Source organism: Neovison vison, chromosome 7, assembly GCF_020171115.1.
Source record: "Neovison vison isolate M4711 chromosome 7, ASM_NN_V1, whole genome shotgun sequence".
NCBI lineage: Eukaryota > Metazoa > Chordata > Mammalia > Carnivora > Mustelidae > Neogale > Neogale vison.
Genome location: NC_058097.1, coordinates 26,211,972 through 26,483,000, shown reverse-complemented (window position 1 = coordinate 26,483,000; position 271,029 = coordinate 26,211,972). Strand labels below are relative to the sequence as shown.

Genomic DNA, 271,029 nt, shown 5'->3' with positions numbered 1-271,029 from the left:
ACAAGGTGGGAGACGAAAAGAGACGCCATCCAGACCTCCTAGGGCCCCGGAGGCTGGGGAGGGGCACGTGGTACATGCAGAGTGCACCGGGAGCCGCTGGTACATGGGTTCCAGCCCCAGCTCTGGACAACCGTGACCCTGGCTCAAATCCTGCTTGTCAGCGGCTGGGACACCTGGGGAAGCTGCTGGGGGCGGGTCTCAGCCTCTGTATTCTCACCCGCTAAGGTGGGAGAATAATTGTGACACCTCGCAGGGCTGTCATGAGCGTCCAAGGAAGTCGAAGGCAGGCTGCCTGCTGGGGCACCTCTTTTTTCTCTGACCCCACCCTCCTTCGCTTGGCTGCTTTCTCACATCTGCCCTTGGGCCGGGGGAGTTGGGGGATCAGATAAACTTTATCTAATACGGGATTCCCACCAGCCACATCCCAAGCGATTTTGTTAACACACAGAATTCCAGTTTGTCTGCCAGTGGGGTGGGGTTGGTGGGGAAGGAGGTGGTGGTCCAGGAATGGATGAAGACACCTTTGCTCTCCCAAAGCTACCCGACCCGCAACCCCCCACCCCGCACCCCTGAACCTCATTCCATCCTGGAATCAAGAGACCTGGGCAAGCGGTTGGGTAGGGGTTTCTGAGATTGGGTGGCAGGAGGGAGAGCCCACGGGGCGGGGGTGGGGGGGCTGAGTGGGTGGAGCATGCAGGCAGAGGCAGGTCCCAGACAAGGATCCCCAAAGTAGGTATAAGAGCATGACGCTAGGGCACCTGAGTGGCTCAGTGGGTTAAAAACTCTGCCTTCGGCTCAGGTCATGATCCTAGGGTCTTGGGATGGAGCCCTGCATTGCATCGGGCTCTCTGCTCAGCGGGGAGCCTGCTTCCCTCTCTCTCTCTCTGCCTGCCTCTCTGCCTACTTGTGATCTCTGTCAAATAAATAAATAAAATCTTAAAAAACCAACAACAACAACAACAAAAAAAACAAGAGCATGGTGCTCCCACACAGACACAATGGGGCCCTTGGACAAAAGCGAACAGTACTGTTGGGAGCTAAAGTCTGTGCTGGGAGCTTGGCAAATGTGCTTTCCAACCCCACAGCACCCATGGTACATGAGTAGAAACTGAGGCAGGCTCAGGAAGGTGGGTTGAGGGTACAAACGCCTATCAGGGGTATAGGAGTAACACTCGCTATCTCAAGTTATAAGAATGAAGGTCAAAGGAGTGGAGGGTCACGGCACTGCTAAAAGGGCCCGGGGCCTCCCAGGTCACACCTGCTGGGGGTCCTTGCTTAGGTTGCTTTGCTCTCTGGACCTCATTTTCCTGGGTCAGGTAATGAGATTCCCAACTCCAAGCTGCCTTAGAGACTAAAGTGGGGTGTGGGATGAGAAGGCTTTGCAGAGTATGTGAGGAAGAGGGCCTGATGTCTGTGGTCCTCTGCATCATCGGCTCCCTCTTCCCTTCCTCCAGCCTGCTCTGAGCCGGCTCAGACCCCAGACCCACGCTCCTGGCTGGACCTGAGAGCAGCAGCAGCAGTCTGGGTTCAGTTCCCGGTCCTGTCACGCATTGGCTGGTCCCTTCCTTCGCTGGGCCTCGTTTTCCCCAACATGCCATTGCCCACCTCCCAGGCTGTACAGACAAAAATTAAGTGATTCCCTGGGGGAGGAGCAGCAGCTCTGAACACACTCCCTCCTCCCCGGGGAGGTCAAATCCCCAGGGACTGGAAGGCACAGCCGTCACCCAGTCCAACCAGGCCACTGGTGCAGGGGCAGGGACAGGGCTGGTTGGGAGAGAGGCCATAGCAAGGGGCATGTCTGGATTTTATTGTAGCATAAGGGGGACCTGAGACCAAGGCAACTTGGGGCACATGCTTAAGGGCATGTAGAGAGCACTCCGGGGCCAGGATGTGGAGGGAGACTCTATTTGTCCAGCCCTGGGGAGCCATGGCTAGTTCTTGAGTGGGGAAAGGGAAGGTTAGGATGTACCTCTCTGACTTGGGGAAGCCTGGGAAGTGGGAAAACCACGGAGGAAGTTTTCATGTTCACACCTTTTCAGGCTACCTCCTGCAGAAGGGGGTGCGTCTGAGCACCATGGAGACAACCCCCCATGCAGCTGGATCTATGGGGTTGGAGGAGAACTGGGAGGCTTTCCAGGGAGCCCTGCTCCATGGGGAGGAGTCTGCCTGGGGCCTGGGAGGCAGCTGGCATCTCGCAACCCTGCAATTAGTAGTCAGAGGAGCTGGGGGTGGAGGGGTGGGGCTGAGCGCTGTGGCTGGTTTATGGGCGCCACTTCTGCCTCCAGGGTCCCCCTCACTGCTCCAGAAAGGTGCCCAGGGTGGCTGGCAGGCCCCTGGCAGACAGAGAACTAGGTTCTTGGGAGAGAATACAGAGCAGAGGAAAGGCCAGAAAAATAATACTAACAGTTAAGTCATGTTATTGGGTGTGGGTCTGGACGCCCCAATTGCTATTGTGCTCATTTTACAGATCAGGGAATGAAAGCCCAGAGAGGGACAAGGGCTGGCCAAGAAACACAGCCCCCACCCCCCAACCCCATCCAAAAGAGCTGGGGCTAGATGCTAGGGTGACCTGGAGGGCTGGGGTGCAGGGACACTCCTGGGCACGAATTTCCATGCAGGCAACCCTAGGAGCTGCTCCCGGTAGAGTCAGGTTGGCATCATGACCTCTACTGGAGAGCGAGGGGAGGCCAAGCCTTCAGAGGCCTGACCCCAGGGCCCCCAGCCTGTCCCTGCAGGGGGAGGAGGGCCTGGGTGGGGCATTCTGGCCCAGCCGGTTCTCTAGCCTGTCTGGGCACTCTAGGCCTGGCAGGAGAGGCCCTGGGCTGCTGCTGCTTTTGGGTACTGCACTGTCTGCCCTGGGAGACTTCTTATCTGAGCAGCACAAACCCACCCAGGCCCGTCCTGCAGGTGCTGCAGTGGGGCCGGAGTTGAGGGGCAGGAGGGATGGTTCTGGCTTCCACCTCCGACCATACCACCCATCTGCCCGCCCTCCCCGCCCCTTCCAAAGGTGCCCGTAGAGCCCAGGATACCTTGCTGGCTGCTGGCAGGGCTCTCTGGCCTCCTAAGAATGAACTGGGTAGGCTGAGCCTGGAAGGGCTGGTGGCACTTTGACATGGGCGGGGCAATTCTGGTGGCACTGAGGACTTCAACAGGACCAGAGCTGCAGGTCTTTGGCCCAGCGGAGGGCAGGGGCCTTGCCTTGGAAGGGTGGGATGTGGGAGCTGTCATCAGGGGCCCGGGCTCTGGCCTGGGATCCATCCGACCTGGAATGCCAGCATCCCCACCAATGAGCTGTGTGGCCCTGGGCTAGTTACTTGCTCCCTCTGGAGCTCTGTATCCTTGCTCAAAGGAGGGGAGAGGTAGAGCCTGCCTCAAAGGGCAGGAGGCACATGGCATGGCTACATAGGTCTTAACAGTTGTTGGTAATTGACCCGCGTGCCCAGGTCTGAGCCCGCAGTGGACAAGTGTGCTCACCCACTAGAGCTCTCGTTGACTTTGGATGAGCAGGTTCCCATGGCCTCCGGGTGGGAGGGGACATATATAAATGAGGTGCGCGCAGAGTGAGGCTGCAGGGAATGGCGGGGACTATGGCCCACTGAGGTGCCTGTGACCCCGTTTTGGGCAGCACCTGCCTTTCCACCCCAGGGGCCCTGGCCACGCAGGGGTGTGAACCCAGCAGAAGTGCTGATTCCTCATGAGAAGGAAACCTACATTTTTCTGAGAAACTCCCTATTACTAATACTAGCCATGTATATAGTATCGTTTTTAAAGCCCCATGGGAGCCAAAGCTGACCCTTCTGTCGACAGAGGCTGCTCCCCTCCCCTGTGAACAAGAGGACGCGAGAGCCAGGAGCGGAGACGAAGTGTGTTCCAGGCCCAAGGGATCTTCCAGCCCTGGGGTCTGTGGGCGCATCTCCCATCCCGAGAGTTTGGTTTCTCCTTGGACAGTGCAGTAGGAGGCCAGACCCTCTCCTCGCTGACATTCTCAGGAGCGGCCCCACCAGCAGGCAGGGCCGGGAAGGGGGCCTCTGCTCAACGCTCGGCCGGAGGTGCCAGGGAGTCTGGGGGAGCCCACAGGGCGGCGGATCTGCTCTGTGTCTGGGAATGGCAGGTCCGCCTGCGGCCTGGGGCAGCGGCTCTCAGGGCTGCTGTCAGCGAGGGTCTGGCTCCTGGGGGTCAAAGGGCAGCATTTCAGCCTCTTCTGGGGTCAACTTCCTGTTTGGGAGAGAAAACAGAAAGACCCCCGGCAGGAAACGGCCCTCTTCCCACAGCTTCCCCCCAGCCCTTGGGCCCTGGCTTGTGGGGAAAGCCCTATGGCCGGTGGCTCCCTATGGCTGGGACTAGCCCACTCCTTCCTTTCCCCTCAGAGCCATTGAGGCAGCTCCCCTCTGCAGGCACGCGCCTCAGTGTTTCCTTGCACACCGCCTGAGCACAGGGAGCTCACCTCTTACGCTGGCGAAGACCATGCGGGCAGATCCTCTCTCTGCAGAAAGCAGGCCTGCTGCCGAGGATTCATCTAGAGAATCTCATTAAGGGCAGGGGTCTCAGTGTCACCTCGACCTGCACATGCCAACATGTAGGCTACTGTGTTCTGAGTAACAGTTTCCACCAGATTTAACAGAGATCTGCTGGTTATAGAGGGCTTAGAAATGAAGTTTCAAAAATAAAATTAAAATTACCTGCAATTTCATTACCTAGAGCAGGGCTGGGGAAAGAGAAAAGGATTTATTATTTATGGTGTTTATACCCACCTCCGGTCGCCTGTACTTCATCCCTTGGGACAGAGCCCATCTGGCAAATCCCTCCTCTCCAGGGCACACTTTTAAGTACTTTAATAATAACTAACCTTTACTGAGTTCCAGATGAACTCATCTTATTCTCCTGACACCTGTAGGAGACGCCTCAGTTTACAGAGGGAGAAATTGAGGCTCAGAGAGGTCAGGTCACTTCCCCATGGCTGCACAGCCAGGAAGGGGCAGGGACAGAGGTTTGAATCCATCTGGTGCAGGCTCGCAGTCCCCTGTCCTCCAGGTAAGACACACACCAGACCTTTCCTTCCCCATGCAGGAGGTGGATTCCAGGCCACCCAGCGGCTCAGATGCTCATCCATTCATTCTTTCTCACATTTGTTCATTCAGCAAGTCGCTTGACGTTTGGGAGCTCAGGCTGGGTGCCGGACCCAGGCTGACTGCTGTCCCCTACACCTCCTGTCCCCACCTGCCACACTCTGAGGACTCTGCCTTGAGAACCCGAACTCCATTTATTACAAAAGACTGAGTTTAGCACATTGTCAACAGCTCTACCTCACCCCCAAGGTTCAGAGAGGCAGCCTGGGTTGAGGTCCCCACAGCGCCCTTTGACACCCCCTTGCCCCTGCACGAAGGTCCTGGGTGGACAAGAGTGCTGAGACTGGGTCCTGGAGTGGTCCCGTGTTTGCAGACCAAACAGATCCAAGGACCCCACGCACAGATGTGAAATACACACGGATAATGTATACAGGGGCTGTGGCTTCCCCTCCACGGGGTGTTGCTGGGATGGGACCATCGGCGCCCTCCCTGGGAGAGGACGACGTCTGCCACAGCGGGGAGCGCGGCTGGGCAGCTGTGTCAGCTGGAGCCGCCGGTCAGCCTGGGCACCCAGGGGCCTGTGGCCACAAGCGGGTCCTGTCCGGCCCTGGGAGCTCTAGGCCACCTGGATCTGCAAGTCCTCGTCCTCATCCAGGTCGCTGGCTCCGTCCCCGGCCTCCTCGGTGCCAAAGCGAGCACTTCGGATCTTCCCGAAGAGGGGGGCGCTCTGTTGCTGCCTGCGGAGCCTGTGGGCCGGGTGACAGGAGGGTCGGGGACAGTCAGTTGATCGTGGGCGCTACAAACAGCTCGGCCCTTCCCTAGCATGTCCCTGCTGCTAGGCACCTGCTGGGGCCTTTTCCCTCCAGTTCCTCATGTCACTGCATCTTTCCAGAAGTCACTGGGATGACGGAGGTACTACCCTCACTTGACAAAGAGACTGAGACACCAAGAGGTCAAGTAATGTGCCTATCCCCCAGACAGCAGGGAGTGAGGCTGGGCTCTGCAGTGGGCTGAGGCCGGAGAGATGAAGCAGCCCCTTAAGGTCACCGTGCTAGGATTCGAACCCACACCAGGCTCAAAGACCACAGGGAGAAAGTCTGGAGGTGGAGGAGTCGGTGGTCTCCTTTACCCTCCACGACAATGACAAAGGGCTCTGCCCTAGCTCTTCCCCACTCTGAAATTCCTAAAGCCCCAGTTTATGAGGGCTGGTGGAGGAAATGCCCATCCCCCCAGCCGAGGGGCAGCCTTGGCTCCATCTTACTGGAAGGCATAAATTATTAACACGGCGGGAGGGGCCCAGGCGGGGGCCTCCATTACTGCGCCGTGATTTAGTGAGCTGTCCCCGGAACATTAAAGCACAAAAAGTTGGAAAATAAAACGAGGCAGCGGTCCTGGGCAGCCCTACCCTCCCCGTTGGAAGTACTCAAGAGGCTGGGCACAGCCGGTCTGCCCATTTTGGAATGAACGGGGCCGAAGGACGTGGCCAAACAATACTGCGGTAAAGCCCAGGGCTCGGCGGTCCCTGGGGGTGGGGGGTCGGGGGACAGAGCAGGCAGCGCTGGTCGGACATGAACTGTGACCTGTCATGCCTGGGCCCTGTGCAGCATGTTATGGGTAGCATCCCAGGTAGATGGGGACACTGAGGCCAGGCTGGCTATGTCACACAGCTGTGAGGCCTGACTCTGTGGCCTGTATTCCGAGTCACAGAAACTCAGCATGTGGCAGCACGTAGTATAGGCTCTGTAAATCATGGCACTGATGGCTGGGGGGTTGGGGGCGATCTTGCCGGACCCCCTACCCCAGCAGTGTGGCCGTGGACACACCCTCCCTCTTAGGCCTTAGTTTCCTTCTCTGCCAAGCTTCCTAGAAAAAAATATCTTCCACTTCCCTTCTCTTGTAGAAGTGTGATTCTTGGTGGCATAACGTGGGACCCAAATAGAAGACCCCTCTTCCCCCAGCCCCCAGCAGCCCCCTGGGGGGAGTAGCAGCAGCAACAGCTGACAGTTCCTCAGCACTTACGACAGGCCGGGAGCTTTTACGAGCTCCCTGAATTCTCATAACAAGCAAGGGTTAAGAAGTGTATCATCCCCACCTTACAGAGGAGGAAACAGACACAGAGAGGCCAAGCGAGTGATCCAAGACCACACGGGCCATTTCCACAGCTACTAAGCACAGATTCCCACCCACCTGGCTGCAAAGCCCCGTCCCTCTATCCTCTGACATCACCAGAAACTGCGAGTGAGAGCCTGGCACAGGAAGTCAGCAAGCGGTCCTGACACTCCTTGCTGGTGGGGCGTGTGTGGAGTAAGGAGGGCCTTGGACTTGGCTCTCTGTCACCGTATGGGCCTAGGGAGAGTGTTGGGAGAGGGGCACTTTGGAGTATTGGGATGGGTGGTCAGGGAAGGGAGGGAGAGTGTGATGGGTGGGTGGGTCCCGTGGGTGTGTCCCCCACAGACCCTACGGGGCACCCTCACGAAGGCTGCAGCTGATGGCTTGGGCACACCATTAGGGCTGAGGCTCCTCCACGCTTCCCTGCCTTCCCATCGCTCAGATCCCAGCTGGCCTGGGGTCACCGCAGCCCAGGGATCCTGGGGGCTGCTTGTTCTTCCTATCCATGACTCCCCAGACCCTTACGCCCTGCCTGCTGCCCCACCTTGGACCTGGCCTCTGGCCCTCCCTCCTCCCCTCTCACTACCCACCCACCTGCTGGCCAGCCAGTTGCACGCACATGATTCCAGGGCCCCCAGCTGGTCTCACTTCCTGCACTCCCTGTCCCTGCTTTCCTGTCCCTGGCCCTTCCTGCCTGGAGGGGACAGGATTCTGGCCCCAGGGGCCCCAGATCTCTTCCTCTGCTGCCTTCCCCTCTAGCCTGGGCTGGGAGGAAGTCTCTCCTTGGCCGGCTTCTGTGTCCTGGCTGGGACTAACCCTCCAACCCCCTGGAGAGGGCGGCACGCCCACCTGGACTGCAGATGCTCCAGCTGCACTTGTAGGTTCTCGCTCTGCTCCGTCTGCTCATCTAATGACCGCTGAAGCTTCCGGGCCTGGTTGTGGGCCTCGTCCAGCTGGCAGGGGAGCAGGGCCAAGAGCGTGAAGGTCACCTTGAGTCAGTCTGGCCGGCCATCTACCCGGGACCGGCCACTCCTACCATCCTCTGCCTTTCCCAAGAGAAGTCCGTATCTGTCCTTTGAGGCCCAGACCAAGGCCCACCTCCTCCAAGGTAGCATGCCTTTGCTCCTCACCATTCCCTGCTGCCCCTGCCTTCCAAATTTACCCATTCTCCCATCCACCCAATCATCTACCCACCCATCCATCCACCCACCTATCCACCCATCCATCTACACATCTATCCACCCATCCAACCAGCTATCTACCCATCCATCCACCCAACCAGCCACCGATCTATCCATCTATCCACCCACCCACCCATCCAGTCACCCACCCATCTACCCATCAATCTACCCACCCAACCATCCACCCATCTACCCACCCATCCACCTAGTCACCCACCCAACCACCCATCCATCCACCCATCCAACTTCCCATCCAGCCACCCACCCATCCACCCAACCAATCATCTACCCTCTAACCCCCCAACCACACCTCCACCCACCCACTCACCCACCCACCTAGTCAGTCACCTACCTATCCACCCATCAATCCACCCACCCACCCATTCAGTTACCCACCAATCCATCTACCCTTTCACCCATCCATCCAATCACCTACCCATCCACTCACCTAACCACCCATCCATCCACTCATCTACACACCTATCCAATCACCCACCCAACCACCTATCCAGTCACCTACCCCTCTACCCACCTAGTCACCCATCCATCCAAGCACCTGTCCATCCAACCACCCACCATCCATCTACCCACCTATCCAGTCACCTACCCATACATCCATCCATCCGGTCATCCCCCCATCTACCCATCCAGTCACCCACCATCCATCTACCCATCCACCTATCCATCCTCCCATCCAACTACCCATCCAGTCACCCACCCCTCTGTCTATCCACCCACCCACCTGTCCAATCACCTACCCATCCACCCATCCATCCAATCACCCATCAGACATCTCTTGTGACATCTCATCCATCCTCCTTCCCTCCGTCTCGCCCTCTGGTCCCCATCCACCGGCTCCTCTATTCTTTCACATATCCATTCGTCCATCCGTGGAATTACTTTGTTGTTCCATTTCCACGTCTACGTGCTACACAGACGACCTGCATGTCCACCACTTGTCTATCCATTAACCTATTCAGCTGCTCGTCCCTCCCACCCATCCATTCTTCCCAAGCACCTATCCACCGACCACCGGACGACCGCAGAGGGACCCGAGAAGGCCGTGCGCCCCCCTCCTCCGCTGCCGAGGTCTGAGGCTGCCCTGCGGGCCCCACAGGGGCTCACCTCGTCCTCGGCCTGGGCCAGCTCCTTCTTGAGCTCCTCCACCCGCAGGCGTAGCTTCTTCACCTCCGCCTCGTGCTGCTCCACCCGCCGGTTGGCGTGTGCCAGCTCGGCCACCTTCTCCTGAAACTGCTTCTTCAGCTTGCCGTGCACATGCTTCAGGTCGGCCAGCTCCTGCGGGGGAGCACGTGGGGTCATAGGGCGCCCATCGGCTCCCGGCTGCGAGGCTGGAGGGGGCACGGGTGCGGGGCATGGCCCCAGGGGACGCCCGGCGGGAGCGGCTTCCGGGGCCATGGCTGCCTCTGTCCTCCCCCACCACCGCCCCCCCCCCCCCCCCGTGTGCAGGAGCTCGACACACAGTAGGTGCTCTGCCCCGGCCTTGGCCAAACCGCCCGCTACCCAACCTTGTTCTTCTCGAAGAGCGCAGCCTGGCTGGCCCGCAGGTCACAGTCTAGGGCGCTGGCTGTCTGCCTCCGCCTCCGGGCCAGCGCCTCCTCCAGGTCCCCGACCTGCGCCCGCAGCTTCTTGTTCTCGCGCTCCAGGCCCAGCTTCTCAGTCTCCAGCCGCTCCCGGCGACCCCACTCAGCCGCGTTCTCCGCCTGCAGCCGCTCCATCTACCACAGTGCAGGACAGGGTCAGGGCTCCGGGGGGAGAGGGGGCAGAAAGGCCTGAGCTGCGTGCTCCCCATCCCTACCTCCCCCTCCAGAGCCATTTTTGGCTCCAGGAAGCAGATCCAGCTGCGGAGCTATAATTAACCTGGGCTGATATCACGGTGTGCAGGATGTGAGGGTGCTTCTGGTCTCTGTGTAGGAGAAAGGCCTGCTGCCCCCCCGCAGACCACACTACCTTCCGGGTGTGGCTGGTTCCTGCCTCAGCGCACAGACCTCCTCCTTTTCCCTCTTAGAGGAGTGGTTGGCTGATGGAGGCCAGGCCCCTGCCTCCCCCCACCGCCCCCCCGGCCAGCCCCAAGCCCTCTCAGGTCCCGCAGGCGGCCTCACCTCACCCCTCAGCTCTGCCATCTTCCTGTCCATGCTGGACCGCGCACCTAACTCGTCCTCCAGGTCTTCGGACATGCGACCCAGCTCGTCCTGGTGGGCCTCCTTCAGGATGCTGAGCTGCAGGACACAGTGCAGCCAGGTTCCGTGAGAACCAACTGGGTACATCCCAGAACCGGTGCCGGGGCAGGAGTGCTCAGCAAGGAGCCTGACGTGGAGCCCCGATGTGCCCTCCGGTATCCAGAACAGAGCCTGAATCTGACTGCTGGTGCTGCTTCTGGCATTTCACACCTCCTACCTCATGGCCATCTAGCCTCCCAGCATCCACTTGGGGCCCCTGTCACCCCACCTTCCATAACAGTAGCTCAGAATGAGCTCTTTAAAAAAGATAAATCCAACCACACCCCCATCCCTGAGTGCCTTAGCATAAGGCCCGACTCCTTTCTATGGTCTCCCAGTATGGTTGGACCCTTGCCCATCTCTCCTCTTAGTTCACTGTGCTCTAGGCTCGAGTCCTCAAACACACCAAGTTTCTATCCACCACTGGACCTTTGCACATACAGTTCTCTCTACCTGGTACACTCTTTCCAAGTTGTTTTACAGGATTGACTTTTTACATTCTTGGGCTTTGGCCTAAATGCCCCTTCCTAAAGGGAGGCCTCTCTCCTCTTCCCTGACTACAAGGGGTGTTTCCTTTACTCTTGGTCCCACCCCCGCAACTAGCATGTGCGCACAGGAGGACAGAGCTGTCCACCTTTGTATCCCCATATGGCCTTGGCACTGGGTAGCCCTGGGAACTGACTGAAAGCACTCTGTGTATCTGAGCAGGTCTGTGTGTGGGTGCGGGCCTGGCCACACGAGGATTGCCTGGGGTGACTGTGGCATGGCACGGATGTCCTGTCGTATAGCAGGAAAAACAACAAACTATCACTGTGTGCGATGAAATGAGTAAGCTCAAATCACTGAGGGAGAGCAGCCAGTTATGAAAGAGAATCGTGACATCTACCTGCTAAACGGAACATTCATGTTCTATTCACTTCTCCAGAAAGCATTCCATTTCCTAACTTGGAAAGATTAAAAAGGCAGATATCCGGACCCATCCCCCAAAAGATGCTGCTTCTGGAGAGTGAGGGTTTTAGGATTTTTCCTGAGAGAATCTACCGTGAGATAGTCTTGGTTGCTTCCAGGGCAATTCCAGGCTCTGAGGTCTGGGGGAATCTTTGCTCCCTCTAGAAATGCAGCCTGTCCCGCAGACTTTCTCTGGGTGGCTGCGCCCCCTGGTGGCCACAGAGGGCCCGCACAGGAGGCAGGACCTCGATCTGCCCTGAGTCCTCAAACTGCATTGGTGGGATCTCCTCTCCGCCAGGTGGACCTTCGGTTTTGTCATTTATAAAATGGGGACCTCAGGGTCCAGCTTCCTTGACTCCCTGAAGCATCACTGAGATGGAGGAATACTAGAACTCATGAATGCTACCCTTCAGCGTGGACTATAAAGCCCACTGAAGTCTGGCTCCCTCGGAACCTCATCTTTCACCTACTTCCCTCCAGCTACACTGCCCTCTGCTTCCTGCACATACTAGGCTTACTCCGAACTCAGGACCTTTGCATGCGCTGTGCCTTCTGCCAGGAACTCTGCCCCCATAACCTCTCAAGGATGGCTTCTTTAGGTCTTGCCTCAAATATCACCTTCTGAGAGGCCATTCTTTTTTTAAATTTTAACTTATTTACTTACTATTTTCTTATTTTATTTTCTTAGAAATGTCATTCTTGACCCACCATCCCATGTCTCTTATTCTGTCTGACACCTTCCTAGCTTATGAATTTCTCTGCCTGGTTACTGCTGGTATGCCCTGTGCCTCACCCACAGCTCCCACAAGATGCGCTCCTGGAGACAGGGACACTGTGTGCCCCAGCACTCAGAAGAGTGGATGGTGCGTGGCCAGAGCTTGACAAGGAATGACTGAACTCCCTCCTTTCTCCCACTCCCGCCGCTGAAAGTCAGCAGTGCGATGCTGCTTCCTCTAGGAAGATCACCGTCTCCAGCACTCACCTGCTTGAGCATTTCCTGCTTGGTCTTGTTCAGTTCCTCGTACTTGATCTTCCACTGGCTCAGCTCCCCCTCCAGCTTCTCAATGTTCCTGCTTAGCGCCAGTTTATCCCTGGAGAGAGGAGGAGAGGTAGACATGGGGGTGAGCCCACTGAGGCTCTCTGTTGAGAGTCCTCCCGCGCGGCGTATGCCTGGGGAGCTGGTGTCCGAAGTCCTTGGCTCGGCATTCAAGGCCCTGGAACCCCACATTGTGGCAGGCACCCCGATTTTGCATTCCTTTGGGAGCTGGACTCCCCACCCCCTGCACAACTGCAGGTGTCCAGGGAAGTATGTCCAGGGTGTCCAGGGATGCGGGAAGGTGACCAGGACTCCAAGGCACTGGCTGTGCCTGGCCAAGAATCTCATGTTCAACTGCCAAATAGGACCTCTGTTTCTGTTTTATGTACTGGGGTTGCCTGTAAGGCTTGGTTTGAACACATGGTTCTGGGGTCAGAAAAGCTGGAAAATGCTGTCCAGTGGGTCTCAGATGGAGGGGTTCCCTCTTGTTATCATCACTGGGTGGAAGGTTCTCCTACGAACCTCACTCTACACTCTGCTCTGCGCAAGAATGAGATGCTGGCAGTAAACAGTATGGGGCCTGGCCCTAGCACACAACAGGTGCTCAACGAAGAGCAGTACTTACCCTCACTCCTCAGCACGCTGTGCCTCATGGCCCCCGCCACCAGCCTCCCTCTCGGGAGCCCTGATCTCTCACGCCTCTAATACGGGCTTCTCAGAGGAGACAGGGCACCCTCTAGGAGGCGTTTCTGGAAACCCTGCATGACCGGCTCACTTGGTGGGCAGGGACAGGGGTGCCTACGTCCTGCATTGAAGGCCCAGGGCCATCCCGCGCCTCCAGGGATGATCTTGCATCCTCTGTCAAGGGTGCCCAGTCGGACACCCCCGGGTGTGCAAACCATCTGAACGCAGACCCTCGCTCTGATTAACACGTGAACAGAAAGTATCTTTTGTACTCACAGCCCTTTCCCAGGAACAGAATCACTGTATAAACTGAGGGAACGGTGTGCTTTGCTTGATTCAGAACTTTCCCAAAGGCTGTTCCTCTCTCAGGAAATCTTGTCACCATGAGAGTGCTGGCATATCTGAGCGGCGGACCCTGCCCGCCTGCACCTGCTGTTTTTGTAGCTGTCCCGGGAGGTGACTTAACTGAGCCCGTCCACACAAAGCCTGACTTGGAGGATGGGCTACGGACATATTTACTGGGAGGGTTATCAACACTACCCCTCTCTGTAAGGGCTCCAGATTCTGACCACATCTGCCCCTCGAACACCATGGATTTCAACCGCATGAGTCCACTTACGTGCTGATCATTTTGATAAAAATGGTACAGTACTGTATTTTCCTTTCTTTTTCTTAATGTTTTCTTTCCTCTAACTTCCTTCATTATAAGAATACAGCACATGATACACAAGACATACAAAATACATGTTAGTCGACTGTTTATGTTAACGGTAAGGCTCTGGTCAACGAATTAAGCTTTGGGGGATCAAATTCAAGGAGTCAGATTTTCAACTGCATGGGGGTGTGTGTCAGTGCCTCTGAGCCCCACATTGTCCAAGGATCGACTACACTGCATTATTTCTTCTAGTGGAGCCAGGCTTGAGTGCGTCCATGTCATAATATGTACGTTTTGTTACAAATTCCCCTAATTTCTGCTTTACATTTTAGTTAGCAAAACAGGTTGTTTTTTTGCCCATCTTGCTTAGACAATTTTATGGTCTCATAACTCTTGAGGCTAGAAGTCCAAGATCAAGGTGTCAGGAGAGTTGGCTCTGAGGCCCATGAGAAGGAACCTGTCCCTTTGCTTCTGGGAGTTCGCGGTCCATCTCTGGTGTCCTTGACTTACAGAAGCCTCTCCCGGTCTCTGCCTTCACACTATCTATGCATTTAATTTCTGGACGGATAGGGAGTATTACAAAATGTTCATTAGAATCAGGCCTTGCCTGACCAAGGTCACCGGTGACCTCCACGTTCTATATCCACTGGTCAGCACCTTGTCCTCGTCCTCCTTGACCAGCTGCTCCCACCCTCCTCTGTGAAACAGGTGCTCCTGGTTTCCCTGACCCTTCTCAAACTTCCTTCTGTCTCTTCTGCTGCTGGGCTCGTCTTCCGACTCTAAAGCCAGAGGGCTCCAGGGCTCCATCCTCTGACCTCCCTCACCCAGCTCATGGCTTTTGAAATCATTTATTCCCTGCCGAGTCTTGCATTTCTACCTCCAGCCCAGATCTGCCTTGTGAACTCCGGACTCATTCACATACCCAGCTGCTGCCTCCTTGTTGTCTCAAATTCAACTAGTCCAAACCCGAATTCCCATCTGCAATCCCTCAACCTCCCTGACCCTTCTTCCCTGCTCTTCCCTTTGCCCAGGACGTGCTCCCCGCTCTGGGACGTGAGCTCCATGAGGCAGGGAGTGGGGAGGGTCGGGAGCACAGGTCTGACTCAGAGCAAATGCATGATATGTATGTTATTTGAATAAATAACTTGCATTGGTTAATAAATAAGGTTAATAAAACAAAACTGCATTGTTCCAGTTAGAACACACTGCTCTGAAATTCCAGGCCTCAAGACTCAAGAGTGCCAGGCACCTTCAGTGAGTTTCACATTCTACAACACAGACTTGCGTTCTGTGATTGTGAGGGGGCCCGCCGCTGGGGCTCTGTTTCTCCACCGTGACTTACTCTCGCTCCTTGAGCAGCACCTTCTGGGACTCATCCAGCCGCAGCCGCAGGGCGGTCAACTTGGATGCATCCTCCTCAATGGTGGCTGTGTCCTCCCAGGGCAGCCGGCTGCGCTCCTGGCGGCCTGAGCTGCCCCGAGGGCCCCCGGGCCCCGCACTGCGTGCCTCCCAGCAGCCCTCAGGCTCCTCTGGTCTGCTCTTCAGCAGGCTCTCCACTAGCTCCAGCTCCTGTAGGGACCAAGGTGGAGGAGTGGCTGTTGAACCCTCACCCTCTTGGCTGACCTCATGGCCTTTCCCAGACCCTGGGTCTGGGATCAGCTTGGTGGGACAAGTCATAGAGCCTTCTGGGTCCCACCCCTTCACCTCTTGGAACTGTACACAGAGTCAGCCACCACAGTTCCCTGTATCCTAGAAGATGGCCCTGGACACGTGGTGAGCTCCCTGTCATTGGAAGCATGCAAGCACATGGTGGGACACTGATGTGAATGGATGTAGAAGCAGGGACTCCTACAATGGATACGAACCAGATTCCCTCAGAAGGAATTCTGGCTCTAAGATTCCATTCTTCAGGTGCAAACACTAAGGCATCAGGAGATAAGTGACATCAAAGATGCATAGAAAGCCCCTGTGAGCAGAACCAGCTCCCAGAATGGAAGCAGTGAGGGACTGTTAACTCAGTGCCAAGCCCCTGAGCTTCCCATTCCTCTTTGCCCCTCCAGCCTGCCCTGCTGCACCCAAGGCCTACCTCTGAGCACAGACCTGAGACACATCCATGGCCTCTGTTCCAGCCTGGATTCCCCCGTGACCTTTCTCGATGAGTCTAGGCCAGCTCCTTCCCTGTCTGGCCCTCAGTTTCCCTATCTAGATGGGGGCTTCGAATGCCACCTGGTCCAAAGCCTTATTTTATAAATGGGGACACAGGGAGGGAAGGGACTGGCTCTGGGCCACAGAACACAGAAGTGGCTGGGTTGGAGAAATGAACTCAGACTGTAATGCCAAGGCTCCCCACGGTACGCGTCACCTCCTGGAGTGAGACTGACAACCGCAGCAAGCACAGGGCAGGAACAGCACAGTAAGGCTGGTTGACAGGGGCTGTCCTCTGCCCCAAAGAAGAGCAATGAAGGAACGCCACCTGGCCAACCCAGGAAAGTGGGGGCTTCAGCCACTGTAGGCAACAGTGCCCACTCTAGCCTACGGGGGTGCCAGGGGCTGCTCAAGGGAGGGGAAGGGGCAGCCAAGAATCTTAGCTGGAAGAGCTGGACTGTCTGGGGATGGAGCCCGGGAGGCCTCCCGAGCCTGGACTCGGCTCCTAGAAGGTCTGCTGGGTCAGGAGATGCTGCCCTCCACAGCCACCGTTCACGCTCCGGCCACACTGATGATTGCCGCGGACTCTGGAGGTCACCCGGGTTAACTACCCAGCACTCCAGTCACCAGAGGGGGTACCCTGGTACTTAATCTCCCTGCGCCTCAGTGTGCCCATCCACCAAGCAAACACCTTGGGATTGTGAGAACTGCACATGCCGAGCTTACTGCCGTCTGCAGGAGCCCACAGAATGATGGGAGTGGCCATGCCCCGCCTCTGGGCCTCTGCACGTCTAGAACACCTGCCTGCACACTGCACGGCCAATTCCTCCACATCCTCCTAGCCTTGGCCGATGGGACCTCTTCTAGGAAAGCTTCCGTGAAGCCCCCTCCTCAAAGCCTGGTTCAAGGACCTTCTCTGTGCTCCTAGTGCCCTGACAACCTCCCACCTCTCAGCTCTGACTGATGCGGGTTATAAATGTTGACCCCCTACACCCGCCTCCCCAAGCCGCCCCCATTCAAGCTGAAGGGAAGAACAGATTCCTCTCTGTTGCTAATAGATGTCTACCAAGCACGAGCTTCCATCCCGCTCCTGCTGCAAACGGACGATTTTAAGGTTCTGTTGACTGCTCAGGTGTGGGAGTGGAAGGCCCACCAGATCCCCGCCTCTCCACCCTAGGGATCTCCGGAAGAATGCTGTCCTGAGGTCCCGAGGAACAGAGGCAGGTGCAGCTGAGTGAAACCTCCCAGGGGACTGAGCCCTTCCTATCCCCCTTTCTCAGTCCTGCCGCACCCCTTCCGGGCCCCAGAGCCAAGGGCCCTGCCCACGAGCCCGCCCCCTCGCCGGATCCACAACCCTACCGCCGCGCACCTGGCTGCCCTGGGGCACTTCGGACCCGACGTCGCGCACGGGCTCCTGCTCCCTCTCGGGCTCGGGCTCCGGCCCGTCCGGTGTCCTGTCGGCGGCCCCCCGGGCGCCCCGCAGCCGCGCCAGCTCGCGGCCCCGCGCCTCGCACTCGCCCTGCGCCTCCTGGCGTTCGCGCCGCGCGCCGGCCAGCTCCTTGGTGAGCGCGTCGAGGCGCTGGCGCAGCTGGCGCACCTCCTCCCGCGCGCGGTTGCGCTCGGCGCGCACCTTGCTCCACTTCTCGCGCCAGTTGGCCGTGCAGTCCGACCACCAGCGCATGGTCTTCTCCATCTGCGCCGCCCGCGCGCGGGCCTCCTCCAGCTCCCGCAGCCGCAGCTCCTCGCGGCTCTCCCAGTCCCCGTCGGCCAACAGCGAGGGCGCCGGCGGCAGCGGCAGGGCAGGCGGTGGCCCCGGCGACGGCGTGCCGCTGGGCGGCGTGGGCGGCAGCGAGTCGGCCGGCCCCATGCGCTCCGGAGACGGGCTGCCTAGGATGGTCAGGAGGCTGCCCTTGGACAGCTGCGGGGACTCCGCCAGCCGGGGGCTGGGCCCGTGGCTCATGGTGCGGCCGAGCGGGCGGGCCCCGGGTTCCAACTCCGGGCGGACTCAGGGGCCCGACGGGGGATGCCTTCAGTACGGGATACCACTGTGCATGCTGACCACGGCTCTCCACTGCTCTCCTGGCCACTGGGTGGGGGAGGCCTCCTCCTCCTACTCGCACCTGTGGGAGAACGCAACTGTTAGAAGGCTGTGGCCCCCATCTGTCCATACCCGTAAGATCAGCCATGGGAAGGGCGAAACAGGCAGCAGGAAGAGCATGGGCAAAAGCGAGAGAGAAACGGTCTGCCCCAGGAAAGCCCGGGTGAGGCTGTAGTGGTGAGCGAGAGTGGGCCTGTAACCGCTTCCTCAGGGGCCTCCAGACACCCTCCTGCAGACCCTTCACCCTGCAGCCAAGGAAGCTGATCTCAAACCCTGACCTGCTGTCCCTGACCTTCAAGTCCCACGTGATCCAGTGAAGGGCTCCGGCTACTCCCACATCTCCACCCAAGTGCAGCATGCTTGCACAACGGCATTGCTGCCTGGACTCCCCTCCCTACCTCTTCCTGCACTGGGCTCTCTTTTCAGCTTTAAAATGTATCTGAATTGGGGCACCTGGGTGGCTCAGTGGGTTAGGACTCTGCCTTCAGCTCAGGTCATGATCTCAGGGTCCTGAGATAGAGCCGGGCAGCAGGGAGCCTGCTTCCCCTCTCTCTGCCTACTTGTGATCTCTCTCTAATAAATAAAATCTTTAAAAAAAAATGTATCTGAGTTATCACCTCCTCCTAGAAGTCCTCCAGGACCATCTCAGGCCAGCTGGCCTGCCCCGCCTGTGTCTCCATCACGAGTGTAACCAACCTCACCTACCATTTATCTGCGTCTCCTCCTGCTCCCCATCCTTACCCAAGGCTGTGAGTTTGCTGAGGGCTGGGGCTGACTCCTGGCCATCCCAGCATAGGATGCCAATGACAATAACATTTGAGAAAGTCTGACTACAGGCCAGGGGCCATGGCCATGGTGGTCTTCTGTGAACTATCTGACTTACTCCTCTCAATAGACTCAGGGGAAATGGCTTCCATTTATCGCAGAAGAAAAAGGGAGGCTCAGAAAGGTTCAAGCCCAGATTTGATTCCAGGTACAGGGTGAGGTGAGGGTGAGGTGTGTGGTGAGTGCGAGGCATGCTCTGGGGTTAGGATGGAAATAAGCCAGGGTCTAGATGGCAAGGGTGCAGCATGGTGAGAGGTCCCTCTTCTGGGCTCTGCTATTCTGGATCACATCACTTTAAAAGATACGAGATGCACGTCCTTCTCCTCTCTGTCACCAACCCGTCACCCTCTCTCTCCATGGTGGTCTTGCACTGACCCCCACCAGCAACCCCCGGGCCTCCACCTCAATGGCCAGCTCTTCCTCTGCTGGGCACTGCTGGTGAGGCTCTCATCAGCACCACAGCCAAGGGCCTCAGCACTGGCTGCTCCCAACACAGTCCGGCCAACTGTCTCTGTCCCCTCTAACCATCTCCCACCTCCAACCACTCACTCTCAGCAGGTGATCTAATATCAGAGTTGACAGCAGAAAAATGGAAGCCATCACATGGGGACACCCTCCAGGTCCTGCCCCCAGGACCATGGCCTCCTCCTCCCTGCCTCTAGGAGGCTGAAAAGGCTCTCCCTCCCTCCAGCCCAGGCTGTGCTCCAGAACCCCCCTGTGCCTCTAGAAGGATATTCCTCAGATAACTGAGACTCAGCCTGGTCAAACTGGAACTCCTCTCCATTCCTCCCACAACTACCTCCTCCTTCTGGATGCCCCCTCTGGGAGAAGAGCACCTCCTCACTCCTTCATGCTGTGGAGGATGATCTGGAATCTGCTTTCTCCCCGCAACCCCCACCCTGCCACCTCCAAGTCCTGTCCGTCTGTCTGCCACACATCACAAGGAGCTAGCCACCTTCCTCCTACGTGGCCACTAGCCTGTCAAGCCACGACCATCACCTCCCACCTAGGCAACCATAGCCACTGCCTCCCTGCCCTGAGTTCCCCTGCAAGCTGTGCCTTCTTCAAATCCATTCTGAACAGCAACAGCCAGAGGGAGTTTTTACAAATGCCAATCTGATTGGGCCGGGGCCACACCCTTTGTTGTCAGCAATAGCTGGGACAACTTTCTAGTGTCAAGTCCAAGCTCCCGTTCTCTAGGAGTCCAACTCCAAAATTTCAATCCCGAGAGCAGCCCCCTGATCCCACACTTGTTCTCTGTCCCTCCTGCCCACTTGTTGTCCTCTTCCCTTGCCCAGCTCCCATTCCGTGGCCCTGATCTGGCCCTGGCCAATGCCTTTGGTGCCCCAGCCCCTCTCTTGTCCTCTTCTCTCCAGGCAATGCCAACCCAGGGCACCTCCCCAGCTCTATCTTGCCTTCCCCCATCCAAGCAGGAACGGCAGATTTTCCCACCAGGTGGACAGGTGTCAGGACCGTTAGCATCTCAGAGTGTTCAGTGATTCTACTGCATTTCTCTAGTCTGTTGGCTGTTTGTTCATTGTCTGCCTCCCTGCCAGGCATCAGTTCCAGGCTCAGCTCTGTCACCAACCTCATGTAAGCCACCTGCCCCTTTCTGGGCCTCAGTTTCTCCACCTGCAGAATGGGTCTGCGGTGAGGGTAAGGGAGACCTTGCGCATGATCAAGGGGTCCTTCAGATTCACGTGGACGCTAACACAGTTCCCAGGCACCCCCTGCCCCCAGACTCATGCTTGGTAGGTGGGGGGTTGGGGATTTGCATTTTAGTAGTCCAAGCTGGAGATACTGAGTATTTGGTGATGCCCTGTTACCACCCAGAGTTTCATACATATAAACATGTATATAAACATACATATAAAAATGTATGTCTCAATGCCAACAACATCCGTGGGGAAAAAGTCACACATACAGGCACGGCCATGTGGAGGGAGGTTCCACCTCCCCATATTCCGCTAACTCCCTGGCAGGCTGCACGCCCTCTGACTCAGTCTCCCCACCTGTGCGGTGAGGTGGCTGGCCCAGATACCATCTGCAATCACAGACATCGTTGTTCACCCGTACACACGTGCAGACACACAGGCAGTCCCATGCAACGTGAATATAGATATGAAGACCTGGGCAGACACACATGCCCTCAAGGATGGCCCCATGTGCCCACAGCTGTATGGCTGCAGAGACGCTCACCTCGGAACAGAGGGTCACAGATGCACCTGGAGACACGTGCAGCCAACACACAGCTGGATACACACAGACATGCAGACACTCATCCCCAAGACAAACGCGGACACACACGAACACACATATGGGCACTCACACTCCTCCTCTCCCCGTTTTCCTGGCCCAGCTCCATGAGGAGAAGCTCTTGGAAAAGAAAAACAATGTGAGAGCCTGAGGGGGAGGGGAGGAGGCAGGAAATCCCAGTGCCAGCCCGGAGCCCGCCACAGCCGCACTGGTTATAGGGAGTGGGGGGAAGGTCCTCCAGGCTCCGTCTGTTGGGCCCTTCTGGCCACCCCTAAACGGAGAGGGTGGCAGGGACGGGGGCCAGTGCCATATCCTCGCTGTGTCCGGGAGCTACCAGGCCTGGCATGGGGCTCGGTGGCGTGGGGGCGGGCTCTGTCCAGGAATCTCCAGCCTGTCATGCAAGGGGCAGGCAGGCGCCGCCCAGGCCCCTAATGGCTTCCAGGCGCCCACGCTAGAGGCAGGGGTGGGCTCCAGGCTCAGATCCTGTTGTCCTTCCCAGCAGGCTGTCCCACTCCCTCCTGGTGGCTGGGGGAAAGAGGAGCTCTGAACAGCCCTTCTGCCTTTCCTCCTGCAAGCCCAGGGTCCCCTGGAGGCTGTGTGTGCACACATTGGGGAAGGGGTGGGGGTCCCAAAGCTGGTTTTCTTGAGAAGCCCACTGACCAGTACACCAAGAATCCTGCACCCTGAGTAGATTCAGGGCAGATGGACCTTGCCTAGCAACGCCTTCCCTCATCCCCCCCTCCACCCCACTCCAATCCCACTCACATAACACAGCCCTGGGGAGACACTCACACATAGCCCTAGTAACCGACGCAGTCACTGAAAATCTTGCAACACAGAAGCTCAGCTTACAGTTACAGAGCAGATTCTGGCTGCCCTGTCCTGCCCGTCCCCTCCCCACCAGGCTCAGTACCTTCTTCCCATAGGGTGTGTGTTTTTTGTGTGTGTGGGGTGGATTCCTCTAGGGTGTAACCACCCCACAAAGAGCAGGTCAGGGAGGGACCAGCCACCACAGCCCTCAGAGAGTCTTCCCTGCCCCACCTGCCCCTCTCCTCCCCTCTCCTGCCTCTCACCAGCCAGATGGATCTATTCCTGCTTTAATCCTCACAGTTTCTGCTCATCCTGCTCCCCCAACTCAGAATGGCCCCTCTCCCCACTCCGGACTCTGATGAAACCCTCACCTGTCCTTCAAGCTCGGTTCTACCACCTCCAGGAAATGCCTTGATCTCCTCAGCTCCAACTGCTCCCCAGGGAGCACAGTCCTACAAACTGTCACGGCCAGATCTGGCCAGCTGCTCTCTCCTCTTGCAACACACGCCTCTTTGATCCAGATGGGACACTTGTGCTACCCACAGCTTCTAGGACAGGCCTTGGATACAGGATTTGCTTAAAACTGGCTGGTGGGGTGGGCAACTGAAGGCTAAACCATGACCTTGCATCCCCTTAGTTGGGCAGTCCTCCCAGTGGGGCCCACTCTCACAGCCATCTTCATTGCCCCAGGCAGCTATTGGTCCACTCCAGGACAGAAACTAGAATGTTTCCATCCCCTACTTGCTTCAGGGTAGGCTCTCATCCCCCTTGTTCACAGAAAGTGACCAGTGGTTCCCGCTGCTTGTGAAACCGTTTAGAAGGTCTCTCCCCGCTTCTTTCTCCATCAGCAAACTCCTACACATCCTTCAAGACCCTCTTCTGGGGAGCCTTCTCTGATTTCACACTGAGTATTCTGTATTCAGTATTCACACAGAGTATTAGTGTTCCCAAAACACTGGCACCTCCCTGTTCTTCAGTAGTAGTCACAAGTAATCTTGGTCTCTCTGGCTGTTAGCACAGGGTCCAGCATACAGCAGATGCTGCATAAATGCATTCTAGGCTGATAGATAGAAGACGGATGGTTAGGGGTCTTCTAGTGAAGACGGAAGACTGAACTATCCTTAAGGATAAGGAGTCATTTTGTGGCCACGCTCTGAAACAGACAAGTGTCTGAAACTGTCTGTGGCCAAGGTCAAAGGCAGAGGTCATTTTGTGGCCAGGTCAGGGATCAGTCCTCTTACCCAAGGTAGCCTAACTGGACAACTTTGTTTTTTCCTTAGCATGTTTAGATGACGGTCAATATCCAGTGAGAGAAGTGAGCAAAGCTGAAGTCTGGATGTGGGCCAGCTGAGGGGCCTGGGGTTTGCCAGGTGGCCCAACTCTTCCCTCAAACTCAGAACACTCCTCCGTCTTTCTAGAACCTTTCAGGTGGCGCTCTGGAGCTGCCCATGGCCACAGGCCTGGCTGTGGGCAGGGAGCAGAGCCCGGCAGGAAACCGCAGAGGACAGCCTGATTGGATAAATGCAGGGTCCAAGGCTGGTCAGCCCACAGACTGTGGGCACCTGTTCCTCGGACCTGCTGCCTGGGCTCCAGCCACTGGATCACCAGGAGAGGACTGAGAGGAGTGAGGGAGGTAAGCGGGGCTGGCAGGCTGGACCTGAGCCCCAGGGTAGGCACCTCTGGCCTGTCCCAGGAATCCCCATCTCAGACCGAGGAGCCACTCGGATCTCAATGTGATCTAGATGTCCTAGACCACATTGAGAACTCCTTTCTTTATAACCAGCCAGCTTAGGCCCAGAGGAGTGACTACTTGCCTACAAAGGGGACCAGCAGCAACGTGGGGGTGACCTGGGGGGTAGGGCTGGAGTGCTGGGATTGGCTGCTTCCTCTCCTGGGATTTGTCTACCTGAGGGCATGAGTTCCCCTGGGAACACTTACAGGGATGGGGGTCCTCGGGCATCAGGCCAAGTGGCCAGGCATAGCTGGTATGGGAGAGAGTGAGTGTGTCTTTCATGGGGGCCAGCCGGCCTCTCAGCAACTCCTTCAACTATTCTCTCTGGTAGAAGGGACATCCCACCAGTCCCCGCTGTCACTGATAGGCTGCGTGATCATGGGCAACTTTCTGCCCTAGCTGGGACTGTTTCCTTGCCTGTACCGTGAGGAGAGGCACTAACAAGATTCCTAAAAGCTCTGTCCAACAAGTGGGCAGACCCTGCGCCAACCTGAACCAACCTGAACCAACCCAACCCCCATCTAGGTCTGTACAACCCACCCTTAAGATACAGAAACCAGAGCCGGGGCGGAGAACGGGCTTGCCAGCTATCACCCACCCGCACCATCAGAACGGTGAGGCAACTGAGGCCCACTCCAGTCTCCTCGCACTGGGCCATCGCTCTAACTGCCCCAACTCCTTCCAGGGCTTTCTGCCCTCCCACGCCACAAGCCGCGTCCGCCCTCACTTCCTTGCCCCCTCACCAGCCTCCCCAGTCCGGCAAAGACGCCCCGCTCCCTCTAGCGGCAGGCGGAGGGCAGAGGGGGCTGCCGACCCCGCGCCGCGCGGTCCTGCCCACCTCGCCGCGCGGCTCCCATTGGCGGCCACCGCGGGCCGGGGCGGCAACGCCGTGCTCCCATTGGATAGTGCGCCCGTCCATCCCGCACTCGCCATGGTGACCACGTTGGGTCCCCCGGGAGAGTTCCAAATTCCGCCCCCGCCCGCCGCCCCCCTCCCGTCCTGTCCCGGCCCGCAGCATTCCGTAGGAGGCCCTGCCCCCCCCTCACCAGTCCCCGCAGCCCCTCCACACCCGAGGTCCAGGGTCCCGGGAGGTGGGGGGAGCCCAGGCAGGGGGCTAGGAAGTTCTGCTCGGAGTTTGGGGGTTGCTGCGGACGCTGAGCCCCTCTCCTCCAGCACGCCCCCCAACTTAACCCCTTCCCTCCCGCGGAAGGTTCGCTGTCTGGAGGGAGTTCCCGGGACACAGTGGCTTGCCGCCCCCTGCACTGCCGCCCTCGCTCACCTCGGCCGGGGACCCGCGGGCTCCGGATGTCCGACCCGCTGCGGCTGGGCGGAGCGGGCACGGGGCTTGCTGCGGCCGCCGCCTGGAGGGCCGAGGGAGGGCCGCCGAGTCTCCTCCTCCCTCCGGGGGGGTGGGGTGGGGAGAGAAGACGGCGGGGCGGGGGCCGTGGGTCCCGGCTAGCAGCGGCCCTTGTGTGACCCGGGTCCGCCGGATCGCTGGGTGGGGGCACCAGACTGACTCTGGGGCAAGGGGCGCGGGCCGGGGCGGAGGGCTCTGCTGGAGAGCGAGCAGGACGCGGCCAGAGGCCCCACCCCCGCTTGGGGCCGAGGGTTGGGGGACGGAAGGCAGGGTCTGGGGGCCCCGCAGGGTTCGACTTTCCCGCCTCAGGTTTCCCGAGCGCCAGCAACGCACTAGGCGCCCTGCAGCCGAAGTGGGCAGCGCCTGTCCTGGGCTCCGCACGTGGGGCGCGCTGACCTAGTGTTCACTTTTGTTACCTGCATTCTTCCTAGGGTCAACAATGCAGCCGAGCGGCCGCGAAGCCTGTCGCCGGGCCTCAGTTTCCCCTTTGTACCACGAAAGGGTCACCTAAGTAACCTCACGCGCGTGGAGAAACCGTGGTGGTGCACTTGGCCCACCCGGCGGAGATTTTCTTCGAAGTGCCTGTGCTTCCTGCTGGCAACAGGGCCGGGCTGGCGGTCCCCAAGCAATTACGGTAAGGCGCTCAGGCGTGTGCACTGCGGCTGTGGGGCTTCCTCTGCCCTTGGGAATAAGGTGTCTGCGGTTTGAGCGGGAAGGGAAGTGGGGTCAGGCGCCTCTCCTCAGGGCATCCTGTACCTGGAAGGCAACTGCGGTGAACTACCCGCCCCCCCCACCCGCTTTTCTTAAAGTAGTCTCCACACCCACCGTGGGGCTTGAAGTCAGGACCATGAGGTTAAGAGTCCCGTGGTCCACCGCCTGAGACGGCCAGGCGCCCCTGCGGTGAATCTTTCTAAAAAGACAACCGAAACTTCACAGAGATAGCAAGGGCAGCCAGACTGCATCAGGACTTTGCCTTGAAAAGGAAACTAAAAGTGCTGTAGAAAAATTAGCCTTAAGTCCTGATTAACCCTAATTTAGATTGTGTGCTCAGAGTACTGAATATCTGCCTTTCCCGGGCCCAAGGTACACAGAAACCAAAGACCAGCCTTGCATTTCCCTCTCCCACAACACATACCCCCACCCAAATTGGCCTCCATCAGATGCTATCAAGAGTTTCTAACCCTGCAGATATGAAGCAACTGAACAGACAAGCGAATCTGCAAATCTTGCAAAAAGTGTGGGGTTTCGTGAAATTGGCATGACGAGGTACAAATGAAGCCACAGCTGACTACAGAGGAAGAGAACATCACTTAGAGAGAAATGACTACCAAAGGATTCCAAAGCTGAGGAAGTGCTCAGCGGGTGCTTATGGATCAGACTTACCCAAAGTCCCATGGCTGGTAAGGACAGCAATGGGCCAAGAGCCCCCGGTTCTTTCCCAGAGTTTCTGGAGGCAGCAGAGGGGCTGGAGAAGGTTGAGGGGGCTGAGTTGGCAGTGAACTTCAGTTCCAGTTAGAACATCACAGCTGGACCCTTTCTCTTAAGAAAGGAAGTAGTCCTAGTTATGTGCCTTGCAGTAGGTGGGGAGATCCCACCCGTCATGGAACCAAGATGGGGACAGACCTGAAGCTTGGCAGTTCATAGGAATTATCTCACTGTTCAGCCGCCCTACCAGCCTACAGTGAGAAAAGTGAGAATTGGAGGTCAAGGGACAGGCCTGGAAGAGGCACAAAACCAGAAGGTCTGAGAGCCCCAATCTGACTCAATGTTACTTTCAATGTTACTTAACATTGTCCCCACTGTTCCTGAACCCACACTCCCAGACTCTGGTGTCAGCCTCCTGGCAGCCCTCCAAAGGGGTTCCTTCCCCAGCTCAGCCCAGTGGGCTTTTTGACAGAGGACTGTGTTGCTATTTTCCACATTCCAGAAGTTCTGTCTTGTATCTCTGCTGCCACTTTTTGCCATCAACACCTAGCACGTTCCCTGCCTATCATTTCCATGTTGTAAGATATATGGGTATTTCAGAGTAGGTAGGAAATCAGCATCAGTTGCCATAAATAGAAGAAAATCATAAAAATAAATACCGTGAAACCACACACCACCACTGAGAAACTAGAAACTGGCTCTTTCTTAAATGGGAACATGATTGTACACCTTTCACAAGAACCAAAAGGTAGGGGCGCCTGGGTGCCTCAGTGGGTTAAAGCCTCTGCCTTCAGCTCAGGTCATGAACCCAGAGTCCTGGGATCGAGCCCCATGTCGGACTCTCTGCTCAGCAGGGAGCCTGCTTCCTCCTCTCTCTCTGCCTGCCTCTTTGCCTACTTGTCATCTCTGTCTGTCAAATAAATAAATAAAAAATCTTTTAAAAAAAAAAAGAAGCAAAAGGTAGAGGCCACCCAAGCGTCTGTCAGAGGACAAATGGATAAATGATATTGGTCTATTTGTACATTCAAAAGAATATTATTCAGCCTTAAAAAGAAAGGAAAAGCTGATCAAAAAGGAAGGAAAGGCTGATCCATGTAAAGTGAAATAAGCCAGTCAGAGAAGGAGAACTATTAGGTGATCCCACTTCCATAAGGTTTCTAGGGTGATCAAGTTCATAGAGCCAAGTAGAATGGGAAAGGTGGCTGCCAGGGGCTGTTGGAAGAGGGTGAAGGGGGAGGGAGCTTGCTCCTTAACAGGGACAGAGTTTCCCTTTGGGAGGTGGAAAAGTTCTGGAGAAGGTAGATGGTGGTAACGGCCATGTAATTAAGGCCACTGATCTGTACACTTACAAAAGGGTCAAAATGGTAAATTATATGTATATTTAGCCACAATACAAAAATCATTCAAAATCAGATATCCCATTTTCTGTGTCCAATAAAAGGTTGAAAAATGAAAAAAAAAAAAAAAGGACACAGGGCAGGGAAGAGAGGAGTTAGAGAAAATTTGGCTCTAAACGGAGCCTTCTTTCAGATGCAACCAGGATTGGAAAACACTGAAAACTAAATGAGTTTTTCATGGTGCGACTCAGTTTATGACATGTCCTGTTGGCGGTCCCCCTTCCCATCCTTCGCTGATCAGCGAAGCAGCCCTACGGGGAGAGACCTGTCACTGGGGATGGTGGGGGTGTGGTGGTGGGAGGTGCCTGCTGCCCTTCTCCCTGCCTGGGGTGCTGACCAAGGGACTGGCATGCTTCTAATGCTCAGGTATCTGGGATGTTTAATAGGGGAGTTGGAGACAGAACAGCCTTCTCAGGGGAAGCAGGACAGGAGCTGCCCCATGGGCCCCTGAGGGATGGAGAAGAACTGGGGTCCTGCCCAGCACCTGTGTGTGTTGCAGCTGGGACAGAGCAGAGAGGTGAGTGTGACTGTGGCAAGCTCATCCAGAACTGGGCGGACACAGAAGTCAGATGGGTCTAGACCATGAAGGCAATAGGGAGCCACTGCTGGCTTTTGAGCTGGGGAGGGTCTTGGCCGTGGTTTCTAGGGTCTGGAGAGCAGGGTTAGGTAAAACCAGCACTCCACCAGAGGCCAGGCATAGTGAGGCTGGCACAGATCCCGGGTGGAGAATAGAGGGGCATCAGGGTGAGCAGGGCCTCCTCCTGGGACCCAAAAGCAGCCGCCTGGGTTCACAAGAAGCCTAAGGAGGAAGACTGCTGGTGTTGTAATTCTAAGGGTGGCTAGGAGACCTCAGAAGGAAGGGCTTGGAGGTCATGATCTGGGTCAAGTGCAGAGAAAGGCACAGGCTTGCTCAAGTCATCCAGCAGGAGTGTAGCCGAGGGGTCAGGTCACAGGTGCATGGATTCCCTGCTGCTGCTGCGGTGGTGGTGGGCCTGGAGACGTGGGTCTGCGCTCCCCCAAAGTCTCGCTGCCTTCAGAGGCGCAGCTCTCTGCCCGCTTCCTGTAGATGGCTGAGCTACCCTCTGTGGGCTGTGCTTGGGTCGGGGAAGAGGGAAGAGAGACCCTGTTGGGACTTGCCTGCTTTCTCCACTTTGCTGCCTCCCCATCTCACCCTGGGGATAGGAAAGTACATTCCTGAGTGGGAATTTTCCCGGGGAGTTTGGCTGAGCGAGAGAGAGCACCCTGCCTCCCACCAATTTGTACAGACACCTCCCCTTCCCGTTGGGGGTTCTGTGGAGGAAGTAGCTGGAGCAGGACAGGCGGACCAGCCCTCTAGCCACAGTCTGGCCTGGTCTTCCCTGCTCTCCGTTCCCAGCGAGGCCTTTCCACAGCTGTGAAACACACTGCTGGGGGCTTGGCAGCATCACCTCCCAGAAGCTCCACACTACCCTGGGAGGTGGTACTGTCTCATCTCCATGTTAGAGGGAAAACTGCAACTCAGAGGGTTTCAGTCACTCGCCCCAAGTCCCCCAGCCAGTAAATGGCAGGCCTGTGGTTTGAGGCCAGGCGGTCAGACCCCGCCCTCACCTGAGGCTGTGGCCTTCTCAGTCCCATTAATTGTCTGTCAGGTCAGGCGAGGATCATTCTCCCTTTTCTGAAGGTGGGGAAACTGAGGCCAAAAAGGCGTAGAGCGGAGGTGGGTCTTGAAACCTTGCCGGGTGCTATGTGGGCCAGCCCTCCCCCGCCTCCCCACAGCCCGAGTGCCTCTGCAAGGTTCAGCTACCCCCCGGAAGTGCTGCAGGCACCAGGTAAGGGTGAGAGCAAGAGATGTCCTGCCCAGCTACCAGTTCAGAGGAAGCAAAAGGCTGCTGGCGGGGAAAGAAGAAGTGAGGCGTGAGTGTGGTGTGGTGTGGGGGCGCCGGCTGAAGAGAGAAGGGGAGGGCTGAGGACCTGGGCTGAGCGGTGCAGAGAGGCAGCCCGGCACACACATCCAACTTCCCTTTCTCTCTGAGGACAGGACGGTGACAGCGACGCAGCAGCTGGACAGCAGCGGCCCCACAGGTCAGCTTCACCGGGCAGCTCCATTCCCTCCTCCCGCAGCTCTCTGTCCTCATCTGTAGGTCCCCAGCAGGCACCAGGCTTGTCCCTGCCTTGGTGGGCCCAGGATCGGTGACATCCTAGGGGATCCCGGCTGGGGACCTGCCCTTATCCTCTTCACCCTCTGGTGGCAACTCCAGAATCTCTGGGAACGTAGAAATCTGTCGATCTCTCCATCTATCTATTTTTTAAAAGATTTTATTTATTGCTTTGATAGAGCATGAGCAGGGGTGTGGGGAGGGCAGAGGAGAGGGGGAAGCAGGCTCCCCACTGAGCAGGGAACCCGCCTTGGGACTCCATCCCAGGACCCTGGTATCATGACCTGAGCTGAAGGCAGAGGCTTAACCCACTGAGCTACCCAGGTGGCCCTCTATTTATTTTTTTAAAGAGCAATTTAAATTAAGGAGTGGTTAGGCACTGGGTTCAAATCCTAGCTCCCCCCTGTGGCCTAGGGCAAGTTATTAGACTTTTCTGGATTTCAGTTTCCTCATTGGTAAAGCGGGGTGAATCTGGTAACCTGTACCACGGGTGACATGGGGGAGGGTCACATGTTTCTACCCAGAAATTTCTAGCCCAGAAGTTTCTACTGGGCTAATGCAAGTTGGTGCCCTTCCTCTCAGAGTGACCCGTACTGGAGCCTGGGGACAGTATGTCTCAGGGAAGTGGCTCTGGTGCTGGCTTGGTCGCAGACTGGCTGGGCCTTGGTGTGGCCTCCCTTTCCCTGCCTGTGAAATGGGGATAAGAATGCTACTTGTCAGGGATTTCCTGCAGAGAGCACGGGTTCACTCATCTCCCAGGCCATGGTGAGGCCAGCCGCGGGAGCTCCAGCCTGTGGCTGGCAGGAGTGCCTGTTTGCCGGGGGGCAGTGGGGCCACATGCAGGGGTGTGACTGGCTCAGCAGGCCTGAGGTTGTGGGAGACAGAGTGGGCTGCAGGGGGTTGGGGAGGGGGATGCATGGTCAGCCCCAGAGAGGAAGGCGGAGGGTCTTAAGTCTTATGCTCAGATATATCCTGGGCTGGTCGTTTGCATCAGAGCCCTAAACTTGCAGTGGGGATTGTGAAAATGTCTCTGAGTCTCTTTTCCTGGGAGATAGGTCTCCTTGGCCTCACTTTCTGGACAAGACACCCTGAAACATGGAGAAATGGACTTATTGTCCAATGTCATGGCCCAGGCACTGACTACTAGAATTGATTATCAAATTTGCATCTTCTAAAGCCTGTGGCCTGCGCTCTGCATGTTTCCCCATCTCTTTGTTGGCCTCGACAGAGTCTTACTTATTTGTAGAGCAACTCAGACACCCAGCCGTCTTGGAGAGGCTGCAGTGCACAGCACGGGGAGGGCAGCTGACTTGGAGCCTACAGCGCTGGATTTGAGTTCCAGCCTGACCACTGGCCTGCTGTAACCCCAGGCTAACTCTTAGCGGTTTCCAGTTTCCCCACGATCTACTGGAACCATCTTGGACATCAGGTAAGGGAGTTCTGTTTCCCAGGAAGCCCCAGATAAGGAGCTGCAGGGTAAATGGTGAGAGGGGTGAGGGTATGGGGTGACCAGGCACAGTGGCCGCTCTGAAGGGCTGGGGAGAGCGGTGCTGAAGTCTCAAGTGGAAGTGAGGACTGTGGTTCGCCCCTGGGAAAGGGAGTGGAAACCATAGCCATCTGGGGTACTTGGAGGAGGTCTCACTTCTTCTTTGGCCTTGATTTCTCCAGCTGGTCGTGGGATTAGGCCACCCTCTTCCCTCTGTAGACACAGAGCAGGGTGGCCAAGGGCCTGGGGTCCAAGCCTTACGGTCCAGACCCTGGAGGTCAAATCCACATTGTGGTCTGGGCCTCCGTTTCCCCATTCACACAGTGAGGGAGGGGACTAGATGACCCAAGATCCTGTCTGCTCTATGGGGCCCTCAGTCTTCTCATCTGAAACGTCTCAAATTGTTTCCTTCAGTGCTTCCTTTGTCTCCTCAGATCTTTCCCTCCTCTCTTCTCTGAGGTTCTGAGAATTGCCCAAGATAACACAGCCGAGTAGCTAACCAAGTGGTCAAATGATTAAGAACCCAGTGTTCTATGACTCTAACCAAAGTCTCTATTCTCCCTCTCTCTTTTTCAAAGATTTATTTATTTGAGGCAGGGGAGGTGTGAGGTAGGGGCAGAGAGAAAGGAAGAGAGATATTCTCAAGCAGACTCCCCACTGAGCAGATAGCCTGACCAGGGCTCAATCCCACAGCCCCGAGATCATGACCTGAGTAGAAACCAAGAGTCAGATGATTAACTGACCAGACCACCCAGGAGCCCTTGTAGTCTCTTTTCAAATAAACACATATATTAATAAATAATGTTAAGATAAATGGATGGGAGCACCCAGAAAAAAGTATCGCATCCCCATTTCATACTGTACTCCAGGATTGATGCAAATGAACTAAGGGTTCCCATGTGAACAATGAAACCTCGCAAGTCCTACCAGAAACTTAGGAGAATTCCTTTGTACCTGGAGTAAGGTAGGTTGGCCTTTCTAGCTTTGACTCAAAATCCAGAAGCCAAAAGAGAAAAATACTGGTAATTCTGGTTACACAAAAATTATACACATGAAAAAAGACTTATATACAACAGAAGAACTATATGTATTGTACAAAGACAAATGATAAGCCGGGAAACATATTTGCAATTCACATAATAGACCATGAGCTAATTTCCCTACTATGTAAAGTGTTTCGAGAAGATGGTAAGGAAGCTTTGAACATAAAACAAAAATGGGTGGATGGTGAACTTGGACTTGGGGGAAATGTTGTCAGAACAGCTGCACTGTTGGAAGGAACCAAAGACTGGAGCCCACACAGTCTGCTGTTCTGAGGGCATCTGCTGAATAAGTTAGCGCTTTTCCCTCCAACGTCAGACTGTGCAGTTGGAAAAGAAAAAGTGGAAACTCTAGGTACTGTTATGGAAAGCTCTCCAAGATGTGTTTCCAAGCCAAAAAAGTTTTCATGTAAGACGAGGAGAATCTTATATCCTTATATTTATTTGAGATTTGGGAAGATTTAGCAAACACTAGCAGCAGTAGTTACCTGGGGGAGACTACCTGGGAAGGGAGGGGTTGGGTGACACAGGAGACAGAGCTCATTTGCATTTACACCTTTGTGGACTTATTTATTGTTTGGATTTGAAAGATGTAAATTTCTAAACTCTCTGAAGAGCAGGGGCGTCTGCGTGGCTCAGTCAGTCAAGCATCTGATTCTTGATCCCCAGCTCAGGTCTTGATCTCAGGTTCGTGAGTTCAAGCCTCGCGTTGGGCTCCATGCTGGGTGGGGAGCCTCCTTAAAAACCCAACAACTGGGGCACCTGGGTGGCTCAGTGGGTTAAAGCCTCTGCCTTGGGCTCAGGTCATGACCCCAGGGTCCTGGGATCGAGCCCCACATCGGGCTCTCTGCTCAGCAGGTTGCAAAAAAAAAAAGTACAGAAAGATTTTATATACACTTCACCCAATTCTTTACAGTCTCCTCCTCCTCCTTTTATTTGTTGTTTATTTGTTCCATCCTGGAACCTTCGTTTCTCCTGCCGCCTTCTGGACAGGATAGACCCTGGTCCTGCTGTCCCACCAACATCCAGGGGGAGTAGCTTCTTGCATTTTCTGTGAAGTAGTTTCACCTCTTCTCTGGTGGGATTTCCTGTACCCTATGTTGTCTTTCATGATTTACTCCCTTGTTCTCTTGGAGTGTATCCTCCAGCAGCTTTCTGAGAGAGGGTGTGTGCTTTAAAATACCTAGTGATCCTTGGTTGACCATTCATCTTTGAGAGTGCAGCACTAACACTTAACTGCTTGTTGGAGCTGTTGACTGGGAAAACTTCACCCTAAGTTTGGTCCTGGACATTTCATTGAGGAGCACCAAAACATCTGTAACGATAGGATATTTTTCTTGGAATGGCCAGTTCTTTAGAGAAGAATTTTCTTCTGCCTTAGAGCATCGCCACCTGGCTGTTGCAGGCTTCTGGAAGCTGAGTGGAGGAGGAGGTGGGAAGGAACATGGCTTAATTTTTCTATACATGAATGGCATCCCATCCTTCCCCTAAGATTGTCTATCATGCACTGTCTCCAGGGAATGATTATGTTGGGGCGGCATTGAGGGTGGTAGGGTTGTGACAGTGGTCCTGGACACCCCAGGTAGAGGAGGAAATCTGGGACCCCAGCTGGTCACTTTATAGACTCACAGTTGGGCCACCTGGTTGGTTCGGTTGGTTAAACATCAGCTCTTGATTTCAGTTCAAGTCATGATCTCAGGGTCGTGAGATCGAGTCCCGTGTTGGACTCTCTGCTGAGTGTGGAGATTGCTTGGATTCTCTCTCCCCTCTTCCTCTGCCCCTCTGCCCCCTCCCACCCCAGGCTCACACATGTGCTCTCTCTCTCTCTCAAAAAAAAAAAAAAAAAAACTCACAAGCTTTTATATCCCATTTTTTTGTTTTACCCCTCATCCCTGTTTGTAGAGGTTCTGGATGCCTCTAGTTCTCAAGTGTTCCCAGGGTTGTGAGGCTTCTCCCTGTCCCCTTCCCACTCCCCTCCCCTCACCCCACATCTCTCCCCACAGCAGGAACTCGGGGTGACATCTGCTTTGGCATCTCCAGAGTTTTGCTAACCTTTCCCGCCTGCTGATGTCTTCTTTCTCTTTGTTCTGTCTTTGCAGCTCTCTGCCCATTTTATTCACTCACTCTCGGTTTAGTGGAGTTTCAGGGGATTTGACATAAATTTGTTATATTTAAGCAGAAATGTCTTTGTTTTAAAACCACAGAAGGGGTGCCTGGGTGGCTCAGTCGGTTAGGCATCTGCCTTTGGCTCAGGTCATGATCCAGGGGTCCTGGAATGGAGCCCTGCACTGGCCTCCCTGCTCAGCAGCGAGCCTGCTTCTCCACCTGCCACTTCTCCTGCTTGTGCTGTCTCTCTCTCTCTCGCTCACTCTTAGATAAATAAAATCTTAAAAAAGAAATTTAAAACCACAGAAAACAAAAGCTTGGAGGGACAGACCTTTGTCCAAAGTCACATGTGGATCAATGACAGAGGTGGACAGGATTACATGCTGCTTCCAAGTGGCTTTTCCTGGATGAAATCAGGGCCCCAGAGGAGCCCCCAGAGAGGCCATTTTTGGGAACGGGGAGTGACTCAGGCAACGCTGTTGCTGACAGCCATTTCTGAACAAATTATCAGGGGTTCTGGAGTCATAAAGACCTGACTCAGGGAACCTCATGCAGAGCAAGACCACTTCCACCCTGAACCTCGGTTTTCCCATCTGTGAAATGCAAGAGTAACGAGGATCAATTGAGATGCTAGATGTCCTGCAATTGGGACATGCCAGACACCTAGAAGTGAGAGGTCACTCTCTTACCACGGTGACAGTGATGTGTATCTTTTCTAGGGCGGAAGCCGGTTCTCAGAAGAGACTGGGTATAAGGCATGGATTGCCGTGGGGCCTTTTTCCTCTGCCTGTGCTTCATGACTTCTCAGAGTGAGACAATGGGTAAGAGGGTGATGCTGAACTGGGGGGCTATCCTAGCCCGGGCCCCTGGCTGTGACATGAAAGGGGGATCCCTTGAGCCAAGGGAGCTTGAAAGGGGGCACCGCGGCCGCCTTGGGCAGCAGCAAGACTGAGACTGTGTGGAAGGCCCAGGGACAGAGGCTAAAATAAGAGGTCTGACTTGCTCCCTGCAGACACATCCCAAGAACCCCTGCGATGCATGAAGAAACTGGAGGCCATAGCCAAAGGCCGCAGACCGGCTCTTCTTCCTAAGTGAGTCAGGAGATCCCCTCATCCACCTAGAGTCAGCTGTGCCTCCTGCCCCCAGCTGGTGCCTTGAGTCAGTGGTCCAGGGCTGTCCAGTGTGGACCGTTAATCCATTTATTCAATATGCATTTATTGAGTATTTACTGTGTGCCTGGCACTAGGTTCTAGAGAGGCAGGATAAGCATGCCCTGCCCTCATCAAGTCTGCTCTCTGGCTGGGGCCTTTAGCTACGGAGGCCATGAAACCTGGTGCAGAATCCCATCTCTGCATTTGTCTGGGAAGGAGGGACAAGACTCAGGTTGGGCTCTCTCTGGGGTCTGTGATCTTAATGGGCACGCAGCTGTGGGTAAGGGGTTAGGGCTGGTGAGTGGCCGGGGAAGCCCAGGGACTATCGGGCCTTTCACTCAGCCACTAGAGAAGAGCCAGAAAAGGCTTCCAGAAGGAGGTGTCAACAAAACTGGACCAGATAGAAAAGTAATCAGGAGACATGGATGAGTGGGGTGGAGAGGTAAGCGTGTGCCAGGGACGTGCCATGTGCTGAGGTCTGGGGATGGGAGAGGCCCCGCCCTTCTAGGCTGCCAGGGGCCCCTCCAGCCCCCAAGTCCACTGCGGACCCAGGTCAGCTGTCTTGCTCTCAGTGTCATCCAGGACCTGGAGAAGAGCCTGTTGAACGCCAGCTTCAGGGGCAACAACCTGACCTTGCAGACACGCTCCATCCAGTCACTGATCTTCAAGCTGGGCTGCGGCTTCGCAGGCCTCTCACTGAACAGCACCACCATGGAGGAGTACTCCCAGGTCAGAGGTCGTGGTGGGGGGCCGGGATGGGGGGCAGGCAGGGCTTAAGGTCCTGACTCCCCTCCCCCACCCAAACTAATCCGGTCTGCCTGCCTAGCTGTGAGTTGCCTCCTCTGTAAAATGGGGCTGATGTTCCTCATGCCAGTGATGGAAAAGGGGGTACCCTGTGGCCCTGCAAGGGTGGCATTGTCTTCCTGCTTTTGCAGGTCTACAGAGGGAGGCAGCTGTGGGAGAGGCCAGGGAATCCAGGGTCCTCGGAAGACCCTGTTGTGATTCCTACTGAATGCCTGGGCGCTGAAGGCAGAGGAGCTCCAGCCCCAGGGGCCGCAGCAGCCGGGTGGGGTCATTTAAGGGGGGGCGGCCGGGAGGGAGGGCCTGGGACCTCAGCACGTTTGGGAGGAAGGGCAGCCTGCGTACCAGGAGAGAGCTTTGCAGGTGGAGGCTCAGAGAAATGAAATGCCTGGGGTCAGGCCGGGAAGGCGTCATAAGGAGTGGGGAGCGGTGAGTGTTGGGCCAGCTCCAGACGCCATGCACCCCAGGCTGAGCCTGTCTGCGCCCCCTCCATAGGCTGGGGTCTCCCACGCCATGTACTTCCCTGCGGAGCTGACCAAAGACGCCTGCAGGGCCCGCCCCAGGGAGCTGCGTCTCATCTGCATCTACTTCTCCACAGCCTACTTTTTCCAGGTCTGTGCCTTGGCGGGCCAAGCAGGGTGGGTGCGGGCCCCTTCCTGGGGGCACTGTGAACGTCCACACCATCGACTGGCCTGGTGGCAGGGACTGGCACTGGGTGGGACCAGCCCATCGTGGTCCCCAGGCGTTGCCCTTTCTGGGCCTCAGTAAGAGGAGAATGGTGGGCAGGCCCACTTATAGGAAACCTATGTGTGAGCCTGTACTAGGGGAGATAGACAAAGATGCCTTTTTAACCTTGGCTTTGAAAGTGAGTGAGGATAGTGGTGAGTTAGGATGGAGGCTGAATGCTCTCAACACAGGGCAGAGAGGTGTGGGTGGGGAGAGAACAGCTTTCTGGGTGGAGGGGACCGGGCGCGTGAAGGATGCGAGGTTGGGCACATGGGCCATGTGACCGGCATATTCCTTGCTCTCCTCCGGGGGAAGGGGCTGGCGAAGGGGGGGTTCTGAGCCCTCAGCGGGGGTCTCCCTGCGTCCCCTGCAGTCAGCCCTTCTTGCTGTCATTCCAGAATGCCAACTCACTTGTGCTCAATAACTACGTCTTGGGGGCCCAGCTGGGTCAGGGACACGTGAGCAACCTCAACGAGCCTATCAGCATCAGCTTCCAGCACAACCAGAGTCTGGTACTTTTGGGGGTTGCCCCCATTTCCACCTCTCCCCTTCCCCCTTGTGGCTCTCCTGTTGAATTTTGGCTTGACCAAACCCAAATCTGTGGCAGCATTTTGGAAACAAATGATTTCAAATCTACCACAGTTTTAAAATTCCTGTCAAAAGAATCAGAGAGAAGTTTTTAGTTACTGCAGTAGGCAGGATTTTTTTTTTTTTTTTCTTTCTAAGTAGGCACCATACCCAGCATGGAGCCCAGTGCCAGGGCTTGGGCTCAGGACCCTGAGATCAAGACCAGGAAATGAGATCAAGAGTTGGAAACTTAACAAAATGAGACGCACAGATGCCCCCTAGGCAGGACTCTGAGTTGCAAGTGATAGAAAACCAAGTGAAGCCAGCTTAAGCACAAAAGGGAATTGACTGACTCATGTGAATAAAATGTCCAGAGCTCTCAAGCTTCAGGCATGGTTGGATCCAGGGGCATATATAATGCCATCCTGACTCAGCCTCTTTCCATTTCTCAGCAGTGGTTTCCTGCCTTGGCTCTCTACTCTGGCAAGATGGCAGCTTAAGTGCTAGACCTCTGTCCCCTCTTCCCAGTAGGCTCTTCCTCATCAGTGCAAACCAGGGTCCCAGAAGGGAGTTCTAAAGGTCCAGCTGGGCCATGTGTCCATCTCTGAACCAGGTCAATGGAATGTGGGATTGGGCAGGCCCAGGTCACATGGCTCAGGGACTGGGCTGGATTCATGTAACCTGCCATGGGAGGAGGCGTGGGTTCTCCAGAGAAAGGCAGAAGCTGATCCTGGAGGAAGGGAGAAGGGCTGCCGGGCGGGCATAAGCTCTGAGGCCTCTACTCTTCTGGCCCTGGCATCCCTTAAAAGCCCAGGGCCTCTGTGTTCTGCCGTGACTTCCCATTATCCTCTTTGGGACTGTGCTACACCCCAAATTTCTCCATCATACTCCACGCCCCCTTTTTTTAAAGTTTTTTTTTTTTTTAATGTTTAAAGATTTTATTTATTTGACAGACAGAGATCACAAGCAGGCAGAGAGGCAGGCAGAGAGAGAGGAGCAAGCAGGCTCCCCGCCGAGCAGAGAGCCCAATGCAGGGCTCAATCCCAGGACCCTGAGATCATGACCTGAGCCAAAGGCAGAGGCCTTAACCCACTGAGCCACCCACGTGGCCCCATACTTCCTTTTCTTTGCTCTGAGGCTTTGCCCCTGCAAAGGTTCATTCCTCAGTGGTTTTCCATGGCACTGCCTGTGTCATTTTCTCCCCTCTCCACCCATATGACTTGACCTCCAGGTTGTCTGTGAGTGAGTCTCTCCCCAGCACTGGGCTTGGGGCTGCACCATCATTGTTCTCCATGGGGAGGATGGGAAAGGGGACAGTTGATTACAGAACACCTACTGTCCAGCCAGAGCTGGACTCTCAAGATTCCTCACTGCCTGTAATTTAATACCATCCTTGGGACTTGGGTGTAGATGATCCCATTTTGCTGATGAATAAACTGAGGTTTAGAGAAGCTCAACAACTTGCCCAAGTTACTCTGAGAGTCAGAGTAGAGGTGAGGCTGCAATCTGCTTCTGTCTGATGCCAAAGCCCAGCCAGTGCCTGGTAAAATGTTGACTAGGGTGCAGTTGAATCAACTTTGGCCCCTACAATTTCCAGACTCTGACCCACGGCCATCCCCCACATCCCTTGGATGCACCCAACTCCAGCCTCTTCTCTTAGGAAGGCTACATGGTGACCTGTGTCTTCTGGAAGGAAGGAGCCAGTAAACATTACTGGGGGGCCTGGAGCCCTGAGGGCTGTCGCACAGAGCAGCTCTCACCTTCCAGGGTGCTCTGCCGCTGCAATCACCTCAGCTACTTTGCTGTTCTCATGGTATGTGTGCCTCCAGTCCAGCTGAGGGGAGTCAAAGCAATAAAGGGCCCCATGTCTAAGCAAAAGGAGCAAGGCAGAGGTTGGTATAGGGGACAAAATCCAACTCAAATGGGCTTAAGGAGGTAAAAGAGAAACTTATGAACTCGCTGAAGAAGCTATGTTAAGCTTCAGGCACGGCTTGATCCGGATGCTCAATATCACCAAGACAGGGCTCTATCTCCCTCCCAGCTGTGCTTGCTTTGTGCTGGCCTAGCCTTTGGACAGGATTTCCCCACAGGATTATAATATGGCTGCTAGCAGACCTGGGCTCATGTCCTACTAGCTGTTAGGCCAGTAGAATGAGAGCTTTCTCGTACCCAATTCTGCCAACTAGTCTTGGGATTGGGTCCCACTGCGTTGGAGTGTGTCCCACTCCCATCCCTCAACCAGTCACTGGGTAGGAGGAGGGAGGGCTCTGATAAATCAGGCCTAGTGCACCTGTCCACACATAGTAGGACTGGCCATGTGCACAGACAGTGGGGGAGGGGAGATTCTTATAGAAAAAGGGGAGATGGGAGTTGAGGGAAGGCAAGAGCCACTGTGTCTGCCAGGGCTTTTTTTTTTTTTTTAAAGCCAGGACCATAGTGAGGTTTGTGGTGCGACAGGGGAGTTTGGAGCTAAGGTCTTAGCAGGTCCCTGTCACTGTTGGGAGGGCATTTCCATGCTTCTGTCCCCCATCTCCCCTTCCTTCCTGCAGCAGCTGTCCCAAGCCCCGGTCCCCAGAGAGCTGCTGGTACCTCTCATATACATCTCCCTGGTGGGCTGCAGCATCTCCATCGTGTCCTCACTTCTCACTATCCTGCTGCACTTCCAAGCCAGGTACTCCCCTGCCCCCGGGCCGGCCTGCCCCCCTGCTGCTGCTCAGCACCCCTCCTTCTCGTCTAACTGATCCCCCAGAGCAGGGTGCGCTCCTCCAGGGCATGGAGTTCGGGAGGCAGGAGACCAACCTTGCTGTGTGGCTGCTGTTCAGTCCCTGTCGCCCACCCCCAACCTCAGTCATGTGTTCCTGAGCCCCGGGGGTTGGCACTGCCTGGGTGATGTCCCCAGACCATGGAAGGTCATGCTTCTACGTGCAGGAAGCAGGGCGACTCCATGACACGCATACACATGAACCTGCACGCCTCCGTGCTGCTCCTGAATGTGGCCTTCCTGCTGAGTCCTCTGCCGGCCACGCCCCCTGTGCCTGGGTCAGCGTGCACAGCAGTGGCTGCCATCCTGCACTTCGCTCTGCTCAGCTGCCTCACCTGGACGGCCATCGAAGGCTTCAATCTCTACCTGCTCCTTGGGCGCGTCTACAACATCTACATCCGCCGATACTTGCTCAAGCTCTGTGCAGTGGGCTGGGGTAAGCAGAGCCTCCCTCCGATCTTGCTCCCTGAGGCTTCTGGCTGGACAGTGGACAGGGTGTCTACCCCACTCCTGCCCTTCTCTTCTCCTCTTCCTCATCATAGTTACCGCATCGTGAGCACAGCTCATCCCTGTCAACATTCGCCACCACTTTCTGCTCTACTGTTCTTATCATCCATTCTACTTCCAACATCTCCATGACGGTCATCTCCAACATCTTCATCACCTCCACCTCCAACACCTCCATCCCCTCCACCTCCAACACCTCCATCCCCTCCACCTCCAACACCTCCATCCCCTCTACCTCCAACATCACCTCCAACACCTCCATTATCACCTCCAGTACCTCCATCATCATCACCTCCAGTACCTCTGTCCCCTCCACCTCCAACACCTCCATCATCACCTCCAACATCTCCATCATCACCTCTGACTCCTCCATCACCATCACCTCCCACACCTCCATCAGCATCGCTTCCAACACCATCATCTACCAACAACATCTATCAACATCACTACCACCTCCGACACTTCCATCACCTCTGCCATCATCTCCACCATGTCTACCTCCAACACTGCCACCAATGCCATGAATATGTCTACCCCTGACTCTATCACGACCTTCACCTCCACCTCCGTCATCACCACCATGCTCATCCTCGTCTTCAACGCTATCTCTGACACCACCATCACTGGCACCTCTAACCCCATCCTAGCTCCTCTTTACTATCTCGGTTTCCTCCTGAGTTCCGCCAGCCCCTGTCCTGTTAGCTCCATCTCCCCACCACCACTGCCGCTCCCATCCCACCCTGGAGCCCTCACTGACACTATCTTGGAGCGCAGCCTCCTCTAAGACCTACAGGCTAAGTGCCCTGAAGCTGGACCGTACGGCAGGGCCTGGGGGCTCAGAAGAGACCTTCCCCTCCCTGCTTGCTCAGTGGAATTCTGTTTTAGCAGCCCCAGGGACCCATGACCAGCCCCTCTTGGGGTCACCTGACAGGTGCTGAGCCTCTGTCTTACCTCTCAGGGGTCCCAGCCCTCCTGGTCCTGCTCCTTGTTGTTGAGAGCTCAGCATACGGACCCTGCACAATTCCAGTCTCCAGCAGCCAGGAAAATGGCACGGGCTTCCAGAACATGTCCATGTGAGTGCCCTGAGGGGTGTGGCAGGTGCCCTAGCTCTGGCAGAAGGGCCCAGGGGCTCTGAACAGGGTGTCCTATAGGCAGGGCACTGGCTGGGGGGCGAGGAGGGGGCCATGTCTCAGAGACGGATAGTTTCCAGGCTTTGCCATACCCTTCTACTGGATCCCAAGGTCTCCTGCAGAGGCAGTCTCTTGCTCTAGGCTGGCGACCTCTAGGTCGCTTATGGGCTGCCACGCCCAGGGCAGCAGGACCCCTGGCTCCTGGCTGAGTGCAGCGATCGGCCCAGCTTCCCCTCCTGCTCCCCGACCCTGCTCCAGGAGGTCAGCCCACTCCTGACTCTGCTCGCTCTTCCCACTGCCTTGCTGTGCTCCTTCGGGCTCCTGTGGCCCTGATCTGCTCCTGCATAGTGCTGCCAGCCCTCAGACTGTCCTCAGCAGGGAGAGTACTGGGGGGGCTGGGACCCCCCCAGGGACAGGGCTCAGCATGTGTGTGTGTGTGTGTGTGTGTGTGCGCGCGTATGTGTGTATCAGGTGGCCTGGGCAGTCTGCGGGACAGACTCTGCTGCCTCTTCCTATGCCCTAAGAATGAAGGTTCTCACGGCCAACATAGGGAGAGTAGCTGAACGAATCCCTATAGACCTATCTCCTGTTTAAACCCTGCAGCAAGGAGTAGGTCCTACTGTCAGTCTGTTTACAGTTAGGGAAACTGAGGCATGGGCTGCTGAAGAACCCCACCCAAGGAAACACAGGTGGTTCCTGGCAGAGCTGGGACTTGGCCACAGGCAGGCTGGTTCCAGAGGCCTCCCCCACCACTACCCCTCTCAGCCTTCTGGAAGCGAGGTGGGCTGGGGTTCATTCCTCTCACTATGGGGGTGGGGCTCCTTTCTTAGAGGTGTGACTTAGGGCTCCTTCACCATGTAGTTTTTTTTTTTTTTTTTTTTAAAGATTTTATTTATTTGACAGAGAGATCACAAGTAGGCAGAGAGGCAGGCAGAGAGAGGGGGGAAGCAGGCTCCCTGCTGCTCAGAGAACTCGATGCAGGGCTTGATCCCCACCCCAGATCATGACCTGAGCTGAAGGCAGAGGCTTAACCCACACAGTGTAGTTTTTTAACATGTGCTGGGGACCAGAGGACTGGGCGGGGGCAGGAAGCACAGTGTTCCTGGGATGACACAGAGTATCCCACTTCAAGAACCCCCCTCTCGGAGTCTCCCTCCCTTCTCCCTCTCCCTCTCCCCCGGGGCTCCGTGACTTTTATTCTCCTGCATTTATAAAACCCTTACCAAGTCTATTTGTGTTCCTGAACACAGAACAGCAATAACCGAACCTTTGGAAGGAACTCCAATGCTCTCTGACATGTGAATAAGGTTAATAAGTTGCAACATAGCCAGCCCTGCGGGACAGTTAGGTGGCAGTGAAAAGGAATGATCCATGAGCCCCTTGCATAAATCTCCCAAATAACGACCAAGGCCCCTTGTGGCTGTGGCAGCAGGTGCCCACGGCCGGGGCCTGAGCAGGGGGCTGGGACAGGGGCACAGGCTCTGGGTGTGGAGCGTGGGGCTTCAAGTCCCACCTTTGCCTCGGAGCAAGCCCGAGCCTCAGTTTCCCCCTCTGTGGGGCAGGGACGACTATGGACCTGCCTCATACGGTCTTCACGTGGAGCGGCTGGGCTCACTCCCGGAAAGCGTATGACATGGTGTGTGACTGGGTGAAAGGCACCGCCTGTCTTGCCAATGTCTTGGGGACAAAGGGCATGAAGGCCTCACGGAGGGTCTGGGAGCAGGGCTGGGGCCACGGCCAGGCCTCTGCTCTTCCCTCGGCCCTTGGTGGCCTCATCCTGCTTCTCACTTGATGTGCCACAGTTGTTCACTGCTCGTGAGCCCCATTTAGCTGAGGGGTGGGGGGGTCCTGGGGCAGGGCGTCCTTTGCACAGAGATGGTGCTGAAATGATGTTGACCTTGTGGTGGGTGGGAGGAGAAGCCTCCAGGAAGAGGGCCCCGGGCCAGGGATTCGGTAGAGTTTTGGACAAGTGGGCAGCTGGGCTGGCCATGGAAAGGGAGAGAGGTGAGTTGGAGAAGTGAGGAGAGGAAGAGTTTTCAGATGAATAAAGGCATAAGAGGGCCCCGTGTGGCTGGAAAGGAGAAGATGGAGGGCTTCAGGCCGGGGGCTGAGGTGACGGGGGGCCCTAAGGTGATGGCTTGGCTGGGAAGCCGGGCCCCGAACTTCACCCGTGTGGTCACACAAGAAACAACAGGTCTGGCCTGGGAGACAGGACCAAGTTCAAGAGCCCATCCAGAGGCCCAGAGACCAGGATCTCTGTACCCACGCCCCTCCCGCCCCCAGCCTGGGGCGCCACACCGACCCTGGCACTTCCCCCTCCCTTGCTCCCCTGCAGGTGCTGGGTGCAGAACCGCTGGGTGCACAGTATCCTGGTCATGGGCTACGGTGGCCTCACGTCTCTCTTCAACCTGGTGGTGCTGGTCTGGGCGCTGCGGGTGCTGCAGCGGATGCGGGCCCGGAACAGGGTGCTGAACCCGCGGGCCTGCCGGGACAGCGTCACCGTGCTGGGCCTCACCGTGCTGCTGGGCACTACCTGGGCCTTGGCTTTCTTCTCCTTTGACGTCTTCCTGCTGCCCCAGCTCTTCCTCTTCACCACGTTCAACTCGCTGTACGGTAGGGCCTGCGGGAGGCATGCAGGAAGCCCCGGAGATGGTGCTCGGCCAGTCAGATGTTGACTGCTCAAGGCTTCAGGTCAAGGGGGCAAGTCAGGGGCTGAAATTGAGCTCCTCCTTCCCTGCCAAGCTGGTTTGGGGCTCCTTCGGTCCATAGAAAGGGGCATTTCCTCCTAATTTGCACAGAGGCACCCTCTGGCTTGCTGACAATTGGTCCGCCAGCTTCTGTGCTCTGCCCCTTCTGGTTTCCAACAGGGAGGGACTCTGAGATTTTCTCCTGGGCTTTAGGGAAGCCCAGCTCACCCCCACTGAGGAGGTCCCTGGATTCTAGGTGAGGCCCCGCGTCTCTCCTTCTAGTCTCCCGCTGACCCACTTTTTCCCTGGCAGGTTTCTTCCTCTTCCTGTGGTTCTGCTCCCAGAAACGCCGCTCCGAGGCAGAGATGGAGACAGAGATGGAGAGGTTCAGCTCCTCCCAGACAATGCTGTAGTCTGGGCCTCCTTGCCCAGAAGCCCTCGCCTCTCTGGCTGCCTGCAGCCTGAGGCTCTGGGCTCCCCCAGGGAAGGTGGCAGGCCAGCTGCTGGACACCAGGGGCCCCTGTGGCCTCTGGGAGGCTTTTCTACCTCCGTGGCTTTCCCAGGCCCAGAGGGCAGTGCGCTGCTCTGCCTCCCCTGGCTTCCTGGGGATGGAAAGGCAGAGCCTCTTTCCTTGACTCATGAGGAAGGTGGCCCGTGGCCAGGTGGCCCTCTGATAATTGGGTAGGTTTGAATTACCCGTGGTAGGCGTGACCGTATGGAGTCTAAAACCAAGCTTAGGCTACTATTGTGGAGAATCAGCATTGCCCTTGACCTCTGTCGGAGCAAGAGGGAGAGGGCTTCTAAAGCCAGCTCCATTCCTGGGCTGCACACCAGGGGGAGCTGTTGGCCTGTGCACAGTAGCCATTGGCTTGCCAAATCCTATCTGGAAATACTGCCGCCTGTCTGGGGACATGACACACCAGATGGAGGGGTCCAGCTTCTGGGACTGCTCCTGCTGAGTGACCGAAGAAAGGATTCTTGCACTGTTTGCACACCCACTTCTCTTTTCCCAACGCAGCTGTTCGCTCTGGGTCTTGGGGTCTTGGGCATCCATGGCGCTAGAGCAGGTGGGCTGGGGGAGGCACTCAGAGCCCCGCTGCAGGCCATGGGACAGGTAATAACGACTGTGGATGGCATGGCAAGGGTCCTGGAGCCAGATCCCTTTTCTCCTGGGGGAGGGGCTGGGATCTTCTGCTCTCTGTTTATTTCTGGATGCCCATAGCCGTTGGCCAGCTGGTGAGTGCTGTAGGCTCTGGTACCCAATTGCCTGGGTTCAAATGGCCTTACCATTTGCTAGCTGTGTGACTGTGGACAGACCACTTAACCTCTCTGTGCCTTAGTTTTCCCATCTGTAGAGTAGGGGCAGTTGTGGTGCTGATTTTGAAGATGAAAAAAAGAATCCATATAAAGAGGCTTAGCAAGTAGGAAATGCTCAATAAATCATTATTATTGTTACCATTAGTATTTTTGCCATTATTATTAACAGAGTTGACCGAGAGGGCAAGCTATCTAAACTCTAGGACTGACAGACCCAGCTCCTCACTGGGCACAACCTGCTTTCCCTCAGCTCTGTCACTTCCTCTTCCACTTTCCCTAGAGTGGCCTTTGCTCTGACTCCAGACAGTGTCCCCCCACCTTTATCCGGGTGATGTGGGTCCCCATCCAAGCCCCCCTGCCATGATGGAGCCCCGTCCTGAGTGGTACTGGGCCCCTTGGTCCTTGGGGTGGGCTCCCACGCTAAGGAGGGGGCAGAGGGATCATGGGAAGTCCCAGGCCCTCTCTGGACCAGCTCCAGGAAGTGGTGACACAGCTGGGCCTTGCCTGTGACTTGGCCCACCCCACTGGTTCAGGCCCAGCCTCTTACACACTCCCAAGCCCAGGGTCACCCGAGGGAGTCTATGGCCACAGTAACAAGGGGATGGTTCTGGTGGTTCCAGGAGATAGGGCCAGGCTTGCAGCTCTGAGCACCATGAGGAGCCAGGCTCTGGGCAGGGGTCACTTCTCAGAAATGCCCCACTGGGTATAAGCGGGCAGGGGTCGGGGAGACCTGCTGGGCCTCCCTGCCCTCTCCTCACTCCCAGCAGGGTTCTGGCCTGCTCCAGACTGGCCACTGGGCATTGGGTCTAGCTCTCAGGGGGCTTCCAGACCAGTGGGAAGATGGAATGGGTAGGAGGACAAATGGACAGCAGAGGGGTCACGTACTAGAAGTTTTTGTGTTGTTCAGTTGCTGCTGTAGCAGACGGCATAGTGTGTGTATGTGATGAGGTGGGGTCTGAAAGCCGGGCTGCCATTTAAAATACAGAATGCTAATTTTGGGAGAAAGATACTAAAGCAGTAAAAAGTTATTCGTTGTGTATCTGAAATTCAAATTTATCTGGGCATTCTATACTTGTCTATCTCCTCTCCCTTAAAAAAAAAAAAAAGATTTTATTTATTTTAGAGAGACAGTGAGAGCTTGCACGTGTATGAGCAGGGGTGGGGTGGAGAGGGGGTAGACTCCCTGCTGAGCAGGGAGCTTGAGGGGGGCAGTGGGGAGGGGAGGCCTCAATCCCAGGACCCCAGGATCATGACCTGAGCTCAAGGCAGACGCTTAGCATACTGAGCCACCTGGGCACCCCTTTTCTAACCCTTTCTTTTGTTGTCTGGCAACTCTTTATTTATTTTTTAAAGATTTTATTTATTTTAGAGGGAGCATGAGCCGGGGCAGGGCTGGGACTGAGAAAAAGGGAGAGTCTAATTAGAATTAAAATTAAAATTAAAGGGGCGCCTGGGTGGCTCAGTGGGTTAAAGCCTCTGCCTTCAGCTCAGGTCGTGATCCCAGGGTCCTGGGATTGAGCCCCGCATTGGGCTCTCTGCTCAGCGGGGGGCCCGCTTACTCCTCTCTCTCTGTCTCTGTCTGCCTCTCTGCCTACTTGTGATCTCTGTCTGTCAAATAAATAAATAAAATTAAAAAAAAATAAAATTAAAATTTAATTAATTAAAATTAGAGTCTAATTTTTTCAAGTAGACTTCCTGCTGAGGGCGGAGCCCCATGAAGCTTGATGCGGGGCTCTATCCAGGAACCCTGAGATCACCACCCGAGCCGAAGTCAGATGCTCAACCAAACGAGCCAGCAAGATGCCTCGACAACGCTATTGTCAAGGACCATTGGCATGGGAGTCTGGGGTGTGTACATTTTACCCTTCAGATGAACCCCATGAGTGTTGACTGGGGACCCCCTCTGTCCACCAAACAAGCCCCCATATTCAGGATGACTCAGCGCCATGCTCCTCCCCCGGGCTCCCTTTTCCAGCCATCTACGAAAGACTGGCGGAACGTGAGCCGACTTCCCAGCAACCACAACAGAGGCTGAAAGGCTGGAAAGATCTCTGAAAAGTAGTAAGGGCAAGTGAATGTCCACTCAGAATGGGGACCAGCAAAAGTGCCTTTCAAGAACCAAAACAAAAAGAAAAGAAAAAGAAAACCACATTTATTTTTACAATCACAGATAACCAGAAGTGAGGGAGCCACCAAAGACACTTCCCAAGGATGTGTTTCGAGAAGGAAAAGAACTCCAGAAAGTCAGCCCGAGAGGCAGGAAGGGATGGGGAACCTAGAGAATGGTAAATGTAGGTAACACCTACATTTGAAAATCATCTGTATAAAAGAATAATGACTTATTTCTGATGTTGAGGAAAAACAGGTCTGAAATGTTGGACAGTAATAGTATATGCGTGTGGGAGACCAAGACTTACGTGTTCTAAACATTCCTCCCTTGCACTTGGGGAGTGGGTAAATATATTGTTGAACATTAGACATTGTTAATTAAATGTGAGCGGTCGAAATTAAAAGACAACAACTAAAAAATCCCCCTGGAATATATACATTTCATTTCAATAGAGAGGAAAAGATAGGACAGGAAAATAAACACATAAAAAGCTTTTTAAAAGGTTAAGGAAGGAGGGGCGCCTGGGTGGCTCAGTGGATTAAGCCTCTGCCTTCAGCTCAGGTCATGATCTCAGGATCCTGGGATCTTGCCCCACATCGGGCTCTCTGCTCAGCAGGGAGCCTGCTTCCTCCTCTCTCTCTGCCTGCCTCTCTGCCTACTTGTGATCGATCTCTCTCTCTCTCTATGTCAAATAAATAAATAAAATCTTTTTAAAAAAAGGTTAAGGAAGGAGAAAAAAGAAACAGAACAGGACTAGGGGCGCTTGGCTGGCTCAGTTGATGGAGTATGTGACTCTTGATTTCAGGGTTGTGAGTTCAAGCCCCGCATTGGGGGTGGAGCACACTTAAAAAACAAAGAAAGAGGGGTTCCTTGATTGCACAGTCGGTTAAGGGTCGCTCAGTTTCGGCTCAGGTCATGATCTCAGGGGTTGGGAGATTGAGCCCCACATTGGACTCCAAGCTCAGCAGGGATACTTCTTGAAGATTTTCTCCCTCTGACCCTCCCTGCACTTGTTCTCTCTCTCTCTCTCTCTCTCTCTCAAATAAATAAATAAATAAATAAAAATTTAAACAAACAAATAGCAGTGCTAACAGCAAAGGATAAACAGCTCAGGAGAAAAATGGGCAAAAACCATTCATGAACCAGAATTACATGAATGATAAAATCACTATGGTCACAAAACACGGCAAGATACTTACACTCTCTGGGGAGCAGGGACCTGGAAACCAGGACCACAGTGAGATGTTCCTTTCTCCCCCATATGATTGGCAAATGTCTGATGTCGGATGCTATTAAGTGTTGTCGAGGAGATAAGCCAACATGAGTTCTCCTAACTGCTGGCAGGAGTGTGAATTGGCTCCGGCGGCGTGGAGAGACAGTCCTCATGGCTGGCACACCTGTGTTCTAGTCATTCTGCCCCCAGGATTCTAAGAGGAAGCCTTCTCACAGGTGCACCTAGAGACCCGTGAGACCTGATCCCTCCCATCAGCCCCCAAAGTAACACCTAGAACCATCCCCATTTTACAGGTGAGACTTCACTTTCTCACCTCGGGATGGTTCTAGGTGTTACTTCCGGGCCTGACGGGAGGGATCGGGGAGAGAAGGCTGCAGGTGTCCCGGCCTACCGCCTGCATGATTAGCAATGCGCGTGGGCTGTTATTTTGTCACGTGTCCACGGACGTCCTCGGCAGCTCTCTCCAGGCCATCTCTAACAGGACTTGGCCAGTGGTAGGCCCTCCAGAGTGAGTGAATGCCTGGTCTGGCACCGAACGCACTGCAGGTTCTGCGGACCGTGTCTAAGAACATTTTGATGGGAGCCTCAGCCTAGGAGCTAGGAGGTCAGAGTCCAGGGTGAGAGTGAAAGTGGGCTCCCCAGGGACTGGTCCCTGCCAGTGTGGCCAAGACCTGCTCCTGGGGTGGTCATTCTTATGGTGACCACCAGGGGTCAGGGTTGGCCCAGTCTGACTTTCTGCCTAGTTGAAGCACCCCAGGGTGGCCTGCAGAGGGCAGCAGGGACACCCCCCCCCCCCCCCCCCCCCCCGCCTTCCTGCCAGCAGCAAGGTGGGGCTGTTACCAAAAAGAATGTATTTGAAGCCCTGACTTTCTTGGCTTTCTATCTCTGTTAAAGAAGAGAATTGGTAAGTCTGTCTATCCATCTGTGGGTCTGTCTACCGTTCTTTCACCCACCCATCCTTTGTCCCTTTGTCCACTCGTCTGTTCATTCATCCATTTTTCCTTTATCTTCCATTTGTTCATCTATCCGTTTATCTGCCCCCTTCATCCAGCCACCCACCTATCCTTCGTCCGTTTATCTGTCTGTCTACCTGTCCATCCTAGTGTCTGCCCATCTGTCTGTCCTGCTTTTATTCAGACATTTGCCCATCCATCCATCCATCCATCCAACCAGCATCTGTCCATCTACCCTCTGTCTATCCCGTGTGCACTGAGAGCCCCTGTTGAGCCAGGCCTTGCTCAGTCCTGGGGTACCCCATAAAGAGAGGAGGTGCGGTTCCTGCTCCCACCCCAAGCTCACTGTTTGGTGGGTCAGAAGTTACACCAGGCAGTGATCAAATAGCGAGATGTGTGTGGAGAGACTTGGGGGGAGCGAGCAAAAACCTCACATTTCATTATTAATTTTTTCATCAAGTTAGACTCTAAGGCTCCATCCCCTGCATGGGAAGGATACTCCTTTGTCATTTGTGCAGGAAGCCCTTGAATTAAACAAAAATCTTGGAGGTTTATATTGTTCCCGAAGGAAAATAGGGGAAGACATCTGGTTCACCTTCAGCCCCTCATGGCGCTCTCTCCCTGCCTCTCCCCCAGCTTCCTGGCTCTGGGGAAGCTTTGCTGACCTGAGCCTGAGAAGCTGCCTCTCAGAGGCACCCCAGACCTTCCATGCAGCTGTTGCCAGCGGTGGGAGCCTCTGGGTTCAGGTAAGTCTTAGCTTCATTCCCTCATATCAGGGGTCTGAGCTGCAGGAACACCGGCCTCCCCAGAGCCCAGAGCCCAGAGCCTGGAACCGGTGGGCTTGGCTGCTTCCTTAGGCCAGGGTTGCTGGGGGCAGGGTGAGGGGTTTAACCCAGCCAGACAGGGAGGCTTTTTGTGAAAGGGGATTTCTAGCTGGGACCTCAGTGTGAGACAGGGGAAGGGGAGACGTGTTTTGAGCAAAGGCTTAGGGTTGAGGGGTGAAAAGGAAAGAGAGGGAGAGAGAGAGAGAGAGAGGCAGGTAGGTTTGGCAGGTAAGGTGGTGGTGGGAGGGGCAGGAGGGAAACCAGAGGGAGGAGAGAGGTTGGTCATGGAGCTTGGGCAGTAGGGAGATATTGAAGGTCTTTGACCAGGAGAGTTCCTGATCCAGATGGTGTTTCAAAAGGGTCACTTCAAAAGGGTGGAGACAGGTTGGAAGGACATTAGGGGAGGAGTAGCTGTCTCTGGTTCGTCCTTGGGTGGACCCGAGGTGATGTTGGGCCTCCCCACCCCTAGTCGTGCTAATGTAGGAACGGAGTGAGGGGCGAGGCTCTGAGAGGGGTAGGGAGGTGGACCCCCAGGGTGGAAAGCCTGATGGATTGGGTTTGGGAGTTGGGGTTGGGAGTCATCAAAGCTGCTCTCTCAGGGTCCTGGATCCTTGGAGCATCCAGTCCGTAACCGGGGCGGGGAGCCCGGAAAGGCAGAACAGGTGGCGTGTGGGAGCCGTCTTACTGATCTAGTTACTTGTATTCAAACATTGAAACAATATTGTGAACATAGAGAATACACAGGATATACACACAATTTAACAAAAAGTATAAAGCAGGGGTGCCTGGGTAGCTCAGTGGGTTAAGCCTCTGCCTTCAGCTCAGGTCATGATCTCAGGGTCCTGGGATAGGGGAGCCCCACATTGGGCTCTCTGCTCGGCGGGGAGCCTGCTTCTCCCCCCCCCACCATGCCTGCCTCTCTGCCTACTTGTGATCTCTGTCAAATAAATAAATAAAATCTTTAAGAAAACCTCCCCAAAGCCCGATAAAGCATCTCCCCATGTAACCTCCCCACCGGAACCTCCTGGCACGGTCCCCTCTCTCTGTGACGCCCCTCCCTGCACCAGAGAGAGAAACATCCTGACATTCAGAAGAATCACTTCCTCACATTGACTCTTACTTTGACCACCAGGATCTGCATCTCTAAACAACGGGGCTTGGGTTTCGCCTGTTTGGCAAGTCTATGGAAATGAAATCCTACATTCCTTCCATTCAAACATTGTAGTTGCAGGCTCTGTGTGTAGGTCGAAGTTGTGCACATTCATGGCATGGCTGCATGCTATTCCAGTAGGGGGAGCAATGCTATTCCAGTAGGGTGAACATTACAAGCCGGGAGCCCAGCCTCCTGCTGGGGGATGTCTGGGATGTTTGCAGGTCGGCTGTTGCAATCAACGCACGGATATTCTTCCCTGCAGCTGGTGTGCACAGATATACACATTTTCCTCTTCGTATATGTATTGGTTGGACTTCTTTCTTTCTTCTTCTTCTTTTTTAAAGTGTTTCTTAAGATCTGTTGCCTGTTTTCTACTGGGTTGTTTGTATTTGTAGCAGACGCCTATGGTGTCAGTGTTGCTCTGATTTTGATTGCTCTGTGGTGAACACGGCTGCCACTGTCCGAGGGCCAGCCTTCCCAGGTTCTACCTTCTCCGGGATTGTGGAAAAGACTGGAATGGTGGGATGATTGTTGATGGGGAGGTACCCCATCCAGTTTTCCAACCTTCACAGACACAGCTCTGACGCTCCCCAGAGGTCATGGAGCTCCCATTGCCTTCAGCAACGACCTGATGATGTCCTCATATTGGAGTGTCTGCCCACCCTGTCTCACTCACCCCAATCCTCCCTCCTGCCTCTGGAATCATCTTCTGGATACTCTGTTACACCCAACCCTTGTCTCTGTCTTCTCTTTTTCTTATTGATTTGTAGGAGATATTTATATATTCTGGATACTACTCTGTTGTCAGTTACATTATTGCAAATATATTCTCCCAGTCTCTGATGTGTCTTTTACTTTTTTCCCCCTGTAGTCTTTTGATTAACTGAAATTCATCAGAGATTAATGGATTATAGTGGATTAAACTTTTACTCTATAGTTCGTGCTCTTTGTGTTTAAGACCTGCCTCCCAGCTTCAAAGACAGGAAGACATCCTTCTATATTATTGTCCAGCAGGTTCATGACTGTAATTCACCTGCAGTTGATTTTCATGACCCGTTACGTGTTAGGGTCAAATTTCGTGTTTTCCCCTGTATGGATAACCAACTGTCCTAGCTCTGTTTACTGAAAAGTCAACTCTTTCCACGATACTCTGAAATGTAACGTCTGTCATAAGCCAGGCAGCCACATATGTGCAGGACTGTGAGGGTGTGCTCTAGTCTGTTTCTTCTTGTCCCATTATGTTTTAGAATTTTATCTAAAATTTGCACATTTCTGGTTGGATTTATTTCTAGATACTTGATGTATTTTGAACTACTATAAATGGAGGTTGTATTAGCTATCTATTGACATGTAACAAATCACCCCAAAATGCAGTGGCTAAAACAAGAAACATTTATTCACTCCAGTTTCTGTGGGTCAGGCGCCTAGTTGGATGGCTCTGGCTTAAGGTCTTTTATGACATTGTGGTTAAGTTGACGGTTAGGTTGGTCCAGTCTGAAGGCTTGACTTGTGCAGGAGACCCACAGGGTTGCCTCGCACGTGGCATCTGGCTTCCCCAGGACGGGTGATCTGAGAACACCCAAAATAGAATCTATAGTCTTTTAATAACTTGATACCAGAAGTGACATCTCGTGACTTCTGCCATATTCTATTCATTAGAAGTGAGTTACCAAATACAGCCCATAGAAATGGAGGGGACAGCATAAGGGCTTGACTTCCAGGAAGTGAGGCTCATTTAGGGCCATTCGACAGTGAGTAACTCTTATTACAGTGATCTTCAACAATTTTGATTTTCTGGGTACTTGGCTGGCCCAGTTGATGGAGTGTGCATGATCTCAGGGTCATAAGTTTGAGCCCCACGTTGGGTGCAAAGATTAACTTAAAAATTAAATCTTAAAAATAAAATAAAATAAAAAATTTTCTTTCTTTCTTTTTTTTTTTAGATTTTATGTATTTATTTTTAGAGAGAGAGAAAGAGGGAGAGCAAGCAGAAGGAGGGGCAGAGGGAGAGAGAGAATCTTAAGTAGGCTCCACACTCAGCCTGGATCCCTAAGCGGGGCTTGATCTCATGACCCTGAGATCATGACCTAAGCCAAAATCAAGACTTGGATGTATAAGAACCACCCAGGAGGCCCCCAAATTTTGATCTTTCTTTCTTCCAAAAGATTTTATTTATTTATTTGAGAGAGAGAGAGATACATTGAGAGAGGGAACACAAGCAAGAGGTGTGAAGAGGGAGAAGTAGACTTCTGCTGAGCAGGGAACCTGATGCGGGGCTTCATCCCAGGACCCTGGGATCATGACGTGAGCCCAAGGCAGACGCTTAATGACTAAGCCACCCAGGTGCCCCCACATTTTGATTTTCTAATTGTGGCTGCTATATGGTGTTGCCTAATGATGTTTTCATACTATTTTCTGTATCCAGAAATCTTACTAAACATTCTTATCAATTCTAATAGCTTATCTGTAGATTTTTAAATAAATCATTTTATAAATGAAGTCTATTTTTTTCTTTCTAATCTTTGTATGTTTAATTTTTTTTTTTATTGTACAGGTTAGTTCTTAAAGAACAATATCAGAGAGCTATAATGACAGTGGTCTTCCTTATTTAGCTACCAAAGGGATATTTTTACAGTTTCACCTTAAAGTGTAACATTTGCTGTTAAAGCTTTATCAGATTTAGTGAGTTCATTTCTATTTTTCATTTGCTAAAGTGTTTTTTATTAAATCATTTAATGAGTATTGAATGTTGTCAAGCATCTCTTTTGCATATATTGCTATGATCATTAGAATTTTTGCCTTTGGTCTATTAAGGTGAAATACGTTATATATTTTTTTCAAATGGTGAATCTACCTTGCATTGGTTAAATCTAACTTGATCATTATATTACCCTTTTATATGTTACTGGATTTAGGTTTTGTTTTGTTTTTTTTTTTTTTTTTGAGAGAGAGTGCTTGCCTGCAAACGGGGTGTTGGGGAGGGGCAGAGGGCGAGGCAGAGAGAGAGAATCTTCAGCAGGCTCCACGCTTAACCCTGGGCTAGAGGTTTGATCTCACGACCCTGAGATTATGACCTGAGCGGAAATCAAGAGTCCGATGCTTAACTGGCTGGGCTACCCAGGTGCTCCTATATTTAGTTTGTTAATATTTTATTTAGGATTTTTGCATCTACATTCTTGAGGGAGAATGGCCTATAATTTTCTTTCTCAGGCTGCCTGGTGAGGTTTTGGTGTTAAGATGAAGCTAGCCTCAGGGTGCTTGGGTGACTCAGTCATTAAGCATCTGCTTTCCGCTCAGACCATGACCGCAGGGTCCAGGGATCAAGCCCCTCATTGGGGGGGGGTGTCTCTGCTCAGTGGGGAGCCTGCTTCTCCCTCTCCGACTCTCCCTGCTTATGTTCCCTCTCTCACGGTGTCTCTGTCAAATAAATGGGTAGAATCTTTAGAAAAAAAAAAAAGATGATGCTAGCCTCATAAAAAGAGTTTGAGCCAGCGTGAAATAATTTTTTCTTTCTGGAATGTTGCCAGTGAAGCTTTTTGGTCATGTGTTTACCCTGTGGGAGAATTTTTTTTTTTAACCATAGATACAAGTTATACAACGTATAGGATCGTTCAAGATTTCTGTATATATTTTAGTCTGTTTAGGTAAGCAACGTTTTTCTAGGACTTTTATATATTGATGTCCTCCTTAATTACACTGGGTTCAGGGATACATTATCTGAATGATTTAAAATCTTGGAAATTCATCGAGATTTGCTTTATGGCCTAGAATATGAGCCATGATTGTACACGTTCTCGATGTGCTTGAAATGGGTATTTTTGTAATTGCTGTGTGCAGTGTTCTATTTCTGCTCATTAAATCTGCTGTATTAACAGAGTTATTTAAATCTGCAGAATCTTCATCTCCTTTCCCTATCAAATTGAAAAATGGGCCTGCTCATTCCCATATGACCCATGGATGGGCCCTGGGTTTTTAGCAGATAGATGCTATGAAATCCCTTTTCCTCTGCCCGTCCTCAGGGAGGTGCGGAAGTGAAGCCTGACTCCCCAGCTCCTGGGACATCAATCAGTCACCTCTCCCATGTCCACGTGTCCTGCAGAGAGCTGCCCGGAGGATCTCCTGCCTCCTTTTCCATGCAGAGTTCATGAAATGGGGGCAATAGGGTAGGAGGGTTAGGAACTCGGACTCTGAAGCCCGGGTGGTCAGTGGAGATTCCGGGCCCCATGTAGGAGCGATGCAACCTCAGGCAAGTCACCAAACCTTTCTATGCCTTTGTTTCCAGATCTGCAGTATGGGGGTGACCGTGATGGTAACTAGCTCACGGAGGTCACAGGAGAGTAGACAAGTGACTCGAGGACCCGCAAGGACTGGGCATGTGCAGTGGGATGATGGTTGAAGCTGCCTTCTTGGAATCCACGGGGTTGAGAACTCACAGCCTCAAACCCAACTGCTATCACACCCGCAGCCTTTGAGAAGGTGTTACCCAAGGTCTGGCTTGTAAACAGCTTCCCACGAGGGAGGGAGGAGCACTGGCTGACACCCCGGGTGAGAAGGTGCTGCAGCCCGCTGGCTGGATAGGCAGGCCTCCCTCTCTGGGTCTCCCACACCTGCTCTGTCTAGACCCCCCCGAGACGAGGCACGACACCTGAGTTCCAGCCTTGCGCTCCATGCCTCCCATCGGTCCCTGCCCACCTCCGGGCCTCAGGCCACCATGAAAGAAATGGGATGGGGGACCTTGTGGATCAAGGCTGCCCATCAGGCACACGGGGCTGTCCCTCCTAGCACGTGGCCCCGATTTCTACCTGCCCCCACTGCAGGGGAAAGGCAGTGCAGACCCTGAGCACCGGGGCCACCACCCAATCACCCTACTATCTGACATCTCCTAGCGCCAGAGTGCCTCACCAGTGCGTGGAGAGCAGCTCCCACGGGGCAGGGCTGGAGGGATCACCAGGGCTTGCACTGCAACCATGTTCCGTAATGCAGACCGTAATTCCCAGCCCACCCACCCCCCCCAACCTCTCCTGCCAGGCTGCAGGGGCTGGAGTCAGCTCTCAGGCCTTTGCAGGCTCCTGGGCCTCCACTGCAGAGGGAGCCAGAACTCAGAATCTGTCCGAGGTTCCAGAACAGATGCTGGAGTTCCCCTCCTGGAGCTGGGGGGGGGGGTGGGGGATGGGGGGAGGGGTGGGGGCACACCCATATCCTGCTGGGGCTCCAGGCCAGCCCTCAAATTAGTTATCATTTAGTTAGGCCACCAGTCTGCAGGCAGCTAATTGGTCCCATTAGCAAAACAGGAAGACCTTAATGAGCAATTAATTAATAAAACTGATGACTTCCAGAGCCACTTCTTTCAACAGGGACTGATTTTATTAACCACTTAGTCACTTGGACAAAGGCTGATATCTGTGGATTTGCATCCTCCAAGATCCTGGGAGGAAATAGAAGGTAACTGGCTATCATTTATAGAGTCAGTGCTGTGCGGAGGGGTGTGGGCTGCGAACCCCAGGTCATCCTGCCCTCCCAGTGAGGGACTATTACTATACTCATCTTGCCCGTGAGGAAATTGAGGCTCAGCAAGGCTCTTCTCTTCCCGGAGATCACAGCACTCAGTACTAATGGATCTCGGTGGGTCTGACTCCCAAGGTACTTTCCCCTTGAGGCATTTTCCTCAAATACCAATTTCCTTTCATGCATGGAAGGCTCCAGAACCTGTGAGCTAAGGGGTTGTTGTCTGACTCCCTCATGGCCTGGCAGAAAAGACTCATTTGGATTCAGGTCTGTTCTTGAAGCAATTCCATTGCTTTAGAGATGAAGGGAGCTCTCAGACCCTCAGGCACACTGGAGACGGCATTTCCCCTCCAGCCTCACTCCTGCCTTCAAGCCGCCAACCTAGTCTTCAAGTTCCGGATTTTTCTTCTGCTGCTCACTACCTCTTTCTTGTCTGTGGTTCTCCCCATGAGGCAACGTTAATGTAGTTTTAGAAGACAAAAGGAGATTAATTTTTAATTTTTAATGTAGTTTCATGCCTGGCCTTTATTTTATTTTTTAAAGGTTTTCTTTTCTTTTCTTTTTAAAGATTTTATTTATTTGACAGAGAGATCACAAGTAGGCAGAGAGGCAGGCAGAGAGAAGAGGGGGGGAAGCAGACTCCCCGCTGAGCAGAGAACCCGATGCGGGGTGGGGCTCGATCCCAGGACCCTGAAATCATGACCTGAGCTGAAGGCAGAGGCTTAACCCACTGAGCCATCCAGGTGCCCCAAGGTTTTGTTTTCAAACCTCTGTGCCCAACATGGGGCTCTAACTTACGACTCCGAGATCAAGAGTTGCCTGTTTTACTGACTGAGCTAGCCAGGCATCCCTAGCTTCGTGCATAGACCAATTATGGCATGTGACTCTGGTCATTTAACACAGGCATATTGTGTCTTCTTTTTAAAATCTACCATTCTCAATTACATTTAAAAAATCTATAGATCTAGGGGTGCCTGGGTGGCTCAGTGGGTTAAAGCCTCTGCTTTCAGCTCAGGTCATGATCTCAGGGTCCTGGGATCGAGCCCCGCATCGGGCTCTCTGCTCAGCAGGGAGCCTGCTTCCCCCTCTTCTCTCTGCCTGCCTCTCTGCCTACTTGTGATCTTTGTCTGTTGAATAAATAAATAAAATCTTTTTTAAAAAATCTATGGATCTGAAAGAAAGTATTAGGTAAATACTTGGCAGATTTGAGTTCTAGATTTGGAAAACAAAACAAAACAAAACAAAACAGTGAAACAGTGAGAACGAACTTGCTTGCCTGAAGTTGGGAGACCGGATCTGGGTTACCCTCTCTCTTCTTAACCAGACAGGTCCAGGGAGGGGTTTGTCAGCTTCAAGAGAGAAGTCCTTTCCCAAGAGGGGAAGTTGGTCTTCCTCCTGAGCTGACGGGCTCATGCTGCAGTGGGCTGTTGATTTCTCTGCAAATGTTATCAATGTGCTACATACACGCAGTTTAAAAAGAATCATGGTTCCCTGGGGTGAGAAGGGAGGGCAGGTTGACTGAAAAGGGGGCACGGAGGAACTTTCTGGAAAGATGAAGTTGCCTTGTATCTTGACTGGGGGTATTTGTTACATGAGTGTCCACATTTGTCATCCATCTGTACACTTTGAAATGTGTGAATTATAATAAAGCTGTTTTGAAAGCAAAATCAAAACCAAAGCCACAAGTATTCTTATATGTCAGGAACCACTCATATTTGTTGCCACGTCTGAGTTCTGAGACCTGTACTTTGCTGCACTATTGTATATGCTAGTTTCCACTTAGCTATCATTTTCAGCTGTTCCCAAAGCCGACATTTTTCGAGTTCTGCCTTGTGCCAGTCACAGCAAGGGTGCTTAAAATGTCAGAGAGTTACATTTGGCAAAGGGATATCACAAGTCAGCCAGGAACTGATAGATTAATTAGTAAATGGTGTTGGGACTACTGGCCTTCCATTTAGAAGGAAATAAAATTAGATCCCTACCTCATACCATATACACATACATGCACAGTCCTCATGGATTAAAGATGGACAGATTAAGTGCTAAACAAAAAATGTAAGAGGGTGAAAGGAATAGAGGAGATTTTATTTTTTATAAATTCTAACCAGAAAAGCCCAAGACATGAAAGCCAGAGATCATAAAAGAATGTTACATTTGACTATATAATAATGGTATGCTTTCTATGACCAAAGACACCAAGAATTTAGCTAAAAGACAAGCAGTAGACCTCCAGAAAATATTGTCTCCTATGTATTAAAGAATTAGGATTTTAATATGCAAAGTGGTTCTATAAGTCAGTAAGAAAGTGACAAAAAACCTAATTAAAAATGTTCATATAGGGGCACCTGGGTGCCTCAGTGGGTTAAAGCCTCTGCCTTCGGCTCGGGTCATGATCCCAGGGTCCTGGGATCGAGCCCTGCATCAGGCTCTCTGCTCAGTGGGGAGCCTTCTTCCTCCTCTCTCTCTGCCTGCCTCTCTGCCTGCTTGTGATCTCTCTCTGTCAAATAAATAAATAAAATCTTTAAAAAAATGTTCATATAAAGGATATGAACATTGGTTTCACACAAGAAGAGATACGAATGGATAATGGAGTTATGAAAAAGTCCCCTTTATAATTACAGATAGGAATGTTAAAACAATAATATCACCCCTCTCTAGATTAGCAAAAGTTAAAAAAAAACATTGATACAGGTAGGGGAAAACAGGCACTTTCTTCCAGTGTTGTTGGGAACCTAAATTGGTGCTACTTTTTTTTTTTTTAAGGTTTTTTAAAAAAAGATTTTTATTTATTTGAGAGAGAGAGAGAATGAGAGTGAAGAAGTGAGCATGAGAGGTAGGGTTGGAGGGAGAGGGACCCTGGGATCATGACCTGAGCCGAAGGCAGACCTTAACCAACTGAGCCATCCAGGTGCCCCTTAAGGTTCTACTTTAAAGCGTAAGCACTACGGTTCAGCAGGACCTGTAAAAGTTTAAGCTGCATGAACTATGCAATGCAACCCAGAAATCTCTCTCTTGGAAATCTATCTGTCAACAATAGCCACCTGCGTGGCCCAAAATATGTGTTAATTCATGCAAAGTGTATTTTACTAAAAACTGGCAACTGCCTACATTTTCTTCAGAAGGGGGTTACGGAAAGGGAATGTTCTATTCTGTGTGACAGGATTCTTGCAGCAATTCGAAAGAATGAAATAGAACTCTACGTCCTGATCTGGAAGAACCATATCCATTATATCTTGGCAAGAGAAAAGAAAGCAAGTGGCCCACACGGTGTAGAGCATAATAATCGTGTTTGTTTGTTTTTTTAAAAGATTTTTATTTATTTGACAGACGGAGATCACAAGTAGGCAGAGAGGCAGGCAGAGAGAGAGATTGGAGGAAGCAGGCTCCCCGCTGAGCAGAGAGCCCGATGCGGGGCTCGATCCCAGAATCCTGGGATCATGACCTGAACTGAAGGCAGAGGCTTTAACCCACTGAGCCACCCAGGCGCCCCAATAATCGTGTTTTTGTGAAACAGTGGCATATAGGAGTTGCAGGTATATGAAGTGATAATGGCTCAGAAAACGGAGTGCTGACTGTACATGCCAGTAGCATGAGATTATTATTATTACTGTCCTGTAGAAGAGGCACAGAGGGGTTAAGTCACTCGTCCAAGGTGGCACAGCTAGTCCGTGGCAGAGTGGGGATTTGAACCCCAGCAGCCTGACTCGGCAACTGGGACACTTGATTTTATTTTGGCCTTAAAAACCCAAAATACTTCTGTTAACAATGCTGACCTCTCCGAGCAACACGGGACAGGCTGAGTCACTTCTAATAAATACTTATAATGAATAAACATTAAAAAACATGAACTGGTTAAAAAAAAAAAAAAGCCTTATCAAAAGGCCCAGTTTCCTGTCAACGCCCTCCTCAGAGGCAACCACTCTGTTTTAGTTCATGTGGTGGTGGCCTCAGGGCAATAAATAACATGCTTATACAGCCCTTGCTTGATTTATTAACCGTGGATATTATCTACTGACTTCTGCAAGCATTGGAAAAAAGTAAAATTAGCTTACTTTTTTTCCTTTCTCTTCCTGTTATGAGGCTGTGTGCTGCTCTGAGTCTGGGTTGGACCCCGAGGTGGGCACCTCATCCCACTGTGGCTAAATCCAGACCTGTTGAGGCTCAGGATCGAAAAAGGACTTACTCGCCCAAGGCCACTTCAAGTTGGCGAGGGAGGGCTATCGGACTCCCCGTCTGTGTGCATCTCCAGGGCCTGGCTCTCTCTGTGATGCCCTGAGGCCCACCCCACGGGTGACTGTGGCACAGGCCTGGTCTTTTCACTCTGGCGGAGGCTCAGCATGGCCAGAATGGGGTGGCCCTGGCTGAGTGCCCGCAGGAGGCCTCCCTGAGGGGTCCCGCCACTCAGAAGTGGGAGCAGGTGTGTTTACGGAGCACCAAGTGCGGCCTGTTGGTGTTGGGTGAGCCGAGGGTTTCATTCTCTAACACTTGAGAGGCCTAGACTTTGACCCCCTGGGGCCTCTGCCTTCTAGATCACTGCCCGCCCTGGACCCGACACCGCAGGCTGAACCAGTGACTGAGGCCCTTGGAGGGTGGGGCTCTTCATACCTGCGACCCTCAGAAAGCAACACCACCCTCCTGTTCTTGACACTGAAGGCACCTGGCTGGAGAGGCTTGAAAAAAATGACCAATACTGGGCGCCATCCCAAGCCAATGAAATTGGAAGCTATGGCAGGTGGCCTTAGGTCTGGAATGGAAAGGAGCCCAGAGAGGGCAGTGATTTGCTGGAGGTAGTACAGCAACCACAGGCTGAGTACAGAGGAGTCCAGGTAAAGACCTCTTTAGTCTGGAGAGGAGCAGGCTGAGTGGGGCCAGTGAGGAAATTTAGAGCTGGGGCAGCTTCCTGGCTATGGGGACAGAGAGGGAAGGGGCCCCCAGCTGAAGGGAGGGCAGCTGAGAGAGGCAGAGTCTGTGTGCTGTGGCCATCGCCTTCCTAGCAGGGCAGGTATGACAAAGACGGGAGGGGGAGGCAGGCAAGCCTTGAAGGGGGTCACGTGGACCATGCTCCATGTTCTGGCTGAGCCAGGCCACAGGCCCCTTGGTCCTCAGCAGAGCTTGGAGCATGGGTGGGGGTAGAGGGTGGGGGGCAGGGGCGGGGCCCCTTCCAGGGATGCAGACACAGGTGGGCTCCTGCAGGGCAGGGGTGAAGAGCCAGGGGCATGGCTGTAAGGGGAGCACATGGCACCCCCAGACCCTGCCTTCTGATTCCCAGCAGATGGGGGCGTCATGTGAGCAAACCCAGCAGTCGGGGAAGCAGGAGCCCAGGGACCAGGCAGATGGCAAGTGGGGAGTGGGGCTGGGCTGCCACAAAGGGGCCTCTCAGACCCGGGGAGGGGCTGGCTGGGCCTCAAGCTCCCTGGGCTTACCCTCTACCGGTCAGGTCCTCATGCCTCACCGGGAGATCCTTGAGGCCCTCGGGGAGTTGTGCAGATTCTGGGGTCAGGCCTGGGCTGCTGGGGAGAGGGACCAAGGGCGTGGGAGGAGCTCGGGACACACAATTTTGACTCCCACCCGGGGCCAGTCTACCCTGGAACAGGTGGGCCAAGGCACCCATCCGGGGCCCCTGAGGTCCCAAACTCTCCCTGGTTCTGGGGGGCTTGGCCTGGGCTAGAACATCATGGAGCAACTTGTTGGAGACCCCGCTGGGTGCTGGGCTCTGCGCTTTGCAGACGCCTTTGTTCCTGCCAGGCTGGTGCTCCGACTGTCCCCTTGAGAGACGAGGACACTGAGGCTCCTACCACGGGGGTAGGAGCTCAGATAAGTGGAAAAGCCCATTTGGGAGGGCGTGGCTGCCCCTTCTGTGTCATAGGACAGAATCCCTCCACCGATCCCCCACCCCAGGGCCATGACCCCCCCAAATTGGAAGAGAATCTGCGCTGGCTGGGGAAGAGGACCTGTGTCGTGCCCGTGCTGGGCTGCCCCGCCGGCACGGACACCCTCTCTGACTCGGGAGCTGTGCTCGCATGCCTCCTGTTCCCTCCAGTGAGCTGCCTTCTCAGGCTTCAGGGCTCACGTGGGTTGGATAACTTCAGTGAGGCACCAGTGCTTTCCGTCAGCTGTTCTCAACACACCTCCAGGAGAGGCAATGCTCTGGGGCCCGCCACAGCGTCTGGGGAGCAGTCCTCCATCGTGCCTTCCGCCACAGCCCAACATTTGGTTTGGGGCTCTATTTATATACATTCGTATACACAGATACCAAGGGTTTTAGTTTTGTTTCGCTTTTATTGTGCAAACTACGTTAGAGCAGCAGTAATGGAAAAAAAAACTCTGAAATGGAAAGAATCACCCCAATCCCAGCAGTGGGCTTTGCTTCCCCAGCACCATTGCTTATGTGCCTGCTACGTGTCAGATGCTTTGCTTTCCGCGGTGCACTAACCGAAGCCGCATGACCACCCCAGTAGGTGGGAACGGGCTACAGATGGGGAAACTGAGGCACGGAGCTGTTAGGTCATCTCCCCAAGGTCATACTGCTAGTGTGGGACAGAGGGAAGATTTGATCCGGCTCCGGGGTCCTGCACTTACCCAACCCCTCAAAGTGGCTTCTCCTTTCCCCACATCCTTTCTGCCTTTAGGCTTGACCTAGAAACACATCAGCAACAGCCTCGTCCTCTCTATACAGAACATTTTTGAGGTGACCCGAGACTGGTCCTGTCTCAGGGCAAACTCCCAAGACAGGGCATGACATCACCTTCGCTTTCTGATTATTTTCACCGAGTTTAGCATTAAAAACACTTCTATTTTGATGGTGGCCATGGGACCACGAGGTGAGAGTGACCAACTGTCCCGGGTTTCCCGGGACGCAGAGCTCTTAGTGCTAAAGCAACAGCGATCTATTTGGAGCCCCAGGCAGATGGAGACAGTTGGTCACCCTAGGGGGACAGCGCTGGCTGTGCATTCCGAGCCGTTTCCTGGTACTAGGCACTTGTACTGTTTCCTCTCTGGGCTGGTCAGGTGGGACAGCCCTGTGACCCCAGCTTGTCATCTGCTTTCTTTCCTCAGGAGCCCCTCTCCTGTGGGAGGAAGAGCAGGCTTTGGGGATGGAGACTACAGGAGCTAACCAGCTCTCCTGACCTGTCCCTCCTCTGAGCTTACAGGGATGTCAGCCAGGAAATCGGGGCAGGGCCGAGGGCTGTGGCCAGGACCTCTGATGTGCTGGAGCCTGCTTGTGTTGGCTCACAGGAGTTGATCGTTAAACACAGCCTCTACTAAGAATGAGATCACACGATACTATTGTAATCGCTTTGGGCAGTGGCGGGTGGGGTCTACGATTGGTGCAGACACTGAGTAAGATGCAGATCTGTTGAATCAACATGTTGTATCCCTGAAACCCATGTAACATCGTATGTTATTGACACACAGGGCGAATGCCACCTGAAGATGAAGACTTTGGGAATCAAGGAGATGCTTCTAGAAGCCAAAAAAATGCCAGACTGCCAACACTAGAACGAGGGGAGAGCGTACAACAGATTTCCCCTCACGGCCCCCAGAGGGAAGCAATCCTACAGAGACCTCACTCTTGGATTTCCAGCCTCCAGAACCCTGGGACAATACAGTTCCGTTGCTGACGCCACCCCGTCTGTAGTCCCGTGTTCTGGTGGCCCCGGTGCACGGATCATCTGTGCTCCTACAGCTACCAACGCCTCTTGTACTCATATGGCAGAAACACCGCAGCATGGTGAGCCATCACACTACCTGCCCCAAGTCTGTGGTCGATGCTTGCGTCCCGAAGCTGACCGCGTAGTGTTACACCATGGAGACTGGCAGATGCTTCCCATGAGGCCTAGAGCTACTGTTTTGTTGGTTGTCCAGAGAGATGTCAGGCAGGGGCGGAGAGAAGGGTCACGAGGTACCCTCGTGGCAGCGTGTCGTGCCTGTGGTCACTGTACTGTGAATAGAACCAAAGACCAAACGTGGTTGTCCCCTCCAGCAGTGCAATCAAAAGTCGGGATTTGAGTCATCCAGGATTCCAGGGCTTGAAAGCATTGTCCAGTTCTGTAGAAAATCACTCATGTCCTTGATGAATAAGGGAGGTTCTCACATGTCTTTGTCATTTCACTTTTGTCGGACTCGGCAGCGTCAAGGGAAAGATCGGCGTTTGTGCCTGAACAATACTCAAGAGAGCCAAATGTCACTGCGTGAGCAGCTTGACACCAAGACGGTGGAAGACCCGCTCTGGATCCAAGGCTGCTGAGGCCTGATGGGTAGATGGACAGACAGACTGCCTGGCGGATGGACGGTTGCTTGCCTTCCAGCTCTGTGGGTGGACCAGAGTCCTGAACGGGATAAGGGGCCTCCCTACGCTCTGCTCGAGGGTACTTCTGCAGGGTTCCTGCTTGGTGCCCTGTACCTTTCTCTCTGTGTTAGCAGTAGAATTCCTGACCAGGCCTGGCCTGGGGTGCAGGAAAGGGAGCTTGACCCAGCCTTGACCCACAGCCTTGACCTAATCAGGGCAGAGTCTAGTCCTTCAGCTGTTCTCCTCGAAATGTATATTGATCCCTTCATCCCCGTGTTTATTTTCATTTTCTTTTTTTTAAAGATTTATTTATTTGACAGAGAGAGATAGACACAGCGAGAGAGGAACACAAGCAGGGGGAGTGGGAGAGGGAGAAGGAGGCCTCCCTCTGAGCAGGGAGCCCGATGCCGGGCTTGATTCCAGGATCCTGGGATCATGAATCATGACCTGAGCTGAAGGCAGATGCTCAATGACTGAGCCACCTAGGCGCCCCTCATCCCCCTGTTTAAATCCACACATGGCATCCCACCGCCCGGGGCTGGGGATTGTACCACCATCCCTGCACTGGTCTATGTCCTCATCTCCCTTGTCTCCCTGCTTCAGCCACACTCACTGGCTGCCTGTCTCCCCAGCACTCTGAGCTCATTGCCCTCTCCATACTTTTGCCTATGCTGTTCCCTGTGTCCCAGGCCCACTCTTTCCAAGGCTGGCTCCTCTTTATCTGTCAGGACCCTGTTACGAATGTCACCCCCTCCAAGAAGCCTTCTTGGATTACCTGGCTAAAGCAGATTCCCTGTTGCATACCATCTTTTCCCTTTTTTTTTTTGGTTTGCTTTCTTCATTGTCCTTACATTATATGTCATTATTTGTCTTCATACCTACTGAATTACTTAATTACTTCATTGATTTTTTTTTTTTACCCCTCATTCCATCAAACTATACGCTCCATGAAGGCAGGGGTGGTGTCTATCTCCTGTTCACAAAAACCAGTGTGAGACCTGACACTTAGTGAGCCCTTAGAAAATGTCTGTTGAATGAATGGATCCAATACATGTATTGAGGAGCTGCACAACACAGGGCTAGATCACGGTCCAGCAGAGGTGTGGGTTCAAATCCTGACTCTGACACTAATTGGCAATGTGCTCTAGGATGGGTCACTAAATCTCGTTGGGCCTCAGTCTCTGTTCTGTAATAAATAGGATTGTTACAGGGATTAAATAAGTCAACCCATTCAGTTTTTAGGAAAGGGCCTGGCACACACACCAAGAAAGTTGGATGTTAGTATTCTTGTAGGTAAAATGCAGGGCTTTTAAGGTTCAGAGTTTCAGAGGCTGACTTTCTATAGGTAAGAATGGGGTAACTCCAAGGGGGCTTCCTGGAAGAGAAGACATTTGAAATGGACCATGGCGGGGTTGGGGGGGTGAAATTTCTCTAGGCGGAGATGGGGGTGGGGAGGTCAGGAGAGATGAAGGACACCTGGTACCGGGAAGAGACCCAGCCCTGCCCTGGGGTTAGATGCTCCTGAAGCTTCTCACAGAGACAGGCCCAGCATGAGCTGTGCTCTTGTCAGCCCGCAACCTCCCTGCCCACATGGCCTTGACATTTCATTTATACCCATTTCCTGTGTTTGGTTTGTATACTGTGAGTGCTGATCTGAGGAGACATGCGGAGGCCTGGCGGAAAATGCCCCAGGAGGAGATGACTCAGTTGCCCCAATACCAACCCCAAGTAGACCTGAGTCGATTTGACACGGGGCAGATCCGGAGAAGATCCGGAGAAGCCCCACAGGGCTGCGCCAGGATGGGTCCTACATGTCCCAGAAGCTCAGGATGTAGCCTGATGCCATCGACTCCCATGGGCTTGCAGGAATTGCTCTGACTCTCTGGGTTGCCCTCAGTCTCCTCACCTGTCAAATGGGGGCAGACACACTCCTCAGAGTTGCTGGGATTGTGAAATGAGTCTTGGTGGGCAGAGAGCATTTCAGAGTGGTTTCTGCCCTGGTTCCTCGTGTCATTCATTTGAAAAGACGGTAGGATGGGTCCTTTTATTATCCGCATTTCACAGACGGGGTACGTCGAGGCTCAGAGAAGGGCTCTGGCCTGTTCTGCACCACACAGCCAGGGAGTGAACCAAGACTGACCTCCAGATAGGGTGCAGGTGAACAGATAATAGGCTGATGGGGGGAGAGCGACTACCAGATGTAGCCAAGAGAGGATGAACTCATCAGGGGAAACTGGAACACCGTTGGCTATCTTTCCATTTCTTTTCTGAAGAGGGGGAGCCCATCCCAGCACGGTGAGGAGTGTTTTCCAAACACAAGACCCTGGACCCTGGTAGTTACTCTGTAAATATCAGGTTAATGAACAAAAACACGAAGTAGTACAAAATGGCTCTTGTGAATTAACCTGTGAGTGGAAAATGATTTTAAAGACCAATTAGGGGGTGCCTGGGTGGCTCAGAGGGTTAAGCCTCTGCCTTCGGCTCAGGTCATGATCTCAGGGTCTTGGGATGGAGCCCCACATCGGGCTGTCTGCTCGGCGGGGATCCTGCTTCCTCCTCTCTCTCTGCCTGCCTCTCTGTCTACTTGTGATCTCTGTCAAATAAATAAATAAAATCTTAAAAACAACAACAACAACAACAATTTGTCTTCCCCATGGATGTGGCAGGTATTTTCTCTATGACACCCCTGCTGAGCTTCTCCTTAGTTCCCCCCAGAGATGGGGAGCTCACTTCTTGCCTTTGGGGGTGGCATTCGTTCTGAGAGGGAGTGTGGAGCCTGAGCCTATGGTCCCACAAGAGTGTCAGAGGTCAGAGCTGGGAGCCCTTTGTGCCCCCCCCCCCCACTTCCCTCCTGTCCAGATAAAGGAGTCTGTATTTCCTGAGACTTCCCACTGAGCGGGCCTGGGGGAGAGCAAAGGGAGGCTGGGCTGAGGCCAGGACAGAGAAAAGGTCCCAGTCCTGGATCAGACCTCCTGGGTATGACTCAGATGTGTTACCTAACACTCCTAATCCCCCATCTCCCACCTTTACCTGTAAAACCTGCATTAATAAGGGTCTCCTTCTCAGAGGGTAAAGCAAGGAGTCCTGGATGGTGGGGGAGGGGAGCTCCTGGAGACCAAGCCCCCAGCCCTGCAAATGCTCCACAGGTAGCTTCTCTGGCAGGGCCCGTTGCTGACCCCATTCCTTTTCCTCTAGAAGGCAAGCAGGGCAAAGGCAGATGTCCTCCTTTAAAGAGCCGACCTAAGGCACAGTGAGTTTAAGCAAGGCCCAGAGCACCGGGGAATGAGGGTGGAGCCAAGGCCTCCCCTCCTTGTCTGGGTCAAGCTCCACGATTCTTTCACTGTCAGGGGCCCTGAGGGCAGAGTGGGGTGAGGGGGATGGAACCTGGGCGTGGGGAGCCCAGCAGTCACAAACTGGGACTCCCCTGGTGTTCTTATCAGGGTGCGCAGCATCTCTGGTCACGGGCAGGTGCAGCTCTCAAGGCCTGGGGAAACCCTGGGGCTTTAAGAGTCAGACTATCTTCCTGCAGGCCTGCTTGTCTCTCTGGGGTCACCTGTGCTCAGCCCATGGGGGCAGAGGGGGCCCGGGGCTTCCGGCTGAGCGGAGCAGGCATGCATGCCAGTGGGCGGAGCAGGGGCCGTCTTGCACTTGGCAATTTGCCCCCGGGGGGGGGGAGGGGAACAGCGGTTGGAGGCTATCTCAGGACCAGCAACCCCAGTGGGTCTCAGCTGTGGCCAATAGATAGAGCCCACCCTTGAGATTGGAGTTCTCCACCCCATTCCCTTGTTGTCCATCTGTCCATCCATCCTTCCTGTGCCTCCCTTCTCTCATGTCTACCTTGACTCTTTTGTTCAGCTCTGCCCACCTCCTCCTTGTTCCTCAGGCACACCAAGTGCCCACCTACCACCGGGCTTTGGTATGTGCTGTCCCAGCCACCTGGAATGCCCTCACTGCAAACGTTGTGTAGTTTGCCTCCCTTGCCACATCCAGTCTGCTCACAGAGAATTGAAACCAAATCCTCTCTTCTCCTTCCTCTGCTTGCTTTACTTTGCTCCATAGTTCTTACCGGGTATATTTCACATGTATTGGTTTATTAATTAATTATCTATCTCCCCCTCCAGCTCTAAGAGGTCAGAGATTTTTGTGTTCTGTTCTCTGCTGTATCCCTAGCTTCTAGAACAGTGCCTGGTGGGCCATAGGTCGTCGGTAAGCACATGTTAAAAGCATGGCTGAGTCCTTCCCCTGTACGTTTTCCCATCAGCCCATCATCTGTTTTGTCTTCCCACATTTCCTGTCACCTATCAGTCACCCAGAATTTCTCTGCACCAGGCAGGGAACACAGATAAGAAAGGAAGAATTCTGACACTGGGGAATGGGTCCCAAGTAAGGGGGAGTCCAAGGGGGGCTCTGGGTGACACATGGGGTAGGGAGAGGTGAGGGAAGGTTCTCAGAGCACAGGGTGGCCCACAACGGCATAGGATACAGACTTTGTTGAATGAATCCATGCCTGGAGGACTTCTTGGAAGGAGTGGTATCTCGGGTCTCAGTACTGGGGATACTGGGGGTGGGGGTTGGAATCAGAAGCCACCTGGGGGAGAGGTTTCCTGGCTGTGAGAACTTGGAATAGACCCCGCCCTGGGTCTCCCTCCCTGGAGAAATGCCGGTCTGAGGTGAGGACAAAGGGTGAGGCAGGGCCTGGCCAAGCCGGGCTGGGGGCCAGTGGTCGAGGAGGCTGGCAGGCATGTGCCCAGGGCCCCCATGGGAGCCTCTGGGGTGGGGCAGAGCCTGTCTGGACTACTTGTTTCTGCAACCCCTGGGGTGGCTGGAGCAGATTCCCTGAACCCCTCCTTAGGATGAAGCGCCCATCCCTGTGCCCCCCTTTTGTCTGTCTCAGTTCTTGCTTTGTGTTCTGCAAGAGACTGAAGGTTCTGAGGGTAGAGACTGGGCACCCCATTTTCCATCCCCCTGTAGCGCTGTCTTACCACCCCCTCCAGCCAGCTGGGGGCTGTTGACTTGTTTTTCCTATAGGCGGGTAAGCCTGGGCCTGGGTTTCACGTGGGGCCTGAGCTCAGGGAGGCAGCAGGAGGACAATCAGGAAGGTGATGATTATGGAAGGTGGGCCAGCACCCCCTTACGGGGGCTCCTCCAGGCTCCTCCAGGGCCCCTGGGCAGGCCAGCAGCCCATGCATTGGGAAGAGGTCTTGAAAACTCATGGAGGGCTGAGGCCAGGGGTGAGGGGCTCTCAGCCCCCGGATCCGGGCAGACCCTATAGAGAAATCTGGGATTGAGAGAGGGAGGCGGAGGCCAGCCGGAAATTCAAGACAGGCAGGCGGAGCCTTACCTGGGACAGCCTGCCCAGACAAGCTCAGGCTGGTGCGTGAGCCCTGGGAGGAGGTAGAGGTGTCTGCGGAGGAGGCGGAGTCCGGCCAGGGGGCTGCCAAGACTGGAGACTCGGAGGTAAGAAGCCGTCGATCACTGGTCGCTGTTGGTGGTGGAGGACGGGGCAGGAAAATTCGGGCTCTCAGGCTGGCCCACCTTCCGTAATCAGCCTGTGGGCAGGCTCTCAGGTCCAGTTCCGGGCCCTGAGGGCATGCAGGAGGCCTGGCCCTGGGTCTGCTCAGGGTTCTGGGCAGGTTTGGAGGCCCTGGTTGTGCTGGGGTTCCCCCTTGTTGCTCTGAGTGTGGGCTGGGTGGAGCCGATGTGGGGGTCATTTTGGCACAGGGCGGCTGTTGGGGGACGGGGGGGTGCTGTGCATTGTTGAGGACCCAGGTGAGGTTGCAAGTCCCAGGGCTCGGACAGGGAGGCAGGAGACAGGCACCCAGGTCTTTGCCTGTTCCGTCCCCCAGCACCCAGAGCCCGTTTCCTCCTAGGATCCCAAGGGAAACCGGTTTGGGAGCAGGTTGGCCCAGGCTGTTTGACTTCTGACAAGGAAGAGAAAGACAGCCTGCCCTGGTCAGCTGAGTGGAGGGGACAGGGCCCAGGCCTGGGGACGTGCCTGCCCTGTCTGGCCAGCACAGGGTTCTGAGCCTTTCCCCAAGTCCCTCAGGTCCCTGTGATGAGACTCCTGCGGGGTGGCTGAGGACGGGAGAGCCATAATGGGGGAAAGGGCCTGGGAGCTTCCTTCCCTGGGTGGTTTCCCTGTCTGTATCCCCAGGGGGCCGGGCAAGGGTGATGATGTGAAAACACTGACTGAAGCAGCCCTCACCCCACAGTTCACAGCCCTTTTGCTTCTCCAGCCGCACGTGCCAGACGGCCAGACAGACAGATGTGGGTGGCTGTGGGTGGGAGGAACCTGGCGCCCCGCCAGCTCTGCCCTTACCCACTTGGCTCCCACGGGGTGTGTGGGCAGCAAAATGGGCGCCCCACGTTCCCTCCGTTAATTAGACAGGCCCTACTAATGAGTAGCTGTCAGCGCTGCCCCATTATGCCTCGTGAGCCATCTGCGCCCCCGCACTTGGGGGGAGACCCCGGCGACGGCCTGGCTGCTGGGAGGAGACGTATGCAGAAGGCAGGGCTTCTGGGAGCCGTTGGGGGGACTCCTGGGGCCGGAGACCGGGCGCTCTGTAGGCTTGCCACCAGAAAGGTCCGGTTCCGGCTCTTTTCTTTTCCAGAGAGAGAAGCGGGGGCCGCTGGAGTCCTGGGTGAGGAGACCGGCCTCCTCCTCTCCCCAGCGGCCAGCACCTTCACTCTGCGGGCACGGGGAGGCTGGTGTCCAGGAGAAGGGGCCCGCCTTTCTCCTTTCACACCGGGTTGGTCAAAGTCGAGATCCAGGGCTCTGGGGACACTCTGGCAGTCAAGGGAGGTGGCACTTTGTCACCTGTGAGACAAAGCCAGTCCTAGCACCTTTGTATACTGCTGGGCCGTCAGACGGGGTGTCGCCCCACCTCTCTGGGCCTCATTTGCCTCCCTCTGTGTGGGAGCTACAATGACTCACTGCCGGACCAGAGGCCTAAGTCTTGGTTCCCCGAGCAGCTGCCACCCAGACCTCAGAGTCCAGGGCCCAGGGAGTCGCTGACAGAAGGGGCACGACCACAGAGACATCAGCGGGGCAGCCTGCCCCAGCCCTCCTGTCTGAACAGTTGCGGGGCGGGGAGGAGTTGGAAGTCTCGTCTGCGCACTGCCCCCAACCTTGAAGGACTTCGCCTTTAAAAGAGAGCCCAGGGTAGTAACAGCACCCGTTACCGCTCTCCCAGTGAGATGGCCTGATGTCCCCATCTCAGACCTGGGGACACAGCACTGAATGCTCGGAGCTGGACACTGTGGTGTCAGGTCCCATGTGGCACTATTTGAAGGACTCCGGGGCCATGCCGTGGTGGGGGGGATAGTCTAGGAGGGATGAGGGACAGTTTGGAGCCTCCTGGTCACTGAGTCTCCCCCAGGCCTGAGCGGGGCACCCAGAGGCCCCTTGGGAGGAGCGGTTTTCCCAGCTCTACTGCTGGCTCCAGAGGCCAAGTGGGAAGGTGCCCCCCAAGATCCCCTAACTCCGATCCCCTGAGCTATAAAGCAGGGCCCTATGTTCACAGATGGCTAGGATCTCCTCTTAGGAACCCAGGCCTCCAGATGCCTGTCCCTGCACCTGTTTCCCATGGCAAGAGTGGCCTAGCCTCGCTGGTGTGGAAGTAGGGGTGGGGAGAGAGCTTGTGGTCCCTCTTTGGCAGGCCCATCCTTGGCCTGGGGCTCAGGGGCTTCTGATGCTGAGAGGCGGGAGGGTTCCTGGTATGACCTTCCAGGCCTGTTCTGGCTGGATCTGAACCTCCTGCCAAGTGCAGCTGGGGGCTGGGCTGAGGTCAGACATTCCGTCATGCCTGGAAAGAGGGGGTGGTAGCTCTGTCTACCTTCTATCTCAGGCAGCTGGGCACCCAGGTGTGCCTGCCTCCTTGGGAGGTCAGCAGGGGTGGTTCTCGGATGCCCAGGCAGCCTGAACCCTGTGAGGACCTGTGGTCTATAGTGGTCTCCTCCCAGAGGGACAGGAACAGGGGGGATGTCTGCCTGCCTGCCTGTCTGTGCTGGGCCCAAGGCCACTTTTTGTTTACATGAGGTCAAGATGCCACTGGAACAAGGAAGGAGGTACTGGGGGCAGTTTCAAGGCCATGGAGTTAGATTCTGGTTCAAATCCTGTGTGACCTTGGACTGGCTCCCTTTCCTCTACCCCGACTCCGTCTCCTCCCCCAGCAGATAGGACAAGGCGTCCTTGGCAGAATTGTGGGGGGGAATGAAAGTCACCTGCCTGGCATGCAGTGCGCAACAGGGGTGCATGGACTCTGGTCTCAGACCTTCAGGGGGAGGGGTGGCAAGAGGGCCAATGCTGGGACAGGTGCCCTGACCACCAGCTCCAGAGCTTCTGAAATCCTTTGCAGGTAAAGGTGAGCCGGGCCCCGGCCTCAGCTCCACCCCTAAGGGAGTCAACTGGGTCCAGCCTGTCCTTAGACCTCCAAATAAGTGCTCAGAAAACCAGGTGTGGACCTGCCAGGTCTCCGCCCTCTGGTTTGCCTGGCCTGGCAGTCCACCCTTGGAACTGGCACCAATGTCTTGCACCCCAAGCCTGGGCTTGAATCTCCATTAGACTTGTCCCATTTTAATGGCCCATGGGGCAGGGGGGGGGCCGTGCTCTCCCAAGTCTTGGATCCGTTGGGCTCCCTGTTCCTTCTCTAGTGGGGGGATAAGCAGTGGGTGGGGAAGGCGGGCCCAGGGCCCAGGCACACAGCTCCCTTTGTGAGGGTGGCTGAGTCACATGGGCAACGCCATCCATGCTGGGCCCTGGGGCGGCTGTGACGAGAGGTGGTATTATCGTGGGTCTACGGCCGCCCCCGCGACTGTGGCCAGAAGGCTTTCCCACGGGAATGAACTGGGAGGTGTCTGGGAGTGCTGGCCACAAAGCACGGGGTCTGGATCCCGGGACCCAGGCTTGCGCCCCGGATCTGGAGCAGACCTGCCATGAGGTTTTGGGAAGTTTCTCTTTTCAAGCCTCAGTTTTCAAGTCTGTTCAATGGGAACAGTCATCACTGTTTTTGTAGAGGAGATGTTGGCCATGAAAGGACTTTGCTGGAATGCCTGGGTGGCTCAGTGGGTTAAGCCTCTGCCTTCAGCTCATGTCATGATCTCAGGGTCCTGGGATCGAGCCCCGCATCGGGCGCTCTGCTCAGCAGGGAACCTGCTTCCCCCCTCTCTCTGCCTGCCTTTCTGCCTACTTGTGATCTATTTCTCTCTCTCTGTCAAATAAATAAAAATAAAAGTTAAAAAAAAAAAAGGAAAGAAAAGAAGAAAGAATTTTGCAAACTGTGGAGTGCCAGGCCTTTGGCATCTGTGTTGACTTTATGATAACTGCAATGACACTGGCCAGTACTTGTCGCGCACCTACTGTGTGCCAGGCGTGGCTCTCGGTGCTTTACAAGGCCACTCAGCTTGCAAAGGGACAAGGGCGGACTTGAAATGCTCTTGTCCAATAAAGACCCACCTCCTAGCAGCCAGTGGTGGCCCATGATCCTTCCCACAGGGGGGCACGGCTCTTCACTGCCTGCAAGGCCCTGGGGGGGCGGGGGGTGAGGATGGAGGAGGAGGAGGAGGAAGAGGAGGTCTCTCCCCTAGCTCTGTCACAGCGGGGCCTCCCAGCTCCGTCCTCTTACCCTGTCCTGGGGGCCACACGCAGTCGCAGATCGGCTCCCACCTGCCCGGCAGTCCCGTTTCTGTTTCATCTTCAGGCTGTTCTGAACAACAGGGCCCTCGCCAGGACATCAGGGCTGTTCATTCGTGCCCGGGCTGCGAGCTTTATGGCGTGGCCTTGTTAATTATTACCTATGGCGCTGGTGTTGTCTCCCCAGGATAGGGGAGAAGGTGGGTGACCGGAGAGAGGGAGCCTGAGTGACCCAGCTGGCAGAGCTGGGAGGAGAAGCTGGAGGAGAAGCATTTCAAGTGGCCTGTTGGAAGGCTCCCCCACATGTCGCAGTCCACCCCATTCCACTGTATCCAAGGGCAGCCTCTTCCCTGCCTCCCAGATCTGCACCCCTGCCTTCACCCCCACCATGTTTCAGGGCAGTTTCTGACATACATCTCTCCCTTCCCCTCACCTTCACATGTGGGCTAGGGGGTCCTAACGCTGCTTCGGGGTCTTGGACCGAAGCCTCCCCCTGCCAGCTTCTCCCTCTATGTTCTCCAGTGCCCTCTGGACCTCCCCTCTACCCAGCCCACCCACGTTGCTGGCACAAGCCCCTGGAGTCCAAACCAGGATTTCTCTTGCTGAATTTCTCTTGCTGGGGACCCAGCCCACAGGTTTGGGGGGGATGAAATGACAGCAGTCCCCCTAAAATAGGCATCTTGACAGGGAACCCTGTAGACATAGCAGCTGTTATCAGTTCGGCTTAGTACTAATAATAGGTACTATTATGATGAAGAGTCATTTATGGGGTTTCTCATTTGTGACCCCCAGAGCACTCTGGGAGCTCTTCAATGCCAGGAACTGACTCCCAGTGTCACCCTAATGTAAGCCAGACTCAGGACAGGGTGGGCCCACTGTCCACCCCTGCCCTGGAGCCTGGCACCGTGCGCAGCACATGACAGGTCTCTGAGAAGCCCGAAGGTGACAGGGCAGGCAGAGCTTGGCAAGCGACCTCCTGCCCGGGCCAGTTCACCACATGGGCCTTTCCCACATGGTCCAAGGGGCAGCTGGGCCCAGGCTCTGTGTCCCTTGCTCAGATGTCCTGCCAGCAGAGTGGTGCCTTTACCACTCCACCTGTGAGGGCCTGGTCAGCACCCTCTGTGGGGCATGTGTATTGGGAGGGACTGCTTCCTGTGGCTTGGACCCCGGGGGACAGCTGAGGCTGCCACGGCTACCAGCTGGCCTGGCCCCAGAGGATGGATTTTGGAGAAACCAAGGCTAAGAGGCGACAACTTGCTCAGGGACATTGCACGTCAGGGACTCCACGTTCTTTCTGGATAACTCACTTCCGCACCGTTGTTTCCTGGCCCCTCCAGCCCTGGCAGGGAGCGAGTGCCCACTGTGGCCGTGGGAGGGAACCGTGGGCCAGACACGGGCCGAGTGCCCACAGTGCCCGCCTGCCGCTGATTGCTTGGAGGGCACAACACTGGCTTCCTGGCAACTCCGGGGGCCTCCCTGACCCTCACCGTTAGCTTTATTGCCTTTCTCTTTGTGGCTTGTATCCATGCAGGCAGGTGAGGGGTACCTCTCTCTCGCAGCAGACCCCTGGCCTCCTAGACCGCCTAAAAGGCTTCCATTCATGTGGCCTCGGGGGACTTTGCAGGTTCCTTTTCCAGAATGCAGATCCTTTCAGGAAGAGAAGGGGTCTACAGCACTCGGCCCCATGCCAGGGGTCTGGGGATGCTGGATTCAAGAGTGGTCAGGAGCGCTGTGTGGAGCCAGACCTCCTGGGCCTCCATCCCAGCTCTGCCGCTTCCCTGCTGGGTGGCCTTGGGCAAGTGAATTCCCTTCTCTGAGCTGTATTTCTCCACCTTGTGCTCTCCCCTCTTCATCACCACATTCACAGCGAATATTTATTGAGGGTTCATCAAGTGCCGGGCACTGGCCCGAGCAACATTCTTCCCTCACCTCTTCACCTCTGGTGAGGTGCAACACCGGTGGTGCTATGGTGTTGATGGGAGGGAAGGTTCTGGAATGCTGTAAATGGTCAGTATATGTAATCATCATCATCATTATTATTGCTGTCATCCCTTACCCTCATTATACTGTGAAATTCCTATGGCACCTTTGACTTGGGAGTCGGGTGGGGATGAGGGAAGATGAGGAGCTCTAGGTTGGCAGGGCAGTCCATGAGCCGTCCAGAGCTTCCTGACTCTCGGGGTGGTTATGAACCTAAGCAGTGGGAGCAAGCCGCTGAGAGGCTGGTGGCCAGAAGGGATGAGCCTGTTCCCCAATTTTTCTTTTTGGGCTTTTGGAAACCACCAGGAATATTTCCTTACCTGGGCCTCAGTTTCCCCGTTGGCCCAGCAGCTGTACCCCTGGGGTCTCAGAATTTGGAATGGGAGTATTGGAATATTGAAACTTGGGGAGCATTGGGATATGTCCCTTTGCTATGACAACTGGGGATCAAGGAGGGCTCGAGGTCAGGTGGCCTGACTGACCACATGCCAAGCCACCTGACACCCCTGCCCTCCCCCAAGTGCTTTCCGCTCTGCCGGTCATTGCCGGCTTCTGTCGGCTGCCAAGGAGGCTGGAGTCTCTGGACTCTCCTTCAGGAAGGGGCAGTTGTCGCCTGCGCCTTGGAGGGGGGGAGCACAGTATCTGAGGGGCCGGTTGCCATAGCAACCCTGGCTTCTCTGCGGGAACTTTGCGGGGGGGGGGGTGGTGGGAGAGCCCCAGGGGGTGGGGGAAGCGACAGATGGAGGGCGGGGAGGCAGAGTTATCCGCAGCGGGGCTGTCTGTCCACGCTGGCACCTGTCTGCCTGGATGGGTGGTGAGGATGAGGTGCCCCTTTGCCCAGCGCTGAGTCACGGGCATCCCCCAGGGTCACGGCCAGAGCTCTCTCGGCGCTGCCCCCTCCTGCCTCCCTCGAGAAATCTGTGACTCACTGTAAGGTCCCGTCATCCAAGCCAAGCTAGGGAAGAGGGAGGAGCCCGACTGGGGCAGGAGGGGGGCGTCCCCCCCACCGCAAACATACGCCACCTCCTCCGCGGCTCCCTGCTCGCCTTGCTCTGCCGCAAGAGAGGAGCCAGGAACCTCCCACGCTCACCAGCCCGCCCACTGGGGGCAGCCGGACCCTGGCGGGTGGGTTAAGCCTCTGAGGTGAATCGAGAAAGGCGTTCCTGCTGCCTGTCTCCACACAGGACCTGCCATCAGTACCGGGTACCAGATCAAGGGCGTGACAGCGGGAAGGAGGAGGGATGCGGTGTGTGGGGCGGAGGGCAGGGTGGTGGTGTAACAGGGAATTGGGAAGTCTCTTGGTGGCAGCCAGCCCAGATGAACTCTGCTGAGAGGGGTCTGCAGGGTTGGCCGGGATGGGCAGGGAGGTGTCTCAGAAGGGGACGGGGCCCCACAGGATGAAATCTCTCGGGGCCTCTTGTTATTTGTTAGCTAGGGAAACTGAGGCTCAGGGTGGTACAGTCACTAGGTCCAGCAAGCTATGGTCTGCTCTCTGATCTGTGAGATAAGTCCCCACTCCTGCTCCCACTGCAGATAGGGGAACTGAGGCTCCCAGGTCATGTCTCAAGTCTAGGGATAAAGGTCCAGGGTACAGCCTCGGGGAGAAAGGGCTTTGTCCACAGGTGCCCAGGGCGGGGTCCGGGGGTGTCCAAGTGAACCAGGGGCAGTCTGACTCCTCACCACACAGGCCACAGTGGCCCCCGGCCATGGTGTCTGAGAGAGGGTCCCGGGAAGTAGGGGAAGGTAGATGGGGAAGCAGACTTTGCGGCTGGAGCCTCCGACCCGCAAACCACCAGACCCTGGCGCTCCCATGTGTGTGGCACTGATAGGAATTCCTCCCCAGGCGCCCGCAGCGCCTGCCCTGTAACAGCGGCGGGGGGGGGGGGGGGCGTGCTGGGGGGGGCGGGGTGGGGATCTACTGGTTCCTGGTTCCCTTCCCTCCTCTTCCCCAACCAACCTCCTTCCTGCGGGGCTGAGCTGGGGTCTCCCTTGGCCCCACGGGAGGGACTGGAGCTCATTTTCCTGAGGAGGGTTGGGGGTGCTTATATTCAGATAGGAACCTCTCACCCCTTCACCCCAACTCCCATCCTGCCTGGTAGGGTGGGTCGGAAGAGCCTTTGTGGCTCCAGAGCAACAAAGAAGTTACTCATGCAAGCATTTATTGAGTGCCTACTGTGTGCCTGGTATCCTGGCGGTGGGGGCAATGAATGAGACAGTTAAGGCGTCTGAGAACTCATGGGTGGCCCAAACTCAGGGCCAAGCCCCTGCGCCCTCCCTGTGAGCACTTTGATGGCAGAGGGGCTTTCTTGGGGCTGGAGACTGAGGGGGAAGGAGCCTTCCCTGTCAGTGAGAGCCACCAGCTGCTGAGTTGGTTCCCCAGAACCCAGGCCAGGGTCCCCTGGAGACTTCCATGCCAGTGTCTAGAGGTTGGGCTGCTTTGGGGGCCAGACCTAATCCCCTTTGTGGCAGGGACCCCGGGGGATCTGGGATACAGGTCCTCCTCAGTCACAGCACCTTGCCTGTCTCTTTCTCTCTGGGTCTCAGTTGTCCCAGCTGCTGAATGGGTATGTAGGGGTGATGATAGCTTGCTCTGCCTGTGGTCCTGGGGCTTGGCTTCAAGGGTGTTCCCGTGTGAAGGACACCAGTCCGGGCACGGTCCGTGGGAGAGAGACTGTGCTAGGCAGCCTGTGTGCACTGTGGGTGCTGGCTTCGGTGTCCTGGGCCCCTGGACAGGGGCTGGTCAGCCTGGCTCGTCAGGGACACAGATAAATGAGATGATGAGGGTCTGGGGTTGAGGAGTGGCAGAATATTGCTCGCGGAGAGGTAGAGAGCTTTCTGAGCTGGGAGGAGGACCCGGCTGGGCTTGGAGACCTGTGGGGAGGGGTAAAGGGGTTGACTGAAGTGCATATATGAGTTTGGGGTGGGGGGCGTTTTGGGCAGAGACCATTGCATGGAAAAGGCTGGGAACGATGGTTGTGGGAGATGGAGCAGGTGATGGCACAGGAGACCTGCCACGGGTCACTTTCTGGGGCCTGGAGTGCCAAGCCAGCAGGTCTCCCTGTGCACTGCAGGTGGGGGATGGCACTGTGACCAGCAGCCTGGTCAGATGGGTGCTGGCGGGGGCGGGGCTGGGTGCCCTGGCTATGACCCCAACAGGATGGGGAGGGTAAGGCTGTGAGGTGGGATGGCCTGGCTGCCCGAAGTCCAGGCTGTTGGGTCCACCGCTCGCTTGTGCTTGGAAGGCAGCTTCCTGGCTATGGGGACAGAGAGGGAGGGGGCCCCCAGCTGAAGGGAGGGCAGCTGAGAGAGGCAGGGTCTGTGTGCTGTGGCCATCGCCTTCCTAGCAGGGCGGGTATGACAAAGACGGGAGGGGGAGGCAGGCAAGCCTTGAAGGGGGTCACGTGGACCATGCTCCGTGTTCTGGCTGAGCCAGGCCACAGGCCCCTTGGTCCTCAGCAGAGCTTGGAGCATGGGTGGGGGTAGAGGGTGGGGGGCAGGGGCGGGGCCCCTTCCAGGGATGCAGACACAGGTGGGCTCCTGCAGGGCAGGGGTGAAGAGCCAGGGGCATGGCTGTAAGGGGAGCACATGGCACCCCCAGACCCTGCCTTCTGATTCCCAGCAGATGGGGGCGTCACGTGAGCAAACCCAGCAGTCGGGGAAGCAGGAGCCCAGGGACCAGGCAGATGGCAAGTGGGGAGTGGGGCTGGGCTGCCACAAAGGGGCCTGTCAGACCCGGGGAGGGGCTGGCTGGGCCTCAAGGTCCCTGGGCTTACCCTCTACCGGTCAGGTCCTCATGCCTCACCGGGAGATCCTTGAGGCACTCGGGGAGTCGCGCAGATTCTGGGGTCAGACCTGGGCTGCTGGGGAGAGGGGCCAAAGGCGTGGGAAGAGCTCGGGACACACAATTTCTGTCTGACCCCCGCCGGGTTCAGAACAGGTGGGCCAAGGCACCCATCCGGGGCCCCTGAGGTCCCAAACTCTCCCTGGTTCTGGGGGGCTTGGCCTGGGCTAGAACATCATGGAGCTCCTTCCTGGAGACCCCGCTGGGCGCTGGGCTCTGTGCTTTGCACACGCCTTTGTTCCTGCCAGGCTGGTGCTCCGACTGTCCCCTTGAGAGACGAGGACACTGAGGCACGGGAGTCTTACCCACGAGGAACTGCTTGTCTTTGGGGCTCCAGAGTCTGCGATCTTGCCCACCGTGCTGCCCTGGCCTCCTCAGTTGGGACAGGGCTCCTGGGCCAGGCTGGGCTCCGTGCTGGGTGCCAGAGAGCCCGTGCCCTGTCCCTGTCGGAGAGCCCAGCCCCGCCCCTGCCGAGCCCGCGCTCTGCTGTGGGACCCACGGAGAGACGGAGGCCGGTCTGCCTGGGGAGAGTCCTGGCTTTATTCCTCTCTGGTGATGTGACCTGGGGCGTCTCCCTCAGGGTCCTCATCTGGAAAAAGCGGGTAACAATAGTGTCCCCACTGGGGGGGCTGTTGTACACGTGAAGGAGGGATTGCTGGGCCTTTATCCTAAGATCTCCTCCATGGGACAGGAGGGGGCACTGAGGCCCAGGGACAGCTAGCAACAACCCAGGCTTGGGGGTGGGGCTTCATCCTGCCTGCCCCCTGGGGAGAGCTGGGGCCACCTGGGCTCTGGCAGGACCTGGTGGGAAGGTTGGTGGGCTGGGTGTTGGGTTCCTGAGCGGCCGCAGGCTCAGGCTCAGACAGTTTGTGGTGTGCGTGGCTGTTCCCAGGCAGGCAGAGATAAAGGCTGAGCCCCCCCGAGAAGGGGGCAGAGCTTCTAGGCATCAGTGGAATGGGCTCTAGGTTATAGGGAGGCGGCCTGGGGTGGAGGGCGAGGACCTTTCTGTGGGAGCCAGCCCTGTGCCCGGTCCTTGCAAGGCTGGCCAGTCTGCAGCTAATGGCTCCAGCCTGGCTTCCCTCTAAAGGGGGCCGCTTCGATGAACTCCAGATAAGCAACAAGGGGAGACTCTCAAGCCGCTTCTCAGGTCTCTCTGCCCTGTCCTCAGGCCTCTGCCTTACACCTCCCAGAAGCCCCAGCCTTGTCTTTCAAGGCCCACAGGGGTAAGCAGGGGGCCACAGGGGCCCAAGGTTGTGACCTACCTGGGCTTCAGTGTCCCTATGATACACAGAGCCAAGAGTCCCATCCCTGGGCAGGGTGGTTGCTGGGATGAGTCTGGAGCCGCCCCGGGGTGGGAAGTGTGTACTCAGCTCACTGAGCCGCTTTGAGAGGCCTTCCCTAAACCCCGGGCTGAAGAGTTGTCTTCAAGGTCATGTGGTGGCCGAGTTAGAACTAGGTTCAAATCCTGGAAAAGCAACCTTGAATGAGCAGCTCAGTCTCTCAAAGCCTCATTACTTATGCTGTAAAATGGGGACGAAGACATCTCAGTTTCTAATCTCTCTCTGAGGCCTGTGGGAGATGAGCTGAGATGGCTGCCCCCCTGGAGCCCCCATGGGCAGTAGAACCCCACGCGGAGCTGTCCCAGAACTTTGCTCCTCCATCGCCCAGCTCAGCTGTGCCCCTGGGAGAGGCAGCCCAACATGTTGGCTCTGGGGCTGTCTGGTTCTGTCTCGGTTCCATCAACTGTGTGAACTTGGACAGGTGTATTGGCCTCTCTGTGCCTGTTTCCCTCATCTTTAAAATGAGGCTGATAATGGTCCCTTGAGAAGGTGAAGTGAGCCACTGTATTTTAAGTGCTGAGTGTCACGCTTGGCACACCGTAAGTGATATTGTCATTGCCACTGATCTGGGCCACCACCAAGATCTCAGGAAGCAACAGTGAGCTTATCCAGCCTTGTGCTCCCATGATGTCATTGGAAAGTCACCAGGCCCCCAGAGCCTGTGGGGGACCCTTGGACACTCCCATCCAATGGGATCTTGGTCTGCTGGCATGGTGTTCTTCAAGAATGGGACTCCCTCCTGCTCTGCTTTCTGACCCCAGGCCTGACCGCTTGGCCATTGTCCTGGGGCCTGAGTCCAAGTTGGGCCTGTTTCCTTGGGCAGCACTCTACGGTTATTCCTTTGCTGGGCTGTTTCCTTGGCTTTTCGGCCCCTCACCTGCACTAGGTGGCAGGCCCCCTCTGGGTCCCTGGACAAGCATAGCTCTCGGGGGGGGGGTGCTCTGTGGTTAGCTCCTTAGGTCTCTGACCCTGTGGCAGGGGGGACAACTGCCTAGACCCACCTGTCTTCATGGTGACAAATGTGAGGGCTGAACCCCAGGGGCTAGTGGGAGCAACTGAGTCATGTTTGGCCTGGTGCCCTCTGCCTACTGCTCCTCTGGCTGTGCCACTATCTGGCTAAGTGCCAAACGCTTGGAGAGACTCATAAACACCCACCCCTTCTGGTGCATAGAGCTTCACTGCCTGTGAAGACCCTTATCCAGTCTTGAGTACTGCTGGCCCCTGGAGATTTGAATCCTTATCTACATTTCACAGATAAGGAAGTAGGTCTCACGTTCCCTGGACAGTCGGTGGTAGTGGGGGCCTGAACGCAGGCCTGGACCGTTGCCCCTGGCACCACAGATGGCTGCTTCCACTTGAGGTAGTGAGCTTCCCATCCCTGCAAGCGTTTAAGTTCGGCAGGGAATTGTAGAGGGAACTGGAGCAGCAGGTGGGGTTCTTTACGGCTCCTTCCAGCCCCGCGCTTTTCTGGCCCTGAGTGGGAGAGGTGTCCAAGTCCCACATCGTCCCCAGGCATGAAGTCCCTAAGTAGCCAGCCCACTGGTCATCCACATGGCATCAGGCCATGTCTGGGGGCAGGTGGGACTCCAGAGCCTTGCCTGTCACTGTGCCCAGACTCCCACCAGTAGCGCCATCCAGTGGCATCCTTGGGAGGCTCCCGCTGGCCTCCCAATCATCTGGTGGACTGGGTGGAAGATGTACAGGGATGGGGTAGGAGGGAGTCTGGAGGGTGGGAGGGAGGGATCCAGAAGGGGACACACCCACCCCAAGTCATCAGGGAGCTGATGTTGTCCCTTGCTCTCCCTATCCAATGGGCACGTTACCTGGGTAGGGGTGTTCCTGACCCCGTGGCGCTTCCCCCTCCCACACACCTGCATGTGACAGGGCCTCATGAGAGCCGTGGACAGCGGGCAGGCCCGGAAGGAGTCCTCACCCAGTTTCCTTAAAGCTGTATTTATCCTGCGTCTGTGGCCGCACCTGCCACCCGGTCTCGGGCTCTGCTACCTAGGCACACAGCCCAAATGAGATGGGTGGGGTCCTCTCTCCAGGCTGGGAGCCAGGGATTCCCAGGTCCTGGTGCCTGGCCAGGCATGGGGGTGGGGCAGGCCGGGGAGCAGTGCCCATCACTAGCTGTTGCTGGGAGGACAGCCGGTGCTCCCCCGCAGAGACACTGCAGCAAGTGCTAGCACATCCGGGGGTCCCGCCTCAGCTCCTGCTCTCGGATGCTGTCTCCCACAGAGCTGGAAGCCTCAGTAACTTCCGTCCAGGAAGGGTAGAAGTGTTCGCAGACCCCATGGGTGTAGGGATGAAGGGACCCAGCCCCTGTTCCTGGGCTGTGAGGTTTTGGGTGCAGCACAGCCTCGTGGAGCTGCCTATCCAATCCCCTAGAGTTAGTGACGTTTCTGTTCTGTGTCCTGGAGAGTCCCAGGCAGGGGGTCCATGCAGAGCAGTGCAGGCAAAGGAGTGTATGGAACTGGATTGGGGTCCAGTTACCAGCCGTGTAGCCGTGGGCAAACAGCTTCTCCCATGGCTGAGCCTCAGTTTTCTCAGCTGTGAAATGGGCACAATAGTGCCCACCTCATAGAGTGGGCAGGCACACACATTATGGGACATTAGGCGCACTTCATATGATCTGTGCTCCCACGTGGTTTCCTTCCCTGCTTCCCTGCTGCCTTGTAAGTCTCTGCATGCTGGCCGTTGGGATTTGCCCATCGTCAGGGTCCTAGACCCCAGGATCTTCCCTGGCCACAGAAATGTACAGTTTCCCCTCCCTGCCCCACCTTGGGGGAGGCCACAGGAGTCCAGATGGAAGTTTAGCATTGGCACTGGTGGGAATGGGACCCACCTTCATGGCAAATTCCTTCCTGGGTCCCTTCTTAGCCCTGGGCCATAGGAATAGGCTGTCAAGGGACCTGGGATAATAACTGTTTTTGAGTCCAGAGAAAACCCAAGGTTCAGTGATCACAAATTCAGATGGGATCTCAGACATCACCTAATCTAGCAACTTTGAAAGTCTGTTTGTGGTCTTAGTGATTTAGGAAAGGCTTGGGCTCCCAGGCTTCTTCACTGCAGGACTTTTCAGAGCCTTTACCAGGCAGCTGTGTATTGGAGGAAATGCAAGGCTGGCATTTTAGGTCCTATCCCTATTCTCAAGCTGTGCACAGTCTAGGGACTCCCTCTCTGATCAAGCACTTGGCAAAGATGTTTATGCCCCCGAGCCAGTCAGAGGTTGGGGAGTCAGGAGGGCTTGATCCTGGAACCCCTGCCCCAGTGGCATTTTTGGAACAGAAGTATAGCCTCAGGAATTGGCTCGGAACTGGCCTGACCTGGCTGAGAATCCCAGCTCTGTCTCATTCATTCTTGTACTTAACCAGCAGTCACGCAGCATCTACTGTGGACCAAGGATAACACTAGTACAGGAGATTCAACTGGTGAACCAGACAGTAAGTGTTGAGAAATGGAAAGCAAGTAAGCAAACGGAAGGGGCATCTCAGACGGCGTTAAGTACTGTAAAATTAAGAAGATAAGGTGGCGTGGAAGAGTGTGATGGTGGGGAGGATAATTTTGGCTGGGTAATCATGGATGGCTTCTTGGGGGAGGTGATACTCAAAATAAGGACTAAGAAGAAATGATTTAGGGAAGGGGTCCAGGAAAGGATGTGCTATGTTGAGGTGTGTCTCAGGACAGAAAGAAGGCTAGTGTGCTGGAGTTGGTGAATGCCTGGTGGGTGGGGGAGGACAGGGGCAGGTGGTAGTGGTGGGGTGTGAGGCCGCTAGCTTGTGATTTGGGCAGTCATGCTGCTTCCTGAGCCTCAGCTGTCTGATTGGTAAAATGAGCCTCATCATTTTTGTCCCACACTCCGCTCTGGTCCGCAGTGTGTCGTGAGCCTCGTCAATGTCTTTGGCAGAGACTTGGCTCTGGGCAGCCATGACCTATGAGCTATCATAAGTATTTTAGAATTCCAAGTGCTCTGCGACGTTGGGTGGGACCTGTGATGTTGTGCCTCTGCTTCTCTGAGTGTCCCTGCAGTTAGTGAGTACCACGTGTGTGTAAAGGCCTGGGGTGCCCCATCTGTGCCTAGCTCCCCTGAACTGCAGCCCCCTGCCAGCTCTTTTTCAGCATAGAAGCTTCTGATTCAACAGTGCCTGCCTTCTCTCGCCCAGCAGGCCCTGGAATCCTTTCCGGGAGAAGGTTCCACTGAGAACAGCAACTCCTTTCTTTGCTTTCTTTTCCTCTTCCTCCGGGGGGCCAAAAATAGTGCCTGAATGGGACACAGCTCTGGGCTAGCAGCAAGACAATAGTTGCCTCCTGACTGAAGCCGCCCCGCTGGCTCTGGTCCACGGGTGGGGGTTGGGGATGGAAGAGGAGGTGTGCGGGTGCATGGGCAAAGCATCCCCCCCAGCCCCAAGCCCTTGCTGCCTTTCCCATGGCCTCTGCCAGAAACCATCGCAAAGCCCCCTCTGGCCCCTTCGAGTATGATTGCCAAGGGGGTTCCCCGCTTGTTCTGGGAAAGTGTTCATAGCTGCTTGGCTGAGACCCTAGCCCGTTAGCCTCCTGAGCAGCGCCGCCCTGTCTCCTGGTCTGATGCTGGTCTGGAGCCGTAGGCCCAGGCAGACACGTCTGCCCCTGGTTCTCTTCCCTGCCCTGTCTGGCACATGGACGCCACCCCCTGTCTTCGATGCTCTTTCCTCTTGCACTAGGTGGCTGTGAAGGACTTTTTAGAGGTCAAAGTGATGTGCTGTCTTGGGAGGAAGTGAGCTCCCTGTCACTGGAGGCGATCAAATAAAGTTTGGATGTGTACTTGGTGGGGGCTGGGATTTGTCAAGCGTCAGATCCACATTTGGTCTTGATGTCTTCGTGTCTTAGAAGAGATCTTGGTTAGAGGTTCCCATCCCTCCCTACCAGCTGGGTGGCCTTGAGCAAGTCACATCACTTCCCTGAGCCTCTGTTTGCTTATCTGGAAGATAGCTTCCACGGAGCTAACCTTGGAGAGCCGTAGAAAGAGATCTCCAAAATGCCTAGGGTAGTACCAAGCACATAGAAGGGGTTTCAGAAGCTTTGACTGTGTTCTCTTCCCTTCCCACCCTGGTACTCAGTGTGCAGCACAGAAAGGCGGGTTTGACCCACTCTTGTCCCTCAGGGAACTCTCTGGAAGGAAGCCAGGAGGAACCCCCCAGCCCTAAGGATAACTCAGAAGGAAGATTCCTTGTGGGCTGTGGCAACCTAGAAGGCTTCTAGAGAAGTATGGTGCACGCTCGGCACTTGTGACAGCCAGTGATGAGGGTTGGAGGGGTGTCCAGCCTGGGAAGAGGTCAAGGCCATAGCCTGGCAGCCTCCAGGGGCAAAAGCAGCTGCTAATAGGCATCTCTGGTCACAAGAGTGGCCCCCGCCGCGTCCCAAAAGGATTTAGTTTAAAGTCAATGTTGACAAACTCAAGCAGGTGTCCGGTGCTGCTCTCCGTGACCTGTCACCCACCGCCCTCCACCCTGCCCTTCCTCCTGCCGGCTCCCTCCTGGTCCGGCCAGTGTTTGAGTCAGGAGACTTGGGTCCTGGACAAGTTAGGGCGCCTGTGCTCTGCTGGGTCGGAGCCGGGCAGTGACGTAGTCCCCTTCCTGCAGCTGCCAACGGTTGCCAGGGCAACGGTTGCCAGGGGTTGCTGTCACCTGCGCCCCTTCTCCCAGGCTGGTGGCTGGGGCTCGCAGCCCGCGCCTCTTCCGTGGCTGCCCGCTTTGTCTGAAGCTCCAGCGAGGGGGCAGGGACTGGGGTGGCTCAGCTTCAAAGTTCTCCCCAGAAAACGATCCACCCGCCCAGCAGACTGCAGCCCTCTGCTCACTCGGTTCACGGTTCAAGCTCTTTATGTACTACAGTCCACTCGATGCCACAAAGGAGGAGCCCAGGTACAATTTCCCCTCCTCCCTTCTCCCCTCCATCACTCTCATTCCTGGTGCTGCCTCCCTGTTCCCCCACCCCCCCTTCCCTTTCCCCTTCTTCTTCCTCCCCTCCTTTGCCTCCCCTTCCCCTGTTCCTTCCCACCTCCCTCCCCTTCCCCCTCTCTTTCTTTTCTCCCTCCATCCCTCTTCCCCATCTCCCCTTTCTCCCCAGCACTGCTAGGGTAGCTGATGGATGGGGTGGGGGTGGAGCTAGGTGGGAGCAGGGACCCTCTGGAGGCCCAGAGGCTATGCAAAGGGGGAGTCAGCAGCCACAGGGAGGAAGTGGTTGGGGGTAAGGGCTCCACACCACTCTCCTCAGCCACACTCTAGCTCTGGGCTGCCCCTTCAATGAACACAGATAAGCCTCTGAGGGGTGTTGGGAGGCTGCATCCCCAGCATGGGGTCCCCTGGGCCCTCAGGGGAAGGGTGTTTGGAACCCCAAGGAGATACACCTGCAAACACCTTTCCTGCAAGTTTGAAAGAGAAGGCTTTCTAACAGTCAGGTAAGGTTAAGGGTAAACGGGCCACAGAACCAAGGGCCACAAAGCCAAGAGCATCTGTTCTGGAGCCAGGTCCTGGGGCAGCATCTCATGCCCTCCCCTTGCTGGCTGGGCAGTCCCTGGCAGGTAGTACCACCTTCCGGGGACTCAGTTTCCTTATTTGTTAAATGAGTATACCGGCACATGTCTCTTAAGGTTTGGGGGAGGATAACTGTGTTCCTTTGTGTCAAGAGCTTAGATTCGAGTCTTGCATTTCCAAGAGCTTTAATCAATGTTAGCTGTGTTGCTGGAGGGGGTGAGCACACTGTCGGGGCGGGGGGGTGGTGCGAATAGTGATGGAGGACACTGTGGTGCTCAGTGAGCTGGTGGGATCCTGGTCTGGGCCTCCACTGCCCTTCCCAGGCCCCTAGCTTTCTTGGGGGAGGACACCTGGCCGTGTGTCCTGTGCACCTCTCAGCCAGGGATCTGGGACCCGGAGGAGGAAGAAAGAAAGGGAGGGCTCGTGGCTGGCCTTGGGAATACTAGGGTGCTATACTCCAAAGACGGGCGCCCTGCCAGGCCCAGAGTAGCTGATCTGCAGCCCCAGCAGGATGCTAACTGGGCGGACCTTGCAGGCCTGGCCTTGGGCAGTGTGGGAACGCAGATGGGGAAGGAACACTGCAGCCAGCCAGCTGAGGTCTGCCTGTGGTTTGAGAGGGAAGAGAGTCTGGCCAGGAGGAGGAGATGGCCAAGCACCTTCTTTGCTCCTGGCTGCCACCTGGGCCATAAGCCCTGGTCTTCCCTGGAAGCATCCAGAGGCCCAGCCCATGAAGACAGATGGGGACAGGGATCAGAGAGGGGATGGGCTGGCCAGAAGTTCCCGGGGCCACCGGGCTGCAGTTAGTTCTGGACCCAGCACACCTAGCGCCTACCACCCCCACTCTGGGCGTCTGCATTCTCTGGGCAGGTGCTGACTGGTGTGTGTCCTGGTGCCCTGGAGCCCAGCCTCAGCGGCTTCCTGGGGAGACGGTTGTGGGGAGGCTTGGAAGGGCAGGCCCCACACTGTGCCAGGGGCATGGGGCTGGCACCCGGTTTCCCAAACTGCTCCTGAAAAACCCTGGCGCCTGAGTCCGAACCCAGCCTCAGCCAGATCTGGGACCCTTTCTGATCTCCTCTCTTTTTAGGTTCCAAGTCCCTGTAATCCATTTTCGAATTCTAAGAGGCTTTGATTCTCGGCTTCTAAAAGCTCTGGCATGCTCATATTGCCTCTTTCTCTTTCTCTGCCCTTCCCTCCCTCTCTTTCTCTCTCTCTCTCTCTCTCTCTCAATTCCCAGCTGCTTGAGGAGAGGCTGAGGGCCCAGCTGGCTGTAGCTGACTTTAATGGAAAGGCCAGGCGGGGGACAGGGCTGGCAATGCCCCTTTCCCCAAGAACTGCTGTAGCCCTCAGGAGGGAGGTGGGATGGGGCTGCACATACCCCAGGCTCCCCGGGGACCTCTCACCTGGAAGTGTCAAGGATGATGATGAGTTGCCTGGGGGAACATCACAGTCTAAATGGCTCCCGAAGCCCATCTCCTGATAGCTAATGGCCTCTGAGGGAAAGGGAGGGGCTGGAGCCTGGGAGGGGAGGGTGCTGACCCGTTTCTTATCTTGTGTGGCCAGCAAAAAGCTCGCTTCTCCTGTTGATAACAGGTGCCCATGCTAAAAAGGATGTGCCATCACAGTGGGCTGGGAAACTAAGCCCAACCAAGCTCTGTGGATTTTCTTTTTGCAGGACTTATCAGAGCCTTTGACATGCTAATACATAAGACCCAGCAGGGCCTGCATTATTTCTCTAACTTGGGAACTATTGCTTCTTGGAAAGTGCTTTGGCAAGTTAACCACGTGGTAAGGATGAGGAGACAGTCCCAGAGAAGGGATAGGACTCTGGAGACCACCATGACAAAAAGCATGACTTTGAGGTTGGGTGGCCTTGGGTTTGAGTTCTGGCTTGGCTACTTGCTGTGTGATCTTGGGCCTCACCTAACCTCTCTGGACTTTAATTTCATTTTCTTTAAACTTTAAATTTTCAATTGGGTCATAATAGCCTTTGTAACCTGGACTCACGGTAAGGACTGAGTGGTAGTTTGTGCAAAGTGCTTTGCTCCACACCAGCACAAACTGAGCACTTGCTAAGTGGATTTAGCACTTGCTAAATCCCCTTCCTTGGATTCCAGGGTCCTTCCCACTGTGCTGGACAGACCATACCCCCTCCCCCACCTCCCCACCGTGTGGGGTCTGGCCAGGCACTGTGGGCTGGAGTGCAGAGGCCGCAGGGGTGGGGTGTGGAGGCCCGAGGCTCAGGGCATCAGAAACATCCTAAGGCTGACATCCCAGGGAGGAGGACCAGTGTGTGGAAAAGGCTTAGAGGCAGGAACACCCAAGCCCAGGCTCACGTCTGCTTGCGAAACTATACGTTGGCCTCTCTGAGGTCCCTTAAGTGAATGTTCTGGTGCTAGATAAAGCAGGCTTCAGGGTGGGCGGCTCTGGATAAGACTCTTGGGGAGTCTTATCCAACAGACCCTTTCCTCCCATCCTAGGAGACAGCTCTCTGCTTCCCCCCTTCCTCAGTCTTCCCACTGGGTACACGGAGGGAGTCGTTGCCCATGGACTTGGCCAGACCAGAACCGCGGGGAGGTGGGGCCACGCGGGCAGGGACGGCCCTCCAGCAGGTCGGGTGCAAGAATGTGAGACTCACCCCGGGCAGTGAGTGGGCACGGACTTGGCATCCACCAGCCTCTGGCGGCAGACAGGCAGCTTAATTTTTATTCTCCTTTATTGTAGAGGAATTCCTGAAAACTGAAGTCACTCCGCTTCCCCCAGCCAGCCCAGAACACCCTGCCGGGGGGGAACTTCTAGTCGAGGTGGACACCTAGCCTGAGCTTGGCCACCCCACTGGAGAATGGGAGCAGAGGGAGGAGAGGGCACTGCCGAGGGTGGGGGGTGTGCTGGTCTAGGATGGGCATGGCCCTGGGTCCCACCCAGGTCTGATGTGGGTCCCTCCATTGATTTGTTGGAGAGCTGGTGTTTCTAAGTAAGGTTTAGTTTTCTCAAATAATTCAGAAAGTGCCAGCGGAGGGTCTTCTCAACCCCCTGCCCCACCCCCCACGGAGGAAGCACCTGCCATCGCCGTGCTCTGTTCTGTTCTAACTGCCTTCTCTGGCTGCCCTTTGAGGTCTGAGCAGCCCTCTGTTCCTCCCCCACAGAGCTAACCTGCCCCCATTCCCAGCCTTCTTCTGCTTTCCCCTTGCTCCCCTGCAGACCCGTACATGCATATGTGCACACACACCCACACTCACATGTGGGCTTACATTCTCATGGCTTTCCGCTCACCCAGTCCTTTCCTTGTCTCTGTCCTGGGTCATGTCCTTCTTTCCTGAGCCCTCTGCCCCTAGGCTCAGGGAGGTAGCCTGCAGCTCCGTGTTGCCCCTGCCTCTGCTACTGGAGAGCAGCCAGAGATGGAGGCTGGAGCAGGACACCTGAGCTGGGTCCTTTCCCTTCTGTCCCACCCTCGAGGAAGACAAGATGAGGCTCACACCTGAGAACCCACTCCAGGGCTCCCTTTCCACCCCTCCTGTCCTTTGGGAAGCCCCTTCCAGGTTGCCGGCATCTGGCTAAGCACCAAGTGACCCATTGAGGGGCTTGCCGTGTCCTTGCCAGGGTGGAGAGGTACCCCCAGCCCAGGCCATGTGATTCAGCAGCTGAGGGATCTGGACTTGGGCCCCCTCATCTCTGATGTTCTCTGGAAAACAGGGCTACTGTTATCCTAGGAGTGTCCATCAATGGGATGCTTGTTAAAGCCAGACTCTAAGCCCCGCCCCAAACCTGCTGCCTCTGATCCTCAGGATGTGGGGCTGGGGAATCTGCACTTTCGTGAGCTCCCTGGCTTGGTTCTGACCCACGGGCGAGTTTGGGCACCTCTGATATGAACTTCTAGAAGAGCAGTTGTGGTGGTGGCGCAGGTCTGGGCATCAGCCTACTAAGTATGTTGGAGAGGTGCCTGGTTGCAAAGGGTTAACTCCAAGCCGACCAGACCAGGTCCTGTCCACTCAACTTCCACCTCCGTCCTCAGAGGAAATGGGTTTTCCAGGAGCCTGGACTGGGCCAGTGGTGACTCGTGGCTCGACACGGATGGCAGAGGAAGTGACTCAGGCCTCCGTGGGGAGAAAGTGAGCCACAGGTCCCCTGCCCAGTGCCCCCTCCCCGACCATGAGGATGGGCAGGGCTTCTCCTGGGCCCAGCCAGTACTGGGGGTGGGTGGGGGAGTGTGGGCTTAGGCAAGCCCTGGCCACCCTCTGCTCTGCCTGTGTCCTGGGGACCTTGGGATGGTGGCCCTCATTGTGTTAAGCTGGGCTGGACCGTTCTGTTCCCTGTGTGTGTTTACGGAAGGCCTGAAGTCAAGGGCAGCTGCTCCAGCAGGGGAGATGGGAGGGGAATCTCTCCTGGGGGACTTGGTCCTCAGACCCTCTCTCCCAGACTGGAGTTGTCGGCACCTGCCAGTGGTCTTGGCTGCCCCCTCATTCTTAGCTCCTTTTCTTTGGGGGACCTCCCAAAGTGGGGGGGCATGTATGTCTAGGACCTCTGCCAGGGGTTCTCTAGGGCGAGATGCAGGTCTGTGTCTTGGCTCCTTCTGGGGTGATCTTGGATCGGCTAACCCTTCCCTAGCCTCAGTTTCCTCGTCCATAAAATGGCAAAGCAGTGAGACCAGCCTTCCAGGGTGGCTCTGGGGATTTCACGTGATGCTCCTGCTGGGATCATCGGGGTGCTGCCATTAGAGTCCCCCTCTCAGCGGCACTCTGGCCCTGGCCCAGTGCTGTGTGAGGTCTGATCTTGCCTGCGCGCCGATGGTTGGTTTTAAGGGTCTTAGACAGCCGAGGCCTGTCCTGCTCTGATAGTCTGCGGCTCAGAGACAAGGGACACGATTCTGCCCTTGCAGTCTGTATCGAGGTCCACGTATGGGCCCCTGGCTCCTCGTTCTGGGGTTTAGCCTCCAGAGCACAGGACCCCTCCCTCCTTGGCTGAGCCACGTGGGGGGTTTCCGGGGTGGTGCCCAGGGCATTCTGCAGCCCTGTTGGAGGTCCTGGGAGAGTGTGGTCCCCGTCAGGGATGCTGACTGCATCTGAGTTGCCTGTGGGGGGGGTGTGTGTGTATGGGGTTTGGGGGTGGCCTACCTTCCCTCCCCCCACCCCCCAGCCACAGGCAGGGGATGGAGGAAAGGAAGAGGGTGCCACGAGAGTGGGCAGGGTTCTCTGAGGTGTGAAATGGGCTGGGAAGGTGCCAAGCAGACTAGCCGGGCAGTGCCCTCCCCCTTCCCGGTAAGGGCTGGGATCTTCTCTTTGTCCCCGGCCCTGCTCTCCTGCCCCTCAGAGGGTTCTGAGCAGCCTCACATCAGAGCTGCAAGGATGGAGGTTTTCTGGGTGGGGTTCCAAGCTTCCCATTGCGCTCCCGGAAGGGAAGTTTCATGCTCTAAGAATTTCCCATCAAGGTGCTCTGGAGGCTGAGCTGGCCAGGACCACAAGGCAGGGGGCCCGGAGAGTGGGAGGGGAGGGAGTAGGACCCTGTGACAGTCCCTGGGGGGTTGACGTAGGGGCAGGCATAAGCCGGTCAGAAAGTACGCAGAGATACTTAACCGACACCTAGGGCGCCGACTACATGCGTGGCCATGTTCTAAGTCCTTTACAAGTATCACTTCAAATACAGACCTGGCAAGTGAGGCCCAGAGAGGGTGAGGAACTAGCCCAAGGACACACAGCTAACAAGCAGGAGAAGCTGGAGTTGAACGCAGGCAGTCTGACTCCAGAGTCCAATCCACGGCCTAAGAGCCGGTTAAAGGAAGCCAGGCAGACCCTCCCCCTCAAATCCCAAGAATGCCCTTGGGGACAGAGTGATCCACCTTGGAGTGGCTGTTGAAACAGCCAGGGTAGAGTGGAGATGAGCCTGCAAGGGTCAGAGTCATGCAGTTGGTCGTCTGTGTTGGAATCCCCTTCGCGGGACTTCATGCAACCTCACATGTGCCCCTCCGGTGACTGGAAGGTCACTTCTTTGTCTTGGCCTTTTTGCTCTCAAAGCTCAATCCAGGAGGGTTGTTGCAAAAATGGTTGACTCTGCCCTGTCCAGGGCCTTGTTTACCAACAGGGGTAGCTTACTTTGAAGGCCAGTGGGCCACAGAGGCACATGGAGTTTTGACCAGCTGCATCCTTGCTTGCCGTGTGATGTCAGGAAGTCATTGGTCCTCTCCGGGCCTTGAATCCAGATACTATAAAATGGAGAATTTGGACCAAGTCCCTAAGTGATCTGTCAGCTACAAGTTCATAAGTGTAGAGCAATGGTTGCAGAGAGGGGGGCTGCCTGGAGGAGGTGACATTTGGATGAGGGATCAGAGGTAGCTAGCAGCAGGAACTGGCAGGAGGGGTTGAAAAGAAGAGGGTCCAGGAGGGCTATGTCTCTGTCTCCAGAGGCTGGGTTTCCTCCTGTTGGTCTGAGGTGACAGGACGTGGTTACAAAAGGGACCAAAATGCTCAGAGAGGACAGAGTGAAACCTTAAAATCGCAACCTGGGTGACAGGGACCGTTCCCTAAAACACTTTCAAAGCCTTCTTCTAAGGGGTCATGTGACGCCACAGAGACAAGCTGATGAATCAAGCTGACCAATGACTGGACTGACATGGACCTGGAAATTGGGCTTCCGTTATGCATGGTGGGACATAGGAGACTGGCCCAGCCTCAGGGGGTCAAGTTAGTTCAAGGAAGGAGACAATGAGCTCCTGCCTGGGTACCCCATCTCTTTAATGCAACCCTCCAATATTCTGTCCAAAAGCCACCTCTTCCTGGAAGCCCCCTTTGGCTTCCTCTAAACAGAGACTGCTCATGCAGTACCCAGGTCTCCAACTTCCCTTTACCAGGCTTGTGGCAAATGATGGCAAATATTGCCACAGCCATACACAGTTCCCTGTGAACTGAAGAAGGCTGCATGGGTGTCGGTGCCTCATTCAGTCTTGGGGCCAGCTGGCCGTGGCCACTCTCTCCAAGGGGCGGGCATGCAGTTGACTACCAGGCATCACAGTCCCGACCAGGCTGGGAAAGTCTGGCCTCTGTAATAATCTTGGGCAGGTCATTTAACCCCTTGGGCTTCCGATTCCCTGTTTGGGAAAGGCGCTAACGGGAGGGCCAACTTCACAGGGTTGAAGTGACAACGAATAAGGTACAGGGGTGTGGTGGGAGAGCACAGGCTGGCAGACTGGTGTTCAGTTAATGGAGGCCATGGGGGGGGCCAGAAGTGCCCACTCTATGCCGGGTGGAACTGGGAAGGGGAAACCAAACCTCCCCCCACTTCCGCCACACTGACAGTGTCTCCCTATCAGATTGGAACACACCTCTGCCTTTTTCCAGCTGTGGTTAAGGGGAGGAGTTGGGGGCAGCTGGGAACTGGCTCTCCCTGGTGGTCAGGACAGGAAGCACCCTTCTCCACTGTTCCCTGCAGGGGGCGCTGTGGGAGCGCTGATCCTTCATTTCATTCCCGGGTCCAACTGCTTAGCCTTTGTCCAGCAACCCCCATGCACTAAGCCCTGTCCGAGAGATGCACCAGGAGCTTCCTCATTAGCTGAGGAGGGAATGAACCATCCTGCACTGCCTGGGGGACAGAGGCGGCCCTGGTCAGTGGTGGGACGCAAAGGAGGCCAGGACTGACTATAGAGGGAGTTGGGGAAGGCTTCCCGAAGGAGGTGTTCTCTGAGCTGGGTCTTGGGGATGATGACGGTGAGGCTCCTGGAGGGGAACCCGAAGAGCCACCCTTTTCCTGGAGGGGCAAGATGGTGAGGGAGGTTCCAGCTGTTGCTGTGGAGCCTTGCCCACCAGATTCTAGCCAAGATGACACCAGCACTGCTGGGTCTAGAGGCAAGTACTATTATTTGTCCTATTTTCTGTGATTTGCACTGGGTCATGCAGCATGTATGAGAAGGAGCCAGGACTTGAACTCGGCTGGGCTCCAGATGGCTGCTGCCCCTTGATGATCAGCTTCTGGCAGCTCTGGGGAGACCCATGGGCTGTTTCCACACTTGCTTCCTTACCTCACATCCCACACCAGAGATACACTGGCCTCCCCCTCTGCAGGGCTGGCCCAACCACCTTGCAGATCTGGCCCCGGCTAACACTTCTGGCCTTTTTCAGGCGCTGACTTCTCAGGGTGACCTTGGGGAGGAAGATGGCCTCCCAAGTGCTGCAGCAGACGGTGCTGTTCTCGCTAGGTCTGCTCTTCCTGGTTCAAGGTAGGTGATCTCAGGGATGCCCTGGGACTGTTGTGCCTTACATTACAGCACCCCCATCTGTAGGACAGCTGCCAGCATATCCACTAATCCCTTTGGGCAGGCACAGGACTTTAGATGCAGCTTAGCAAGTGTATGGTATCTTGCAGAAAAAAGCATCCCTTCTTTATGGGGATGCAGCCCCACAGTGCACAGTTTGGGGTTGGGAGCAAGTGTATGGTATCTTGCAGAAAAAAGCATCCCTTCTTTATGGGGATGCAGCCCCACAGTGCACAGTTTGGGGTTGGCCTCACTCAGCTCTGCAGCCAGAGCATCCTTGTGCAGTGCACAGCCTGCATAACAGTCTATGGCAGACATGGTCTCATGAAGTACTTTATTGCTATTGAAATGTTTTTTGCCTTTGAAATTATTATTAATTTTTAGTTCTTGTCATAATTCAAAGCCGGTAATTTGTGAGTAGGGCACATTCACATTTTTGCAGATCTTTGAGGTATGGACCCTTGGAATGTGCTAGGTCTCAGGTGCCGGGATCCAGTATTCTGGGCCCAAGGCCTAAACCCCTCTCCTGCCCCCTGGCTGCTCCCTGCCCCAGAGTCCCATCTGTAGTCTTTATCTCCTCAGGTACCCGTGGTGGGGGCCCCCGTGAAGACTTCCGTTTCTGTGGCCAGAGGAACCAGACACAGAAGAGCAGCCTCCATTATAAGCAGACGTCAGAGCTGCACATCTCCATCAAGAACTCAGAGGGAGCCCTCACAATCCACGCTCCCTTCCCGGCGGTGCTCCCGGCCTCCCAGCTCTTCCCTGAGCCCAGGGGCCTCTACCACTTCTGCCTATACTGGAACCACCACGCGGGGACTCTGCAACTCCACTATGGCAAGAGCAACTTCTTGCTGAGTAACCAAGCCTCTGGACTCCTGTGCTTCCGGCACAACAAGGAGAGCCTGGGTCCAGGCCCCCCACTGCTTGCCACCTCTGTCACCTCCTGGTGGAGCCCCCGGAACACCAGTCTGCCCAGTGCTGCCGGCTTCACCTTCTCCTTCCACAGTAAGGCAACTTCCAGGCAGGAGCAACTTGGACAAAGGCCAGGAGGCCGGGCAGTGACCTGGGTCTGCATGACAGGTCACGACCTTGGGCTTTGTTCCCAGGCAGTGGGGAGCCACTGAAGGTATCTGAGATGGGAGGGTTGTGATCCAAGGTGTGCTTCAGGAAGGTTTGTGGAAAGGTAGAGGTGAAGGCAGAGGGGGAAGTCCCATCCAGAAGCTGCAGGGGAGGTCCAGGTGAAGGAAGATGAGGCCTGCCCAGGATGGGAGCAGAAAGTGTGAAAAGATAGGACTGGGTGTCAGAAGCCAGAGGCCCCATGAAACCCCTCACCCTCACAGCCCTCCCGGGGTAGGCCCTCCCAGCTCCAGATGTGTAGACAGGAGGGCACCTGGGCAGGTGTGTCCCGGCCGGCCTTGTTGGGGCTAGAGTTGCTGGAGGGTCCCGTGTGGCACAGAGCCTTTATCTGGCCGGCTTCTGGGTGACCTTGGGGGGTTCACCCTTGTCTTAGAGGCTCAGTTTCAGCCTCTGTAAAACTGGGGAGAGAGGCCTTCACAGTCACCAGAGGGTTAAACGGGAGTAGGATGGGTGGCCGGCATCTGGCTCCTGGTTAACAGCCTCTGTCTGTCCCCTGTTCCAGATCCTCCCCAGAAGGCTTCCCACAATGCCTCGGTGGACATGTGCGAGCTGAAAAAGGACCTCGAGCAGCTCAGCCAGCTTCTGAGGCACCCTGGAAAGATCTCGAGGAGGCCCTCGTCCACCCCCGCCAGCCAGTAAGTGTGGCCCCCCCAGACCCAGACGTGGACAGGGAGGCGCGATGGAGACTTCTCCTGGGGCCGGAATGTTCCCCTCGTCTTTCCACCTCCTGGGGAGGAATCAAAATGCAGCCCCGCAGGACAAACCCCTGACCTTTGTAAAAACAAATATCACCATCCCCAGACAGCCACCCAAGCCCTCTTCCCCACCAAAAAAGGAGAACCGATGGGCCCATTTGAGAGCTTGACAGACTGAGGCCCGAAGATGGGTAGGGCTGCTCCATGGCCACAGAGCGGGTCATTCCAGGCACAGTTGGGCCCGGAACCTGGTGCTCGGGATCGCCCCCCTTTCCTGTTTGCTCTGTCATTTCAACTTCCTCTCACCCTGCCTCCCACTCACCCACAGGCCTTCTCTGTCCCAAGCCAGCACTGTCCTAGGGCTGTTTTCTCTCCTGTTCCCTCCCTGCTGTCCCCTGACCCTCCTTCCCCTGTCTCAGTCTGTCTCTTTTCCTGTGTCTCCGCCGAGATTCCCCGTCTCGCTCCATCTCCCTGCCCGCCAGGATCAACCTCCCCGCCCCTTCTCCCCCTGCCAGGAGGCTGCAGAGCCTGGAGTCAAAGCTGACCTCTGTGAAGTTCCCCGGGGACACGCTGTCCTTCGAGGAGGATCTGGTCAACGCCACAGTATGGAAGCTGCACCCCACCGCCAGCCTCGAGGGCCTGCACATCCACTCCAGGCGCGAGGTCAGGGGTCAGGGGCCAGGCTGGCCGGGGCTGGAAGCAGACACAGAAGCATGAACACACCCCTCCCCAGGGGCCTCTGGGAGCCAGATCTGTGCTGACAAGGAAGGTCTCGGGCCCAGGGAATACCCTGGGAGCGGCTGCCTCGCAGCACAGGACCCTTCCTAGCAGAGTGGTGGGGATGGGGTGGGGTGGGGTGGGGTGAACGGCATCAGAGGTTCTCACAGTACTCCCCATGTGAACAGAAGACCCCCAAACACCTGTGTGTGCATGTCAGTCTTGAGACTGCCCCTTGAGTGGGCCTGTTAGTCAGGAGCCACCACGCTGCCCCCATCCTCCCCACCGCGGGTAGCCCAGATGGCACAGCAGTCTCCCGGGCCTGTTTGCCCCCAGAGCCCTGGGCTCTACCCACCAGGCTTCCCAGCCAGCACTGGAGCCAAGAAAAGGAAGGCTTCCAGGAGGAGGCAGGCTTCGAGATGGCAGTGCCCGGGGAAGGTGTTGGGGGCGGGGGTGGATGGAGGCCTCGGAGCCCACCTCTGGCTGAGCGCCATGGGGATTCTGGTCTGCAGGAGGGACAGAGCGAGATCCAAGAGTACTCCGTGCTACTGCCCGGCACGCTCTTCCAGAAGACCAAAGGCCGGAGAGGGGAGGCCGAAAAGAGACTCCTCCTGGTGGACTTCAGCAGTCAAGCTCTGTTCCAGGTGGGGAGCCCCAGGGAAAGCAGTTTCTGTCTGATGGGGAGGTAGAAGGCAGGCATAGAGCCAAGCCCCCTCATCCAGAAGTCAGAGCCTTTCCTTGTAAGGTCAGAAATGGAACTGTGACGTGCGAATCTCCCCAGGAGAATGCTAAATTATGTTGTTTTCGCTACAGTGTAAATGACTACATGTGCAAGAATTGTTGCCAGAGGGAGACTCAGCATCTCTGAGCGATGTGTGGGGGAGAGACAGGAGTCTAGAGAAACTAGGGGACATCTGGGCCTTCTTAGCCCTGAGCCCTCACACCCTTCTTCTCCTCCCCCATCTCTTGTATCTAGGACAAGAATTCCAGTCAAGTGTTGGGTGAGAAGGTCTTGGGTATTGTTGTGCAGAACACCAAAGTAGCCAACCTCTCCGAGCCCGTGGTGCTCACCTTCCAGCACCAGCCACAGCCGGTGAGTGCAGGCAAACCCACCACGGAGACGAGGGCCCCTGCTTGTCTTTTCTGCCCTGCTTTCTGAGCCTCTCGTCTTTAACAAAATGATCAGCTGGCTGAGGACCTCAGCCGGTCAGGTCCACACAGGGTGGTGGCCTGACACTGACTTCCTCTGTTTGACCCGGAAAGGAGCAGGCTGTAATGGGGTCCACTCTCCTTTCTTGTCCCTACAGAAAAACGTGACTCTCCAGTGCGTATTCTGGGTGGAAGACCCAACGTGTGAGTGTGGAGGGTTCTCTGAGCTGGGTGGATATCTGGAGGAGAAAGGGGGTCCTGGAGAGTGAGGGAGATGGGGTTAATCAGGGAGGGCTTCCTGGAGAAAGTGGGCTTTGAAGAAGGAATGATGGCAGACTAGATATTTGCCAAGGGAAGCAAAGGCTCAGAAGAGTGGCACAATTACGCATTTTGGGGGGGTCCAGTGGGGTCCTGAGGGACTGGCCTTGATCAGAGCATCACGGAACCCTTCCTCAGTGAGCAGCCTGGGGAGCTGGAGTGATGCTGGGTGTGAGACCAACCGGAGAGAGACGCAGACATCCTGCCACTGCAACCACCTGACGTACTTTGCGGTGCTGATGGTAAGTGGTCCCCTTCCTGCCTCGCAGCCATACCTTGGGTTGGCTTTGCCAGCCACCTTCCACAAATATGCCATTTGTTCCCCACACCAACCTCCAAGGCGTCTCCTGTTGCTGTCCTATTTTATAGATGGGGAAACCAGGGCTCAGAGAGCTTAAGCAATTTACCTAAGGTCACACAGCTAGCAAGCAAGAGAGCTGGTCACTAAAGACTTTATTCCTAAATCTGGGTGCATGATAAAAATGCAGATTCCTGGCCCTAACCTAGAATTCTGATTCCACAGGCTGAGGGAAGGGCACAAGTACGTTTCCAAAGAGCCCTCGAGGGGATACTGAGGCCCGTTGTGGAGAACCTCACAACGGACTTCAGTGTCCCCAAGATCACAGAAGCTTTGTGTCCTAGATTCAGTCTCCCAGAATCTTGGGACCCAGCTTCTGAGGAACAAAGTGGTCTTCCAAACCTCCTGGGTGTGGGATGCTCACGCCGGTGTTGAGTTCTAGAAAAAAAAATGAGTGTCAGGCTGGAAAAGGGATTCTCTAGTGGAGAGTCCTTTTTTTTTTTAAATTAAAGATTTTATTGATTTATTTGAGAGCGAGAGAGTGAGAGAGCATGGGTGGAGCGAGGGGGAGAGGGAGAGGGAGAAGCCAGCTCCTCGCTGGGAGCTGCATATGGGACTTATTCCCAGGACCCTGACATCATGACCTGAGCTGAAGGCAGACTCTTACCCGACTGAGCCTCCCGGGCGCCCTCTAGTGGAGGGTTCTTGACTGTGCTGGGTGGGGGGACCCTTTTGAGGAGTCAGTGAGAACTGTAGACCCCCTCCCCTTCCAAAGAATGCACTCACGGACCAGCCTCTGCTCAGCTCTGGGTGGTGGTGGTTCACAGATGCTCCAGGCCCCCCCGGGAGGCTCAGGTTGGCCTTCACCTGGGGCAATCCCTCAGTGTCAAGCTGGGGACACTGAGGCCAGCCCCTGCCTGTCTTGTGGACCCAGGTTGCCTCTGTGGAGGTAGATGCCGTACACAAACACTACCTGACCCTCGTCTCCTACGTGGGCTGCGTCATCTCCGCTCTGGCCTGTGTCCTCACCATTGCTGCCTACCTCTGCTCCAGGTAGGGCCTGGAGGAGGGGTGGGGGAAAGGCGGGGGTAGGGAGAACCTTCATTCTGGGCCCCTGGGTCGGGACCCCACAATCATGGAGACCCACCCTGGAGATCGGCTTGACTCACCCCAAAATGTGTGTGTGGTTGCAGGAAGGAGCCCTGGGAACTAAAGTCAGCCGCCCCCCGGGGGCTGGGTCTCCTCAGATCCGTGGTGTTCGGATGACGTGATACTTAAAAAACTTTATTATCTGCCAACACTGAACACAGGGAGAGGTGACATAAAAATCTAGATTTCTGCCTTGGAAGAATCAGATGTATCACCCCTGGGGGCCCATAATAATAGGATGTTGACAATTATAATCATGGTTAACATCTTCTTGGAGCTTCCCACATGCTACCCACTGTTCTAAGTGCTTTACATGCATGAAATCGGTTCAGTCCTCACAAGGGCCCTGTGAAAGAGCGCTCAGAGAGGGTAAGGGACTTGCCTGAGGCCACACAGCAAGGAAGGGGCAGAGACAGGCGTACATGCGGTGTCTGATTTAAGGCCTGGCCCCTGCGAGCATTCAAGTTTGGCAAAGCCTACCCTGTCCCCCCCATGGAAGATTCTGTTGCTCCATTTCTGTCATTTGGGTGTCTTGAGGAAGAAGGTGCCCACGGGAAGGCTTTGGTGGAGGAAGGAGCGCCTTCACCCCTCCTCACACTGGCTGCATGGATGAGTCTGGATGGTTAGCGCTGAGCTTGGCTGAAGTGGAGGTCCACCTGCAGCGTGGGCCTGGGTCTGTTTGCGTGCGGGGGGGGCGCTCTAAATTCTGTGGGTGCGAGCACCTAGAGCATGCTCACATGCTTGCACGTGCGAGGAAGGGGGGATGGAGTCGTGTGCTTGTGGGCACCGAGGTGACTGTGTTATGTGAGCCTGCAGCTGTGCACATGGTGGGGCTGGAGTGGTGACAGGGGACACCTGGCAGACTCAGGGGAGGCCAGGGGGCAGTGGCCGAGCCCCCTAGCCCTACCCATTGATCACAAAAGTGCCCAAGTTCAGGGCCAGGGAACCTTAGGGACTGAGGCTTTACCCAATGAGGGGGGCTGTCCTCCCACTTCATAAACTTAATAGACAAGTGAACTGTGGTGGGAGGGAGCAGCCCAAGGCAGTAGCTGGTGGCAGGGGTAGGTGGGCGTGGCTATCCTGTCATGCCCTCTGGCACAGGTGGTGGGTGGTGCTGGGCAGTGCACAGGTGGGGGCCCAGGGAGGAAATGCCAGCCTTGCCTCCCTGGATCGGGTAGAGTCCTGAGGTGGGAGGGGTGCTGGGATGAGCTCACAGACTTGCAAACGCAGACAGACAGACATACTGTCCTCCCCTCCCCCCACAGTCAGCCTCACAGACACATGACTATGCAGACAGACAGGAGGACATAGAACACAGGTGGCATGGATTCTCCAAAAACAGCAACAAATCCAAAGTCTTTTCCCTCCAGCTCTGGGAGCATCTGGTTGTCTATAGTGGCTGGATTTGTCCTGCTTGCTCTCTCCGTGGCTAAATCTGTTGTTCAATGTGCTCATGGGGCCCGAGCCTGTGGGTGTTGGGCACACAGTAGGTGCACAGGGACCTGTGGGGAATGATCTGGCTGCAGCCATAGGCATGGGATATATATATATATATATATATATAGAGAGAGAGAGAGAGAGAGAGAGAGTGTGTGTGTGTGTGTGTGTGTGTGTGTGTGTGTGTATACACCCCGGGAAGGCTGCCTGGTGGAGAAGTCCAGCCACCACGTTTCCAAGCTGGCCACCAGGGTGACCCCACCCCCTCTCGTGTGTAGGAGGAAGCCTCGAGATTACACCATCAAAGTGCACATGAACCTGCTGTTGGCCGTCTTCCTGCTGGACGTGAGCTTCCTGCTGAGCGAGCCAGTGGCCCTGACGGGCTCCGAGGCTGGCTGCCGTGCTAGTGCCATCTTCCTGCATTTCTCTCTGCTCGCCTGCCTCTGCTGGATGGGTCTCGAGGGCTATAACCTCTACCGACTGGTGGTCGAGGTCTTTGGCACCTATGTCCCTGGCTACCTGCTCAAGCTGAGCATCACGGGCTGGGGTAAGTTGGTAGAGGGCGCTGTTGGGCCCCCAGACCTGCCTCTCCTACTTGGTAAAACGCAGCACCTGGTACCACTTCTCTGCTTACCTCTCTGATTGTTCCCTTCACCCACCCATTCTCAGTTGTTCTTGACTTTGGCTAGGTTAAGGTTTCCTTTAGGAAGATGAAGTGGGAACCACTGCCCCAAGAAACACATATTCTCCACATGGCTCACTCTTCTTAAAGGGGGTTTGCAGACAGAGATATTGCGTATGGATGTGCAGGTTGTGCACTGCTCAAAGGCACCCAGTGGGGGGAGGAGTGGGATGTCATCCAGTCCTCCACTCACCTAATTCACCGAGGCTGGTGGTGGCTCTGTCTGGGGATCCTCTTAAGCTTATGTAGCAGATTTCGCATAGCTTTGGCATTTGTTCTTGGCCAAGACCACCCAATTTACCCATGGCCAAGACCTCTCAGTCAGATTTGGAGGCCCAGGGGGCACACCACAAGTCCTTCTGGATGTCCAGAAGTCCCCATGTCCAAACTTCCCATGTCCCTCACCCAACTTGCTGCTCCTCTGTGTTTCTCATCTGGTCCTTTCTTGGCTCACTCCATCGTTTTACATAAAATTCCTTCAGAGTTAGCTCTGTGTCAAGACCCCAGTGTTTGGTGGTGGGTGACTCTTTCTGGAGAGCTCTCCAGCTCCAGTCCATGGACAAGGTCAAGGCCCAGTGCAGACTTTGGAAGTCCCCCCTTCAGCTGTCCCCCACCTTCCCAGTTTGTGCCTCCCATCTCCCCTTCTGACATCCTGCCCCTCGGCAAGGAAATGAAGGCCCTTTCTCCCATGGCCCCCTGGGATGGTGGAAGGGGGAAGGTCAGGGGAGATAGGGCTCCCTATGGGAAGCCCAAACTGGAGTGGGGGAAGGGGAGGGTCTGATCACAGAGGACCCACCCCAGATGGAGTGGAGCATAAGCCTGGGAGAAGGTCTTGCTGGAGGGCAGGGGAGGGGGCATGCGAGGGTGGGAGGCTGAGCTCCATGCTTTGTGGCCTGCAGGCTTCCCTGTCTTCTTGGTGATGTTGGTGGCTCTTGTGGATGTGAATAACTACGGCCCCATCATCCTGGCTGTCCAGAGGACCCCGGAGAGTGTCATCTACCCTTCCATGTGAGTGGCTGAGTGTGGCAGGGCTGGAACATGGGCCTTGTGGTTCAGGGGCCAGAGAGCAGCCTGGGCTGAGGCCACACTGATCGGGGAGTTTCCTGGGCCCTGGGGCTGCTGGAGGTGCCAGCGTGGCAGTGGCTGGGGGGTCAGGGAGGGTGAGCACAGGCCCAGATTTGCCCATCTCTCGCTGGTGACCTTGGGTCACACCTGGGTTTCTTGGCACGAGTGGGAATAGGCTGGAGAGGACGAAGGCACAGAGGAGAGCTGGAAAGTAATGTCCCCCCAGGAGTCCGCGGTGTCTCCGGGCACTCGGGCTCACTGAGGCACCAGCCCCGCCATTGTGCGCTGAACACTTGCCCCCAGGTGCTGGATCCGGGACTCGCTGGTCAACCATGTCACCAACCTGGGCCTCTTCAGCCTGGTGTTCCTGTTCAACACGGCCATGCTGGGCACCATGGTGGTGCAGATCCTGCGGCTGCGCCCGCATGCCCAGAAGTGGCCCCACGTGCTGACGCTGCTGGGTCTCAGCCTGGTCCTCGGTCTGCCCTGGGCCTTGGTCTTCTTCTCCTTCGCTTCCGGCACCTTCCAGCTTGTTGTCCTCTACTTCTTCAGCATCGTCACCTCCTTCCAAGGTAGGCATGGAGAAGACTCCACCCCTTGGCCCCCAGGCCCGGGGCCCACACGTGGGGCACAGGGCAGGGAGGATATGGACTCAAATCGAAGGCTTCCCTTCTCTAGGCCTCGGTCTTCCCAGCTGTAAAGTGCCCCCCACCCCGCCCCCTTGGCCATAGTTGACAAGTCTTTATTGAGTACCTGCTCTGTGTCGGCCCTGTGTTAAGCCTTGGGGCTAACATTGTGAACTGGTTGGGTGAGGGCCTTCCTTCCATGGAACTCATCTCCTGTGGGAAAGACCGGGGTGACAAGCACGTAGCCCTTCTGAGAGGAGGGCAGTTCAAGTGAAGATGCGAAGAAAAATCTGGGCTGGGCTGAGGCCTCTGTGGGAGACATTTGAAGACAGCAGAAGGGCCCAGCCAGGGAGAGACCAAGGGCCATGTGACTCCATGTGTGATCCTAGCCTGTGGGCCTTAGCATCACGGGCAGCTTGCTAGAAGTATAGACTCTGATCGCCCCAGACTTGCTGAATCAGATCTGCATTGTAACAGATACTTGGGGATCATGTGTGTGGCACAGGCTGAGGGGGTCTGATCTAAGGAAGGAGTGTGCCAGGCAGAGGGAGGAGCAAGTGCAAAGGTCCTGAGGTTAGCACTAGGCTGTTGGATGGAAGAACGGTGAGGGGCAGTGAGGTTGAAGGATATTTGGAGGGGCAGAGGGGAGTGGAGTAGAGGGCGGGATCATGAGGGCCGGGGCTTAATGCCAGCAGGGTTCTTCTACCTGCACCCCTCTCCACACCCCCACCACCCAAGGACAGACAGACAGATACACACAGACACACATTCCCCTCTGTTCTGTCCCAGTGGTACTTAAACAGGTAGTCTGGAGTCTAAATACCAAGGTTTAACTCCTGGTTCCACCAAGGCCCGTTACCTCCCTGGGCCTCAGTTTCCTTGTTTGTGAAACAGAATAGTAATGACTAGGCCTGACCTCATGAGAACTTGAGAGAATAAAATGAGTTGGGGCTCAGGCCATTGCACAGTGTCTGGTGCATGGTGGGGTCCCCTCCCAGTCACAGGGATGCTGGTAGCCTGGGTAGGGAGGAGGGGAAGGGGCAGGACCACCCCCCGCCCACTGAACCCTGCATCCCATCACTGCCTGCAGGTTTCTTCATCTTCCTCTGGTACTGGGCCATGCGGCTGCAGGCCCGGGGCGGGCCCTCCCAGCTGAAGAACAGCTCAGACAGCGCCAGGCTCCCCATCAGCTCGGGCAGCACCTCGTCCAGCCGCATCTAGGCCACCGCCACCCGCTGGGAGCTGCGTGAGGAAACAGAGATGCGGCCTCGCCTCACCCCTGCCTGCCACCCCCACAGCCAGGCCTGACACCTGGGGCAGCCAGAGACTCCGCGCGAGAAGGCCCAAGCTCCTCCCGGGGGAGGGGGCTTTTGCCCTCAGCAGCCAGACTCCCAGGCGGGCCTTCCGGATTGGCCTGTGGACTGCTTGGTGCCCCAGTCCAGCTCACAGGGGCTCAGGAGAGGGACCGTAACCTTGCTGTCCTCACTGGGGGCTGCAGGCCCAGCTGAACTCACCGCCACTGGGCCCAGCCCTCATGGCTGCCGGAGGAAGCCCCCGGGCCCCAAGGCCGAGTCCTGGTCCTGTGAGGCCTGGCAGCATCCTGGGCCCCGGGCCCTAGCCGCTCTGTCTCTGGCGATCTCTACAAGGACACCCTGTGCTCCTGTCATTTTAGCCTGAGAGCGGTACTCAGGGCACATGGGGTTGGGGCAGAGCTTTGAGCCAGATCTCTAGAGGAGGGGAGCCCCTCCTGGAGCATAGCAGAAGCTCCTCTACCTCTGAGCCCAGGGCCTTCCGTCAGCCTCCCCAGCCCTCGCTCTCCAGCCCCCTACTCAGTCCTGGGCAGGGTCCCAATTCCAGGGCTGGATTTTGGGTTGTGGCTCCCAAGAGCAGCTGGGTGCCTGCCAGTAACCTTTCTTTACTGGACGGGCCTTTTCCCGCCCTTGACTCAGGCTTAGTGTAGACATTCTGGGCTGGGCTAGGTCTCTCTGTCCCTCTGGGCCTTTCTATAAGCTGCATTGCCCTTGGTCACACCACTGCCAAGCCCACCCCTCAAACGGACCCCCGGCTTCTCTCAAAGCCCTCTTGTGGCAAGAACTGTGGAGCGTAGCAGTGTAAATTTGTCTCTGCCCCAGTACTGGGAAGAAGGAGGCGTGCATCCCCTGGTGGCCCTGGCGGAGAGCCCAACGAGCTCTTAAAAGGTTGGAACTACGAGGGGAGCCACCATTCCTTGCTGGGGATCCAGGAAGACTTCCTGTAGGAGGCGACATTTGATCTGGATCTCAGCCTTAAGGATGGGGGAGGACTTTCTTTTTAAGCACTATCTCATTTGTCTTTTGAATTGAAAGAAGTAGATGTTCATTGTAGAGGATTTGGAAACTGTAGAAGAGCACACAGAAAAAGAAATAAAAATCAACTTGGTGTTATCACCTAATAAACAAGTGTAAACATTTGGAGCACTTTCTTCTGTGCTTCTATCAAGAGTCGCTGACAAAAACAGGCCAATCAGGAAGTAGCAGGGAGGGCCTCGGGCTGGGGTCCCCCTTCTCAGGACATCAGGTGCTGGACAGGCCACTTGATTGTTCTCACTGTGCACTTCACTGGGCTGTAAGGCCTTGGAGAGCTGGACCGCTGTTCTCAGAAGGACCCAACCAGGTTTGCGTGTGCAGACATCGCTATGGCGTGGAACATGGACTAAGGCAGCCAGAAGCCTGGAGACCTTGTTCCTGGAGACTGGAGCCTTCCCGGAGCCACTGGGACAAGCTGGCACTGGTGGGAGCTGGCAGAGAGCAAAGCTACAGTTCCACCTGCCCTGGGATTTGGGGGGCCCAGGGCTTTGCACGTGGCTCCAGGCCCTCCCCCAGCCCCAGTGAGGCCCAAGAGGGGTGACGCTCACCCTGGCCCTGCCCAGCTAACTTTGCCACTTTCCCAGCCGCTCCCCCAATCCCTGGTCCTGTCTTTCCAGGTGTGCTGGATGCTCTGGGTCCCTCCTTCTAGGCCCTTCTTCACAAACAGGCCCCCACTGAGCCCCTCTGAGGGCCCTGGTGCTAGGATGGGTCCCCAGCGGTGGGCCCAGCAGGTCGCAGTTCACAGAGTACTTGTCCACCATCTCACCTCACCTGGCTGCCGCCGGGAGGGAGGTGGGACAGGGCCCGTGGTTCCCGTCTGCCCCCAAGTCTTCCCCGCAGAGGAAGTGCTTGGGGTACCATGCCAGAGCCCTACCTGCCCCCCATGGCCCATGATTGTCCGTGACATCCTCTCCCCATCCCTCCCCAGGTCCAGATGGCCTGTGGGAAACAGAATCCTGCCTGCACGCTGTGTGGGAGGAAGGGGAAGGGGCTGGGTGGGTCCTCAGACCCCCCAGGGTAGAGCATGTCTAGCTCGGGCCCCTCAGGGTGATGCTAGGGGGATATGCCTTCTTGACGGGGTGCATTCTACCTTTGATCTTGCAGTGACCATGGGACCATGCCAAGGGACCTGGCCTCATCCACACAACTACCTCAGAATCATCAGATCTGGAGCCCGAGTGATCAGCCCCTCCCCTTCCCTTATGCTGCCCCCCATGTGTGTTTGCTGCTCCCACTTCCCGTCTGAGCCACCAGTGATCAGCTGGACGATAGGACAGTAATTGCGCAGTGGGGACAGTTGTAAAGAGATAACGACCATGACCACGCCCAGCGGTCTGGACAGTTCCACTCGCATGATCTCATGAGCTCTTTGCATGTCTTGTATGAGGTTCAGAGCAGCAGATAGCTCGCCCAAGCTCACCCAGCCCCATGTGGCCAGGACAGACGTCAGCCCAGACAGACGCCAGCCCAGGCCTCAACAACCCTCCTGCACACCCCGTCCCACCTCTCCTATTATCTGGTCTAGGCAGGGAAGGCTGGGGCCTGCAGAGCTTGTCCTCTCCCCCTGGGGCCCCAACAAGCATGGGATAGATCCCAGTCTTGTTCAATCCATAGGTGTGAGGGAAGGTGTGTTAGCACCACGTGCATCCCTATAGCGAGGCTCGTGCCTGGCATGTTACCGATCTCCTCGAACCCCAACATAGCCCTCCATGGCAGCCCTATTGCTGTTTCTGCTTTACAGAAGAAGAAACTGAGGGTCAGAGGGGTCCCCAGATACTGAGAAGAGGGTCTGAGTTAGGAGTGTCTGACTCCAAAGCCTGTGCTCATCGCCCTTCCCCAGGGGTCTGCTTGGGTGTGGAAGCCTCTGTGGCTGCTGGACCCCAACTTCACAGGCCCTAGCAGCATCCCTGGGTGGGCTGAGCAGCCCCCTCTGTAGGCGGTCACAGGGTGGAGTGAGACAGGAGTGCAGCCCAGTTCCCCACACTAGCATTTCACAACCCAGCTGATGGTGGCGTGGAGCAGGAAGGCTGAGAAAGAGGCCACAGGAAGCATGACACTGAGCAGTTGGGGGGGGGGGAGGGAGGTGGGGACAGGCCACACCACAGAGCCTGGGACCTGAGGGACACTCAGACACAGGGCTCTGGCCAGCGTGGGCAAGCCTGCCCAAGGATGATGACGCCCAGGGCCCTGGGGGTCCTGTTTTTCTCGCTCCTCCTGCTCTGGGCCTCAGGTGAGAAGCTGGTTCCTTGTCCCCCAGGAGACCCAGGGACAGGGAAGCGGGGATGGGTGGGGCTGCCTAGAACGTGTCTGTCCAAGGAGCCCACCCCGATGACCTCAGTACCTTCTCTCACCCCATCCTCCGAGTGAGTTGTCATCCTGATAAACTTGGGTCAGCTCTGGATCTCAGGTGTCTTGTGCTCCTCACAGAGCTTCCCATACCCCCCCCCGCCAGTCTGGGTTGTGTTTCCCTCACAGGCAGGCCCCAGACACACTCTTACCCAGCTGGCCTCCGAGCTTCTGGGGAAGGGGGTCAGGAGTCTCTGGAGGCTGAGGCCAGTTGGGGTTTATATGGTCCTCCCCTACCCCCTTGTCTGGCTCCTTCCACCCTGACACCCCCACCGGCTCCCCTCTCCTGGTCCCAGGAGTGGCCCCCCAGTCCTCAGTTTCCAGAGCAGGAAACAAGCCTCCCCTCCCCCACCCTCTCTGTCGGCCTTGTGCACACACATGCGGGGTTCTCCAAGGCACTTTGAGGACCCCAGGCCTTGCCTTTGGCAGTTCTCTCTCCTGGGAAAGCCAAGGCCACCCCTGGCCCAGCTGGCCAGCTCTTACCTACCCTCCTTGGGGCCCTGTGATGTCGGCAGCGACCCCCTCGGGCAGAGGGAGTGCTCCCATTGCAGTGCCCCCAGTGCTCCTCCTGTTTTGTTCCTGATTTTTTGAGTGTCCTGCATGCCTGCCCAGCAGGGGGGCCATGTGGCTTTGGATGCATGGACCAACCTCTTTGGGCTTTGAAGAATCGTCTTCTCTTTGGTGAAGGGCAAAGGTCAGTCCTTGGCTCAAAAAGGAGGCAAAATGGCGGGGTTGTCCTCCTGGCAGAGCAAGCCATCAGAACCCACAGATTCAGTCACTCAATAACCAGTCGTGGCTATTGTCCAGTCTCCTGGGGCACATGGGGACACTGGGCCCTTCATGGAAGGCCCTTCACATAACCACACTGGTTGGGACTTCAAGGGTCCCCCGAGGGACTGAGGTGACCTATGGTGATGGGGGAGTTCCAGTCTGGGCAAAGTGTCAGCCGTTTGAACAGCATGAGGAGCCTTGAGAGGCTTATAAGGAGAGGTAAGTCTCTTTCTTTTGTGGACATTTCTGGGTCTGCGCATGGGTTCATTCATTCTCTAAACACTGATGGGGAATTCCGGGCTGTGCCAGGCTCTGTGCTGGAGACGCTGTGGCCATGGCAGAAAAAAGCAGTTCCCTTCGGTGGTGAGCTGAAGGGAGGGGCAGGTAGCGTTCCCCTGACTCCTGGCCCTGCTCCCCACTTGAACCTGGATTAGGGTGGTCCCTGGAGGCCAGCTTCTGGGGCAGAGCGGGATGGCAGGGGTAGCACAGGTCTTAAGTGGGGACTAGCATCGTCCTGCCCAATGCCTGGGCCAGGCTCTCTCTGTCTGGGCTAAATGCTTCCAATGTCTTCAAAAAATAATCACAAAAAGGATAGTCCTCTTTTCTGCACTTGCCCGAAGCTTCTCATGGATGACTGTGCCAAAATTTGGCAGCAGGAGAGGAGGGAGGCTCTGTGAACACCCATCAGGGTGCAGCCCAACACCCATTTGTAACCCCTCGGGCACACAGAGGGCTAGGATTACACGGAGAGTGGCGCCTCCCCGAACCTCCCCTCCTCTCTTTTCCTCTCCCTCTGCTTCCCTCTTCTCTCTCCCCCTTCCTCCTTTACTTAAAAAGCAAACGAGGACCCCATTACATATATATTCATCTGGCATTTGCTTCTTCCCATTAAACAGTGTCATGAAGATCTTTCCTTTAAAGATTTATTTACTTATTTGTGTGAGAGAGAGAGAGAGCATGTGCACATGGGGGGAGGGGCAGAGAGAGAGAGAGAGAGAGAGAGATGCTGAAGGGGACTCCCCGCCAAGCACAGAGCCTGACTTAGGGCTCAATCCCAGGACCCTGAGATCATGAACTGAGCTGAAACCAAGAGTCAGACGCTGAGCCTACTGAGCCACCCCGACGTCCTTTAACCTACCCCTTTTTAAAAAGCTCATACATCTGGACCCAGAAATTCCTAGGATCTTAATTTTTTTAAAAGATTTTATTTATTTATTTGACAGAGAGAGAGAGAGAGATCACAAGTAGGCAGGGTGGCGGGGGAAGCAGGCTCTCCGCTGAGCAGAGAGCCCGATGCGGGACTCGATCCCAGGACCCTGAGACGATGACCCCAGCCGAAGGCAGAGGCTTAACCTGAGCCACCCAGGTGCCCCAACCTAATTTTTTTTTTTTTATGAATTCTTAACACAAACTAACAAAGATGTAAGAGTGTTGTTCAAAATAGGAAAAAGAAAAAAAAGAGTGAGGATCCTGAATGCCCACTAACAAAGGACCTGTTGAGAAAGTGTTACCACGCCCACCCAGTAGAAAGAGGCATCAGTAGGCTCTGACGTGGAGAGCTCCTCAAGATACCTCGTTCAGTGATCCCGTTCATGTACATTTTTAAATGATTCACGTCCAGATACTTGCCTATTTAACAAAAACTTCCATGAGGTTGTGCAGGGACCTGTCACTGGTGGGGAACTCTGGAGTGTGAGCTGGGAGCTATGGGGATGTTTACTGCTCGTTTTGTTCTTGTGTACGGTTTTGAAAAAAACTGTGCCTGTATTAATTTTGCTGATAGATCGGTAACTATGTAGACCTATAGGTAAGCCCAATGTAAACACACAACTATATAAACAGTTTTACAATGAAATCCTCACCTCTTGGAGTGATACTGACTCTTTGAACATTTATGATGAGCTGTATCTTTTATGTATACAGATGGTCTCTAACCTTCCCCCAAACTCACAAGGAAGGTATTATTAGTCCCATTTGGCTGATGAGAAGAGGGTGCCTCAGAGAGTTTAAGTAACTTGCCTGAGGTCCCACAGCTGGTAAGTGATGCCAAGCTCCGCCCCACCCCCCATATCGGGTGAAAGGGGAACTGAACGGGAAGTCACGAAAGTTGGTCTTGGAGCTGCCTCCCGCTGGTGCCCTTGCTCAAGTCACTGTGCTCCAGGGGCCCTCAGTGTTCTTTCCTCACCGCAGGAGGTAGCTTGTGAGGGTCAATGAGAATGTGGGAGAAAGAGGCGAACCGAGATAGAACACGCACAAGAGTTATACCATGAGGCCACAGTTGCAAGGGCTTCGGAATGTCTGATGTGGAACAGCTGTGGAAAGCCCAGCAGACTTCCTGGAGGAGGTGGTAAAGGGTAATTGTACTAACATATGAATCCTTTAATCGACAGAGCCATGTACCAAGCTCTTTGTACATATCTTCTGCAAAACATCTCACTGGCCCTATGAGGTGGGGGGTCATATCTCCTTTTGCCCTGGAAACTGAGGCCCAGGGAGAGTGAGTCCAGCTCAAGTACACATAGCATGAATGGATGGGACTGAAATTCTAGCCCACATCACCAGACCCTGGAGTCTGAGCATCTTACCTCCAGCCTCCTCCCTTGCTGCCTCCCCACCCAGCCCATTCACACCTTCTGCATCCCTCCTTCAGGTATGAAAAATTCTAACAACATAAGTAAGCAATGGAGGAGGGAAACTGAGCAACGGAGAAACGTCTGCCTGGGGCTCATCAATGCGGGCCAATATGAAGATTTCTACCTGGAGAACACTGCTAACTGCTTCACAAAGTGCTCGGAGTCAAGGAATGAATCCTGTGACCTGGAAAACTTGCAGAGGTAAGAGGGCGTTCTGACTTAGAGCAGGAATGTGGGGCCTCCTTTGACCGAGGCCGGGAGGCTGTTAGGAAGGGACCAAGCTCTCAGCTCATATAGCTTCTGAAAACGCTGCTCCCATCTCATCTTTCCACTCTCTTGTTTGATACCCACATTCCCTCCAATCCACTCACTGAGACTTCTCTGATCCAAGGATTGCAGAGATGAACCAGCCCCCATCCCTACCACTGTGGAAGGTCAGACACAGGCCCAAATGATGATGATTCTAGAGAGCAATCATAGAAAAGGGTGGGCGAGGCACTAGGTTAGCTCAGAGAAAGGAAGACTGCCAAGGCTTCACAGAGGAGGTGATTCACGAAAAGGCTTTGAAGACTGCATAGGAGTTTTCTAGTTGGATCTGAGCAATGTTAGGAGCTACAGGCTTCAGAACTTCAGGGAGTATTGGGGGAGAACAGCAGTGCTTTGAAATGTGAAAGAGTAAGGTGCTGGGGATGGCGGCAACAATGAGGAGGTGGAATGGGTAGGGAATAGGCTAGAAATATAAGCAGGGAGCAGAGTATGAAGGGTCAGGTAAGCTATACCAGCATGGGAGGGGGTAGAGCAAGGACACATTTTAAACAGAGCAAGAGCATGGTCAGTTTTGCATTTGAGAAAGATTGCTCAGGTTTCAGGGAAGGATACAAGGGTGGTGATGCAGGAGACGTGACCAGGTAGGATCCAAGCATGGTCTGGGTAGGTGTGAAGGCTGAACCACCACCTTCACTACCAACTGGCACTGTACATCTGGAAAGGAGGGATTGATTAGAAATATCATATGATACAGAATCAGTAAGACCAAGAGACTGATAAGACCAACAGGTTCAGAGATACGGAGATGAGGGAGAAGAAGGGGTTTAGAACCTAACATCTCGAAGAATCAGGTTCAAAAATATTTTTGCTTCTCTCTCCTCCTCTCTGAATCAAAGTTGGCCATCATTCTAAGATACTCGGACAAGCTCATGGCTGGTGCTCAATGCACGTTTGTTGAAAAAAACGAATGAAAACCCTGTGTTCTCAGGTTCAGTGTTAGGACAACAATCTGATTGAACTATGTCATTTCTGTGATCTGAAAACACTCCTATCCCCCATACCGAACCTCCTCCATTAGCTTCTTTGCTCCGGAAGGCTGTTCTGGGAATTCTTCTCTGTGCTGCCTTATAGTGCCAATACGCATTTTGGAAAAAGCAGGGATTCTGGGGTCAGAAGATGTGGATTCTGTTCCCAAATCTAGCAGTTAACCTTCTTTATCTTCACACCCCCATAAAGTCAGTCTGGGCATCAACCCATTTCAACGTATGAATTTGCAGGGAGGCCCACAAACATTCCGTCTCTAACCAGGGCTGTTATGAATAAAGCTGCCAGGAACATTTTTGTATGTGTCTTTTCATGACCATCTACATTCACTTCTCTGGGGTGGGTACCTAAGAGTGGCAGTGATGTCAAAGGTAGATGTCTGGGGCGCCTGGGTGGTTCAGTGGGTTAAGCCTCTGCCTTTAGCTCAGGTCATGATCCCAGGATCCTGGGATCGAGCCCCGAGTAGGGCTCTCTGCTCTCAGCAGGGAGCCTGCTTCCCTTCCTCTCTCTCTGCCCGCCTCTCTGCCTACTTGTGATCTCTGTTTGTCAAATAAATAAATACAATCTTAAAAAAAAAAAAGGTAGACGTCTGATGAATTTTGGTCAGCACTGCTGAAGTCTTCTGTATGGGTACATTAGTTTACTCTCTCGCTGGCAATGTGTGAAAGTTCCTGCGATGCTTGGTATTATCAGTCGTTTTGGTTTTTGCCATTCTGGAAAGGATATGGTGGTACCTCATTTCTTTTTATTAATTTTGATAGCTTTGTAAAGGTACAACTTACATACTCTCCAGTCTATACATTGTTAGAGCACGGCTGAATAATTTAGGGTATATAATGCAATATAAGGAACCAATAAGACAATCATTTTTCGGACACTTCCACCAGCCCCCAAAGGACCCTTGTGCCTGTTTGCAAGCCATCTGGGCTCGCATCCCCAGCCACTGTCCACCACTGATCTGCTTTCTACTTCCACAGTTTTGCTTTTTCTGGGTGTTTTCTAAAAGGGCATCATACAACATACTGTCTTTTGAGTCTTGTTTCCTTCATGTACACTGTTTTTGAGTTACATTCATACATTAGCCTGTATCAACAATTTGCTCTTTTTTTTAATCACTGAGTAATATTTCATTGTGTGGACATGCTATGATGTGTTTATTCATCCATCAGTTGATGGACAATTGGATCATTTCCAAATGAATATTATTCATTATGAATATAATGATTATGAATAACGCTGCCATGAACGTTTGAATTCAGATCTTTGTAGATGTACGTTTTTGTTTCTTTTGGGTAAATGCCTAGGAACAGAATTGCTGGGATATTTGATATGCTTCACATTTTTTTTTTTTTGGTTTTGTTTTTCAAGTTACATTTGATATGCTTCACTTTATAAAAAATGCCCATCTGTTCCTCAAAGGGTATCTTTTGCTTTCCCATCAGCATGAAAGAGGGCTGTCGTTCTAGTCCATTTTTGCAACATTGTCAGTCTTCTCGGCTATTATAGCCGTCTGGTGTCAGTGGTAGCTCACTGTGGTTTTAACTTGTGTTTCAGAAATGACCAGTGATGTTGAGCGTCTTTTCATGTGGTGATTAGCCATTGGTATCTTTTCTTTGGTAGAAATGACTATTCAAATCTTTCTTTTTTTTTTTTTTTTTTTTTTAAAGATTTTATTTATTTATTGGACAGAGAGAAATCACAAGTAGATGGAGAGGCAGGCAGAGAGAGAAGGAAGCAGGCTCCCTGCTGAGCAGAGAGCCCGATGCGGGACTTGATCCCAGGACCCTCAAATCTTTCTTTTTTTAAATAGGGTTTTGTCTTCTCATTACAGAGTTTTAAGAATTACTTTTTAAAAAGATTTTATTTAAAAGAGGGAGAGAGAGAGAGCATAAGCAGGGGGAGGGGCAGAGGGAAAGGGAGAAGCAGACTCCCTGCTAAGCAGGGAGTCTGATGCGGGGCTTGATCTCAGGACCCTGAAATCAATGACCTGAGCTGAGGGCAGATGCTTAACTGACTGAACCACCCAGGCACCCAGAGAATTCTTCATGTATTCTGCATGCCAGTCCTTTATCAGATGTCGATTTGCAAATATTTTCTCTCAGTGTATGTCTTGTCTCTTTGTTTCCTCAGTGATATCCTTTGAAGATCAAAGCACTTAATTTTGAGGAAGTCAGATTTAAATGTGTGTTTGTGTTTGATATCATATCAGAGAAACTTTCACCCAGCTGCAGATTTTCTAAATTTTCTTCTTTAAGTATATGTAGTTTTAGCTCTTAAAATTAGGTTATACATTTGGAGTTAATTTTTTATACATGTATGAAGTAGATATCTTTATTATTATCATTATGATTATTTGCATTTGGATATATGATTATTTCAACACCATTTATTGAAAAGAATGCTTTCTCCACTTAACTGCCTCTGGGAGGGCATTCCATTGATGGGCTAAATGGGAGCTCCTGGAATGTCTTCTCCCTACCAAGATAGTAAACCAGAAACCAAAGTACATCTCTGGGGAGAACTGCAGAGATTAACGCCACCATAAAGGACTTGAGAGATGCAGGGGAGGGGCAGTGATGCCTATCATAGCTCAGTAACTGCCGATCTTAGCTCACCAGAAGCCAGCTGGACGTTGGGGAATGCCTGTGGACTATCCTACACTTAATAGGGCAGTGAGGGACGCCTGGGTGGCTCAGTGCCTTCAGCTGATGTCATGATCTCAGGGTCCTGGGATGGAGCCCCACATCGGGCTCTCTGCTCGGTGGAGAGCCTGCTTCCCCCTCTCTCTCAGCCTGCCTCTTTGCCTACTGTGATCTCTCTCTCTCTCTCTCTGTCAAATAAATTAAAAAAAAAAAAAATCGGGCAGTGAATCCAATCGCAGCTGTGGTCCCAGAGGAAATCAACACAACCCCTGGCAACTGACACGTTGCATGGCTAATGCCTTGTTCTCTATCCCAGTTTTCAAGGGCTACTGGAAATGGTTTACTTTGACCTGGCAGAGCCAACAGTAGACTACCATGGTTTCCTCTACGCTCTGTCAATTCTCCTGATCTCTATCCTCATTCAGTTCACAGAGACCTTAGTAATCTTGACACTCTACAGAGCACTGTCACTCTGGCCCACTATGTTGACAACATCACGGGGATCAGATCTGATGAGTAAAATTAGAAGGAGTTAAGATACCTTAGGGAAACAGATGTGGACTAGAGGATGGGAAGTAACCCCCACAAGAATTCAGGGGCCCTTCACCTCAGGGAATTTTCTGGGCATTCAGAGGTCTGGAGAACATCACGATATCCATTCTGAGGGTGAAGGTAAGTTGTTGAGCCTCACACCATTTACAATGTAAAAAAAAAAAAAGTGTGGAAAAAACACATTTCATGCAACCATGAACCAAAGATATCTGCGTGGCTATGCTAATATCAAAGAAGATGGTGTTTAAACAGGTGTCGACTTTGCCACTAAAAATTCAACTTTACATCTATGCTTTAGACTTTCTGACTCTGTGTTACATTTCACAACTAAAATAATTTTCAGGTGTTCTGAGAACCAAATCAGGAAATCTTCCCTCAAGAAAGGGAATTGCATTGTTTTGTGAGGCCAAAGAATTTTTAAGTGCATGTATCTATGCAAATATATATGTGTGTATTTATATATAGAGAGAAATACAATTAAGTGCTTATATATATAATTATAATTCACTATTATATTTGGTAACAGTGAAAGTCACAATACTTCTTCATTTAGACTTTTAAAAGGTATATAAAAGCTAGACACTTTGTGTATCTCAGTCAATGGGTTTCAACAATCTCATTCTGCTGCTTCGGGCTGGCCGGTGTTCTAATGGCAGGTACTGGCTAAAATTCGAGTACCATCTGCTGGAGAGTCCGACGAGCATAGTGAATATGTCTTTTTTGAAGGCTGCTGTCCAGAATATCAGCACCCACATCTCAGAAGACCTGTTCTTCTCCCTGACGCCTTCCCAGGTAAAGAGTTCCCTATCCCTGTTGGCTGGTTCTGACTCCATTTCCCTCCGCCATATTTTTCAGAATTCGGAGAGACTCCTGGTCTGTGTTGGGTGCCCACCAAAGCTTATCCCTTGTATGTCCCATTTGATAGCGCTCTGTCACTTTGCTAATGGTGCTAGTGAGTTGCTTGGGTGGGTGGATCCAGGTGACGATGACCCAGGGCACGAGGCTGGTATAATTCGGAAGACCACCCAATCGAGAGTCAGGGGATCTGGGTTCCAGTCCTGGACTCCCCACCCCTTTGCTAGGCATTTTCCAGGAAACCCCTTCCCCTCTCTGGGCCCCAGAGTTCTCATCTGTAAGATGAGCTCTAGATTTACACAGGTCTGGATTTAAGTCCCATCTCTGCCCTTTAGCAGCTAATGTGATATTGGGTGCATGACCGGAATTTTTTGAGCCTTGGTTGCCCCATCTGCAAAATGGTGCTGGCATGGCCCACTTGCAAGGTTGTGGGAGATAAGGCACTGGGAGTGCTGGGTGCAGGGGACAGGGTGCAGCCTCCCTAAAAGGGTGAAGCTGAGTGAGGAAGTTCAGGCAGCAGGCAAGCTGGCCATCATCGAGGTCCTTCTAGATCTGTCTAGAAAAGAGGACATGAAAGAAAGGGCCCTTATTAATGTGACCCATCCTCTGCGTGGAGGCACCCACTGGCCCTGGAGATCACCTCATGTCCTTTGACAAGGGTCCAGACTGAGAAGGAGAAAGTTGGGTCCTTTGCCTCCAACCTTACAATGTAAAGGTCCCAGCACCTATGGGATGCCTTTGAGGCAGGACCCGGTGAGACCAGGCTACAGGCCCAGTGGACCAGGGAGGTCAAGAATGAACAAATCACCAATGAAATTTATTTTACTATTTTAACCATTGTTCACTTTTACAAAACTTGCTGTTGGGCAGGAGGTGGAAATCACATTCTGTGTGCAGTTTTATATTTTCCGCCTCTGCTCACACGGTCTCTCTTCCTGGGGGCTTTATTCTTTCCAGTTATTCCCAGGTCAGTACCCAGACACCATGATCCTAAAGTCTTGTGAAAGCACAGCTGCTGGTAGGACACAGGCCAGAAGTGCACCATAGCCGATCCCCCCCTCACACACTTGCTGGTTGGACTTCACCGCCCACCCAGCCTGACTGTGACGGGAGGTCACACAGCTACCTGGTTAGCCCCATTCTCCATAGTGGGACAACTGAGGGTCCATGAGGGCCGCGGCTTCTCTGTAGGCTCACAGCCTGGACCCAGCCAAGCTAGCTGTGTGGCCCCAGGGGTCCTGCCTCTCAGAATGATGCCCTCAGGTTCTGTTCCCTCCCCCCGGTGCCTTAGTTTCCCCTCCAAAGTGGGGGAATGGCAAGAGCCCCATGTCGAAGGCTGGAAGCCTGGGGTAGAGATGGGAGCTCTGGGGTCTGTGGTTCCAGGTTCCAGGGCTGGTGACAGAGGATGAGCATGAACACCCCGACCGAGTCCGGCTGCCCAGGAGTCTCTTTGAATCCCTGCAGGAGAACAGGTCGGAGGTCTTGCTGGCCATCACTATCCTGGACGTCGGTCCGGGGAATCTGTTCAAGGTGAGGAGAGACCTAGTGGGGGCTCAGGGCAGCTCAGTGGGTCAATGCTCGGTTCACCAGGGCCCTGTGCCCCAGCTTGCCTTCTCTGGAGTCTTGGCTGTGGGTCCCCATGGGGATGAAGAAGGGGATGAGCCTGTGGAGAGCGTTTCTAAAGCGGCCTGAGGTCACCCCAGACTTCTGTCTCTGGAGTCTGTACACTGCACACTCACACTGGTCACACTCAGATGTTTGGATCCACACGTCCGTGTCCTTGGACTTATAAGTGTAGCCCAAGTGCTTGTACCCCCCTGTGTGTCCTTGTGCATGGACAAACGTGCATGTTCTTTCATACTCCTGGTGCACATGCCATCATGCGTGTTCCCATGCGACTGTGTCTGCACAAGCAAGTGCACCCGTGTTCTTGCAAATGGGTCCTGGGCGAGCATCTTCAGAGGCGTGTAATGCACTCACGTGTGGATAAAGTGTACCACGAGTGCCCTCTATTTGGGGCTGATCTCTCTTCCAGCCTGTGCTCCTCTAGCTCAAAGGGCAGAGGAGCTCTGGGGCCAGCAGTGGAGAACCGTCGGGTGGATGGCTTTGCGACCAGTCGGCCCGGGGGGCGGGACTCCCTGTGATCCAGCCGGGGCAGGAGACTGCAAGGGGCCGCGAGAAGAAGGTTGCCCATGGTCCCTGGGTGCCCTGGTCCCCTAGCCACAGACTTTGCTCTCCAGGCAAGGGCCATGGGTCCTGGAGGTTCCCAGGAACCCCCATCAATGCTGGGCTGGGACAGCGCCTTCTGAAGCCCGGCCCCCCATCTCTCTCCACAGGGCCCCCAGCTCAGCCTGGAGGGCGGCAGCCGCGTGTTGAATAATCGCCTGGTGGGCCTGAGCTTAGGCAGTATACCTGTCAGAAGGCTGGCTGAGCCTTTGGAGATCACCTTCTCCCACCAGCACCTACCCACTGTGAGCCCCCGACCCAAACCTGGCAGCTTCTGAGGGGCAGACAGGCGGGGGGGTCACGCACAAGCATATGGACAGACAGGCGCAGGTCTCTGCCCCTCCCAGCCTTCCACGTCCTCCCAGCCACTAAGACCACACACACGGGGACGCCCAGGGACCCATGCCACCTGCACACGAATGTCCACTTGACCCGCAGACACCCTCCCACTCGTGCTTACAGAGGAGCACCAAGGACGTGGCAAACCCATGAGCACGCACACGGGATTATATGCCTGCCCACATATACACTCCCCTAAAGGCACATGTACACAGACATGCTACCCTCCCCGCACCGCAGCCCCACAGTGTCCACACCTCTTACATGCTGATCTACGCACACCAAATGGTGCACTTCATGGTCCTGCATGACCAGTGGGGTGAACCTTGCTTCCTACCCAATGCACACCCCAGGGGTGGGGGTAAGGTAACCTGTCCTCTCCCTTCCCTTCCCCGAACTCTGCTCTCCTCTCTCCCAACCTCCCCCTGCCTCATCCTGCCTCCCCCTGACTCCCACTCTCTGGTTTCAGAACATGGCCCTCAGCTGTGTGTTCTGGGATGAGACTAAAGGTAGGAAGGGAGGGTGTGGGGGCCAGAGATCCACAGGTGGGGGCCCCTTCCCTCCCTTCCTTCCTCTCTGGTCCCCTCCACTCCCCCATACTCTCATACAATCCTCTATGTTCCCTGCCCTTCCTGTCCATGGTCAACAGGAGACTGGTCTTCCATGGGCTGCTCCACGGAGCTCAGAGCCAAGAGGACCATCTGTCGCTGTGACCATCTGACCTTCTTCGCTTTGCTGCTGGTAAGGGCCCACCCACCCTGATCCCAGCAGTTCTGGAGGCACCGAGGTTTCCTGGCAGGGTCCAGAGCCTCTGGGATGTGTGAGGCCTGGCCTCCAACTGATGGGATCCTGGTTTGGGGGGGGTTGCCCACAGAAGCCGATCTTGGACCAAGCCACCGTCCAGTCCCTCGTTCGCATTTCCCAGGCTGGCTGCGGAGCCTCTATGATCTTCCTGGCCTTTACCATTGTCCTCTACGCTGCCCTAAGGTGGGTGATCCCCCACCCCCATCCCAAGTCTCCCGATTGTCCTCAAGGGTGGGAGCAGAACAGGTTAGAAAGCTCCCTGCTTGTGCAGCATTATACTGATAGCCTCTCCAAACTTTACTTTCCTCATCTATAAAATGGGGTTGGAGGTTGAAATGTGTCAGAGCTATTTCAGTTGGTAGTGGCAGGAACTCAACTCAAATTCACTTAAACACAATGGGGAATATGTGGTTAGTGGAATGAGGCTCCCTTCAGGCATGGTTGGATCCAGGGGCTCAAAAGATGTCCCCCGGACTTGCACTCCCTCTGCCTCTCCCAAATTTGCTTTCTCCTTTGTCAGACATATCAAGCAGCTTCTTCACTCTCAGGGGCCTTGGGAAGCCCAAGAATTGTCTCACAGCTTCTTAGCTTGCTAGGCAGCAAATTTTCTATACCAAATTCCAACACTGAAGCCTTTTTTTTTTTTTAACTTTTTATTTTGATATAATCGTAGACTAGCAGGAAATTACAAAAATGCTGTATAGAGTCCCCTGGTTTCTTTATCCAGATTTTCCTGGTGATAACATTTTCTAGAACTGTAGTATCATACCAAACCAGGAAATCGACATTGGTACAGTGCCAGAGGACATCTTCTGTAAATTTTTACATGCATTTGTGTGTGTGCGTGGTGGTGGTAGGGTTCTATGCAATTTTATCCTGCGTATACCAGAGCAGAGTTTTGCTGGTCTCACTTGGGTCATGTGCCCATAACTGAACAGGCCACTGTGGTCAAGAGATTGATGACACTGATTGGCCAGGCCAGGTCATGTGATTGCTCTTGGATTTGAGCTAACAAAAGGCCAACCTCACCGCAAACATCAGGGCTGCCAGCAGGGAAGGGTGTTTCTCAGAGACACGTAGGTCTGTTTCCAGAATGAGGAGCAGGTGTAGGACAGGCAGAGATCACTGTGGCCTGTGCTCAGGCTCTCTGGGTCCAGACCAGGGCTCTCCATGTGCCTCTTTGCCTCTGTCCCCAACTGGCCCTGGGCTGCAGCCCTGTCTAGCCTCTCCCCACCCCATCTCAGACTAAAGCACGAGTGTGAGCAGTGCCAGCCCTGCCCCCCACCAAGTCCGGTCCTGGAGCACAGTCCCTATTCCCAACAAGGTGAGTGGGACTTGCCAGTGGTGGACCTCGTGAGCTAGGCCTGGCACGCTGGGAGGACTCGTCACCGTCTGTCATGGGTGGGCCTTGACATCTCAGGTGAGGTGGACACGATGCCTCATACTCCCGTCTAGGCACCTGGGCTCCTATCCCTCCAATGAGAGCCCTCGGAATCTGATTTGCTAGGAATTCCGAGTGGGAGCTCCACAGAGAGGGAGTGAGTCCCCGTCCTCTCTGGGCCTCACCCTACTACATCCTGGCCTCCTACCTCTGTGCCCTGTCGGTCGGTCCATTCACTCAAATAATGTGGGCAGGGCCCCCTGCTGCCTGTTGTGCTGGTGCTGGGTTACAGTCAGAGGGGAGGGGAGGGGGCTACCCTGTGCTGCAGGAAACTTCCAGATCAGCATGGGCTAAGTGGCATTCAGAGACACCTTCCTGAGGAGGAAATGCCCAGGGAAGTTTCTGAAGGAAGAGTAGGAAAAGGCATTGAGAGCAGAGAGCAGAGCAGAGGCGAAGTCTGGGAGGGGTGGAAAAGCAGGGTGCAGTCAGGGAATTGCCAAGTGTGCAGTTTGGCTCTAGCACGGCGTGGAGGATGAGGCCTGTGGGACGTGGACCCTCCCAGGGCCCTGTAAGCCAGGAGAGAGAGAGAGCTCCTGTGCCCCAGCCCGATGGCACTCACCCTGGTGGGGGGGGAGGGGGGTGCTGGCAGGGGCGGACCAGGGGCGGTGGGGTGTGGAGCCTGCGGTGCAGGTCCTCCCCGACAGGAACTGTGGCCCCGCCTCCTGCCGCCTCTCATGGGCCTTCTTGCCCCAGGTGCTACTGGCAGAGGTTCAAGTCAGAAGACGCCCCCAAGATCCATGTGGCCCTGAGTTTGAGCTTGTTTCTCCTGAATCTCACCTTCTTCTTCAACATGGGGCATAGTCCCCAGCCGTCGGGTGCCACCTGCCAGGCCCGGGCGGCCGTCTTCCACTACTTTCTGCTCTGCACCTTCACCTGGATGGGCCTGGAAGCCTTCCACCTCTACCTGCTTGTCATCAAGGTCTTCAACACCTACTTTGGGCACTACTTCCTGAAGCTGAGCCTCGTGGGCTGGGGTAGGTGCAGCTCGGGCGGGTGGGGAACGTGGCCGGGCGTGGGAGGGGCGGGAGGAAGAACTGTTTAGGGCAGAGAGGTGTCTCCCTCTCTCAGACAGGCTCAGGGCTTGAGGCACGGGCAGCTGGAGGGGATTCTGGAGGAGGACGTGCCAAGGGAGCCCCAGCGATGCCGTACCTCCTCCTCCGTTTACCCAGGCCTGCCTGCCCTCATCGTCTTTGGCACCGGGACTGCGGACAGCTATGGCCGCTACACCATCCACGACAAGAGGAACGTCACCACCCTGGAGCTGTAAGAGGGGGTTGGGAGGGCAGCAGTGACATCAGGCCCCTGGCTGCACACAACTGGACCAGTGGGATGTCTCGGGAGAGGAGGGGATCCTGGGAAGAGAGACCAAGTGGAGGCAAAGGACTCTCCAGCTAGCTCACAGACTGCAGGGGTAAACTGAGGACTGGAAGGAGAAAGTGCAATGAGATGGGGGGTCTGAGACGGGAGGGAGTGAGCTGTGGCAGGATGCCTTGCTCTAGCCTGGCCACCACCAACCCATATGGCACCTTTGGGCAGATTTAAAAAGGCATCCCCTCCCTCCCCACTCTGCCAACCTGCCGTGCCGGGGGCTCAGCCTGGGGAATGGGAAGTGAGCTGGATTTCAGCCTGACCCGCCCCCCCCCACCCCAGCCAGGTGCCCTTGTGCAGGACACAAGCTGCCCAACGTTGGTGGCAGGCCTGGTTCTAGCTAGGTGCTGCCTCTGAATTCCTATGTGGGCTAGCCTGGCCTCCCCTGGGGCCTCAGTCTCCTCATTTGTACTGGGGTGGGGGGGTGGATGGACATTCTCTTGGGCCTTTTGCCCTGCAGTGCAGGAAGCATGGGGCTGAGTAAGCCTTCTCCAAGGTGCCCTCCTCAGGGCCCATGGCTCTGTGCTAAGAGAGGCTGGTGGGTCTTGGTCCTGTCCCTAGAGCCTCAAATGCAGGGGCCACAGGGGCTGGGGAGGTGACATATGTGCACGTGGGGGCCCAGGTGGGGACTGTAGTAGATTGGCAATCGCATACCTACCTAATGTCCCTCAGGCGGGCATGCACAGAGCTGCCAGCTGTATGCTTTTGTAAGAAAAGCAGAGGGGCGCCTGAGTGGCTCGGTGTTTGAGTGTCTGCCTTTGGCTCAGGTCATGATCCAGGGTCCTGGAATCAACCCTGGAGTCCTAGGATGGAGCCCTGAGTCCTACTCTCTGGTCAGTAGGGAGTCTGCTTCTCTCTTGGCCTCTCCATTCCCTCACCCCCTACCTCCCACTGCTCATGCTTCCTCCCTCACTCTCCCTCAAACGAATAAATAAAATCTTAAAAAAAAAAAAAAAAAGGGAAAGCAGAAATCTGGATGCTTATGCCAAACCTCACGCTTTTTAAAGGGTGGTCATTAGTTTAATTTTTTTTTACAATACAATGTGGGGTAAACCAAACATGTTTGGGGGCCAAATTGGCTCCTTTGTGCTTGCTGGTCTGAAGAGATGGCAGATTGGAGCCTCATGACAGCCCCTCCCCAGGAGAATGGGGGGGTTGGTAGGGGGTGGGGGTGGGGGAAGGGGTCTTTTGGGTCACGGAGAGTCAGTCAGAAGAGAGTGCTGGGGGCTTGCTGGGTGGGGGCACGTCTCCAGCCCTGGTGGCCGTCTGCCTCCTCCAGGTGCTGGTTCCAGGAGAAGGCGGATGTCTCTGCCCTCTATGTCACCGTCCACGGCTACTTCCTCGTCACCTCCCTCTTCAGCGCTGTGGTCCTGGGCCTGGTGGCCTGGAAGATTTTCACTCTGCCGAGGGCCACAGCGGGCAAGGAGCAAGGACCGAACTGGAAGGGGGTCCTCACCGTGCTGGGGCTCTCCAGCCTGGTGGGCGCCACGTGGTGGCTGGCCATCCTCACGCCGCTGGACTGGTCCACCATCTATATCTTCGCCCTCTTCAACTCCCTGCAAGGTGAGCCTCCGGGGCCAGGCATGTGATGCTTCGCCTAATCTGTGAGGGGGTGTTTTGGGGATATGGAGAGGGGTGGATGGCAAGACATAGGATTCTGCTCAGGCTGGCTGACCTCCTGGAAGCTGGCACCAGCCACCCAACTGAAGCCGATACTTCCCCTATTTTTCCTTCTGGAGCTGTGTGTAGTGTCTTAACCTCTCTCTGTGCAAACTCCTTCCCTCTATCCACTGGCCCTTTCCCACCCAGGGTCCCAAATGGTTTTTTCCATCCCATGTGACCTTCCCTGCCGTGTGGTTTGATTCAGCTTGGTCTGTGTTCTCAGGAGAGTCAAGGATCGGATCAGGCCATCTTGGGCTAGGTGTCCACCTCTGGTCCAGGCAGCTGTGACCAGGAGGTCAGGGGCACGTGACATGACAAGCACATGATGCGGATGGTCTGTAAGGAATTCTGGTGGCAGAAGGACGTGATTAGCAGAGGAAATGACTGATAGGTGTGCTCCCTGCCCCTGCAGGGTCTTTCCTTCGATATCCAGGGGTCGGGGATAGAGCCCTGAGTCCTACTCTCTGGTAGGAGAGGGCCAGGCGTCCAAGGTGTGACTGATGGCTCCCCCTTCCTCTTCGCTCCCCACACAATGTCGCACACAGGCATCACAGCCTAAGAGAAACCGCTGTGAAGGGACTGATGAGGTGTGCTTTCACTTTGAGTCCAAGTCTCACATCAGTGGGCGGAGGCCCACCCAAACAGGGCTGGCTCCCAGGGCCTCCTGAGGCCGTGCGGCATTCCAGCTGGGTGGCCGTGGGGATAAGCAGACCCGGAAGGGAACCCTGGCTCCACACACCACCTCCGCAAGTCCCCCAGCCCCTCCGATCATCTTTAAAGCTGGGACAAAGCTGGTATTTTTCTCATCAGATTTTGCGATGAGTAACTGAGCTAATGCTTGTGGAAGACACAGATGGTACCCCGGGGAAGAATCACGAGTCCGTATCGGGGACATCCCGGGGTTGGGGAGGGAGGCACCTTGAAACTAGACTGTGTCATTATTCTTCCAGGGGCCACCTTTTGTGTTTAAGCCTGAACACTTGACTCTACGGAGTTGTCTCAGCTGAGTACGAGTGCCTCAGTACGTCGTTCTTCCAAACACAATGGTCCTTAGTGCGCTGGAACGCGTCTCCATCATTTGGTGCTTGTTTCGAGTTTTAGTTGTAAACTCCTTTTAAACCCACACAGCATTTTGACTTTTCTATCGATTTCTGTGCTTACTCTAATTTTCATACCTCCCACTTTCCTGCTTCTTCCTGCTGGCGTGAGTCCCGGAATAACTCTTAGCGGAGCATGGCAGAAGCTGGTTTGCCTGGAAATGCCTTTATTTCACTCTTCCCTTTCTGTGATAGCTGTACATCTATGTGATTGTCAGGGCCTCTGTTTCTCTCTTCCAAGATTTCTCTTTGGTTCTTGGTGGGGCGTCGGTTTCGTTTTTGCCCGATGTTTCTTTCCATCAGTTCTTGAACTTTTGCAATGGAGCAATCTGTCTCTGTGCAGCCGCTGGCCAGGCTGCCCAGTGCCCCGGGGGGTCCGCACACAGGCTCACGGAGGCCCCCTCCTTCCCAACAGGTGTCTTCATCTTCTGCTGGTTCACCATGCTCTACTTCCCCAGCCGGAGCACCGTGGCCTTCTCCTCTAGTGTGCCCCGAGCCGACCAGGTCCACACCATGTCTCATGAATAGGAGGCCTCCGTGGGGTCAGGCTGGGAGCCGGCCTCACGTTCCGGACTCAGCTCTGACTCCTCATGTGGCCTCAGGCTGCCCCCTGTCTCGCTCTGGGCTTCAGTTTCCATGTTTTTACAATGTGGCTGGGGAGGGAGGAGATGGGGACCAGGGGGGACCACCTGGCTTCAAAGGTTCCGTCCAGATACTCTGATGGGTCATAAAGTCCACGAATCGAGGATAGTAGGAATTTAAGTTTCTGATTACCCGAAGACCCCTGCCAGCACAGAGAGGGGCCCCCTCATCCCTATCCCCACCTGAAGACCCCTGCCAGTACCACCCCCTCTCCCCACCCCCACCTCCTCTGCCTTCATAGTCAAGCAGCTCATCTCTGTCTTTGGCCACCTTCTGGTCTCCCCTTGAAGGAACCCAGCCTCTCCCCTTCCTCCCCCTTCCATTGCCCTCCCACACCCCCACCCTATTGCTGCCTGTCCCCACCCCCTCAGGCACTGGGGCAGTTGTGGACTAGAGCTTTAGGTCTATCTTCAAGGAATGAGCTCCTGCCATTCAGGGGGCTGCCAACCCTCCAGCTCTCCTGGGACACGGAATTTCAGAGAATGCCATTTCTTCAGTAGTGGATGTCATACCACTAGTGGCTGCCCCTGGGTTCTGACGGCTGCTTGTGTGGTCCGACCTCCAATCCGCCCGTCCCTGTGGGCTGGAGGGCGAATGGTTCAGAGCTCTGCACATGGGAGGGCCGAGGGCCAGGGCAGGGGAGCCGCGGGTGGAGCTAAGCGGAGAGAGAGCAGGCTTTTCCCCCAGAATCCCATGCAGCAGGCACGTCGGCCTCACTCCCCAGCTCAGCCCGGCCCGAGCCTGGCACGGTTCAGGCCCCAAATAAGTATCTGTTGGCTGAAGAGCTGGATGCGCGAGTTTGGTATCTGCTGGGCAGGGTTCTGAGCTGGGGAGGGTCTCGGGCCAGATGCAGCACGGGTCTGTGTCACCTCCAGTGGCTGGCCTCTGTTTCACAACATTGCACTGGTTTCCTTAGTAGGAAACAGAAGAGGCAGGGATGAGAGAGAGAGAGAGAGAGATAATCAACAGATAAACCAACACAAAGAAAGAAAAAAAGAGTGGAGGGGACAGAAAGACAGCAGCATCCTGGCCAGTCACCCCAGGCAATCATGCCCCAGCTCCAACCTTAAGTTCCTAACCCCTGGGGCCATCTCGCCTTCTCTGCTTACCGCCCCCCCCCCACCTTGCCAGTGTGCTTTGCCAAGGTCAGGCACCTGCTAGAGGTGAGAAGCCACTATTAGGAGACTGTCCCTCACAGTCCCTGGGCTGCCAGCTCGCCTCCTGCTCCCTGATGCCCGTGCCCAGTGGAAGTCCTCTCTTCTTCCTCCTCCCACCCAGCAAACGGATGAAAGACAGGAAGGCAGAGGCCCTTGCTTTATGTAAGCGGCTGTGTTCCTGGAAGAGAAATTCTAGGGTGTGAACAATTGTAACAGTTAGAGTCACACTATATCAGGTTTTGTGAACAAGCTTGGTGGGTTTGGGGACTTACATTTACAGACATCTGTTTCTCACGCTGGAGGGTTGGGCTCCCTGACCCCCAAATCTCAGAGTTTCTGAACACAATCCTGCGTGCTCTACAGCTGCTTCCATGTCTGATGGGCCTGGGTTCAAAGCCCGGTGCTGCTACTTAGGCCCTGTGTGATGCGGGGCATGTCACCTCACCTCTCTGAGCCTCAGTGTCTCCGTCCATAAAAATAGAGGTCATCAAGTTCTTGCCTTGACCTGAGAGCATTAAGTGAGGTGGCAAAAGTAAAGACCCTGGTATTGGAGACTCCTGCGGCTTAAAGAAAGACCAGGTGGCAACCTTGTGTGAAGCGTGAGCCTTTGAGGCCTGTGTGTGACATGGGAGGGGTATGAAGGGTTAAATCTACCTTCCAGATTCCTTCTACAGCCCCTGCCAAGTGGACACCAAGTGGACCAGCGCCTTGTGTGGGAGGAGGAAATCGAGGCTCAGAGAGGTCCAGCAACCTGCCCAAGGCTACTCAGCACACAGGGCTGACGCAGAGCTGGGCTTTTCTGCTTTTCTGAGCTGCCCATTCTTCCTCCCAGAGCATTTCCTGGGTTCCAGAACTATTGCCTCCGCCGTGATCCCTGAGTCTCCTGAGGCTCTGGCTTTCCCATTTGAATGTGGGAGCAACAAAACCATAGCCACCAAATGGGCTGGATTTCCTGGTGCCAATGGAGAGGGAAGATGGGGAGATGTGCTTAATGGTGGGGATGTGTCCCTTTCCACTGACTGTCTAGCCCAGGGCCAGGCAGGGTCAGAGGGGCTGGGGTCCCTCATTACCTGGAGTTCACCCTAAAAGCGGCTCCAAGTGCCAAGCTGAGCACGTGCTAAGGGCAGGCAGTAAAAATGCACCCCAAGTCCCAGTGCAGATGGATGGGGCTCCACCATCACCACAGAACCACAGCAGCAGTCTGGGAGATGGGCGGCACCAGGCTTAAAGGCACAAGGCACAAACTCCAAGGTCAGCCTGTCTGGACCACATTCTCCCTCTGCAACTCTCATTGGGCCAGTTCCTCCCCTACTGAGCCCATAAAGCAGGCAGAGCAGTAGGGCCCCAGAGAATGGATGAAGGCTTCAGGGACATTCTGGCTGGGAAGGCTGCCTGGTGTCTGCACCCCTGGCCCAGTGTGAAATTGACTGAGCCACAGCTTTGCTCCGGGCCACCGTGGTCATCCGCAAGGAGGGCCTCCCGCCATGCCTCTCTGCCTGGTTCTTTCTGCTCTGTACCAACTTCTTCATTCCTTGTAATTTTCACTATGTTACAACAAATGTGCAGGAAATAAGAAGGCGTACTGGCCCTGTGCTCCCAGATGGATAACTTACTATCAAAAGACAGCAACCCTTCACAAATTAACCTAAGAATACAACACAGTTCCAATAAAGATTTTAAATGGTATTTTCTTAGACTCCCCCCAAATGTTCTGTAACATTCATACAGAGGCACATGGCCCTCAAATACCTAAGTTAACCTTAATGAAAGAGAACGTAAAAAGAGAATCCAACATGGGATCTGAGCGGGGATAGGCATGAAGGCCAGTGGAACAGAAAAAAGGGCTCAGCTGCAGATTTATACACACCCGGGGGTCTTATGGTACAACAATAGCGGCATCGCCAATAAGGGACAGATAGTCTCATGATGATGTCGGAAAAGTGGCTCGTTATATGAGGAAAAATGAAACAGGATCCCTCCCTAACTTCTTATCCACAGATGGGCTCCAGGCAGAGTAAAGTTTCTCGATGGAATGGCAAAACGATAAAGTTAATGTAGTAAAATATTTTTGTGACCTAAGGACAAGGAAGGACTTCTCAAACAAAAAAATCATAAGCACAAAACATCACACCAAGAGTGGGTACGTTTCATTACATCAAAATGAAGCGTTTTTCTGTTCAGTGGAAGACACCATAGGCCACGTTAGCAGGCATGGGACCGAGTGGGGGAAGGTATTTGCAACATCTGAAACCAAGAATCAACATCTGGAAAGCCTGCAAATCAAAACAAGGGTACTTCCCTAATAGAGAAAAATGGGCTGAGATTTTAAATGGCAATTTCAGAGAAGGAACTATCTAAACATGGTAAGTTAGCCCACAAAGACACATTGGAAATCATCAGTGATCACGGAGTTGCACTTGAAGATGACGGGGGGACATCACTGTATCCTCATTGTATGAAACTGGCCAAGGGCAGGACAGGAAGCTGGATAATGTCAACTACTGGGTGGGTGGTGAGGGTATGAGGATCTCTCAGGCCTCGTGGAACTTGGGTAGAGTGTAGCTTTCACAGCCTGGAGAAAAACAGGGAGCTGCCTCTCATTCAGCAGTCCTGCTCCTGGTCCTTTCCCCAAGAGGAATTCTCTTACAGTTCTAGAAGGGGCACAGCCGATGATGTGTGTGGCATTATCTGTAGGGGTTGGTGGCAAAGGGAGTTGAGGATGGGGTCTGTCACTGGGAGAACAGAGTGGATCCTTACCGTGGACACACAGCAACATGGATGGAACTAAAAACACAGTTCTTCGTGAAAATAGAAGAAATGGAGGAGGTATTAACACAGTATCATGTACATAGTTAAAAACAGCAGCATGCGAAACAGTGCCCATTTAGGGGGAAAAATGGATCAGAATCGGTGCCTAGGAAGGTCAGAGAATGGGATTAGGTCTAGGGATAAAAGGGAATAAATAAATACACAAAAGAAATGAGATCAGCGAGACACACCACCTACTTACCTTTCCCTCCTTCTTATTCGCCCTCGCCCCAAGGGAATTCCCCAGAAGTAATCACAGGACATGCTGCCCCATGACCTTGCTCTCAGCTTCATTTATTCTTCACACTGTATTTTTCACGACTGGGTAATATTCCAGCCAGAATTTAAAATCATTATTTATTGTTGAGAATTGAAGTGATTGCTGTCTCCCCCAAGTGGCTGCAACTGACGAACTTTGTCAGGATGGGATTTCTCCAGACAGCTTCTCCCCCGCCACACCCTACAGGGTTGCTCTGCGATTCATGGGCCCCTTCCTCTAATAATGAAGAAGTAAAAATATATTTTTTTGACTGCATTGGTACAAAGACAAATATAATCCAAGGTGGACTCATAATTTTGTACTTGTCATTAGTCTATTCATTTTTTCTTCTGAATTTGAAAGGTTAAAATTAATTTTCTTTTTTTAAAAAGATTTTTATTTATTTATTTGACAGAATGAGAGAGATCGCAAGTAGGCAGAGAGGTAGGCAGAGAGAGGAAAGGAAGCAGGGTCCCTGCTGAGCAGAGAGCCTGATGCGGGGCTTGATCCCGGGACCCTGAGATCATGACCTGAGCCGAAGGCAGAGGCTTAACCAACTGAGCCACCCAGGCATCCCTAAATTTAATTTTCATGGGTAAGTTTTCCCTGTCTCGTGAGTTATAGATGAAATTAGAGGCCTAGCCTGGACTAGAACCCAAGACTCAGTTAGGCAGCCTGGTACTGTTCACCATGATAAGCAGATACACCAGGACCCACACTGGTTTTCATCTGTCTTGAAAGCACACAGACCATGCATGGGTCAGAGGCACTGGTGTCCCAGTAGGTGGTTAACAGGAGCTCACAGGAGGAAAAAGCCCTGGTCTATAACATTTGCCTATTGTATTATTTTATTTTATTTTTTGCTTATTTATTATTTTTTTTAAGTAGGCTCTATGCCTAGCATGGAGCCCCATGCAGGGCTTGAACTCACAACCCTGAGATCAAAACCTAAGCTGAAATCAAGTGTCGGACCCCCAACCAACTGAGCCACCCAGGCACCCCAACATTTGCCATTAAGCTGTCGAGATGACATCACTGAAGAGAAGCTGGGAAGAAATTCAGAGTAGCTAGCCCTTATATAACATTTCCATTATACAGGTACAGTTGTCATAAGTAACTTCAAGAACATAAATGCTAGCAAAATGCAGTCAAATAATGAAAAAGTGATGAGTTATAAATACCTTTGTTTTTAACATCATCTATTTATGTTTTCATCACTTAATGTGTGATCATGGCAGTCTGTCAACTGGCTTGCAAACATTTCTGAAATTTTAAGTCAACTCTTGAGAGCAGGCACAAACTGACTCCAGCCTGTCACTTGCTAAGTGACCTACCACAGATGGTCTTCTGGGCCCAGATCTGGACAGTGATAGAAGACTACATTTCCCAGAAGCCTCCTCTCCCAGAACCGCCTGGGCTTGGAAAGCTGTTACCGCGGAGACGAGCAAACAGACAGCCTAGGCTATCCTCAGAGGGTTGAGGAGGGAGCAGAGGACCTGAGGTAGCTGGAGGCAGGGTAAGAAGTAGAGTGGAGGTGGGAAGGGGGCTTTTTCTGCTTGGGGGCTTTCTGCCCTCATTTTTCTAGGGAAGGGGTGTTGGGGCACTGCTGCCAACGAGGGGTGCAGAAAAGGGTCTGCGGGGTGAGGAGGGCCTCTGGGCTGGGTCTGCCCTCTCCAAACTGGGCTGTAGTGGACAGGGCAGCCTGGTGTGGGGGATACGTGTGGCAGGTTCTAGCCCAGTCCACCTCTGATAAAGGTGTTCTGGGACCTCGGGCTCAGGTCCCATCCCAGTGCCAGTCACAGCTGTGACCCCCTGCTGCCCGCATACACTTTGTCCTTCTCTCCACTTCCTTCTTCACTTACCTCTGCCCCTGCCCCATCCCTTGTAGGGCTTCCCTATGTCAGTAGGCCCTGAAGCGTTTCCAGAGCCAGAAATCTATGGGCTCAAACCCTAGATCTGCTACTTACCAGCTCTGTGTGACTTTAGGGACTTCCCTGAACCTCTCTAGGTCTCCATTTTCTCATCTGCAAAGTGGGTACCAAATCAGGGACTGCCTCTTTGAGTCTGTAACAGAAAAACTCAGTTCAGTGTCCTATCTCTTTTACTTCTCACTCAGGACACTTCAGCCCCGACACTTCTGGTCACCAAATGTGTGGGGGCTTCTCCCCACCCCAAGCCATTTCTCTGCAACCTCCATCCTGCGGGCCGACACAGGGCTCGACCCGGAGAGCACAGGCTATGTCACCCCCCACACACCTGCCCCTTGCCCAGGTGCCCAGTGACAGCCTGCCCTTGCCTTCTTGGGGCCTCGGCTCCAAGTTTGGTCATGTTACCTTTCTTTCTTTCCTTTTCCCTCTAATCCCTACCTCTCTAACATCACTTGCCACAAAGAGAAGATAGTGGTGAATAATTAAAATAAATAAAGCAACGTTGGTAAGTTTGGGCACCTGCTGTAGCCCGGACCGTAGCTTTCAACCTGCAGCCTGCTCTGTCTTTGTCTCGGAGGGAGATCTGCAAATGTTAGAAACGTGTTCCAGACATGCTGACCCCAAGCTAGGCTTTCTCTTTGATGGAAGGGAAGTTGAAGAGGGGCTCACTTCCCCGCCCCCCCAAACCACCTCCCAGAGACACAGGTGGTCTTGGGGGCAGAAGTGGGCCATTCTGAGTGCATTTATCCCTCCCACGGGGACTCTGTCTCGAGACAGCCAGGGACGTGCCGGGATGGAGGTCCTGAAGGAGAAAGTGGAGGAGGAGGAGGAGGCTGAGCGGGAAGAGGCGGCCGAGAGAGGCGAGAAGATGCCGAGGCCCCTGGAGACGCGGAGGGAGGAACCGCCCATGACGCAGGAGATGCTCAGAGACCTGGAGAAGAAGCTGTCAGAGATTGAGATCGTCATCCTGGAGCAGCCCTTGTGCGCGTCAGGGTGGGGGCTCTGGGCCAGGCAGCCCTGGCGAGGGTCGGACAGGGGCCGGGCAAAAGAAGAGCCTAGACAGGGTAGCGGCCCCAGGGCTGGGAGGCAGGACCGGCCCTAGAGGGAAGCAGATACGTGTGAGCGCTCTGCTTTCCGTCTGCCTGGGCCGAGTCCCCTCTCTGCCCCTCATGAGCTGTTTGGCCCTGGGCAAGTCACTCAGCCTCTCTGGGCCTCTGTTCTCTTCTCTGTTTCAAAGTGCACATGATAATAACGATATCCCTTTTCTGGGCAATTGTGAGGATTCCAGGAGAAAGGGATAGAGTCAGCTATGGTGGGCGGATGGCTCCCTCTGGGCCAGGCCCAGTCTCACATGGGCTCAGGTCTATCCTCTCGTGGGCACAGGATCGTTACCAAGGACTCTATCGACATCTCCAAGCTCCCGCTCTCCTACCGAAGCAACACGCTCAAGGAGGAACACTTGCTGCAGGTGGCGGACAACTTCGCCCGCCAGTATAGCCACCTGTGCCCGGATCGCGTGCCCCTTTTCCTGCACCCGCTGAACGAGTGCCAAGTGCCCGTAAGGCCGGGTTGTGGAGGGCAGGACAGAGACTGGAAAGCAGAGGGTGGAGGGGGTGGGCCAAAGCTCGTGGATCAGAGCTTGTATCTGGGGACAGCAGAAACTCAAATGCCAGTGGGCCCCAGCAGGCTCGATGTGAATTACCCTGGGGGAGATGGCGCGGGGAGAGGTTGTGGTGGCCTGGAGACCCCAGGCCCAACTAAAGGGCCGGCTGGACCACTGCTGTCTCCAACCCCAAACACCAGCTCTGTCCTGGAAGGACAGAGAAATGAGATGAAATGGACCAGGACCTGAGCACTGGCCTCCTTCCTGCCAGCCTTGAGTCTCTCTCTGCCTCAGTTTCTCCATCAGTGTATGGAATGGCAGAATAGGAATGCTTGCAATGCTTTGCAAACAGCAGCCCATAGGCTGACAGGGACTCACAGGCTGTTTGACTTGGTCCACGTGGTGATTTTTAGCATTTGTAGGAGCTGCCAGCATGTGAGACTCAGTGACTCCCCTGCAGGTCCCCGTTCCCCCCTTCTTTTGAGCTGGTAATGCCGCAGCACTTACTTGCCCAGCTGCAGTCAGCGGGCCTGCAGGGGTGGGGCTGGGGGGACCCTGTGCTGGCAGGCCTTCCTCACATCTACAGGGAGACCCTAGAGGTGCTGTTTGGGACCCCGGACTGTGAGTCCCAGGGGGACAGCGGCCCCTTGAGGGCTCTGCCAGCACTAGTCCCCTCACACTGGGAGGGTGGTTGAGAGCCAGACAGACCAGCGCTGCTGCTGCCGCCGGTGCCCACTGAGTGCCACCCCAAGCAGCTCACTTCCCGGGGCCTCAGTTTCCCCATCTGCTAGTGGGCCTGACATACACGGCCGTTGGTGCTCAGTGGGGTGCAAGCTATTCTACATTCAGTTCGGCCTGGAGGGGCGTTGAGGGACCCCTTTCTCCAGCTCCTGAGGCACTGCGGGGAGCCTGAGGCCCAGGGAGGCCTGGAGAGCCTTCCCCACTCCCCCTACCCTAGGCTCTGGCTTCCAGGGTGCATCGGCCTCCCCCAGGTAGGGTGCCCTCTCTGGGGCCTGTGGTCTCTCCCCTTGCAGAAGTTTGTGAGCACAACCATCCGGCCCACGCTGATGCCCTACCCCGAGCTCTACAACTGGGACAACTGTGCCCAGTTCGTCTCAGACTTCCTCTCCATGGTGCCCCTGCCTGACCCTCTTCAGCCGGTGAGTGCCACCCCAAGCAGCATCCTTAGGCTCTTGAGGCTTAGATGAGAAGCCAGGGAGGTAGGGAGAGGGAGGCTTGGGCCAGAGCCCATGGTCTATCTGTCTGAGTCCCTTAGAGCTCACCCCCACACCAGGGGGTGGGGGTGGAGAAATGGGCCCAGAGAGGGATGGCCACTTGCCTGAGGTCACACAGCAAGCCTGGTCTCCTGGCTCCTACCTCTTTGCCTCCTTCTGCCTTCAGAGTCTTCCTTTTAAGACTTCAAGAGATGGGGAAAGAAGAGAGGGGGAGGACCCCGTTGCCCGTGACCTGCGGCCCCATCTTTGGGTTTCTGTCCAGCTCAGTCTGTTTCCCAACTGAGAATGGAGGGAGCGAGGGAGAAAGGGGGTAGGTACACGGTAGAGAACTGAGAAAGGGAAGAGAAGGAAAGGGTCAGAAGAGAAGGTGAGGAGAACTTCGGAATAAAAACCATGAAAAGATCAATCAGAGAGCATTAGACCAGAAGCTTCCATCATCCACAGGGTCGTTCCCATCAGGAAGTCCTCGGGCACTTAAAAGTACAGGCAAATGTGGGTTGTGCTTTCTACACACAGGCTGTGGCTCCCACCCCATTCTTAGGAGGCTCCCCAACTTGACAAAGCAGGGGAGCCTGGGGAGGGGTGGGGATCCAGCCTGTGCACTGGCCCAGTGCCTCGCTGCTGGCCAGTGGGGGCTGGATGGGGAGGTGGGGGGCTGCGGGGCTGGCGGTGCTGACCCGCCGTCCGCCCCGCCGTCTGCCGCCAGCCCTCGCATCTGTACTCCTCCACCACGGTGCTCAAGCACCAGAAGGGGAACTGCTTCGACTTCAGCACGCTGCTCTGCTCCATGCTCGTCGGCGCCGGCTACGACGCCTACTGCGTCAACGGCTACGGCTCGCAGGACCTCTGCCAAATGGACCTGACGCGGGATGTGTGCCCTCTCACCATGAAGCACAAGGAGGTATGCTTGGCTCCTGCAAGACGCGCCCTCCCTAACGCAGTGCGTCCCTGCGTCTCCCAGCCCTGCCCAGCCGCTCTCCGAGCCTCTGCCGGCTGCTCTCGGTCCATTCTAGCCCTGGTGGGTTGGTGCCCTTAGGCACGCACAGCCCAGTTCTCCAAACCGCTGTCCCCCCTTCCCTTGTCTTAACTTACTTTCAGCTACCGCTCCTCGCAGGGTGACTTCTGTGACTGCTGCATGGCTTCTGTCTTAGGTCACTCTCCCCCAGATTTACCTGACACATGTGATAAAAATCCACCCAGCCACTTTCATGTAAGGAAAAAACAGACAAATGGATAGACATTTTGTTTGCTCTTTTTTCCCTCCATCCCCCAATTTGAAAGACTCCCCCTTTTAAAAAAAGATTTTATTGGGACCCCTGGGTGGCTCAGTGGGTTAAAGCCTCTGCCTTCGGCTCAGGTCATGATCTCAGGGTCCTGGGAGCTTGCTTACCTTCCAGAGAGCCCGCATGGGGCTCTCTGCTCAGCAGGGAGCTTGCTTACCTTCCTCTCTCTCTGCCTGCCTCTCTGCCTACTTGTGATCTCTGTCTGTCAAATAAATAAATAAAATCTTTAAAAAATAATAAAAATAAAAAATAAAAAGATTTTATTTAGTTAGTTATTGAAAGAAAGGGCGGGGGAGAGGCAGAGGGAAAGAGAAAATGCAAAGCAGCCTCCCCACTGAGCACAGAGCCCAATTCAGGGCTCGATCTCATGACCCTGAGATCATGGCCTGAGCCAAAAACAAGAGTTGGTTGCTTAACCCACCCAAGAACCCCCGCAAAAATTTTTAACAGCAAAAAATTATCGCTAACCCTCCAGCAGGTTGTGGTTATGTTTTTCTCTCTGCTGACTGACAGCCCCCCATGGCTAGAGGCTGCTGTGGACACAAGAAACACTCTTTAAAAAAAGAAAAAGAAAGAAAGATTTTATTTATTCATTTGAGAGAGAGAGAGAGAATATGCATAAGGAGGGGGAGAGGCAGAGGGAGAGGGAGAAGCAGACACCCCGCTGAGCTGGAGTTCAGTCCCAGGACCTGGAGATCATGACCTGAGCCAAAGGCAAACACTTAACCATCTGAGGTGCCCCAAGAAACACTCTTAAATGCATTTAATTTTAGGAATCAAAAAGCATCTTTTTGCATTTGAGAACTAGCCGCGGTACAGACAGAAAATGTTGTTTGTGGACTGGACTGATTCCAGGGCTCCATGATCAGAGTCAAGCCCCACGGTGTCTGCCTCTCAGGGCAGGAGACCCGGGGGGCCCAGGCCCCACCTGGCGGACTCCAGGCTGCGGAGACCGACATTTCCCCTCCTTGCTGTCCCAGGCCCTGGGGACATCTGCAGCCTCTGTGGTGTTGTGCCCAGGACACTTTTCTTGCCAGCTAGCACACACTCTTAGGCACACCCACGCATGCACACACGCACACGCGCGGGCTTCCGTCTCCTTCCTAACCCAGCAAACTCTAAGTCAGCGCCTGAAACCCTCCAATGACAGAATCTGGGAACTCCAACTCCCCACAATTCGCCCACTTTCTAGGTCAGATCCAGATCATAGGCAGAGAGGGCCATGGGCAACAAAAGGGGGAAAATCACATTCTCTGATCCCTGTGGTGCCTGGCACCTCACGTGGGAATTTCCTTGTCTTTGCTTCTTAGAACAAGCCTGGGGAGAAGGTTCTTACTGTTTCCTTCCCATCTCCAGAAGGGCCTGAAGTCAGGGAAGTGGGAGCTGAGGCTCCTGCATTTAGCACCAAAAAGCCTGGGGGCCGGGGGTTCCGGAGCAGCTGTGACCTCCTGGTCCGAGGGCTGGGCGATGCAAGGCGGCTGATCCTTCTTCTCTCGTTGGGTGACAGGTGGTGCAGCAAGAAGAGAAGGTACCACCTAAGAAGTACGCCATTAAACCGCCCAGAGACCTGAGCAGCAGGTTCGAGCAGGAGCAGAAGATGAAGAAGCAGCAGGAGATCAAAGGGGAGAAGGAAAAGCAGTGGAAGGAGGAGGAACAGCGCCTCCTGGTGGGTCCCTTCCTTTGGTCCCTGTGCTCAGCTCTCCAGGAGAGGCCGCTAGCAGCGGAGAGCTGACGCAGGGCAGGGAGGGGATGTGTCCGTGGACCCCAGATCCACACACCCCCCATGCCCCGCCACCCCCCACCTCTAACCAGCAATGTGGGAATCTGTCCCTGGTGGTCAGCCGGCTTCTGCGATAGATTCCTCAGAGAGCTCTACTGCGTGAGGCCACGCGTTCATTCCATGCTGGGCTGTGATGTTCTCCTGGTTCCAGGCTCTTTCCCTAAAGACCTACCTGCATACACTGCCCATCTGTCCTCCCTGCTCTCGGTCCTCCTAGGTCTCCATCGTCCCATCCACCCTCCAGCTCTCCTTTCGTCCACCCATACCCTCGTCTCTCCCCTCCTCCCTCTTTTCCTTCCTTCCTCCCTTTCCTTTCTTTCCATGCAGTATTTGCTGAGCATCTCCTCTCGTCCAGGCTCTGTGGATGCAATAATGAACGTGACAGTCACCCTCCTTCCAGAGGGAAGCAGAGGAGGAAGCCCCACAGTGCCCCCTACCTTCCTTTGGATGAAATCCCACCCAGAATGGCAATGCAGAAAGCCAGTAAATCCCAGATGGCTCTAGGGCAGCCAAAGGACCCAGTTTGTAAACTACAGATAAACTCGGACTCTCCCACTGTATCGATAAGAAAACAGGCTCAGAAGTGAGGTGATGTCCTCAAGGTCATGCAGCGAGGCAAACTGCACTCTGGACCGGAAGTCAGCTCTCCTGCTGGTTGTCCAGCCGTGGGGAGATGTTTGGGCCCCGACACCCCCCTTTCCACCCATCGGTCCATGCTTACCTACTTACCCACCTTTCCTGTGCAGGAGCTGGAGAAAGCAAAGATCGACCCCCTGCATGGCCTCCGGGTGCACGCTTGGGTCCTGGTGCTGTCAGGGAAGCGCGAGGTGCCTGAGAGCTTTTTCATCGACCCACTCACGGCACGCAGCTACAGCACCCAGGACGACCACTTCCTGGGCATCGAGAGCCTCTGGAACCATAAGAACTACTGGGTCAACATGCAGGACTGCTGGAACGGCTGCAAGGTACTGGGCCCAGTGCGGGGCCAGTGTGACAGGCAGTCCTGGGGTGCGGTGAGGGTTCCCTGTGGGGCAAGCTGGCTGCCACAGAGCTCCAGACTTTCCCCAGGGCTGAGTCCCCATAGCTCACTCCTCTGTCCAGACATAACCATTCTAATATTATTATCTAATATGATTAATATCTCTTTGAAATGTGTACCCTTACAAAATGTGGATTGTTTTCATATGAATGATTTTTTTTTAATATTTTATTTATTTATTTGACAGACAGAGATCACAAGTAGGCAGAGAGGCAGGCACACAGAGAGAGAGGAGGAAGCAGGCTCCCTGCTAAGCAGAGTCCGATGCGGGGCTTGACCCCAGGACCCTGGGATCATGACCTGAGCCGAAGGCAGAGGCTTTAAACCACTGAGCCACCTAGGTGCTCCTGAATGATTTTTTTTAAAATGATGTATTGAAGTCCAACATACATGCAGAACAGTAAGCTCATCCTAAGTGTACAGTGAATTCCCATATTTCTATGTGCATATACACAGAGGTGTCTGTGTGTGTGTCTTTGTGTATACACGTAAATAAAACCCAGTGCCACATAACATAATTTAGAAATACATGCACACGCTTGGGGAAGGGTCCTAACTGGACACAGGAGGGTTTTCTGGAGTGTGGGCAATGTGTTATTTCTTGATCTGGGTGCAGGAAACCAGGTGTGTCCAATTTATGGAAATTCACTGAGCCGCCCACCTGAGTTCAGGTAGGCTGGGTGAAAAGCAGGTGGGGGTCCCACCCCACAGAAGAGAAATTCCCACCTGTATCCTCTGTGCAATTCCTTGTGTGCCTGCCTAGTCCCCCTCTCCCCAGCATAGGGAAAACCCATGAGGTGGCCCTTTTTCAAACCTACCATTTCCCTGTCCCATAAAATGCTGCTGGCTTGTGTCTGCTCTAAACTCTGCTTGGGACTCTCCCCTGACAGGGCGGGATAACCTCCACCTCCGGGCCCGTCCCAGGCCAGAGAGCTGCCAAGTCTCATGGAGACCAACAGCAGGATTTCTTCATGGGAGTCTGGTGGAGGGGGCGGGCCTCAGTTTCCCTGTTGAAATGAGGAGGATGGGCATGGACTCGCAGGGGCTGCCGGGAGCCGACATTCTGCCCCTCGGAGACCCAGGCCTGGGTCCCTCTTCTACTCTGGGTGCAGCTGCCTGCCCCCCACCCCCCACCTTGCGAGCAGGATGGGGCGTGCTGGCCCTGGGGCTCAGCTGATCCTTCCCCCATCAGGACTTGGTCTTTGACCTGGGAGACCCTGTGAGGTGGGAATACCTGCTCTTGGGGACTGACAAACCTCAACTGGCTGTGGCTGAGGAAGAGGACGACGGGATGAATGATGAAGATATGGAGAACCTGGTGGGTCTTCACGGCGTGGGGGCCGGCGGTGGGATGGGGCTTCCATCAGGCCAACCCGACCAACATCTCTATCACGTGTGTGTGTATTGGAGGGGAATGGGCCAGAGGAACCGATTGTAGATTCCCCAAAACAGAGAGGCCTGGACCATGCTCTCAATTTATAGATGGGCAAACTGAGACCTAGACAAGTCCATGGACCTGCCCAGGAACTCCTGGGGGGGGGGCGGGTAGGGAAGGGCTGGGACTTGCATCTGGGTCTCCTGGCTCCCATGCAGCCCACCCTGGTCAATGGTTGCCCTGTTTCTGTAAAGAGCATGTCCCAGCAATAGGCATGATAAAACCTTGACCGCAGCCCTGGGCTCACTTCCAGGCCTTCCTGCGTAGCCACCATGATCCCCCTCACATGCTTCCAGGCCTTTCTTGTCTGTCTTCGCAGCCCTTCATTGGCCTGGGGCCTTCCCCATGGTGTCAGCGTCCTTCTGCCATCTCCTAGTCAGGAGCCCTTCTAGGCAGGTCTCCTTAAGGACCTGTCCCTGGGGGTCGGGGCCCAGAGGCCTTAGCTCTTGGCTGTGACACCTTGGGAAAACTTCCCAATCATGGAGAGCTTCAGTTTCATTGTCTGTATGTAAAGTGGAAGGGACGAGGGGTTGGGATCAATTATATCCACAGTAATAGGACTAGGGATATCAGGGGGCCAGAGCGGCCATAGCAAAGTACCACACACTGAGAGGCTTAAACAACAGAAATTAATTCTCTCCTAGTTCTGGAGGTCCAAGACCAATGTGTCAGCATTTTGGCTTCTTCTGAGCCCCTCTCCCTGGCCTGTAGATGGCTGACTTCTCTCTGTCTTCACGTGGCCGTTCTGTACGCATGTCTTAATCTCGTCAAGCAAGGACACCAGTCATGTGGGATTATGGCCCACCCCAATGACCTCATTTTACCTTAACTACCTCTTGAAAGAGCCTATCTCCAAATATAGTCACCTTCTGAGGTCCTGGGGGTCAGGACCTGATTAGGGGGACACAATTGAGCCCATCACAGTCCGGAACACTCCCATGGTCCCCAGGGCCAGGAGGCACTTAACCTGAATTAGCAGGTGCTTAACCTGAATTAACTTGTCCAAATCTTTACAGCCACCTGGTGAGGTGGGCGTTCATATTATCGTTTATCATTATTGTCATCCTGTTTTACAGATGGGAAGACTTACACACAGAAGGGGGGTAGTAATATACCCAAAGGTCAATGGCCAGCGAGTGGTAGAGCTTGGGCTTGAAACTGGGATCTGACAGTCTGGCTCCCAAGCCTGCGTTCTGAACAGGGACTCTGTTCTATATCCTCCGGACAGCTCCAGGATAAAATGAGACTGTGGCCACGAGGAGCTTGGTACAGCATCCTCACCTCTGGAGACCAGAGAGCCTCCCCGGCAGTAAATCTCGGGGCACTGCCGCCCCCTGGTGGCCTCTAGATGTAAGCAACGTTTGTGGAACAATTTGAAATTGAGAAAAACTCGTCCAGGTTTTCACAGTTACCTCGCCTGAGGACCATTTGTGTAAAGCAGGTCTTATTTTACAGATGGGGAAACTAAGGCTTGTAAAGGAAAACAAAAACAAAAACAAACAGGAGGGAGGCGGTGTCTCAAGTGATTTATATACATTCTATCTATTAATCCTCCCTCGTGGTCCTGTTAATAGGAAACAGGCTCAGAGCAGTGAAGGGACTTACCTGCCCAGGTGTGTGGGCTGCGTCCTGCAGGTGGGGCTTGGGTCCACCTGACTCCAGAAGCCTCTCTCTTAAGGGAGGACCAGTGGCTGCACATGGTGCCCTCGCTGACTGACCGAAGGTTGGGCACACAGGGGGTGGGATCACTGTCCTAGTCAAGTGGGTCAAGGGAGGGTTCCTGCCACCTCAAGGGCTGCCGCCTCTTCCTCTCTACCACATCAGAGAGGCCCGTGACCTCTGGCTCCCCCGGGGGAGCTGACAGCCCCTTTGGCTGGGCCCTGGGGGGCAAGATGGAGGCTCTGCTTCTAGCTTCCGCTCCCAGGACCAGGCCTGACCAGAGCCTGCCCCCTCCCCGCCTCTCCCCACAGGGCAAGGAGGATGAGGACAAGAGTTTTGACATGCCGCCTTCCTGGGTGGAACAGATTGAGATCTCCCCTGAAGGTAGCCTACGTGGATCTCTGTTCCCTAGCCTCCCCAGGACTGGTTCGGGGGAGTCCACAGAAGCTGCCTGGGCCCCTCATTTCCACCCCTCCTGCCTTCTGTCGCACCCTGGTCTGAGCAGGGACTCTGGGCCGCCTCCTTCCTGCCTCGCGCACTCAGCTCTGTGGACAAGGGCCTGGCACTGCTCTGGCGTGCGGGAGGGGGCTCAGTTGACCTGTCCTGGCTGATGGAGTGTGGGTAATAAACGACGGAGGACCAGGGCCCAGTCATTCCTCTCCCTCACCCGCCCCCTGGTCCCTGGCTGGGAGAAGGCCAAGCAGCATAGCACCCAGACGACACAGGGGAGTGGAGGTGTCCGTACTAGGGAGGAGTGGCCCGAGAATGCAGCTGGGCACGGACACTGGAGATCTGTGCCAGCATCTAGTGGCTGTTGAGGCTCCTGTCTAGGAGAGACGAGGCCCACAGCGAGGGCATAGGCTCTTCCAACGGAGTGGGAAGGGCTAGAGAGGGCACCACGGGAACCAGCGGAGGAACACCCAGCTCAGGCCTCTGGTTTGGGATGCTGGGAATAGGTGGGCAGGAAGGGCCTCCAGGAGGAGGAGGAGTCTGAGCTAAGTTTTGAGGGGTGGGAAGTCAGCCCAGTAAGGGCAGGAAGGGATGGTGGCTCCAGCAGAGAGCAAGCCATGCGGGCAGAGCCCTGGCAGTGAGCGGAGCGGCTTGGTCTGGCTGGCTCCCCTGGCCAGGCTCGAACCTGAGAACTGTTCCAGGGCAGATCCCTCTGCCTACTTCCCTCTGCCTCCCCGGAGCGGGCCTGGGGCCTGGAGGAGTTTAGTGCCGTGACCCAGTGAGTGGCTGGGTGGGATCGGCCCTCCTGTCCCCCGATCTGGGGAGGAGGGACCCCAGCCCACTCTGCATCCACAGCGTTCGAGACCCGCTGCCCAAATGGGAAGAAGGTGATCCAGTACAAGAGGGCGAAGCTGGAAAAGTGGGCCCCGTATCTCAACAGCGATGGCCTCGTGTGCCGCCTCACCACCTACGAGGACTTGGAGTGTAAGGCAGGCAGCCCCGGCTGCTGGGGCAGGAGAGCCAGGTTCCCCAGCACGCTGTATGACCTTGGGCACATCACTGCCAGTCTCTTGGTGTGAGTGTGGGCCCCGCTGGCCTCTGTGTGCTGGGAAGAGGGTTGGGGGGACAGAGGCTGGGGGAAGCTGGCCTTCTGCAGCAGGCACCGATTGGGCCCCACAGGTACAGAGACTTTGGAGATAAAGGAGTGGTACCAGCACCGGGAGGACATGCTAGAGCTGAAACACATCAACAAGAACACAGGCCTGAATATCGACTACTTCAAGCCAGGCCATCCCCAGGCCCTGCGTGGTGAGTGGACCCCACTGCCAGTCCAGCAGGAGTCCGGAGGGTGGTGGGGGGGAGGCAGATGACAGACAGCACCCCTGCTTCCCTGAGCAAATCAGATGTGTGGGAGGTCAGAGGAAGTACAGAAAATCCAGGGAAATGTGAGAAATGTCCCTCCAGAAAAGTCAAAAACTGGGGCCACATGCCCATTCTGTGGTTAAGCCTGGGCCCATGCGGGGGGCGGGGGGCACATTTCCAAGGGGTCAGAATGCTGAGCAGCAAAGCCAACACATGTGCCCACAAGGAGGATGCAGAGAGCAGGGGTGTGGCCATGAGCCCTTGAGGCTGGGGAGCGAGGGAAGGACACATCTTGAGAGAGAATCAATAGCTTAACCAAGGACACACGAAAGAAAAACATAGTGTCGATACAGATCTGAAAAAGCGATCAGTCTCATTTGGTGGCTGAAGTAAAAGGAAGAAAGTCGTGAATAAATGAACGAAGGAAATAAGGGACCATCTCACAAGCCTCGGGTTGCAAAGATGACAAAAGTGGTCCCATGAGGCATGAGCCAGCAGCAGAGTTGCTCCCTGTCACTACTGGTAGGACAGCAAATTGGTGCAACTTTCCGGGAAAGCAGTTGGGCAACATAATCGTAGCTTTAAAATATGTATGCTTGGGTTGCCTGGGTGGCTCGGGTCATGATCCCAGAGTCCCAGGATCGAGCCCCACATCGGGCTCCCCACTCAGCGGAGAGTCTGCTTCTCCCTCTGCCCCTCATCCTGCCGGTAGTCTCTCTGTCTCAAATAAATAAATAAATAAAATATTTTTTAAAATATTTAAATATTTAAATATATATTTTTATATATTTACATTTATTATATTTATAGTTAATATATTTAAATATTAAATATATTTATATTTTTATATTTAAAATATATAAATATACAAATAAATATTTATATATAAATAAAATATATAAAAATAAATGTATTTATATTTTATATTATATTTATATATATTAAATATATTTAATATTTAAATATGAAAATATTTAAAAATTTAAAAATATTTGACCAACAGTGCTACTGCTGGTGAATTTGCCCTGAGCAAATAATAGGCAAGAATTACAGAATGCACCCTGCGGATGTTCCCCTCGGTGTTGTTTATAACAAGTTTAGAAACAACCTGAACCCAGCAGTGGGGCATTGGCTAATAACTCACGCTCACCCAGGAGCACTCAGGGACTCCCTGGGGCCCCGGGTCGGGTCTCCAGCCAGGAGCCAGTGTACCTGGTCTCAACCCATGGACTTCCGGGACCCCACCTCCCACCGCAGTGCACTCGTACAAGTCCATGCAGCCTGAGATGGACCGCGTCATGGAGTTCTATGAAACGGCCCGCGTGGACGGCCTGATAAAGCGGGAGGAGACGCCCAAGACAATGACGGAGTACTACCAGGGACGGTCCGACTTCCTCTCCTACCGCCACGTGGATTTCGGGGACAGGGTCAAGAAGTTGGCTCTGAACAGTGCAGAGTCAAACCCCCGGCCGATGGTGGTGAGCTCTTGCTGGGCCTGGGGACAGGGTGCCCACTCTGTCCAGCAGGCTAAGGTCACCCTGGGATGGGGAAAACAGCACCTTTCCCAAGGGCCCTGTCCTGTTTTACAATCCCAGTGCTGCCTGATGTCAGACTGTGCCCTCCACCACTGGCCCAAGAATGTATTTTTTCCTTACTATTATAATAAGAGCACCCTCAGAAGGGTGTCTCTCCGATATTAACATGTGTTAATAGGTTTGGTTTGGGTGGATCCCTGTAGCACTCACTTAACCTTGAATTGTGCACTTTTTTCTCCACATCATTACAAATGGTTTGGCAACTATGTTTAGTGGCTGTGTACCAGAGGAGCTCTTCCTAGCAGTAAGGGTTGTTTAATGATAAAGCAGGGTGCCTGGAGAGGTGGTGAGCTCCCCATCTCTGGAGGTGAACAAGTAGACTCTTGCAAAGAGAGCTAGAGAAGAAATGCAGCACCACACAGGGCTGAGGTGGTCTGGTGCTGAGAACCCACAGGGCCACGGGAGCCGTTGTCTGGCTAGGAAGGACTATTCCACGCAAACTCCCCCAAAGACCCTAGAGTCCAGCGTCCCTGAGTGTCCTTTACTTCTGCCCTCAAGGGCATGCACAGATGTCCTCTTTCCCACTTCTCATCCTGTGATGTTCTGGCCTCCCAGAAAATCACAGAGCGGTTCTCCCGCAACCCCGCGAAGCCTGCGGACGAGGACGTGGCAGAGCGTGTGTTTCTGATCCCAGAGGAGCGTATCCAGCTGCGTTACCACTGCCGAGATGACCACATCACGGCCTCCAAGCGCGAGTTCCTGCGGCGCACGGAGGTGGACAGCAAGGGCAACAAGATCATCATGACGCCCGACATGTGCATCAGCTTTGAGGTGGGTCTGGGGGGTGCCTGTGGCTGGCAGGGCTGGGCTGGGTGGGCAGGGAGAAGGTCTGGGGGCCCCCAGTGCCAGCCCCGTGACTTGGGAACACTGGGATGGAGACTCATGGTTCCCAGCCCAGAAGTTCATCTCTGCCCCTTGGGAAAATCAAGAGCTCCCATCAGGGGACCCTTGTCTTTGTGGCTCCTCTGAAAATCTTCCCCTTTCCCACCAAGAAAGACCACCCAGCAAACCAAGACTTTTCCTTTGTCCCTTCCCCCAAGTCCTGGACAGAGCCGATCCCAGATCCCGGGACCAACACTGGAGTAGGAGAGAGTCCTACCACCTCTGCAGGACTGACTTTACTCGTTTAAACCCTCTCTCTCCTGCCACATTCCTTAGTCACTCTCAGCCCCCAGTTCATCTTTTTTTATTATCTGTGTTTTTAGAGATGAAGAAACAGAGGCCCAGAGAGGTTAAGCTAGCTGCTCATGGTCACACAGCTAGAAAATGGCAGAGGAAGATTTGAACCCAAGCACTCTGGCTCCAGAGTCTTCTCACTGCCTTAGCCATTGCTGCCTGTCCTTGTCACCGAGTCCCTGTGTTTGTCGTCCCAGGTGGAGCCCATGGAGCACACCAAGAAGCTTCTCTACCAGTACGAAGCCATGATGAAGCTGAAGAACGAGGAGAAGTTGTCCAAGCATCAGGCCTGGGAGTCGGAGCTGGAGGTGGACCCATGGGAGTGTGGACAGGTAGGAGGGGGCATGGGTGGAGGGTGTCTTAACTGTGCCCTCCCCTACTTCCCAATTCAGGTGCTGGAGATCCTGAAGCTTCGAGAGGAGGAGGAGGAGGCGCACACCCTGACCATCTCCATCTATGACACCAAGCGCAACGAGAAGAGCAAAGAGTACCGGGAGGCCATGGTGAGCGTTTCTCCCCTGCCCGGGGCCCTGGCTTTTCTCGGACCCCTCCCCCACAGGCCTCCAGGGTGGTAAGGATGATTAGGAACTCTGCCAGGAAGCCCTTTATAGGGGATGACATTACTGACGACATTGTGGCCATCCAACCACAAGGCCAACCTTGTGGTCATCCTTGCTGGGCAAACATTTCTACAATGATCTGAAGGTCTCCCCCGACCCAGCTCCAAGGGTAGGGCCAAGCCGAGGCCTCTACTGCATGGGGAAAGAAGGAAAATCCGGCACCCACCTCCACTTGGGGCTCCCCTCAAGGTCAGGACTCTGGCCGCAGCCTGAGTTCTCTGGCAGCTGCAGCTCAGGACATCCGGGTCACACCCTCAGACTGCAAGGCCCATTTGGGGTTTTCAAGGCCAGCTTCTAAATCCCCTACAGCAACCAAGTGGAGAGTTCTAAAAATAGCTTGGGGTTGGCGGGGCAGGACAGGGCATTAAATAACTGGCTCTTAGACTCCGGGGATGGGTGCTGCCCCCCACATCTCCAGCCTCACTGGCCCCATCCACCAACACAGGCCAGAAGGTCCCGGGGGGAAGAGGGAGGGAGTTCCTGGCAGCTTTCGATTTAACATTGCTATAACCACCATTTACTGCGCAAGCCGAGCGTGAGTGATGCACCAGGCTCAGGCAGAGACGCGAATCCACGTAAGACAGAGTTGGCTCTGAGGGACAGCACAGCGGTCCCCTCTGATGCCTCAGTCCCAGAGGCGCCAGGGACCAGGATCTGGATTTAAGGCCTTGTTTTGGGTGGTCCCGTGTTGCTGCTGAGCCGCTGGGGAGGTCTCTGCGGCCCTCGATGGCCCAGCCCACTCCCACCCACCTTGGCCGCAGGAGCGCGTGATGCACGAGGAGCACCTGCGGCAGGTGGAGGCCCAGCTGGACTACCTGGCCCCGTTCCTGGCCCAGCTCCCTCCGGGAGAGAAGCTGACACGCTGGCAGGCCGCGCGGGTCAAGGACGAGTGCCTCAGTGACTTCAAGCAGCGGCTCATCGACAAGGCCAACCTCATCCAGGCCCGATTCGAGAAGGTGCGGCCAGTCCCCCTCCCCGAACCACCCCGCCAGGGCAGGGGAGGGCACCTCGGGGTCCGCCTCCAGAAGATGGACCCAGGGCTGTCTGCTCACCATCTCCAGCACTTGGGAGGGACCCATGAGGGCATGAGTGTTGTCAGTGTTTGGAGTTTCCAGAACGTGGAGCTGTCCTTCCTGGTTCTTGCCTATTGGGTGGAAGGGTGGCTGGAGGGTAGGTGGTGGATGGAGTGGATGGGTGGATGGAAGTGGGGGTGCAACAAGTCCTAGCCCTTGTCCCATCTCTCTCCGCTACATACCATGTGGCTGGCATGCATTATCCCACTGAGTCTCGGCGACATGCTCTATGCCAGGCGCCGGGGGCGGACAATGCCCTTCATTTGCACACAAGCTCTGAAAACCTTGACACTTGTTCACAAGCCTGTCTCTGCCTGAGCCTTGCTCCTCCTGGACACGATATCCCTCTAAACATGTACTGGCTCCCACGCGAGGCATTCTGTGGCCCCGCTTCTGCTGCTCTGGCCTCTGTGGGTGGTGGCGGCAGGGCCGGCCCTGGTGAGGCTGTCCAGGGACCAGTGGGGATTTCAGCGGCAGTCTGGGTGAGGGCGAGCCCTCTTCACCCCACCCCTGCTCTCTCCTCCCCATGCCTGCAGGAGACCCAGGAGCTGCAGAAGAAACAGCAGTGGTACCAGGAGAACCAGGTGACCCTGACACCCGAGGACGAGGACTGGTACCTGAGTTACTGCTCTCAGGCCATGTTCCGTATCCGCATCCTGGAGCAGCGGCTCAACCGGTGAGCGGGCGTGGGGAGCCTGGAGAGGACCCCCAGGAGGCTGGGGTGGGGCTTCATGAGCCCTGCCCACCTCCCATTCCTCCGTCTGATCTCAGTCACAAGGAGCTGGCCCCACTCAAGTACCTGGCCCTAGAGGAAAAGCTCCACAAGGACCCACGCCTGGTGGACTTCCTGAAAGTCTACGTCTGAGGCCCTCATGGGACCTTGGCTGAAACTGCCCCCAGACACTGACCTGAGCTCCCTACAGCCAGCAAGTGGCCATCCCCTCGGGCACCAGACCTCACTGCCACACCACCTCCCAGCTGCCCTGTCTGCTCCTGCTTCTCATGACGTTCCTATAAATAAACACACTATCTTTCTTTCTTTTTTTTTTTTTTTTAACTATGTTCAGTTAGCCAGCATATAGTACATCATTAGTTTTGGATGGAGCATTCAATGATTCATTAGTTGCGTATAAACACACTTTTCATGGGCTGCTTGCACCTCATGTTCCACAAGTTCCGGAGGAGGCTTCCTCTGCTTTCCTTCTCTGTCTATAGCCTAAGACTCCCCCCTCCCACCCCTTGGCCCCTTTCTCAATTGCTCCCTCTCCTTCTCTCCATTGAACATTGAGTCTTCTCGGCACCTCTGCAGATGGTCCCACAGCCACCTGCAAACAGCTGGTTAGTTGTTTGCAGCTGCGGTGGCCCAGCTGACACAGTGTAAGTGGCAAGGCCAAGGGGCTCCGCCCCAGAACGCGGGGACTCCGCACCAGACTGCAAAGAACAGCATCCCAGCTCCAATTCTTACCAGCCTCTATTTAGCCATCTGTGAAATGGGATGACACTAGTGTTGTCTCAAAGAAGACTTGTAAAGCAGAGAGGAGCGGAAGTGGCACGTAGAAAGCACCCAATGTTAGCTTAAAAAATGGCCAATAAACACATGACAGTGTCAAATTCATTAGTCATCAGGGATATGAAATGCCACCACACACCCACCAGTATGTATAAAATGAGTAAGACTGGGAAGGATGAGAAGCAACTGGAACTCTTCAAGCAGTTTTCCCGGTGGCTCAACCTGTCTTACCGCTTTGGAAAACTGGCTGTATCTAGTTAACACTGACCTTTGGCTCAGTAGTTCTGCTCCTGGGTTCTGCTCCATCCACCCCTCCCTCTCTACTCTCCCCCATCCATCTACTCAACCCTCCACCCAATGAACAAGAACAAAGAACTCAATCAAGATGCACATATACATCCTCTAAGAGTTAGGTACTAGAATGTTCATGGCAGCCGTAGTATTAGTACCAAGCTGGAAACGCCCCCGATGCCCATTAAGAGTAGACATTTTTGGTCGTCACAACTGGCCTGAGAGTGGCCCCGACATTTGCATGTAGAGAGGCCGGGAAAGCTGCTTAACACCCTACAGATGTCTACAGTGCACAGGAAAGCTCCCGGAAGTAACGAACTAGCCTAAAATATCAGTAGTAGGTACGAAATGTGAACTATAGCCACACGGAATAACACACTGGATTCCTCACACACAGGATCAAAAGAATCCAGATACCAAAAAGAACATGCTGCATGATTCCATTTGTATAGAAAAATACCCAGGCAAATTAATAAATTAGTCATTGGCATCAGAATAGCTGTGGCTCTTAGGGTATAAGGGAGCACCATGGAGGCTTCTGGGATGCTAGGAATGTTCTTCCAGACCTGAGTATGTTCATTTTGTGAAAACTCGCTTTTACAAAGTACATGCCCTTGGGATAGGTGTATTACACTTCAGTATGAGAGGTCCTCAAACGCTGATCATGAACCTAATAAGCTTTAACTTCCCTTTAGCCAAACATTCAGAGGGAGAGAAACAGGGTAAATGGCCCTAGCAGGAAACAGTGAGACAAAAATCATAATATAGGGCAGTCTGCAAGGGAAAGGCCCAATCAATCTCTTCAAAAGATCAATGAAATTAAAAAAAAAAAAATGGGGGACTGAAAACAGAATGAGTTTGAAAGAACCACATGTGGTGAATCTTGTTTGTTTCCTAGTTAGGAGAAAAAAAAAAAAAAAACTTTAGCTTTTGGGTCTGATTGGGGAAATCTGGACCGCCCACTAGAGGATTCTGCTTTCTTCACTGTGCTGATACAATGGTTAGGTAGGATAAGGGCCTTATTTTTAGGAGGTATGTGCTCAGTATTTCATGTCATTCAGGGGTAAAATGTCTTGAGGCTGACAACTTTGAAATCGCTCTGAGGAAACACCTACATGTTCAAAGCAAATATGGAAAACCTTAGTAAGTGTTGGATTCCACTCTTAAACTATTATACATCATCGTAGAATTCTTTCAAGTTTTCTCTACGGAGCTTTTCAGAATAAAACGTTGGGGGAAATAGGGAGCGGACAGTTTTGATCGGATTTTAGTCTGCTAATCTAGCCCTCTGCTGATAGTGCCCACATTCGTCTCTTGACCCACTCCCCAAAAGTACATCGCGAGAGGTGGACCCCCGCCTCTGTCAGGCAGTGGGTGCCATTCCGTGGAGAAACCCACAGACTTGCTTTAACAACAAGGGTTCAAGTCGGACACCATTCTTTTTGGTGGTGTGGCCCATTGCCAACACCTTAATCTAGGTCTCAGTTTCCTTATCCGTAAATGGGAATCGGAATTCCCGTCTTGGGTTTGTCGGAGGCCTCTGTCGGAGTTGCAGGGAGCAGCTGGCGGACAACGGGGAGTTTCAAGGGTCTTTAGGCACCAGGCCCTGGCCACCTCCTGTGGGGTCCAGTTTCTCCCAAGCGGCTCCAGGGCGGCCCGGCCATGCATGGGGCCTAGGCTCTGGGCCGGTTATGGCCCTTCCCCTAAGCCCACCCTACCCACGAGCCCAGTAAAGCCGGACTTCCTCGGATTTCTAGTTGGTGGTCCCTTTAAGGCAGCCACCCACTCATCCAGTCACGGACGCCGCAGCCGAGCCGCTCCCGGCTCGGACCCGGGATCAGGCTCCGTCTCCCTGTAGGTCTCCGGTCCGAGCCAAAGAAGAGGGGCAAAGTCCTGAGATCACTGAAGAATCGCTCCCGGCTAAAGGGAAGAAGTAAGAACTGTGGCAGAAGGGAAACACCCGGTCTCCCCTTGCCCCTCTCCAAGATGGAAGGTCCGCGGCTTCACGCGCCTCCTAACCCTCCCTTCCCATTGGTTATCTGGGAATTGGTTTTCCAATAAGACGAGCGCTTATTGGTTAAATTGGGACCGTTGCTAAAGCGATTGGCGCAGACGGCATTGGAGGGTCGTCTGGCGAACTAAGAGGGAGAGGAAGGAAAAGGAGAGTAAAGGGAAAGATCGAGGCGGAGGCGGGACCAAGGAAATGGCAGCCCTTATTGGCTCATTAACAGCTAAGGGGAGGATCTTGAATTCTCTTTCCTCGTGATTAGCCCAATTCAGGAAGAGGGGGCGGGTACTTAGGAAGAGCGGCAGAAGCGCCTGCTTCGATTGGTCAAACCTGGCGGGAGGGGGAGCGCTTGCGGCAGTTGATTGGTGCGGTAGGTGAGGAGGGCGGAGCTCTGAGCCGGAGGTTTTGTTGTGAGGGTCGGTTGTCAAGCAGCGGCCAATCAGGGCGGGGGATGGAGGCAAGTGGGGGTCGCGCCTGGAGCGGAGCCTTGGCCTCGGGAGCCTCAGCTGCAGGTGGAGTGGGCGAGGGGGCGAGGAGGCGAGGGGGACTCTGGGCCTAGTATTGGGCCAAGCCAGGCGGGGCCGAGCCGGGCTTTGGCGAGAGGGCTGCGGGCGGGGGAAAGTTGGAGCCCATGCCCCTCGAGCTGAGTGGGATCAGGCGAGGCCGAGGGACCAGCCCCAGCCTCAGGACAGGCGAGACGGGCGGGACGGGCGTGGGGGCCGGAGGAGAAAACCAGGGAGGCCGGAAGCGGAGCCGGGGGTCTGCAGGAGGCTGAGTGATGAATAGGGACATTGGAAGCAGGAGAGTGAATGAATGGGGGATACTGATCGCAGAAGGGGAAGGAAATAGAGGGGGTCTGGCGAGGCAGGGGTCAGGTTAAGGAGCTCAGGAGACAGGATGTGCAGGATTGGGGGACACAAGCGACCAGGAGAAGGGGAATGAACGAAGGACTAGAGAGGCAGAGCTGGGGAATCTAGGAGAGAGGGGGCGGAGAGGAGAGCGTTCATGGGAAAAGAGGCTTGGAGAAAGGGGGTAGAAGCTTCATGAGGTGGCCTTTTAGAGTTGGGGAGGCATACCGACTCATGCCCAGACTGGAGACCTAGTTCCCAGTACTGTCCTTGGGAACTGAGGGGACCAGGAGAAGTTCCCTTGATGCCAAGGGAGGGATTGGACCCTCAGGGCCCTCTTTGACATTCTCCCCAGAGATGACTTAAATGCCTGCCTCTGGAGTGCTTCTCCTGGGTCCCAAAGCTTTGCCTCTGGCTCCACCCCCCTTCCCATAGCGTCAGAGGAAACAGTGACTCCCAGAGATCTATGTGAACTGCAGACACGTGGTCTTCCCCGCCCCACTGCGGCGGCTGCTGCTCTCTGGGCAGCCAGCCTCCTGGAACAGAGGCTCCTGCCATCCCATCATCCTGGCCTCTGGGAGGACCTTTCTTTCCCTGTGTTCCAAGTCACCCTGCCTGAGGTGCCCCTCCAGATTTTCAAACACGATTTACAGTTCAGCTCCTGGCTCTGGTGGCTCTGGTGGCTCTGGTGGGTGTCTCTCCATGCAGTAGCCTCGGTGACCCGGGGAGCTGCGCTGTGGTTCTGCAAGCCCAGCGTGCCCCGAACTCTCACCAGATGTTTTCTGATAAGCCATCGCCTTCTGTTTGTGTTCCAGCCCAGTGTTGAACTGACATGGCTCGAGCCTGACCTTCCATTAGCTGCGATCCTGTCGGGCACACACAGGCTGTTGCTGTGGCTGCTGTGAATGATCTAAAACCACGAGGCAGTCCGGGACTGAGAGACGAGGCATTCCCTCTGCCTGGATGTGTGGGAACTCCCTGCCAACTTGATCGGTGGATCTGGGGGGGGATCCACCCCCACCCCGTGAGCAAAGTACAGTCCATCTAGTGGGTGGAGCTTCAGGTGCCAGCCAACTGAAGGATGGCCACCCCTGTGGTCACCAAGACGGCCTGGAAGTTACGTGAGTGACTTTCTTTTTTTTTTTCTTTCTCACCCCATTTATTCCATTAGCTGCTTGTTTCCACGTGGCCTGAACCCCTGGATTTATCTCCTGTTCTTGGCACAGAGGGAGACTCCTAGCCTTGGAGACAGACCAGGATGCAAATCATGACTTTGGCACTTCTTAGCAGGGTGACACTGGGCAGGTGACTTAACCTTTCTGAGGCTTCATTTCCTATCTGTACAGTGAGCTAATCACACCTGCATCATAGAGCTGCTGTGAGACCCAGGCGGGGTGGTGAACATAAGAGAAGCTCTTGGTGCATTTAGGTTGACGGGCGGGACTGGGGGAGAGATGCTGAGAGGTGTTCCTAGCATTTGCAGCCCTCTCATGGGCCAGGCTTCCTCCGTGAGATCTTGGGCATCTTGGAGCTGGTGGGGGGGCAGTAGTGAGAGAGTAGGCCCAGAGATGCTGGCAGTGCTCTGGAATGTCACTAAGCTCCAGCACCGCCCACCCTCACATTATTCTCCACGAGCAGCTCTGAACTTTCTGATCGTAGGGCCTCTTTATACTTTGAAAAATTGTTGAGGACCCCAAGGAGTTTTTGTTCATGGGAGTCATCACTATTTACACGTTAGAAATCAATACTCAGGCATCTTAAGACATAAGAGTATACAGTCAAACGTGCCACTCGTGATGGGGCCATCATATGTCTTGTATCTTCCTGAAACCACCCCACCCCATATGCTTGTGAGCAAACAAGTGTGTAAATAGTCAGATGCCATCTTGGTGTTATTATGAAAATAGTTTTGTTCTCTTGGACCCCCAGAAAGGATCTTGATCCTTGAAGATCTTGAAGATCCTAAGGTCCCCCAGATCATATTTTGGGAACTGCCTTAACTCCACCTGTGATAACCTGTGGTCATACTGGTCACCTTCTGCTACGAGCTGTCCCCAGCTTTTTCCAGAAGCTGGGCAGGGCTCCCCCACTCTTTAACTGTTAGAATCTGGGCAAAGCCCAGTGCTGGACCTCAGTGTGCTCACAGGTAAAATGAGAGCTTTGCGTAGTTTCAAGTTGTTTCTTAGCGGTAGGGCTCTGAGAGAACCCTGTCATAGGCTCCCAAGGAGGGTGTACTTTGCAGAGAGTGGCTTTGTGTTTATTGGGGTTACGTATTCCTTCAGTAGCTGGTCTTTCCTGAGCATAGAACCAGGCACTGGGGAGATAGTTGGCTGGGGGTGGGGGTTGCAAAGCAGATGAGGTCTCCGTGCAATGGGGCCTAGAGCCTGGGGAAAGCAAGAGGCAGAAATCAGGTAACCACACCCCTCCACTTCTCCTTGTCTGATTCCAACTGGAGCATGTGCTTTCAATCAATTAACTAGAGGGGTAGAGGAGTGCTGTAGGCTGCCTAAAGAGACATACCAAGGCCCTGGGGTAGGAAGCTTAGCATGTTGGAAGGGCTTGAAGGCACCCACGGGCTGCCACACCACAGTGGAGAGAATGTGCCAAATGAAGCTGTTGGGGTCTTCAGGGGTATATGTCCACAGGACCCCAGCCCTTCTGAGGCCTTGGCTTTATCTTAAAGGCAAAGTCAAGCCATCGAAGTGTTCAAACAAGAGGTAATAGGATCAGGCATGTTGGGCTCTGATGACAAGTTCATGTGCATAGCCATCTCCATGATGAGCCCATCATCTTCAGCCATCTCTGAAGAGCCCAAAGCCAAGTGACCCCTGGCTCCCTATGCCTACAGAGTCCAGCAAGGATCAGAAGCTTCTAGGCCTGGTGTCCATCACATACCTACCTCTCTTCGAGGTCCCTGGCCCTTCCAGGGGCTTCAGTCAGGCTGGAGACCTAGGCAGGCTGCTTAAAGGGGAGTAATCTGAGCCTTCTAGAAGGGCCCAGCCTTCAAATCCTTCTCATCCCTATGTCTGTAGGTCCTCAGCTGGATGCCCTGTGCCAGGACCCATCCGATCAGGCTGTAACATGAGCATAGGAGCCTTCTCACTGTCCTTCCCCACTGGCTGGGCCCCCAGTGCTGGGCCTAGAGTAGACACCCAGGACACATGTGTATTATGAATTAAGGGCTGTCTCCAGGGGCAGTAGTCCTGAGGCCCACAGAGGAGTAGCAGTGTGCCCAAGAAGGCCTGGGAAGGTGCGGCCCAGCTGGAACTTTCCCTGGGAAGGGTGAGAGCCAGGGTAGACACCCAGACCTTATAGGTAGCTCACAAGTCGGGGACAGTGCACACAGGGAGTGTTTTCAGATAAGGGGAGAGGGCCCAAGGCTTGGGAACAGAGTGCTGAGGGAGAAGGTGGTTTGTCCTCTTTCTGAGTTGGCCGGTCGGTGGGGCCCAGCAGAAGCTGTTGAACAGATAAGAGGCTATGGCCCAACCTCAGAGCACCTCAGGCATCTGTCCCTAAGTGTCCAGAGGACAGAAGGCTCCATAGTTGGGATGAGAACTAGGAAGGGGCTCAGCTCCCTTGGGTCCAGTGATGGGGTCCCTGAGCCCCCTGCTGACGTTGGGGCCTGCTGGAGATTCTCGCCTCTGCTAGGGCTGGGCACTGCCCGTCCCTGGCTTTGGCCAGGCCAGGCCCTGAGGTGGGATCCGTGAGATCGAGCCTGGGGTCTGGCGCCCCGGGCAGGCTTGACAGGCCCTCTGAGCCATGCTGCCTGACAAACAGCCTCTCTGGGCCCCGTTTCCCAGTCACCCTGTGGTCTGAGGCCTGTGCCACAGAGACCCCCAGGCAGGGTGGAGGCTGGAGCTGGAGGCTGCCTATGGAACGAAGCAAACCCTTTCCCTCAGCGTCACCCAAGCCAGCCTCCTAGTTGCCTCAGGGTGTCAGCGGGATTTTCCCTTTGCTGGAGTGGGGAGACCTGTCTTTTCTCCTCATTCCAGGAGGAACTCGCTGAGGGCCTGGCTTGGTGGTCTGGGCTGCCTCTTGGTTCCTTGCTCATGTTTGTTCTCTTTGGAGCCCTAATGAGACCCTCCGTGGCCCATGTCTGCCGCCCCTGCTGCTTCCCCAGAGGCCCGGGCCAGGGGCCCTCAGGCTCCCTGCCATGGCCATCCCGCCCACTCTGTCTGGTCAGTCCTCACTCCCACCCCTCCCACCCAGGCCTCTCAGTCAGCTGCCTCCTGCCTCCCATGCAGCTCACCCTCCTGTGCCTGCTGGGGTCCCCGTCGCCCACCGTCTGTGCCTTAGCCTTACTAACAACTGCCGAGCACGGCTTACAGCGTGTTCTCAGTGGCTCCTCAGCAACTTGGTGAAGCAGGCACTGCTATGATCCCTATTTACCCGACAAGGAACCCAGCCTCAGAGAGGGTGAGTGACTGGTCTAAGGCCACACAGCCTGCAGTAGCCACGCTCAGACCAGAACCTGGTCCACTGTTCTGAAGCTGCAGGCTGAAGCCTTAGGTGGGCTCACTTGGAGGCAGCTTGTCTAGAGTTGACCCAAACGGTTCCCAAAGCGTGTTCCCCAAAGTGGGTTTACGTGTATAGCAAGCCGCAGCAGAGAGATGCTTAGGGGGTTACGTGGGTCAGTATTTTTCATTTTAATAATTATTTTTTGTTTTTTATTTTGTATTCTAGAAGAAGTATAATGAACGTATCAATCCTGTAACTTTATGGATTTTATTGCTTAATTGTCTTTATATAGACAGAGCTAAATACGGAAGGCAAGTCCATGTTTTAAGTTGAGCAGAGTAAGCATGAGAATATGGCCAGTCGGCGTGCAGAGAAAAGAGCACACCTTGTGGCCTGGGGGTGGGACAGGGAATACCCAAAATGGGGAAGTAGCCGTTCCTGCCTGGGGTGCAGGCCTGCCCTCGCCGCCAGGCCTCTGGGTCCTGCCGGGGTGTCTGGCCCCAGAGGGGAGCCGAGGCAGGCAGACCCTTCCACCTGGGCTTCGAGTGCCAGGACCAAGGGCCTCACCGGGCAGGGCCCAGCCCTCCTCCCTGTTGCGGTGACTAGCCCTCTGACTGCGTTCTCCTCCTGTCTTTCCTTGTGTAGAGGAGATTGTCGCCCACGCCAGTAATGTGTCCTCGCTGGTGCTGGGCAAGGCCTCCGGGCGGCTGCTGGCTACTGGTGGGGATGACTGCCGTGTCAACCTGTGGTCCGTCAACAAACCCAACTGCATCATGGTGAGACTCACTGGCTGGTGGGGGACAGGGCCAAGGCCCGGGGAGGGGTGTGGGGTGGGGTCGGGGGCAGGCAGCTCTGCAGGCTCTGTCGGGCCCAGGGCACCCCAGCGGGAGGCTAGGGGGACACAGCACTGCATCAGTGCCCCCAAGATGTCTGGGACCATGGCCAGCCCTGAGGAATGGTGAAGTCACTTGGTGGTGGACAGAGTTCTGCCGTGCCTGTGTGAGTAAAGCTAAAATAAGCCCATGGGCCCGAGATAGACGCTTGCCCACCGGCCTACCCGCCCACCTGTCAGCTGCACTTGGACGTTACTTTGAACCGTCCCCTGTCTGGTTCCACAAGGAGGATGTGAGGGCGCCTGGCTAAAGCTGCTTAGCGAGCTGGTTCTTTACTAGCTCTTGCCCCGGTTGCACAGCCAATTCCTTGCCAAGACCTGTCTTCCAAAACAGGAAAACATAAAGGAGGAAAAAATACAAAAATGAATTCCATTTCCATCATCCAGAGACTGCTACGGTGTCCTTCTAGGTGCCGGCGTAGGTCCATATGTGTGCACATGCATGTACACGTACATACACACATGCAAACACGTACCCGTGTGCACCACATGTCTGTAGAATGGCATATTTTTGGAACACTGTCTTATTTACTCCTGTAGCCTGGGTTTTGAAGGAAACAATCTTTATTGTTTGCGAGCATTTTCCGTGTCAACAAATACCCTTCCAGAGCAGGGTTTGTGGTGGCTTCGCGGATTCGGCAGGAGCCGGAATTAGCTTAGCCTCGCCCTATTCCCAGCACAAAAGTCCTCTGCAGCGCTTTGGCTCTGCTCAGCCGAGGAGGCGAATGTCCTCCTCGAACGTCCTCCTCCTGCTCAGCCTTTGAGCAGATCTGTGAAGGCCATATTATCTGAGGGTGTGCACTTTTTATAAAAAGCTTTCAAAACAGATTGCCAAATCGCCCTCCAGAAATCAATTTACATTCTCTCCAGCCGGCACCGGGACCTGCCCTGTCCCCCTCGTGACCTAGCACGCACAGGTTATTAACATTCTTTTGATCTTGGCCACCTAAAGATAAAAAGGGATGGGAAGTTATTATTTATTTTTTTAGTAGAAACTTAATCGCCTCAGTATTTCTGTGAGATGCAGGCAAGGGCTGAGAGCCGGGCTGAACCAGGGCTCTGGTGAAGAACCAAACTGAAATCACTTTGTTTTGTTTCACTTCGTTTTCAGGGTTCCAATGAGTCCCACCCCCCCAAAATGCCAAAGTAACACAGATGGAAAATGAGCGAACAAACACTGGCCAAAACAGGCCTGAAGTGACCCCATGCTCTTGTCCTGCTTCTTCCTTGGGGGTCAGCCTGCAGGGCTCACCCCTTGCCCGCTCCAGGGAGGGGCTGCAGACCTGGCAACTTCCTGCTGGCCCTCAGATTCAGACATCCTGGGCCCCCTGCTTAGGGTCCCTCTGCTGGTCCCTGTGTGTTCTGAGCACGCGTGAGTTCTTACCGCTCAGTGTCCAAGGGATGTGGGGTACGAAGTGAGAAGTCTTCTTTCCTCCCCTGACCCCCACAACCCTCCCGGTACAACCACGGTCTGGGATCACCCTGTGTCCTTCCAGAATTATTTTCTATGTCTGCGAGCAAATATGTATGTCTCTTCCCTTCCCCCTCCACTTTTGTGTTGTTTTGCTTACACAGACTGTATCTTATATATACCGTTTTCCACCTTTTTCCACCTAAAAGTGTCACGGAGATTAGTCTTGATCGTATTCAGATGGTCGCCTTGTTCATCTCTATAGCCAGATAGTATTCTGTCTCCAGGGGGACCACTGCTTAGCCGACAGTGTCTGCTGGTGGGCATTTATATGGCTTCTGGTGTTTTGTGAAAAAGATTCACTGTGGCCAGTGACTTTGGGTCTGTTTTGTTTGCTGTGTGGTTGAGTGTGTGCCGGGGTAGGCTCCCAGGGGCAGAGTTGCTGGCGTGGAGAGGTTGTGCATTTCTAAATGTGGACACATTTTGCCCAGTTGCTCCCCCCCATGGAGTTTATACCCATTTATACTCCTGGAGATGGCCAGGAGTCATACAAGCTGCTTGTGACCATCTGGCCTTTGGGCAGTTCTGCTGGGGAGCAATTTCCCCATTACCCTCACCCCCATCTCCCGAACGTTGTTTTAGCAAACAGTGGAATTACTGCTGTGCTTTGCGGTAACCAGTGCTGGGCAGAGAATGACAGATGCCATGGACTTCAGATTTGGGCCTTTTTTCCAGAAAGTTGGAAATGCCAGCATCTCCCATTCCTCTCGGGCTGGACCAGGGCCTGGCTCAGCCCTGCTCCAGCTCTGGCCTGCCCTGAGTTGGGGGACAGTTTTTTCCAGTAAAGTCCCCAAAGGCTCTCTCTGGGTTCCACAATTCCTTGCCTAGGAACATGGCAGGGTCCTCCACCAGGGGCAGCCTCTGGGGATCTAGGCATTCCAGAGGGGGGAGATGTGTGCCATTGACAAGCCAGGCCTCGGTTCTGTCAGGGTTTCCCCCACGGAGGGGCTCGTCCAAGCAGAGGGGAGACGGAAGCAGAGCCTAGGTGGGCAGTGGTTTGGACTCAGGGCTGGAGGGTCAGCTGCTCCCCCCTTACAAGGGGCCCAGGGCCATTTTGGCAAATGATGCCCACATCAGGGGCACAGTGGGCCATGGGATGGGGTTGGAGCATGATGGAGGTCTGGCCCAGTTTTAGCCCTGGAAGCTAAAACCAGGAGAAGCAGCTGGCCACCCCGTGTGCAGGAAAGCCTAGATGCGGTTCCATGGAACACAGCCTCCCTGCTTGAGCCCCTTCTTGCTGCTGCCCTTCGCAGGGAGCCAGAATGTGGGCCAGCAGCTTGGGCTTTCTCCACGCAGGGCACTGAAGCTGCTACCTTCTCTCCACAGAGCCTGACAGGTCACACGTCCCCAGTGGAGAGCGTCCGCCTCAACACCCCGGAGGAGCTCATCGTGGCCGGCTCCCAGTCAGGCTCCATCCGCGTTTGGGACCTAGAAGCTGCCAAAAGTAGGCATCTGTACTCACCTTCCCACATGCATACCGGTGGCCGTGTTATCTCAGGCTCTGCTATTGAGCTGCTTCCTCCAGGAAGCCTGTCCTGACTACACTGGGTGCTTCCCTCTGGGAGACCCTGACCACTCCACCCCCTTGAGCTTAGCAGCAGCGACATGCTGTTGCTGTCCGTGAACGCTGACACTCAGGAGGCAGCCAGAAAGGTCCAGATGGATCACTGTGGGTGTGTGGGCGGGTGGGTGTGTAGATTCAGAACCTGGAAAAATGTCAGGTGCCACCAGGGGCCACACAGGAGAAGTAAACAAGGGGGCCTGTGGGGAGACCCTGAGGGGTGCCTCTGGGGAGAACTGGGGTGTCCTGACTTGGCGGTGGCTGCCTCTTAGCCTGCCTGCAGGGATGGGGCCTAGGGTAGCCCGATCCTCTTGTCTCTTTGAGCTTTGTTTATATTTGCTTTTCATCTTTAGAGAAGTTATACATAGTTTAAAAAGTCAAGTGCCAGGCATTCTACACATAAGCACGATGGAAATGAGAAGCTTCACCCCACTCTTTCCCACTCTCCAGACGCCTCAACCTTCTGTCCTTTGACCTGGTGTCTTGCTACCTCCCCTTTCCGAAGCAACATGGCATTATGGAACTCCTGTCTCTGGCTCCCTTCCTCCTGGGCAAGACAGGAAGTTAGCTCTCCTAGGGGCGCCTGGCTGGCTCAGTCGGGGAGCCTGGGACTCTTGATCTCAGGGTTGTGAGTTTGAGCCCCACGTTGGGTGTAGAGATTACTTAAAAAATAAAATCTTAAACAAAAAAGAAGTTAGTTCTCTTAGAGCTGCTGGCCCTCCCTTGTCACTCCCAGCGTTGTTCTGATTTCACCCTGTCAATAGTCTGCCTTTATCGTACCAGGCCCGCAGAGCTGTGACAGCGGATTGTGTTTCTTCTGGAGTTAATGGCTGTGTTTTCCATCTGTATGTGTCCTACATCTGTTACTAATTTGTCCCCAGATTCTCTGCCTGAAGAGTAAGCCTCCTCCTTGAGGTACCCTTGAAGCCATCTCATAATTGAGGTGTCTCTTCTCAGAGCCTCTGTCCCCCGGGTCCCAGTGTCGGGGGAGCACCGGGCCTGCAGCCCGGCCACCATCTTGGGGCCACCTTGTCTTCGGGGAGGTCTCCCATCTCGCTGCTGCGCCAGAGTCCGCGTTACCATCTTTCTCGGTTTTTTGCCTCTCTCTGCTGGAACACGTTCTTTCATAGCTTACTGAGAAGGGGTGCGTGACAGGCACAGTTTTCGAGACCGTCTGTGGCTGAAAATGATTTCGTTCTGTCCTCATCCTCTTTTATTTATTTTAGAGTCCATAGAAGTCTAGATTGGAGATTGTTTTCCCTCAGAAGTTTGACGGTGCAGCTGCGTCGCATGTTAGGTTCCTGTTTGGTGGCCATTGGGAGGTCTGCGCTGTCTCCTCTTGGGTCCCTCACGTGTGACCTACTTCTCCTGTCTCTCTGCAAGCTCATAGGCTGTTTGTCCCAGCGTCCTGGGGTTTTGTAGTGATGACCCTCAGTCCCATGCTAGATCCTAGCTTGGTTCTTTCAGTGTGTCAGCTCGTGCCTTTGGTTCCGGACCACGTGGGGAGTCTCGCCTTGCCAAACGCGGGGGGAATCTCAGTGTCCGTGGGTGCGGCCACATGCCAGTGGGCCCAGTGTTGCCAGCTGTACAGATTTTTCAAGAGAAGCTAGGGATTTGGACATTTAAGTGGAAATCCCCCCATCCCCTTTTCTAAATGTTGACAGCTAATTCAACATTTTTTTCAGAACACTGTGCAGAGCAGCCCTGGGAGGTCCAAGTAAAACCTGCTTGCTCGCTGCTTTTTGCCAGCCTCCAGCCTGGACCTCCCAGCGTGCCAGGCCAGAGGCCCGCTGCTGCCTGAAGGACGGGAGAGGGAGCCGTGGTGTGGGTTTTGTGGGGGCTGCTTTTTCCAGAAGACAGCCCCCTTGCCTGGTTGAGACTTGGGTTCTCTCTGGGCCTCTCCTGGGGTATGTGCTCTACCATGATGGCCGCTGCCAGCGCGCGTGCCCAGTGGCCGGGGCCTCCGCTCCAGGACGGTGCTCTTGTTGCAAAGATGGTCCTCAAGGGAGATGTTGCCCCAGGCCTGCTGGGTGAGGTTTGCCTGCCCGGGGATGGGTGCATGTGCAAGACAGAGCCCGTGAGATCGCCAACCTGGGCCACGTGCTTAGCATCTCAGCATGCGCTCCCGCTGCCTGGCCCCACGCGGAGCCGGAGCGTTGCTGGACTTGAAGGGGATCGGTGGGGAGCAAGCCCCAGCTGGCCAGGCCCAGGCTGAGGGGGCAGAGAGGCTCAGGCACAAGGCGGTTTGCTTCCTCGGACGTCTCTGCCTGGATCTCAGTCCCAGCGGATAGCACCAGCCGTTCACCGTTCACCGAGGAGCAAGGGACAAAAGGCTGAAGCCAAGGGCATCCCTGTCCCTCAGCCATGACTACTGCGCACAAAAGGGAAACAAACGTGAGGAGTTCCTTGAGGCGGGCAAAGAATGAAAACCAAACACCTGTGGAATTCCTGGGCCCTAGAGTCCCAGGGTTGGTTACTCTCCAAGGAGCTCGTTTCCAACACTTGGCCCAGACCCCACGCCCAGGGAACCTGATTCAGTAGTGGCGGAAGCCCCAAATCTGGATTGCACTAAGCTTCCAGATGGTTCTGATGCAGAGCCGAGTTGGCAGGGCCCCCTTATTTGACACATGGGCAAACTGGGGCCCAAGGAAGACCCCTGAACCTGATAAAGACCCCGTGGCCAGGGTGGTGGAAGCTGGGACTGAAATTCTGGCGTCAAGACTCCCATCCCAGTGCTCTTCATGCTGCTGTTCGAGAGGTTCAGTGATGGAACAGAAACTTGCCCTCAGCAGCCATGGCAGGAAGAGCTCAGACCACAGGCCGACCTCCACTCTCACCCACCACAGCCTGAGTGAAAACAAGGGGCAGCTTGGCGCCCAGGTGCAGAGAGGCTCCTAAGGAGGCCGGTGATCATCACGTGGGTTGCGCTGAAAAGCTGCCCATTGCTGGAGCATTTGAGCAGGGGTTGAACAGCGACCAGCTGGGAGGGCTTAGAGCTCCCACAGAGGGCGGACGGATCCAGGGCGCCCCTCCAGCCTGCGGCTCCTGGTCCTGCGACAGTCCTGCGGTAGGAGGCCTTCCAAGGGCCTTCCTGGGACAAGAGCAAGGCAGAAGTCACGCGGGAAGAATGCGGTCCTGCCTGCTTTCCACGGCGCAGCCAGAGGGCGGGGTGGGCCAGCCCGGTCATCCCACAGGAAGGTAGCGTATGTTTCGTGAATCTGGCCTACACGGGGTGGAACCCGCCGCATCCTCTTGGGGCAGGGCAGGATTTGGGAAGCCTCCTTGTGGGATGCAAAGCCAGTGGGCTGGGAAGTGGGCACGGACTGGAGCAGGAGCCAGCATGCGTCCGCCCCCTCTGGGCCCTGGGTTTGGCCAGCAGAGCAGTGTGCTAGTGTAGCAGTGTAGCTAGTGTAGCAGTGGGGTAGTGTATGACTACCCCAGAGTGTGGGGAGGAGCGGCTGAGGTTTTGGTGTGGTTGAATTAGCTACTTGACAGACCTGGCCGACACCATGTCACCCTCTGTGAGGGATGTAAATAAAGGTGGCTCAGTCCCGGCCGGCAGCGGGCTGGGCCTGCTGCGGGGTGGCCCCAGGTAGGATGGGTGGATGTGGGGGGCTGCGGGCAGAGGGATGCATGTGTTCTTGAGGCAGGGACCCCTCAGAGAAGCTCACTTTTTTCCTGCCCTTGGGTGTGCCTGCCTCTGTCTTAGGAGCCCTAGACAGATGGGCTCCCTTGACTCTGGCAAAGGGTCACGTGGTAAAGCCTGCTTCTCAGGACTCCGATGCCTGCTTTAATTTCTGGCTCTGTGCCCTGCTGATCGGCCTGAGGGAGGCAGCTCCCCCCTCGGAGCCTCAGGCCCTCGCCCATCTCCTGGTGCTGTTTGCAGGAGTTGGGGGGAGTGCCGAAGTCACTCAGGCTGTCCTCAGCACCCCAGGTATGCTCAGCAGCTATCCTGGGGACGAGGGAGGTGCCCAAATGACTGGTACTGAGTAGTGGTCCTCGCTGGTGCCTGAAGACTGAGGACCAAGACAGGTGGTCTGAGGCCAGAGGAGAAGAGAAGGTCTGCTTTGGGGGACAGAGCTCTCCTTCAGAAAGGAGGGACAGGGAGAATAACTCTAGCTGGTATTCATTGAGCACTTACTGTGTGCACGCCCATGCTAAGCCCCTTACTTCCCATTCTCCTAACTCTGATTGTGACCCATTATGAGCCTCAGGGAGGGAAAGGGATGGCCCAGGGTCACCTGGCAAGCGAGGAGCAGTGCAGAACTGCTGCCATTTCTGGCTGGCTCCAGAGCCCTGAACTTGGGCCTCGAGGGATGGAGACAATCTCGTGCAGTAGAGTTTGAATCCCTCCGTGCCTGGAGCGCGCCTCTCTTGACTCTAAAGCACTGCATTCGGCGTCTGCTTGGACCCTCCTCCAGTGGGAGCGCGTCACCTCACGACACAGCTGTTCCACCTTGGCTCAAACCTAAGGATGACCGGATTCCCACAGCCCTTGGCCCCTCCACTTATGGGGTGATCTGTTTCCTTCAGACATCAGAATTATGAATCTTTCAAAAAGCCAGACACTTGAGGCCGGAGAGAAGAGGCAAATGTGAGTGTCACCAGGAAATACTTGGGGACAGAGACACAAGGTTTGCTCGCGGGCCAGGCTGGGCTCGGCCACGGAGCTGCAATGGAAGCTGAGGTTTCCCGGGGTAGCAGGAGGTAACTGGCCCCAGTCACATCCTCTGTGTGTTCTCTTGGTTCGCACAGCACCTCCTCTTGTCCTCACAGCTACCCTCAAGATCCCTTGTACAGGAGGCTGGTGTGAGCACCACAGCCACTCCGGGGATGCCCTCCACATTGCCTTTCTTGGGGCCTTTGCCCACCATTTCCCTCTGCCTAATATCCTTCCTCACCCTCCACTCACTGATATCCTCTTTGAATACTGCCTCCTCCAAAAAGCCTTCCTGGATTTCTCTTTTCAACCAAGCAGCTTCTCCGCCAGCATGGGCTCACCTGCCTGCCTCTTCTGTCTCAACTGTGGTGAAATGCCCAGTGGAACATAAGCTGTCTGTCTGTCCATGAACCGAGTGCAGTGGTTTTCCAACTCTGCTGCCTCCAGGGCAGTGGCCTTATAGGAGCACACTGGGTCGAGCCCAGGGGCGTAGGCTATGGGGGCTTGGGTCAGGACAGAAATGGCTGTCATCTCTCGGGACAAAAATAGGAAGGTCGGGTGCTGTGGTGATAGGACTCTGGTTGATGTATCTCCCTGTTTTGAAAATCACTGCTGTTCTGGTTCTCTGTGCAGTTATCGTGGAAGCACACACCTGCGACCACCACAGTCGTCCTCTGCCGGGTGCCTGACTTGCCCCTCACACCCCTGTCTCTGCTCTCTTCCTCGGCAGTTCTTCGCACGCTTATGGGCCACAAAGCCAACATCTGCAGCCTGGACTTCCACCCGTACGGCGAGTTCGTAGCCTCGGGCTCCCAGGACACGAACATCAAGGTGAGACCCTGTCTGTGCCCTGTGTCCCCCGCTGAGACACGTGCATCCGACGTGAGGAGCGGGCCTTGTGGTGCCGTGGGAGGGCCTCTTCCCTCTCTGGTGGTGCCCACAGCCTCCGAGGGAGGGGGACTTGGAAACGTTCGCCAGACATTCCTGCTCAGAATGCCCAGCTTTCACAAGCGGTTTCCAGATTGCTGTCATTTTGGGGTGTGATGACTGGAGTGCCGGGAGCCCCGCTCTGCTCATGGCCGCACACCACCCTCTGACCCGGGCTCCTACCCTCTGACCTGGGCAAGGCCGCTGCCACCCGAGCCCACCTTGGTCGTGACCTGTCCTGACTCTACCGCCCTTCTGCCCGCAGCTCTGGGACATCCGGAGGAAAGGCTGTGTTTTCCGGTACAGGGTAAGGAAGGCGCCCTTTGTCGGACAGTCCGTGAGCCCCATGCAGGCGTGGAGGCTGGGGTAGTGCCCAGACCCTGGCAGGGGCTGGACGGGATCACCGTCCAACCTGGGGGAGTACGTGAGAAACAAGAGTCCAAGGGAGAAGCCAGAGTCTCGAGCGGAGCAGGAGCGCTGTGGGGGTTCCACCTGGATCCCCGTTTTCCACAAATCCTCCCAGCGCCGTGTTTACCAAACTGCGCTCCATACTCTGGTTCCGTAGGCAGGTGTCATGAGGTGAAAAGGATTCCTAGTCCTATGTGTTTTGGAAGCACTGAGTTGAATACATAATTTTGGAGGTATTTACGCCCTTGAAAATAAGAGAAAACACCTGACTCCCCAAAAAGAGGTGTAAGATACGTGGTTTTCCAAACTGACCAGGGAGTCTGATTTCCCGGAGCATCCCGCAGCACTGGGAATCCTGACTGCGTGGGGAGGTGTCCCTCCAGGACATCTCTGGCACACGGCCATCTGGCTCCACTTCGCCTGCCGGTCAAGGGCAGGGAGGAACGGGGTGGAAAGAAGGGCAGCCCATTGGCCCTGGCTCCTTGGGTGAGCTCAGTGCTCTGTCCTCTCAGGGACACACCCAGGCCGTGAGGTGCCTCCGGTTCAGCCCTGACGGGAAGTGGCTGGCATCGGCCGCGGATGACCACACAGTGAAGGTAACACCTGGCCTGGCCTGGGACTGGGGACTGGGGTCTGCTGAATGCTCTCCGGCCGGGTCTACACCTCCCTCCTGATCAGGCTCGCACATCTCACAGGGGAAGGCAGCTTGTAGATCGGGGCGGGGGTTCGGGAAGGGGAGCCGCAGCCAGGGGACAGCAGGCAGCCGAGATCCCGGGCCTGGTCGACCTCCAGCCTGCCCTGCTTTAGCTCTGGGATCTGACTGCTGGCAAGATGATGTCCGAGTTCCCTGGCCACACAGGGCCTGTCAACGTGGTGGAGTTTCACCCCAACGAGTACCTGCTGGCTTCTGGCAGCTCGGACAGGTGAGGAAGAACAAGGCCTGTCACCCATGACTGCCATTTCTCACATGTCTGTCCTCTGTGTGCGAATGTCTGTCCCAGTCTCCCTCCGTCCTGAGGTGTTCTCTGCCCAATGATGCTATGTAGACTGACCTGACTTCCGGCCAAGCCAGGCTGGGGCCCTGGTCCCATCTCTTGCTGAGCTCTGTTCCCCAGCCCCAGTGTCCTGGGCTGTCATGACATGTCCAGTTCCAAAGCCCATGCTCCCCTCCCATCGGCCAAGTCTCTCCTCCTGCCATGCGGGGTCAGCCCCTGGCCCTGGGTGGTGTTCTTAGTGGCTACCACCCAGGGGACAGGCGTTTGCAGAGAAATAGGCCTCCTGGGCCATGCGCCTGCATGGAGGCCAGCACGGGGACGCCGGCTTCCCAGCACAGTCTGACTGCCTTTGCAGGACCATCCGGTTCTGGGATCTGGAGAAGTTCCAGGTGGTGAGCTGCATCGAAGGAGAGCCAGGGCCTGTCAGGTGCGCCAGCAGCTGAGTGGTGGGTCTTCCTCCCGGGCAGTGGGTGTGCGGTTTGGGTGGGCCTTTCCCATCCCTGCTCCTGCTCCCCGTTTGGGGCTCCCTACAGCCTCCCTGGATTGCTCGGGACCCATGGTCCACTCTCACCTCCCCCAGGAGTGTCCTGTTCAACCCCGATGGCTGCTGCCTGTACAGCGGCTGCCAGGACTCGCTGCGCGTCTACGGCTGGGAGCCTGAGCGCTGCTTTGATGTGGTCCTGGTCAGCTGGGGCAAGGTGGCCGACCTGGCTGTCTGCAACGACCAGCTGGTGAGAGCGCTGCTGCCTGTCCCTCCCCCTCCAGCCCCCATGTCCCCCCCAAGCCCTGCTGGGGTCCTGCCTGTGTGTGCCCCAGCTCTGCCGCTTCCTGCAGATAGGTGTGGCCTTCTCCCAGAGCAACGTCTCCTCTTATGTGGTGGACTTGACGCGGGTCACCAGGACAGGCACGGTGGCCCAGGACCCCGTGCAGGACAGCCGGCCCCTGGCGCAACAGCCAGCCCACCCCAGTGCCCCTCTTCGGCGCATCTATGAGCGGCCTGGCACAGCCTGCAGCAAGCCTCAGAGGTGGGGTGCTCAGGGCCCCAGAGGGCTCCGGAGGTGGGCCGGCACTGGGAAGGCTGTGGGGGGCCCAGCCCAGCTCACCGCGCTGGCCTCCTGTGGCCCTGTCCCCACCCCACAGGGTGAAGCAGAATTCGGAGAGTGAGCGTCGCAGCCCCAGCAGCGAGGATGACCGGGACGAGCGTGAGTCTCGGGCGGAAATCCAGAACGCCGAGGAGTACAACGAGATCTTCCAGCCCAAGAACAGCATCAGTGAGGCTTGCCCCCACCCCCAGTCCAGCCCGGCATTCCCATCTGGGCATGGAGGCAGATGATGCTTAGTGGGGACAATGGCGCTCTGCTTCCTTGGCTGGAATTCCGGCTCACCTCTTGGCCCCCAGGCTCTGGTCCCAGGTCCTCGAGGCCTGGCAGCTGCTCAGTGCTGTGGCACATTCTGAGTGAGAGAAGGCCCCATGCGGACAAGTAGATGGGAGGGGACAGGCCTGAGGGTTTCCGGGAGCGGGAACAGGGTCATGGGTCTGCAGCTGTGTATGCCCCTGGGACCACCTTACACCCATACTCACACACCCACCCCTGGTGTGCCATGTCAGCCTTGGCCAACGTTGAGTCCCCAGCCCCCTTTGCCTCTGTAGGCCGGACACCACCCCGAAGAAGTGAGCCCTTTCCGGCACCCCCAGAGGATGGTGAGTAAGGGGGCAGAGCCTGGCGTCCCAGGCTCACCAGCTCCCCAGGCCTTCCTGCCATGGTGCCATCTCCAGCCTCTCTCCCACTAGATCTTTTCCCTGTGCTCACCCAAAAGCACCTACTGTGCACTGGGACCCACACTAGGCCCTGGTGATGGAGCCTGAGCAAGGCGGGCAGGTGCCTCCCTCAGGAGCTCTCCCCCTAGTGAGCAGGGAGATGGCAGACAGCCACACAGCTTTGTCTGTGGAAGGGACAGTGCGGTGGAGGCAGGGGCGGGCAGGGTGAGAGAGGGCCACGGAGGGCCTGCAGGAGACGGGGGAGCAGGGAGGGGGTGCTGGTGGGAAGGGGTGGGAGGATGGCAGGCCCTGGGGTCTGGGAGCAGGAGGCCAGGCCCTGGCTGGAGTTTGGGTTTTGCCACTGGGAGAAAACATGATCTGCTTTAGGACCGAAGAAGTCAGGGTAGGGGGCACCCTTGTCCTGTAGACTGTCCCTCCCTTTCACCCGGCTTTCACTTCAAGGGACCATCTTATCAGTCTCCCTCCAGGTGGGGTTTTCTGTGCATCCCTCTCACCATCCACTCACTGCAGCACTGCCCCTCCCCACCCCCCCGCAGCCCGCACACACTCCATTTCCAGTGAGGTGACAGGGTGGCCCCTCCCTGGAGTTCCCCAGGTCCCATCCACACACCGTGCTTGACGCCTTTCTGCCTGGTGATTGGGTGGAAAATGAAAGGCCAGATCCAGCCTCCACGCTCACACTTCCCTAGCAGTCCCCCCACCTCCCACATACACAACTGCTGCTATCTCCTTCCTCCGTTGTCCCACCGACTCTGCTCCATCCCTCCCAGTGATGTGGGTGCTCCCCAGAAGCCCACCACAAGCCCTGCCTTCTTCCCACTAGTCCCTTTGGGCCTGGCCTAACCCAGAGATCTTTCCCTTTTGCCTCCAGACATGGTCTCAGCCAAGGAGGTGGCCAAGCCCAGCCCGGCCATGGACTCGCAGTTCCCGGTGCCAAATGTACGTCTGGGTGGAGAGGGCATGGTGTGGGACTGGGAGCAGGGCCACAGTCCTGAACTCAGGTTGGGACCCTCCATGGCAGGGTGGGCAGAGGGGGCAGCCTCGGGCTGGCTCCCCACTGAGCTCTGGACCCCATCAGCTCGAGGTCCCGCCCCGGCCCCCCGCTGTCACTCCCACGCCTGCGCCCAAGGCTGAGCCTGCCATCATCCCTGCCACCCGGAACGAGCCCATCGGGCTGAAGGCCTCTGACTTCCTGCCTGTGAGTGGGGTCCAGCCTGAGGGCAGGGTGGAGGCCCCGGGGGCAAGGATGGAACTTGACCACCAGCACCTGTACTGAACAGGCCGTGAAGATCCCCCAGCAGGCCGAGCTGGTCGACGAGGACGCCATGTCGCAGATCCGCAAAGGCCATGACACTATGTGCGTGGTGCTCACCAGTCGCCACAAGAACCTGGACACCGTGCGGGCCGTGTGGACCACAGGCGATATCAAGGCAAGCCCTTCCCCCCCCAGGGTTTGGGCTGACCCCAGGAGAAAGCTGGCCAGGGCAGGCCGTGGGGCTGGGTGGGCCCTGTCCCTACACGGCAGCTTTTGCCTCTGTTTCTGTCATCGTCGTCGTCATGAGCTGCTAGTTATTGAGCGTCTCTTGACGCGCCTGGTCTCACACTCCTCAGCTGAGCTGCAGGCTTGTTATCAGCCCCCAACAAAGCCCCTCAGGCTGTGCCCGGGCAGGGCCTGCGCCCTCCCTGTCCCCTCTGACAGGCACTGTCTGTTTGCACAGACGTCGGTGGACTCGGCTGTGGCCATCAATGACCTGTCAGTGGTAGTGGACCTCCTGAACATTGTCAACCAGAAAGCGTGAGTTGTCGTGGGGCGGGGCTGGCCCAGGAGCTGGAGCCGGCTGCTAACGTTCCATCCCTGGCCCTCTCCCCAGCTCCCTGTGGAAGCTGGACCTGTGCACCACGGTCTTGCCGCAGATCGAGAAGCTTCTGCAAAGCAAGTATGAGAGGTACGTGTGGGGAAACCATACCAGCCTCTCACGATGGGGAGGGACGGAAGGCTCCTCAGGGACAATGGGAAGGACCCCCCAGGGTCCACGCCCACATGAGTGTGCGGCACCGCAGTCCCCACCAAGTCAGAGAGGCCATGGTGAAAATGAGCCCGTGTTGCCCCTGGCCCTCTGCCTACTTCTCTGTATTTGTACCTTCTCTCTTTTTTCCTTCTGTGGCTCCATCCCTCCATCTGTGAAGCTACGTGCAGACTGGCTGCACGTCCCTGAAACTGATCCTGCAGCGGTTTCTGCCCCTGATCACGGACATCCTGGCGGCGCCCCCCTCTGTGGGTGTGGACATCAGCCGGGAGGAGAGGTGAGGGGCCAAGCAGCATGCCACTCTCGGGGTACAGAGGCCTGGGGGCCCAGCCTTGAATGGAAGTCATGCCTGCGCCAGTAGCTTGGAACATGGGATGGGGGGTCCAGAGCTGGGGCTCTTCTGTGGCCAGGTGGCTCCTGCATCCAGGCCTTTGGCCTGCTTCCCAGAGGAGGGTGGGAGTGGTGTGGCAGGCAAGGCCCTAGCACTTGGCACTTGACCTCTCTTCCCACAGGCTCCACAAGTGCCGGCTGTGCTACAAGCAGTTGAAGAGCATCAGTGGCCTCGTCAAGAGCAAGTCGGGTTTGAGTGGCCGCCACGGCAGTGCCTTCCGGGAGCTGCACTTACTTATGGCCAGTTTGGACTGAGGAGCTTTTGGGCCTGGCCTCAGCCCCTGTTCCCGTTCCCTGTGCACTCCTGGGCCTGTGAGCCTCTGCCCGGCCCCCTCTGCAGCCCTGTGGCCATCCTGGAGGTGGTGGCTCCAGCCTACTGGCCACCTGCACAGCCCTGAGCTCTCAGACAACTTCTCCCTGGCAGTGGCTGCCCTGCTTGGCCAACTCCTGCTTCTGGGGCAGCAAAGAGCACCCTGGGGCTGCTGCTGTAATTTATAAGGCGAATTTTATTAAATTTGTAACTATTCCCCAGTTTCTTTGCCTGGAGGTGCATTCTCCGGCCCTGCGGCTCTGCCTAGCCCAAGACTGCCCACCTGGGCCCTTCCGAGATGGAGGACTCCCCTCCAGGCCTGAGGCAGTGTGGCCAGCAGGGGGCAGCAGAGTGCCAGGCCTGCTGGAAGGGGCAAGTTCAGTGTACCTGGGGAGGGTGGGGGGCAGGGGAGGAGTGGGGGAGGAGGCAACTCCTTTCATAGCTAAGGGAGACAGGTGAGGGATGGGCCCTGCCAGCCCATCCCCTCTGTCTCAGCCACACTCCCAGCTGTCCTGGGGGTGCCAGGACCCACAACACACCACCAGGAGGCCTTGAGGGACTGGGCTGGAAGGGCTGTGGCCCTCTCCTCCAGCAAGGGCTCTGACCACCTTTCCCTCCCCCACAGGATTGCCCAGTGCTGATCCCTTCCGTTCCTGTGGCAGCAGCTGCTAGATTTGCCGCAGTTGGAGAGAGGGCCCCACTGAGCCCCTATGCACATTCCCTGCCAAGGCCACGACCAGGTGCAAGCCAGCACAATCCTCATGGCGGTCTGGGCGGGGGTGGGGGTGGGGGCACTGAGGTTGCAGTTGGGGGTCTTGTAGCACCGGAGAGAGGGTGGTACTCACCTACAGCCAGTTCACCTAAAGGGCAAGGCCAGGGCCTAGAGCAGGTAGGGAAGCTGGGCCAGCCCAGCCCTGCTGGCTTTGGCTCTCAGGCCAGAGTTTCCCAGCTTCTAGGAGAGAGTGTTGCAGGATGGGTGAGTCTGATAAGGGTGGCCAGGGATGTGGGGGATCAGCCAGCAGAGGGGGAGCCAAAGGCAAGGGCCCATCCCTGGGGTCTGACCAGGGGCTCATGAGACCAACTCCGGCAGACTAAACTTGTGCAAAAAGGTTTTTATTTTAATAAGTAAAAATGGCTAAGCTTCCAAAAGTTCTTAAATAGAATTTCAGAGGGGGAAGAAAATGTCAAGAGGCCAGTGAGCAAGGAGAGAGCCTGATAACAGGCAGATGAGGGGAGCAGCAGGATCCCTTGCCCCTGGCCTCCCGCCAGCCATAAATACAGCCCAGCCCTCAGCAGGGAGGGCCACGCTCCTATGTACATCTAGGAACACTATATACAATCCAGCACAGGGGCCCACCTCGGAGGGGAGTGGGGCCAGGGCTGCCCCTGGGTGCCCACCAACTGCCCAGATCCCACGGGTCCTTTGCTTTCCAGGGGCTCCTCCACCCACCCCTTACAGCAGGGCCTGGCAGGTACAGGACAGCCCGACCAGACCAGGCAAGAGGCCCACCCTCCCACCTACTCCTGCCCTCCTGACAAGAGCTCCCCGAGGGCCCGGGCCTGCCAGGCGGAGTGGGCCATCCCTGCCCTTCCAGCCCATTGCCTTTTGCACCCACAGCCACGTGCTAAGAGACACCATTTCCTTCTGAACATGTTTTCTCATCTCTGAGTGGATGCGAGACAGAAGGGCTACCTCCACTCCGGCCTCCACCCCGGGCTCCCGGTGCTACAGCAGGAGCAGGCCGGCCAGGCCGCAGGTCCCAGTCCCCGGGGCTGGCAGAGGGAACACGTCCATTACACAGGCACCGGCCTGGACTTCCCTGCAGAATGGGGGGAGAGGGTCATTAGCTTGGGCATATGCGGACACAAGGGAGCCAGGCAGAAGCACAGACAGCAGCCAGCAGCAGGACAGGCCCAGCCCTGAGCAGCCCTCTCCCCGGCACAGCCCTGCACCCCAAGGTGGCCAGGCAGGCGGGTGGGCAGGCCCGGGCCACTGGCCCCACACTCACCTGGAGACTCTGCAGCCCCAGCCGTCAGGCTGAAATCAAAGCAACAGGTGTCTCACTGGTGGGCTTGCCTGGGGCTGGTACTCCCCAGGACCCTGAGGCTCCTGCCTCCTTAGACCCAGGCCTTGCCAGGTCCCTCTGTGAGAGGGGCCATGCAGGGGGCTGGGGCTCTGGATTCCAGGCCTGGGGTGGGCTCACTCCTTACCTGAGACCTGGGTGGGCCCTGCCACCACCCGCACCCCCCTCCAGGAGCCAGGCCCAGGGCAGGGGTGCCCGGCCTGCCCTGAAAGAAGTAGGCTTGAGCACAGCCTCAGAACTCTGTTCTGGGCTTTGAGCCAGCAGCCCTGCTTGGAGCCCCAAGGGCTGGGTTTCTCCTTACATGCCCCCACCCAAGGGGCCTTTCATGTCCCATCTGTAAAATGGGCCTAATGCTTCCTGCCCTGACTCCTTCCCAGGGCCAGAAAAGGTTGTAAAACAGGTTCTGCAGGAGTTTTATAAACTTGCAAACAAAAAGTCCATTCAGGCAAGGGCAGTCCAGTGCTACCTGGAGGGACGCTCACCTCTCCCCACCCCACCCCACCACACACACTTGCCCACTCCCCAGAGGCTCACCCAAGGGCTGCAGCTTCCTTCGGATTGAGCCCGGGCGGCTAGTGGTCCCAGAACCGGGGGCGGAGTGTGCTCGTGCTGAGGGCTGTGGGGTCTGGCAAGCCGGTTCCCACTGTGGGTGTCAGGGGTGAGCAGGTGGGTGGGGGCCATGCTACCCTGGCTCCACACCTGCACTGTGGTGCCCCCCCACCCCCGGTTTCCCCCCAGCCTCCTGAAACTATGCTCCTCTGCAAAAATGGGCACGATAAGGAGAGCCCCAGAATTACCTGAGACCATGTTTGTAAGGAAGAGGGTGAGTTACTCCTACCCACCCCGCAGCCAGTGGAGGGCGGCCACAGCTCATTCTGTGGCCCAGAAGAGTTAGACTAAAGAGCCTCCTGGCACGTGGGTGGCTCAGTTGGTTAAGTGTCTGCCTTCAGCTCAGGTCACAGTCTCAGGGTCCTGGGATCAAGCCCAGAGACAGGCTCTCTGCTCAGCAAGGAGTTGCTTCTCCCTCTCCTTTTCCCCCCTTTTCCAAGCTCGCTTTTGCTTTTGCTCTCTCAAATAAAATCTTTAAAATAAATAGAGGCTCCTGGGTTCAGGTGCTGGCTCCACACCCCCCCACTTCTGGCATCTTCCTCTCGGCTGTCCCCGATCCCAGACCCTCCTTCCTGCCCCTGACCTGGACTTGACAGCCCAAGAAGCGTCTGTGGCGGTCACCATACCTCCAGATGCTCCTGGCTGGACCAGGACCCGAGCTCTGCCCTGCGGGACCCAGGGCCCAACTCCACAGAGCGCACCCTCTCAGCAAACTTGAGGGAGTACAGTGTCTCGCTGGTGTTCTTCTCCACGGGGGACACCTAGGGGACACCAGAGCTCGTTCCCCACCGCCAGTGGGCCTCCCCCTCAGAACTGGAAGGGGCAGTGTGTGCACGGACTTCAGAGCTACTGAGGACAAAGGTCCCTTCCCTGCCCTGCCTGGGGCACCTGGGCCCCAGGGGAACGGAGTCCCCAGTTGTGCCAGCCAAGCCCCACCCCCCGATGGCCCACCCTCCCAGCCCACCTGAGAACCTTACCTGCACCACCATGAGCGTCTTGCTGTCCCCACTGAGCGAGTCCTGCAGCAGGTAGGTAAGCTTGGAGTTGCGGAAGGGCACGTGGCCCTGGCGAGAGCGCAGGGCGGCAATGACATCCCCCAGGGCTGACAGCGACTTGTTGATGTGCTGCGCCTCCCGCAGCCGGCTGCCCTCGGCCCCAGACTTGCCCACGCGCTCCGAGCCGGCCAGGTCCACCAGGTTCAGCTTCCCTGCAGAGAGGGCCCCGGGCAGGTCAAGGCCACCCAGTGCGGAGCAGGTGTCGGGTCCTGTGACGCGGCCCCCCGCGGCCCTCACTCACCCGTGGTGCGGAGGCCAGTGCTGCAGTCCACCCCGCGCACCGTCACGATGAGCAGGGCATGCGAGCGGGAGCTGTGCTCGTTCAGGTTGGTGAACTCTGTCGTGCGGTTTGTGTGGCCAAACTCAAACACCTGGCAGGGAGCAGGGCGGGCTCTGGAATCACCTCATCCCCGAGGACCCCTGGGAGGGGGTGTCTCCAGCCCTGGGGACCGGGCAGAGACTGCATCGAAACCCACATGTCCTGCTCCAGCTCGGCTCAGCCTGTGGGCAGGGGGCTCCCCGCACTTCCCCGCCCCGCAGGCCTCCCCAAACATGTACCTTGTTGATGTCGTCCACGCTCTGCACCTGGAACTCCGTCAGCCCCGGCACGTACAGCTGCCCACTGCCGTCTGGGCACAGCCGGATCTCCAGTTTCTCCTGAGGCTCCTGCCCCAGCAGGTCCCTGCAGGGACAGTCTAGACGGTCACTCCCTCCTCCCACATCTGCCTCAGCTTGAACCGCACCCTGCTATCCACCCCCCACACCTGGAATGTTCTCCCACCGCATCGCACCATCAGAAAGCCTTCCTTAACTATTGGGCCAAGCCCCGCTCTCCTCTAGCTCCTTCCCTGCACGCAGTCCACTGAGGGGCAGAGATTGAATGTTCCCCAAAAGTCTTGTGGTGGTGCTACTCCCGCCCTGACAGTGAGCTGAGCTCTTGTGGGCAGGGCCCCCCAAATCCCTACTCTCATTTCTCTCCACCTGGTGTAGCCTACAGAGAGAACAGGTGGACTTGGGAGGGAAAGGAGCATCCAGGTCTGGTCTGGGTGCCCCAGGTAGACTCGGAGTGAGCCCTCCTCCCTGCTGCCTGCCCTGCTGGGACCACTGCACCCCTGGGCTGAAGTAGGACATGGAGCCCCGACTCCAATCTTCATCCTACATGACCCACATGGCCCTGAGAGAGCCACCCTGGAGGCCCACGCCCCGGGCAGGGCCTCCCACCTGAGGACCTCGTTGTAGATCTCGGCCGCGCTGACCGTAATGGTGTACTCCCAGTCGGAAGCCTTCTCCTGCACCTCAGAGAAGAGCAGCTGCAGGGCCCGCTGGTTGATGCCTGGGTTCTCAGGGGTCCCCTGGAGGCAGAAGCAAGGCCCCCATGAGCCAGGCCTCTCCTGGCCACAAGGGGTGGGCCGTGCAGATGCTTGTGTGGGGTCTGTGGCCCCCTCCCCCTTGGGCGACCACTCACAGGCCAGCCGCCCAGCCCAAAGCTTCCACCTACCCACTGGTCTGCCCCCCAAACACCCTCCCCTAGCTGTAAGCAACGTCACCCTCTTGGGCCTCAGTTTCCCCCCACCTTCCCATGGTACTGCCCTGCCAGGACTAGCCTGAGACTTAGAGCAGAGGACTGGGTGAAGCACTGGCTGGTACACGAGGGCTGCTGAGTGCCAGGTGCATACCTGCTCCTGGGTGGGGGGGGGGGCTGGGAGGGGGCACTGGGAACCTGTGATGTCCCTGCCACCGCCCAGAAGGGGGCTCATGTCAGGGAGGCCATGGGCTCTGTGGGTGGTGGAAGAGAGGCACAGGCAGAGCCACAAGTACCTTGGGGCTGGATGGGCTGGCCAGCCCTTCTAGAAGGAAATCTGGAGTCCTCACCTGAGCTCTTGCCTCCCCTTATGTCGCACCTCCCACCCCCTTCCAATTCTGTGGCTTGGCCTCCTTGCCAGGCCTCAGTCCCCCCAGCATATTCCGGCCTCGTGGCCTCGGCCCTGCTGATTCCCGTGCCTGGAATGCTCTTCCCCACTCCAATGTCACCTCTGCAGGCAGATGGCTTCATCTTCCTTCCAAAGGCCTGAGCCCTCCCTCACTTGCTGATTCCTCATCCTGGGCTTTAGGTTTCCTCTCCAGGCCCTGACAGGACACAGCCTGATTTGTTGTGGGCACTGCTGTCTCCCCAACTGGCGGGCTGGCTCCGCGGAGCAGATACTCTGTGGTCACAGCTATGCCCGGCCCCCAGAGCAGTGCCCACTGTACATGGGCCTTGGGATGTGTTGCTGGAGGACAGATGCTCCTGGGGGGGTCACCCCAACTCTGAGCACCCAAGACAGAGTTAGGAGTCCATGCAGACCCCCTTCCCCCGCCCACCACCTTGCTTGGCCTACGCCCCCACTACCCAGTCTCATCAGTCCCAGAACTAGGGCAAAAGCAGGGACCAGACTGGGAAGGAAGCCCACATGGCAGCCTCCCCAAAAGGAGCCTGTCCAGACACTGGGGCACCTGTCCTCACTCCTTCCCAGAGAACCCCACAGCGCCCCTCAAGAGCCGGGGAAATGCTAACAAACCAAAGACATCCCCAGGAACCACCTTCCACTTTTACCTAGAGTTGAGATCTTTCCTCCTCTCAATGCTTCCCTCTCCCGCCACTCAGCCTGGGGGGGTTGGCCGCGGGGAGCTGAGGTCCCGTCCCGGCCGAGCGAGCAGAGACTGCCCTCATTCATCCTAACAGTCCCAGGCCCAGCGCTGCATGGCTGCCCTCTCAGTGCATGGTGCTGAAATGAAAGCCCAACCCCAGAGACACACAGGAGGTCTGGCCTCGAGTCTAACGTCAGATGGAGAGCTCCCTGATGCCAGATTGCTGACAGAGCGCCAGTCCTGCCCCATACCCACGAGGACCATCTCGGGTCCTCCTGGGCAAGATGCCCTCTCTCCAGGCCTGGTGCCTTGGGGCCTAACACAGACAACTAGCAGCTCTGCTCTTGGGCCGCCGGAAACCTGAAGACACGCAGCAAGGGGGTGGTCCTCACTGGCCGAACCCCTGCCCCCTGCAGCGGGTACCCACCTCCATCGTGTACGTCTTGCCGGCACCCGTCTGGCCATAGGCGAAGATGCAGACATTGAAGCCATCGATGCAGGAGGTGATCAGGGCTTGCACCTCCTGGAACACCTGGGGAGTGGATGTGGGATGAGATGGCGAGCCCCACCCTCCAAGAGCCCCCCAGCAGCTCCCCAGATGGCCCTCTCCCTCAGCAGTAATACAGCACATCTTGTGACCTGCAAGCGGCTCACTGTGGAAGAATGTATGACTAAACAGGCCCCTTACAACAGACCTCAGTGGGAAATCGGGTTGTCAAGACTGAAGGGAAGACAGGGCAGTGCCTCCTGCCAGCCTGCACCTGAGGAAGGGCTGCCTGGCCTCCAGCTTCTCCCACACTAAAGGAGAGCTCAGCAAAATGAAGGCGGAGGCCGGCATGCGCCTGGAGCCTGATGCAGCCTGTCTGTCTGCCCGCAGAGGACGGGGCAAAGGTGACGCCAAGCACAGGGACAGGAGGGTACAAGCAGGACAGGTCTGGCCGGTCAGCCCTGGCAGAGAGGAGAGAAGAACGCTGCTGAGACCACGTGGCTCTTAGGGGCTGAGGGCTCCAACGGGAGCTGCGGAGTCCTAGGAATACCTGTGGGACGGATCCCCGTGCTCCGGGCTGTAAAAGCAACAATTGCCAGGGTCAGGTGGGTGGCCAGGGCTGTGAGCGCATGAAGGGCTAAGTAGGTGGGTATGAGCACGTGGATGGGAGGGGATCCGGGGTGGGCGGGGCCCCGGGTGGGCGGGGGCCTATGGGTGGGCACGGGCACGTGGGTGGGAGGGGCCCCGAGTGGGCGGGGCTGTAAGGGTGGGATGAACCCCGGAGGTGCCAGAGGCTGTCCTTGAGTCTCCTTTCAGCAGAGGCTTCTCGGCCTTATCTTCCCACTGTCTTCTCACCTCCAGTGGAAGAAGCGAGGCATCCCAGCACCCCAGGCTTCTCCATCCTGTCTCTCCCACTCTTAGATTTCTTTCTGTCCATGCCCCCTTCATCTCCCCCTGTGTGCGCCCCCCACCCCGCAACCCCGCACTGCTCTCTGTCTGCTTCCCCACAGGGCCACACTCACGTCCTGCTGTGATGCCCGCGGGGAGAAGACCTTGTCCAGCTCGAAGGATACAGGCTTTCCTTTGTGCAGCAGGTGGATGATGGAGTCGTCGTCAGCATCGAAGGTCACAGCATTGGTCGCATCAGGTCCTTCCCCATCCTCTTTGGTGACTGGCCGGACACGAGCAATCACCCGGATGTTCCCTGAATTGTGTGGGGGAGGAGAGAAAGGTGCATAGAGTCAAGACCAGACTGCCTCCTCACTGGGATCCTTTGGTGTCCTAGCCTTCTGAGCAAGGCCACCCGCAACGCTCTATTGTCAGTCACTCACACCACCATGAATTAATGCATCAGTACACTTTCTTCCTGGGCAAACAGGCTGAGAGTGGGAGCCTCACGCTGGGGACAGGGAGGAAAGGTCAATTGTGGGACTCAGGCACTGCACCCAGTCCGGGTGGGATACCAAATGGACACTATCTCTGGGCTTCAGTTTTCTCTATTCCATGAGGGGTATGGGTGCCAGTAAGGCAAGGGACTTGTTCTGTCATTCTAAAAGGACTCTGTGCATGCCCGAACAGGGCTTGGGAACCAGATGGGCAAAAAGAACCAGACAGCAGGTGGGCAAGCAGCACACAGAATGAGGACAGGTAACAAGGCAGCTCTGGGGGGTCGTGGGGGCACAGACTGTGCCATCCTCTTGCTTCAAGCCCTTCCACCAGATCTCAGTGCTCCCGGAAAGAACAACAAACTCCCCATGACAGCCAGCATGTCCCCACCTTCCCCTTCACCTGTACACTCCAACCCATTATCCAGGCCTCAGCCATGGCTTTGCCTCCTCCAGGAAGCCCAGCAACACCCCCGACTGTCAGACACAGAGGAGCTCTTAGAGCCCCTCCCCCGCCCCAGTTTCAGAGGGCAGTGTTGGGGTCCTCTGGGCGCTTACAGATCACTGTCTGCTCCCCCAGCCGCAGTGAGGCCTGTGAGGGCAGCAACAGCATCTGTGGGCCCACAGCCACGTCTCAGTGTCTGGAACAGTACCCCCCAACCCCTGGCCCTTTGTGCTGTGAACAAGCATTCTCAGGCTCCTCCAGGCCCAGGGTCAGAACAAGCAGCCTTCCAGCCACCCACCACCCAGGGCTTCTGCACCCCTCCCCCCTCGCTGTTCTCCCCTCCCTGCCTTGGGGCCTGGGGCACCTGCCACAGGCACTGGGGGGAGGGCTTCAGAGCTGGACGGATCCAAGTCTAGATCCAGGGTGGGCCACTCAGTAGCCATGCGGGTCTGAGCCAGTTCCCTGACCTCTCTGGGCCCGGGTTCCCTCATCTACAGAAAGTGGGAGGTACAGGAGCCCCCAGTGACGGGGAACAGGCTCCAGGGGGTGGGGCTGGGCAGGGGGCGGGGGCAGGCCAGCATCAGCTCCAAGCCAGGCAGGACGCTTGTGCAGGGCGCCCCCAGCCTCCTCCCCTGCCTCCCCCACCCCGCCCCACTCCCACCCCAGCAGTTACCTTTCAGCCGCACCAGCTCGTTGTGGCATTTCTTCCGCAGCTGCAGCTCCCGCCGGTACTTGCGCAGGAGCTCCTGGTTGTTGCTGTTGACCTCCTCGATGGCCTGGCCAATCTGGAGAGGGGGCATGCACAGCGCTGTAGGGGGCTGGATCCACCAACCGGGCCTGTCCCCTGGCCTGTCCCCCCTCCTGCCCCAAGCTGAGTGCTTGAAGTGCGCTGTCACCTGTCAACTCCTTGCAACAGCCTCTGCTCGGAGGTGTAGCTGCCCCCACTGTTTGAGAGGAACAAACTGAGCCTCAGAGACTAAGCCGAGGGCTCAAGGTCGCCCTGCTAACAAAGCAAACAGCCACGACTCCGCCCTCACTCCCCACCACCAGCACCTGGCTGTAATAATATGACCCAACTGGAGCCAGATTCCAGCTCTACCCCTGAGCAGCTGGGGGACCTAAGATAACCAGCTGGGTCATCACGTCTCATTTTTCTCTTCTGTAAAATGGAAATAACACCATCTAATCTGTGGATCTGTAGCACCTGGGCGGTAATAATCTCCAAGTCACACTTCATAGGGGAAAGAAGCAAAATGCAGACCACGCATGCAATGTTCCCCTCTGTTGGGTAGAAGGGGAGTGTGTCCTCAGGGTTTCGGGGCTCAGATCCTGATGGGCATCTGCCTCTGGGGAGTGCAGGCCAGGGCGGCAGAGAGGGGCCCTTCCTCTTCATCTGATGACCTTCTGCACAGTTTGAACTTTCTACCATGTCCATATGTTATTGACATAATTTTCCTACAGAAAAAGAACTATTTTCTATTCCCAAAATACATCAGTCTCTCTACCCTGCGGGGCCATGGTACAGATTCAAGGAGCTGACAGCTATGAAAGGCTTGGCACGTAGGAGGCACTCAAAGTCGTTGGCTCTTCTCATGCTGTATGAGAACAGCTTAAGAAAATTAAAACAAACCGACCTGAAAATATACGTAGCATGTTTGAGATACAAGGATATATGCTACATGCTTGGTTTAAAGAGTCCTAAGAAGCACGGGCACTTGGGTGGCTCAGTTGGCTAAGAGTCTGACTCTTGATTTCGGCTCAGGTCATGATCTCAGTGTTGTGAGATCGAGCCCCATGTTGGGCTTTGCTCTGGGCATGGAGCCTGCTTAAGATTCTCCCTCTCCCCCTCCCCTCCCCCACTATAAAATATAAAAAATAAAGAGTCATAAGACAAATACCAAAATGCGTGCTCCTGACCAGTCTGTTTGTCAGTCCCCGTGAGTGGGGGAGGAGAGCTGTTGCCTGGGGGGGCTTTGCTGCATTTTGGAATGGAGGACTGGGCTTGGGGCCTCTCTGAGCCTCCTCCCCACCCCTCAGGCACACACTGCACTCACCTCAGCCTTGACACTCTTGAGGGCCTCCTGCAGGAGCAGGGGGAAGCCCCGCACCTGCCGCTTGAGCCCATTGTAGTCGCTGGTGAGGGTCCTCAGGGCTGGCTGCAGCGTCAGCAGGTTGGTCCGGACACCTTGGGGGACATGAGAGGTGAAAGGTGGACAGGCTGAGGGGCTGCTGGAAGGGGGGCGGGGCAGGGCCCGGCCGGCTGGCTCACCTGCCAGGTTCTCGTGCACAGCCTTCATCTCCACCTGGGCTCTGGCGAAGGCCTCCTCGATGGCCCGGTTCTTATCTTCCTCCAAGGACTGCATCTCCTCCAGCATCTGCCCGTGTGCCCGCTCCAGCTCAGACTCATACATGGCGATCTGACAGCCCAGGCCAGAAGCTCAGTGTGGGGCTCGGGAGGGAGAGGGATGGGTGCCCAAAGGAAGCCCCACGCCTTACCCCACATGCACGTGGGCGTACAGTGCCCCCCACACGTCCGCACAAACACACACACAGGAGGGGGCAGATGGCCATCTCGCTCTCCGAAAGGCTCCATGCAGCTCTTTCCTTCATTAGCCCTAACACCTGCCTGGGTCCTGGCACCTAACAGGTGTACCTAACAGGTGTACCTAACAGGTGCACAAGCCACAAGCCTCAGGAGAGCGGGGGGGGGGGGGGGGGAGCATACGTTATAATGGTGACCAGACCTCCCTTTCCCAGAGTGTGTGTGTGGTGAGGTGGGCTGGGGGGCGGCTTTGTGAGGACACTCTTGAGATTATGTCCCTGAGCGCCCCCTGGAGGTGGGTTCCATGAGGGCATCATTCTACAGATAAGGAAACTGAGACACAGACAAAACTTAGCCTTGGTCACACAGGCAGCCAGCAGAGGAGGAACTGGAACCCAGGTCTGTGGGCCTCCCGAGGGCTGACCCACTGCACTATACCTCTGGCTTTCCAGCTGGGTGTGCCCCCGCTCTCCTCCAGCCCCAAGCACCCCCCAGCAGCCTGTGCACCTGCGCCCGGAGCTGCGCGGTCAGCTGGTGTGAGCTCTGCAGCTGCTGCTCCATCTCCTTCAGCACCTGCCTCTGCATGGCCACCTGCTCCTGAAGGTGCTGGTTCCGGGCCTGGGACTCGCTGAGGGCCTGCTTGGTCTTGGATGACTCCACCTCTACGGTCCTGATGACATACTGAGAGGGAAGGAAGGGACAGGCACGTGGAAGTGTGAGGGTCCCTTGGCCTCCCTTGGCGGGGTGGGGGGGGCACTGAGATGCAGCTGACTTTGAGAGGGGACCCTCAGGGACATCCCACCAGAGCACCCAGGAAAAAAACTAGAGGAGCTTCAAGGTCCTGGCTTTCCAGGATGCTGCGGGGCCTCCGGGAATCCTCTCACTTCGGGAAGCCCACCAAGAGCCTGGCTGTGGCCCCAGACTGGGTACGGAGCAGACAAGGGCAGAATCTTACGATGCCCATACCCATGCCTGGCAGGTGCGGGCACGTCAAGCCTCAGGGGCCAGATGCCTACTACATGCCCCGGACAGCAAGAAGGGGGAGGAGAGGGAGCAAGACAGAGCACAGATCTGGACTGATTCCTCAATCACTCACCTCTACTCATTCACCAAGACAAGGTGCAGCCCTGCCCTGGGCACCAGGGGCCAAGAGAGCAAGGGCCCCACATGTGGCCCCAGCCAGAGACTCACCTTGATGGGCGGCGACTGGGCCCGCAGGCTGGCGATGGTCTCATGGCTGTCTCGCAGGCGCCGGCTCAGCCGCTCCTCCTCCTGCGCCTTCTCGGCCAGGCAGTCCTTGAGCCGCAGCTCCACCTCCGCCAGCCGGTCGGTCTTCTGCTGCACCTCCAGGTTCAGCTCGGACAGCATGCCCTTGTTCTCGGCCACTTCCAGCTGGAGTTGCGACAGCTTGTCCCGGAGCTGGGCACTCTCCTGCAGGCAGGCGGTCGGGAGCGGGGGCCGGGACAAGTGTGCAGCAGACAGAGGGAAGGGCAGGGATCACAGTGAGGAACCAGGTTCGCCACTAGGGACCCACCCCGGCAGGAGCAGCTGGGGCCAGGCCAGCCCGCTCACCTGGCTGTGCTCGCAGCCCGTGCAGGGGGCCGCCGGCTTGGCCCGCAGCTCCTGCAGCTCGGCCTCGAAGCGCCGCATCTCCTGCCTCAGTCGCTCATTCTCCGCCACCAGCAGGTCGCGGTGCTTCTCCAAGTCCGTGCCCCCCTGCAGAGAGCCAGAGCACAGGGGGCGCATGGGGCCTGGGAGGACCCGGGCAGCAGAGAGCGAGGAGATGGGGCGGGGGGCAAGGGCAGGGGAGAGAACAGGAGAGGAAGAAAAAGAAAGGCGGGCAAGGGAGGGAAGAGAGCAGGAGCTCAAGAGGGACATAAGGCGAAGACAGAGGAGAGAAGGGGAGCCGGAGGGACGGCCTTCACCCCCCCCACTCATTCTATTTTCCTGAGTGTGAAAGTAACAAGACAGTCGTATTTATACACAGACTTCACACTCCTCTTTTACATCAGCAGACAAGAAGTAACCTCCCTCCCTTTGGCGGTCACACGGCCTCCGAGGGCCTAGTGAGTGGTGACAAGTATTCGGGGCCGACTGGCAGTCTGCTGGCCCCCACCCGGGCTGGACATGAGGGCTCTGCAGAGATGGGGTCCCGCACCCCATCTGGAAGGGTCAGACTGCACAAGGCCGGGTCAGCCCCCCACAGCCCCCACCTCGGGGTGGTGGTGTCGAGCCTCACCAGCTCTGATCGGAGGCGGCTCACTTCCTGGGCCTGGCTGATGAGCTTCTCCTTCAGGTTTTCCACCTACGGGCACAAAGCCACGGTCATGGTGAGCCTCGTTCCTCACCTCCAGCCACACCCAGGCCTGATCTCTCAGCCCCCACCCCCCATCAGCCCTCCCTGTGTTCAAGCATCAGGGTACGCCTGGGACTCCAGGTGAGAGACACCTGCCCTGTCCCGACAGACTTCAGCACCCTCACCCGACGCAAGACCCAGGGAGCCCAGGCTCTCAGGAAAGTCTGGGGAGCAAGCAGAGCAGAGGTGACCCCTGTGCCATTTGGAGCCCACGCCAGACTCAGGCTGACCCTCAGGACCCCTGCCTCGCACTGGCCCTTGCTGTGGCCTCTGTCTACTTAGGTATTTGTAACTTTATAATATTCTTTTTTCTTAAAAGGGCTCCCAAATTGTATAAACTCCAGACACTATAAAACCTAGATCGGTCTTTGCCCAGAACCTAGATTCTTCCATTCAGGGGGTTCCTAGCAAGTCAGCCTGTGGAGACAGGTCTACCAGGGACCAGGGAACATCTCAGGCCTCTGTCCCCCGCCAGCTCCCAGTCTGCCTTGCTGGAGAGCTGGGGCCAGCAGAGAAGGGGGTGCACACCCTGTCACCCTCTGCTGACTGCCCTCCCTGCAGGCCCCAGACCCTGACTCCGCATCAGCCCCCCTCCAGGAACCTCTCAGTAAGTAACCCCAAAACACAGCTGAAGACTTTGGCACCAGTGTTCCTCAGGGCATGTCTGGACATCTTCTTCCAGAACATTCTGTGATGACTGTATCTGACCGCACCTCACCTTGAAAAGGCCCAGGGAGTCAGACTCATTCTGTGGGGGGCTAGGAGGTGGGTTTTTCTCCAGCGGGCCACGAAGCTCTGGGTTCTTATTACTAAGCAACAGCTGAGGAAGTCCGCTGCCTGCAGGCGCCGGGCCAGCCAGGTACAGCAGGTGAGGGTGTATCACAGCTCCCCATTTTACACGGCTGAGGTGTCATCCATGGTCTGTGGCAGCACAGGGGGCACACAGGTAGGTGCTCAGTCTCCCGGAGTGGGAGAGGACGGCCTCTGCTCCCCCAAGCAAAGCTGGTGAGGGAGGAAATGGACGATAGCCCAAGCCTGCGCCACTTCTCTGCCCCCTTCCTCTGACAGCTTGCATGAGCGAGGGACCACTGGCAGAAGGCCGCCTGTTACTCCTTAGCCGCGAAGCCGGGGTAACCTCAATACCCAGCGTCAGGGGGACGGTCAGGTAGGTCACGGCGGGTGCTCACAAGGGCCGTTGTGGTTACGGTTGTTTGTCGGAAGTTTTGACCTGGATTAAGACCCCTCAACACACTAGGTCAAAAGTCCAGAAACAAAACCGTGAATGCAACAGCCAAAAGTGACGGTCTCTGGACTGTAGAATTAAACCCAACAAATTCTTCGTGCTTTCAGGCAATTTTTAAGTCTCAAGCATTAGGAATTCCTCTCACGTGCTCGCTTCGGCAGCACATATACTAAAAAAAAAAAAAAAAAAAAATAGGAATTCCTCTCACACTCCCCCATCCTGAAATAGACGGATCTATTTCCCTTTGAAAGATTGGGGTGCACCTGTCTCCCATCCTTCCCTGGGAAATCGCCCCAGGAAGACCCACTTGCACTGAGCAGGTGCCCCAGACAGGCCGCTTCCTCAGCACCGAGCAGGCGTGCTCTGACCTCGCTCGTCCCTAACGCTACTGGCGCTCAGACACAGATGAGGCAAAAGTGGGGTTCTCCGGGGTTTGCTTGGGGGGGCAGGAGGCCCGCCTGCTGCCTGCCTGCAGCCCAGGCTCCTGCTCCCTTCTTGCATCACAATCAGAACTCTGGGTGCTCCAGGGCTCTGCCTGGAATCCCTGAGGTGTGCCCCAAAAGGAACTGTCTACAGAAGGCTGGGGTTGTGGGTGGGGGGGGGTTGAGGAAGAGGCTGTCAAACACTCTTTTTATCAGAGGTGTCAGTCATCTCCTGGCTCCTGGCTCGTCTCCAACAACAGGGTGGGGTGGGGTGGGGTTGGGGGCATAGGCCACCAACACTGTGGGTGGTCATCAGGCCCAAGCCACTCTGTGGTGCGTGGCTCAGGAGCGGGACGGTTGCCCTCCACCCAGAAGGCTCTGCTTTAGGAGTGGTGAGGGCAGAGTGGGGCACTGGGGGTGAACCAGACCAGCAAGCAAGGCCTTCCAGGGAAGAGAGTTCCTGTGGGCATCCCTTCACACACCTGCCCCAGTTGAGTCTGTCGTGGTGCCTGTATCTAGAGGAAAAGAGGGGAGGGACCTTCTCTGTTAGCCCTCAGAGGCCCCGCCCCCAGCAGGTGACCAACCGGCACACACTAGATACTCAGTAAACCCCTGAAAAACAACAGAAGCACAGCACGCACACTCCTGAGTGCAGAGAGCCAGGCCAAAGGAGAAGCAGGCTCCTGGCAGGCTGCCCACGTCAACCCCAGGGTGGAGGAAGGGACCAGGACCAGGTCTGTGCAACACCCCTGCCCAGGCTCAGGCTCCCTGGCAGCCAGAGAAACTGGATCACGGGCCTAGTGCGGAGGGCCTTAGTGGGAGTGGGGTGCTGGGGCCTGTCTGCCACAAACCCACATTTTTGCGTCTCAGCAGAAGCAGGCTCGGAGGAGGGTGGGGCTGCCCTCGCCAAGGGCTGTGTTCGAGACTGTCTGCTCCCACCGGCGGAGACAACCTGCTGATTACCTCCCCACCTCCCGCCAAGGCTGCCTCACAGTCACCACAGCTGTCCACTAAGGAAAAGAGGGCTCGCTCAACAGCAAGATCAAGGCATGGCTGAGCTGAAAGGGCAAGAGGTCCTGGGATCCAGAACACCTCAATGAAACAGAGGCCAGAGGGGCATCCCAGGGAAGCACCGCATCTTGTCCCCACATACATCCCCTCGCAGGACACCCGACTCCCGGCCACATGCCTGCTCACTGTGCTTGTCTGGCCCCATCCAGCCTGCCCTGCCCACCGCCAAGTGCTCACATCCGAGTCCTTCTGCCAGTGAGGGGCAGCTGAGCTCCTGGGTTCTCAGGGCAGACTGCCCAGCTTTCTAAAATAGACATCTCCCTACCCCGAGTAACCTTGGAAAAGTCTCAACTCTGCCTCATGGGGCTAATGAGGCCACCCCTGGGAGGATGTCTGAAGGATTAAGTGACATTAAATGAGATAATACATGTAAAGCACTTAATGAGTTCTATTGTTAGAATGAAGGCCCCTGAAGGCAGAGATATTGGTCTCCCCTGTGGGTGCCACACTGCCCGTGCCTAGGACAGCCCCTGGTACACAGCAGGAGAAAGAATGCTGAGTGCAGGAGAGGCAGAGCAGAGTCTCCGAGTGAGGCTGTCAGGCAGGGCGTGGGGCAGGAGGGGTGCTGGAGATGGGGGCAGCGCTGGGCACCAGAGGAAGGACGCTGGCTTCTGCCAAAGGCAGGAGCTGCTACGAGGCCCCAGGCAGTGGGTGCCACACGGGAATGGCAGCCCAGAGAAGCCACGTCTTCCGGTATTTTCTGACAAAATAGGAAGTCCAGGTTTTTGTGGGAATTTAGCCAAGGCTTAAAGATTGACAACTAATCTGATTACAAAAAAGCAGGCCAATTAGAACTAATAAGCAAACTCAGCAGAGTCACAGGATACAAAATCAACATGTAAAAATCAGTGGTTCCTCAGGGTGCCTGGGTGGCTCAGTCAGTTAAGGGGCCAACTCTTGGTTTCAGTTCAGTCCTGATCTCAGGGTGGGGAGATCGAGCCCTGCTTATCCCTCTCTGTCCTCTGCTTCTCTCCCCATGCTCTCTCCCTCTCTCAAATAAATAAAATCTTTAAAAAAAAAATCAGTTGTGCTGCTACACATAAACAATGAATAATCTAAAAAGGAAATTAAGGAAACAATTCCATTTACAATAGCATCAAGGAGAATAAAATAGGAATAAACTTAATCAAGGAGGCAAAAGATCTGTACATTTAAAACCGTAAAATGTTGTTGGAATCGATTAAAGACGACACTGATAATTGAAAAGACAGCTTGAGATGCCTGGGTGGCTCAGTCAAGTGTCTGCCTTGGGCTCAGGTCAGGATCTCAGGCTCCTGGGATTGAGCCCCATGTCGGGCTCAGCTCAGCGGGAAGTCTGCTTCTTCCTTTCCCTCTGTCCCTCCCCGTGCTTGTACTCATTTGCTCTCTGAAATAAAAACCTTAAAAAAAAAAAAAAAGACACTCCATGTTCACAGACGGTCATATTGTTAGAATGTCAGTATTACCCAAAGTGACACAATGCAGTCCTCATCAAAATTTCAATGGCATTTTTTGCAGAAATAGAAAAATACATCCTAAAATTCACATGAAATCTCAAAGGACCCCCCAGAGCCAAAACATACTTTGCAAAAGAAGAGAAAGTTGGAGGTCTCACACTTCCTGATTTCAGAAGTTACTCACGAAGCTACAGCAATGAAAATAATGACGTATTGGCACAAAGACAGACATAGAGACCAATGGAATAGAAAAGACAACCCAGAAATAAGTCTTCATGTATTCGGTCAATTGCTTTTTGACAAGGGCATCAGGGCCATTCAATGGGGAAAGGATAGTCTTTTCAACAAATGGTGCCGGGAAACTGGACATTCATGTGCAAAAGAATGAAGCTGGACCCTTGCTTTACACCACAAACAAAATTAATTCGAAACAGATCAAAGACCTCAACATAAAAGCTAAAATTATGCAACCCTTAGAAGAAAACATAGAGGAAGACCTTCACAGTGCTGGATGTGGCAGTGCTCTCTTGGATGGGACACCAACAGCAAGGCAACCCACAAGAAAACAGATAAGCAGGACTTCATCGAAATGAAAACCTTTTGTGCCCTCGAAAGACACCATCAACAGAGCAGAAAGGCGACCCACGGAATGGAAGAAACTGTCTGCAAATCATATACTGATGAAGGGTTAATATTCAGAATACGACAGAACTACGACACAACTGCAAAAACAAAGAAACAAAACAAAACAAAAAACCCCACCAAAACAATTCAGGATGGGCAAAGGACTCGAATGGCCACGTCTCTAAGGAAGACAGACACACGCTCAACGAGCACGCGACAAGAAGCTCACACACGAGTCATGAGGGGGGATGCTAATCAAAGCCAGGATAAGATTCTACTTCACACCCATTATGATGGCTATCATTAAAAAAAAAAAAAAAAACCCTCAGAAAGTAACAAATATTGCTGAGAATATGGAGAAACCGGGACCATTTGTGTGTTGCTGGCAGGAATGTGAAATGGTGACCCCGCTGTGGAAAGCAGGACGGCAGATTACTCAGTTTTAACTAGAACGACCATGTGAGCCAGCAATTCCACTTCAGGGCATTTACCCAAAAGGAATTAAAATATCTCGAACACCCTTATGGTCATAGCAGCCCTATTCATAATAACAAAAATGGGCAAGCAACCCAAGCGTCCAATGATGAACGAATGGATAAGCAGAGCGTGGTGCATCCATACAAGGGAATATTATTCTGCCTCGAAAAAGAAGGAAATCCTGGGGCACCTGGGTGGCTCAGTCAGTAAAGCCTCTGCCTTTGGCTCAGGCCATGATCCCAGGGTCCTGGGATGGAGCCCCGTGTCGGGCTCTCTGCTCAGCGGGGAGTCTGCTTCCTCCTCTCCCTCTGCTCCTCCCCTCTGCCTTGCACTCACACACACCCCCTCTCAAACAAATAAATAAAATCTCAAAAAAAAAAAAAAAGGAAATCCTGCCGCTTGCAGCAGCATGGATGAACTTGGAAAGCATCATGGTAAGTGAAATAAGCCAGTTGCAATAGACAAATACTGTGATTCCACTTACATGAAGCACCAGGAATAGCTACATTCGTCGAGGCAGAGAGTAGAACGGTAGAACGGTGGGGGATAGGGGCTGGGGGAGAGGGGTGTGGGAGTAGGTAGTATTTAAAGGGAACAGTTTCAGGTCTGCAAGGGGATAAGAGTTCTGGGCACGGATGGTGGTGCGGGCTGCAGAGCAGTGTGAATGTATTCATACCCTGAATTATACACCTCAAAACGGCTGACACGGTAAATGTTATGTTAGGTGTATTTATCACAATGTTTTTAATGGTTAAAAAAAAAAAACCAGGCAAACGACGTACTTGGTGGCTGATCTAGGCCGCCAGTCTGCAGCCTCTGAGCACAGTTTTTTAAGATTCTACCTTGAAGTTCAGGGGCAAAGAGAGGGGAGTGCGGTGTGGGCACGTGGACCGCTGGCAACAGCCTTGGGAGTGCAGAGGCCACTGCTCCAGGGACATCCACAAAGGAGAGGGAGCTCGAGGTTGCCAGGATGTGGCCTGGGGCTGTTGTTGCCAATGCTGGGGACAGTCATCCAGACCTGGGGATAGTCTTCCAGACCTGGGGACAGTTATCCAGACCGGCCGCAGCCACAGGTTGGTTGCCAAGCCAAGACCAGTGGCCTCTGTGGCCTAGGTCAGCCAGAGGCCCAAAGACCAAGGACCTTTGGTCCCACTGCTCCCCACAAGGAGACAGTGGGCTCCCAGGAAATTCAAATGTCACCATGACATTGATCATAGTGATGCCACCAAAGACTCCCGTAGCCACAGAAGCCCAGGTCCCAGCAGGATAATGGCAGCGCCCTTTACTGAGTCATTTTGGTCTGTAGGGCACAGGGGCTCCCTAAGATCATCCCTTCGAGCTCCCAATTCTGTGAGGTAGATACCATTGTTATCCCCACTGTCCAGGAAGAAAACGGAGATTCCAAGAGATGAAGTTAAGCCTTAGTTAAGCAACTCGTTCAAGGTCACCGGACCACTAAGCAGTGGACGTAAGATTGAAACTCGGGTCTGTGGGGACCCCCAGGGGGCCCTCAAACTCAACTGCCAGGGCTACACTGCCTTCTACAGCCGCCCAGCTAGTGCTCGGCCCCGCCAGGACTAGAACATTGTTTGTGTGATTTCAAATCCAAGCTCCTCCTAGTAAAGACAGAAGTGGTCACAGCAGCACCAGCCCTATTGGCTCATTTCATCAGATGCTGTGAGTCCCTTTTACAGATGGAGGAACTGAGGTGCAGAGTGCTAATTAACCAGCCCAAGGTCACACAGCTAATTGAATATCAGTGCCCAGAGCCAGGATTCGAACCCAGCTCCTGGCCTATGTGGTAGGACAGAGTGCCACAGAGTTGGACCCTCTGAAGAGGAGCCCAGAGACCTAGAGCTTCAGGGACATCCCCTGAAGTTTTCAGTGAGGAACTCTCAGTGAGGAAGTTTAAGGATCAGACTCGAGCAAAGAGGAGGAACCGTTTGGAATTCTCCCAATCATCCAGGGAAGCCAGGGGTGGGAGAGGACAGGGGCTGGGAAGGTCTGGAAAGCGAGGGCACGAAAACACCAGGAAGGCTGAGATGCTTCACCTTCAACTTCCCCTGTAAAAAGTAAGGAGATTTTGCTAAATGGGGCGCCTGGGTGGCTCAGTCTGTTAGGCGTCTGCCTACAGCTCAGGTCATGATCTCAGGGTCTGGGGATTGAGCCCTGCCCTCCATTGGGCTCCCTGTCCAGCGGCAGGGAGCGGGGAGTGGTCTTCTTCCTTTCAACCCCTACTTGTGCTCACTCTCTCTCTCTCTCTCAAATAAATAAATTAAAATCTTTACAAAAAATAAAAAAGTAAAAGAAGAAAAATTTTTTTAAATTTGTTGAAAGTTACGAAAGGGGGCGCCTGGGTGGCTCAGTGGGTTAAGCCTCTGCCCTCAACTCAGGTTATGATCTTAGGATCTTGGGATCAAGTCCCGCATCAGGCTCTCTGCCTCAGCAGGGAGTCTGCTTTCCCCCTTCTCTCTCTCTCTCTCTCTCTGCCTACTTGTGATCTCTGTTAAATAAATAAATAAAATCTTTAAAATAAAATAAAGTTACGAAGGCCATGTACTGTTATGATTTCATTTCTAGGAAATGTTCAGGAAAGGCAAATCTATACAAACAGAAAGCGAATCCCTGGTTGCCAGGGGTTGTGGTGGCAGGGAAAAGGAGAGTGATGAAATAGGCCTTTTTAGGGAGATGAAGATGTTCTGAAATTAGATGGTGGTGATGGTCAAATCACTGTCTTAATATACTTAAGATCTTTAAATTGTACACCATAAAGGGGTGAATTTTATGGTATGTGAATTATATTTCAGTAAAGCCCTTTAAAGAAAAACTTTTTCAAAAATAAAGTGCCAGGACAGGGAAAGAAGAGCTGTGGCTAAGTTCCTGCCACGGGCCAGGCATATCCTGCAGGGTGTGAGCCCTAGACCAGCCCCCAGGCCCACAGGGCTAACCAAACTGTGGTTCTGCCCCTGTACTCATCTTGCTCCTCCTGCCACAGTCCCTTTGCACAGACTGATCTCTCAGCTCAGAACCCACTTCCTCTGCTTTGTGCCAGACCTTAGTTCCAGCCCTACTTTCTCAAGGAGGCTGTACCTGACCTCCCTGACAGGTCCTGATGTCCCAGACAAAGGCCTCTGGTACAAGCCCTTATGCCCTGTGTATGCCCACCTGCAGACCCCTTATTACTCTTCTAACTTAACACACGAGCATGTAACAAATGTCTGTCTTCCCCAAGATGCTAGACTGCAGCCTCTGTAGGCCAGGGAGCACCTGCCCATCTGGATGTCCCCAGTGGTTAGCCTGGTGCCCAGCACATACCAGGCACTCCACAGACATCTGAGGGCAGGAGGCAGAAGGGTGATACGGGAGGCAAAAAGACACAAAGCTAGTGTGTGACCCTGCCTAGAGGAGCCCCCGAAAATGAGGCAGACAGGCCCAGAGGCAGCAAACAATGGTGTCAGTGTCTCAGAGGGAGACACGGAGCACTAAGGATGCCCCAAGGAGGCCCGCCTAACTCCCCAAGGGGCAGGTGCTCAGAACAGACAGCTTTTGAGAAGAGGAGGCACTGGTGCCCTGGGGGAAAATGCTGCATTGATAAAGTGCCTAAAGGTAATCTGCTACTCCCTAGAATCAAGAACAAGTCATAGTACTCAGTGATGTTCCCCCAAGCAGAAGGTCCACAGGCTGGGTCACCAGAGAGGAAGAACTTGGCTCTACCTGAGGTCAGGCCTCTCAACAGAGAGCCCCGGGCCCTGAGTTCAGGGCACAGATCCGAGGCAGAGATGACATAGAGACAGGGTGGGGGGCTTTGGGGAGTGCGGATGGTCAGACAGATACAAAAGACAGATGCTAAAAAAAAAAAAAAAAAAAAAAAAAAAAAGACAGATGCTGACCAGGGCAGTGGGGAGTTGAGCACCTGGAAAGGGGCCTCAGGGCCCATGTGCAGGTGGGGGAGGAGAGCCCAGGATGAGCCCCCGAGGGCACGTGGCTCAGAGTCTGCAAGCGTTTCTCTGGCCAGCCAGGGAAGGAGATGGTGTTTGCCAGCACACACCTGAGGTTCTCCCTGGCTTCTGTAGACCCGAGAGCTCTTCCTGCCATGTGCACTCACACAGCCTCTCCTTTCCTCCCAGTCCTCCCTGGGGTGACCTCTGCAGTGAGTTCTGTCCACTTGGGACTGCCCAGTAGCCAGACAGGGTGGACTCTGCCGCGGCTGCAGAGTGGAAGCATCTCTGTCTGTCCCAGCTCCCTGCACACCTGCACTCATGGCCTGCATTTCTGGGAAGCAGGAGGAATGGGGTACAAGGAGGAACAGGAGGGGAGACCCAGACCTCTGTTTCTTGCCACCTTGCCCTCTCACACGTTCCTGAGCCAAGGGAGGGGACCCTATCTGTCCGTCATGCCAGTGGCCCAGTGGCTTGGCTCCAGGGGCCCCAAGCAGTGTCCTCTGAGCTGCTCCATGGTGGGCAGTGGCATCTGCCCACCCCGTCCTCCCCAGGTACCTGGTTCTGCGGCTGGGTGGAGGTGGCTTGCTGGTCACTGTCTTGGAGGGCCAGCCTCTCCTGCATGGCTGCCAGCTCCTCCTGCAGTCGGGCTTTCTCCTCCTGCAGCTGGGACATGGCCTCCACCATCCTATGCACCATGGGGGCCGCACCCGGTGGCCCCCCCAGGCTCGAGCACCTCCCGCTGCCAAAGAGCCGCCCACCTATGAGCAAAGTAGTGGCCAATCAGCAGGATGGAGAGGACCCACCCTGGCTGAAGTGCTGGGCCCGTCGGGGCGGGGCAGACCATCAGGGATGGGGCAGGGATGCAAGTCAATGGGACAGGGGCCAGGGACAGCAGCAGCAAGGTGGGGGCGAGCCAGGGGCTCCGGGGCCTGCCTGAGAGGAAGCCACGTCCGTGAGCATCTTCTGCGAGACAGAATTACCTGGATCAGGACTTAGGAAAGCAACTTTCACCTTACACCCCTCAAAGCATGTGCCCTAGGTCTGACGGGCCATCCCCTCTCTGTGGCCAGGCCGCAAGGAATCGCAGCTGAGAGAGACACAGTTCTGGCCACAGTTGATGAAGAGTCTGGGGTTCTCTCCCCAGAAAACCCTGTTCTTGGGAGAATACGATTTCTTTAAACTCAAAGCCCCTACCTAGAGTACAGGAGAGAGGCAGAGGCTCCCCAGCCTGTCACCTGACCTCCGCAGGGAGTGGTCACAAACAGAGAAGGCGAGGGGAGGGTGTGCAGGTGCAAGGGACAGCCAGACCAGGACACACGGACACAGACACAGCACGTGAGCAGGAACACTGCTGGGCCCGCTGCAGGGCCGATGCCTGCGCTGAGGACAGGGACCACACAGGCAGGAGGAAGTGATAAAAACCGGGGGGGGGGTGTGCCTCGGCCTGAGTCCTCCTCCTCCCACGGCCTTCCACTGTCCTGTCAACAGAAGCAGGAGAGAGACAGATAGACAGACGGAAGGACAAAGACAAAGAATCAAGGGCCATGACCTGCCAATAGGTCCTGGGATGCATGTCATAGCTTGCTTGGAGGACACCAAGAAAGGCCACCGTCTCTGCGAGGAGCTGGGGGTGTGCAGGGTGGGGCAGAGGAGAGGCTGTGAGGGCCGGAGATTTGCCTCTCCCCTTCGGTAGCTCAGTCGAGAACCCGGCCAAAGCCCCAGGAGGCAGAAAGAAGTGACCCAGAGTTTAGTGTGACAAGTGGCATCTGCTGATTCCAGGTCTCCACTCCCCACGCTATACCCCAGGAGCCACAGCTGAGAGGCAGGACGCCCAGGGGCTCTGCGCACACCCCTGCTGGCAGCTTCCACCGCCCAGAGGCAGCAAGCGCTCACCGAGACTTCAGAGAAGCCACAACAAAGCTTCCGGGCTGGGCAGGATGTCTCAGACCTGTCCCCAGGAGGCTGGACCCTGAGGACACTCAGGTTCCACTCTCAAGAGAGCAGGCAAAGCACACAAGGGCTGGCTGTTCCCTTTCTCCCAGTCCCCTGGAATAGCTAGAACTCCAGACTCCCGGAGAGCTGGAGCAGGCTTGTCCTGGCTGGCTCGTGGCCCTGGCCGTGGGGCCTGCATGTGACGCAGCAGGGGTATCACACACACTTGGCCAAGCTTCTGCTCTCTGTTCTGGAGAGAGTGAGGTCAGATGGATGCTTCCAGGCCTGCACACGGGGATGCCATGAGCAGCATGTGATCAGCATGGCCCTCGGCCCTGTGCAGACTGCTGTGATGAGGTAGGGAACACTCTGGACTCCAGGTCCTGGGAGCTAGTTCTGCCACCTATGAGGCCCTGGGGTCCTCCTCTGCAAAATGGGGACACCGATCCTTGCCCAAAGAGGCAACCTTGGAAAAGGAGCCTGGATTCCATGAGAGATGGATAGAAGTGAGTGTCACCCAACAGGCCACAGGGCTGGGATGAGACATGGAATTGTTTTTCTCGTGCAGGGCACTTGAGAAGGTTCTGAGACACCCACAGCGTGGGTTCATCCTGACCTCAGCACAGGGGCACAGCCAGGGGAGCTGAAACGGGGCCTGGAGAGCACTTGCTAGGGAAGAAAAGACCTTGAAGAAGTTAAGGGAGATCAGAAGTGGAGGGAGAGGGGAGATCAAAGGGGCCCTTGGGGACAAGGAACTGAGGGGCCTTCCCGCTGAGAAGGCTGCCTGCCTCTCTCAGTGAGTCAGTTGTCAGAGCAAGTTGTCACAAGGGAGCGTGTGTTGGAGACCCTGCCTGCGCACTGCCTCTCACGGCCACCCAGGCACAGGGACACTGAAGGCCGGCCCTGGCCCCACTGACAAGACTTAGTCCCCATTCTTCCCAGGAGCTGGTCTCTCTCTTCTCCACAAATTAGGAGAGCCTAAGGGCTGGACAGTGCACCCCCCTCCCAAGGCCGGTCTGCCTACACAGCGGACAGACCCCGGCACCAGCCCCTGAATGCCAGACAGGCGACCGCAGCTCTGGAACAACCCCAGACAAGGGAGTGGCAGGAAACAGAACTGACAGAAACACCAATCAACCCCTGGTGACTGGGGGAAGAAAGAAAGAGAAAGCTTTTTTCTCCACACATTCTTGGCCGTCCCCTTTGGCTCTTTGAGGATGCTTTTTTCCCAATTACTGCTAGGCTCAGGTTTCCTGCTAGGGAACCCCACGAAGGGGGCCCATAGAATCTTCCAGAACCAGTCATCCTGGACAGAGAAGAAGGTAGCCACCAGCTCCTCTACCCCGGCCTCGTGGCAGTAGGTAAAGCCCTGTCCTAGAGCCCATGGGTCCCTGATGGGTCCGCAGAGAAAGGAGATGGGTTTCAGCCTCTGTCTACAGGCTGTGGCATCTTTGAGGCTGCCACCGTTGGTCTGCTTTTGACGGGCACTAGGGGAAAGACAAAACGTAGGGAAATTCAACCCCAGCCCACACAGGCCTCTCATCCCTGGATGGGGTCCTGGTGGCACCGGGAGGGAGGCATCCCTGGAATAGGGGTGGGCAGGCTGGGGTCTCTGAGCTCCATGTCCAGGTGGCCAGGACTTGGCCGGGTCTCCTCCAAGTGACGAGGACAGCAATAGTGGGGACCGCTCAAAAGCCACAGCAGCCTCCCCTCCAGGGCCAGCTTCAGCGGGGGCTGTTCCAGGTTGGCGGGCAGGCCTGCTTTACCTGTTTTCTCTACATTCATGGTGCCACCAGCTTCCTGGGCCTCCCGGTCCCGCCTGGGGGCCGGCGCCTGCCTCTTCGGGAGCTTCTCTTCTTTCGTCCCCTGACTCTTGTTCTCGCACCCCTTGTCCAGCAGGGCTTGCTGCCAAGACACAACCAGAATCCTCACGTGAAGGGGCCTGCGGTGCGGAGGGGGCCCCCCGAGCCCGAAGACAGTGTGCTCCTGGAGCTGGTGAGCACCCTGGGACTAGGGATCCATTCCTTGCTGTGTGAGTGGGTGAGGACAACGAGGCCTGGGGTCCAGAAGAAATGTGTCCTGATGCCACGATGAGACAGTGGCGGCACATTTTTCTTGGCTCCTACTGGCAGCCAGCCATCTGCATCAGCAAACAATGTTCTTGGGCACTTGGATGTTCTCACGGGAAGCTCAATGGGCTGTCCCTGCAGGCTCTGTGGGGTGTGAGACACTGGGACAGTGGCCTGCCTGCTTCAGGCCCATGGCCCCACTATTTACAGGGCTGTCCAGTCCCACCAGGCACCCCACAATCTCAGGGCAACTCCCCCAATGATGTCAGCTGCCCCCACCTACAGACAGCACCAGTTTGGGATTGGCAAGAGGGGAGCATACAGATCCACATGAACAGGGGAAGGCCGTGCTCCCTCCCATCTCCTGGTCAAGGAGAAACTGAGGCAAAGAAGGCTGAGGTAGAACAGGCCAGTGGACAGGCTGGGAGAGAAGGGGGAAAGACAGAAAGAATCATCCAGAGAAAATCACCTGCAGCTCACAAAGACATCCAAAGCAAGCCACAGAACCACAAGCAGTGTGCAATCCCATTTGATAAGACAATTACACAGGCCTCAAAAAAAAAAAATCTGGGGAACTAGATAGACAATGGTTGTCTCTGGGAGGTCTGGTGATTTGGCAGCTAGGAGGAGAAATGTGCCTCCTTTAAACTTTTGGGTGAGTAAAAAAGAAACTTAACCGGGGTGCCTAGGTGGTTCAGTGGGTTAAAGCCTCTGCCTTCAGCTCAGGTCATGATCCCAGGGTCCTGGGATTGAGCCCCACATCGGGCTCTCTGCTCAGCAGGGAACCTGCTTCCACCTTTCTCTCTGCCTGCCTCTCTGCCTGCTTGTGATCTCTGCCAAATAAATAAATAAAATCTTTAAAAAGAAAGAAAGAAAGTTAACCATGAGAATATGGGAAGAAGGGAAAGGAACCTTTACATTTCATTTTGAACCTCTTCTTGTCATTTGTATTTTCAGCCTTATAAGCATCTACAGTGCTCTGTTTTATTTTTGAATGTCAACAGAAATTATCTGGGAAGGGGATTACAGATATATCTTATTTCATTTTTTTAAGTTTTATTTAAGTAATCTCTACATCCAACATGGGGCTTGATCTCACGACCCCAAGATCAAGAGTTGCGTGCTCTTCTGACTAAGCCAGCCAGGCACCTCTACGGACAAATTTTTGCATGTCTTTGTGCCTGCTGTATTTGAAACAAAAAACAAGTGCTCTGTTTGAAAGAATGCCCCAAGAAAGGCGAACCCTCTTACACTGCTGGTGGGAATGCAAGCTGGTGCAGCCACTCTGGAAAAGAGAATAGAGTTTCCTTAAAAAGTTGAAAATAGAGTTACTCTATGACCCAGCAATCGCGCTACTGGGTATTTACCCCTAAGTTACAAATACAGTGATCCAAAGGGGCTCGTGCACCCCAATGTTTACAGCAGCGATGTCCACAATAGCCAGACTGTGGAAAGAACCCTGATGTCCGTCGACAGATGAGTGGAGAAAGATGTGGTGCATATACATATAATGGACCCTTACTCAGCCACCCAGAAAAACGAGATCTTACCATCTGCAGTGACTTGGATGAAACTCGAGGATAAACGCTAAGCAGAGTAAGTCAGAGAAAGACAATTATCATATGATCTCACTGATACGTGGAATTTAAGAAACAAAACATAGGCTCATAGAAGAAGGGAGGGAAAAAAATCAAATAAGACAAAATCAGAGAGGGAGGCAAACCATAAGAGACTCTTAACTACAGGAAACAAACTAGGGTTGCTGGAGGGGAGAGGGGGCAGGGGAAACGGGGGCACTGGGTGGTGGGCACAAAGGAGGACATGGAATGGAATGAGTACTCGGGGTTTCATACAGCCGATGAATCACTGAACTCTATCTCTGAAACTAATAATATGTTAATTAATTGAATATAAATAAAATTTAAAAAAAATTTTTTTAGGGGCACCTGGGTGGCTCAGTGGGTTAAAGTCTCTGCCTTCGGCTCAGGTCATGATCCCGGGGTCCTGGGATCGAGCCCCACATGGGCCTCTCTGCTCCACGGGGAGCCTGCTTCCTCCTCTCTCTCTCTGCCTGTCTCTCTGCCTACTTGTGATCTCTTTCTCTCTGTCAAATATATAAATAAAATCTTTAAAAAATTTTTTTTTAAAATAAAAGAATGCTCTGAGTCTGGAGTCAGAAAGTGCCAGGTGTGAAGCCTGGCTGTGCCTCGGGGGAGCTGTGTGGCTCTGGGCGAGTTACTTTCCTTCCCTCAAGCTTCATTTTCCTCATTCTCAAAACAGAAACGTTATCAGCCTCCCAACGCGGCTGGCGTGAAGGGTAAGAGGCAGGAACTCCTGCCAAGTTCTTAGAGCGGCCAGCGCACAGTCAGAACCCGAGACCAGGTAGCCGTTAGCATTATATTCTTTCTGTATGTCTCCTTGTTGTTATTTTTTAAAGTATTATTATTTTTGTAACCCCAAATCCAACAAACAGAGAAAAGAAAGAGAAGGCCACATGAGCAGCCTCGGTGTTCACCATGTCTGACTCCCTCTCTCTCGACCTCACGTTCTGCTTGAAAAGGGAGGGTGGAGAGCAAAATCTCTTGTACATAGGAAAACTCCCCCCGACTTTATTTGGTCCCCACCCTGTGACCAACTGCCACACCATCCCGAGCTGGCTTGTCAGCCGTGGCGGCGATGGCAGCAGCTGGGGGTTTCCAACTGCCGACCAGAGCAAAGGTTACACTATTTTTGGCCTGTTGGCCAAGCCACAGGAAGGGCAGCCGGTCCCCGTACTCCTTACCCCCGGGGCAGGGGAGGGGGGTGGTTCCTGCAGTGCCTCCAGAGGGAGCATCCCAGGGTCTAACTACTGGAGAGGCTGGACAGGGGGCAGTTTCCAAAGCCTACCAGGTCACCCCCCAGTGCCTGGGTCCCTCCTTCAGCCCCACAGCCCTGACCTCAGAGCACCGATAAACGTAATAGGGCCCAGAAGGACACCAACATGCAAACTGGTTGCTGACAGGAGCTTCTCAGAGAATCACAGCAGATCTGCTGACCCCAGGACTCGGCAGCCACCACAACTCAACACCCCATAATCAAAATTCAGGAAGACAGCCACCGCCCAATTCCAGGCAGCCGGTTTCTGACCACCTCCCGATTTAACTACCAATGGCTCAAGTCAGAGGAAAAAAAATGGATTCTCTGGTTTCTTTAACTGTTCCCACACCAGACTTGCTTTTCTTGCAGACCGAAAGATAAAAGAAGGACCATTTGGTTCAGTTTGCACATGAACCACACAAGAAGGGCCGGGAAGCTCTGAAGCAACATGAGACCCTAGGCCATGCTCAGATCAGGACTAGGGGCTGCAGGCCAGTCTGGTTTACAACTTCCATCTGCATGAGGGAGGCTACGCCCTCCTGGGGCAACTAGGTTTCCCACACTCCATCCTGTCCCCCTATTTGCCCATGTCCCTTCAATGTGAGCCCTCTCCTATACCATCCTTCCTGGGCAGGGGGTATTCGCAACACAACACCCTGAAATAACTCTGGTCCTTCATGCAGACAGTCAGGTCTATTTCTCTGCTTTGGAATGGGCCAGCACCTGGCATGGGGGTGCACTGCAAATACATTAGCAAACGTATTCATTTAAAAAGTGCAGCACCTGCACTGTTCTGACATTGCTCCAAGCTGTAGCTGTGTGCATGCAGAGATATTTAAGGAGTTCACAGCAATCAGAAAGGATACAGAGGACTGACAGATAATTTATGGTAAACCCTGAAGCAGAATACTTTGCAGCAGTTTAAAAGAATGAGGGAGTTCTTTGTATAAGGACAAGCATGAAGAAATCGCCAAGATTTACCTTTGAGAGAAAGAGCTAGTCACAGGACAGTGTGTACAAATAAATAATAAAATTGTATAAATATAAGTAAGTGGTTACATAGGAAAAATACATAAACACCCAACTCTAAATAGTGGATTTCTCCAAGATACAAGGCTAAAGGAGGCATTCGGTTTCTAAATATCACATCCCTGTGTGAATTCTTTTTTTTTTTTTTTTCTTTTCAGCATAACAGTATTCATTGTTTTTGCACCACACCCAGTGCTCCATGCAATACATGTCCTCCCTAATACCCACTACCAGGTTCCCCCAACCTCCCACCCTCCCGCCCAGTGAATTCTTTACACTGTATGTTAGAAAGCTCATTGCGCTTAGCTATTCAGATCCCGGGTTGCTGTGTGACCAGTAGCAAGTTACTTAACCTCTCTGAGCCTCCATTACTTCATTCCTACAACTCAGATAAAACAGTAACTGGGTCTTGAGATTGCGGAGTACTGACGTGAGATATACAACACATGGCCCCAGTGCCTGGTACAAAAGTCCGTGTCCAATAAATAATAGTTATTAGTACTATCGTTATGTATTATCTCTACGACAAATACACAAATATACATAAAATTTGTCTTTTGAAAAATCACTTGATGATAACTGCAAGAGAAAAGAACCCAGGGGCGCCTGGGTGGCTCAGTGGGTTAAGCCACTGCCTTCGGCTCAGGTCATGATCTCAGAGTCCTGGGATCGAGCCCCACATCGGGCTCTCTGCTCAGCGGGGAGCCTGCTTCCTCCTCTCTCTCTGCCTGTCTCTCTGCCTACTTGTGATCTCCCTCTGTCAAATAAATAAATAAAATCTTTAAAAAAAAAAAAAAAAAAAGAAAAGAACCCAAACTTTGGCAAAATTCCTCTGTCTAGCTTTGGATTCCCATGTCAAATAGGAAATACAAGGATCGCTCCACGGACAACCATGCTCGAATGGGAATTAACAGCTACCCCCAAACCTGCCTGTTTTCCTAGTAGCTTCTCAGCGAAGGTCCCACATTCTCACTTTAACACCTCAGCCAGGGTGTGGCTGAAAAGTTTCTGTCATCTCCTGTGAGATTTTCCCAGAGATAACCTAATAAAGCAAATTGCTCCATCCACGCGGGCTCGGGGCGGACGTGGTGCGAGGAGCTCGGCAAAGAGACTCAAGGCCCCCCGTTAGGGCTTCCTTCCCCAGACAGCCTGCTGGAGACGCAGCTGCAGAAGCTCACAGAGCTAAGGCCCACAGCCTGGTTCGGCCCATCACCTCTCAGAAGGCCCCAGTGCTTACCTGCACGGTCAGGTAGAGCCTGTGAGGGCTCCCAGGGCCAGCCCAGTCCACACTGAGGGCTCGGCACTGCGCTAGGGCCGGGCGGGCTGCACTTCGGGCACTGGAGTCCTCGTCACTGCTGACCAGGGTGTCTCTTCCACGCCCTGTCCCAGGACAGAGAATACAGGTAAGATGCTAGGCCTCTGGCTGAAGGCTGCTGGCCAGGACCCCTGGCTAGGGCCGCCGCTGAGTTCTGCTTCCCCATCGTCTGGGCCGGCCCAGGCGCGGCCAAGAGGGACTCACACGCCCTCACACGCCTGACCTACTCGGAGGGAAGGCCTGGCACCAGGCAGGGGCTGTGTGTGCTCTTTCTTCCGGAAAGCCACCCAGAGCTTCTCTTGAGGAAGTCACCTGAGACCTCTGGGGGAGGGGGTGTTCCCAGCCCTCCACAGTGGTCTCTGGGGCTGGCACTTGCTCACATCCTCTCCAGAGAGCAGCAAAGGGAAGCCAATGCCAACCCAGCTGTGCCTGTCTTCCCAGGAGGTGCACTCCAGGGTGGTGGCTTTATTACCAAGGCCGCCTCTAGGGGGCGCTTTCTCCCCTGCCTTCCTAAACAGCAAGGGGGCAGGCTCCAAAAGCTTATTTGGGACCAGCTAAAGCACATCCCCTCCAGCCTCTGACACATTGCCACCCTTACTGGACAGGAGAGAGAGCTGACCCTGGTATGGATATCCCGTGCACCCCACCTCAACCCCCCGCCAGGGCCTTCCTCCCCTGTCTGATCCTCAGTTTCCTTGCCAGCACTATGGGGTAAGGAACCAAGCTCAGAGTTCTGGGCTGAGGGTTACAATGAATGACACACATAATGTACTCACTCTGTGCCAGACACACAGAAAGCGGCCACGGATGCCGGCCCTTAGGACCACAGCTAAGGGGGTGACTAACGCACCCAGAGTCACACTGAGCCAGTCCTGCCATCCCATGGGATAGCAGGCATTCTGAAGGCAGAGGTGAGAGCTGGGGTGGGGGCGGAGAGGCCAGGGGTGACCAAGCTGGGTGACACCCTACTCAGTGTTAGGCACTCTGCTTAGCATTTCACCCGCAGGATTTCATTTGACCTTTGTCATAAATCGTAAAAGTGGATAAGCCTGCATGGTCATATGATCTTCCTAATACTCATTTAATAGATCAATATGCATGTGTGCCCACATACACAAGATTGGAAGGAACTATATAAAATGTCCACTAGCAACCTTATAGGTGACTTTTATTGTCTTTTTTATACTTTTCTGTGCTTTTTATAGAGTTTTTTTTTTCAATTTTTTTAGTTTTTTAGGTTTGAGTGATTTTTTTTTTTTTTTAGTTTTCCAAAGGAACATGTTTTTGTCTTTTGCTTGTTTTCCCCCTTTCCTCCCTTCCTTCCTTTCTGTCTTTCTTTCTTTCTCTCTCTCTCTTTTTTTTAACCAGAACAGCAATACTCATTCATATATATCACATCTGTAATCCTTAGGAAAACCTTGTGGAGCTGAGGTCATCTTCATCCCTTCCAGACAATTGAGGCTACCTGACCCAAAAGCCCAAGCTTTTCCCAGAGACCCCAGGGCCATCCCCAGCCTCACTTGTCCCCTGCAGAGACTTTGGGGGTATCACTCTGGCAGCCACCACTGGCACAAGTGTGGTGGGAGAGAGGGGACTGAAGAGGAATTTTCTGTGTGCCTTCTCTGGGCCTCAGTTTCCCCTTCTTTACGGGGGTGGGCAGGGGGACTTAAGTCTGATGGCCCAGAGGGACTCTGCTAGCTCAGACAGGCTGGTAACCTAAACCCCTTTCTCTGTAGGTCAGGAATAACAGACAGCAAGCCCCTCAACACACCTTGACTGAACACCCCTCTCTTCCTCCACACTTCAGGAAGACTTGCCCAAGTTCAGCTCAGGAGACAGTCATGGGGCAGCCCCCCAGACCCGATGATCCAGCCGGCACCAGAAATCAGATGTGCCACTCACTTCTTGGCGTGTGAGGTGCCAGGGGACATGACCCAGAAAAAAGAGCTGGTGTTGACAGCTCTCCCAGGGGGACAGCGGGAGCCTGCACTCAGGGACTCCTTCACTGCCCACCTGCGTCGGGGACCTTACAGGAGCCGACCTGGATGGCACCTGAAACTGCGCGCAGGGCACCCCAAATCGGCTGGGTGGCCTCGGTCGGCTCCTTGCGCCCCCCGCGGGCCGGCCGGTCGCGATCAGGTGTCAGCGTCCGCGCAGGGTACCGGGCAGCCACTTCACCTACCTTGTTTACCAGCTGCGGGCAGAAACCGGAGCGAGACCGCCAGCGCTCGGCCAGGGACCAAGGACGCGCCTCCCGCGGAGCGCCCCCCGCCCGGCCGGGTGGAGAGCGCGTGGTTTGGGCGGCGTTGTCCCCCTGCTCCAGCGACCGCGTTGAAGTTTAACTCGGCGTCCGGGACCTCTCTTTACGGGCGGGCGCGGGGCAAGAGCGCCGGCGAGATTGACGCCCCGACTGCGACTCCGCGCCGGCCCGCGGGCTGCCCGGCACCCTGTAATTACCTGACAGCTCTGACTGAGCCTAGGAACTTGCGAGAAAGCCCGGCCTCATCTCTGCTATCTGGAGGAAGGAAGGGAAATAAAGAGGCATTTTAAAAATGCGGACTCACCAGTTCTCAACCTCCCCGGGCCGGTGTATGGGAAAGGGCGGGCGGCCGGGCTGGCGGGGGCGGGGCGAGCCATCCCGGGCTCAGGCTCCCCGGCCCGGCCCACTCTCCACAGGCCGCGCAGCGAGGGCGTGGCTCCCAGGTTCCACGGCCGGCGGGACGGGACCATGGCCCGGGGCTCAGCGGCCTCCTCCGGGCGCCGGGCGGCCTGCGGACAGAACAGGGAAGATGAGGCTGAGCCGGCTGCCAGGCACCCGGAGCGGGGGCTGGGGGACAGATCAGAGCCCGCCTGCAACGGGGCCACCTGTTACCCGGAGCAGCAGCCCCAACTCCAATGCCACCTCCATACCCCCGCCCCCTGCAAAGATCCCTGGGCTTGCGGGATGAAACAAAGCCTATCACAATTTCCGGGTGCTTCTTCCCAAGTAAGGAGGCTCAGAGGTGGGTGAGGATGCATCAGGTGTGTCAGCAGCACACTAAGGAGACCTCACATCTCAGCCCCTTCGCTGGAGGCCTGGCAACCTGGAGGCGCACCAGGTCACAGCCCCACACGGAGGCAGCACGAGTCAACAGCATCTCCGCAAATCTAATCAGATTTAATTAGCATCTTGGTACTAATCAGGAAGGGCGGACTGTGGCTAGCGACAAGGTAGGCTTATATGGACCAAATTCTCTTAAAAAAAGTCCACTCATGCTATTCAAGTCCCCTTCACTCTGTGCCTACAACTTGGCAGACAGTAAGATACAAAGATTCCTTGCTTTTTCATCTAATAATTATTTATCTGGTGTCTGCTGTGAGCCAGGCACCTGCCAGGGGTCCTCTTTGATCAGGAGAGGAGATGGGGAGCTCCCTGTCAGGAGGGAGGTAAGCACTTCAACAAACCTTCAAGATCTGAACAGGATACAGGGAGACACCAGGTGGTATGGGAGAAAGGGGGGGGGGCACTGGCCTGGATAGAAAGCCCCATGGGAGGATGCCTGTTGTAGTGCAGTGGGTAAGGTCTGACTCCTGGTTTTGGCTCATGTCATGATCTCAGGGTCTTGAGATCGAGCCCCAAACAGGGCTTCACACTCAGCGTGGAGTCTGCTTGAGATTCTCTGTCCCCCTGCCCTTCCCCTCCTTGTGCATGCTCTCTAAAATAAATAAATAAATCTTTAAAAAAAAAAAAGAAAGAAAGCTGCATGGGTCCCTCTGAGCAGATGAACAGAACAGACTTTAAGTCTTCCCCACACAAGTCTTTGTTGAACACCTATCGTAGGTAAAGCAGCTGTGAGGACATTTAAAGTACCCAGCTACAGTCCCAGACTCAGACAGCAATGCCGTTAACAGAAGAAGCCAAGTCAGCTCAGAAAGGCAAAGTGGGATTTGCTTTTGGTTTTAAAAATTTGGGGGGGGGGGGCGCCTGGGTGGCTCAGTGGGTTAAAGCCTCTGCCTTTGGCTCAGGTCATGATTCCCAGAGTCCTGGGATCGAGCCCCACATGGGGCTCTCTGCTCTGCAAAGAGCCTGCTTCTTCCTCTCTCTCTGCCTGCCTCTCTGCCTACTTGTGATCTCTGTCTGTCAAATAAATAAATGAAAAATCTTTAAAATAAATAAATAGATAAATAATTTTTTTTTTTTCGGATAGACCCCTGGCAATAGCTTGACAGGTGGGTACCCTGAAATGCGTGTATACCAGCCCGGGCTGAAGCTGGGCAAAGAGCAGGGCTGGGGACTCGGAGCTGGGAGGCTAACGAGGGTCCCAGTGCCGCAGTGGAGGACACAGTCACCAAAGGTAACCAAGCATGAAGCTCACTCTGGGTGGTAAGGAACGCTGGAGAAGGACGGTCAGAGGTGGCGACAACACCAGGCAGGTGCGGAGTCCTCACACGTGACCGGATGGTGGGGACGGGTGGGGAAGCAGGGGATGGTCAGTTCCCAGCAAACAATGCCGTGGGGAGGTCAAACTGGAGAAAGCCCTGGGGGCTCTGGAAGGGAGCCCAGCCGTGGAGCTGCACAGAGGGCAAACCTGGGTAGGCCCAAGAGGTGGGCAGGGCTAAAGGAAGGGGCTGCTTTCTTCTGAGGGGAAGTTTGGCTAGGGTGAGGAGGGGAGGCTGAGTTGAGAGGATGTGGTATGTAGAATAGGAGGGATTCGAGCCTGCTGGGTGGACAGGGCCAGGATGAATGAAGCAGGGAGAGGCAAGAAGTTAGAGCATAGCAATGGGCAGCGGAAGATCTGATGACGGCAGTTCACACAGCCGGGCCCTAGAAGAATGCCAGGCTTACTGGCTAAGAAGCTGTGCTCTCTGCCTTTCCTGACTGAGGAAGACAACTTGGAGGAGGCTCCTGGGTACAGTATTACTGGACTGTGGGCTAGAGGATGGGGCGGAGGCTAATCCAAATATGTGGGCCAGCTCCATTGAGGGAACAAAGATGGACCCTTAAGGAGCAGAAGGAACCAGGGGGAAGCGCCAGATGTCCTTTTCTCTAGGTTGCTTGGCACGGAGCTGGGCACACGACCAACCCCAAGGACCAGCAGCCTAATGGAAGAAAGGCTCCACATGCCTGGAAAGGTGAGAGGGGCATTGAAGGTCGATTCCCTGTTTGAGAGAGAGGACTGTTAAAGAGATCAGCTTTGTCTGAGGGACGGGGACAGAAGGGGACAATGCCTCTGTGACTTTCTGGAAGGGAAGTTGGAGAGGGAGCCAGGAAGATAGCAGGAAGAAAGAGGAAGGGTGTGTGCAAGATCCTGAAGAGGAAAAAGCAGCTGAATTTAGAGCCAGTAGGGTGGAAAGGTCAAAAGTATCCAGGACCTCAAATAAGAGTTCTGCCAACTTGGGACCCACAGGGTGGGACAACAGGGACATGGTGTGGAGTGGCTATGACCAAAAGCTGCTTCAGACCCAACTCTGCCACTTACTGGATGTGTGACCTTGGGAGAATTACTTTCTCTGTGCCTCATTATCTCCATCTGAAAATGGGGAGAACTCCACCTTATAGGGTTGGTATAAGAATTAGACAATGCATATATAAAGTGTTCACAACAATGCTGGCATATACAACGAACTCAAAATTTTTATTTTTCAGTCATCTCCCTCCCTCCAGTGGTGGGTGAGTGCAGAAGGTCTGGCTTGAGAAGAGAGAAAGATTTACCCTTCTTTGTCTAGACCACCGGAGTAGAGCTGTAACACCCCCCACCCCCCCCCACCCCTGCTCTCTGCCAGACCAGGGATATTGCCATAATTTGAGGGACAGACCTGACAAGTGCCCAGATACTGCTGCTGGGGAGGGCTTAAGTCTCCCTGGAAGAGAAGGTCAGCGAGGTTAGACAAGGGCTAGCTAGGCCCTCCCCTGCACACAATCACAGGCCCTGGGTCTTCCAGGACAACCTAGACCTCAAAAACCTCCACTCCCATAAGAACAGCAGAACTCATCACCCTGAGTCCCTAAAGTCCAGTAACTGCAAATACAGGGCCCCATTCTGAGGCTGCATTCCTTGCCAATGACTCTCCCTGGCCAAGGAGACGGCTACTTTACCAAGGGCATGGGGAGTGTGCCTGGGCAGGGAGAGGTGCCCCCAGCCTCATGGCCCACGGAAGGTGAAAGGTCAGGGACAGCGGGGACCCACAATCTTGAGACAGGTATGCTGGGGGTTGGGTGGGAATACTTGAGAACTGAAATACAGCTTCCTTTTGAAGAATCTCCCAGGACCAGGCCCTTCACACTGCGCCAGAGTTCTGCTCTAACTCACAACAGGGGGTTGAAGGAGGTGGCTTTTGGCTTGCCCTCCCTCCTGGGATCCCCCGGGCTGCTGCTGTCACTGTCTCAATTTCCTACTGCCCAGGAGGGCACCCGCCCAGGCCTTCCTTCCAACCACAGGGCCGGCCTACACCCTCCCCTGCCCTGCGAGGGGAAAAGCGAACTGCCCAGGGAACGTACGTGGTGGGAGGGCTGGAAACTGCAGCCTTCAAGGGATCCCTGGGGGGTGCGGGGAAAATCTCCGCAAGAGGAGGGGGAAGCCTTGACTGACACGCGGTTCCCCCGGTCGGTTCCGGCTCTCTCGGGCCAAAGAGATGGGAAGGGGGTTCCCGAGGCTGCTGCGACCCCCGGGGCCGTGCCGCCCCAAGCCGTGCTGCAAGCAAGGTCCTTGGTTCTGTCTGGACCGCGCGGGGTTCGGCGGGCGACCGCGCAGGGCTGCTTCTCCCGGGCCCGACCTTCCCCGCGCCCGCAGCGGGTCCGGGCAGAGGAGGGGGTCCTGCGGGCAGGGCGGGCCCGGACGCGGCACCCGGAACGGCGGGCCGGGCGGATCCCGAAAGCCCAGCCCGCCCCTCCTCCCCCGCCACCGGCTCGCCAGGGTCCCCGACTCACCGGCCTGGCAGAGGCAGGATCCCGGCGTCGCCGCAGAGCCCGGGGCTCGGCCGGACCCGGCCCGCCGGTGGGAGGCAGCTCCACGCCGCCGCCTTCTCGGCCCGCCCCGCTCCCGCCCCTCCCGCACACTTTCCACAGGAAATGATTAACTCGGGCCGCGGCGCGTTCCCATGGCAACTGGCTCTTGCCCAGGCGGGGGTCGGCGGCGCGCGCTCGCTCCCGCGCACTCTCCCGCGCGCGCGCCCACACTCACACGCGGGGCCGCCCACTCGGCGGCCTCCTGGCTCCGCCCAGATGTTCTGGCTGGGCCCGGGGGGCCCCATGCGCCGCACACGCTAGTGCACACGTGCGCGCACACCCACTGGTGTACACACAGCGTCATACGTGCTCGAGCTTTCGCCTGTGGGCTCTCGCACGCCGGTACACACGTTCCTCACACATGCCTTCACACATGCTCTGGGCCGCAAGCGCGAACCCATCCAGTATTCACACACGTGCCCACGCTAGTCCTATATACGTGCCTTTGCGCTTAAACTTACACTCCGACGCGCACATCCCCTAACCCTGGTGGTACAGAACTTTTCGCCCACGCTCGTTACTCCTCACACATACACTTCTCCCATGCTGTCCTTCACACGCCCTCACACGCCAGCTCGTTTTCTGGACCTTCTAACACACACGCACTCACACACTCTAGATGGCGCATGTATACACTTGCACATTCTCACACACTTTACACACGCGCTCACGTTATCGTCAGGTGCTCAGACGCACACGTGCGTCCCCACACATTGTCCGCGTGCACACATACACTAGCTCACCCTCACACACATTCTTGCACACACTCTATGCCTCGTCCTCTGACACTCCAGTAGACACATCCTTTAAAACCCAAGTCCTCGCTTTCACTCCCACTCTCTCACGCTCTGGTAGCATGCATACACAAACATCACATGTTATCACTCATGTTTAAACACACACATGTTCTCACTAGCTCTAGTAGGAATACACAGGCCCGGCTGCCTCCCCAGCCACAGCACCACTCCCGAATTAACATCTTCCAGGCTGTAGGGTTTTTTAAGGTAAAATACTCCTTTAGGCTCCAGTGAAAACCTGTCCAGAGTGCAACCACTGCAGAGCGCACAGCCCTCCCAGCGCCAGCCAGAAGTCCCTCCCTGGGGGACGTCTCGGAAGAGGCACAGGGAACGCCAGGGAGCCAGCCAGCCAAGCAGGGACAGCTGACCCAGAGGAGCCACTCTGTTCTTTGTCTCCCAAACAGAGGCGGCCTTTTACTCCCAAGCCTGTGCCGTTGTCCCCTCCAGGGTGCAGGAGGAGGAGAAAGAAGCTCAGAAGCCAGCCCAGTGCTGGCTGATGGTTCCACAGATAATCCGAGAAGGGTGAGCGCTTCACTTTTTCTGGTGTCTCAGGGGATGGCCCAAGAGGTGCAAGGAGGGGACTGGAGGGGGACACGCAGATCAATGAAGGTTCTGTCTCCTGTCGCTGCCCAGGCACTGGGCTGGCAGTCAAGAATCTCAGCCGGAAACAGAGCCAAGGTCCTGGGCCTCAGATTGTTCTGGATGCCAGAACAGGACACTCACAATCCCCCTACTGGAAGTGGGCTGATGTGTGTTTGATTTTCTGAGACGCCCAACTGAAGGCCCAGTAGATGATAAATATCCCTCTCCTGGAATGGTTTCTTGGAGAGTTAGAGATTTCCAACTACAACACCCTCCCCCCAAAGATAACCCTCCCAACAGGAGGGAAGGCCATAATTTGAGAGTTTCCTTCTCGGAACCCCCCTGCCTTCTCTCCAGACAAGAGTGGCCAAGGGGACTACAGGGCTGGATGAGGGCAGAGTATCTCTAGAATCCTAACCAAGTATCTCCCTATTATCCGAGTGAGGCAGGTTGTTTGTCCATAAAGTCCTGGTAGAGAACTGGAGGCCTTGTCTTCCTCGCTGGCCAGTACGGTGGCATTAACTGCAGGTTCATTCCGACAAAGCCAAAGCCAGACTTCTGAATTCATGATAACATTTATTGTTCGTTTTCTCTGATTACAAAAGTAATAGATGTTCATTGTAACCATAATCCCACCCACTGGAGATAAATGCTGCCAACATTTTAGTAAGCCTTTTTTTTTTGATATCACATAATAGCTACCATTTATTGAAAGCAAACACTGTGCCAAGCACTGCGCTGAACTCTTTATAAACAAGATCCCATTTAACCCTGAACACCCGACGAGGTCGACACCAGTATATGCCCAGTTATCAGGAGAGGAAACAGCCTCCCACAGTTCATTCATAAACCCAGAGTGTGATAGAGCTGAAATGTGAGACCAATGCGGCTGGGGTGGGGTGTATGTACACGTACAAGCAAACAGATCGTACTATCGTATGTAACAAGTTTCAGATACCAGATGCAAGCATTACTAAGATCAAAGCACTAGTGGAAAAACAAAGAAAATTGAGGTACTAGATGGAAACATTTTTGAGGTTCTTGCAAAACTTTGACTTGAAATTGCAAAAGCAAATTGCTTTATGATTGTTGGAATTTAGCTTAAGAATGTATGCCGTCACCAGCAACTATACACTAATGACTCCAAGGTCATTTCTATCCCAGAAACTTCACTGATGGTTTGGATGTGGAGGCTGCCAACTATCTCCTGGCCACAGGGAAGGTAGAGATTGACCAGAAACCTGGCCATCCCAGTGCGGAGGTCCTGAATCCATAAGTGAGGACTCTTGGGTTCAGCCTTTGGCCTTGCCCTTTTGCCCACCTTCTGGCAGAAATATAGAAATGGAGGGAGGGCCACACAAGAGGCAGTGGCCAGAACCCTGCAGCCCCATATCCATATCCACCCTGTCCCCCAGGTGGGGGTTCAAAGAGCCTGAAACCCCTTCACTTTTAGGCATCCATCAGAGAGATAGTCAGGGACCCAAGAAGTCTATGGCCCAGAGGGAAGTAAAGAGGGGAATAACACGGATTATGTTTGGTCTGATTCTCACAGTAACCTAGATAAAGCACCACATAAGATTTACATGATTTTCCAGTTTTAATGATTTAACCTGAGATCTGATCACCTTTAGGCCTTTGCAATGCTGTTCTCCTTGCCTGGAAAGTCTCTCTCCTTCCCCTTCTCCCACCTGCCTCCACCCCCCTTTACCTGGCTGACTCCTGCTTGTTCTTCAAGTCCTTCAAGCTTAGAGGTCATGCTCCTTGACCTTCCCAGGCACCACCTCTCCCTGCCCTGCCCCTGCCACACACCCCCACTCTGGACTGCAACGGCCTCTCCTGTCTACACCAATAGCTCTTGGAGGGCAGGGGACTTTCCTGACTTGATCACAAGGAAATCCTCTGCAAGTGCCTGATATCATGTAAGTTTCCAGAGACTAAAAAATAGGTCATGTATAATTCAGAGGGGGAAGAACATGTACCTTAAAGCATATCCAAACAGACTTCCTTCTTCTTCTTCTTTTATTTTTTAAGATTTCACTTATTTATTTGAGAGCAGAGAGAGAGCATGAGCAGTCAGGAGGGGCATAAAGAGAGGGAGACAAGCAGACTCCGTGCTGAGCAGGGAGCCCACCGCGGGGCTCCATCACAGGACACTGACCATGACCTGAGCTGACGGCAGACGCTAACCCACTGAGCCACCCAGGCGCCCCCAAACAGACTTTGTTCTTCTGTAAATTAATGATAATTCTTATCAAAAGGAGGTAATAAATGGATCCTTAAGCAATTAATTTCAATGGGGTCAGTAAGGAGCACCCTGCAGTCTTGAAAACTGTATATCTTTGCACGATTCTGGGTAACAGTTTCTTGAAGTTGGAGAACAACATTCTGAGGGTAGGAGTCGAATATTAAGTAATCCTGACTCAATTAGCCACTGTTTTGAATCCACATACTCCAATACTCCTGAAATAGTTCATTATGGACAGCGCAGAAAGAGCTGGGGAGAATTCCACAGAAAGAACAGGCAGGATTCAGAGCTCAGCCCTGCCGACATGCGTTTGACTCCCTCCCAGCTGCAGAATTTGGCAGCTAAACCTCTGAGCGTATTGGGGGTGGGAGGGAAGGGGGCCCTGAATCTTGGCTCACACCTGCCAACGGTTAGGAAACCACACTCCTCCGTTGACACAAAGGGGTGGGTGTTGGACAGCCCTTGGCTCGTCTGGTAAGGTCCTGTCATTCTCACCTGCTACACACTATGCTCTTCCAAGAGCTAGATGCTCAACACATAAATGAACAAATGATACCACTCTCTCTCCGATCCCTTCCAGCTCCCTCTGTGCCTTCCCCATCCCTGCCCAAGGGTGCTTGCCTCCTTTCTAAAAGCTGTATTAACAGGGGGAGACAGTTCTCCTATTTACAAAGGTCTCTGCGGGGAACCAAGCAACCTTCCCTTCAATAAACCACCTTGCCCCGAAAGTTGTAGACAGTGACTACCTTTCTGCATTTGCCAGGGAGACTGGCCTTAGCAGTGCTTCCCCAGGCTCTCAGGTGGGGGAAACCTGAAACCTCTTCATGACCTGAGAAAGAATTTGGCAGCTAACCCTCCTAGCACTCCTGGGTAGAAAGCAAACAGAGAGGTGTTTTTTTTTTCCCCCCTGTTATCATTTCCTGCAGTCTAAAAAATGAGAGGAATGCAAACACTGAGAAGATCTGTACTCAGGCACCAGGTAATAAAAAGATTTAGTAAGAATGCCCCTGGAAGATAAGCTCTACCCCTGTGTCTCCCCTCTGAGTCAGAGCACCCCCCACCCCCCTAACCCCCACCCCCGCGTCTGCCATACTGAAGCCGCCTGAGCTCCTTCCCCCAAACACTCCCTCCCCGGCTTCACTTCTTGCTCCTAAATCATTCTATCTCCTTGTTCTAAGCCAAGGCATGCATTATTAACATCGTTCCCACTTTTTTTCGACTTCCCCATTCATTTCTACCCATCTGCTGCAAATTCTAGGTGGCTGGGCTTTTTTTGTTTTTTGTTTATTTTTTTTTTTGTTAACTTCAATTTTTTTTTTTTTTCCTGCACAAATGTAATAGAAACCAAAAGGGCGGGGGGGACAAAGCCCAGATCCCACTACCCTTACCTTTTTGTCCCTGACCCAGATTTTCTTTTCAGTATTCAACCTTGGACAGACGTATTTCTATATTAAGGAGAGACGGTCTAGAACAACAGTTGAAACTGGGTTTAGGGGTCAAGTGGTCCAGGGTTTGAACCCTGGCTCAAAACACTTCCTCCGTGCCTCAGTTTCTTCCTGTGACAAAGGGAGTAGCCCTAGTACCTAACCCCTCGGGTTGTTGTAAGAGGTAAATGCGAGCCCAGCATCCCACACAGGGTCGGTCCTCCACAAATACTAGCTTATAGTGGGAGGCAGAGAGTGAATGCAATTTTCAGCTCTGCCTTTTCTCACTTTAAACTGTATAATGAGCATTTTTCTAAGTTACTTTTTTCTGCTCTGTCCTGTTCTTTTCTGAACTGCAAGCCCCAGACTGAGGATAAAGCCAGGTCCCATTTAGCTTTGGGCTCCCAGTGTCTGGGGACACACCCAGCACTGAGTGAAAATTATTGGTAAGAATAATCATTCTCCTTTTATCTCTTTCTTTCCTTTTCTTTCTCTTTTCTTTCTTTTCTTTTCTCTTCTTTCTTCTTTAATCCCTCCCTCCCTTCCTTCCTTTCTCCCTTTCTTTTTTTTTTTTTTTTAAGATTTTATTTATTTGAGAGAGATAGAGAGAGCATAAGCGGGGAGGAAAGGGAGAAGCAGTCTCCCCCCTGAGCAGAGAGCCTGATGCGGGACTCAATCCCAGGACCCTGAGATCATGACCTGAGCTGAAGGCAGATGCTTAACCAACTGAGCCACCCAGGCATCCCCATTTTTTTTTTTTTTAAAGTAATCTCTGCAAAGAGTGAAGTCAGAAACCACACTCTACCGACTGAGCCAGCCAGGAGCCCTGAAAGATAATAATCACTTCAAACGGCTCTGCCCTGAGCTGACCATTTGATGAGGTCAGACATGTGCATAGGTCCTATTTCTTCATTTTTATAAACAGCACAGCTGTTGACATCTCCCCACACACAGCCTGTTCACTCCCAGGGGAAGGGGGTGTTGTTAATTTCATAAATTCTTCCTGAATAAAGAATCTGAGCATTTTTTTACACTCTCTAAACATGTTGCCAGATTGCATTCAGAAGGGCTGTACCAAATTTACACTTTACACTGTCGTTGGTAGCAATTTTGATGAGAACGACTTCTTGCGCTGATTTACAGTTTTTTTCTTGGATCCGGAATCCAGGCCCCGGCTGGTTCCCCTGCGCGGCAGGAGGCATATAAAAAGATAGTCTGAATGATGGCTGTCAAGAGAGAGGAGTGTCTGGTTTTGTTTGTCGGTGTTTCTGTCGACTGGGCTGGGCCGGGTGGGGCTGGGAGTACTGAGTCAGTGCACCCTCTCCCTGCCTGTCCTTTGGCCCCCAGACATCTTCCCAGGTGGGTTCTGGAACATTCCACAATCCTGGAAGAGTTTCTTCCGGTGACCATAGGGTTACTAAGGTTATCCCTGCTTTGAACCAGCCGGGCATTCCATTCTGGCCTCTTGCAATAAGTCAATCCGTCGCTCCTGGAAAGAGAGTCCCTCAAGAGACACTGTAGTGGGCTTTCTGTCCTTGGGGAGGGTTGGGGGGCAGGGGGCGGGTACAGAGCAGCCTCCAGGTCAGGAACGTGGCTCTGGACCACCCTGCCATGCTCTTGGCATTGCCTCCATCACTCACCCTGTTCTGCGTAGCCCTGAGGCCTCTCCCACTGCCCCCTAGACTCTGGTTCTCCTCCTCTGGGGGTGGCCCTTGTTTGCAAACAGCCACGGGAAGTTTTGACGCTGCTGATTAACCAGACTCCCACGGCTCTGAGTTCTTAGTCATCGTGGCAAGTCTCAACCTTCTGCCCGCCCAGCCGACATCACCAGCTTCCAGGTGACGGGGAAGAAGTGACTAGTTGCTGGCTAGTTTCAGTGGCTTCCATCCATCATCTTCGGGGCGGGGGAGGGGGCAGGGAGAAGAGCGGGAGAGAACTTCCACCCATTCCAAAGGACTGGAAATCCACATGGGGTCTGAATGCCACGGCAGGAATTTAAAATAACTTGACTTAGTTTACCTTTGTTGAGAGACAGCTATGTGTGATGAAAATGAAAACAACAGGACCGAAATGTAGTCACTCATGTCAATTCACCGAGACTTACACCTGATCTAACTATAGTTCAATCCTCCCACCCAAGAATGTAATCTTTAACCAGTGGATGTGGGAATTTCCTGGTCAGCACTAGACTTACTGACAGACCCCTTCTGTATACCTCAGAAGGATGACCTTGCCTAAAAGGGCATTCTTTGCTAATAATTTCCTTCCCTTGCATGCCCTCTCTGCCTTTAAAAACCTTTATCTGTAGTTCCACAGAGTTCGTTTCTATTTGCTAGATGGGATGCTGCCCGATTCACGGATGACTAAATAAGGCCTTTTTGAGCTTTTTATTTACTCTGATGAATTTTGTTTTTTAACAGTGCTGAGCGCTGGGCTGTACGGTTGGTTGCCTCTGGTTTTATGGAATCCTCTCAACCACAGAGCCAATGTTATAATCCCATTTCACAGATGGAGAAACTGAGGTACTATGTTTTAAGAACGGCTGGGGGAGGCCCCTAAATGAGTAGGGGGCAGCTGTGGGAAGATGGCTTTGGGGTGCTGGAAAAGGCAGGTGCTCCAGGCCAGGAGCCGTGTTCCCAATCCCTGAGTGACCTTGGGCAGACATCTTCCCTTCTCTGGGGCTCCTCCCTGGGTAAACGAGGAGGGTGGGCTGGCAGACTTTCCAGCACCAAAGCCACGAGGGAGTGAGTGGGCAAGATGGAAGGGATGACTTTTGAGATTTTGCCTGCTAAAGGCCTGGGCCCCGAACGGGTAACTCCAGCCTGGGGCTCCGGCTTCGCTGATCACAGGTCATGTCACAAATGAGGGCAGCAAAAGAAAGACGATTACTGGCTGGGGGGCAAGGGTGGGGATGGGGAGTGACTGCTAATGGGGCTTATTTGGGGTGATGAAATATTCTATAATTAGATTATGTTTATGGTTGCACAATTCTGCAAATATACTAAAAACCATTGAGTTATACACTTTTTTAAAAAAAAGATTTATTGGGGCACCTGGGTGGCTCAGTGGGTTAAAGCCTCTGCCTTCAGCTTGGGTCATGATCTCAGGGTCCTGGGATCGAGCCCCACATCGGGCTCTCTGCTCAGGAGGGAGCCTGCTTTCCCTTCTATCTCTGCCTGCTTCTCTGCCTCCTTGTGACCTCTCTTTCTGTGTCAAATAAATAAATAAAAAACCTTTAAAAAAAAAAAGATTTATCTATCCATTTTAGAGAGAAAGAGAGAGCAGGGGCAAGAGGGCCAGAGGAAGAGGGAGAGAGAAACAGTCTCCAGACTGAGCGTGGAGCCCACTGTGGGGCTCAATCCCACGAGCCCGAGATCACAACCAGAGCCAAAACCGGAAGTTGGACCCCCAGGTGCCCCACATTGTACAATTTCAATGGGTGAATGTTATGGTATGTTAACTATATCTCAGTAAAGCTGCTTAAGAGAGAAAGGAAGAAAAGAAAGGAGGAAGGAAGGAAAGGAAAGAGGGAAAGAGGGTGGGAAGGAGACCAGCATAAAGCTTAGGTCAGAACTGCCTTTGGAATGTGTCTCCTGGGAGTGGGACCCTCAGCGCCCTGCCTGATTCTCTCTCCTCCAAGCACCCACACTCCAGAGCCTAGGGTGGGTGTCTGGAAAGACACCCAATTGAGAGGCGATGGCTCCAGATTCTGACCAGAAGTGTCAGGAGCTCTTGGTGTCCTCAACGGTGAAGGACCCAAGTCAAAGAGCAGGTGTGGGCCTGCAGGAATGGGGAGGCGAGGGTGGGGATGTCAAGAAAAGGGATGAAGGCCAAAGCAGGGGCAGCGTCCAGGAGAAGGAAGAGGCCCTGAGTTGGGGCCCAGTGCTGCTCCGACTGGGAAGGCCTGGAAGCAGCCCCTGGCTAGCAAACATGAGGCCAACCAGGGGCTCTCTCGGTTGCTTGGAGACATTGTGGCACACCAGAACGCCCGCACGAGAAATCCTTGCGTCTCCTGGGCAACCCCCCCACCTGCCCCTGCAGTCTGGTATAGCTGTCCTCTTGGCAGCAGTGGGGGACACAGACAGATGCAGCTGTCCCAGAGGCCATGTCAGCCCAGATTTGACTCCAGGCCAGGTGCACAGGTGCAGGGGACCCAAAATGAGGGCCAAATTGGCCAGTAAGAGGCTGGAGCTCAGTCCGCTCCTGCTGTTAGGGCAACTTACTGTTGAAAGAGGGACTCCCAGAGGGTCTGGGAGGCACAGCCTCCCTTCTGAATCTCTCCTTACAAGCACCTCTCCTAGACAAACCTCACCTGGCAAACATCCTCTCTGCATCAGCCGCCTGGGGCACATGCACTGGATGCCCCAACCATAAGGGAACCGAGGAAGCCCCATCCCATAGACGATAACAACTTTCCGAGCGTCCTAGCTGTTGGGTCACACCCATATGCCTGCCGAGCACCTGCTTGTCAAGAATTGGGATTTTGCTCTGCTGGGAAGCTGACCCCCAGCCTGTGGCCTGCTCACGACTGATAGCTGCCGGCAGCTGGGAACCTTCCGCCTCGGTGCGTTCAGTCCCCTGCAGCGGACTTCTTCGCAGGGAGGAGACCCAGATGCTTCCTTGGCATAAAAGCCATGCTAGGCCTGGCATACAGGATGGCAGAGGCTGAGGGAGTGTACCCCAGCCCCGGGCTGAGGGTCCTGGCCTTCTTCTTTCTACCAAAGGGTGCAGGTGCTGTTGGCCTTGCTCTGTAGGGTTGACCCAGGCAGGCTGGCTCTAGAGTCCAGGTCTCGAACCATCACACCATGCTGCCCATCGAGGGGACTGCCAGTGGGGTCCTGGTCATTCTCAGCATGCATTCAACACTGTTCAGCGACCACTGGCAGCTGACCTGCCCAGCCCTTGCTCTCATTCTTGCCCTCCAAGGCACCTGTCTCTGTTCCTTCAGTTTACCAGGTATCTATGCCTTCCCACCTTTGTACCTCCAAGATGACAGCTCATTCTCTTTGGGAGCCCGACAGAAAGGATCCTCCATCGGGTCTTCCTGACTCTACCAAGCCAGAACCCCGCCAGGACCACCGACCCTTCCCTTAACTCACTTAGTACCCTGGGTTGGAGTTTATGGGGGACTTATCAGTCTCCTCCATTAGACTGGAGCTCCCAGACTCAGGCTCTTATGCTGTGTGACCTTGCATAAGGCATTTGACCTCTCTGAGCCTCGATGTCCTCATAAATGGCAGCCACTATGGCTAATATTAGTGAAGCATTTATTGTGTTCCAGGCACTAGGTGCTAAGTACATTATGTACAGGAGCTCATGTAATCCTTATAGCACCTGGGAGGTGGCTACTACTCACCCATTTTACAGATGCAGAAACCATCACTGTTGTCAGGATCGTTACGATTAACATGATTGCCAGGCTTTGACCCGAAGCCTAGCACTGCAGCAGATGCTGAAATCCAGTTTCTTAAGTTCCAATGTGGTGAAACTGGGAGGGAACTTGGAGAGAAGAGAGTTGCGGCAGAAATAGTGTCCTGCGTGTGCTCTGGACTGCTCAGGCCTAACCCTGCCCTGGCTGGGGCAGAATATCTCTGGAGGCTGATGCCAGCAGACAGTGGAGGCTGGGGGCCTGGGGTGGTTTTTGTGGTCCAAGCTCAAAACCCCAGGGAACTCTAGGACCTACCCTCTCAACTTTTCTCAGAAGCCCTAGGGGCTACTTTGCAAGGGCCTTCGCCCTTCAACCCCGCTGGCTGAGCTGCGACCCCATCAGAGCTCCCGGCCTGGCTGTCCAACATGGATGCTTGAACCCCTTCACCAGGGAAGCTGGGGATACCTCGAGAATGGGTGCTGCCCCTGATGTTGGAAACACCAGCTCCAAAAATGAAAGTGGGGAGAAACACTGCATTTGCCACTGGGAAGAAGGGGCATCGTCGCTGTCTCAACGGTGCCCAGCCTGGTTTGTCCCACAGCCAGGCTGCCTGGGTTCATGGCATCGCAGTGCTCTGGCTTACCAAAAACACCCCCATACCACCACCACCCCCTTCCCCCACCAGGCACACAGGCAATGCTTGGCATCTGGGTTAAATCTGTGCCCCGGGCCCCAGGCATCCACTTGTGTGACAGACTCGGCAGGGCTTCCCCTGCCCAGCAGGCTGGTTTTTCCATCCTTGAACTTTAACTGGGGTGGTCAGGAGTCCTGTCCCTTCTTCCCCTGGGACCTCCAAGCCCCTCAATATAAATGACTGGACACAAACAGGAAGGGGCTGCTACTAATAGTCATTTACAGAGGTGCTTAGCGCCGTGGGGTGGAGGGGAGGAGGGCGCCCGCTGCTTCCCATAGCTCCTTGCGCCCTCAAAACATCCCCATTTACAGGTGAGAAAACCGAGGCCCTAAAGGATAAAGTGGCCAGTCCAAGGAAAGTGTCAGAACCAGGCATCCTGAGGCCACTTCCGTCTCCTGCCCACCTGAAACCCAAAGCCTAACTCTCTTGGCCCCAAACTCAGAAGCCACGCCGGGATCCCAGGGAAGGCAGGGCCTCATCCCAGAGGCCTATCTCACCCTCGATTCCTTCCAAAGGAGGCCTCAGAGGACCCACGTTCAGTCACTGAACAGAAGCTGGGCAGACGGCAAGGGTTCTGCCTGCCACGGGGGAACCTCTGGTCTCAGTGAATCACAGCTGACGTTCTTCATCTATGAGTTACAAAACCACACGGGGCTGTGGAGTGACAGCCGGCTGCTCTGTCTGTCAGAAGAATGTTGTTGCCAGACAGGTTCATGAGGCATCTGCCAAGCTGGACTCCAGAAACCAGACCTGGGCTCTTGCCACACCGGGTGGCTCCCAGGAGGCCTCGGCTACAGGGCAAGTCACCACCCCTCCCCCAAACCTCGGCTTAACCGCCAAGATGCACGGGAGCCAGCCACCCCCGCCCCCGACGGGCAGCCAACACATCCATGGCCAGGACAGCCACCCCACTCCACCCAAGCCCGGAGGGCAGAAGGCTGACAGGCTTTCCCCCGGTCGAGCAGAAGTGATGAGCAGAATAATAATAACACACTGCCCAGATGCCAGGCACTGCCCTGGACACTTTTTTCTGGATTATCACATGTAAGGATTTTCCGGGGTCTGCTGAAATGAATTATTCCAATCTGGATGGCTTGAACAGCAGCAATGTAGTCCCTCATAGTTCTAGAGCCCAGAGGTCCAAATTCAAGGCATTGGCAGAGCCATACCTTTTCTGCAGGCTTTAGGGAAGAACCCCTCCTTGCCCCCTTGCAGCCGCTGGGGTACCGTGCCTTGTATAGTGATCACTCTGATCTATCTCTGTCTACATGCTGTTCTCTTCTTTGTGCGTCTGTGTCTTTTTGTCCAAATTTGTCTTTTCTTTTAAAGGCATCGATCATATTGGATTAGGGCCCATTCTAACCTCCTGTGATCTCTTCTCAATTACCTCTGCAAAGACCCTATTTCTGAGGAAGGTCACAATCCCGGCTCCAAAAGGAAAATGAATTTGTAGGAGACATTATTCAATCCTGTATATCACATGTAATTCTCCCAACAACCCCGGCACTGCTCTTACCATCATCTCACATGTAATAAAACAGGCTCAGAGAGGTTAAGCATCTGCCCAAGGTCACACAGCCAAGACAGGAACCCAGTCTTTCCGATTCTACAACTCACACTACTCTATGCCAGACATCATCCTCCCTGGCCGAGCAGTTCTGTGGGCACAAAGCTCCTGGCGGTCCTCACACTTTCTTCCTGCCATAGCCTTGAGGGGCCTGGCTTACAGTTTACAAAGGAAAAGAAGGCTCCCTTAGTTAACTTGACCAAGGTCGCACAGCTAAAGGGTGGCAAACCTCTCAAACCTAACAGGCCTAGCACATTCCCCTAGAGAGGCTCCAAATGGGGGTCTAACGGGAACATTCTGAGACTTGGCTAAGCCAGTGAAGGCTATTTACCTAACGTGATCAGTGCCCATGCTGTGTTTACTTCGGCCACACTTGCCAAGCCCATAAAAGGCATTGTAAATCTGCGGCTTAAATTCACCTCCTCAGGTTTCAGCCCCTCATCCCACACTGTGGTCTGCCAGCTACAGAGCCAGCTGTCGGAGCAGTTACCAAGCGAAGGAAAACCAGGTCAAGACTGCAGAAGGGCCTCCCAGCCTGCAGGTGAGCCGTGGAGCCTGGCAGCAGCAACAGAGAACAACGCAGTGGGCACCGTACCCCCAGTTGCTCCCAGACAAGGGGGCTCACGATACCAATGCAGCCTGCTGTTGGCCACGTGCCGGGCACTGGTCCAGGCACAGTCTAGCACGTTCTGATAATCTTCACAAATGCCCCATGAAGTAGGCACTCCTGGTTCCTCCACTTCCCTGGAGGAGACTGAGGCTCAGAGGAAGGTCAATCTGCTGGCGAGTGGCCGAGTCAGGACTCGGTCCCAGGCCTGCCTGAGTCCAGAGCCCCTGTTGTTCTCTGCAGAAAGTGCTCTCAGGGACTGTTCAAGTCTGCACATTTGGCCACTGTGAGGGGAGCACCTTTAAGCATACAAGGGGTGTGGAGAACTAGAGGAGGATTTGAGAGGAAGACAGACAGAGGACCAACGGGCCGAGCGAGCCAGTTTGTTCTTGGCAACGTAGGGCAGGGGGAGGACACAGCTTGGCACAGTCAGGGAGGTGGGAGCCTGGGGGCCTCTCTTCTGACCCACCATGACAGTGAGAGAGGTCTTAACATGAAAATCAGAGCACATCACCTTCTGACTTTAAAACCCCCAGTAGCTTCTGATGGAGCTACGGAAGATCCAAACTCCTTCCTGCGGTCAACAAGGCCCTGCAGGGCTGGCTCTGTTGACCTCCTTCAGCTTAGCTCAGCTCTAGCTGCATAGGCTTCCTTCTTGTTCCCCACGCATGCCACCGGGCCTTTGCACTTACTGTTCTCCCTGCCTAGAATGCCATTCTGCCAACTCTGTGCATTCTGGCTCCTCATCCTTAGAATCTCAGCTCCACTGTGCCCATCTCAGAGTGGTCTTCCCTGGCCACCAGTCCAGCATCAATGGTCCCATTGTTGTCTATGTAATCCCCCTGTTATCTTTCCTTCATAGCAGTTGATGCAACCTGCAGTTGTCCTCTTTTTTTATTGTATGCTCCTTAATTGTCTCTTTCCCATCAAGGTAAGGACTTTGTCCTGTTCCCTGCTGACCCCAGCACCTGGCACAGTCCCTCCTGTGCAGGTGTTCATTGGGTATTTGGCGAATGAATAAATAAATGAATTCAACGGAGTTATAAAGCCACAGACAGACCACCCAAAGAAAACCTGGGAAAATGGGGTGCCTGGGTGGCTCAGAGGGTTAAGCCTCTGCCTTTGGCTCAGGTCATGATCTCAGGGTCTTGGGATCGAGCCCCGCATCGGGCTCTCTGCTCAGCAGGGAGCCTGCTTCCTCCTCTCTCTGCCTGCCTCTCTGCCTCCTTGTGATCTCTGTCTGTCAAATAAATAAATAAAATCTTTAAAAAAAAAAAAAAAAGAAAGCCTGGGAAAAGACAAGACCAGCAGTGGGGACAGCCCGGGAGCAGCCCTGGAGGCTGAGGCCTGAGCAGAAGCTGCTGGAGAAATCCTGGGGAGGCGAGGAGTGTGTGAGCCGCTAGAGGATGCAAACAAGGGCAGAAATGGGCAAAAGGAGGCTGTTTCTCAAGGGCAGAGCCGACCAGAACTCGTGGCCAGCCAGCTGGGAGAAGAGACCAGAGAGAGTCTGGTAAGAGTGAAGGGTTACTTGGCAGGACAATAAGCAAAAGCTAAGCCCCCAAACATGCTGCCTCCTTTTACCTATTCATTCATCCATGAGGATCAAACCGCTCTCCGTGGCTGCCAGTGAGGAGAGCTGCGCTGGGGGAAGGTGGGCAGGGGGAGGAAGCAGGGACCAGGACAGGGTCAAGGAGGGTCAAGGCGGAGGTAGGGGATCCTGGGGCTGCTGGGCCTCGAGTCATTTACCAGAGGAGAGTGACCAGATCCCCTGAGAGGAAGCAGCTCTAGGCAGAGACAGAGGGAGGAAGGGGAGCCGGGTGTCCCTCTGCTGCTCCAGCTCTAGCCACAGACATGGAGACCTGACCAGGAAGGGTTCCTTAGTCCAGGCCCTCCTCCAGCTGGGAAGGAGGACTTGGATCAGGGCTTGTTTAAACTCAAAGGTGAATTTTCACCCTGCGATTCTCTGCACTCATCCGCCTGCAAGTTCTCCGAGGTTCCACAAGCTAATTGCCCCCTTGTGTCTTGGCCTGGGGAGCCCTCGGGAAGTACAAGGGTCAGCCTTTCTCTCTGTAGGTGCATGGGGGAGGGTTCTAGGTAAGAGATAGCTGGGATCTTAACAATAACTTGCTGACCTCATTGCTCCAGAAGTTGGCCACAACATTGGCCAATAAAAGACAGAGAAAATTCCACCAGGGTACAATGTCCCAGTGGTCAGGAAAATGGGCTCTGGGGTTAAAATGTGAGTCCACCTCTCACCAGCTGAATGACCTCAGGCAAACCCCTAAACCTCACTGAGCCTGTTTCCTTTTGTGCAAAATGGGAATAATCCTATCACGCATCTTTCAAAGCACTGTTGAAGAGATGAACGAGATCATGTATGTGAAGAGCCTGGTACACAGTAGGTGCTCAATACATGATAACACATACACAGGGCCAATCATGTGCCAGGCATTGCAGAAAGATCCTTCATTCTACACAATAACTGGCTTATCCTCTTCAAAAATGTCAATGTCATGAAATACAAAGAAAAACTCTGGAATTGTTTGGGATGGAAAGGAGACTCAAGGGACCCAAACACCGAAGGTCACACCTGAGCTTGATTGTCCTTGGCCTTAAAGGGCATTACTGGGGCAATTGACGAAACCCCAATACAGGCTGTCGATTAGACCTATAGCATGGTCTCAGTGTTAACTGGCCGGTTGTGATCATCACACATGAGTTACAAAAGAGAATTTCTTTTTTTTTTAGGAACCATACACTGAAGTATTTAGAGGTAAAGAAGTGTCCTATCTGCAGCTTTCTCTTAAATTTCCGAGAGAGAGAGAGAGAGAGAGAGAGAGAAGGATAAAGCAGATGTAAAGTGTTAACACCCATGGGATCTAGCAGGAGGGTACCTCTGAATTCTTTGGGTTATTCCTGCAACTGTTCTGTAAAGCCTGTAACTGTGAAAGCAAAAGAAGAAGAAAGCATGGCCTTGCCCTTGAAAGGATGCTTGCTTCTGGCACATTCCCCTGCCAAAGAAAAGCATGTCCCTCTGGTGGCAGGCTTCCAGAGAGGGTGACCAGCCATCCGGGATTGCTGGGGACTGTCCTGGCTTTGGCAACTGAAAATCTGGCATCCTGGAAAATCCTTCAGTCCCGTGTGAACCGAGATGGGGGGCGGGGGCGGGGGTCACCCTGCTTCCGGACCAACCTTGTGGCTGAATGCTGCTGGGCAAACGGCGATCCTCTTTATTTATTTATTTATTTTTAATATTTTATTTTATTTATTTGACAGAGAGAGAGAGAGAGATCACAAGTAGGCAGAGAGGCAGGCAGGAAGAGAGCGGGGGAAGCAGGCTCCCTGCTGAGCAGAGAGCCCGATTCGGGGCTTGATCCCAGAATCCTGAGATCATGACCTGAGCCGAAGGCAGAGGCTTAACCCACTGAGCCACCCAGGCGCCCCACGACGAGCCTCTTTGTGGGTCCCGTGAGCCTCCCTGCAGCAGCGAGGGCCCCGAGGCCACCTCTGGAACCAGCAGCATAGTGGCTGGACGGAATACAGCCCGGATGCCTCGTCTCATCTGACTCCATGAGTGAAAAGAGCTGGGCCAGAGACTTACTGGCAAATTCCAGGATTTCGCCTCACAACAGGATATCAAAGCGGCCAAGTTGCCCTTTGCCTGGAGCACAACCAAGGCCTCAAGCATAAACGGAAGCCTACGGGGAGGCCAGGCCTGCCCCCCTGACGCCTCCTGACCAGGCCTGCACTCGGCCTCAGGCACATAGTTAACCTGCATCTGAGACCCGCTCAGCTGTCCCCGGGACCAGCCGGAACCCAGCACATGAAGGACGGGTGGCTGTCAGTAACCGGAGCTCTGGCCCTGTCAAGTGGGTGCCTCAGGGCTGAGGAATGCGGCCTACAGCACCGTCCGACGCAGCCGGGCCTGCCCGGCTGGCTGGTGGCCACCCGGAGCTGGCCCCGTGGGCAACCCAGACTGCTCCCTCACGGATGACCTCCCGGGGACATTCCACCTGCGTGAGGCGGGGCAGAGACACCCCTGTCGGTCCTCAAACATCACAGCACTGTCCCCTCCTTCCTGTCCTTCCCTCCCTGGCAGGCACCAGGCGCCCGTGCTGTGGCCTCCCGGCCTCAAAGGGCTCCGAGGAGGGTCAGTGGGTTTGCACACAGCTTTGAGCCCATCCATGAAAGCCTGGATGCCGTGATTAAGACCCGGATACGAGCTTGCCTGCAACGGGCTGCTCGGGGCGGCACAAGGAGGACGCCACTCTGCTTAGCTCCCTCGGCCGCCGCGGAGCCAGCTGTGAGTCAGGCTTTGACTGCGGCCACCTTCTTAATTTAGAGAAGCGGCAGCTGCCCACCCAAATTAGCCACCCCCTGTCTGGCCCGGAGCCCGCCGTTCACTTGCCTCTCTCTGCTCAGGTTCTTTCGAAAGCCAAGTTGGCACGTCGCCCGGTGGGGCTGTATTCTTGTCGGACCGCTCGAATACATGCCACACACGTTCAAACAGCACAAAGTCCGGTGAAAAGTAAGAGTCCCCCTCACACCTGACCTCTGAACCCTCCCTGCCCCATCTGCCTCCTCTGAGACAATCATTGCAAGCATGGCTGGGGGACCCTGCCCGGGAGACTTCCCATACAAGCTCTTGCGAAGAAATGTCCCACTGTCCCACAAATGTCAGCACAGCACACACAGTGCTCAGTGTGCAGGCAGAGAAAGGAAAAACCAGCACACGAACTTTGCTTTTCTTACTTAACCCTTCTAGAGAGCCCTCCACACCCCATAGACACGTTGCCTCCCTAGGGCTGTGCATCTTCCAAAGGGCGGATGGACCCATCTGATTTAGCCCGTCTCTATCGATGGGTCTTGGAGTCATGTCTAGTCTTTCACAACCACGAAACAGCTTCCAAAGGGAACGTCCTTGTAGCTGGATCTCGGCTCTCACACGGAGTCGTAGGTGTTCCTAGAGGTGGAACCGCTAGCGTTTTAACATTTGGGACAGGAACCAGCAGCCCCTTTGAGAATCTGATGAAAAAGAAGACTCCTCTCTCCAGACAAAAACAAACAAACAAACGAACAAACAAAAAAGCACCAAAACCAAAACCACAAAAACCCTGTGCAATTATTTTGCATCAGATTTCTGAAGGGAAGTTCACAGACCCCACAGTAGGAAGTCTTGGTACAGGGGAAAAGAAGATGCGTAAGTTGCCTCTGACCGCCACCTCTGTGTGTGTGTGTGTGTGTGTGTGTGTGTGAGTGTGAGTGTGTGAGAGAGAGTGTGTGTGCACACGCACGCTTCGATCCGGCCATCATGCAGGAAGCAACCCGTTTGTTCCACTGACAGCGGCAGAGACAGCTAGCCCATTTGAGTTCAGATTCCAGAAGTGAGAGTGTTTATCTCGCTTCATCCACCAGGGTACATACCTCTCACGGTCGTCGTCACGCTCCTTGACCTCCGATTTCCAGAACGCGGCTATGGAGCAGGAGTGCTGGGCTGCTCGGGCCCTGGGCCCCTGGGGCTGGCGGCAGACCGCTCCCGCAGCTGCCGCCTCCAGTCTGTGAAACCAGACCCCGTGTCTGGAAGGCTCTGGAGCTCACACGCTCAGTTAGGTATGAATATTTGATGCCAGCAGCCACTAAGGACGCGGGGTAACCGCAGTGTCTTCAGGGGAGCACCGTGCGGAGAGCACACACCGCATTTTCTCTCGTTCAGGGCCCACAGCACATGGAAGGGACTCCATGAGAGAAAAGCTAAAAGGAACCAGAACTGAGAACATCCTGTGGCAGGTTCGAGTCTGGTGTTAACGTGCTTGGGGGCTAACTTGGGTGCCCTTGGGATGGGAGCTTCCCATGGGCAGTGACCACAGGCCACAGCTTGGTGTCCGGCTGGCTGTAAGCCAGAGGGCACTCCCCACAGTGACAATGCGGTGAGAGCTAAAGCCAGAGAGCCAAGAACTCTGACTGACAGTCCCCCCGGCCACTCACCTTCCACGGCACCATAACCAAAAATCCAGAGCCAAGCTAAAGAGCCACCTCATGCCTGAGAGAGAGGAGACAATTGACACCTGTTGTCCCTTCCCTTCCTTCCCCCTTCCCCTCAAGATACAGGGAGCTCACCTCTCCAGAGCCTCCTGCTGCCCATACAACACCTCACAGGGATGTTCGCGTCGGCAGCCCTCTGGTGACATGGCTGTTTTTGGAGGCTGAGGAGTCATCGGCTTGGATCTTAGCAACGATGAGGCCTTGGGTGGCCAGAAACTCCCCTCCATTCCCTGAGCTACAAACCATCCCAAGGGCAGAGAGTGTTTCTCTCATACTGTGGAGAGGAAGGAACCGGGAACTCAAACTCTCATTTCTGGAACCCCATGTAAGTTCTAGAAAGTTCCATCCTGAAGGCGAAAAGGCCATTCTGTCATCTGTGGCTCATATATCAACAACAGCAACAAAATACCTAACATCTAGTGAGCGCTCACTACATACCAGGTAGCAAGGTAGCATCTTTGATGCATTAACTCATGTATCCCCTCCTGATAACCCCTCAAGGTAAGTTCTAGGACTATTTCATTTTTGAGTAAGGAAACTGAGGCACAGAAAAGTGAAGTACTTGCTCGATGTCACACTACTGGCAAGTAGTGGGGCCTGCCACTTTGCCCATGGACCCCCCCCCTTAGGGGCTTTCCCTGTGAGCAGTCATTTAAGGAGAATGGAGGAGAAAGCAGTTCTGTGTCCCTCCCTCCTCCTCCCAGTTACCTTTGTCCTCATGACAGAGCCCCCGCCTGTGCCTGTCACTGAGCAAGGGCTTTACCTGCGTCATCTCATATCGCTTTTGCAACTGCCCTGTGAGGTAGGAAGTATGGTTATGTCCCTGTCCCAGGGGAGGAAGCCGACATGAAGCAAGGTGCCCAGCAACTCAGTGGTAGAACCGGGATTCCGCCCAGAGCTGAAGCTTCCTTCAAGGCCAGGCCCGCGCTGAGCACTGCACGAGGCAGCCCACGGGCAGACGTGGCCATGAGGAAACGGAGTGGGGGTGGGGGGATGGTCAAGGAGGCATCGTGGGCGGCAGGAGGGAGGTTTGCAGCAAAGTCTTGTCTATGTCTCTGCCAAGAAGATGTGCTGGTAATTGTCTCTCTGAGGGTGGCACCCCAAACAGACAGCCTCGGGTGGGGCGCAATGCCTCTGGGCTGGGGTCCAAGCCTGGGTTCTTGTCCCAGCTCTGCCCGGACAGATCCAGCCTCTTCCCGGGGCTGGGCAGAGGGCAGACTGCAGACCCTCTTGGTACTAATACTTTGGGATGCGGGATCAGGAAGCAGCACGGACCACATAAACCCTTCCGCTTCCCCTTCAGGGACTGCCTGAGAAGCAGCACACTCCTCAGGGCTGTGACTCTGCGCCTCTCCACAGCAGGTCCCACAGCAGAGGGCAGGGACAGCAAGCACCTCTGAGCACCAACCAGACACCAGGTACCACAGGGCACCTCTATGCAAGCTACTCTATGATTAAAGCAGGGACCGCTGCTACACCCATTTTGCAGATGAAGAAACCGAGACTCAGGAAAGTCAAACAACTTGCTCAAGTAAGCCCGAGGCCGACTTAATCCACTAGCAGCAGTGGACACCATGCTCAGGGACCACGGTACTTTTTGCAAGGCCCATGGAGCTGTGTTAATTTCAGTTAAAAATCAGAAGGAAAAAATAAGCTTTCAGGATAAAGGAAATGTTTTAATATATAACATTAATAGTTATCTTTATTATCAACAGAGTATTAGATGTATTTTTAGATTTTTCTTTTTAATGGAGAAAAGGACCCAGAAAGGCAAAAGTGACTAGGACTCATGAAAGTCATCATGGCACTCTGGGTAAGCAGCCCTTGAAGAGCCCAGATCTGTTCCTCTCCCAAGGCCAGAGCTGTCAAAGAAATGCCCCAGCCTCTCTCTTGGTGTCAAATGAGCAGCACCGGGGGCAATCTTGGGAGCACAGTGTGCACATGTCCCTGGGAGGGCCTCAGTCAGAACAGCCGCCTGGCTATGGATACTCACGCGGCTGGCCACTCTCCCTGGTGGACGAGCTTCCCTGGGCTCAACTCCTGGCAAGAAACCATGGGAACAGAGGAATCACATCTCAGGGGCAAGTCATTCATGAGGAGAAGATGAGGAACAAGGTGATTCCCTGGAGATTCTTGCTTGGGGGGAGCAGGAGAAGAATGACAAAGACCATCCAGAAGAACATTCTAGCTTTTCTTCTTCACCTGACAGAAAACCAAAAAAAGCCTGGACCAGTGGTAGAAATTCTGTCTCTGAAAGTCCAGATATGGCCAAGGTGGACAGAGAGCCTTAGCTTTGGAGTCACACAGGCCTGGGTTCTGGTTCCCACTCTGTCACTTAAGTTGGCTGTGTGACCTTGAAAAAGTTGCTTTACCTCTCTGACTCTGAATTCCTTCCTAGAAAATGGTAATAGGAACAACCCCCCATGCCCACAGGGTTGCAGTGAGAATGCTTCCTGTACAGAAAATGCTTGCCATATAGAAAAGCAGTTGCAACTAAAAGCCAGAGGAATATTTATTTTGGAAAGAAAAAAACTGATCCCAGCATCCCTAGGGCCTTGGGTAATTGGTATGCTGTGAGCTTGCTTGAGAAATTGATCTACTTGGAGAAGCCAGCAAAGTTGCCATTACTATGAGGTCAGCCTCATTTTCCCTCCAAGGCTTTGAGGGGACAGTTGAGATGGGAAAGAGTCACCTTGCTAACAAAAGAGGAGTGTCGCCTCCAATTAAAGCGTCACCAGAGTTGGAAATTCATCAGCCCCAGTGACTTAGCCACACTTGAACCTTGCAAGTCCGGGATTACACAATGTCAGGCAGAAACCGTGAAACAGGACAGAGGTTTGAATAATGAGCAGACCTGAGGTTTCCTTCCTATGAGCAGCATTGTTGCCCAGCAGCTGAGCCTGCCTTGCACCAGGCTTGGTGCTGTAGTTAGAATTGCATTTGTGCACATCAGGGAGGCTGAACCCTGCTAACCCAACAAGGCAGCTAGCTCCTCTGGGCATCCCCAAAGCCCAAAGCACTTGGCAGGAGGTCAGCAGCCTCCTCCTCTGAAGACAGCACCTCCAACCCCCTCCCCTAGAGCGGTGCTTCTCAAATTGCACTCATATCACCTGGGATGTTGTCAAAATTCAGCTTAAGATTCAGTGGAGCTTGAGATGCTGCCTCTCTGACCAGTCCCCTGTGATGCTGATGCCCGAAAGCAAGACCTTCCTCCGAGGCTGCCCTCCGTGCGCTAGATCAGGGAGCCCAAGCGCTCTGTGCTCCAGAACTTGGCATTCATGGCTGCCGGACTATAAACTAGATCCTTGTGATTTCCTTTTTTGGTGGGGGATGGGGTATGAGATAAATTAAATGGAAACATCCGTGGCAGGATAATTCATTGAACCTTCATTTTCACCCTTCCAGCAAACCCACTTCCCAACACACACACCCATTTCAGGAAGCAAGACCCTTTGGTGCTGTCTTGCTACAGAGATTTTAAAATAATAACTAGTTGGAGTAGTCAGATGCTTTCCTTTTAAAAAGAAAAGGCTGTGGATAAAGCCACACCCTCTGCTACCACCACTTCTCCTAACCTCCCCCCAACCTTAGGACTCCCCTGATCATGCTTATGGAAACTTTTTATTTTTATTTTTTTAAGATTTATTTATTTATTTATTTATGTGACAGACAGAGATCACAAGTAGGCAGAGAGGCAGGCAGAGAGAGGAGGAAGCTAGAGCCTGATTCGGGGCTCAATCCCAGGACTCTGGGATCATGACCTGAGCCAAAGACAGAGGCTTTAACCCACTGAGCCACCCAGGCGCCCTGGAAACATATTTTTAAAGAGGGATTTTTGCAGAATCATCTTGGAGTGGCTTTTCTTTCCTTTTATAAAAAAATAAGCCCAGAGTACCTGGCTGTTTCCGTCATTGGAGCATGCAACTCTTGGGGTTGTGGGTTCAAACCCCATGTTGGGTGTAGAGATTACTTAAAAATAAAATCTTCAAATATATATAGGGGCCCCTCGGTGGCTCAGTCAGTTAAGCATCTGCCTTGGGCTCAGGTCATGGTCTCAGGGTCCTGGGATCGAACCCCGAGGCAAGTTCCCTACTCAGAATGGGGGAGGGGACAGTGGCCCTCCTCCTTCCCATCTGTGCGAGATGTGGTGGTGGTACTAAGTGATGATCCCACAGGGAGTTCGGGGTTTTCAGCCTCCCTATCAATGCCACCAGGACCTGCCCGTAAGCATAGACAGCTCAGCCACAGCACTCTGGGGTCCTGGGGCCAATCACCCTAGGGGATTCTCTGCACTGTGGAGCGAAGCTGTGCACAGGCTGAGGCAGCCAGGTAGAGCTGAGCCTCAGAGAAGCTTCCAGCTACATTCCAGGCTCTCCCGCTGCGAGCTTGCTGTACTTGGAAGCAGCCCCCTTGGACCACCCCCAACCCCAGCCCAGAGGACTCAAAGACTGGGACAGTTATGATGCCAGCATCAGAAATGATGATATAGATGTACAGCACCCCTACCCGTGGCTCAGGTGAGTTCCGGCTCTGGAGACATCTGGAAGGCAGAGGGGCTCAAAAATTATTGAAAAGGAATTTATGGCCACCCCTCTTCGAGGGATCTGGGGGACAGAATTAGACACCATCAATGGCAATGTTTAATTCTTTATTTTAAGTGTTTTTTTTTTTTTTAAGTTATATTTCCACCCAGCGTGGGGCTCAAACTCAGGACCCCTGAGATCAAGAGTCGCATGCTCTTCCAACAGAACCAGCCCGGTGCCCCTTTCAATATCAGTTCTGAAAGTGGTTTCACACCCCAGCACAGACTTAGTTTAATGATGCTCAATATTTAGGAAAGCAGGTACCACTTTACTTTTAAAGTGAGACGCGAACCGTGGCTTAGAAACATATTATTGACTACACCGTTGGATTAAAAAAAAAAATCGCTAAAGGTTACCATCTGTTCAACTAGTCGCTCAGTGCCGTCTCTCGATGGCGCTTTCCTTGTTTCAATTACCTACACCATCAGTTTAGTTGCTCCCTGAGCAAACTGCACGCCCTGACATTATTTAAACATAGGAACGAATGGGTGAATGAATGAGGGAGGGAATGAGGGAATGAATAAAGCAAAGGTTATACGCACGGTACAGTTCATCCATTATTCAGTAAAACCATCACCTTGATTCTTTTTTTTTTTTTTTCTTTGAGTGTTAAAATTCTGAAATCCCTGGGACATCGGAATATCCATAAGGTGCCATCAAGACGAGCCGTTCCCTTCTGGCGACTCTGGACAGCACGGCCCTCGCTCTGCAGAACCAGCGGCTAATCCGCAATGCTCGGGCCTCGCCCCCTCCCTGTTCTTCCCCAAGGAAGTTCATCTAGGAAACAGTAGGAGATACCAGGCTGCGATAGTAGAGCTCAGAAGGATTTAAAACAAACAAACAAACAAAAGGGCAACAGAAAAGCGTCTTCATTCCTCTCCTCTTTGCCAGGACTGACTGACTCGATCCCTGCAGGGCCTCTCCGCCCTGTGAGTAAGACAGAAGAAGATTCCCTCTTTTGTTCTAGCCACACAGTCATGGGAGAAATGCTGCCTCTTCCCTCAAGGCACTCTAGCACGGATCTCTGAGTAGAGGATAGGCGATTTCATCATCAGAAGGTTTTGGCAACAGAAAAAAAAAAATCTTTTAAAACCAAAATTTAAAAATAATGAAATCACATCAGCTACTTTATCAAGAAGGGGGGGGGGTGTTTGTTTATTGCATCCCAGCTTGTTTTGAAAGAGGAAGCTGGAACCTATGGAAGCTGTTCCATAGAACAGGGGAGAACACACGTATGGAAAGTCAGTGTGCGTATCTTCCAATAATGACAAGTTGACAGTACAATTTTCCTTGGTGGATCTTCTGGAATACCCAGCACGAATATAATAAGAACTACCATCTACTGGGCATGGACTACATGCCAGCATTTTCCATGGCCTTTCTTTAAATTCTGAGACTAACCCAATAAGGTGGCACTACTCAGCCTGTTTTACGCCAACAGAAGGATTAAGTGTCCAGCTCAAACTTTTGTGGCTCATAAAATGTGATTTCAACTCAGGTACCCAGGCCACTCTGGACACCAGGGTGCCCCCACCCAGGCCCCACCCGTGGGCAGGCCACTCCTCTCCAGGGAACATGAAGGTTGCAGATAGAGCCCCCCTGGTAGGGCTAAGAGCATTCCTTTTTCTCGATACAGAGCTAAACTTCCTGCTCAAACAGCTGAATTCGTGCGAAGTCAGAAAAGGAATTCGTGGTAGAGTCTTCTGTTCTTGGGCTGAAAAGTCCATCTCATTGAACTACCCCCAAAAAGGCACAGAAAGGTCACAAAAATGTCGACTCTTGCTCCAAAAGCATTCTCCCAGCTTTCCTCTCAGCCTTTTAAAAACACGTCATCTGGGCGTGTAGTGTGTGAATACTTGTGAATGTGTGTGTTTGGAGAGGGGGACAGAGTTGGGGAAGCAGGCAAAACTAAGGAATTCAATCAGCTCCGCAGGAAAGAAACCATCACAAGGGTAGCAGCCAACAGGAGCCAGTGTTGCCATAGCAACCATGTAATTGACATTTTCATTTTCCCAGCATTTGTTCTGGGCAGGTGTGGGCAGACAGGTGTCCTCCGTGATATGCGAGGATGAGGGTATGCCCATTTGCCCAGGTCAGGGTTCCTAATTGGGGGGGGCTGGTACTGCCCCCCAGATAAGGTCCTTGGAATCGGGGTCTTGAGCAGTCAGTACACCGAAAAGTCTGGGTTTCAGGCTTTAGAGCACCCATGCCAGGCAGAACATCATCTCAGAGGTGGGGGCGATGGTACTGGAAGTTCTCCACGGCGTGGAGGCAACACTGAGATTGTGCCAGAGTATCATACAGGGAAGGTGAGGCAGATCCCGGCTGGGACTCAAGACCACCGGCCCCTAGTGGCTGTTCCACCTTGGCTGGCTGAACTAGGGTCCGTTAGGAGGGATTGGGGGGAAACGCGAGGCACAGCCTCATCCCGTGGACAGAGCAGGACCATCTTTTGCGTATTTTCCGAACCAGGGGAGGCATTACCAGCAAATGGCTGCAAGGGAACAAAGAACGGGGACACAGGAGCATCCTCGAGATCAGCCCTCAGAAACAGAGTGAAAGGCCCGTGTACCTGCAAGGGAGCTGATGTTTTGACTACGCACCACCTCCCAGCAGTCTGGGAGATGCGGAAGGCACGTGCTCTGCAAGCAGCAATCCTCCAGGCGGCCGCGGCTGCGTCCTCGCAGCCTCCACGCGCGTGGAATACCAAACACACCCCGGGAGTTCCCGACGCTGCCACCTGGTTCCGGCCCTGCCTGCGCTTGTCTGCGGCAATTGCTCTCCCGGGCGAGGCTTCGCGCAGATCTGCTCCGAGCACCTGCAGGCAGCGTTTGCAGAGCACAGCTCCGCACAGCTCCATGGGGCGGGGGAGGGTGGAATATGGGCGGCCAGCAGATCATCCTCCTGGGGACAGGCACCCTTTCTACTACTCTGATGACTTCCCGGAAAGGAAAGAACCGGCTGAAATTGCCAAGGGTGCTGTGGCGGCCCTTTTCCAAAAAAGCAAAATGCTTTCGAGAAGCCCCTCCAGGTTGGACCCTATCACAGCTTGGCTTAATCCATTTCTTCACGGGTTTGGCGTCATTTTCCCAGTGGCTGGAACCACTCCAGCCCTTTTTAGTTACTGCAAAATCTCATCATAAAGAGATCGGTAGCATCGCTAGTGTGGTTTGAAAAACCATGCAGGTGGCAGGTGGTTACGTGAAGCGCTTGGTGGGGTGGGTGACTGGGGTTAACGTGGCCTCTGGGCAATGTGGGCGTGGCCTGAAAACTCAGGTAGGGGCGTCCTCCAAAGAACTGAGAACAGGGGCACCTGGCTTGCCCAGTCGGTAGAGCATGTGAGTCTTGATCTCAGGATCGTGAGTTCAAGCCTCACACTGGACCGAGAGCTTTCTTAAAAATGGACAGGAGCCTTCTGGGAAATTATCTTTATTCTGGGGGGTGGTACCCCTCTCCTAAAATATTACAGGTTATTTGTAATTGTTTCTGAAACCGAAAGGCAAAAAACAAAAGCTGTAGGTTGGAGACCTTCCCCTTTGTGAGTCCCTTATTTTTATCTTAAATTTCATCGACATTTATTTTAAAGCACTGCCTGTGACTTGAAAATGTAGGCATTTTGGCTAATGTTATTATTTGATGCTTTGTACTTGAAGATAACCAAAGTGTTAGGTTTATGTACGCAAACTTATTTAGATCTAGATTTTGGATTTTAATTTATTTTTAATCCAAAATTGCATGATATGGGGCGCCTGGGTGTTTCAGTGGGTTAAAGCCTCTGCCTTCAGCTCAGGTAAGGATCCCAGGGTCCTGGGATCAAGCCCTGCATCACCGGGCTCTCTGCTCAGCGGGGAGCCGGCTTCCCTTGCTCTCTCTCTGCCTCCCTCTCTGACTACTTGTGATCTCTGTCTGTCAAATAAATAAATCTTTTAAAAAAATAAAATAAAATTACATGATACTCAAGCGACATGCATTTGTCCATCAGACAGTTTCTCTGCTGTTTTAAGCACTTTCTTGCTCCTCACCATCTTATTCCATCGACAATGCCCTCTTAGCTGTCTTACAGACATCGCACGTTGACTCCCCTCACTGGATGCCCCCTCCGCAATCTATGTCCCCTCAGCCTTCCCGGCTGGTCACAGTTGCTCAAATCAAAATCCTGGAGCAAGTCGTCATTACTCAAACCCACATCCCAGTTATTAGCAAGTCCAAGGGAGTCACCTCCCAGCCTCCTCATCCTAGAGGGCTTCAGAAGTCCCCTCACCAGGCCCCTGTGTCCCCAGTCCTCCCTCCCTGAGGCAGTCAGAGGGACTTGGTACAAGCATAACCTATATGTCACTTTATTCAGACTCGCATTCGACAAATATTTGCACACTTACTCTGGGCCAGCTCTGTCCTAGCAATTTCTTGACCTTGCTAGACCTTGCATGCTTGTCGGGCTGGGAACAAGCACCCAAATTAAAGAGTGAAATGTAGAAATGTGCTCTGGGTGCTCCCCATCTGGGCCACCCCTGCCCGCCCCCTCCCTGCATGCATGACCACCCTCCCTTCTCCTTGTATCAAGGCCAGCTCCTGCCCAACCCCAGGTCTTAGCGATGTCATTCCTTCCCTGAGGCCTTCCCTGACCACCCCAGCTTCCCATTACCCGCCTTCTTCCCGTGTTTTATTCTCAGCAAGGCTCTCATCACCATCCGAATCTGTTTCCTGTCTGTCTCAGCTATGGGGAATGCAAACTCCAAGAGAACCACGGTGGCCGGTCCATGGACTGGAATGGGGCCTGGTTTGGAGCAAACGTTCACTACATATTTGCTGAATGAAGCAATCAATCAAGCAAGCAGAACTAGTTAACAATCTTGTAAATAATTAATGCGATCGGGGTCACAAACGGGGCCTCACTCAGAAACTAATCAACCCCGTCTCAAGCTCTGTCATTTTATCAACAGTAAGACAACCACAGTAGTAATAAAACAATTCAATAATTCCATCTCATAATTCGATTCCCTAAAAACAATTCAATAACACTTACACTTGGGCATTTATTCAAAGCCCTCAGCATTTACCACTTCTCTTCATCTCATGACAACCCAGGGAGAGATGGTTCCGCCTTTCCATTTGAATAGGTCCAATCACGGACGTGTCAGAGATGCTTTGGGACTTGCCCAAGGTCACACAGCCAGTAAAGGGCAGAGCCCACACCTTCACACCAGGCCACACAACTGTAATCAAATTCCTCTCAAATAAAGGTCATGGACCACTTACTGTGTACAAGAAACCCGGTAAGAAAAAGTTTCAAAGATTGATGGTCTCAGAGGCAAATTGAGATGTTTCAGATAAAAAGGTTTTTAAATGAATTCTGAACTGCTTGCCAGAGATCCAATCGTAGCATCGTCAGAAGGTGACCTAAATCACTCACTGAGTGCTTCTTCTCAAACAGGCCTGGCCTATGACCTCACATGCATGACCTCAGCACTGTGTGTTATTATCCCCACTTGACAGACGAGCAAACTGAGGCACAGAGTGAGTAACTTGCCCAAGGTCCTACAGCCAGGAAGTGACGGGGCTAGATGCTGAAGCCGGCGTTGACTGTGGAGATACTCACCACAGGAAAAACCTAGTACTCTGTGTTAAGTCTGGTCGGTTGGCAGGAGTTTCTGAGCACAGAAGATACTAGAAGAAGATACTAGAAGATACTAGAAGAAGAAGATACTATACTTGAGACACGTTTGCAGGACTTGAAGAAAAACATTCATTCTCCTTCCTACACAAGGTTCTTGCCTTTATCCAAAGACAATATAAGCCCCTTGGCGACATCCAGTAGTCATCCCTTTGTTCCTTACCTGTACCCCATGGCCGGTTGTCTCTGAGATCAGGATGCTTCCTGGGGCGGGGGCTTGGAGTTCAGCAAGAAGAGCTCTGTTGGAGATGCAGGGGCAAGGCCAATGCCCGCCATGACAGCCAGGGGCCTCCTCCTGGCCTGTGCCGGGGTCTCTCTCCTCGTCTCCCCGCTGTCCCCTCCGCAGGACCCAGCTGTTCGAGCTCAGCCACACCAGGACCGGAACCACAAACATGGCAGCCTTGGGCCCGGCTTCCTCAGTCAGGCTGAGGGAGCAGAAGCTTCCAAACCAGAGCCTGTGATGGCCGGCGCCCTGGAATTTTCTGCTTGGTTCACCAATTCCTAGCTGGACCAGACGTGGCTTTGGTGCTGAACAAGGCGGCCATTCAGTCTGTAGTCCGGCAATTAAAAAGCTTTGAGGGCAGGCACCCTTCGGCTTCCTCTCCGGCTAGGGTCCTGAAGTACTGTCTTCTGGGTTTTCTAGCTCGTGTGTCTCCTCTGTGGTCCATTCGGTTTTGAGGAGAGTTGGAATGGGGGACAAGAATAAAGTGAATTAGGCTCTCCCGACTTTCAGGTGGGACCTCAAGATGTCCACAGCTGAACTTGATTTTGCTCTCCCCCCAAGCCCCGCTTCACCCCCAGCCCTCCCGTAGACACATCCCTTCCCCGTCCTGTGGACTCTTCCTCTCTTGCGCACCCCACATCCCATCCGCCACACCTCCCGTGGGCGCCTGCGTCCAGTATTCTCCAGAATCTGACCACGCTGCACGACCTCGGGCGGCTCCCACTGGTCTCCCCGTTCCAGCCCCTGACTCATTACTGTTACTTCTCAACTCAGCAGCCAGAGCTGCCTGTTTAAACAGAATCAACTCTCTCCTGCGCAGAGCCTCTGGTGGCTTCCATAGCCCTCAGAGTAAAAGTCCCAGTCCTACCGGGGCACTCGAGGACGCTCTGCTCCAAGCCTGCCACCACTGGCCAGACTCCACGCTGCCCGTGACACCAACCAGGCACCCTTTGGGCCTTTGCACTGGCTGTTTCCTCGACCTGGATGCTCTTTCCCCGAATTCCCATGTGGCTCCCACTCTCCCCACCTTCACACCTGCTTGATGTCTTTTCTCAAGGAGGGGGACCCTGTCTGCCATATTGAAGATGACAGCTCATTTCTCACCCCCCCTTCCACCTCTGCCCTCTCCACTGCACCCCAGTTTTTCTTTTCCCCTTCTTAGCACTCCGCACCCCCGGCATGCTAAAGGATGTGCTTATCGGTTGGGCCTATTACTCAGTATCTGTTCTCCTCTGTGAGGGGGAGTAAACCCTGTGGGGTGGGGATCTTTGTCTGTTTTGTTTGCACAAGCATCTCAGATAGCTGGACAGGGCCTGGCACATGGAGGAGACGAAAGGGAGGCCCTTCAAGGCACAGAATTTCTGTCAAACCAGGATGAGAAAGCACAGAAGAAATGTTTTGGCTTTTCCAGCCCCTGGTGGAGCTTAGGGGGAAGAGGGAGTCGGGGAGGGGCTGGAGACCAGGTAGGGACCCTCCCCCACACAACAACTTGTCATGCCTTTGCCCACCCCCACCCCAACAGAGAAGGGAGGCCCTTGACCTCTAGAGACCCCAAGCTAGGTGCAGGGAGAGCTCCACTCCGACCCTGGGTGGGGCTGGGCAGTGGAGGACCTCCACCCACTCACTGGGTCCTCTGCTGGCAGGGCTCCAGGCCCCAAAACCCAAATCAGGCTGGGAGAAGCAGACAGAGCTGTAGGGTACATCTTTCCCTACCTGTGGCCTCCTGGCCGCCCCCACCCTGGACACCAAACTTCTCAGAGCAAGCTCTCCGCAGATGCGGGAAGACAGTGTCCTGCTGGGAATCGTAGCCCCTTCTCTTGTCAAACACAGCCTGGTCCCCACTCTTTAATGAATCTGGTCACAGACAGCTGGGCTCCCTCCTCTCTCTCCCTCTCCATCTGGGTGTTAAGGCGAAAAGCAGATTAGAAATGTCACTCCCCTGGCTGGCTCTAAGCTACGCCATCGGTCCGCACTCGTTCCGTGCCGACAGGTCCAATTTCCTTCCCCAGCAAACACTCAGGTGTGGGGTTTTGAGAAATCTTCTACTTACGTGAATGTCAGGAGCCTGATTATGACCTAGGGTAACTCTTTTACATGCAAAACAAAGAAATGATCAACAGCAAGAAGTTTGTTCTCCTCTGGGACTTCAGATAGAGTCTATGTGTGTCGAGCTCACATAGACTTACCCGATTTTCCATTGTAGGTGAAGTGCATCCTATAAGGGGGTCTGCCAAGATCTGAGTGTATGAGAGATTAAAGGCTTCTTTTCCTTCATCTTGTCAATCAAGAGTATATACTTTCAGATGAAGCCCAGATGCTCCAAGAGCAAAATTGCAAAACAATTTTGAAATACTCTGGAAAATGATTGTTGGAGCATCTTTGTCTTTGATTAAAAATAAACCAGAAAGCAAAGTTTTAATATTAAGTCATTATTTTGTATCTAATGCTTTGAAATGGACGTATATTTGGGGGAGTCCATTAAAGCTATACGCTCATCTTGTCCACTTGTGTGTCCATGTGTTACCATGACGCCCTTGGGAAGTAAGAGGTGTCCCGGAGTCATTGTTACTTAGTCATTGTTTTCTTTAGCATAAAGCTGGAAGTGATCTAGGTGTGATTTATCTGATCGAAGCAGGACCACACAGAGAGATGAAATCCAGGACCTGTATAAAGACGCCTTGTGAATCTCATTTTCTATCCTGTGTGCAGGATCACCAAACCATCTCTCTTACTACACAAAAGCCCTAAGAATCCCTACATAGCATTTTTAACAAAAAGATGTACCATGCCTTAGGACTTCATGCTTGTGATATCTTCAGGCAGCCTTAAAAACAAAAACAAAAACAACAAAAAAACACACAAAAGAAAAAACTATGGAGATTCAGACATAATTTTTCAAGTTTGTGACAATTCTTTTAGAAAAGAAAAAAATCTAGGGGCACCTGGTTGGCTCCGTCTGTTAAGCATCTCAGGTCATGATCTCAGGGTCCTGGGATTAAGCCCTTCATAGGCACACCCCTCTACCGCTCAGCGGGGAGCCTGCTTCTCCCTCTCCCCTTGTCCCTCCCCCCTGCTTGTGCACGCTCCCTCTCTCTCAATATTACTCTCTCAAATAAATAAAGTCTTTTTTAAAAAATCTAAAGAATTTAGATTCCCTGGAGGCAGTGATCTTAAACTTTGTTTTGTGTGAGGAAAATAGTCCCAGAAAATGATGCTTTGTGAGAGAGGTTCTCTGCTGATTTCATTTTGCCTCTCTTCTTCTCCCCTCAATGAAACATTAATCCCCAAATCCCAAAATTGTTATCCCCTCAGATGTCGTGATAAGTAACCCACTTTTTATGTGATTTGTTAACAAGCAGAAAACAACAGTTCTAAGTGATCAGATGGTAGAAGGGATTAGCAGAGAGGTTAGCCATAAGCTTTAGAGATTTATACCTGTAGCTCCATTAGTCTGAAACTGGGTCCCTTATTGGTGGAGCCAGGAACCCTGTTAACCAATTCAAAGCGACTACCGTGACAATTCTTGCTGGTGGTCCCAGCAGTAAGAGTAATTGTAAAGAAGCACAGAAATGAAACCCAGTTTTCACTCATAAATTGATTCCCTACAGATCAGTTTCATGGAAATAAATTACTTTGTAAATAAGGACAATGCAAGCTTACACCCAGTCAGCTGAGCTACACTTGTGTGTGTGTGTGTGTGTGTGTGTGTGTGTGTGTGTGTATCTGTGAAGGCATTGTCCTCTCGGTTACTGATGGAATTACTTTAAAGTACTTGCTAACATGCTCAGAGGGTAGGAGGTGGTACTTCTAGAATCTGAAAGTCAGTATAGTCTTTTAAACTACAGATACTACCCTTTGTTTTGTGAGGGGAAGGACATAAAACTGTTCCTTCTGGAATAGAAGATGTTGGGTAGAGGCGGGTAGGATGAGGTGTTCATGCTCCTTCATAGCACAATGGTAAAATTCAAAGGATTTCCAATGGTTCACTCTGGTTTGTAATGCGAAATTTTTAAAGGGGGAAACTTCATTAAGAGGGAGAGAAATTTATTATCTTCCTTCACTTAGTGATGAAAGTCTCTGAGTAAAACACCCTGGAAAAATACCAGGGCACACCTGAGATTCGTGACTTCTTTTAAGAATGAGTCATCTGTCATGCTGGGCACTCAGCAAGTCATTTTTTTGATCTAGAAATTCATGTGCTTTAGTTTTGGGAAATTTCCTGTTATTTCTCTGATATTGTCCTTCCCTCTATTGTCTTGGTTCACTCTGGAATTCCCTTGGATCTGGTTTTTTTTTGGAATTCCTAATTTGATTCTTTCTTTTTTCTTCTAGATATCATCGCTATCTTTTTGTGCTAGCTCTTGAGAAATTTCTTCAGCTGTACCTTCCAACCTATCCATTTCCCCCCACTCACATTATATTTTTAATTCCCCAGATATTTTTCTTGTTTTTGAGTATTTATTTATTAAACAGCATTCCAAACATGCAAATGCATCTCATCTCTCTGGGACTACTAATTATAGGGTTTGGGTTTTCTCCTTCCTTTTTCTTCTGCTGTCTGCAGAAGAAGATTGCCTATTTTCACTTTCTTTTCTCCTGTTTGCTTTGTGTTGGTATCTATTTTTCAGCTAGAGACTTCCTATTAGATTATTCTTGACTTTCTGTTCATATTTAAGGATGAGGCACTACAAAGGCAACTAGAAATTGTTTGTGTGGGTGGGGCTTGTGGTTGAAGGACTTCCCACTGGGGTTTGGAGTGGGACCGGGGCATTTCACTGGAAAGCCTCCATGGCAGGCTTTATTAGATCCTTTCTCTTGAACTGGTCAATTTTCCCACAAGTGACCAGTCCTCTCTCCTGTTAAGGTTGGGTATGATCCTGGCCACCAGTATTCTGAGACCTACAGGAGAAAAAGGGGCCAGAGGTCTCGTTGTTCAGAGTCAGAGTTGGGGTTGTTCCCTGTCTGGGGTTCCGGGCCTCATCAGCCCACACCTCTGCATCAGGTCTTTCTATGTCCAGCTTTTTTGATGCCTTTTGTCTGATGTTTTCCCTCTTCTATTATCTTTATCCTTATAGGTTTTTTCTTGTTAAACCCTTTACAGTCCTTTCTTTTTATGTTTTGTTTTTTCCCCCCTCCCCCAAAGATTTTATTTATTTATTTCACAGAGAGAGCGAGCACAGGCAGGAGGAGTGGCAGAGGGAGAAGGAGAAGCAAGCTCCCAGTGGAGTGGAGAGCCCGATGGGCAGCTCCGTCCCAGGACCCGAGTCAAAGGCAGATGCAAGACGGTTGACTGACAGGGTCACCCAGGAGCCCCCTTTATAGTCATTTCTTTCCAGTTCAGGAAGGGATGAAAATAAATGTGTACGCTCAAGTCTTCATGCTTAAGTAGAATCTGACACATTCCTATTTGACTTTGAGAGGATTAGTGAAAAGCACATATATTAGGAACAGTAATTTTCCAGCAGGTTCAGTGAACCCAACTGGGAATGAGTAAAGAAAAAATATATGCCAAAAAAATGTCTATATTCCAGTTGGAGGGGTGGAATATTAATTCCAAGCAGACTGAGCAAAGTTAGATACATATATTATAGTTCCCAGAGCAATTTTTTTTTTAAGATTTTATTTATTTATCTGACAGAGAGAAATCACAAGTAGATGGAGAGGCAGGCAGAGAGAGAGAGGGAAGCAGGCTCCCCGCTGAGCAGAGAGCCCGACGCGGGACTCGATCCCAGGAGCCTGAGATCATGACCTGAGCCGAAGGCAGTGGCTTAACCCACTGAGCCACCCAGGCGCCCATTCCCAGAGCAATTAAAAAAAAAAAAATTCGTAGACTATTTCTTTGAAAAGAAAAGCTAGAACTTTTTTGTGTAGAATTAAAACTAGTATGTCCTTTGGGGAGGGTATGTGCTTTTGGGTAAATTGGAAGGGGAGATGAACCATGAGAGACTATGGACTCTGAAAAATAATCTGAGGGGTTTGAAGTGGCGGGGGGGTGGGAGGTTGGGGTACCAGGTGGTGGGTATTATAGAGGGCACAGCTTGCATGGAGCACTGGGTGTGGTGAAAAAATAATGAATACTGTTTTTCTGAAAATAAATAAATTGGAAAAATAAATAAATAAATGAATGAATGAATAAATAACTTAAAAAAAAACTAGTATGTCCTAATATATAAATAAAAAAAACTGTTGGCATAGATAAATTAAAATAGTATATGAAAAATGTCCAAATAACCTAAAAGAGAGCAAGAAAGGGCAAATAAAGAAACAAAAAGTGGAGAGGACAAACAGAAAGGAAGTAATAAAATGGTAGACCTAAATTCAAAGATATCAATAATTACATTAAATGTAAATAGTCTCAACATACCAACTGAAAGACAGAAATTATTAAATTGGAGTTTTTAAAAAGATCTAACTATATGCTGCTTATAAGAAAACTACTTTACCGGGCACCTGGGTGGCTCAGTGGGTTAAGCTTCTGCCTTCGGCTCAGGTCATGATCCCAGGGTCCTGGGATCGAGCCGCACATCGGGTTCTCTGCTCAGCAGGGAGCCTGCTTCCTCCCCTCTCTCTGCCTGCTTGTGATCTCCATCTACCAAATAAATAAATAAAATCTTTAAAAAAAAATTTCAAGAAACTTAAAAAAAAAAAAACCTACTTTACATATAGTGGTGTAGGTATATTAAAAGCATCAAGATGGAAAAATATATACCATGCTAACAAAAAGCTGGCGTGGCTACAGCAATATCAGACAAAGTAAATTTCAGAGCAAGGAAATTACCAAGGATAAAGATGGACATTACCTAATGATAAGAGAGTCAACTCACCAAAAAGACATAATAATCCTAAATGTAAAGGCCCCTGCTAGAGCTGTAAAATGCATGCAGCTAACACTGGTAGAAATAAAAGAAAAAATATAGATAAATCCACAATTATATTCACAGACTTCAATATGCCTCTCTCAGGAATTAATAGAACAAGTAGGCAGAAAATCACCAAGGACATAGAAGTGAATATCACCCTGATGCAAATGAATCCAAGGAACATTTACAGAACATTCCATGCAGTAACAGCAGAACACACATTCTGTTCAAGTGCACATAGAACATTCACCATCATAGACCATATACTGGGTCATAAAGCAAACCCTAATAATTGTAAGAGAATTTAAATCCCATAAAGTGTGTTCTCTTACTATCTAGGAATTAAACTAGAAATCAATAGAAAAATGCCTGGAAGATCTCTAAGTATTTGGAAATTAAATATCATAATTCTAAATAATCCATGAATCAAAATCAAAGTCTCGACAAAAATTGGAAAATATTTTAAACTAAATGAAAATGGAAATACAACATGGCCACCTGGGTGGCTCAGCCAGTTAAGTGTCTGCTTTGGGCTCAGGTCATGACCTCAGGTTCCTGGAATGGAGGCTTGCTATTAGACTCCCTGCTCACTGGGGAGTCTGCTTCTCCCTCTGTCTCTTTCCCCACTCATGCTCTGTCTCTCTCTCAAATAAATAAATAAAATCTTAAAAAAAAAAAAAAAAAGAAAATGGGAATACAACATGTGAAAATTTGTGAGATGCAAATAATAAGTGATTAGAGGAAAATGTACAGAATTAAATGCCTGTATTAGAAAAGGTCTCAACCCAAAAAGCTAAGCTTCCACCATAACAAACTAGGATAAGAATAAAATAGATACAAAGCAAGAAAATAACAAAGAGCCGAAATCAATATAATTTGAAATGGAAAAACTATAGGAAAAAAACCAATAAAACCAAAAGCTAGTTCTTTGAAAAGATCAATAAAACTGATAAACCTCTAGCCAGATGGACAAAGAAAGAGAGAAAGAACACAGAAATCACCAATATCAGAAAAAAAAGTAAATATAATGAAAGACTTCCACTGACATTTAAGGGATAAAATTAAGAAAATATTACAAACTCTACATACACGTAAGTTTGACAACTTAGACAAAACAGACCGATTCCTTAAAGCCACAAACTCCTAAAACTGACCCAAGAAGAAATAGACAGACTAAATAGTTCTATATCTGTTTTAAGAAATTGAATTTATAGGAACACCTGAGTGGCTCAATTGAGTAGATGCCTAGCTGTTGGTTTCTGCTCATTATCTCAGGGTTGTAGAACTAGTCCCTCATGGGCTCTGCACTCATCACCGAGTTTGCTTGTCCCTCTCCCTCTGGTCCTCCTCCTTTTCCTCCCCCTGCTTTCTCTCTCTCTCATAAATAAATAAAATCTTTAAAATAATAATAATAAAGAAATTGAACTTCTGGAAAAACAAAACAAAACTCTAGGTCCAGATGGTTTCACTGGTGAATTTTACCAAACATTTAGAGAAGCTATAACACAGCTCTTCACAATCTCTTCCAGAAAATAGGCCAGAAATACCTCTCTCCTTCTGTTATGAGACCAGCATGACCCATACCAACGAGCCCAAGATTTGGTATTAGCAATGCCAGTAACTTTTCATATATGATAAAATCCATTTTCTAAAGATATGTCACGGCTTTACCTCCAAGGTAGAGTGGCACAGGCCCACCCTCCCTGTGTACTGTGTGTCTTTCTAAGGAACTGTAGAGGGAAGCACATATGATCCTTGGTTGTTGACAGTTTCCCCAGGAAACAAAGTGAACTTGAAGGTCAGGCATCACCATCCCTAAGATGTCAGCCCGCCCTCCTTGGGGAAGCTTTTTTCTTTTCTTCTCTTCTCTTTTCCTTTTCTTTCCTTTCTTTCTTCCTTTTTTCCTCTCTCTTTCTCTTGCTCTCTCTCCCTCTTTCTCTTTCTTTCCTTTTCTTTCTTAGATTTATTTATTTATTTTAAAGAGAGAGAGCATGAGCAGGGGGAGGAAGAGAGGGAGAGGGAGAGGGAGAGAATCTTTAGCAGACTCCCTGGTGAGTGTGGAGCCAGAGACTCCAGGGCTCCATCTCACAACCCTGAGATCATGACCTCAGCGGAAACCAAGAGTCTGACACCAGCCCGAGGGAGCCACCCAGGCACCCCAGAAAAGCTTGTTTCTGAAACTTGTTCCTGGTTCCTGACTTGAGACTGGCTTCCTGAGACTCTTTTCTCGTTTTTCACTTCCCCAAATCTCCGAGGATCCCCCCCCTACAAACAAACTTCCTTTCTTTCCCTTTTCAAATTTCCGAATGCGTAACAGAGCAATTTAGTTTATTTGAATCTCAAAGGTTCATGGTTCCACAACCTGAAAACCCATGGATAACAGGTCCCCAAGATGCAGAGCACTTTGTCCCTCCGTGAGCTTTCTTTCCCCCAGAATTCAGAAGCAGCTAAACGGGTTTTAGATATTTGTTTTGCTTTTGTTTTTGTCTCATTTGTTTTTATTTTTCACTTCCCATTCCCACTTCAATAGTAGAAAGAGGGGCGCCTGGGTGGCTCAGTGGATTAAAGCCTCTGCTTTCGGCTCAGGTCATGGTCCCAGGGTCCTGGGATGGAGCCCCACATCGGGCTCTCTGCTCAGCGGGGAGCCTGCTTCCTCCTCTCTCTCTGCCTCCTCTCTCTCTGCTTGCCTCTCTGCCTGCTTGTGATCTCTGTCTATCAAATAAATAAATAAAATCTTTAAAAAAAAATAGTAGAAAGACATGCAGCCTAAGTGTTGTGCACTACTCATCAAAACACAGAGCCCACAACATGTGAGCCAGCCTTGTTTTTCTCTGGAGTTCTGCTGCAAGTGTATTGTGAAACGCCATTTACCTTCTATCGTTCACGAGTTCATAAGCACGCCTTTTTTTACCCCTCACTCCCTTGAAAATTTTAAGGAAAGAAATATAATATATAATTGAATTCTCAAAACCAACTTAATTTCCATTTGTATCAAGACAGACCAATGCATACAAAAGTTTATAAAGTACTCCTTGGTTTGATGGAAAAGAAGGTAAACAAAAAGGCACTTTTACTTTGCGTTCTTACAGTTTTAAAATAATATATAGAACTGTGGCCACCTCCCAGTTAGATTCCCTTCAAGCCGTGGCTACGTGACAATTTTATACTGCGGTGGGCAGTATCCCGAGAGGAGAGACAAAGGCTTTCCAGGAAGGTCTTCACTCAAGACCCTTTCCACACACCCGAATTAGTTCACTAATGCAGTCTCTTTGCTTGTTTTCCTTGCTTCCACTTCCAAGTTTGAGAAAGGGCTCACCCTCCCTTCCCCACAAAGTTTGGTTTTGCAGTTAAAATGGCATGAATGACTTTAGTTGGGAGTAAAAAGGGTACTAGTGAAAGAGGTACTAATTATCTTCTCACCAAGCTTTCAGAAACTCCACCAGGGGGCTCATCCCTCCCTGCCGAGCTGCCATAGACCCCAAGATTATGTTGTCTACATGGTTCCCCTCCCACACCCCCTGAGTAATCGTGATGGTGGGAGGGAGGCTGTGTAGGTAACTAAAAACCCCAAGCTACTGGTTTCATTTCAAAACTCATGACCCACAGAACAACAAACAAACCAGCCACGAGTGGGGCGGATGAGGGCTCCTCATGCTTTCCGAGGGAATTACACAAAGACAGAGGGAAGTGTAGAAAATCGAATTGGACATACCAGTGAAATTAACTCTGCCCTGGCACTCCCCACCACGATCAGCCTTCTACCTCCATGTCCTTCCCCCTGAGTCTATCGCCACAAAACCTTCCACAACTTGTTTGTTGGTGTCCTGCATCACATGGGCTTGACCTGGACTGGACGCTCTCAAGGAGACATTGCCGGTGGCAGGAAGAGCTGTAGACCAGTCAGTCGGCGGCCACTTCCCCAGTGGACACCGGTGACACAGTGTTCACGTATGGAGGGGAGGGGTGGGAGGGTAGAAGAGGGCCAGGTCAGTAAGTAACCTGTTCCTATAGGTAAAAATCGTCTCAAGCCCAGGGCATCGGAGTACTGGTCCGTGTACAGACCAGCAAAGAGTGAGGATGAGTTTCTGGGTGCAAATCCTGGCCGAGAGGGGCTCTGGCAGAGCCGTGGGGAGCCAAAGTGGGGAGCCAAGATGGACTTTCCTGGAAGGAGAGGATCCCAGAGGATTAGAGACAAAAATAGTAAAAATATCTGACATGGAATAAGCCCTCAATAAGGTAAATAGGAACCTTTATATTCTCTTAAAGGAAATCCCGAGCTGGGAAATCTATGCAAACGAAACGAAGAAATTATCTTGTGCTGAGAACGTCTCAAGGATCCTCATTTTACCCAGGACTCTGCTTCTTCTCTTTCCACGCACAGCCCCTCCCATCCCTATCCCCATCCCCTCGGTTACACATGAAATATGATTCCACTCACAGAACTTCTAATTTGGGATGCCAAGTGGCATTAATAGTAAGAATACATGTAATTAGTGCTTGGACAGGACAAAAGGAAAACAGGATGGTTCTGGCCTTGGAGATGCTCTTTTTAAAAAGATTTTTTTTAAATAAAAGATTTTATTTATTTGACAGAGATCACAAGTAGGCAGAGAGGCAGGCAGCGAGAGAGGGGGAAACAGGCTCCCCACTGAGCAGAGAGCCCTGCGCAGGGCTCCATCCCAGGACCCTGAGACGATGACCTGAGCCAAAGGCAGAGACTTTAACCCACTGAGACACCCAGGCGCTCCTTAAAAAAGATTCTTAAAAAAAAAAAAAAAAAAAAAAAAAAAACGGAGGGGAAGTGGCAGCTCAGTGCTTCCCCAGAGCAGCCTCCATCAATGACCCCCAAATTTCTGCCCCTCCAGCTACAGGGAAAGGCCCCCCACAACCCACCAACCAGGCCACTTCAGGCTGGTCTTGGTGGTGCTGGGTCCAGGAGAGAGAAATCATGTCCTCAGCTATTCATGGTGGTAGCCAGAAGAAAAAAGCTTTGGTGGAGGCAGAATTTCGACAACTAAAAGGAAAACATCAGTGGCATGTTACAGAAGACAAAGGAGATGACAAAGGTGGCCTGAGATCATGACCTAGGTTGAAGGCAGATGCTTAACCGACTGAGTCACACAGACACCCCAATAAATTGCATTTTAAAAATAACTTCAATGATGTCATCTAAGTAGTACGTGCATTTAATTAAAACTTGATTTTGTCAATGCTTTGTAAGTAATGTAAGCACCAAACTTGTAACAACCCTTGAAGGATATTGGTTATAACCTGAATCACTGTTTTCCAAAGAGAACACCGTGGGTTTTACGCCTCAGATCTCTCTCTGACACACGTTCCCCTCCCATTCCTGCTGTGTAGCCCCCAGTTAGGCTATCACCTGGCACTGCCCTGGGACTCTGGGTTTCCTGGCCTCCGGCCCCCCATGCAGCTGCCAGGGTGCTCTTTGTGAAAAGCGGACCTGTCCAATCCATTCCCTGAGCTATCCCTGGGCTATCTCTCTGCCCCTAGGATCAAGGGCACATTCTAAGGATAACACTTGGGATGAGGCCTTCAGAGTGTGGCTCTGCTTCCAGGATTGCCAGCCACTGCTTTGCCCTGTGCCCTCAGCCACAGGTGCAGCCACAGCCTGCAGCTCTCCAGCAAGCCTGGTCAACTTCCCCCATGCCCTTCCCTGTCTGGAAGATTCTCCCTCTGGTTTCTCAGCCTACAAGCCCCCGCGTCCTTCGGCCTCAAAGGTAATGTCACCAAAATCTTCCCTTTATATTTTTTTAAGATTTTATTTATTTACTTAAGAGAAAGAGAGAGAGAGAGAGCAGGGGGAGGGGCAGAGGGAGAATGAGAAGCAGGGAGCCCCTGTCCTGTGGGACTCCATCCCAGGACCCTGAAATCATGACCTGAGCTGAAGGCAGAGGTTTAACTGACTCAGCCATTCAGGCACCCCCCAAATCTTCCCTTTAAACTCCTTAAGCCACTGGTTGCAAATTCCTCCAAGTGACCCGAGTATACTACAGTCCCCTCTGTTAATAGCATCTTTGATTTAGGGTGTGATTTTTAAATTTCATTTCTGGATTTTTTTTTTCATTTTAAAAAATTATATTTATTTATTTATTTATTTAACTTCTGGATTTCTTAAGAGAACCTCTGAGTTCCTAGAAACCTTGTCTCATTTTTTTCTTTTTTTTTAATTCCCAGTGCCCAGCATTGTGCAAAGGTAAATATTCAGTAGCCTCTTTCTGGATGAATGAGTGAAGGAATGGATGGTCCCCCCGCAGGTGCCACGGTGCTTTTTCTGCACGGTGAATCCGACCACACCTCTCTCTCAGCGACATTCCTCCCTGGGCTCCTCCTCTGGTGATGAGTTTACAAGGGAGCTATTAAAAAACAAGAAACAAAACAAAGACGAAGTAGCAGCGGAAGGGGAGACGTCGAGGGGACTCTGACAAATTACTTATTTGCACTGAGTTTCTGTGTCCTCATTTGTGAAACAGAAGTGCTGCCCTGGTGAGCTCCGAAGGAATCCTGTTCTCAAATTCCGGCTGGCGGGGCTCCCGGAAAGACAGTTTCCCCGGAGTCCCAGCGGCTATAACCCGAGTCTCAGCGCCACCTAGTGACAAACAGGCCCAGTAGCAGCGGGGAGGAAGACGGGCAGAGGGACCACCGGCGTGAGAAGGAAACCCCCAGCTTAAAGATGTTAGGAGGCAGCAAGAAATTAGGTCAAATGTGAAGTTAAGCCAAGAGGCCTAACTCGGGTGATTTTGAGTCCTTTCCCCTGGTGATGGAATAAGCCTCGGAACACGTGAGAAAGAGCCAGTCAGGATCCTTAAAACATGAAAAAGGCAACAAAAAGTCCTGTGTGGCATGGTCCTCTTGTTCTTTTATTAAGTTACTGCGTGCTGTCCCAATTAAGTCTTTTCCTTGGGAGGAAATGTACTTTTGAAGAACCTGTGGTGTGGAACTCCAAAAACCCCAACAGAAGCACAAAATATTCAATTAAGAGTTTATATGTGGTTTTCAAATGTCATTTAGCTTCATTAAAGTGTGATAAGAAATGTGAGGGGCGCCTGGGTGGCTCAGTCGGTTGGGCATCTGCCTTCGGCTCAGGTCATGATCTCAAGGCCATGGGATCAAGTGGCATCGGGCTCTCTGCTCAGCAGGGAGCTCGCTTCCTCCTCTCTCTCTGCCTACCTCTCTGCCTGCTTGCGATCTCTGTCTGTCAAATAAATAATTAAAATCTTTAAAAAAAAACGAAGTCTACAGAGCATCTGATTCTAGAAACCTGTCCTTCTACACCCTCCTTCAGCGGGGTTTGGTAGAAGCCCACTCATTGACCCGTGCCTGCTTACCTCATGGATACTCAGTAAAGAGAATTACGCCACCCCCCAGAATCCGTATTGTGTGACGTGGAACCCAGACCACTGCCCCGTGGTGATTGTACTTTCCAAACCTAGACTGAGGCCACTTGCAAGGACAACGATGTGTGTACACCCAGATGCAGAGGGGAAGTGGGGACGGCTGGTGCATATCACCTCGGACCCCTCCTTGGGAAATGTATTACCTAGAAGTGTCTGAAAAGGCACAAATTGCACACAGAAAATGGAGCTGGACTTCTGATGGGAATTGGGAGGACGAGGGCAGGATTTGGAGGCAGCTTTGAAAAGCTTGGAAGAAAGCGGGTGACTGGCGGGCACAGTGGTTCAGGCTTTAGCAACATAAAGGAATGTAACAGTTAGGAGGGATGGACTCAGGAGGCAGGTCTGGGCCTGATTTTGGCCTTCTACCTGCCATTGAACATACGCCCTACCCTGTAAGCTAACGAGAGGTCCCGCTTTCATTTCTAATACGGTTACATTAAAGACGATGTGTTCTACTTGGATCAGCTCAAGTTTACTGGAAAATTCAAAAAGAGTTTCACCCATAGAGGCTTGGAAAACAGACTCCAAATAAATAAAAATTTTAAATTCTAATAGCGCTCAAATAGGTGCCCAGAGCACTGGGTGGGGTGGGGTGGGGGTGGGGTGGTTGGGGGGAGGTCCATTAGCTCGGCGCAGGCATCAGCTTTCTCATAAATTCCAAATAAGGGAAACCCTTGCAATTAATTTCATGGGGGATTTAACATATATTAGGTGATTGTGAATCGTTACCTTCCTAACTGGCACCTTTTGAAATGTAAATGTGTTCTTTATTCTCTAAACTCCCCCATTGTTTTCCTCCCGAAAATTCCATTTGGAAACAGTGTATGTCTGCAGATGTCACAGTCATTACCTCTTTTTTTTGTTGATAAGTATGCTCTGCTTAGAGGTTTTTATAAGAGTTATCTTTCCTGTAATGAATACTCAGCGATTCAAGCCCGTCTTTTCAGCTTGCTGGCTCTAAGTGTCCCTTGATTAATGGACCTGTCGGCGGGATCAGCGGCGATCCTACAACAAAGGCTCAGCCTGAAAAATGTCACTTCTTATCCTGGTTGTCCAAGCACTTCTGGCTTACAAGAGTCTGTGCACCAATAGGACATCCCCTAGGATTTCATTTTGAGTTTGGTTAATCATAAGGGAAGTTACGTTAACGGAGGTAATTGAATTATTGAATGCAATAGGAAGAATTTCTTTTGTTCAAACAATGCCCTTCATAGGACGGAGGGTTTTCTTGTTCTATTTTTTCACTTCTGTCAGCTGAACTGCTACCTAACCATTTAAATCAATGTATAGATCAATATAAACAACATTCTTTTTTTTCCCCCCTCCATTTTGCCTGGAGTTTTAACTTGCAAGAGGAGAATTGCTTGGGAAGTGGGGGGGAAATCAAGTTCTTAAATGAAATTATTCCGCTTTAGTAAGTCAAAGACATGAAATCAGCTAAAATTAAGGCTGTATGCTTTGAAAGTCAATTTTTCCATGTGCTTTTATGTTGTTGGATTCCACTTCAGTGAGGGAATCAGAGCTCTCAGATTATAAAGGAGCAGAAGTAGGGCAACTCCGAGCTTCTAGATAGGCAATATTCTTTTTATTTTTTCTAAAAGATTTTATTTTTAAGTAATCTCTATACCGAACATGAAGCTTGAACTCACAACCCCGAGATCAAGAGTCACATCCTCTAGCAACTGAATTAGCCAGGTGTACCTCGATAGACAATGTTCTTGAAAAATTATGTAACTGTCTGGGTAGAATAAATTTCAAGGTGATTATGAAGACCAGTGGTCCCAAAGTCCTAAAAACATTGACTACCTCAATGTGTTCTACACGATAAGTAAAGAAACATACCAGACGCCATGCTGGGGCTCCAGTAAAAGAAGGAAAACAAAAAAACACTTTCTTTCAATGTCTGGGGGGATAGAAATATAAAATGGAGGTCTCAAAAGAAACAAGGACTAGAGTAGGGTACCTAATTTCCATAACTATAAAAATCTAGGGGCGCCTGGGTGGCTCAGTGGGTTAAAGCCTCTGCCTTCGGCTCAGGTCATGATCCCAGGATCCTGGGATCCAACCCCGCATCGGGCTCTCTTCTCCGAGCCTGCTTCCTCCTCTCTTTCTGCCCGCCTCTCTGCCTACTTGTGATCTCTGTCTGTCAAATAAATAAATAAAATCTTTTTTAAAAAATCTAAATGCTCTCAAATAATCAGAAAGGGAACGTAAGCTTCGAGCCTAGACAACCAGATACAGCATCTCATGGAAAGTAAACGCGAGACTGGCAGAGCCCGGATCAGTCAGCCAAGCTCAAGGACTAACCAACTGGGCTGAAGCAGGGATACCTAGGTCTTATACATACCAGATTCAAGCAACATCAAGACTAATGCTCAAGAACCCAACATAGAACTGAGGACGACAGCATAGGGGCGTTGTGGATGTCATTCACAGACATTCAATGGCACTGAGTACAACAGGTTCTGTACTAAGTAATAAGACCCTCAACTGAATACAACGGAAGAGGCTCACTGAAGCTTCCATGGAGGGTGAAGATATTGACACACGCTTTCAGCAAAGACCAAAGTTTACGCTGAAAGAAAACCCTAGAGAAATCCATAAAGTCTCTGCTGCTGACCCCTTTGTTATTTTGTCTCTTGTGCTAGGTATTCCACAAACACCCAGAATAAATTACCAAGGAGAATAGCTCCAAATCTGCAAGCGCACAGAGCCCGGAGCACTGTTTGCTGGTTGTGCCATTCAATATCCTACCGTTTGCTGACAGATTAAGAGGAGTGTCCTTATTTTCCCTCATATTAGCAACCTCATAGCAGATACTGTTAGGCTCCTACTGTTTTCAGTGGGTGGGTGCCCTTTGGTTTCCTGGCAAGCCAGACTGAGAAATTCTGTGATTCAGCAGGCATTATTCCTGGTTTCAGTTTACTGTCTTCAGGGGCATTACTCACATCTGGAAGAGTTACCCCAGGTTGCAATGGATAATTCAAATCTGAATCATACAAAGTTCCTAATATCCTTCTTAGTCTTCAAACATTTCTTCTCCATAGTTACCATGTAATGTTCCTGGGAGGTAATTTAAAAGGGGATCTAGCTGTATCTTCAGTTCCATCCTTTCAAGTAAATGTAGTTTCTACAAGAATGCGAAGTATTATTTTTTGGTACAAACTTTTGTGACTCCTACTCCTTCCTGGCAGCTGTCTTCCCGGGTAAGTGCTGTTCATTATACATTTGCCCGAAGTCATCAATACATTTTCCTCTGTAGAACTGAGGTCAATCTAATGTGAAAACCTTTTTAAACACTTTAGGCTTATCTGTGGAAGTTTTCGTCTTATCTGGATTATTCTTTTGGGCCTATCTGGAAACACTTCAAGTTCTTTCTTACCCCTTCTCTAAGGAGGGAAAGGCTTTGGTTTCAGGAATTTGGAAGCGTGATAGGTGGGGATGACCACAGCCGTCTATGTGCACGTTTCTGTATACGCTGCTTATAAGGAAATTGAATTTCCCTGGATTTCTCTGTGCTCCGGGAAAAGCCCTCGCCTCCAGAGACCCTCACGCATCCTGGTAATTAGAGTGTGGGCATTCATCTAGCTAATTGCTCTTCTCTGAAAGGATGAAGAAGCTCCTCTTATCTCAGGGAGGGAGAGAGCCAAATGGCTCCAGCCGGATCTAGGACTCTAAGTCAAGCCTCAAGGTGCCGGAAGTCGGCAGGGCTTTCTCGGCAGGTAGGTATTCATAGCAAAAGCAATGAAGTCCCTGAACTTGCAGTCTCTAGGAGGGGTAAAAGCAGAGACCCTGGGGGCCGTCTAGCTCTTGGAGAGACCATTAACATACCAAAAGGCTGGAGTTAGGTTTCAAACCCATTTGGTATCCAAGCAGAGTCATTCAAGAGGGAAGGGAACTATCTGCCTCCTTCCTCTTTATTAGCAGAGAAGAATTATTTTTTCCTTGCATAGGACATTTGACCCCTGGCGGCGGATAGATCTGAGGGACGTAGGGGTGGAGGTGATATACTCATTTCTTACTTTAAGGCAGTTAGTAAGAAATCTGTCTCGGATCCAGAACAACTTGTCTGTACATTCAGGATACTATTAATAACAATGAACATTAAAAAACAAACACTGACAGACTGGGTGATCTCACTGGGGTGGGTCCTTTCCCTCCTTCTCCACTAATCATGACCAACTATAGAGAAGGGATGGAGTAAGGTGTTCAGTCAAAAGCTTGGTCTTGCCTTTGCAGGCTGGGGGTGGGGGGTGCCCAAGGTCAGCAAGCAAGCTGCAGCCCTCAGTGGTGCATTTGGTGCACTGAGTGGATTGCCAGATAAGACACAGGACCCCCAGTGTCATGCGAATTTTGGATAAATAACAAATAATTAGTAGCATAAGTATATCCCAAATATTGCATGGGCCATACTTATGCTTTAAAAAAAAATCCTTTATTCACTCATCTGAAATTGAAGTTTAACTGGACATCCTGTACTTTTATTTGCCAAATTTGGCACTCTGCCATGATGACAGTGACCTCTTAGAGATGCCAACAAATCATGTCCATTGAAAGAATAAACTTAAAAGTGCCCTTTTCAGGAAGTGGGGGGTGCTTTCTCTTCATTTCTGAAGGGATGTTAGAGAACACTGTGCTCAGATAGTGAATCTGGTCAATGTTGACATCCATAGTTATATGTTATGGGCTGAATGTGTCCCCTCCCAGTTCCTGGGAAGGCCCAACCCCTGCCCAGTGTGGCTGTGTTTGGAGAAGAGGCCTCTGAGGACAAAATTACGGCTAAATGAGACCATACAGGAGGGGCCCTGAGCCAACAGGAGTAGTGACCTTCCAAGAAGAGACAGCAGAGAGCTCTCGCTCTCTCTCTACAAGCCCAGAAGAAAGGCCTCGCAAGGACGCAAGGACGGCGGAAAAGCAGCTATCTGCACATTAGGAAGTCAACCCAACCCTGTCATCTGGGGCTTTCCAGCCTCCAGAAGCATGAGTTTAACTCCAGAAGATAAACGCCTGTCCTCTAAGCCGCCCAGTCGGTGTTCTGTCATGGCGGCCTGAGCCGACTGAGCCAACATGGGCTCAGTTAGCTTCCCAGGCGTCCGCTGAATTTTTTTTTATAACCATCCTGGGGGTGACTGCTTTATTTCTCCCGGCTCAGAGATACAACTCCCGAGGCCTGGAAAACGGTAGACCAGTGCTTGGTGCATTGTTAGAAATATTTAATGACTGAAAGTTACCCAGCTGAGGAGGCACCGTACATCTGTGGCTGAGGCAGGACAGTGGTCTCTGGGCTCCTTTCTCTTGGCTGTTTCTGGCTCTAACCCTGGGAGGCTGAGGCCCTAAGGATGAATCCCTTTGCCTGTGTAGGTTTGTAGGTTTTCCTCGTCTCTAATCGGGATTTACTAACTCCCTTCCTGATCCCCTCACAGCAGCTCGGTGGACACAACTAGTTGAACGGGAAAGCTCTCTGAAAACCATAGGACACAATCCCCTGTGTTCTGACCCTTACCTGGAAATGCAAGCAGTGAGAGGTAGATGCTTCTAGAAGATCATTCAAGAGGGGGTCTGCCCCAGGGATCTTTGCTCTTGTGTCCTTGGCAAGACAGGAGGAGACGCTGGAAAGGTGCCTCGATGCCCACATGCTCCTTGTGGGGTAAATTGCCGCTTCCCACTGAGTTTCCCATCCCCAGAGAAGCATTTGATCTTGGTCAAAATGGCCTCCTCTGTCCTCCGTTCCCTCCTCTGAAGGTCTCTTCCTGATTGAATTTAGAAACCACAGGTGCTTGGACCAGATCAAAGACACGGCCAGAGTGAGGGGCCTAGATCTTGAATTTTAAACAACCAGGAAACTCCCAGAAGTACTTTCATCCGCCTCAGTGAGGCTTTCTTCACTGTGAACAACGGAAGTTAACTCGGGCCGACTTCAGGTGAATGTAATCAAAATACACGAGGTAGCCTGTGTAATAAAAAAAAAGAGCTGAGGAGTGGGCCAGGAACGACAGGAACACAAAGAGTCACAAGGACCTGAGTGACAGGAACAAATGGCGTGTGTGGTCAGGGTGTTGGGGCTGTGAAGTCTCTGCTCCCACGTTCTTTCTTTCCCTCCACATCTCATCGCCCTCCCAGCAGGCAAGAGATCGAGGCTAAAAATGGTTTAATAATAAAGGTATATCAGGGACACCTGGGTGGCTCAGTCAGTTAAGTGTCTGCCTTCGGCTCAGGTCATGGTCCCAGGGTCCTGGGATGGATCCCCTCAGGGTCCTGGGATCAGTCCCCCCCAGAGTCCTGGGATTGATCCCTGCACCTGCTCAGTAGGGAGCCTGCTTCTCCCTTTCCCTCAACTGCTCCCCTTGCTTGTGTTCTCTCCCTCTCTCTGTTAAGTAAACAAAATCTTTTTTTTTTTTAAGATTTTATTTATTTATTTATTTATTTATTTATTTATTTGACAGAGATCATGAGTAGGCAGAGAGGCAGGCAGAGAGAGAGAAGGAAGCAGGCTCCCCAATGAGCAGAGAGCCCGATGCAGAACTCGATCCCAGGACCCTGAGATCATGACCTGAGCCGAAGGCAGAGGCTTTAACCAACTGAGCCACCCAGGCGCCCCAACAAAATCTTTTTTAAAAAGAGATATGTCATTGTCTCGTGGAACAGTGTTCTGGAGATCAGCGGTTTGGGGTTGATGTCAGGCTCTGTATTGCTGATTCTTTGGCTGTTTTCTATCACAAAATGGCTGCCGCAGCTCCAGATGTCTATTCTCTCCCCAGCATTGCAAGCAGGAAGAAAAATGAGTAGCAGAAATAGGGAGGTTCCTTTTTTCTTTAAGGAGGGCTCCTATCACCCTTTATAATTCTTTGGTTGGAACTGGTCCCCTGGCCACTGCTAACCCCAAGGAAGCCTGGGAAAGTGAGTGTCTGGCTCACTTTCTGGATCAGAAGAGCGGTGATTGGCTTACGCCAGCAGGCATCCTCTCCTGGGGCTGGGCATATTGCTGCATGAAACTAAATTAGGACTCTGTTAGTGAGGAGGAAGGAGCAGGGGCTCTCCTGATTCAGATTCCCTGGAAGGAGAGCCCATGGGCGTGGCTCAGGTCACCTTGTCCGAGTCCCAGTGCATGACTGAAAGGTGCCGTGTCAAAAAGGGGCAGGATCCTGTGGCTGGAAGAAGGGAGATGAAAGCTGGGTGCCAAAAGGACACATCTCTCCCTCCCTCTCCCTTTGGCCTTTCCAGGCATCGGTTGTGGGGGGAGTGGGTGGTGGAGATTTCCAGCCTAACCAGGACAGTCTCTATAATTTGTGGGACCCAGTACAAATAAAAATGTGGGAATGCCTTATTCAGAAATTATTAAGAATTTCAAGATGGTGGCAGCAGAGCATGAAACAAATATGGGACTCTTCAGAACACACATGGTGAGCTCTGTTTTTGTATGCAGCTGGATGAAATACATTCACGGATGGTGGGGAAGCCTGTGACTTATAGTTAAAATTCACATATGTCCAGGTGTTCATGCAAACTCTCCGTTAAAGAGCAAAGAAAGGGGTGACCACATCTCTTCCGTGTGTACACCCCCGGGAAGAGGCAGAATTCAGGGCAGACGGATTTCTCTGGGAGCTTCCACTATACCCCAGCTGCAGCAGAGTAAGGGGGGATGGCAACTCAGATTTACCCCTCATGCCCATTCAGATGTGGTAAACCCCGTCTATTATTTAACCATCACTGCGGTCATGTGCAGGGGCACTGTATCATCTGTGTCTTCTAGATGAGGCTGTTGGGGCTCAGAGAGGTTCATGGTCATCTGAGGTCCATGGTCAAGTTAGGATTGGAAGCTGGGCAGTCTGAACCCAGAGTCCATGTTCATCAGCACGCTTCAACATCGGACAAATCTAACAGAGTGGGGGTCGTCGTAAGCAGTTGGCGTGGTGAGACCCGTAGGGTTTGACCAGATGCAAGGGGGCTGTTTCTGAGGCTCTTCGAGTCCTGGGGCCCATGGAGGGATGTGCCGCAAGAATGTCCCTCCAGCAACAGGAACGCAGGATGGATGACAGCCCCAAGGGTGTCACTTGCAGATAAGAGGAGCCTGAACCAGGAAACAAACTTAGTTTTCTCACCAAAGCGGCTGTCACACATGGTCAATTTCTGAAATGAATCCATAAGCCAGGAACATTTGTCTAAACACTTTAATTAAAATGCATTGTAATGGGATGAAAGCCAGCATCTAAGTGCAGTGTTCATGTTTGCTAAGAAAACAGATGAAAATATTCTAGGTAGCCAAACACATTTTGATAATGAAATTTTACACAGCTTCTGTTTTAATCTTATTTAAAATATTTATATACTTAAAAAAATAGTTTGCTATTCATTTTCTACCTCAGTACAGGAAATGTGGAGATATTTGAAATCAGTACATATTCAACACACATAAGTAAAAGATTCTGTTTCATCTGCAGAATTACAGTATTCTGAGCTGTACCAGCCATACCTTGGCGACCCCAGTCCAATTCTATTTGGAGAATAATGTTAGCCTCAAATTCGATTTATCTACTATCCAACTTTCGTGAAAGCTTCAAGTTTAATGAAATATCACAGTGAAATTAAGACACCGCTAATCTCATTTCAAAATCAATTTTCTTTCTGGGACAATTCTTGGGAACCTCAAGAATCTCTCGCTTTATATAATAAGCAGTATACATTCAAGGGTTGATATCTAAAAGAATGAGTGTGTTCATATAAAAAAAAAGATTCCTTATAAAATAAGATCTCACAGTGAAGGTGCCTTTGAAACATTTTGCCATCTATTGGAGGGTAATACATGGACTGTATCGATACATCTGAAATACTTGGCTATAGATAGAAGCATTCCCTATGCTTGGATCTTAGAATATGCAGTGCAAATATGAGTATGATAAATGGGGATGATGAAGAAAAAATTAGCCCAAACCTACAGACTTCCCCTATTTGGAAACAGTGCTTACTGTATGAAATTATGCATAAGATTTTTGTGTGTTGTGGCCTTATTTATTTATTTTTTTAACAGCATGAGATTGGTAACATTGCCAACGCCTGTCCTGGGGAGAGCTGTTCAATGCCTGTCCTGGGGAGAGCTGTTCAACGTCATGGTCCTTGCATACAATGGACCAGATTGCAGGCATGAAAGATCAGCACACCCTCCATGTACTAAGAAGGGAGGACCTTCCAAATAAATCCAAGGAAAAACAACAGCAGCTCTAGTATGTTACTATTTGTGTACAGGGGGGGAAAAAAAAAAAAAGAAAAGAAAAAAAAGAAGGGTGAAAGGAACTGATGTAGTGGTTTGCTCCCAGCCTGGGCACCAGGGGTAGGAGAGATCATTTGAACTGCGTAGCCTTTTGTATCCGTGAAAATACGGTATTGGCTATGAAAGCAAATTAATAAAAGCTTTTTAAATGGCTAAAATCATGCCGCCCATCATTCTATTCAATGTGATGACTCAGATCACGTGGTAAGTCACCAGCTAGATGAATGTGTCACCCTGGGATCTGGAAACGTTTAGAGCAGCCTGGCAACTCCCATATTGTGTCATTTTTTCACAGGGGAGATAAATGTCCTGCGTTTAGTCTGACGGACAAACACACACATTTGCAAGCCCTCGATGGCCCCTGTTGCAGGGCGCAAGGTCCTGTGATTTTACATAAAAGTGGGCAGTATCTATTGGAATTCCGGGCCTTTTGTGTTCATTGTTGCCGGTGGAAACAAATAGCCCAATACTAGTTTTTGTTGTTAATCACCCACTCCTCTAGGAGCCATTAGGTATGCAAATAAAATCCTCCCAATATTCGGTGACTGATTGATTCCTCCCCACCCCACCCACCCCCCTTTTATCTTAAATCATTAAAACAACAGGACTTGGGGACGCCTGGCTGACTCAGTTGGTTAAGAGTCTGCCTTCGGCTCAGGTCATGATCCCAGGGTCTTGGGATCGAGTCCCTCACTGGGCTCCCTGTTCAGCGGGGAGCCTGCTTCTCCCTCTACCTGCCACTCCTCCCTGCTTGTGCTTGCTTTCTCTCTCTGATAGATAAATAAATAAACCTTTAAAATGAAACAGAACAACAGGTCTTATCTGGAGAAAGTTCAGGAATGTCAGTGATGTCAGCTGTTGATTTCTGTCTCCTAGGATTAATGGAAGTTGCTGCCACCACCGTTAGAGCAAGGATGTCAAAAGCAAGCAAGCATGATCCCCCGCAGACCAGACTCGGCAGACTGGCACGTTCTCCGAATCGCTCCCAGCCCACTGCCGGTAAGCCCACTTGCATTTTATCTGTTCTGAGATACTGGCATCGGACTGGGAACTGAACACAGCCTGGGGAAGATCTGCACTCACCTCCCGAATGAGCACAAGGTCCCTAACGTGACTGCCTGGGATGGATCGTCAGATCAGGGGAGCTGGGATTCCCATTTAGTCCAAAGAATATCATAACCGCCCTTTCTGCTGACAAGGGTTTTAAAGAAGTCACCTCTACACCCAACGTGGGGCTCGCACTCAGGACCCTGAAATCAAGACTCAGATGCCCCAGGGGGCTGAGCAAGCCAGGCGCCCCATCTGCCCACAGGTTTTCTATCCTTGAAATGTGGGAGATGAGATTCCAACATTCCAGACTAACCCTGTAGCCGCCAACGGAGCTTCCCAGGTGCTGGAGCCCCCTTCTC

At 53.9% G+C, this 271,029-nt stretch overlaps 7 protein-coding genes across 17 annotated transcripts; 5 read left to right on the top strand and 2 right to left on the bottom strand.

Moving 5' to 3' along the window:
* Positions 1–5,241: 5,241 nt before the first annotated feature.
* On the bottom strand, positions 5,242–25,120 carry CCDC102A (coiled-coil domain containing 102A). The gene is made up of 9 exons (XM_044256073.1): positions 25,062–25,120; positions 17,431–18,181; positions 15,259–15,485; positions 12,524–12,632; positions 10,477–10,593; positions 9,883–10,092; positions 9,482–9,652; positions 8,025–8,128; positions 5,242–5,812 (listed from the first exon to the last, which is right to left on the bottom strand). Exons 2-9 carry the CDS (start codon positions 18,019–18,021, stop codon positions 5,683–5,685), a joined length of 1,659 nt encoding a protein of 552 aa, XP_044112008.1. The 5' UTR covers positions 18,022–18,181; positions 25,062–25,120; the 3' UTR covers positions 5,242–5,682.
* A 376-nt stretch (positions 25,121–25,496) lies between these two features.
* Positions 25,497–46,519, top strand: ADGRG5 (adhesion G protein-coupled receptor G5). 3 transcript variants are annotated; one of them, XM_044256069.1, is made up of 17 exons: positions 25,497–25,773; positions 26,328–26,539; positions 28,348–28,478; positions 29,717–29,769; positions 29,979–30,022; positions 31,343–31,525; positions 35,448–35,549; positions 35,741–35,819; positions 36,452–36,608; positions 37,176–37,292; positions 37,805–37,918; positions 39,634–39,786; positions 40,523–40,644; positions 40,902–41,170; positions 42,200–42,314; positions 44,707–44,984; positions 45,371–46,519. In XM_044256069.1, the coding sequence occupies exons 7-17, from the start codon at positions 35,486–35,488 to the stop codon at positions 45,469–45,471; spliced, it is 1,569 nt and encodes a 522-aa protein (XP_044112004.1). In that variant the 5' UTR covers positions 25,497–25,773; positions 26,328–26,539; positions 28,348–28,478; positions 29,717–29,769; positions 29,979–30,022; positions 31,343–31,525; positions 35,448–35,485; the 3' UTR covers positions 45,472–46,519. The 3 variants fall into 3 exon arrangements, with proteins under 3 accessions (XP_044112004.1, XP_044112005.1, XP_044112007.1); XM_044256070.1 differs by lacking the exons at positions 28,348–28,478; positions 29,717–29,769; positions 29,979–30,022 and having other exon boundaries at positions 31,325–31,525; XM_044256072.1 differs by lacking the exons at positions 25,497–25,773; positions 26,328–26,539; positions 28,348–28,478; ... (2 more) ...; positions 31,343–31,525; positions 35,448–35,549 and adding an exon at positions 36,222–36,321 and having other exon boundaries at positions 35,768–35,819.
* Positions 46,520–71,797: 25,278 nt separating this feature from the next.
* On the top strand, positions 71,798–109,707 carry ADGRG1 (adhesion G protein-coupled receptor G1). Of its 4 annotated transcripts, none has more exons than XM_044256066.1 (14): positions 71,798–71,901; positions 97,848–97,945; positions 98,564–98,986; positions 99,621–99,753; positions 100,329–100,476; positions 101,043–101,174; positions 101,507–101,623; positions 101,838–101,883; positions 102,136–102,239; positions 103,230–103,348; positions 105,160–105,428; positions 106,463–106,571; positions 106,932–107,200; positions 108,345–109,707. In XM_044256066.1, the coding sequence occupies exons 2-14, from the start codon at positions 97,882–97,884 to the stop codon at positions 108,473–108,475; spliced, it is 2,064 nt and encodes a 687-aa protein (XP_044112001.1). In that variant the 5' UTR covers positions 71,798–71,901; positions 97,848–97,881; the 3' UTR covers positions 108,476–109,707. The 4 variants fall into 4 exon arrangements, with proteins under 4 accessions (XP_044112001.1, XP_044112002.1, XP_044112000.1 ...); XM_044256067.1 differs by lacking the exon at positions 71,798–71,901 and adding an exon at positions 78,944–79,301; XM_044256065.1 differs by lacking the exon at positions 71,798–71,901 and adding an exon at positions 78,947–79,258.
* A 2,023-nt stretch (positions 109,708–111,730) lies between these two features.
* ADGRG3 (adhesion G protein-coupled receptor G3) lies at positions 111,731–130,391 on the top strand. Of its 2 annotated transcripts, none has more exons than XM_044260411.1 (12): positions 111,731–111,829; positions 115,367–115,550; positions 120,511–120,646; positions 122,093–122,239; positions 123,046–123,180; positions 123,744–123,783; positions 123,924–124,015; positions 124,149–124,261; positions 126,213–126,493; positions 126,689–126,782; positions 128,167–128,450; positions 130,062–130,391. In XM_044260411.1, exons 1-12 carry the CDS (start codon positions 111,769–111,771, stop codon positions 130,172–130,174), a joined length of 1,680 nt encoding a protein of 559 aa, XP_044116346.1. In that variant the 5' UTR covers positions 111,731–111,768; the 3' UTR covers positions 130,175–130,391. The 2 variants fall into 2 exon arrangements, with proteins under 2 accessions (XP_044116346.1, XP_044116347.1); XM_044260412.1 differs by lacking the exon at positions 111,731–111,829 and adding an exon at positions 112,807–112,935.
* Positions 130,392–135,990: 5,599 nt separating this feature from the next.
* On the top strand, positions 135,991–154,013 carry DRC7 (dynein regulatory complex subunit 7). Of its 2 annotated transcripts, XM_044260410.1 has the most exons (18): positions 135,991–136,028; positions 137,218–137,421; positions 137,824–137,998; positions 139,078–139,203; positions 139,985–140,179; positions 142,069–142,227; positions 143,088–143,306; positions 144,573–144,698; positions 146,786–146,858; positions 147,780–147,908; positions 148,104–148,232; positions 149,544–149,764; positions 150,437–150,652; positions 151,255–151,365; positions 151,450–151,560; positions 152,439–152,633; positions 153,287–153,426; positions 153,522–154,013. In XM_044260410.1, the coding sequence occupies exons 2-18, from the start codon at positions 137,234–137,236 to the stop codon at positions 153,613–153,615; spliced, it is 2,607 nt and encodes an 868-aa protein (XP_044116345.1). In that variant the 5' UTR covers positions 135,991–136,028; positions 137,218–137,233; the 3' UTR covers positions 153,616–154,013. The 2 variants fall into 2 exon arrangements, with proteins under 2 accessions (XP_044116345.1, XP_044116344.1); XM_044260409.1 differs by having other exon boundaries at positions 151,255–151,560.
* Positions 154,014–156,888: 2,875 nt separating this feature from the next.
* Positions 156,889–177,507, top strand: KATNB1 (katanin regulatory subunit B1). 2 transcript variants are annotated; one of them, XM_044256063.1, is made up of 20 exons: positions 156,889–157,071; positions 158,223–158,528; positions 162,511–162,641; positions 165,555–165,672; positions 171,180–171,280; positions 171,642–171,683; positions 172,297–172,380; positions 172,592–172,707; positions 173,135–173,206; positions 173,360–173,510; positions 173,614–173,804; positions 173,920–174,050; positions 174,431–174,481; positions 175,431–175,498; positions 175,638–175,757; positions 175,840–175,989; positions 176,278–176,354; positions 176,431–176,505; positions 176,747–176,863; positions 177,099–177,507. In XM_044256063.1, the coding sequence occupies exons 2-20, from the start codon at positions 158,489–158,491 to the stop codon at positions 177,229–177,231; spliced, it is 1,968 nt and encodes a 655-aa protein (XP_044111998.1). In that variant the 5' UTR covers positions 156,889–157,071; positions 158,223–158,488; the 3' UTR covers positions 177,232–177,507. The 2 variants fall into 2 exon arrangements, with proteins under 2 accessions (XP_044111998.1, XP_044111999.1); XM_044256064.1 differs by lacking the exon at positions 156,889–157,071 and adding an exon at positions 157,239–158,095.
* Positions 177,508–178,383: 876 nt separating this feature from the next.
* Positions 178,384–216,253, bottom strand: KIFC3 (kinesin family member C3). 3 transcript variants are annotated; one of them, XM_044256061.1, is made up of 22 exons: positions 216,200–216,248; positions 211,857–212,061; positions 209,215–209,357; positions 203,790–203,928; positions 200,647–200,849; positions 190,761–190,826; positions 190,094–190,237; positions 189,713–189,952; positions 189,029–189,202; positions 188,249–188,396; positions 188,034–188,164; positions 186,653–186,764; positions 185,172–185,353; positions 184,090–184,194; positions 182,256–182,386; positions 181,593–181,716; positions 181,276–181,405; positions 180,957–181,186; positions 180,606–180,740; positions 179,905–180,013; positions 179,296–179,324; positions 178,384–179,106 (listed from the first exon to the last, which is right to left on the bottom strand). In XM_044256061.1, exons 2-21 carry the CDS (start codon positions 212,020–212,022, stop codon positions 179,320–179,322), a joined length of 2,817 nt encoding a protein of 938 aa, XP_044111996.1. In that variant the 5' UTR covers positions 212,023–212,061; positions 216,200–216,248; the 3' UTR covers positions 178,384–179,106; positions 179,296–179,319. The 3 variants fall into 3 exon arrangements, with proteins under 3 accessions (XP_044111996.1, XP_044111995.1, XP_044111997.1); XM_044256060.1 differs by lacking the exon at positions 179,296–179,324; XM_044256062.1 differs by lacking the exons at positions 179,296–179,324; positions 200,647–200,849; positions 203,790–203,928 and having other exon boundaries at positions 216,200–216,253.
* Positions 216,254–271,029: the final 54,776 nt, after the last annotated feature.

Excerpts from the sequence above, each read along its gene's own strand:
- CCDC102A (XM_044256073.1), bottom strand. The coding sequence starts at position 18,021 with ATGAGCCACGGGCCCAGCCCCCGGCTGGCGGAGTCCCCGCAGCTGTCC. Across the intron at positions 12,633-15,258 it reads GTGCTGCTCAAGGAGCGAGA|GGATAAACTGGCGCTAAGCA; the intron begins GTAAGTCACGGT and ends TCCTCTCTCCAG. Across the intron at positions 8,129-9,481 it reads TGGCCCAGGCCGAGGACGAG|CTGGACGAGGCCCACAACCA; the intron begins GTGAGCCCCTGT and ends CTCCCCTGCCAG.
- ADGRG5 (XM_044256070.1), top strand. The coding sequence starts at position 35,486 with ATGGATTGCCGTGGGGCCTTTTTCCTCTGCCTGTGCTTCATGACTTCT. Across the intron at positions 35,550-35,740 it reads TTCTCAGAGTGAGACAATGG|ACACATCCCAAGAACCCCTG; the intron begins GTAAGAGGGTGA and ends TGCTCCCTGCAG. Across the intron at positions 37,293-37,804 it reads CCACAGCCTACTTTTTCCAG|AATGCCAACTCACTTGTGCT; the intron begins GTCTGTGCCTTG and ends CTGTCATTCCAG.
- ADGRG1 (XM_044256066.1), top strand. The coding sequence starts at position 97,882 with ATGGCCTCCCAAGTGCTGCAGCAGACGGTGCTGTTCTCGCTAGGTCTG. Across the intron at positions 102,240-103,229 it reads CGTACTTTGCGGTGCTGATG|GTTGCCTCTGTGGAGGTAGA; the intron begins GTAAGTGGTCCC and ends TTGTGGACCCAG. Across the intron at positions 103,349-105,159 it reads GCTGCCTACCTCTGCTCCAG|GAGGAAGCCTCGAGATTACA; the intron begins GTAGGGCCTGGA and ends TCTCGTGTGTAG.
- ADGRG3 (XM_044260412.1), top strand. The coding sequence starts at position 112,854 with ATGGTGATGGGGGAGTTCCAGTCTGGGCAAAGTGTCAGCCGTTTGAAC. Across the intron at positions 115,551-120,510 it reads GACCTGGAAAACTTGCAGAG|GTACTGGCTAAAATTCGAGT; the intron begins GTAAGAGGGCGT and ends TTCTAATGGCAG. Across the intron at positions 128,451-130,061 it reads CCTCTTCAACTCCCTGCAAG|GTGTCTTCATCTTCTGCTGG; the intron begins GTGAGCCTCCGG and ends CCTTCCCAACAG.
- DRC7 (XM_044260409.1), top strand. The coding sequence starts at position 137,234 with ATGGAGGTCCTGAAGGAGAAAGTGGAGGAGGAGGAGGAGGCTGAGCGG. Across the intron at positions 144,699-146,785 it reads ATGAAGATATGGAGAACCTG|GGCAAGGAGGATGAGGACAA; the intron begins GTGGGTCTTCAC and ends CTCTCCCCACAG. Across the intron at positions 152,634-153,286 it reads TCCAGGCCCGATTCGAGAAG|GAGACCCAGGAGCTGCAGAA; the intron begins GTGCGGCCAGTC and ends CCATGCCTGCAG.
- KATNB1 (XM_044256063.1), top strand. The coding sequence starts at position 158,489 with ATGGCCACCCCTGTGGTCACCAAGACGGCCTGGAAGTTAC. Across the intron at positions 173,207-173,359 it reads GGAGAGCCAGGGCCTGTCAG|GAGTGTCCTGTTCAACCCCG; the intron begins GTGCGCCAGCAG and ends CACCTCCCCCAG. Across the intron at positions 176,355-176,430 it reads AACATTGTCAACCAGAAAGC|CTCCCTGTGGAAGCTGGACC; the intron begins GTGAGTTGTCGT and ends CCCTCTCCCCAG.
- KIFC3 (XM_044256060.1), bottom strand. The coding sequence starts at position 212,022 with ATGGTCCCGTCCCGCCGGCCGTGGAACCTGGGAGCCACGCCCTCGCTG. Across the intron at positions 181,717-182,255 it reads ATCTACAACGAGGTCCTCAG|GGACCTGCTGGGGCAGGAGC; the intron begins GTGGGAGGCCCT and ends CTGTCCCTGCAG. Across the intron at positions 179,107-179,904 it reads AAGGAAGCTGCAGCCCTTGG|GGAAGTCCAGGCCGGTGCCT; the intron begins GTGAGCCTCTGG and ends CCCATTCTGCAG.